Here is a 281002-nt window from a genome sequence, read left to right as displayed (position 1 = left end):
AATTAATTTCAATTTATTGCGATAGATTCTTTCGAATGTATTCATAGCGGTCTTACGGATTTCCATGTAATTCGCGAAAGAGAATGTTCGGCAATTTTACTTTCCGAATGAAATTGTTATTCTGAGTTTCAATTTGATACAAAATAAATAATTTGGTCATTAATTTGTTCATTTAGTATCTGTTCGCATTAACACCAAATGTCGTCGACGTGTCTAACAATTTAACGAAATTAACCAATCCTAACTTCATTACAAACATATTTATATACTATTAGGAGATTGCATCGAAAGCCGCTGTTTTTTTGTGATCTTTGATCATCTATTTCAGTAATAAAATGTATTATTACCTTAATCAAAGTATTTGCCCTCGGAAGCTTCGACTTTCTCTCATTTTTCTGACAACGGTTGTATCCCGCAACGAAAGAACACTATCTTTTGAGTCAAACCATTCAGTAACCCAATTTTTGACTTCTTCATAATTATGGAAGTGTGTATCTTCCAAAACGTGTTGCATTGATCGAAAAAATCACTTGGGGCCAGAGATGCCAGAAAGGCACCGAGGGTGCTCTCTCACACTATGTCAGATCACGCGTACGTGAGCTCGTGGAGTTTCGGAAACCCGACAAAGGCAAAATGACGCATGCCCTCTTTCTCGATTCTCCGAAGTTGCACGAAGTAATTTCGGACCGTCTCGTGTGAGTCGAGAGAGAAAGGCTCACACTTCCCTTCTCGCTCTTGAACAACTAATATCCGACCTCCCGTCAACAGGTCTCCACTGGCCTCTGCTGACCGCTGCTGACCACTCCTGGAATTTCTGACAACGTATAACGATTACGACTGGCTACTGTTAGTCTCTCCCAGCCTCTGCTGGCCTCTGCTGACCACCGCTTATATTTCTGACAACGTATAACAATTACTGCATGCTACTGTTCGCCCCTGCTGATCTCTGCTTACCACTGCATGCCTCTGCTCGTCTCTGCTGACCGCTACTAACCACTGCAGGTATTTCTGATAATGTATAACGATTAATACTTACTACTGCATGCCCCTACAAGTCTCTATTTGCCTTTGCAGGTTTCTGCATGCCTGTGGATGCCTTTACTGGCCTCTGCTGAACACTGCTGACCACACCTGATGCTTCTGACATCGTATAACAATTACTGCATGCTACTGTTCGCCCCTGCTGATCTCTGCTTGCCACTGCATGCCTCTGCTCGTCTCTGCTGACCGCTACTGACCACTCCTGTTACTTCTGACAACGTATAACGATTACGACTGGCTACTGTTAGCCTCTCCAAGCCTCTGCTGGCCCCTACTGACCACTCCTGGAATTTCTGACAACGTATAACGATTACTACTGACTTCTGTCTGCCTCCGCTGCACTCTGCTGACCGCTACTGACCACTCCTGATACTTCTGACAACGTATAACGATTATAACATGCTACTGCTTGCCCCTGCTGGACTCTACTTGCCTCTGCTGGCCTCTGCTGACCGTTGCTGACCACCGCTTATATTTCTGGCAACGTACAACGATTACTACTGGCTACTGCCAGCATCTCCCGACCTAAGCTGGCCTCTGCCAACATCTCCCGACGTCAGCTGACCATCGCTGACCACTGCTGACCGTTGCTGACAACTTGTGACATGATATAATATAATATAATATGTTTATATGTATTAAAGTTTTGTATAACGTGAATCTATGACAATAAATGATATAATTTTAAAGTATTCCATGTGTTCTCATCATTTTTTACCGTCCTTTTCCTCTCCAAATCATTCTCTTACCTATAAGATGCGTACCACCTTCTTCGCAAGTTCACCAGCATTTTAGAAATGTTCCAGGAACTTTGGAAATCCGAATTTGACCTTGACCTTGGCCCAGTTTCGAAAGTGGGTCAAGGCCATTCGAATCTTAGAAAAATTCCGGGCGCTTTGAGAATCCGGATTTGGCCTTGACCCAATTTCGAAAGTGGGTCAAGGCCATTCGAAATTTTAGAAATCTTCGGGCCGACTTGGAAATCCGGATGGCCTTGACCCAATTTCGAAAGTGGGTCAAGGCCATTCGAAATTTTAGAAATCTTCGGGCCGACTTGGAAATCCGGATGGCCTTGACCCAATTTCGAAAGTGGGTCAAGGCCATTCGAAATTTCAGAAATCTTTTGGCGGACTTGGAAATCCGGATGGCCTTGACCCAATTTCGAAAGTAGGTCAAGGCCATTCGAAATTTTAGAAATCTTCGGGCCAACTTGGAAATCCGGATGGCCTTGACCCAATTTCGAAAGTAGGTCAAGGCCATCGAATTTTACAAAAATTCCGGGCGCTTTGGGAATCAGGATTTGGCCTTGACCCAGTTTCGAAAGTGGGTCAAGGTCACCGGCATTTCAGAAAACGCTCCGGGCACATTGGAATTCCAGTTTTAAGTAGAGAAACGGTTTCTTATAACTAAGGGAATAATGGGGAGAGGAAAAGAAAGGTAAAAGTGACGAGAACACATAGAATTCTTTGAAATTATATCATTTATTGCCATAGATTTACATTATACAAAGTTTTAATACATGTACATCATGTTAGAAGTTGTTAACAAAGGTCAGCGTGGTCAGCAGGGGCCAGCAGAGATCAGCAGAGGGATGCAGAGGCATGCAGAGACTAGCAGGGGCAAGCAGTAGCAAGTTGTAATCGTTATACGTTGCCAGAAGCATCAGGGGTGGTCAGCAGAGGTCAGCAGAGGCTGGGAGAGGTTGACAGTAGTCAGTCGTAATCGTTATACGTTGTCAGAAATGCCAGGAGTGGTCAGCAGCGGTCAGCAGAGGCTGGGAGGGACTAACAGTAGCCAGTCGTAATCGTTGTACGTTGCCAGAAATATAAGCGGTGGTCAGCAGAGGCCAGCAGTGGCAAGCAGAGATTACCAGGGGCGAATAGTAGCAAGTAGTAAGCGTTATATGTTGTCAGAAATATAAGCGATGGTCAGCAGAGTCCAGCAGAGACGAGCAGAGGCATGCAGTGGCAAGCAGAGATCAGCAGGGGCGAACAGTAGCATGTAGTAATTGTTATACGATGTCAGAAGCATCAGGGGTGGTCAGCAGTGTTCAGCAGAGGGCAGCAAAGGCATGCACAGGCAAGCAGAAACCTGCAAAGGCAAGCAGAGACTTGTAGGGGCATGCAGTAGTAAGTATTAATCGTTATACATTATTAGAAATACCTGCAGTGGTCAGTAGCGTTCAGCAGAGGCCAGGAAAGTTCAGCAGAGACAAGCACACGCTGACAGAGATCAGCAAAGACCTCCAGAGGTTAGCAGAAGTCGGTAGTAATCGTTATAAGTTGTCAGAAATATAAGCGATGGTCAGCAGAGTCCAGCAGAGGCAAGCAGTAATCAGGAGCAGTCAGTAACAGTCGTTGTATGGTGTAAAAAGTTGTCGGGAGTTCTGTACTTTTGTCAGCACTGGTCATCAGACGTCATCAGAGGCAAATAGAAACCAGGAGTAATTTGCAGATTTCAGTTGTTAAGAGCGAGAAGGCAAATATGAGCCTTTCTCTCTCGACTCCCACGAGGCGGTCCGAAATTACTTCGGGCAGCTTCGGAATAATCGAGAAAGAGGGCATGTGTCAGTTTGCCTTTGTCGACTTTCCGAAACTCCACGAGCTCACGTACGCGTGATCTTCCATGTATGAGTAGGGCACCGGGTGCTGAATCTGGCATCTCTGCTTGGGGCCAGATCTGGAGTGACTCGATATCCTACCAAACGGAAATGTTTACACTTTAAAATGACGTAAGAAACATCTATCGCTGTCCACAGAATACGCAGATAGGGCCATCTAAACTTAACCAGCGGCTTTCTAGAAATATTACTTACGTCTAATTGGTGTTCCACGAAATTTGTAAACCTAATATCAGAATATTCGTTATCACGAAAAAATTCTTTTAATCATTTATTTCTTTCGAAAATTCGATTTGGCAATCGCTGTCTAGAAAATAAAATCATGGCTCGTGGTACTCGTCATACTATCGAGTGGTATCATTCTACCAAGAATTCTGTAACAGTAACAGTAACAGTAACAGTAAAAGGAACGTCTGTGACAGTGACTGTAACTGGTTTCCTAAAATACTCTCATTATTTTAAGAATAATAGCAATGGGTTTCCTCGTTAATCTCGAAACGAAAAGGCTTAAATGAGAACTCCGAACGAATATGAATCTCGCGTGTTCGCGAGGATGAACTGTTAATTCGTATGCTTGCGTGTACGTATTTAATCCTGTACAATTTAGAGGAAAAAGGTAAGGAGAAGAATGTAGGAAGCAGCGGTTGGTGGGGCAAGAATGAAGGAAAGTGACGTAATTTTGCGAAACTCTAATTATCGTTTCTGCTTAGACTATAGCGATAGTTTTCGTACTGATAGAGCACGGCACCGTGGCCCTTAGGCGCAGTATCGATTGCTCGGTGACGGTACCACCACCAAGCGAGGGTGAAACTGGGTCGAAACCATCCTTCCAACGGGAATGCTTCCCTCCCAGTGATGCCAAACGGAGCCCCGGGTGCACCGGGGACACCTCACTCCACTTTCTCACACTATGCCAGATCACGCGTACGTGAGCTCGTAGAGTTTCGGAGAGTCGACAGAGACTTGGAGGTTCACATTTGCCTTCTCGCTCCTGAACAACTGAATTCCTTCTTATATTTCTTTATTTTTTTTTTTACATGGGGAAATCCTCATGGACACCCCGAAGCCCCTAAATAGGGGGAGCAGAGGCCTGTAGGAAATTCCACAAAATTTTCTTTCTATTATGCTACTTTGCTTATGGGAGCCTGCATAGATCGAAAAGCAAAAATGTCTGGACAGTCGGATCTCAGTTGTTCAAGAGCGAGAAGGCAAATGTGAGCCTTCCTCTCTCGACTCCCACGAGACGGTCCGAACTTACTTCGGGCAGCTTCGGAGAATAGAAAGAGAGAGCATGTGTAAGTTTGCCCTTGTCGATTCTCCGAAACTCTACGAGCTCACGTACGCGTGATCTGGCACAGTGTGAGAAAGTGGAATGAGGTGTCCGCGGTGCACTCGGGGCTCCATCTGGCATCTCTGTTCCTTCCGCGATTTCTTCTCTTTTCTGCTCGCTCCTAAAGACCACCTGAGCTCCATCTTCCGTCACCGTTGGTCACTACCAACGACCATCGTTCAACCGTTAACTCCTAATCCATGCTCTCTAAATCATAACGCTTTGAAATAAAAATTCAATTTCGAAATATTTTGTCTCGTTCGATTTCGTTGCACCTCGGTTTTCGTGGAAGTCGTCAGTCCCTCGTGTTGGTATTCCCGTATTCATCTGAATTTCTTTTGAACTTTGATCAGTAAACATAACCTATTTCGCAAGTTGCAATCGAACTCGTGTGCTGCGAAACGTTTGAGAATTTTGTCGCGACGCGGTATAAAGTATCTGGGAAACTTTTGGTGTACGGAATTGGGACTTCTGAAAACGTCGGGATTCAAAAATGTGTCTTGTTTTGTCGAACATGGCCCTAGTTTTACATTTTACATAGAGTTAGCTACGTTTTACTTTAAATTCTCGCGTAGGAAAGTAATTTTTCCATGTGCATTAGCAGTAACGATATTTCCAGTTGTTAAGAACAGTCATACTATAAATACTAATATTCTAGATTGATGGTGAAACAATGTTAATGAGATTAATTTCTTTAAAAACGGAGGACCATGGAATTATTTATTTTTTCGAGAGGAGTTCGTACAGTGTCGTTTGAAGTGTCTAGTAGACACGGTATAAACTGTTTCAAGTCTAGAAAGGCAACCGTTCGCAACAGCGGACAATTTTCTCGAAAAACGTTGCTCCATAATTCAAAAACGTAGCCCTCGGGGGACGCATGAAACGCCTCGGTTCCAGTCACGTTCGAATGCCCCTACCGCGGATAAAAAAAAGTTCCGTGAAACCACTTAAATCGAGCGATTAACTTTTATTGGTTTCCCGTAGCCGGTTGTGCGCTCAAAGGAGGCTCGTTCTGCTTCGCGAGCTGAATTTCACGACACGTTGCTCTATCCGCGTAGATTCTCGGCCGTTTTACAAGCGCTGCTGGCTTGTAAAAAGGCATTGGGATTCGGTCGCGTTTGATATCGTTGTTTCGCTCATCGCGAGGTCTACGCCAGCGGTTGCCAAATCATAGTTCGCACGGAATGTTATATTTCTCAACTTACATCCGACTCTCGTTGGATTTTATCCGTTTCTCTTTAGAATCGAGCATGATAGCTCCTTGTTAGATTCTGCATTTAACGGTTAACGTTATCTTGAATTCAGCAGTAAAGGTAAGATAAACTTTTAAATGTTACTATCCTCAAAAACGTTATCGTATTAGTGTCGGGAGGACAAAGGTGGGGAACAAGGTTAAGTTGGAGTTAAATTAGGTTTTGGAGGTTAGGTCGGTGTAGCGTTTGGAGACCCTCGAAACATTTAAGCAGGCAAATTATTGGGTAAGTTGCAACAGAGCCACCCGAATGTCCATCTCTACTTCCTCGTCGAGGCGGTTTGCGTTTCAGTTCGCGTTCCGAGCTTCGAAGCAGGGGGGATCCTTGACATAAATAATCAGCAGTGGAGCACCGCGGTACTGCCCCCGTAGCCATGGTAACAGCATCGATCGAGGCCTACTACGAAGTCGAAGCCAGCTACCCTCCTCGCGGCACACGTTTCTTTTCCATTCCCGTCCTTTCCTTACCCCCTCGTTCTCCTTTAGTCCGCGCTCGCGTTTTGTTTCTTCGCCTCCTTTCCGTTCCCGTTTCCAACTTTCCGACGCTGCTTCGCCTCCCTTTGTCGCTCTTTCCCATCCGTGCAACGCGATTTTTTTTCTCCGATTCGCCTTCTCTCTCGCCCCTCGACGCATTCCCCTCGATTTCCCTCTGCTCTATTTTCTCGGACTTCCACGACCTAACCCCCTTCGTAGTCCGGCTAACCTTATTTGGTGACAACTGCTTACTTTTTTCCCTGCCTCTCGATCGAAACTTTCCTTTCGAGTAAAACGCTTTTCCCAGATCGACGCATATAAAATATCACTTGTTCTTCGAACAAGTCAAATTCAAGGGATTGGCACGTAGCATAAGTCCAAATATACAGGGTGTCCGGCCAACCCTGGGAAAAATTTTAATGGGGGATTCTAGTGGCCAAAATAAGACGAAAATCAAGAATACCAATTTGTCGATGGAGGTTTCGTTAAAAAATTATCAATTAAATTCAAAAATTTCTAATCGTTCTGGAAAAATTATTTTCGGTTGCGGGAGTCCATTACAATCATTTTTTGTCATTAGACATACCCTCGAAATCCTACCCACTTTCGAGAAAAAAATTCGAGAAGGTGTGAAATTTTTCGACGGAAAAAAAATTTCTCAAATCATTTTAAAAAAATTATTTTCGGTTGCGGGGGGCAATTACAATCATTTTTTGTCATTAGACATACCCTCGAAATCCTACGCACTTTCGAGAAAAAAAATCGGATAGGTGCTGAAATTTTTCGACAAAATTAAAAAATTTCAAATCGTCCTAAAAAAATTATTTTTGATTGCAGAGACCAATTATAATCATTTTTTGTCAATAGACATACCCTCGAAATCCTAACCATTTTCGAGAAAAAAATTTCTTACCGAAAATATAATTTCAGGCCAAAACTGTCTGGTTACTCTGAAAAAAAAAAATGTCAAATCGTTCTAAAAAAAATATGTTCGGCTGTAGGGGTCAATTACAATCATTTTTGGTGAAGAGTGATATCGCCAAAATCCTACTCATTTCCTAGAAAAAAATTCGAGAAGGTTGGAAATTTTTCGACAAAATTAAAAAATTTCAAATCGTTTTAGAAAAATTATTTTCGGTTACGGGGGTCAATTACAATCATTTTTTGTCATTAGACATACCCTCGAAATCCTACCCACTTTTGAGAAAAAAAATCGGATAGGTGATGAAATTTTTCGACAAAATTAAAAAATTTCAAATCGACCTAAAAAAATTATTTTTGGCTGTAGGGGTCAATTACAATCATTTTTGGTCAATAGACATACCCTCGAAATCCTAACCATTTTCGAGAAAAAAATTCGAGAAGGTGTGAAATTTTTCGACAAAATTAAAAAATTTCAAATCGTCCTAAAAATAATATTTTTGGCTGTAGGGGTCAATTACAATCATTTTTGGTCAATAGACATACCCTCGAAATCCTAACCATTTTCGAGAAAAAAATTCGAGGTTGGAAATTTCTCGACAAATTAAAAAATTTCAAATCGTTTTAGAAAAATTATTTTCAGTTGCGGAGGTCAATTAGAATCATTTTTGGTGAATAGACATATCCCCGAAATTCTGCCCGTTTTCGAGAAAAAAATTCAGAAAGGGCGGAACTGTAAACGTTAATAACTTTTTAACGAAGCCTTCATCGACAAATTGATATTCTTGATTTTCATCTTATTTTGGCCTCTAGAATCTCCTATTAAAATTTTTGCCAGGGTTGGCCGAACACCCTGTATATGTAGCCTCGATTCGAGAAGCGTCAATGGATTAAAAAATAAATCGAACGTGCTTGGCGAGGAGAAACGAAAATCCGTGACATCCGTGGCATCGATTTCTGCTTGCAACGAAAGCAATCGTTCGGTTTTCGTTTTCGCTTACGCGCGACTACGCGGAGAGGTTAGGTGGTTTCGCAACTTTTGCGAAAAAGTGTCGTCGCTTGCAATCCGCGCACTATCTACGTAACATCGACGTTTTGTCGCTAGGTTTACAGGTTTTAAATAACAAATGCATTAATGTGAAACATTCTTTCCACGACAAATAATTTACAATTTATTTTCAGCGATAGACTTGCAAGCCTTGCCTCCGTACAAATTTCGAAAATCTTGATGCAACGAATGTAAAACATTAGCCTGTTTTTGACCCTGGTAGATGTAAATACCACCTTAAATAAGCTCCGCTTCCGCCTTCGAGCGACTTACAGGAAACTCCTTTTAGACATAACGAGGCGCACCGGGTGCACTTGTGACCCTGATCGACGAAACCGTTCCCAGAAAGCCAGCAGGCCAGTGCTTTTATCTATTTTTACCTATCGCCGTGCTTCTCGGAATTTCACGTTCGACGCTGTACGTGGAAACGTCGCCGCGACCGCGAATATACCTTTTCGCGACAAGGTATCGTCGCGATGGCTACCGGGAACGACGATTGACGGAAATCGAAAGGGACCCGACCTCCCGCGAAACTATGCACGCTGCGATCCGATACGGGAGCCTTCCTCGATAAATTAGCTCGGCTGGGTTATTAATCGCCGATCAGCGAACCAGATAAAACTGTCCGGGACAATAAATTACGTTATTTTGGGTGCACCGATGGCCTTTGTTTACCATTATCAGGAAACCGCGCTCGGATCGGAAGCACCGATGTACTTTTTCGTATCACGAGTTCACCGATGCTCAAACAGTGTCGCTATTGCGTCTCTTTGTGCTGTACACCGTCCACGTGGCGCAGACAGTGGCGTGGCTAGGCTTCGGTTCACCAGGGACTTGCATCGAAACGGAAAAAGGTGTATTCGCCGATTTTTAGATTTCATTAAAATTCTCAAGACACAGAAGCGAAAAGGAGATTTAATAACCGCGTGAAATGCAAATCGTGTCGTTTCGTACTGAGGGAATGGCGGGTAATAATCGGTAACGGTATCGCCGTCGCCGTTGACATGGGAAAAAACGATTCGATGCGATCCTCGAATCCGGCATTCGTGCTCGGAACCCGCGACAAAGCAGCTTGCGCCGTCTTTCAAGGCTGAACCGCCTCTTCTCTGCACTCTCTTCGTTTCTTCCGACCTCTTCTTGCCCCTGAGAAGAGACGCATCTTCTCCTTCCTCTCTCGGTCGTGTATGTTGCTCTCTCTTTCTCTCTTTCCCCTTCTACGATCGTCTGTCTCGCTCTTCTCATTTCCTCTTTGCCCGTTCCTTCTCGTTCCCGTTCGTCCATGTTCGTCGGTTGCGCGGCGTCGCGTTGCGTCGTGCCGCGCCACGACAGAGCTATCCTATCGCATGACTCTGCAGCGTTACGCAACTAGCAGAAGGGTACGTGGGCGACGCGGTCGGTGGAGGGCCAGGGGAGGAGTTGGAAGAGCGCGCATGATCGCTCTATAACAGTGGTTCCCCGCCGAGCCATGCTCAGGGATACCGATCATACTCCATTAAGCCACGTTCCCGCTTCTGTACGCAACAGGCAATGTTCGAATCATTTATTAAAAAATACCCGTTCCCAAAGAGCCGTTCGTATACTACGCTCACGGGGAGTAATCGGTAAAACGATATTTGTCGATTTTTATGTACGAGTCACCCGACTATATTCCCCCTTTTTGGTGTCGCGTTGCTCTCTCGCTTGACCAGGCTTGCCTATCAATTTCAGCAATTTCACGCGAATTGCCAGACGCCATTTCTCTGTCCGGTAAGCTTCTAGTCGGACAATCCAAACACTAGATGGCGTTACCGCAGTTCCGCCATGGGTCACGCATAGATAATCATCCGATATTATTTTTCCCCTCTCCAGAAGCGTAACATATTCGATTCACTGTTATATGGCAGTTTAGATAATGTATCGGTGGTCTACGAGGATTTGAAATGGGAATTTCCAAGTAATTCCATCGCTTTGCATGTCAAGTTCCGCGAACATTTCGATGGGACATAACCTGAAAAGTTTTCTCGCGTATCTAGCAAGATATATCATTGATACGGTGGATTGAAGTTCTCTTTGAAGAAGCCACGACTCGTCGATAGGTCGTGGCTCCTTGGCGGCGATACTGGGAGGCGTTGAAATTAGGACGTGGACTCGAAAATAGTTGTCGAAAGTAACAGGTAATTTTGACGGTGAGTACCACTGTTCTACGCCTACCTGTGCTTCTACGCACGCGCGAATCAAGCGTGTACGAGTACAGCACCATGCACGTGGTCGTGTCGCGCTTACTTGGAATCGTGGTATTAATTTATGACCGGAGATCGGTAAATGTAATCGCATGCACTCGCAGTTCCAAGGTACGCGACAGCTGCGATGCAGGTATACCGCTAACCAAGCGGACGTACATCTCCAAAACAGTAGATTTTAACGACGTATATCTACGCTCGTAATGTTATACTTTTCGATGGTTCTTCCCCGTTTAGAATATCCGTATCCATTAAAAATACGACATTTAATTAACAAGGCTTATCCTGACAATTGCATCCACTGGGAAATCGTCATTGAATTACAAATAATTAGAAATACACGCAGGGCTTTTATTCTAAATGGACGATATAAGTCCGTGGTTGATAACGTTATAGAATGCAGCGTTGGTTATCGTTTTTTCTAGCAGGTTAGTTTGTTGGAAAGCTTTCGACGTTGTCGGTTGCGTCGATTCATGATTCATCGTGGACACGTGTGCGTACATGGTACGTCTCGAGAATTATTCACCTGCGCGAGCGGCTAAGGACAGCTCGGGCATTTAACGGTGTTAAAAAAACGAAACCTCGTTAAGTCAATCTTGTTCTTACGTAAGAAGGCGAGGGTATCGCGCGCGCGTACGCCTATGCGCTACGCACGAGCGTGCGCAGTCGCGTTCGAGCGAAAAATTAGCCTCAAATGTCCGACGCGAATCAAACGCCGTACGAGCCTCGTCGCGTTTCCGTCCAATTTCCCTCTTTTCTCTTCCCTTTGTCGTTTTAGTATTATTTCCCGTTCGAAACCGTCGTGCGTGCGTACGATCGTTCGGGCCACTGGTCGTCGACCCTTTTCTCTATTTTACCGTCAAGCATCGAACGAGTATCAAACGTTTCGATCGAATCGTAACGTTACGAGAAGATGGATACGACGTAAAAATATTTGAACGGGTATATTCGAGCCTCTAAATAGCCGTTTGATACGAAAGTGTCGTCCGAATATCGTCGCAAACATCACCGTGCGAACGGTTATCACGGAAGAGGAGTTAACTGGACTGATTAGCGGTTCGTGAGCATCGCGCTGCTCTCCCGTTACGGTTACAGAAGCTGTTCGTACAAAACGTAGCGATAAGAGAGCAAAACGAGCGGGCGACTTCTTTTATATTTTCTTTCTCGCGAAAAATAACAATTCGACGCAAATTGCGTGCGCTGAGCAACGCTCGATAGTCGCGAATAGAGGGAATGTTCTCGTTCCCGGGTAGGAGGTAGAACTGCTTAAACGGGGAATTTTTCTGGCGACCGAGACGAGAGATCGGATCTGAAATTTTTTGAGAAATAAGCATTTTTAGCGGGGATTGCCGCGGTAATGGGGAGCAGGAAAGTTAACGAAGCCGCGCGCATTTAATACCGGGTAGGATGATCGCGGACGGAAGACGGAAAACCGAAAAGTGGAATAATTACTGGGAGTAGGCAGCGAGAGCAATTCGTTCTCATCGACGCTCGTTAAAAGAGACGCTCGAAGGACGCTGCGCTGCTGCCCTCTAAAATTAACGATGATCCCCGTCGTCGGGAGCCAACAGGGCGAAAGTCCGCTTCCTCCCGAGGGGTACCAGGCGCTTCCGTATAGCGTATATATCCTCGATTTTCGCGTCTAACGTTCGTTACCTGGAAATCGACCTGTCTTCAAGGCATTTGGCGATAACGCGATCTCGTTATATATGCTTCGTGGCGGCCTTCTGTTATGGAAGAGAGATAGCAGGAGGAAAGAGGAGAAAAGGAGAGATGATAACGATTCGTTCTGGACTTCGTAGTAGACTCATTGGTCAGGACGAGCGATCGAACAAACGAAGGCCAGCTTGGGAGCGTATACAGGGTGTTCGGCCAACCCTGGAAAAAACTTTAATGGGGGGTTCTAGAGGCCAAAATAAGACGAAAATCAAGAATACCAATTTGTTGATGGTGGCTTCGTTAAGAAGTTATTAACGTTTAAAGTTCCGCCAATACTGAATTTTTTTTTCGAAAGTGGGTAAGATTTCGGGAGTATGTCTATTCACCAAAAATGATTGCAATTGACCCCCGCAACCGAAAATAATTTTTCCAGAACGATTTGAAATTTTTTAATTTTGTCGAAAAATTTCCAACCTTCTCGAATTTTTTTCTCGAAAATGGTTAGGATTTCGAGGGTATGTCTATTGGCCAAAAATGATTGTAATTGACCCCTACAGCCAAAAATATTTTTTTTAGTACGATTTGAAATTTTTTAATTTTGTCGAAAAATATCCAACCTTCTCGAATTTTTTTCTCGAAAATGGTTAGGATTTCGAGGGTATGTCTATTGACCAAAAATGATTGTAATTGACCCCTACAGCCAAAAATATTTTTTTTAGGGCGATTTGAAATTTTTTAATTTTGTCGAAAAATATTCAACCTTCTCGAATTTTTTTCTCGAAAATGGTTAGGATTTCGAGGGTATGTCTATTGACCAAAAATGATTGTAATTGACCCCTGCAGCCAAAAATATTTTTTTTAGGACGATTTGAAATTTTTTAATTTTGTCGAAAAATATTCAACCTTCTCGAATTTTTTTCTCGAAAATGGTTAGGATTTCGAGGGTATGTCTATTGACCAAAAATGATTGTAATTGACCCCTGCAGCCAAAAATATTTTTTTTAGGACGATTTGAAATTTTTTAATTTTGTCGAAAAATTTCACACCTCGAATTTTTTTCTCGAAACTGGGTAGGATTTCGGGGGTATGTCTATTCATCAAAAATGATTATAATCGACCCTTGCAATCGGAAATAATTTTTTTTGAACAATTTGAAATTTTTTAATTTAAGTATTAATAACTTTTTAACGATGCCTCCATCAACAAATTGATATTCTTATTTTGGTCTCTAGAATCTTCCACTAAAATTTTTCCCAGGTGTGGCCGAACACCCTGTATAGAAATGGGAAGTCTGTCGGGCACATGTGAGAGAGCGTAGCCCTCTGCTGGCGAGCGAGAGAGGTGTCGCTATAACCTCCCGTTGGCTGGCGAGCGTCGCTATCTAACCCTAATTTGGTTAACCTAGGTGGGTTACGGTGACCCGCGAGAGAACATTTCCCAAGTCGTACAGAGAGTGGGTTAATGTTTAATCGATAGCCTAAGCGTATAGTTAATTACACTGGTTAACAAAGATTAGATTGTAATTTCTACTAAGCTTGTTGCTCGTGGCGATTCCAGCAGCAGTCCGATGCGAAGGAAGTAGAATATGGATCGGCGGACGTCTGACCAAACTGTAAGTAGAATCAAAATTTCGAAAGTTAGCAGCGAAGAAAAGAAAGCTTTTCTGCAACGCGTGCAAAGGTTTGCCCGTAGCTAGAACTGTAATTACGTTAGAGGCACTGCAACGATCGCTCAAGGTTTCTTACGGTACGAGGCGTCGTGAGAGTATATATTAAAATTCCTTCGCGATTCGTCCTCGAAGAACGACAAACATGCGTTTCTGCATCGGCTGTTTCGTCTCCGCACTGCTATTCTTCGAGGAATTAGCATCGTGCCGCTTACGAGACGCGTCCGTCGCTTCGAGAAGCCACCGACTACGTTCCTAACCTAACCTAATTACCTCTCGCGCGTTCGTTACGTTCTCCGAAGAGCTTTGTTAGCGGTTCGAGTAATCCAGGAAAAGTGTTTATTCCAAACGAAAGGGTTAACGAAGTTTACTTCGTTACGATACGAGCGTACGATCGAGATCGTTCTTCTTAGTCATCGACCTATATTTTTCAAGCGGTCTGTACCTCGATGCTGTCATTTCACGCGTCCCGGGACGCGTTAACGACTAAAATTGAAAAAGAGAATTTCTCGCGTCGCTACCGTCTACCACGGACAAGCGAGTGACAAACATGGCGGCTACGACGATCGAAACTTGAATCGTTTACATTTTATTTTAAGGTTAAGTTAATATATATAAAGTTATTACTCTTCAAAGCAGAGCATCTAGTAGCGTTTTGTGGTCGGTAGAGATCTCGCGACAAGTAATTTACTGTAAATTTTATGAAAGACTCGTGAAAAATTAGGTTATGTCCCGCTGGATCGACGATTCGGGTCACCGTGCAACGTGCAGGGAGATCGGTATCCTGTTTACGATTCCCGTGGTGGAAGCGCTGTTTCCTCGACTGCGATAAGAACGCGACCGATCAAATTCCGCGGTCGATCGGCGTAAAGGCCGCGGCGGGGAGCGTCGGCAGCGGCGATTAGGTTTGCGCGGAACGACGGTCGGAGCCGTACGACCCAGATCGTAAAATAACGCCAGGCGGTAGGCGTACTTGCCGAAATGTGGGACAACCGTATTTGTGCGCAGGAAGCGGCGCAATTATGGATACGAGAGACTTTACCGAGCAACCGAGCTAACAAGCGCGCGCCATTCTAGCCTCCGCAATCGCGTCTCCGATGCCCGTTGCGAATAAATACGAGCCTAACCGCTTGTACGTTCGGCTATTTAACAGCGCCACCAAACGGTCACAACATCGATTAACTCTTCGAACAGTTACGATGTCTCAACGACTTTTCAAAAAACACGTTGTATGTACGAAGTTTAAACTTTATTATACATGCATTGTTATTTTCAGGAAACGTTGCAACTAACAAAGCAGGTCCAACAAGCTGGTCCGAGGCTGAAACCCAAAGTTTGAGGTTATGTTTCGTAAGATCGAATTTACGATCGAGACGAACGATTTGCGACAGTTTCTGAAAAAGATGGAACGACCAATTTACAAGCGAGTCGCCAGAGATACGCGACCCTAATATTCAACCCCGTGGAGCCGAACGGTGAAGTTGATCCAGTAAATTTGCGCGTCCGTTTCGTAGATGCGCTGGCCCAGTTTGCAACAACTACTGGAGCGAGGGGCAGCGAAGAGGGTCGGGGAGAGGGCGTGATATCTGTGTCACTGCACAAGCGCCGTGCTCTGCGAGCGAGCGCGACTCGTGGCAGCGTTCTTGGCTCGCGAGCGGATCCGCAGGGATCCACCGAAATCCCCATCCATCGATCCCCGAAAGCCCCGTTTTTCTGACAGAAAGAACGGACGCGACCGTGCAAAGCAAACGCACCGACTGACCGGAGCAAATAACGTCCCGATATCTGGCCATCGATGCAAATATTAGGTCAGCCTAGACGTCCCAGCGACAAACACACGAAACGTTGAATTTTTATAATTCGTTAGGGTACAACATTTGTAAACGAACACTCTTAATGTCGTCGCGGTATTGTAAGCGGCTGACTTTAGCAAAGACTACCGAAACCTTTGTAATTAGGCGGCGTTCTGGAATGGTCTCGAGAAGGTGTTCTATATCAAAGGACACGAGACAAGGGACACGTGTCCCCAGACTCAATCTGGTCACCGAACCAGTAACATTTATTTATTTTATTCCTTCCCTGAATCCCTTCCTAGAATCTTCTTTGTAAGAGTTGCAGTTGCTGTTTCGAGGGCACAATTAATCTAGTAGAAAAAAAACAAACAAGTAGCGGTGAATATGATTTCTGATCAAATAAAACTTAATAATAGTGAAATAAGTGCCACAAATGCCAAAGCATATAAAGACTGCGGTAAGTAAAAATAAGAAATATTATGCACAATATATTTTTTGTACTTTTGTATCTTTTCTATTCTAGATTCTAGAGGCCAAAATAAGACGAAAATCAAGAATATCAATTTGTTGATTTAGGTTTCGTTAAAAAGTTATTAACGTTTAAAGTTCCATCCGTACTGAATTTTTTTCTCGAAAATGGGTAGGATTTCGGGGGTATGTGTAATGACCAAAAATGATTGCAATCGACCCCTGCAACCGAGAATAATTTTTTCAGAGCGATTTGAAATTTTTGTTTTTCGTCGAAAGGCATCTAATTAGATTTTCGGTAAGGAATTTTTTTCTCGAAAGTGCGTAGGAATTCGAGGGTATGTGTAATGACCAAAAATGATTGTAATTGACCCCCGCAACCGAAAATAATTTTTTAAGAATGATTTGAAAATTTTTTTTTCGCCGAAAAATTTCAGCACCTACTCGATTTTTTTTCTCGAAAGTGGATAGGATTTCGAAGGTATGTGTAATGATCAAAAATGATTGTAATTGACCCCCGCAACCGAAAATAATTTTTCCAGAACGATTTGAAATTTTTGAATTTAAATGTTAATAACTTTTTAACGAAGCCTCCATCAACAAATTGGTATTCTTGATTTTCGTCTTATTTTGGCCCCTAGAATCCCCCATTAAAATTTTTCCCAAACACCCGAACACTCTGTATAATAATTTCATACATAATTTTTATGTAATTATGCAAGATTTTTATAAGAGTGTTAAAGAAAAAGGTTATGTAATGCTATCTTATGTTAAACCTGGTACGGTGGTGTAATAGTAAAACTAAACTGTTTCGTACCTAACCTCTAATGCAAACGGATAACAAACGTGGCGACTACGAGAATCGAGAGACAGCTCGGAACGTAAGGGGAGCAATATTTTGAAAATTCGATGCGCAAATCGAAATCACCGCGAAAGAATGCAAGATCACGGACGAACGAGGCTCCGGTCCACCTTCCGCGATGGCGTTCGACGAGCAGTTCCTGCTCGAAGCGAATCTGGCTGGCAGAGTCCGCTCGGTGGATCCCTCGAAATCCCCCTTTCTCTCTTTCTATTCGCTCGGTCGACCCTGCCGCGATAACTCGTTCTCTAATGGTGCGCTTACGTAAGAAAGACGTACCTACCTACCTACCAACCCACCTCCTGGCTATTCAAGGGATCAAGGCAAACCGGTAGGCAGGCAGGCAGGCAGCCAGGCAGCCAGGCAGTTCGAGCTGGCAACCAAGAGAGCAGGCAAACTAGGATGGATGCAGGCAAGTGGTAGGATGGGCACATGTCGCGCGCATGCCCTCGGATAAACCTGCCAAACGGATAGACCGTGCAACAACGGAAATACCTCCGCCCCACCCCCGCCCTCCGCGCGATCCGTCCTTCTCCCTGCCATCTTTTTCTTTTCCCGGTCCTCCCCCGGCCCCAGCGGGTCTGCTCAGAATTCGTTCCGGAGGATCGTTGAAAAATAGCACGGGCAGCGCGAAAACTCTCTGCCCGCGATACCATTACGCGCCCCTCGATTCGCCTAACCATTGGAATTCTGTTTCGACCAAGTAAATTTTTAAAAGCAGCCTGTCTTGCACGCACGATCTAACCGCGCCATTATGACGCGCGTTACGTAACCAGACTCGATTATCGAGGATAACGAGCATCGCGGTCGAGTATTTGGGAGACAGGTGAGCGCACGTCTCGAATCGACGAGAAGAGGAGCACGCGAGATATTCAATTTTACGATTTTAAGTTCCTCGAAATCTCCGGTTGCTTCGATACAGGCGCGATTCTAGCTATATCGAAATAGTAAATTACCGGTATTATTTACGGGTGTCGTTAAGAATTAAAACGAGTTCCTCGGGCTCTTATCGCGTTATATAGTTGGGCCAGTCTTTAGTATATACTCTAAATTTCATAGTATCTTTATTGCTGTCTGTTATCTTTATCCCGTTCCAAGATCAAACGACCGATATTCTATTTCCACTCGCGACAGTGGCGAATTTGATATTTTCCAAGGAAAGAGCGTGCAAAGCGTTTTCTTTTGTTACACGACGCACGGTGTATAAAAACTACGTAGTTGATAATGCGAAAAATACTGTAATCGTTGTTTTTTCACCGTAGAGCTCTTGACATTATCGAAATTGGCGTCTCCGGAAAACCGTGGACTCGATACGTGTCCCATCGATCGTAATATATTCCGCGGCGTATCGGCGCAGACGAAAGCAACGAGTTTACTAGAACGAGAGCTCCGGAGTTAGGAGGTCGGAGAGTAATTAGGCCAGTGAAACGGGTCGATCGATTCCGTCCCGAAAAAGCTTCTGCTCTAAAAACCTATTTAGTTCCCCGGCACGAACAAGCGGCTCGCGATAGTCGCGATGAATCAGCTTGTCTCTTTGTATTCCTTTCGACTATTCGTCGTGCGTGTTTGAATTCCATAGCTGGTTTCTCGTATGCAACTTACTCATCCTTTGGTCGTTGCACTTCCGTCAATGATTGTTCCCGTATCTCTAATGCAATCTTGCATAAACGAACGTAAATGGAACAGAATTTTCTCTTTGTGCGACGAACAGTCTTCGAGGCCGTGCAACGTTCCGGATAACATCGTTGTCGTTTGTCATCGTCGCAAACGCAACAATGATCGTGCTGTATCGCGATTTTAAGCGTGGTCGAGAACATTATTACAGTCGTTTGTTATTTTCTGTTATTATCTCTCATATAATGCGTGGGTGTTACGAAGAAGATCCATTAACTTTAATGATTCGGTGTGTTCGTCGTTAAATGCTCCTTCGTCGAAAAATTCCATGTTTCTCGGTTCGAGATGCGCGCAAGAAAATGTTGGTAAACCTGGGAAAAATTTTAACGAGAGATTCTAGAGGGCAAAATAAGATGAAAATAAAGAATATCAATTTGTCGATCGAGGCGTCGTTAAAAAGTTATTAACGCTCAAAGCAGAGTTTCTCATGCCGAGAACCGCGCGCACGCAGCTGTTCTACAGACGGAACTTTAAACGTTAATAACTTTTTAACGAGGCCTCGATCGACAAATTGGTATTCTTGATTTTCGTCTTATTTTGGCTTCCAGAATCTCCCATTAAAATTTTACCCCGATGGCCGAACATTCTGCATTAATTGATATTAATTGATCCAAGATACAATCGTTGGGCGATTGACGACTACTGTTTTCGATAGGTTGATTATGGGATTGGGATTAGGCGAATTGCCGGACGCGTGTCCAAGTGCAACGGGAATGCGAAGGTGGCCGGTGGCGTGGTTGCGCAATTTCCGGGAAGACGCGATCTACTCGCGACGGGTCTGGATTCTTCCTGAAGAAGTATCGTCGTTCGTCCTTGAAGCGCCCTTGGCGCTGGGTGTGGAAGGCTTGGGTTTGGCGAGCGCAGGGCGTGGTCTAGCGAGCACCCGGTGACCTGCTAGCCAGCAAGGCGGCGGCCATCTTTGAGCGGATCGGGCGTGCTGCGAGGGTGAAAGTTGGGGGTGGGTTTTTCGGCGAGGACCGTAGCCGTGCATCTACGCTGCGTTGAATCCTCTCGAATGGCCCCGCTTGTCAAAGGAGACGCCCCTCACCCACGCCTCGGAACATTTCCTTTTCTTCGCCACACGACGACTCTTCACTTTCGTTTCCCTTCCCTTTTCCGTCCTTCCCTGCACCTTCGACGGCCTCACGCGTCACACTTTCCACGAATACTGCCTTCGACCGTTTCCAGAGACCCGCTCGATCCGTTCGAGCGTTCCCTCGTATTATCGATTTTCCGTTTGTACGAGACTTTCGTCGTTGGACCGCCCTTTTACCGAAACGACGTCAATCTATACGCCACCGATTATAGGACAATACTTTTTAACATCTCTCTTTCTTTCTCTCGACTTGCCTGTTCACGTTGTAATTTCATTTGCGTTGTTCTGGCCGGAATTGTGGAACGATTTATTCGTAAGCGTAAAAGTGTCCTCTGGCGGTGTTGCTTCGCAACGTTCTGTGGTCAGTGGTCCGATTGAATAGGGAACGAGTCGCCGGGAGAATGGCTTTATTTCTTTCGAATTCGAGAAACTGCCAATGAAACGTGACCGTTCGCAAAAAAAGCATCGACGATATTTAAAATTTAAATGCACGACCGTTTCAGCGTGAACGATCGCATAACAGCAATTCGCGCCACGTGGACGAATCCAATTAGGTATTGCAATACCGGTAAGTACCAGGTAAACGATGTAATCTTTTAAATTTTTCCCATCAATTGCGGATTGCAACATCGGTGAATGACGAAAAACCATTAAATGCTCACCGGCGATTTGCCATTTGTACAGGTGGGTTTAAACAACGAGTTTTAATTTTTACATAAATTAGACAATTGTACGGTGATCCAAAAAATACATTGGAGCATCCATGGCTGCCTGTTTTTGAAAACGAAAGAACAGTGCATAAGTGCCGGCGATGCTGTGCTAAAGCGTTACGATGCTGAAAGTTTGAGGTTAAGTAGCCGGAGCGGTTGCAATAAATCGCCCGAACGATTGCAATTAAACAGACCGACAAAAGCAGCACAATGTTTCAGAAAGTAATAAACCTACGCTTCCATCTGCAACATAAACTTTTAAGTACCGCGCTAGTTTTAGATTAAACGATCCGAACTCGTGGCTGTAAATAACAAACTCTATCGCAGTCAAAAAGATCCTGAAGGAATTCCTACACTTCCACATCGATTCTTTACGGTCCTCTGCCAAGCTAAACTTGATACAGAATTTTTTAGCTAGCATTGAATCTATCTTTTTGCAATATAATGTTTGATTCGAACAAAATCAGGTCGATTGGATATTTTTTTAGGTTATTCTTTCATTTATATTAAATACAGGGTGCTCGGCTACCCCTGGTAAAAAATTTTAATACGGGATTCTAGAGGCCAAAATAAGACGAAAATCAAGAATACCAATTTCTTGATGGAGACTTTGTTAAAAAGTTATTAACGTTTAAAGTTTTGACAGTACTGAATTTTTTTCTCGAAAATGCGCAAGATTTCGGGGATATGTCTATTCATAAAAAATGATTGTAATTGACCCCTGCAACCGAAAATAATTTTTCCAGAACGATTTGAAATTTTTTTTTTTCGTCGAAAAATTTCTCAAATTCTCGAATTTTTTTCTCCAAAGTGGATAGGATTTCGAGGGTATGTGTAATGACCAAAAATGATTGTAATTGACCTCCGCAACTGAAAATAATTTTTTTAGTATGATTTGAAATTTTTTTTTTTCGTCGAAAAATTTCCCAGCTTCTCGAATTTTTTTCTCGAAAGTGGGTAGGATTTTGAGGGTATGTGTGATGACCAAAAATGATTGTAATTGACCTCCGCAACTGAAAATAATTTTTTTAGTATGATTTGAAAATTTTTTTTTCCGTCGAAAAATTTCACACCTTCTCGAATTTTTTTCTCGAAAGTGGATAGGATTTTGAGGGTATGTGTAACGACCAAAAATGATTATAATTGACCCTCGCAACTGAAAATAATTTTTTTAGTATGATTTGAAATTTTTTTTTTTCGTCGAAAAATTTCCCAGCTTCTCGAATTTTTTTCTCGAAAGTGGGTAGGATTTTGAGGGTATGTATAATGACCAAAAATGATTGTAATTGACCTCCGCAACTGAAAATAATTTTTTTAGTATGATTTGAAAATTTTTTTTTCCGTCGAAAAATTTCACACCTTCTCGAATTTTTTTCTCGAAAGTGGGTAGGATTTTGAGGGTATGTGTAATGACCAAAAATGATTGTAATTGACCCCTGCAACCGAAAATAATTTTTCCAAAACGATTTGTAATTTTTGAATTTAATTATTAATAACTTTTTAACGAATCTTCCATCAACAAATTGATATTCTAGAATTTCGTCTTATTTTGGCCTCTAGAATCCCCCATTACAATTTTTCCCAGGGCTGGCCGAACACCCTGTACATTACTTTAAATTGGGTTTCCATTCATCGTTGTGTTTAGGATGTAAGTAGAAACAGTTAAATTGCGTCTGGATACGGTAGAACGAAGTGTAAAAAATGTTTTGGACCGTAAAGGGTTAACTAAACAACCGGAGAGAAGTTAAATACGTTGTTGTGGATGTTGGATGCGAGCGGAATCAGAAACGACGAAAGGGTCGAATGTTTCGCTGGAAAGGGGGTCTCGGTCGATTTTCGTGAAACTTTATGAAGTGGCAGTAGGAATAGCATAGTCGAAGCCCCGTCGCTTTTTCTTCTCTTTTGCTTCTTCAAGGCCTGGTTGCCCGGTCTGCCCCACCGCTGGATTCTCGTGCTTATATCACATCACGGTTCCATTCTCTCTCCCCTCCCGCCCCCTCTAACTCAACCCGCTCCCCGCCATTTTTCTGCGTCCAAGCCTCGGCCGTTCTCTCTTCGCCTTTCTTCCGCTCTCTGTCTCTCCCGTTTGCTCTTCAGCCTCCCCCGAACTGTCTCTAGCGACGATCATTCGACTCTCTCTCTCTCTCACCAGCTAGCTTTTTCAAATCATTTAATTCTACAAAGAATCGACTCGCTCCGAGCATCGCCAAGCTCGCAAAATAGATTCTCGTCGAATCTCAAGTATTCGTTGTTTGTTCATCAGTGATATTTCCAGTAGCGTTTATAGTTTACACATTTTCAAACGAATCGTAAAAATTGAACTTTTAGTCGGTCAATCTGAAATAAGCTTGAAAGCTCGAAAGATTAGAATGATAGATCTATCACTTTTATTTACTTTTTCATCGGGACGATAAGTATATTTAAATTTTTTAAATTTCTCTCGCGTGTTTACCGAAATATCTCCATGAGAAAGGCGTGACCCGTCGACAGGTCACGCGACAGCCAACGTGTTAATGTCTTCGCAAGACTGTCTAAGACTTTCAGCTACAAAGGTTTCGAGATCTCGTGAATCCCTATTCGCGATAAAAGATATTTTAGAACGGTTTGAATTAGTAATGGCGAACCGCTCGGTCGGTCGATTCCACGTTTCCATCGTGCGTTCGTTCAGACTCGAGGCGTTTCAAATCCATCGCTACTTCGCGTCTCTTCCTCTTCACGCTCAGCTCCTCTCCACCCCTCGCCACGAAACCGCGCTCACCTCCCAACCGTTACCCTCGCGATGATCCACGATCTTTACGGATACCCCTCCCGCCGCGCCCCGCTGAGCCGTTTCGCAATGATGTCATCCTCAACATTGGTGCAGACACCGGCAAATACTGTCCGCGTGGAAATTCGGATTTCAGCGTGTCGCAGCTAGCCAAACCAAGTTTCGATGTTTCAGTAAACCGTAATTCGAATTTTCGTTGCACCGCCATCGATTACACGCGATATTTGATGCATGCAAAAGTTTTGATGGATAAGGCAATGAACTATCGGTTAATTGTTATTCACAACCAAAAGCGGCTACAAATTGACAATTTTATTGAAAATTAATATTAAAGGTGCACAATAAACGAATAAACATTAAAAATACTGTGAAAAACATGTGATGTGTGTTGGCGAGTCCCAGTGTGTTGCTTCCAACCTGTGAAAAATGGTTCTCTAAATTCAATTTAACGCAGAACAATTCACAAATATTCTATAAAACAGCACGATATTTTTATTTATATAAAAAGCTGATCAAAACTTTTGCACGGATCCGGTACATGCGAAAACGAAACTCGTATTCCGGGCGGATTAAATTGAAATCCGAAGAGGACGGGGTATACGAGTATCGTCGTTTTAGATTATTCGATACCTCTAGGAGGGGTTTAACCCCCTTTCGAAGTAACTAACAAGATCAACGAGACGAGGGTTCGTGCGTTCCTTTTAACAGCAGCGAAAGATTTCCAAGCGTCTTACGGCGAGAAAATGTTGCCGACGGATAGAAGGCGGAATACTAAGTGCTTGCCCTCGTCTAACCGAATCAAACGGTTAACCAGCGAATCTAAAGATTAAAAACAATTGTTACGGTAAGTCGCGATTCGCATACTGATATTTTCAAGTTAATAAACTCAACAGAGTATTCGACGAGACCTAAACAAGAAATTAATTACGGAGAATACGATTAAATGATTTTCCTAGTTACATGATTAATCATAAGAATCATTTGCACATACGTATTCGTGCGATAATTTACACAACAAAGTTAGATGGAAATGTGACGAGCAGAACTTTCATCGTAATACTTATTACTACTACAATATAAATAGTATTTTTTTTTTTTTAATAATGCTATTATACACATATTATCGGTGTCTCGGTGGCGCCGTTTCCAAAGTCGAGAATCAGAAAGACGAATAGTCACGGAATGGTAAATTTGACTATTTCGGATGAAAACGATCGGAAGCGACTCTCCTCGGACTCGAGTACCAGCACGCGATGAGCCATGGCGAGCGGTTTCGAGGCCAACGAGTAAAATTAGACAACGCGTGGATGGAATCCGAGCCAATCGAGCAACCCCAAATGGAAATGGAAACGCTTCGATTACTATACAGACGAAAGATGGCCGCAATGCGACGCCTTCTATAAAATGGCGGTTGTTGACCACTCGCTGGCAGCCAGTCGTCTTTTCACAGATTTAACCCAATCCCTTTTCCTGTGCTTGCTACTCGGATTCCCTTTATGGTCCTTCGGTCTCGAGCAACCCAACCGCTGTCGTTTACTTCTACGACCGAATGCGTGGACGCAGAAGACTCTTGGACAAAGTTCAAGATGCTTCTCGAAAGAATTTACACTCGAAGTGTTTATCCCGTTTCTTTCTAAACTATCGTTTGCAATCCGTTTCCATCGAAGAATGCAACGTTCAAAGAGTTTTCCAGAGACACCAGATACGCCGATGATCTATCTTTTACGTGCTCGTAAAAAGGATCTCATTATGCGGTACAATTATTTTCAAAGTATATTAACGGCGATAGAGAGCGTGGCTGAAGTCGAGGAAACCAGAAGAAAAAACAAATCTGGGAATATTACAAGACCGGTACAAAGTATCGAGACTACAATCTCGATAGCAGTGCGTACGTATGTACGAAGTGGCACAAGGCAAGCCAGTCCCACTTCCCTTTCCTCCTTGCACGTGTACGTGTGCACACAGTATATCTCATTCCATCATCGCGTCTCTCCTACCTCTCTCCATTCTTCCCAAGGAGTGGTAACTTTCCAAACTTCTGTGTTCCGTCTCCTTTACCGTTCGATTCTCCTCTAATCCGCGATACGTAATTACACGGATCCCAAACACGATTCGGGGGAAAAAAGTACGCCCATTAACCCTTCTCCGACGCGCTCGAGTGAATTGAATATTCCGTAAATGGGTCGTTCAAAACTATCGACTTGCAAACCGTTTTTCCCAATGTTTACTCTTTTTTTCAAAGATGGTAATTTACGCGATTGCAAAACAAACGTCCCTTCTTTGATGCCGTTTCCCCCTATCGTCACCGGCGTGTAAGTTACACAGCAAAAACAAACACGTTCTTCTATTTACAGAAACGACCGATGTCTTTTTTTTTTCTCGATACTCGAAGCGTGTTCATTTAACGTACGTGGGGAGTTTGCGTTTGAAACAGGCGTTGACGCGAAAAGTCGAGAAGAATAAACGAAGAAACGCAATTAAAAACGTATTAAATAGTCGTATAAAATTTTAACCCGTTCCTTCTTCGTACAAACGGTGGAGAATATATTTAAGATTCGACGGTTTCGCGGATGCGTCGATTCCGTGGCGTCCGGTGGCATTGCTAAAGCGGCGAAGAAAAAGAAACGTTTCTAGGCACTTGTTACATGGAAAACGACAACGGACTGCTTTATTAAGAGGGAGAGAAAAAAAAATCTAGCTCCATAATCACGGCAGCGATCCGCTACACGGTACGAGGCCGACGGTATTTGCCAAGTTACGAAAGTAAGCGGCTTTAGAAAGTATAGAAGGCTCTCGAGGTGAACGGCGCTCTAACGGCGGGGATTCTTGCACAGCAATTACAAAGTGGCTTTGCAACAACGATCGCGACCGACTGCTACGTAAGATCAGGCCTGGCGTTCGACGTAGCAGGTGCACCTTCGTTCGATTTACGACATTCGTCGACTCGACTGCTAAAAAGGGAACACACCGTACGATTGCGACGACGCATGATCTCTTTGGAAACGTTCGACGGACACGCGGGAAACGCGAAAATGCTGCGAACGGCACTTTCGAATAAATTGTCCGAATTCCTCGTCCTGCGTGTCCCCGAGTCGATGCAATTTATTTTGGGAATAAAATTTTCTGACGGACAGACGCACACGGAGTAATTTACGCTTCGAACGAGCGGAAAAGTAATTTACGTACGGTCGCGCGGCTGCGGGGGCCCAGTGTCGCGCAATTGAGAAAAGAGAGAACAACGACGGAGACGGGCGACGATGCTCGAAGAACGGTCAGTACTCGCGCAGTGTTCTCCGTGATCCCAGAGCCTTTTCAACATGTGTAATACATTACAGCTGGGGGAACATGGTTTTCACTGCTGAGCCCGTGCTTCCACATACGAATACGCATATAGGCTTTCCGCGTTATACCGTTCTCTTTCGATGTGTGCTCTCCGGGTCACGAAGAAAGCGAAGATAAAGAAAAATAATATTAGTAGATTCTTCTGAAAGGCTGGGCCGTATTCGATCGACGTCAAACGATGTGCCACGGGGCCGATAGGAGAGAGAAAAAGACTGACTATCGTTGCACAGAGCCAAGCCAGTTTCTCACTCCCACTGACCTAGCGACCGAGAAAAAGATCGCGGCGTCGTTACGTGTTGGGTGTAACGGATGACGAGCCACGGAGCCAACCTCGATAGGAAAAATAAAGTGTTCTTGTATCTTCTGCACTCCTGCCGTTGTTCGTATCCTCCGTCAACTGTCGTAACAAACGTTAGATCACACACTGGCCCAGCGAGAGCGGAGCCACGGTTTGATCACGTGACGATGGGTTGCGTCACAGTTGCCCCTCTCACCACTGAATCGACGAACGAACGAACGACGGGACCGCCATCTTTACCCACTGAGAGACCAGAGAAACACGGGCACGAAACATTGCGATGTACAAGCAACGTTCTCTTTCTTTTCTCTTTAATTGCACGAAAAACTGGACCTTCTGTCGCGAATCCAGCTATTCGCCCAGTTGGTCGAATCTTCTCAGCATTTAATCCGCGTCTATTTCTTTATCTTCGAGTATCTACGATCAAGTTGCTAAAACAAAATCTCAGGTCCTCGTGTGCCGCGCTGGCACTTATCGCGACTCACTGCACGCGCCGTGCAGTCGGGGACGATTGCGTGCACGGCAAGACTCGATTGAGCGTTCGTTGGGTCGTAACCAGCATCGATAAATACAATTTTTTCGCGTGTTTCGATACGAGCACGAATATTGGAGAATTTAACCTGCTAAAATTGTCCAACCGAAAAGAACAAGTGCGTATTACAAACGATGACCTGAATAAATTCCCGAATTCACCAAACGTAAATGCGTGTTATCACGTTAGCGAATCCTGCGAGAGAGCGATCACTCGTGCAAAGAGATACCGTAAAAAAGACAAAAAAACGCACAATGAATGGCAATCCAAGGCGACCGCATGGTCCCACGGTCGACGATACGGAATTCGGTGTTCGTTTCCGGTTGCGCTCGGTGTCCAAGCCACGCCACGACGGCACAGTTAAATATTCGGGAGACTGTTACGCGATACGCGATACCGTGCGTCTCGGAGGTGTCCGGGAACGATAAGGCGGCACAGAACGCGACTGAATCGGAACTGAACGAAATCGAGATTCGGAAGAACGATCGAGAGAGTGTTTAACACCGCGATGGCGTTCGAGAGAGATTCTGACGAGCGAACTCTCTCCTCGGCTTCAAGAAACTGCCGGTGAGAGAGGAGACTCGAGAGTGTGAAACACGACCGACTCCGAAGGCGAGCAGCGACGAACGAGGATGCGCTCGAGCGCGTAGCCTGTGCCGCACTCTCAGTCTATCCCCACTACTTGGTACGGCCGTGCATCCGGTGGTAACAGTGGCGCGCATTCGCGAAGACTTCTGCTCGCCGATTGGTGCATAGCCGTTGCTACTTGGCCCGCGATTGGCCGATTCCACACCACGAATTCCGCGACGTTCACTATCCATGGAACACACACATACACACGACCTCATCGCACGTATATACCTAGCGCACACGAGGCCACTCTCGATCTTCCACACAAACGATACTCGGGCGAGGACACCGCGTACACACGTTTCTCTCTGAATATACACACGTGCATGCACGGCTCGGTACTCGCGAGAGCTTTTGTGCGCGCGCTGTTACACGCCATCGCGACGTACTTTCCGCGTGTGTGTTGCGTTGGGAGATTCCACACGCCCGCGCTTCGCTACGGTCGTATGACGGTCGAACAGGAACTGGCCGCAACCCGCGCGGAAACGCGCTACTTATGCTGCCGGTGGGAAGAAAACCGACGAATCAAGGCAGCCTTTATACCCGCCGCCTTTGGATTCGATGCTCTACGGGTCCAAGGGCCATCGTGTGCTCGTATACACGTTTCTCGTATGCGAACACGGGGGATGGATGTCAGCCAACCGCCCCTCTTGCTGCTATGCGCAAAACCATAATAAATATATGCTATACATGGTGATTCTTATACAGCGATGCGACTACCAGCAAGGTTTTAGAGCACGTAGCAAAAGCTGTCGATGCAAAAAACTGTACGATTTGGATAAGGGTACGTTACGGAAGGAACGATTTTCTTTTTTGGCAGAACCTTATGGTAATCTACCATCGTTTCTTTCTTTAAACGAAACCCGTATTGTGCCCAACATAGGCAGGATATGTGAGACGCGTACGATTTTATTGGTAATTTTAAAGTGAAACACGTTTAAAGTAGGCCATTTTTCGATGTTGCAACACGCGACTCGTCTGCCTCGATATTTGAATGACTGAGCACGCGTGGTTTTGTAGGTTTAATCTCTTCGTTTCTAAACAGTCATTTTTATCATGTTTACAATTAATTTCATAATAATGTTTTTGTAAGAATCACCCTGTATAACATACGCCTATGTGCTTCTTAGATATCAGTTGCTAATAAGAAATTATAGCAAAGATAATCAGGCTAGCACTGCAACTACTTCCGCCGAGTTTACTGTCGAACCTTTGACCCATTTTTCTATCGATCCTCCGCGTTTCGCATATAGGGCGCTGCTGTGGCCTCCGGCCATCAAAATTCGCTACTCCGGATATTCAAGTTTCCGCGGTGACCTGGTATTGAAACAATGAATATAATTCGTCGTTGCGTCGCATGACATTTTCGTTCCACCTTTCTGTCTCTCGAAATTTCGTGCTGAAACTACATCGTACACCAAGTTTACGTATATACATACATATCTACGCGACGGCTTGGCGCTTTTTTAATTATCAGCGTTACGTAATTCACGACGTTCGACGAAATCGTTTCAACAATTCCCATGGCGGAGGCACGTGTATTTCTCTGTCCGTGACTCGAGAATCGGGATAAACGTAAATGCGATACAAACTTACCGTTGCACAAAGAATTCACATCGTACAAGAATGCGCGAATCCCGAGAAACTTGGACAATGAATCGATATAGGCGATTTGTCGATCGAACGAGAACGAAAGATCAAGAAAAACGTTGGGACCAAAATGATCGCCTCCAATCCAAGCATTAAACGCGAAAGAACGGTGCTGCGCGTATAGCGGTTAGTCGATTAACGAAGCTCGCGTACGAGGAAGGGAAAGGGGAAGGTGTCGGCTCGGTAGAACATTGGGACTCGACTCGGTCGTCCTATTTCCACGCTCGGGAACGTTCGTGCAGCGAGCCGATCGCGCACGAAGCAACGGGGATATAAGTAGGTCGTTCGGAGCCGCACGTGTCGTCCTTGACTCACATAGCGAGGCGCGCAGGCGCTCGCCGTTGCCGCATTGCTGGTCGCTAGGGCTCTTTCTTTGTTCCCTCTTCTCGCGTGTGTGCGGCACACCGCGCGCGCACACATGCTGTGCGGGCACAGTGTGCGTGACTATCGCTCGCACGCACCTCTCCGTGCACTCTGCAAAATGAGCCGGCGGCGGCCGCGTAATCTATCTATCGCGTCTAATGTCGTGTACATACGTGAACGTGTACGTGTGTTTGTCCATGCGGATCAACCGTTTCCCGTGCGTGTTCACATTATTATGCGTGAAACCTATTCAAAGGATACTCACAGAAAATTTTAGCCCGACGAATATTAATATTATTTCAAACTGTTACCTACTAAGTTACATTTCCAGATGCCCGGAGAGCACACAAACGCAGAAAAAATTCTGGAAATTCGGCTTCCATCGTTCTTTCGACAAAGAACGCTACACGCGTACGGAAATATTGAACTTTCTATTCGTCTTACGCAATAGCGCAACGAGCATTTAGCTCGAGTAGACCGTATGAAATATTTGGGACTCTGGTTTCTCGTAACGAAGCTGCGTGCCTGCACGATTTCCTCTCATGCTGCTCGAAGGAAGGGTTAAGGTCCCAATAATCTTGCGCTTTCATCGCGTACACGTACAGAGAGATTTCGTTTCGGAACGGGCGCGATACCGAGGAGGTCGGGAATACGGAAAGCCTGGCCTGCGTTGTGCAACTCTCAAGGAGAGTGAGCAACACACGCGTGTCGTGCGTTCCTGCGTGCCTGTGGACGCATATGCGCACGCTCGATGATAATCGACAGAAAGAGAAAGGTCAACGGGGAACGAAGCATCGCTTCCGCTTCCTTGTCGCGATTACGAGTAGGTAAGCGGGTATCCGAAATTGCGGAGTGACGCAACGCGCAGCTGTACGTACGAATTCTCGTGCATCTACAGGGCGTGCGTGTATATCGGGTGTCTCAACAATGCTCGATGACGATTGGAAAGATGATTTCTCTCGAAAAGCTGCTTTGTCCACAAGAACAGATAGAAACTACGCGAGCTACGCGTTCTCTTGATCATCGGAGGCTCATAAACTATTATAAATTGTATAAACATAACCTCGCATTACGGTCAATTAAATCGAATTGCAGAACAAGCACGCGTACGCCATGAATTTACGAAATCAATTTCTATTTCTCATGGATACAGCGTCTTGTTCCGACTCGTACCTCCTGTTTTAGAACACCTTGTACATTCGCGTGTGTGTAGCCGGATAAAGTGTTGAATATGCCGGCGGAAGCACGGTGCTGCACGATAGCAGGCCGTGGTTTTTCTACAACGAAGCGTGTGCTTATTCGCTTACTCGATCGACCGTTTGAATTTTCATAAAGTCGTACGAAATAAATAAACCGCGGTACGGATCTGGTTTAACAATTTAATCGCCGCGAACGTCCCGCGGAACTGCATGTAAATTTAGAACAACGTAGTTAAGATAATACTTTTGTAAACCAATGAAAACACGTTTATTTTTGATTCGTCGTCGTTTGCTTTCTCGTTTAACGTTTCGAAGGAAAAGCACGAGCAAAGATACTCGAGGACAGCTTGTCCGTACGTGCGTTATTAACGCCGTACCGTTCCTGTGCATTCGTGAGTCGTACTGGCGCGTCCGTATGTGTGTGTGTGTGTGTGTTTTTTTCTGCGAAATTGAATAACCGTGCGGCGATTATAACGAATTCTATCGCATTCTACGGCAGATAGTCTCGACAGTCGGGAGGTCTGGCAGACTTTGACGCGAGTCGCTATATGCACACTCAAGGACAATCACGCTTCATACGAAGACCTCTACGAAGGTAGAGAGTCGGCGGTCCGCGTTGGCTTTGGCATCGCGAGTATTGATCGCAACGGGAACTCAAAGGGGAGGCCACCGCGTTAGGCTATTCGAACCCCAATTGGATCGACCTAGCTCGTGGCAGGCAACGAAAAGGGGGGCCCCGTCGCGCGCGGCCTATTTCTTACCGTATCGTATCGTAGTTTGTCAACGAGAGGCACGGGTTTTTCGAAGATACTCGAAGGCTTTCGGTGTCACGAGTATTCGCAGTAGATTCCGTTCGTCTCTTCCGGACACGATGCGCGTTCGCTTGGAAGTTTATTCCGACATTGCGACTAGTTTCGCCGGAGGACCGATGACGCATCGATGTGCCAACGCGATATTTATTTCAGCGGCGATACGCGAGAATACATTGACCATCGGTGTTGCGTACAGTCCGCGAGACGATTTCGGACGCAGTATTTTTGGCGGTCGCGCTTCGAGGCGGAATGCACCGGATAGGAATAAATTAAGAACTCAGGGTAACCATTGCTGTCAGTTACGAAAAAGACCTTGAGCGAGTTAATTCCTTCTGGCGAGGAAACTGACGATGCGATAACGGCGTCCTAAATTTTCTCGCGGAACGAGGTTATGTAACTGGCGACGCTTTTGGCTGCATTTATGACAGTAACTAGCAAACTAGACGCGCCAGGTCTCTGCATTAAAAGTGTCGTTTCTTTGTGGCTTCAACTCCAAGGTGGGGTTACTCGCAAAATTATGTTAGCGATCAGAAATGACGGTAAAATTAGTTTTTTGCTTCCAAGTAACTTTGGAAGACGATATCGCCTATAGGTGGCGTAATGTTAATCGTTGCATGTTCCTTGGCAAAGAATGGCCAAGCGAAGAAGAAGAATAAGCGGGTTCCGCGCCAGTTGGGCAACGTTCAAAAGCACCAGTGAATGGAGATAATTCCTTTGTTACTCCAGGGGAATAAAGAAAATGAATTTTTTTAAGCGGTCGTCGAGAGAAGTTAAAAATTGAACCTTGACGCTTCGAGCTTAGAATTTTCACTATTGGCATTTCAAGATATGGAAAACAGGCGTAGCAGTCAACGTGTTAATAAATACTGGAAACAATTAGTGTCTAACAATTGGCGTTTCAGTCGAGGCTACGTTTATCTTTACGAAATACTCGAAGATCTAAAATAGATGTCTCCGTAGGTTGAAATAAAACCATTTCGTTTACGCGCTCAGCGTAACAACAAACGTATGCGAATTTCATTCTCGCGACTCCACTCGATTAACGTTGCACGCGGTGTCGTGTGCGATTGTTGCATAACGCGACTCTTCAGCGACAATACATAGACTCCGTAATGAAATAGCAACGGCAACGGAGGAAAAAAATGAGAAATTGTCTGCTTCCGATGAATGTGCGAGTACGGTCGCATGCATACACGTAATGAACGTTACGTGCAAGAGGTTTTTTTTTATTTATTTTTTTCAACAAACGAACCGACAGGTAGTTATCGCGGAACGACAAACTTTTTCGCGACGATCATTAATACCGTAGCCTGATTCTTACTTTCCTCTTCGATGTTACTTAACCGTAATTTGTAATTCAGTTTTTCAATAGAGATTTGCATATTGGTTTGCTCGTTTCTGAACGAGGCTCACGACGGAACCATCGTTTACGACAACCAATAAATAAACTTTGTGCCAAGTCGGAACGTCGCGTTCCGTCCGGTCTTTTCGCACCGTAGTGATTTCACGCGCGTTTTTCACGTCGTCCAAGGTGGCTCGCATGCTAGCGTTCTTCAGATAAGCACCTTCTTATCTGCGTACGAACTTACGTAAGCAACGGCTCGCGTAAGCCTTTACGGCTTCGCGTCCCTTTTCCTCTTCCGTCCTCTCACAACGTAGCCTACTCTTTCCTCTCGGTTTCCTTCTTGCGCTTTGTCTCGCGTCGGTTTGCACTTTTTCCTCGCACGCCTTTGCCTCGCTCGAGATCCACTCTGGAATCGTATTTTTGCGTAAAAACGCGCGCGGCCTCCTTTCCTTTCCTTTAATTTAGATTCTCCCCCTCCCTTTTCGCTTTCTTTCCTTCAACTTCTCTTTTAACTCCTACGCCACGTTTAACGTTAAACCTTCGCGCGTCTAATTTAAAATTTCTATGAACGTTGCTGCCAGTTTACGCCGGCCATTCGGGGGGATTTACCGAAATATTCGCGAATTACCAACTTGGAAATTTGACGAATACCACTTTGTTGGTAGAGGCTTCGTTAAAAAGTTATTAACGTTTAAAGTTACGCGCGTTCTGAATTTTTTTCTCGAAAATGCCCAAGATTTCGGGGGTGTGTCTATCCACCAAAAATGATTGTAATTGATCCCCGCAACCGAAAATAATTTTTCCAGAACGATTTGAAATTTTTTTTTTCGTCGAATTTAGGCACCTAATTAAATTTTCGGTAAGGAATTTTTTTCTCGAAAGTGCGTAGGATTTCGGGGGTATGTCTATTCACCAAAAATGATTGTAATTGACCCCTACAGCTAACAATATTTTTTTCAGAACGATTTGAAATATTTTAATTTCGTCGAAAAATTTCACACCTTCTCGAATTTTTTTCTCGAAAGTGCGTAGGATTTCGGGGGTATGTCTATTCACCAAAAATGATTGTAATTGACCCCTACAGCTAACAATATTTTTTTCAGAACGATTTGAAATATTTTAATTTCGTCGAAAAATTTCACACCTTCTCGAATTTTTTTCTCGAAAATGGGTAGGATTTCGGGGGTATGTCTATTCACCAAAAATGATTGTAATTGACCCCTACAGCTAACAATATTTTTTTCAGAACGATTTGAAATATTTTAATTTCGTCGAAAAATTTCAGCACCTACTCGATTTTTTTTCTCGAAAGTAGGTAGGATTTCAGAGGTATGTCTATTCACCAAAAATGATTGTAATTGACCCCCACAGCTAACAATATTTTTTTCAGAACGATTTGAAATATTTTAATTTCGTCGAAAAATTTCACGCCTTCTCGAATTTTTTTCTCGAAAATGGGTAGGATTTCGGGGGTATGTCTATTCACCAAAAATGATTGTAATTGACCCCTACAGCTAACAATATTTTTTTCAGAACGATTTGAAATATTTTAATTTCGTCGAAAAATTTCACACCTTCTCGAATTTTTTTCTCGAAAATGGGTAGGATTTCGGGGGTATGTCTATTCAGCAAAAATGATTGTAATTGACCCCTACAGCTAACAATATTTTTTTCAGAACGATTTGAAATATTTTAATTTCGTCGAAAAATTTCACACTTTCTCGAATTTTTTTCTCGAAAATGGGTAGGATTTCGGAGGTATGTCTATTCACCAAAAATGATCGTAATTGACCCCTACAGCTAACAATATTTTTTTCAGAACGATTTGAAATATTTTAATTTCGTCGAAAAATTTCACGCCTTCTCGAATTTTTTTCTAGAAAGTGGGTAGGATTTCGGAGGTATGTCTAATGACCAAAAATGATTGTAATTGACCCCCGCAACCGAAAACAATTTTTTAAGAATGATTTGAAAAATTTTTTTTTCGCCGAAAAATTTCAGCACCTACTCGATTTTTTTTCTCGAAAGTAGGTAGGATTTCAGAGGTATGTCTATTCACCAAAAATAATTGTAATTGACCCCCGCAACCGAAAATAATTTCTCCAGAACGATTTGAAATTTTTGAATTTAATTGTTAATAACTTTTTAACGAAGCTTCCATCAACAAATTGATATTCTAGAGTTTTGTCTTATTTTGGCCTCTAGAATCCCCTATTAAAATTTTTCCCAGGTGTGGCCGAACACTCTGTATAGCATCGTGTGTCTTTTAGGAATAAATTTTTTACTATATGCAGCAATGATTAAAATGTGTGTATTATTATCTGTCCTGCAGCAAAAATTCAGACTCATAGGTTTACAAAACGTTTCAGGGAACAATGTAGATAACATTAAAAATGCGAGAACATTACTCGGGTGGTGTCTTTTTGTCCTAAAGAGTACGGTCGCCTGCGTGGGAAAGCGACTTAAAAATTTACATTCGTCGTTTTAAATTGAACGCTTTCGGTTTCGTTCGCCTCCTAGCCACTTCCGTTGCTTCGCGCGTCGTTGTAAATTTTTTCGAGCGAATTTGATCGCTAACGACGAGACTTTCGAAAATGATAAACTCGGGAGACGCACGAAACGCGATAAGCTTGGCGCATCGTAGATGTACGCAGTCACGTGGACTTGGCACGTGTCAGGACACTGTCAGAAGATACGGGGAAGTCTGATCCTACTGAAACGGCAAACTGCAGTATCCGTCGTGGGTAATAATGGTCCCATATACACGCTTACGCTCTCTCGTAAAGCGTAAAGAAAATCGTTGAAAATAATTCCAAGCTCGAACGAATTAAAACGATTTTCGTGAATCCGAACGCGACCGAGCACGGAGTATACGATGCTTTGGAACAGCCCACGTATCGTTGAAATTCGTTGGCAACGGGTTGCTTACCTAACCGTGTGTTATTTCCCAATCTCGAGAAACGTCGTTCACATTTAGAGGAAGGGAACCGAACGTCGGTCTACGCAACGCGTGCACGCGTACGGACCCAATCGAGGATTTCGTTTACTTTGGAAAGAAAACTCAGAGAAATTACGAATATTATCGAACGTACGAGCGTTGTCGCGCGTTACTTTGACTACCGGACACCGTTATCGAACATGACATCGATTGACCCGATCTAATTACAATATTCTTGCGCGTAAAATCACGCGTTGCGAAATATCGGTCTGCGGCGGATGACTCGCATAACCTCTTCAAGGATTCTACCGCGTACGAGTACGAGTAGCGTTTAAGGTATCTTAATATGGAAATAATCGTTGGCGATTCGTTCGAATTTTCATGTATTTCGTGCGTAACGATTCGTCCTTGACGAGGTAAAAACGTTCGCGGATTTCGGTGGTCGGTGAATCGTGATCGACGAGCCGGGAAAGAAGCGTGAACGCGCGAGCAAGCAGAAGCTACGAACACGTCGTACGGCGTTCGCCGAATTTCTCACTGGAACGACGCGAGTTCGAGGAAGCTGGAGTAAATCGACGAATGCACCTTGGGATTCTTGTTACTTGGTTCGTTCCTTTGTTACACAACCGGCTCTCTCGCCAACTCGGCCAACTATCGACCCCACCAACTTTGTTCACGCTCTGCCCCCCTTTTCTTCCGTCTTCTTTCGCTCTCGCTCTCTCCCCTCTCTCTCTCTCTCTCCCTTTCTCTCCCGTGCTCCCCTCAGTCTCTTTTATTCCAACCCCATCTCCCTGTTCCTTCCTTTCTCTTTTGACAACCTCCGTCCTTCCACTCTTTTCTGTTGCTTGTCCTTTCTCTCCGTACCTAGCCCTCCGTGTCACCTACTCGCTACCAGTGCACGACGTTATCGAAAGGAACTTTTAGTTTTACGTCCACGATATTACCTTGCTCCTACGACAGATAGTTTCGACCGAATATACACGCTACCGCGAGGGTTGGGACGTTCCAAATCGAACTCGTTTACGCCCTATAATATATTTATTTTAAACAGTGTCTATCTCTAAATTGATCACGAAAAAAAGATCTTTAAACTGTAACGTTAATTACGAACGATCTCGACTAACCGTGGTTACGCATGTTTCTTGTTGGTCGGAAGATGAGTCGCGACGGTAGTTCCATCTACGGAGAACAAAGTTCACCTTGACGACTTCGTTCGCAATTAGAGGCGAGAGATTCTACTCGCGAGGCATATATTTCGCAACGCGACAACGTTTCGTGTCAAATATTTTCCTCCTTCTAGAGCGACGAACGTATTCGAGACCGGCTATGGGTATCAAGACGGGACACGAATATTCGATTGTTCCATTATACGAACGTTCGTTATCACGGTTAACGCGTACGTATTTGTTGTTCGACAGCGACGCGAAACACGATATATTTGTGTCTTGTTGCGCCATTGCTATGATAAGTGGAAGATTCCGAACCGGGGGATGGGGATCCATTTATCTTCGTATTCGAACAACCGGAGCGCAATTTGTAATGGTGTGTAGTAGCATGGAAATGGTTGATGTTACCGAACGTAGTAACAGTTTGTCCGACGGCGAACGAAATCACGATTCGATTAGTATGCGGCACGAAGGATCGATGGAAACTATTTTACAAGATTAAAGCTTATCGAATTAAATCGTACACGGCGCGCCGTCGTAGAGACGATGAACGTTCAAGGGGATAATCGTAACGGTTGAAATCGATTTCAAAAGAAATAATTCGGTGAGACTGCGAACGTCGAGATAAAAGATGGCCCCGAATTCCAGTAGGAAAATCGATCGCTGCACCTTGAATATTTGTCTAATGGCATTCTAAATAAGTTCTTTCTTCCCCGTTCGGCGGTACGACCTCTTTTTCCAAGAGCTCCATCTATGTATATCTTCCGCGTCTCCGTCGTCGTTATCTGTCTCTGTCGATCGAACCGTTCTCGTTCCGGGTTTCTTCTTTTCGTTTTCGCGAAGTTGCCGCCAGTCCTCGACGAATTTGCTTCGTCTTCTCTTTCAACGTGTCTCTCCCCTTTGGTCGTTCTCTCGTCTTTTTCTCTCACGAGTGTTCGACGGACCCTAGGGACGCATGGTGGGGGGCCACGTGCTCCCAGTACCTATTTAGTCATGCGAGGGGTAGGACACGTGGTATGTACGCACGTCCGTCCGGATGCATAGGCGTGGAAGCATGTTTTCTCTCCGGGCCACGCACACGGCCAGTTTACGTGGCAACTTACGCGGAAGTTAACGCGACCGTACATAGCTCCCTTCGAGAATCTCAAAGTCAAAACGTCGCGTTCAAAAATTACCGGATCCCCATACATTAGCTGATAATTATTCGACGTATCTTTGAACTTTCGAAACTTTCAATTTTCTAAACTAATGGGATGTTTTCCGTTTACGAATAGAATTTAATTAAAAAGGATAACGCTGGGATCAGAGTGACACGGTTCGAGGAAAGAACCATTCGCTTTTCCCGAGCACTCGAACGACTCTAGATGGAAGCATTGCCTAAATTACGTGGGCGCGAGAGTTTTCGAACGTAGCACCGTTAACCACGATGCGTATAAATTATTAAGAATTTACATTTGGAAAGTTGAAGTGCGCCGGCAATAGGCGATCACTTGACCCTGAATTTATACATATTTGCCAGCGAGACCTCGTGGGTTTCGTGTACCTATTCGGAATATCGGTGGAAAACATCGACTCTTCGGGAAATTAGTATAGAATCGCGGTACGATTTCCGACATATTTTCCTCCCCCAGAGTATTTACAAACGAGAACCCGTGAACTCTACGTTTCTGACGTAGATAACAACACGTTGATAGTTGTTGGTAGTTTGTGGTCGTATTATCAACCGTATACTCTAGCTCTGTACCGTGGCTCCAGTCTGCACGCGATATAGATTTTTTAATAGATATATCCCACATGAAATGGATCGTTTCTTGCTCTCGAAAAATGTGTCACCTTTTATCTTATCGCATGTGAACACGTGTATGAGAATATAGAAGCCAACGGTTGTATAGAAGCAAAGAAATTCGAGCGCGCGATAGGTTTACGCGTGCGTCAGCCAGAAGAACTCGCAGTTATTATCGCCTTCATTGTTTCCTGCTTTGATCGTAAACTCCGGGAATCGAGAGAAGGGAAAATCCGACGGTTCCTTAATATCGGTATGCGTCATACTGCAGGGGGTAAAAATACAATCTACGATTTTGTTTTTCGATAATCACAAAAAGATTATTTAAAAATCAACTCTGTACACAATTTCACGGTATTGTTTTCTACGGACCACCTTGCACGGCAACGGTGAGCTAACTTTTACCTCGGGGAAATCAAAGAAAACAAATTCACGTGCGCCGAAGTAATCGTGCCAAAAAACGGGGAGATAGAACGAGTTGCGCCCGGAGAAAAAAGGAAAAAAAAATAAAACTGGGCAGCCGTGCGTCAAACAGTAGATTGGAAAAATAGTGGAAAGGCGGGTCTCGTAGAATGGTAGAGCGTTCGATCATTAATCGGGAGGTTCGTTGTCGGCGTGGCGCACAGTAGCTGGTCGACCAGCTGCACTTGACTCTCCTATGCAAGATAAATAGGTGCGGCTAGTTCCTATTAATAGCGGTTGGTTCACGTGGGGATTGCAGTGTTTCAGCTTCGGCGTAGTTCGCCAGCGATTCAGCGTTGCGTCAAGAATTACTCTGTCCGTGTCGTAAATTGCTCCCGGTTACGTAACGAGGCCCGTCGAATCACAAAGAACGACCAAAACTGCTGAATTTCTCTAGCCGGTTCATTCGCGGCAAGATGGACGCGACGAGAAACCGAAACGTTCGGGTCCGCCTATCGCGGGAATCTTTTCAAGACTACGTACACGGAATTATACAGGGTGTCCGGCCACCCCTGGTAAAAATTTTAATGGGGGATTCTAGAGGCCAAAATAAAATGAAAATCAGGAATATCCATTTGTTGATGAAGGCTTCGTTAAACAGTTATTAACGTTTGAAGTTCCGCCCGTACTGAATTTTTTTAGTATGTCAATTCACCAAAAATGATTGTAATTGACCCCTACAGCTAGCAATATTTTTTTCAGAACGATTTGAAATATTTTAATTTCGTCGAAAAATTTCTCACCTTCTCGAATTTTTTTCTAGGAAGTGGGTAGGATTTCGGGGGTATGTCTATTCACCAAAAATGATTGTAATTGACCCCTACAGCTAACAATATTTTTTTCAGAACGATTTGAAATATTTTAATTTCGTCGAAAAATTTCACACCTTCTCGAATTTTTTTCTCGAAAATGGGTAGGATTTCGGGGGTATGTGTAACGACCAAAAATGATTGTAATTGACCGCTACAGCTAACAATATTTTTTTCAGAACGATTTGAAATATTTTAATTTCGTCGAAAAATTTCACACCTTCTCGAATTTTTTTCTAGGAAGTGGGTAGGATTTCGGGGGTATGTCTATTCACCAAAAATGATCGTAATTGACCCCTACAGCTAACAATATTTTTTTCAGAACGATTTGAAATATTTTAATTTCGTCGAAAAATTTCACAGCTTCTCGAATTTTTTTCTAGAAAGTAGGTAGGATTTCGGGGGTATATGTAATGACCAAAAATGATTGTAATTGACCCCTACAGCTAACAATATTTTTTGCAGAACGATTTGAAATATTTTAATTTCGTCGAAAAATTTCACACCTTCTCGAATTTTTTTCTAGAAAGTGGGTAGGATTTCGGGGGTATGTCTATTCACCAAAAATGATCATAATTGATCCCTACAGCTAACAATATTTTTTTCAGAACGATTTGAAATATTATAATTTCGTCGAAAAATTTCACACCTTCTCGAATTTTTTTCTAGAAAGTGGGCAGGATTTCGGGGGTATGTCTATTCACCAAAAATGACTGTAATTGACCCCTACAGCTAACAATATTTTTTTCAAAACGATTTGAAATATTTTAATTTCGTCGAAAAATTCCACGCCTTCTCGAATTTTTTTCTAGAAAGTGGGTAGGATTTCGGGGGTATGTCTATTCAGCAAAAATGATTGTAATTGACCCCTACAGCTAACAATATTTTTTTCAGAACGATTTGAAATATTTTAATTTCGTCGAAAAATTCCACACCTTCTCGAATTTTTTTCTAGAAAGTGGGTAGGATTTCGGGGGTATATGTAATGACCAAAAATGATTGTAATTGACCCTCGCAACCGAAAATAATTTTTCCAGAACAATTTGAAATTTTTGAATTTAATTGTTAATAACTTTTTAACGAAGCCTCCATCAAGAAATTGGTACTCTTGATTTTCGTCTTATTTTGGCTTCCAGAATCCTCTATTAAAATTTTTCCCAGGGATGGCCAAACACCCTGTATAATATAGCACCAGAGACCGAAATATCTGTTCTTTCTTAACCGGAGAATCGATTTTTCGCGTATTTTTATTTTCTTAGCTACGGTTTCGATGAAATAAATAACATGAAATATACGGTTAAGTAGGTATGCTTTAATCGACGTACGTGTCTCGAGCACGTTCCTCCTAGTCTAGGCTAGAGTTGGTTAAAAAGGATGGCTGGCCAGGCAGAGACGAGGAGAGGGACGAGAGAGGGGAATCAAACAAAATCTGGTATAGGCGGGCAACGACCTTTAGGCACGTGTCCCGTGCCACGTGCTGCATTCGAGAGACTGTCGAACGGCCCTTTTGCCTTCTTTATCTCACCAGGTTTCAGTTTTCACCTCGTTTCGCCTGGAATTTTCGTCTCGAGGACAGATTTTCTTTTATCGACTGCACCGTAACACGAAACAGGACCACTTCCGTCGCTCGCGACCGCTATTTATGGCCGTGTCGGTATCGACGAAAGAACACGGCTCGAAACTAATGTCTGTAAATAGTAAACTCGTAAAGGAGTGAACTTGTAACCGTGCTGGGGCGACTGGCGTCGAAGGAGACCAAGAATAATTGAGACCAAGAATATATTGTCCCGTCCGTGATAAGATGCAGATAGTTAACTTGAACCAAGTGTTCTTTTTATTTCGTGTGGTCTGACTCGTTCGTCGTAATACTCGTACGCTAGGGATTCCAAGTAACATCGTGGCTCGTAACAGCACAGCAACAGCATTCTATTGCTGCCGACGATCGATACCTCGAACACCGTCTCCGACTAACATTTTTATCGACGCCTTTGTTGACCTTGAATGACCTTAATATCGTACCTCGTATTCGTCTTGGAGATTGTTTCAGTTAAGTAAAAAAATGTAGAGATCCGGAAGAAAAATACACCCCTTTGATACCGTCGAACTTTTATTACAAAACTTTTTCCCTCGCTCTCGTAGTTTTCGAACATATTCCAGGTGGTAGATTTTATCGTCCCATCCATCGTACACAAAATATCCGAACGCTATTTAAAACTTTAAACAATACAAATACGCGTGTCTCGAGTTTTCAAACAAGTGTCGCAATCAAGATTGAATCCTGTAATATTTGTGAAAGTTATGTAACATTCGCTGCAACGGGTAAACAACGTTTTCGTACGGAAATTGGTAAAAAAGAGTATACTGAAATTTGTCGTGGATTATTTTTAGACTCCGCGTACGTAAAACGACGCCGTGACCCACATTATTTTGCAACCACCGGTGCCAAAGTCGTATCAATTAACCGGTGCCGAACGTACGTCGCGAAACTTTGGTTTTCTGCGACGCTGCTATTCGTATATCGTCGAGTCTTTGAACCAACGAAGCAAAGTTGGCAACGACGCGAGATGAACGAGACAGGTTAAAGAAAAAAGAAACTTTATAATAATAATGATAGTTGGTGAGAATCGAAGGAAGCTACGTTTGCGTAAGCAAGTCTACGCGTATCTGATAATTACCATTCGTTCTATTATAAGAGCGTGCATGACCAAGGACATGACTGCGCTAGCAACTATAAACGACGCGAGAGTACGTGCGCCCGATAAATTGTACAACGCATCGAAAATTGTTCGCTTTGCAAAATTACACAGTTCGTCGACGACTAAACGGTGACAAATTGTTTACGATGAATACTTACGGATAAGTGTAATACGTGAATGAAAAACGACTTGCGTCCATTTTGTACCGAGAACGAGACGTTTAGCGTGGCACCGTCGGAACGTGAATTTACGTCGCGGTATACCGATTCGTCGTGGAACGCGTCGTATCCCGGGCTTTTCTATTCCGTAAAGTTAATTTTCATTTAATTACCTTGAGCCAGTACGCTCGATACGTCGACAGCGTTCGCGAAACAATAGGAGAGAACGCGGGTGACATAAGATGAGCAGCGCGAGAGAATAGTTTGTCTCCGTCGGTGGCCTCGCTCTAGAATCGCTCTAGATCGCCATCTAGGGTGACGAGGACGAAGTGGGGGGGGGGGGGGGGGGGGGTTTAGGGGCTAGTTGGCAAGGAGTAAGGGGTAAAGGGTAGGGGGTAGAGTGTAAGGAGGGCAACGGGGAGCTGAGGTCAGCAGTACAACGCTGCTGTAGCTGCTGTACCAGCTCAATACGAGCTCTGACCCATTTGGCAGTGTTCCCGAGTTCAGGCCGCGGGATTTCCCCGTATGAGATCACCAATTTAATTTTTTCATTTTTTTCTCTACCCCACCACTCGTACCGCGTCGGCTTATTTCCCCCGTAACTCACGGTGCAGCTCCGTGGGAAAACGATGCGGTTATTATCGCGAATAACAAATACAAATTTCACATACTCTAAAAAGTTTCCAGTCCATTAACAATGTTAGGAGCGTAAAAAATAACAGATTTCCATCTGGTCTCGCGATAAAATGGTGGAATAAAATAAAAGTAAGGCGACACAGCGTCCGTCGGGCGGTCGCGACGTTTCTGCGCGGGGGAAATTGGGTCGAGCTTTTCTGGGACGCCTCGATTTCCCGAAAGTTCAAATACTAACAAGGTATCGCGCGAGCATGCGAGACGCTTCTATGATTAGATAGCGAATCGGCCGAACGCGTATGTATTTCGGAAGACGCTATCGCGTTAAATGTTCCCTCGAGTCGCGAGGCGATATTTTATCGCGATTGAGCCTTCCCTTTCTGGTTTTTCGCGAACGATAAGAGAAGGGAGGCGTGAGAACCGATCGGTACCAAGTATCGTCGATATTCTATTTACGATTCACGAATAGACGGGCGCCTCCCGCGCGCGTAATTAACATTTGGATCGTTGTTGTCAGGCGCGTTTCTTTGGCGGAAGAATACGGACGAACGGTGGCGATATTTGGTCGCCGGGCGACCGCAAACGGAAATCAATCGGGATCGAAGCTTTAATTAACCGGAATGTAGGTCGACGGGGCTCGTGGAAAATTCAACAACGCGAAAAAGACGGGGGTTAGGTATTTTCTTCGGCGCTCCTCTTGCGACCTCAGACCGAAACTAGACCACGCCGAGGCTTTTGGTAAATGTGTCAACCACCCGGCGCCGGGATCAATACTTGCGCCCTGGTTTCTCCTCTCCTCTCCTTCCAACCCCCGCCCTCGCCCCTCCCTGTCCGCTCTTATCCGCGATCCTTCGCTCGTACGCCCTTCTCCCTGCTCTCTCTCTTATCCCTCCTTCGCAACCCCTATTGTCGAGCTTGTTACGGGACATTTCGTTTCCTTTTCCCGCGGTATGTTGCTCTTTTACGACCGTCTCTTTAATTGCCGACACTGTCGTCAAGCAGAAATTATACGGTAAATTAGCATTGATTTCTCATCGCCCCGGTCCACCGCTTCTCCATTTCGAAACGGAGAGGAATAATGGAGTCAATTCGAAATCAAAGTGATTTTTCATCGTACGGTAGACGACAAAAGTAAGTGAACAGTCTATTTTTGCATGGACTTTGAATAATTTTAGATAACGCGCGCTCTCAGAGCAGAGTATTCTTAAGCAAAATGGACGATACAAATTTTAGAAATCACTGACTTTATTATCGGTGCTTCTCAAACCACGATCGACGTTTTAAACGATGGAATCGTTCTGTTTACGGGAATAACAATTTACTGTTACTGGTCTCCCGGTTTCTGCTCTTTCTGCTGTTTGTCGGCGAATCCCCTGATGCCACCTGCCTCCTGGAAGGGGATAAGCCGCGCAGGGTGGAGGTTCGATGGAGAGACGAGGAGGCGAAGGGAGCAACATTTCAATGGGGCAAAGGGAATCGAACCACGGATTCACCCCAGTCGAGTGCGCATGCTTCCGAGCGAAATTCTGTTCGCACAGTATGCTTCCGCGGTACCCTTCTTAACGTGTCTCTATATTACATTCTAGCTACAGGCAGTTCCACGATTACGTCTCGACGCTAATTTAAAATCTCGCGAAATATTTACAACGATAAAACCGTATCTAGTTTCTGAACGGGAGACTTAGATTTCGGTGACCATTTATTGATTCACGCCTGCAACACGGTACAATATTTTTGATATATTATATGTATATCAAAAAAATATTATTCCGTCTGAAAATATGATAGAATATTAAGTAAAAGTACGATAATTCGCTTTGTTCAGAATTTTGGAACACGCAATATGGAGGAGCAAGCGTCTTTGTCACGATTTTCTCGTTCGATGGAGCCTCGATCTTGACATTCTGGCGCGTTCCTTCTACGATCGATGCCTTTATTTCAAACGTCGTTGCGAAATGTCACGAATCGCCTCGTCGACAATTTTTTCCCCCCTGAAGAAAATTAATTCGCGACTCGAATTTCGAGCTTCCTTGTGGCGAAACAACGCGACCCGTTTTAATAATATTTTTCTCCCCCGTCAGCAGATTCTTCGGACTCGCTGGTAAGCTTCTCGATTTACGGAAAACGCAACTATTCTGCGATCCGTGAAGGTTTTTCCAAGTGACGAAAAAAACGTAAGCGTCGTTGGAAAGAATGACTGTGCGCTGGAGCGTGCATGGAGACCTTGGTGGGATTACGATAAGTATTCGTGGGAGAGGAGAGCGCAAATAGCCGGACAAATTCGACCGGAGGCCCGGGTACGGAAATATCCCCAGTCTCCGGGGGTGGGTTTCCCGGTGGCGGGTGACTCGTAAATAATTAATATCGCGGCTAGGTGGAAAAGTAAAGAAGGGGGGGAAGGAAATGGCGCGGTGGGTGTGATCGGAAGGGCCGAATGCAACCTGAACGAGGCGGGCAGATTTCAGCGGAGAGGACGAGCACGGTCCCGAGGCGAGTGAATTTTCAATAGTGGGGTTGGATCGATGGAAGGGTTGACCCAGTGACCTGGAACCCGGCGCGCCGGTTAGTTTACGAACTGCAGCCGCGATCGATGCGAATGAACTGGACGTCCAACCGCAATTACATTTTCCACCAACCCCCCTCCCCCCTTCCAGCCAACGTAGAAACATTTTTGTTTCGTTCGTCGCATGCTGATACACTTCCGATGGAAGTCTGTGACGAGGCTAATGCAATTAGCAACGTTTTTAATGCATCGAGTAATTATTCGTCGCGAGAGAACGAGGTTACCCCGTTCGTTACCTAAACAAATACACGCGTAGCGAATCTTGCGCCCACGAATATTGAAAATGTAAACATAAATATTGTAAAAGACGTGAGATAACAAAACACATACGCTAATACGATTTGTATAGACACAGAATGTTTCAATTCGAAAGATTCGTTCGGGATGAAACTTCTTAATTGAATCTGTGGGGTTCGTTACCTCCCGTACTCGCCGCTAGAGGGATCGTTTCTCTCGCAAGCGCTCGATCGACCTTCCGTTTGTATATGTAGAGGATTTGGTCATCCATGGGAAAAATTTCAATGGGAAATATCAAGAATATCAATTTCTTGACTGAGGCATCGTTAAAAAATTATTAAAAAATTTCAAATCATTCTGGAAAAATTATTTTCGGTTTCGGGGATCAATTACAATCATTTTTGGTGAATAGACATACCTTCGAAATTCTACTCAGTTTCGAGAAAAAAATTCGAAAAGATGTGAAATGTTTCGACGGAAAAAAAAAATTTCAAATCGTTCTGAAAAAATTATTTTCAGTTGCGGGGGTCAATTACAATAATTTTTAGTCAATAGACATACCCCCGAAATCCTGCGCATTTTCGAGAAAAAAATTCAGAACGAGCGGAACTTCAAACGTTAATAACTCTTTAACAAAGCCTCCATAAACAAATTGGTATTCTTAATTTTCGTCCTATTTTGGCCTCTAGAATCTCCCATTACAATTTTTTCCAAGGTTGGCCAAACATCCTGTATAAACGCCTCTCCCTATCCTTTTCTCCCAAAAATCTGGCAACCGTTTCGCGAAACTCGCAGATGCAAACTGTTATTGTGTTTTGTTACGCGCACAAACAAGCGGCAAGTATCTAATTTTTCGTTAGAAAGAGAAAAAAACATCGCTGTGATATTCAACGTTTGTTGCAAGTCACAGTTATTCGGTTGTTTCGCAATGAAGACGCGTGCGCGACGTTCGAAACCGGATAAAATGTGCCGAGCGTGTGCGTAATCCAAGTTGATTACTAACTTCGATCACGAAGAAGCTCGTTGGTGATTAAGAAACGTACCGGTGGCCGAGGAGAAGCGACGAAAAGAGACACGCGCGCGTCGAGTAAAATTGAAAGTAGCACTATAAATCGAACATCGACCCGTTTTGGGATTCTTCCGCTCGGGAAAAGTGGACGGACGAGCCAGGGGCGGAACCGGAGAGAGATTGCCTCCGAGATACATTTTTTTACCATGGAAATAGTTGCATCGACACGGGGGGAATGTATTTCGAATAAATAGAAAAACACACGACCACTGTTTCTTTCTTAACGCCGCCATAATGGTTGTTTAACACGTCCACTGCTATATCAAAACCGTATAATATTCTGCACAAGTAAAATTCTGATTTTAGACCATTCTAAGCTACATAACCTAAAACTTGTTTTAGTACTTATTTTCGTAACCTTGTTAAAATCCACAAACTCTATTCAAATCTATTTCCCTCGACGTCTTAACTTGAGAATTCATTTTTCTAGTATCATAATGGTAAATCCTGTCACATCATACAGGGTGTTCGGCCATTCCTGGGAAAAATTTTAATGGGAGATTCTGGAGGCTTCGTTAGAAAGTTATTAAAAAATTAAATTCAAAAATTTCAAATCGCTCTGGAAAAATTATTTTCGGCTGTGGGGGTCAATTACAATCATTTTTGGTGAATACACATACCTTTGAAATCCTATCCACTTTCGAGAAAAAAAATCGGGTAGGTGTTGAAATTTTTCGACGAAAAAAAAAAATTTCAAATCGTTCTGGAAAAATTATTTTCGGTTGCGGGGGGCAATTACAATCATTTTTCGTCATTAGACATACCCCCGAAATCCTACCCACTTTCGAGAAAAAAATTCAGAACGGGCGGAACTTTAAACGTTAATAACTTTTTAACGAAGCCTCCATCAACAAATTGGTATTCTTGATTTTCGTCTTATTTTGGCCTCTAGAATCCCCCATTAAAATTTTTCCCAGGGTTGGCCGAACAGCCTGTATATGGGCGACGTGGCAGTCAAAGTGTTAACTGCGTACGAACCGATTTGCGTTAGCGTAAGTGCTATTGTGGGTCTCCGATCGAAATGTTGCGTAATTCCAACCGAGGAAGGTAGTTGTCGGGAATTGAAAGGGGCTTTCCGCGTTTAAAAGGCCGAGAAACGATGACCCAAAGAACGAACAATGGACGCATGGAAAGGGTTGCTATATTCTGTCTTGGTCGATGCGTTTCGATACGCTAGGCGTTCCGCTAGATACGAATAGCGACAGGTGCGTACGAACAATGCTCCCTATCCGCCCACGTGAAAACAGTTCCGTCGAACCAGGGGAATTTCCCCGCGAGACGAACGATACACGACGTCTCCAATTTTACTCTTGGCCCGGAGTCGTTCTCTCGATAGAGTTATTGTTTTCGTCGCGCCTCGTAAATCGCGATAACGAGCCAAGCGGGCGCGGAACGAGCCCACAGCCGGACTTTTCCGTAAAGAAAACGCCTCTACCTGTACGCGCGTGTCCCAATTATAACGCGGGCCGCGTTTACAACGGGACAGTATTATTGGGAAGACGGGGAGGGGAGCGAAGAACAATTTCGAGGAACGAAAGCCCCTGCTCGAGACAAACAACCTGGCACCACGTGTGTCGGTTATCGGTTCTTTGTTACGAGCGATAACGTCGTCGAATTTCGAACGTTCCAATGGCTCGAGTTGTTTCAAATTGTCGATGATTTAAAAATTTTACGACCCTACGAACAATTTCTACCAAAGGTTTCGGAAGACCTAAAATTTCTAACGCTAAATTATTTTCTAAATTCGTCTCTGTCGAATAGTTCCTAAAGTCTTTGCCCCAAAGTCTCCGGATTAAATTTATTACTCTCCAATCAATTCGCGCATATCGATAACGATCCAATCTGCCCACTCGTCGCGCTAATAAATATCAAGCCTCCTTTTCCTACGCGTCTACTTTTAAAAATCACGGATAATATACGTTCCATGGATTCCTACACCGCCTTTGAACGCGCGGCTGGTTTAACCCGTTCCCGTTTTTCCATAATTCTAAATTTCGTCTCACGCTGGTCCGCAAGTTCCATTATTATAGTTTACAAATACAGGGTGTTCGGTTACCTGTGGGAAAAATTTTAATAGTAGATTCTAGAGGCCAAAATAAAACGAAAATCAAGAATATCAATTTCTTGACTGAGGCTTCGTTAAAAACTTATTAACAATTAAATTAAAAAGTTTCAAATCGTTCTGGAAAAATTATTTTCGTTTGCGAGGGTCAATTACAATCATTTTTGGTCATTACACATACCCCCGAAATCCTACGCACTTTCGAGAAAAAAATTCCTTACCGAAAATCTAATTAGGTGCCTATATTCGACGAAAAAAAAAATTTCAAATCGTTCTGGAAAAATTATTTTCGGTTGCGGGGGTCAATTGCAATCATTTTTGGTGAACAAACATATTCCCGAAATCCTATCCACTTTCTAGAAAAAAATTCGAGAAGATGTGAAATTTTTCGACGGATAAAAAAAATTTCAAATCGTTCTGGAAAAATTATTTTCGGTTGCGGGGGTCAATTGCAATCATTTTTGGTGAACAAACATATTCCCGAAATCCTATCCACTTTCTAGAAAAAAATTCGAGAAGATGTGAAATTTTTCGACGGATAAAAAAAATTTCAAATCGTTTTGGAAAAATTATTTTCGGTTGCGGGGGTCAATTGCAATCATTTTTGGTGAATAGACATACTCCCGAAATCCGCATTTTCGAGAAAAAAATTCAGTACGCTCGGAACTTTAAACGTTAATAACTTTTTAACAAAGCCTCCATAAACAAATGGTTATTCTTGATTTTCGTCTTATTTTGGCCTCTAGAATCCCGCATTAAAATTTTTCCCAGGGATAGCCGAACACCCTATATACCTTCCCATAAGTATGAATATTAGTTCGAATAAAGTCGTAAAATAAAAAATTAAGATTATTAAAAAGGGTGTGTTAAAGTAAGTAGACAGTCTACTTATTTGTACCAAAGAAATTATAACGATGGAAAGGAGTGTCAATTCTCTCATAAAAAGCGACGGTAAATTTTCAAAAATTCGATCGAGCAAATTTTCTACAATTTTTATTAGAGATTGTAATTTTGACCACTTTGGTAGTGGTGGCGTTAACAACGGGGTCGATGGAATAAATAAATAAACCGTCGGAGAAATAATGGTGGAGACGAGGGAGAAAAGGAGAAATGTAGGAGCGGAGGACGAGAGTCGGACGAGGGGGAGCGTAGTAAAAGGAAGAGGAAGAGGAAGAGGAATCGTCGGGGAGGCGAATAAAGAGTCGGTTGCAGAGGAATCCTGGGCGCTGGTTGGCTCGTAAAGGGAGGAGGGCTAGCTAGAGCATTTGGTAGCTTGGGAGCAGCGGCTAGGCAAAAGGGGGCTAGAGGAGAACAGGGTCGACGACCCTTGCACGTGGAGTGCTCGGAAGTAGGCCACGCCGTGACATCACGCAAAACCAAGATGGCAGCCGGGGAAACGGGCACATTCCCGCAAGTACGCTCGGCGTACGACTCGACGGAGACGCGACGACGCCCGTGCAATCGAATCTTCTCCGCGGGCGAGGGTGCGTGCATATTTACGACATATTCACTGCTCGTTTCCCGTCTTCTGCCGCCGCGACGACCCTTCTCGCGCGCCTCTCTTTCCCCCGTATCGCTGGCTGGTCGTGTCGTCGCTCGATAAGGATGCCGCGATGCGTGCCAATACTCGCGGTGAATATCGGAACGCCGTAGGATTCGGTGCAGATGCCAGCGGAGCGTTGCTTCGGCGTTTCCCAACGGCGCTGCACAATTTTCTCGCTCGCGCGAAAGAAATACGCGAGTAACGAGCGCTCGCGAACTCTCGACACCTCGAGAATCCTCGAACCGAAACAAGATCGAGGAATTTCCAACCGGCGCGCACGCTTTGTATAATTTAGGAACCGCCGGGTGGTTCGTCGATGCAACGAAAGCAACGCGCGCCCCGATTAACGACTCGAATCGTTGAAATTGTCACGGGAGGGGGGGGGGGGGGGGGGGGGGGGGAGGCGAACGCAATTACACAGCTCGTATCGGGCGAGTCGAGTAATCAGCGTTTACACGAACGCGCGGCGCACTCGACGCGTAATTGCTACGGCGATTATGCATTCTACGGGTAAACAAAAAAAAAATGTTATCGACCGTCGGTAATTGTAATCGTAATCGTAATCGTAATCGTAATCGTGATCGTGATCGTCTAGCGATTACCGTTACCGTTACGGATCCTACGACGTTGGGTGGATCGAAACGTTCATTTCTAATTAAGAATATTTCGCGTTGATACTCGTACCAACGAACGCACGTTCGTAAAGAATATTTTAACGTACGAGTGGAAAAATTTCGTGGCCACGAAACGTGGTTTTACGCAGCGCGGAGCATTGTGCGCTCGCGTGTGGATGCAGCCTGCGCATCGAGCATCCTATACACGCGTTCTTTATTCGGAACGCGTGAGCGCGTGAACGTGAGCACGCATACGAGACCGCCTGAATATTGGACGAAAGTCAAATCCATCTTGCATTATTTTAGCGTCCTCGACGAGCCAGAGTATTACAGAAATACGCGCTCGTGTGATTTCTGCCTGCATTTTAATTACGCTGACGCAACCCACCCGTTTCGGTGCACGAACTTTTCCTCGCTCGAACGATACTTTTTCGTTCTCCTCGTGCTATTAGATCTTCAAGCGTTCGTCGAAAAAGAATGAAAAAAGAAAAAAGAAGAAATCTAATCGCGGCGACGCTGGTTTATTTACTGTTTATTAGTTAACGAGCGTCGTTATCGCGTACGCGACGCGTTAACGTAATGGAGATTCGTGGAGCGTCGTACGCGCACGAAGAAAGTTAAAAATGTTTATTTGCCTTGCGTGAGATCCGTTACGTTGCAGGAATGTCGGCGTTCCGATGTCGCCATCGATATTATTGCGGAGATAAAGCGGATAAAAACCGTCCAGGCGATAAAACTTGTTAATTGTTGCATATAAAGTGCAAAGTCTATCCGAAACTCGTATATTACAGGCGGAAGAGAGCAGAATCGCAGTTACGATGCAATTTCGATGATGTAACGCGCGTATCTTATCGGGAAATTCTGTTTGCTGTCGAATTAACGTCTATTCCGAAGTTTCTTCCTCGTTTTGCGCGATGGCGACACACAACCGATTTCGAATTGAAAACGTACAGAATGTTTTCGTACGAGAAGCTTCGTAGTTCGAAGAAGCACGAATCAGAGACTATAACTACTGGTACATTCCCTTTCCAGGAAACGTTTTACCATTGGAAACACATAGGCATTTACTACAATTATTTTTATCAACGTAATTTTTGATAATACGAATGTCAATTTCTCGCATTACGGAATAAAAGAAGGGTCAGTAGATTGTTGAGGACAACTAAAGTTCGTCGTAATGTGTATTAATTCTAAATAAACGGATATGACGTCATGGCAGCCATGCGATAGAAATTACTTATGTACGCTTTAGTACGACGCAGGAAATGCAGTGAAATCCACTAAATATTGTAACAGTACTTACAATTTTTGCAAGCTTCTATGGATTACTGCGTTTCACGAACGAATATACGTACACTCGATTTTATCGAAAGGAAACGACCATTTCATGGAGAAATTATCAATATGGTAGCTGGCCCGCGTAAACATAAGTGCTTTGATAATAGTGCTCTATGTGACCGTTTGGCGTCGCACAAAATCCGTTTCATGTACAACTAACTCCACCTTGTGACTTTCAAATATCTTACAATTTTAAATCGAAACGTATCTACTTATAGACGTGGATAATTTTATTTTTAAAATTCTTTTTCAAATAATAAAACTTAGAAATATCTTAAAGTCATATACCACTGTACCTAGAACGATCGATGATTATACACTGAATTTTAGAATTTCTAACGTTTGCGAGGTACAGCTAACGCCATCCTACGTAAGTTCGTACAACTATGAAACAAATCGAACAAAATGGCTGTTCAAAAAATCGTGTTAATAAAATTCAATACGAAATAAAAATTTAAAAAAAGAAGTATATCCCAATCTATTTGAAAATATTGAAAATCTAGAAAATGACTGCAAGGTTCTATATTTTATATTATTGTTGTCACAGACATTGCATACGATGCATTTTTCTGTTACACAGCTGGTTAAATTTAAATTCAGAGTTAAAATTTGATTTCATAAAAATTGCCAAAGTATCATAGTTAATCTTTTGTATGTATGAATTTAGTACAAACACTATACGATACTACAAATGTAACCCAAACTGTAGAATTAAATGTTTTAGCTAAGAAATGTAACCTCGTAGCATTACTGGGAAACTATAAGTCTGCAAACTATTTATTTACATGATATTATATGAAAAAAAGGTACTGCAACTATAACATTTGTATACAAATCTGTTGGATATCATTTATATTTGTAATTTGTATAAAATAATTTTTTCGGTTTTTGAATCATTATAATTCACTATTTTAGCAACGTAACAAGATCCCACCATTAACGTAGGTCTCGTGTATTACAATAAATACCTTATACATACATGTATATGAAATATATTATAGCTGTTTACTTACGTTCGTGCATCCCTGTAACGAAGATACATTTACGAATAAGCTAGGACCAAGTTTCTTCCAACATGTATAGTACAGGAAAGTTTGAAGATTGCGTTCGGAAATGGGAAGAGAATATCGCATGTGCCAGAAAAAAGACGAAACAATTAAAAAATGCAGGAACCTTATGTAGTTACACTGCGAAAGAAAAACAAATTATACATAAAATTTAACAAAATATGTATCGTAAAGTTAACAGAAAATGATTTTCAAAATATGTATATAGAAAAAATAATATAGGAATAAAAATGCAATACAATGGGTAACATTCTGTGGCTGAAGGCCTTTAATAACATTTCGTAAAGACTTTTAACTTAAGAGGTTACGTTGTTAAGGTAAATACATACATAATTCTCAGTGAATCAGTTTGCTCATGCGTACTGTTGCCATTTCCTGAAGAAAAGGGAGACTTGGTAAGAAATGTAGAAGAAGGGAAACCCTATGCGTAATACCAGCCGGCTGGCGACGTACTGAGAAGGCACGCGAGTGGTTATCCCTACTCCAGTTACAGTTACGGGCATTGGTTGCTATTGGCTGAAGTCAACGGCCAATCGCTACTTGTTGTCTATGAGAACACAGCTCTCGGACGTGCAAACGTATCAATTGTTTCGCATCTAGGAACGTTCTTTCTGATTTATGGTTCACGAAACAGCCAACCAGCAATGCTGAACGAGAAACAGTAAAATAATGAGTCTGATTTTGCATACTTGATAGAAAGAATACGCAGTATTTATGTGCCTCTGTCTTATTATGGACTCTCGCAATTTTACTGCTTCTCGCTCAGCATGGCTTGACCTAGAGTCGGCTGTACTCATGAGTTTGAGGCAAATGAATACGCAGCTTAAGGAGTGTGTTCATTTGAATTGTCGTATTTAAGCAATTAAGCATATTTGCCATTTATATCTAATGATATTGCACAATCATATGCACACAGTATAATATGTAATGTTTTCATTTAAATAAATACTTTCATATTTCTAAAAGTTTGTACTTTACTTCCCTAGATGCAATCAACGTTCGTAGTGTATTTTATGACGTAGTAGAGACGTCATAAACGACGCTATAAACGTTTAACCGAACGCACCCAAAATGTTGGCAACATCGTCACCATTTTGTAATGGTGTTTGATGCGCAAAAATGCTGTGTTCCTCGATGATTTTTGTGAATTGAGAATATAAGTGTCACGTCTGCCTTGTACCTGAGAAAATGACGCAGTTTCTACCGCCGAACTTGTTAGCTTTGTTTGCTCCGCGAGATCCAATACCGTATTTGCCTCCCGTTAGCAAGCTCCCGCACGAGAAGAAAAATGGAGGCTATATCGGCGTTGGATCGTTCCTTAAATATTTCGAGGTAAAGAAGGCGTAAACGTAATTTGTCTTGTGTACTTATCGTTGAAATGTGATCGTTAAGCAGCGAAGATTAGAGTTCGTAGTAAATGTTCGATGTTTTTATTGAACGTCTTACGAAATTGAATGACCGAATAACGTATATCTGATACAGGATCCCAAAGATACACCGCCACCGGTACGCGTGGAAACCAGGGAAGAACGTCTTGAGCGTAGGCGAAGGGAACGTGCAGAGCAAGTGGCGTATAAACTAGAACAGGAAATCGCAGTATGGGACCCTGCTGGCATTCCAAATGTCACTGCGGACCCTTTCAAGACACTTTTTGTAGCTCGAATTGTAAGCGTTATTCCTAATACAGACATTAATCTATACGGGGCATATCACAATAGCGTATCATTACTCTATAGTGGGATAATTATCGAACAAATATTTCTTTCAGAACTATGACACGTCTGAATCCAAACTTAGGAGGGAATTTGAAGTATACGGTCCAGTAAAAAAGGTAAGTTCATAAGAAGAAGCAGATGTAATTCTTTTTTTTGTTATCATCCACGAAAGTTATGTTGAAGAGATTCTTTAATTTTTTAGATAGTGGTAATTCACAATACAATAAATGGCAAGCCTAGAGGATATGCTTTCATTGAGTATGAACACGAAAGAGATATGCACTGTAAGTAAAACCCGAGAAATGTAATCCCTTCTTGAGAACCTCGGCGAGTCCATAGTCTGGAATTTCATCTTACTTAGCGTCACTTCCAGCTAGATATAGTGGGGCAGGGCTATAGTTAGGCTACCCATTTTCATTGGTACTAAACCAGACGGTACGGGGGGTCCCGCCATACATCCATGCAGGATTACCATTCTGTAAATGCATATATGGTAAACGAATCAACTGAAGAAAAAAATATTGGCTGTCTTGATTAATGCAGTTTTTATCTTGTTCTTGGTACAGCGTGGCGGCCGCTGCCGGCAACTAGTGCCGTTCACTATTCCATGCAAAATCCCTGAACCTGCCTGATATGATAGGTTTGTATGTGTGGTAAGATCCAACATACAACAACGTTTGTTAGCGTCTATGCTTACCCTATTTATCTTGTCTGATTTTGTTAAACTTGCGATTCGAATACATTCCCATCGGTGATAGCCGATAGATACGGCCACACTCTTAAAGTGCTGGAATTCGGGGATCCGACCGATTGCTAATTTTTGGGCTAAAATTTTTGTTTATTTTCAACAACACGGTTTGCAAAAGTTAGCATTCTACATTGAAATTGATTGGTGGGCTTTTAGAAAAAAAAAGGTTCAGGGACACGCTCTGCAAGCAGTTAGATTTTGCGCTTGAACGTAAAGTTAGATCACAAGCATCGTAGTCGAGCTACAGGAGGGAATACTCAAATATCTTCGAGCAAAATTTAACCGCATTTTCTCTAAAAATTGAAACTAACGTTTATGCATCACTAGGTAATACGGCATAGTCTATTAAATCATGGTTGTAGCACCTATACTTTTTTTTACACTGGGAGTTTTATTATCTACTAGTAGGTTAAGCTTTATTCATTTAAAGATACTTTACGCGAAAACATGTACCAAGTGAATGTCGGGCACTGTGTGGACTCTACAAAAAACACAATCTATTCTCGTTAGGTCTAGTACCAAAATGCATGTTCCAAACTAATCGATTATAGTTTCTCGAGCATCTTGTTTCGCCGCTGTCTCCGTTTTTATTAAAGTCTTAAACTAGCTAGTTATCATCTTACTCGGAGGGTCATCCAATCATTCTACTTCAATTGACTATTTACATTCAAGTCCTTGAACATATCAATTTCGATATAGAATACTAATTTGTCCTAAGAGTTTAATTATCGAGTTTTCATCTTGAATCAGTTAGCTCCTTAGATAGCGTGCATAGACAAAAGTAGAAGAAACTAAAAGCGTGTACGTTGAAAAATGGTAACACTTTCTACCGTGCATACGAAATTCCCCGTGTAAGATGAACAAATAGAAAAAAAAAAAAAAAAATGAAACTAACGGAGAATAGAAAATTAACCGAAAGAAAATTCGTGTTAACGTTACGTTAAATTTTAATGTATAACTAGAAACACAATGTAAATGTAAAGTATAAAGTATATACGATACTTGCGCACACGGTTTGGTCGTAAGTAAAATGAAACAAAGCGCACCAGGTAAATGAAAAGTAAACTTCTTCGGAGATTGAACGAACATATGAAGACTGGGCACCTTCCCAATGAATAGCATACGCGCTGGCCTACTCTATGCTCGCGAGTCTCTTACGAGTTCATTTCACGATTAAAAGTACTTCTAAGATTTGTGTTAACTTCCGTACGTAAGTAGCCGCGGTAGGTATTTTTGTATCTGCTATACTTTTTGAACTTTACAAATTGTAGATTTAAGGTACCGAAAAATTCCGTACATTTTATTGCTGATTCATGGGCCGCGAGTGTAACGTAGAATTTGTAATTTTATACGGTTAAGTGATCCGCCACGGTACGCGACATCGGCAGCCCATTTATTATTGTATACACGTTGATCCAATTCGAGAACACGGTCTCATCGTTCACGCATGGCGCGGATACAAAAATTTATTCGGTCCGATCTGACGTACGGATATTCGTTTCATCACGGGTACGTGCTGTCGCATTTTACTTTATAAAATAACATGCGTTGCAGTCGGTACGGACGTAATCAGGAATAATATGTGCCGATACCTTACGACCCTAACCATCTCCGCGAAAATCGTAACGATTATAAGCTTGGATAATCTTGTCAAAAATCAACAAGGAACAACAATGGAAACAGTAATAATGTCGGTAAAACGATTTGTATGTAGGTGTTTAGCCGAGTGCGTCGGTCGACACTCGGTTTCCTTGTTTCTCTGTTTCGCGTTCAAATACTCGGGATGTCCTTGTGTCCGGTGTTTCTCTATTTTTCGATTCCGTGCAATTGTTCGATATTGCGCAACTCGCAGAAAAAAAAAAGTAAACACATTTTTTTTTATCGCAGTGTTGGTTCTCTTTTTAAATGGTGTTTTTCCTAGTCGCGTTGTTCACTCGGAAATGAAAAAAAAAAAAGCATTGAAATCTCTTCAGAACAGTCGTTTCTGTCACCTCAGATTTGTTTCCTTGAGACATAGAAGTCCCATAGTGTACTCTAATAGCGAGCGTGGAAACGCGAACAGGTGGTAATTTTTAATCGGTACTTTTAGCTGCGTATAAGCATGCGGATGGTAAGAAAATAGATGGTCGCAGAGTGTTGGTCGACGTTGAACGAGCTAGGACCGTGAAAGGATGGCTTCCGCGAAGGCTCGGCGGTGGTCTCGGAGGGACGAGAAGAGGTGGGCCTGATGTGAACATTAAACACTCTGGTCGAGAGGATAATGAAAGAGAACGAGAACGTTACCGCTTGGAACGGGAGAGGGAGAATTCTGGACGCCTTGATAGAGACAGGTACACATTCTCAGATAAATATATAACATAGAAGAGCTTGTTGTTCTAGAATACACAGAAAAGAGACTTCGTTTAACGTGCTAAACGTTAGGGCATGAGTGTGTTATTTTTATGTTTACAGAGATCGCGATCGTTTGGACAGAGAGCGCAGAAGGTCGCGCGATCGTAAAAGAAGATCGAGAACTAGATCACGCGATCGAAAACGCAGGCGAAGCCGCGATCGTTTACCCGACCCGGATATCGAGGAGATACAAAGGGACGAACGACCACGCGACAGAAGAGACCGCGAACGAGATCGCGATCGCGACCGGGAACGTAAAAGAAGACGCTCCAGGAGCAACGAACGCGATCGTGACAGGGATCGCAAGAGAGACAAACGTGATCGTGATCGTGAACGTAGAGATAGGAAAGATCGTGGCGATCGTCCGGACGAAGACACGAAAGAAATTCGAATTAAAGAAGAGCCTTTGGACGGTATGGGCTTTCGAGTTCTTTCCTCCCAAGTTTGCAGATCGATGATCGTTCGACATGTATTAATCGTTCTAATGAACATTTTTAGATTATCCTGACTACAGCAATACTTTCCAAACATCAGGATCATACTTCACGGCTGTAAAATACGAAGACGACAACGAACAAGAAGTGGAAGAGAAATACAGAATTCCAGAAGGTCGTCCAGATCCCCCTCCCTATAATAATTACGATTCTGTACAAGATTACTGATCTCGATAATATTTCGTATAACGTTCTTTTTCGTTACCACGCACGGTGAATTTAACGCAATCGTCAATAACATATTATATTTCATATTGTTGTTAGTGTAATACCGAATTGGCCCTACCGAGTATTTAGTTGCTGTGTATCCAGCGACTGGATATTCGGTAAGGATGTTGCAAGGTAAGCAGGCACGAACGACTGATTTGTATGCAGTTATTTCTGCCTTGATTAAATTCGAAATTTTATATACTTATGGTTGGTACGAAGGCAATCCCTGGAAAATGAATTTAGATGCTCCGAATATTATTAGAAATACGTTTGTGAATAATTGAGTTTTATTGTAGCAGTCTATGCAGAACCTCGCAATATGGAATTGAATGGTCCATAAGCACGTTCGAACATTATTACAGCTATTAATAATTTCAGCATTCTCTGTATGTGTACATAAGTATATACAAACGTATTACATAAATTTGATTCTTTTATGACTGCTGAATGTATATTTATATATATGAATAAAATAAATTACACAATTAATTTGTTTGTTACTTTGGTGCGTGGTGTCCCTTTCGTCACACGAATTTGTGACAAATTGCTCTAATTGCGTGAAGTTCAAAATGGAAAGCTGAGCTCGTGACGAGGTTCACGGTAGGTGTGTTATTTGCGATGTTATATTCGTGTTATTGTTCTTAGGTACGTAGCTGTATTGACCGAGAGTTATTTTTTGTTAGCTTTATCGTAAACGGTCGGCTCAACGCGTATTAACTGGACCAAATCATTCCGGTCTCTTACCTGTGTACGTAACGTCGATACAAGGCGTAAAAATAGTGGTAAGTTTCAAGAAAGTTGTACGCAATGATAAAATTATTACTTGAAACAAATTTACAGAAAGAAGAGTGGTTCGTTGTATTTAATGCAATCTTAGTACATATATTCGAATCGTTTAATAATCGTCACGTTACCTGGAATTGTTTTAAACGCATTACGAGAAATCCTTTCATGCAGAAGCTTCCTTGCGATTCACTTGACAAACGACACTCGGTAATTTGGCGCCAAAAGATTCACGTTGACCGAAATGGGATAAGAAAAAAATAAAATCCGATCTACTTTGAATGAATTTACTTTGATTTTGCGTTGAAATTAATTTTTATTCTGCCGAGCGAACTTGAAATCTATTAATCTAATTTCTAATAAACGAACAAAATATTTGCAAACGAAAAATCGAACTTCCTGTGATCCTTTCATTTCTTGTATCGTGGTTACCTTGGCTAACTATTCTATTTATTGATTTTGTCATATCATTCTACTGAAAACAACTGTGATATTTAATACAAATTAACTTAAAAATTCAAAAATTACTATTCAATACGTTAATTGATACGAAATAATATTGTTGGCTACATTAATTTGTTTCTTGCCTACACGGGAAAGTCACTAGGCTTGACGAATCCAAGCGTTCGGAATTTTTAAGAGGGAAACGACGCCATTGGTTCATTCTCTCGTAACGAGGCAAGAATCAACGTAACCGGAAGTCTATGATTCGGAAAGTGGTTAATTTCTGTACTACGTGGTTCATAAATTCTCTTCCTTCGATTGCAGAATTGGCGCTAAATTGTTGCTAAGAGAATTGTCGTAAAATAGTTCAGTGCAGTTTGTGATGCGATCGAAGAAGACATTTCAGTCCATTGTGCTCTGTACGTGCAGAAAACTCAGGTAAATACATTATGTGTCGTAATTAACTAAATTTAATGGAAAAGTTTTCGAATACATTATTCTTCGTACCGTGCAAGAATAGACACGAACATTGAACTTGAACGGGGACACTGAAATCGTTCTTTATTCTTTACAAAGCATATAATCGTTGATCTTAGATAAATTTTAGCTTTGTTCTATCGTTATGGATACGATTCGATGGTAAGATACTACGAATGCAGAATATCAGAGTCTATTTCAATTTATTTGATTTTTCTCTCGAAATTTCAAGGTCATCAACGCTTTCTTAGCACGTACGATATATATTTGTTAAAAGACGAATTTAATCATGTACGCCGTGTTAATGCAAAAATCATAATCGAGCAATAGAAAACGTTCAATATCGGTGCATTTTTTTACGAAATATGGATTGTAACAAATGTTCGAAATGATTTACATCAACCTCTGCATTTCCTTATTAAACAAATAGTTTATATAGAAGTAGTTATCCAAACTAAGTGCATATTATGCATTTTGAAAATTTGGTTAGAAATACTGGCCAATTCAGGCTCGTATCAAGGGGAAGGCTTGGGGGGGCTACAGCCTCGGGCCCTAACCTCCGAAGGGCCTTATTTTTTTAAATAATAAAATAAATGTTCACAAATAGTTAACGAACAAATTATTTTCAATTTGATAATGCTGTTTTGGTAAATTAAATTTTGCGAATGTTCTATAAATGTTAGAAAATTTAGATCGCGAATGTTTGGAGACTAAATCGAAATAAATAATTTTTTCGTGAATCATGGGAGACAATGGCGTTCAAGCATTTAATTTTTTTTTGCATTTTACAGCTTCCTGTTGGTGCCTTGATTACGGGTTCTGTTCGCGACAGTATCAATCGACCATTACTATTGGAATCGAGAGCGGCTTGGACGAAGAATTGAAAGGACGATTCGACGAAATAAAGATTGATTAAAAGCGTTCGGCAGCTGTTCGGAAACGGCGGACTACGGTGAGTGGATGCTCCTTATCCTATTTGCACGATGTCGCAGCCCTCCACTGGCCCTGGCGCATTAAGCGCTCGTTCTCCGGAAATTACAATCCCCGTGCAATAACTTCGAATTGCTTCTGATTCGACTATCGTCATACAGCCTATCGTTCACCAGTTTAAAATCCAGAATGGCAAATTGCGATCGGCGCTACGATCATTCTCTTCGAACAGCTGCCCGACTTTTCTCCACATTTCCTCGAGTGCACCGATAATCGAGCACCTGTAGAAGCTCCAAGGAGAACTTTGCCTGATTTCTTCGCTCCGCCGCTGGGATTGCTGTGTAACCCGATTGCATATCGCCAGGCGCTTCAACATACTTTAAACCTATCCAGTAGTATCTCGTACGTGTATAATAGTTTTTATTTCTTTTTACGCTAGAACATTTATTAGTAAGAGACGCGTTCAGGAATAATTATTCCAAGTTGTACTTTTGTACCTGTCGACGATACATCCACAATTTAAAAAAGGCTTTCTAGCAGACCCTACCTTAGTCAATCCTGGGAAAAATTGTAATGGAAGATTCTAGAGGCCAAAATAGGACGAAAATCAAGAATACTAATTTGTTGATGGAGGCTTTGTTAAAAAATTATTAACGTTTAAAGTTCTGTCCGTATTGATTTTTTTTCTCGATAATGCGCAGGATTTTGGGGATATGTCTATTGACTAAAAATTATTGTAATTGACCCCCGCAACTGAAAATATTTTTTTCAGAACGATTTGAAATTTTTTTTTTCTGTCGAAAAATTTCACACCTTCTCGAATTTTTTTCTAGAAAGTGGGTAGGATTTCGAGGGTATGTCTAATGACCAAAAATGATTGTAATTGACCCCCGCAACCGAATATAATTTTTCCAAAACGATTTGAAATTTTTTTTCCCCGTCGAAAAATTTCACACCTTCTCGAATTTTTTTCTCGAAAGTGGGTAGGATTTCGAGGGTATGTCTAATGACCAAAAATGATTGTAATTGACCTCTGCAACTAAAAATAATTTTTCCAAAACGATTTGAAATTTTTTTTCCCCGTCGAAAAATTTCACACCTTCTCGAATTTTTTTCTAGAAAGTGGGTAAGATTTCGAGGATATGTGTAACGACCAAAAATGCTTGTAATTAACCTCTGCAACTAAAAATAATTTTTCCAAAACGATTTGAAATTTTTTTTTTCTGTCGAAAAATTTCACACCTTCTCGAATTTTTTTCTCGATTCTGAGTAGGATTTCGGGAGTATGTCTTTTGACCAAAAATGCTTGTAATTAACCTCTGCAACTAAAAATAATTTTTCCAAAACGATTTGAAATTTTTTTTTTCTGTCGAAAAATTTCACACCTTCTCGAATTTTTTTCTCGAAAGTGGGTAGGATTTCGAGGGTATGTCTAATGACCAAAAATGATTGTAATTGACCTCTGCAACTAAAAATAATTTTTCCAAAACGATTTGAAATTTTTTTTTTCTGTCGAAAAATTTCACACCTTCTCGAATTTTTTTCTAGAAAGTGGGTAAGATTTCGAGGGTATGTCTAATGACAAAAAATGATTGTAATTGACCCCCGCAACCGAAAATAATTTTTCCAGAACGATTTGAAATTTTTGAATTTAATTGTTAATAACTTTTTAACGAAGCCTCCATCGACAAATTGGTATTCTTGATTTTCGTCTTATTTTGGCCTCTAGAATCCCCTATTAAAATTTTTCCCATGGGTGGCCGAACATCCTGTATATAGCAACCTTTGGGGTTGGTCGAGCGCTTGTGAGAGCGCGATCCCTCTGGTGGCGAGCATGGGAGGCGACGCCACAATACGAACGATATTCGAATAAAATTGATAGCAGTGTCGTGGACAATTATCGATCCCCGTACGTCTTGATTTAATATTCACGTTATCGTTGTTCGTTGGATAATTCAGAGAAAAAACAATGGCCAGGTAAATCAGACACGCAACTGGATTGCTGAACGCTTTCAACCGCGGAGCTGGTTGGTTCGATCGAGCGAATATTTTCTCCTGGTAAATTGAAAAACTGTGGGCGTAAGTAACTTAACAAGTGGTTCGCCTCGTTTTCCAACTCGGTGCCCTTTTACCCCGCCGCCGTACGGCGCTTAATTATTAGTGGTTCCGAGTTGGGATCAGTTTCTTGTAGTTGACTATAACCTGCCTGGCAAATGCCGCTTTTGCCGCTGGAATCGCTGTTCCATTTATAATTCGATAGCCGTACGTCGACGGGGATATATTCAGACGAACGGGACAACGAGAAGTTACGAAAATTTCTCTTTTATTTTAACCGTAACTCGTAAGTATAGTAAATCCTCGCATTGTGTCGCTGGCTCGGGACCGGACAGCGACACAATGAAAGTATGGGAAACGTAATTCAATCGGTCCTTATCTTCCTTCGACGCGAAGCCCGCTCGAGTTTCCAATGGGAACGAGGAGCGGGCATAGTAAGAGCGACTGGGAAACAGTGGAAACGAGTCAGATACAGTTAATAGTTGATCGCCCGTAACTTATTAGTAGCTTGAGCCACTATTGCTCTCGTGTTGGCGATAACGACGAGGCGAGCTGCTTCGTGAACTGGCGGGGATAAATTTGCGACGCGATAAAAGGATTTACTGTATATTGCTTGCAGTAATTATTGGGTTGCAAATTATATTTTAGCACTGTGACACGTATCACGGTGGCTAACAACGAGTACGTATATTTCAACGACTTCGATTACAAACTATTTGGCCAATATAGATACTCCGATCACAGTTTGCTCCGTCGGAATCGCGTGACGATGCGTTTTGAAACAGAAATTATCGTTGCTTCGGTGTTTAATTTCATATTGGTACGTTAAACTTCGTTTATTCAATTACCATCCGCGTTCTCCGTACCTGTTTCAGTTCACAAAGTACATATTTTCATTTCGTGCAACGTTATTACCGCCGGTGGAAACCCTGCGATTCCTTAAACGTTAGCCGTAGGTCTTTTCGTCGTAATTGCATTTCGTTAATTTTCTCCAAGTACCTTAGTACTTAGTACACTATCGACAGACGATTGTTTAGTTTCTCGTCTCTCGACATCGCTCAGCATCCGTGTCCATGCGACATAGTAATTCGAATCTGTCGCAACGAGTCGCGCTTCACGGAAGATTCGATTTCGTACGAGTTTAACGTGGATTCGATTTCACTGGTCAGCTTGTCCCTTGTATCGAATCGTCCGGACGATTAATCTTTCTAAACGAGATTGCTCGACGAAGATAAGGCACCCCTGTGCAAAGACATTTCGCGCACGATACTTCTTCTGGTTTCACAATTTCATAGAAACGAATATACAGGGTGTTCGGCCCTGGGAATAATTTTAATGGGGGATTCTAGAGGCCAAAATAAGACCAAAATTAAGAATACCAATTTGTTGATTCAGGCTTCGTTACAAAGTTATTAAAAAATTAAATTAAAAAATTTTTGTAATCGTTCTAAAAAAATTATTTTCGATTGCAAGGGTCAATTACAATCATTTTTGGTGAATAGACATATCCCCGAAATCCTACCCTCTTTCGAGAAAAAAATTCGGGTAGGTGGTGAAATTTTTCGGCGGAAAAAAAATTTTTGTAATCGTTCTAAAAAAATTATTTTCGATTGCAAGGGTCGATTATAATCATTTTTGATGAATAGATATACCCCCGAAATCCTAACCATTTTCGAGAAAAAAATTCCTTACCGAAAATCTAATGTCTGACCATACATGACATTTTTCCCTGAAATTTCAAAAATTTTTCAAATCGTTCTAAAAAAATTATAGTCAGTTGCGGGGGTCAATTACAATAATTTTTGGTGAATAGACCTACCCCCGAAATCCTACCCATTTTCGAGAAAAAAATTCAGTACTGGCGGAACTTTAAACGTTAATAATTTCTTAACGAAGCCACCATCAACAAATTGGTATTCTTGATTTTCGTCTTATTTTGGCCTCTAGAATCTCTCATTAAAATTTTTCCTAGGGATGGCCGAACACCCTGTATAAACTTGTATAGTTAGGTTGTATTATCTAATTCATCGTAGCTTTTTTTAAGAAAAAATTATAATTTCTAGAGCGGCGGAGTTCCCGGAAGATTCTCGCCTTTAGGAAAGAACAAGGAGAGATCTAGAATGTCCGTGAGGCCTGTCGAATTCAATATCCTGGCGGAGTTCATGCACGAATTGCCGGTTACGGTGGATAGGAATCGATTCCGCGGCGCATCTTTGATCATTGTTTGCGCGAAGATTAATTATCCCCGTTTACGGATCGATCCGGTACGTTTCCGGTATCTACGACGAGCATCCTGGGATTCTCGCGCGGCGGTAACGACTGGCGGAAAGCGAGGAAAAATTGCAAGGGGCAAGAACGGTAATAACATTACCGCCGAGAGCAGACGGTCCGCGAACAATTCCAAAGGTAATCGAAAGCAATTTCTTAATTGCTTAGACTCGTATTATCGGCGATAGTTGGAACCGGTAGAACGTAACGAGGCGTATCTTTTTTGCAGGGAGAAAAGACGCGCGATCGCTGTTAACCGTCGCGTAGACGCGATCGAGGAGGAACGAAGAACAAAGGGTACCGTATAAATTGATAAACAGAAGGACGGAAGAAAGAGGAAACGAACTAGCGGCGGACATTTATGGAAGAAGCACGAGGTAAGTACACTAGACAGCGGGGCAAAAGGGAAATGGAAGGCCATTAGCGAAGACAAACGCGGTAAGATGAAAGAAGGAATGGTCTGAAACGGGTGGAAAAAGTATAGCGCAACGCGGCTGGTAGACGGTTAAATTTATTGGTTTTAAGGACGTGAAGTAATAAAGATATTAAAGACGCGAAACGTTAATCCGAACGGTAATAATAGTACACGGAACGCTAGCTATACCTCGATGGTATCGTTGCTATTAATAGTAGCAGGAACAACGGTAATAACTATACAACAAAATTGAAAGTTATTACTGTACCGTCGAGAGCACAATAATTAGACAGAATAGTCGCTACGTTGCGGAACGAACCGCTCGGTTCGATAAGATATTGGCATAATTTTTAATAATTTTACGTGCACTGGGTCGCAGAATTACTCGCTCGATCGAATATTTTTACTCGGTGTTGCGTGCGTTGCGTATTACAGGTATCTCGTAACGAAAACATTAGGTTTATCGCGGCAAACACGTTTAACGTCGCTCGTGACTGGTCGAGTAGGTTTAAATTACTAGGCCCACGGTGATAGTAAATCGTTAGCACACAACCGGTGGTTGCACAGTATGGACAAACAGGAGGGCCTATCCGTTGGTATGAATGAAGGGTAGCGCGGAGGAGGAAGCGTCACCGTCGAGGAACTGCTCGGTTCTTCGGCTGGATGAAGAGGGTTAAACGGGATTAAGGAAAGAGCGAGAGAGTCGGTCGGTCAGGTTTTCGGGTATGGAGGGGAAGAGAGCATGGCGCAGGTGTGCGCCGGTAGCCCGGCCGTTGGCGTGCTGTTCTGCACGCCTTGGGTGCGCGTGTGCGTGGGTGCGCCTGTGCACCCACCGCGGCACAGCCACGAAACCCTCCAGTTTGATCGCGAGAGAGCGGTGATACCACGGGCACGGGCACAGAGAGGATCGGTCGCGAGAGTGGAGGGTCAGGTCCGAGTTAGGCGCAGCCGGAGGTTAGATTTTGGGCCGCGTTGGGTCCGCGGGCGCTCGAGGCGGGTCCCTCGGCTTTTGTCCGCGCGCAGTGGACGGGGGTAGGGGGGGGGCGGATGGACAGGTAGGCAGGTAGGCATGCAGGCAGCGATGCAGGCAGCGAGCCAGATGGCGAGGGTAGGAGGAGGCAAGGTGGGCGGTCGAAGGGGTAGTAACGGATAGTAAGGGGAGTCGGGGGTGTTCGGAAGGGGATGCCGGAGGTGGCGGCGTACAGGGGGCGGCAGGCTGGTGCGTCAGAGCCTGCAGTGAGCCCGGCAGTGAGGCGAAACGTTGGGCTCCGCGCGGGAGTCTCGTGGCCGCCCGCCTTTTCTTTTAAGTCGGGGTGCCTTTTTCCTTACACCCACCCCCCGCCCCTCTTTTCGTCGCCCTTGCGATTCTACGGACCCGTCGTCGCTCTCTTTTCAAGGCACGCTCAACCGCTCGGTGCGATTATTCGTCGTCGCGATACGATCTTCGGTCACGATCTCTTCTTTATCGCCGTTTTACGTTTCCCGAACGAAAAAAGGGGAGAGAAAAACGACGATTCCGGGATAGCGGGATTCGCAGTGCTGCGGCCGTAGAATCGTAGCCACCCGGTGCGGTGCGCGTCCACATGACGCCGTGCGTCGGCTGCGTGCACGATCGTGTGTCGCGATCCTTCCAACAAGAGGATAAATAAGGTTTAGTTCGCGGTGCTGTACCGAGGAACCCTCTGCGTCGCAGCTTGTCGGAGAAGAGAAACCCGCGTTTCGGCTACGCGGGACGACAATGCCAATGTCAATGTTAGCTGGAAGACGGTCACGGCGAAATCGCTCGTAGATACGCGCCGGTGCTCGTTGGCAAACCGAAGCGGCGACAGAGGTAAAAAAACCCGCCGCGAACGGGGAGGAGAAGGGCGGATATCGAGGGTAGTTTCGTTCGAGTGCTCGAGATTCTCCAAGTCGAGGGTGCCGCGTGCACTGGCTTTGCCCGCGACCTCTCTCACGCACCGCCAATGCGGCTGAGATCGCGCGATCTCATTGGCTGCAATCGTGCCGTGGTGTCGGCGATGGGTACGTCCAAGTTCGACGCTCGTGACCGACCGCGCTGTACGCGTGCATTTCGCCCAGTTGCACGCTTCGTCGGCCACCACTCTTTTTCTCTCGTTCGAATTTATTCGAATCGCGGGGTCAGCCTCGAGAGATCCTCGCGACCTCGTACCCCTGGCTCGCGCTTCGACGTTCTTCCGCGAGTTTGACGCGCGTCGGTCGCCGTGAACGGACGATCGCTCTGCTCGGAACGCGTTCGCGGAGTGCGCGAGTCGTCGTCGAGTTCGTTCCTTGGATCGCGTGCGTTTCGAATCGCGCGATTGCGTGAACCAGAATGATTTCTCACGGTAAAACCGTCCCCCGATAGCGATCGCGAATGCATAAACGAAACGATTCTTACCGGGGGCGAACTGCTCTCGAGAACGAAACCGAGCATCGTCGCTCGGAATAGCCAGTCGAACGTCGCGACCGCGGAAAAGTGATCGTGCTTCGTCGCTAAGTGTTTTCGCCACGACTATCTCGGGGAAATCAGGGCCGTAATCAAGGTCGTTGATTCGAAACAGCCTTATCGGTGCACCGGTGGTTTTTCGTGCCACGCGAGCCTCCGGGGTTCGCCTCCGACAATTTCCACGCGAGCTGCGATTCCGGGACTTGTACACGTGTATATCCCTCTTCGTCAATCGATACACCGATGCCACGGCTATTTATTAACCGTCGTTAAGAACGCGTCGTTTCGTGCACAGCCTTCCTCGAACGAACCTTCTTTTTCCCCTCGATCTTCGACTACTTCGCTCTTCCTTTCTCTTCGCCAAGTTCTTCGACTCTTCGATCTTCCATTACGCGTAATTACGGTATGATTTCGTACGCGTTGAAATTGTTTCGACGCACGCGATCCTCGGAGAGGATTTAATTCGAACGTGACTGCGGCGCAGGAAATTCACTCGCGTCTCCTATGAATTCTCGAATGTCGCAGTATATTTGGACAGAAGATGGAGGCCTTGATGCATATAAGCCACTGCGCTCCCGTTCGTCTTTTCCGACTCGTGTGTGCTGCGGCTTTTCGAAATCCACCGGAAAGGGTGTCGATTTTTCTTTGTTCGTCGAAATTATTTCGTCGGTAGATAACGCTTTCCTTCAAATACCAGGCGACAAAATTATTTTCTCTGCTTTGACGAGGCTCGATTCGAAGGTAGCTGACCCGGTACTCGATTAGAGATAAAACTTGAAAAAGAAAAGAGCCAACGAGAACGCTTAGAACGACCAGCGAATAAATACCGTAAAAGTTTTAATGGATTATTTTATACGATTGTGTGCGCGTGTATTTAATTCGTTTTTCTTCCGAAGCAGAGTCTGCTTTCTAACAATTCTCCTTTCAACGATAATTCATTATTACCTCGAATTTCCTGTTTTTGTTCGCATTTGCTTTGCACTCTTTAAGTTTTAATCGTAATTGTTTCAACCGAGTCTCTGCTTTCGGTATATTTAATATTTCGTTGCCTTTGTATTTTTACATCAACATTTCTCTTTTCTTTACCTTTTAATTCGTCCCCCCACTTGGTCACCAGTTGCAACGGAAGTCGCGATCGAGAATAAGGTTAAGTGTGAAAAACCAGGACGGTATCGTCGACCATCTAATAAATAATATTAAATGTATATAAAATTTAAATTACCTTCTCCCGACTACTCGAGCGTGTTCAACGCTTAGGACTTTTTTAAGTTTTCAGGTTTCTATTACTCCGGTTCATTAGCGCTTAATTCGTTCCATAGAGATGGAATACATTTACAAATGTTGCTATTTACGGGTTAGCTCATGGGTCAGCTACTTTACTTTCGTTGTCGGTATTAAAATTTAGAGCCACGGTTCTAGCCTCTCTGTTCTTCTGAACGACGTTAAAAGACGACCTGTAGCATTTCTATCACCGATGCCAGACACGCCGCTGTCCGTTCATAAAAGCTAGAATTGCACAGAGCGTCGAATAATTGGCCTTGAATTCAGCTTCGTAATGAAAACTATTCCTTCGACTCGGTCTTCGAACACTGGAAATGTTTAGGTGGTCGTATTTCTTTGCTAGAAAGAAGCGTTTACAAAAATGGTTCCTGGTGTGCATCGGAAGTCCAGAATCTTACGACCGTTCGCTTGTTACCCGAGTTCACATTGTAAAACGTTCGAAGACGCTCGACGGATTACGCGTGTACCTGTCTGGTAGGTTCTCGGAAAAAGATTCCCAGGGAGAAAGGTCTCCGGGCAGAAAACCGTGTTCCTGGGAATTAAGGTATCCCCGGATCGTAGCTTTCTCTCTCTTTCGGTCTCCCAGAGAAAGAGATCTTCGCGTACGGGCTTTGCTATCGGTTTTTAGTGTTCGGTGATTTTGTTTTTTGGTCGTAAAGACGCGTTGGACGATGAAAGGGGTGGCTTCTAACTCGCTTCACTGATCCCATAGATGTTAGTCGAGCGGGCAAAGCGACGAAGACCTATCGCCGCGATTAATCGGCATTAAGCTCTCGCGGAAATGTCGATCGGCGTCGAGAGGCGGATGAAGGTTGAAATCGAGCTCGCGCGTGGTTGCGTGCAGTCATCGTGGAGAACAACGACCGTGTGGCTGGCTTCAGGCCAACGTAAGTCTAGTTGAAGGGTGAACGTGAACAACCAGGTGGAAAAGTGGGGGTGGTGGACCGAGGAAGGGAACGAAACGGAAGCGTTACGCGGGTGACAAAGACGTTTTTACGTGGTGCGAATCTCGTTTACGTGGTTGATTATAATCCTCGTGCGCGGTGCAAGATGCGCCAGCGACGCCGTCACGGCGGCTGAAGGACGAAGAAGTCGAGTGGCTCGTACGGCCCTCGATTCCACCAGCTCTTCTTTTTCCTTCGCGTCGCCCCCAGCGAGGAGGATACCGGAGCACTTCTCCCCGCTTCGTCGCTCGTCTCCTCGAGTGCGTTGGTCTGCCACGCGGAACAGGTGAGAACCGCCAGACCTCGAGTGTCGTTTACCAAATCCACCACTGCTTTTCTACCCACGCGCAATTCCATTTTAATAACGTTTAGTCTTAATCAAAGGGTTGAAAAAGCTCACGGAAAATTAGAGGCGACTTTTTAATCTGGACTAGAATACCCCCTCAATGCCACTCGAATCGTTGTAAATTTCATCTTACATCCCCTTGCGTCTCAGCAAGCAGCTCGATGCTCCTTGCATCAACGTTTCGTCCCTGGTAGCATTGCGGTTCAGAGAGTTGGTCGATTAATTTATCCCCCTCCCTCCCTCCCGGTGCAAATGCTCGCACACTGAAGGCAGTCGGTCTCTGAGAATCTCCTCGAGATCCGTCTGTCAACGGCTGATACTGTTTGTGGCCTTCTAGGCGCCCGATTCAACGTTACGCAGGGACGTCGACGCGTCTCAGACCTTTGATAAAGTCAGTTGCGTTATCGGCGAAACGTCGAGCTCGCCTGTACGCGCGGCACAAATCCGAAGACCTCAAACAATATCGACCCCCCGAGAATCCGGGAAACGAAAGTCTCGAGTATCTTATTCGTTCGGCAAGCTTGGACGTTTTCCCAATTTCTCGGAACAAGTCCTCCACCGCTCTAATGGACGAACTCAATCTTTCCTCAATCTCCGCTCTAGCTAAACGCGGCCCTGTGTCAACCGAACTTTCGACCGCTTAATTATTAAAGCCTACCGGTCCCCACGAACTCGATTCGCCAGGGAAATCGAGCGTATCTCCTTTTTCTCGTTTCCAAAGTGGAGCAATCTTATTTTGTCCGTTTACCGTGACTTTCTCTCTAATTAGCGAGCCAGCTCTCGAAAGACGTTTCCATTTGTATTTCGAAACAGTAACGCGTCGAACTCGATTTTCGAAAAGCTTCTAAAGAATCCACGGATGTTCGAGGCTCGAATCGCGCCCCAAGCCTTTGGGAAAATTATCCGATATTTCCAAGTTCGCTCTCGGATTGGGAAAAGTTGCGCGATTCGCGCGAGAAACAATGACGTCCGTGGGCTGAAAGGTCTCGTTCTGCTCGACGATTCGTTTCGTGCAGTACGAACGAGTTTTCGTCGAGTAGCCGGAGTAACGCGAGTCGCGTGTTTCGTGTTACGCTAGAAAAATGTATCGTCTTTCGGAGTCGTTGGGAAACTCCGGGCATCCGGCAGGTACACGAAACTTCCACGGCGGAGTTCGCGTGAGTGAGTGGGTCGCGATGTAAAATGATTTTGCTCTCGAGGCAGTACGAACTTGCTACGAAACAGTTGCGCGTACGCCTAATCGACTGGAGTTTCTCCTTTTTGTCAATATCATCGATTAGGAGCCGTTCAAGTTCCTTCTAACATAAAAAAAGTCTCTTGTTCCGTGAAGATTTCGAGTAATTCGTTGCCAGGGTCGCCTGATGTTTTCGTTGTTTTGTCGAAACCTCGTCCATTGTTTGGAGATATTTTTTAAGAGATGCCAATAGCTGCCATTTGCAGCGCTGGCGAATACGTTTGAAACACGAGCGGCCGTTTCCATATGCATATCGTTTCGAAAGCCCTTTGTCCGGCGTGTTTCAAGGTGGCGCGAGCTTCGATCGATATATCGTTTAAATCCGATACGATCGCGACGCGTTAATTTCTGGCGTAAACTTCGCCGCTTCTTAATTAGAATTTGGAAAATTCAGTGGACGTTTTGAAGGTTAATTAGGCCCCGTGATTTCGTTCGTTCGGAAATAATTGATGCTGGCCCGTGGTATCGCGAGCTGGTCGAGAGAGAATCTCGTTCAAAGAGGCACGAAGAGCCGCGGGTAAATTTTATGGATAGCTACTCTTTTTACAAGAGGCCGATAGCTTCTTCTCAGCCACTTTGCCTCGTAACGAGCTACCCTACGTAAATAAGTATAACCACTCTTCCCGATAGCCTCGAATGCTCCTTTGCCAGACTTTATTGTTTAAGGGTTAGAATCTCGAGCCTCGTTCATCGGATCATCCAGATAACGCGTGTCGACTAGGATCGTTGACGAGTCCTTCTACGTTGAAAGTTGACTGAAAGGATTTTCAGCTGGCCAATAATGCACGGAAAATCACAGATCTCTATCGAAACATAATCCCGCAGGTTACTTTGATAACCAAAATAGAATAACCAAGCTGATCGACGTTTCTGCTTCGACGATGAAAGCGATACCTATGGATGGCTAAACGATACACCCTTCCGATATTGCCGTGCACGAACGTAGTCTTGTACCGAGTTGCACAGAGAGACGCAAGTATTGTCGACGTACCCGTTGAAAAACGTTTTAAAGGAACGCCAAAGCTGTCATCGACGCACCGGTCTTGGAGCGTTGGAAGTTCCGTGTCCGCGATCGGAAAGCAATTTCGTCGACTTTCGATTCCACCCGTAACGATAGAAGCGGTACAATTTAATTGTCAGCCGTTGGAAAGTTCGACGTGGCTCGGTAAAGGTTAAACGAAGTTCCGGAAGTCCTGCATTTCGGCGAAACGGACGCGATGCGTCGACGGAGTCGAACTTGAAACAGCGTTCACGGTTTGTCGAGTTTTATCGGGGGAATCGAGGCCCGTGAACGCGAACGCGAGCCCCCCTCGGTCGATGTTCCTCGTATTCGGTTTACAAACATCGCCCGGAGTCGATAATAGTTAAATTTAGCCGCGTTTAGGTTCTTTGGAGTTGCCCGCGTAAGAACGTTATCGTGCCTCGATTGAAACAATGCGATCCGATAACGAACGATCGGAGAAACCGACCGACGACTCCGCGTCCGACTTCGCCACGGTTCGTTTCGTTGTTCTCGTCGCGTGTACGATTACGTTACGAATGCAGGAATCAATTGACTGTTCAAGGCCACGGGGAAGATAGGTTCGTCGTATCGTCGGGCTCCCCCCGCCTTCTGAGAAGGAATTCTAGTCTAGACATTCATTTTGTACGAAGAAAAATAGATTTGAATGAGAGATGGTATTATGGACTCTGGGATCTCCCATTAATATTTTTCTGTATTTATTTTAGTTGTAATAAGCTTGCGCTCACAGTTGTGTTTTGTGTATTGGGTGCAGGATCGGTTGAGACGACACGGAGCGAAGAAAAAGCCGGGGAAGAGGAGGGAAGCCGCGAGGCATCAAGCGCAAGAAGAGGAGGAAAACGTCGAGAGCGTGATACGCGATACGCGAGGCGCGATACGTCGAGAGCAATCGATCGGAGGAGGGGGGTAAGGGGAAGAGGAAAGAGAGGAGTATCGAAAGCAGCCGCGGAGTTTGTAAAGAGCAACGTAGGGTGCGGGGCCGGCAAAGCCTTGTGACGAAACTAAGGATTAGATGGTGGAGGTGCTCGAGAGGCGGGCTTGGGAGCCTACGGGGCCGATCAAGGCACCTCGCACCTACGCAGGGCCAGCCAGCCCTGCCGATCGCTGGCTGCGAGTCCAGCCCTGGCTTTCTCTCTCTCGCGTTCTTCTCGAGGATGACCTCTTAGCGCGTAGGCTGCTCGCTCTTACCGACTATCGTTGCTCGTTGCGCCGGTTGCTCGACCAGGTACTCGCCCGGCAAGGCGTCAAGGACATTGAGAGGCCGAGGATCGAGGCGTTTCGGGGAAAGGACCGGAAGGAATACGGCTTGCAGCGCGAAGAGGACCGCCAGGCGGAGGGAAGAAGGCCGCGCGACAACCGGGATTCAACGGTGAACGACGGAGCCGTGGTTTCGGCCAGGTTAGAGGATCGGTCAGAGCTCGGAAAGGGCTCCCACGAAACGAGCGAGACTGGCGAGCGCAATGTGGCAGAGCGGTGGCATAGGCGCCCACGCGGCCAACAATCCATGGATGAAGTTAATGGGAATTGTCCACAAGGACAGAAGGCATCACGACTCGAGCAGCGCTGCCGTCGCTTCTGGTGTTCAAGGATCAGCGACCACCGGCAGCAACGATCGGACGCTCAATCAGTGAGTTTTTAACATTCCTCTTACGCTTTTATCCTCTACTTACGCTAGCCAACGTCTAGTTCATGCGCGTTACACTTCGCGGATCGCACCGATCCGCCGACTAACCCTTAAACCGTCCACTCGTTCATCTTCACAGGGTGGTAGAACAAAGATCCCAGCTTCTGATTGTACAAATACTGTTGACACGTTCGCTGCCTCGCAAATATTCCTACTAGTTTGGTAGTTTAAGTAGAAATTCATACGACGCATCAAACGTACACACTTTATAGGATTTCGAGGGGGTCATCAAAGTCAGCGAACGTGTTAAACGTTAAGCTCAGTACCTATGCTCATGAGACAGTTTTTACTATACACCCTTAAAGTTCTTACCGTTTTTGCATCACCCTGCATATCAAAAGATAGGAAGGAAACTATCAATAAACAAACTAGGAGGATAATATTCACCTCTAAAATTATCTTTGCAACGGCAGAGCCAACGTTTTCCAAATAATTCTGTGTCCCCAGCGAAGTATACGTTCTAGTTTTATTAATCCCTCGCTGCATAAAACCGGGGGTTCGATTTATTATAAGTTCAGCCACGTACATATTATAGAAACGGTTATTACGCGAATTCTTTTGACTTAAAGGCAACAGTCCCCCGGCGGAAAAGTCAATTTGCCATTCGTATTAAGAGAAATTGCCGCGGTACTTTCGGCTTCGGGAGTATCGAAACCGACAGCGTCTACTTAATCGGGAATAAAAAAGGATCCGCGGGAAATTAAATTCACATCCGATGTTACAACGTATTAACGGGCCTCGTGGATCGTGTTTTAAACCGTGGTTTCCCACTCGAGCAGCTATCTTTTTCCCCGTCTTCTCTCACGGGGTTTACACAGTTTGACGCTGTAACGCGATAAATTACGCGATTACAGCATCAGGACCAGCAACGAGATCAGGATTTCCCACCTACCGTCCTATACATATACGCGACAGCTCGCTTCTCGATACACCCGCATAGCGTATCGAACGGGGAATTCTACAAGATTATTTCAATGAAAATTTATTTTCGTACAAACACAATTTTAGAAACAAGATGAGCGTTGATTTTCAAAATAAGAGTTCACGAAAGACACGCGTAGAAATCTCGAGTCCCGTAGTCTTCCTTTAACGCGCGAGTTGTTCGCGAGTCGGTCAAAGAAGTCCGTCGCGTAATAAAATCGTAAAGGGTGCGCGTAAAAGAGCACTCGAGAGCGAAGCGTTGTTCTCGCGACGAGAGTAAGAGTTCCCCGCGTACCTTCGACCGGCTACTCCGTCGTTTCGATCGTCCGGAATCGTTTATCGAAGCTCTGATAATCGTTACCTTTATTCGCGTAACAAAAACGTTTAGAACCGTTTGACGGTGTTTGCTTTCGCTGTATCCGGCCATTGTCGATTCTGAAAACTCCGCGCGGATAAGCATCGGCCGTTTTGTTTCCCTTTCGCCTCATTTTCAGCGGCTCCGCGCCTATGTTGCCGTGTGTTTTCCCGGGCCGGGTCTAACAATGCATCGTCGCTTGCCGGTCCGCCACTTTCGCATACGGGCCGCATACAAATGTACCCGCTACCGTGGTTGCGAACGCCCAGCCACTCCGCGCCAAGCCCCAGCGAACGAGTGTTACCACGATTAAAAACCGCCCCCCACCCCAAACCTTCCGCCTACGCCTCCACCTCCGCCTCTTCATCCTCGGAGGGTTTAGGTTGCGAGGAGAGCAAACAAGGCGCGATACGCGCTCCACAGAGAAAACCGGCATCGTTCCTGCACCACCGACAATGCTCGTCTCTTCCATTCAGCCTGCTTCGCGAGACCTACTTGCTTTCTGATAAATATTAGGTCATCCTATAACTAACGCAGTTTTTTCGGTACTTCCCGTACCGAAAAGGCGATAGCTCGGATACGAGCACCGTTGTACGATGTAATGACGGACTCCTGTCCGGGAAATCTGCAGTTACTAATCCCCTAACGTTTTGCAATTGTGTATCAAAAACCTACGACCAAGTTAACTTTCTTTATCATTGCTGGGACTTTGATAGTTTGCCTTAAAATCTATTTTTCTACTGACTCGTTCAGTCGCAATACAGACGTGGTATACCAGTTGATTTTACACATTATGGACTTACGTGTCCCAATCGAACTACCACGCATTTCCAGCAAGATTAAAAAATTTCAAATCATACTAAAAAAATTATTTTCAGTTGCGGGGGTCAATTACAATCATTTTTGGTCATTACACATACCCCCGAAATCCTAACCAGTTTCGAGAAAAAAAATTTAACAAGTGGACTTTTTCGACGAAATTAAAAAATTTCAAATCGTTTTAAAAAGATTATTTTTAGTTGCAGGGATCAATTACAATCATTTTTGGTAATTACACATACTCTCGAAATCCTATCCACTTTCGAGAAAAAAATTCGAGAAGTTGGGAAATTTTTCGACGAAAAAAAAAAATTTCAAATCATACTAAAAAAATTATTTTCAGTTGCGGGGGTCAATTACAATCATTTTTGGTCATTACACATACCCCCGAAATCCTAACCAGTTTCGAGAAAAAAAATTTAACAACTCGACTTTTTCGGCGAAATTAAAAAATTTCAAATCGTTTTAAAAAAATTATTTTTAGTTGTAGGAATCAATTACAATCATTTTTGGTCATTACACATACCCTCGAAATCCTATCCATTTTCGAGAAAAAAATTCGAGAAGTTGGGAAATTTTTCGACGAAAAAAAAAAATTTCAAATCATACTAAAAAAATTATTTTCAGTTGCGGGGGTCAATTACAATCATTTTTGGTCATTACACATACCCCCGAAATCCTAACCAGTTTCGAGAAAAAAAATTTAACAAGTCGACTTTTTCGACGAAATTAAAAAATTTCAAATCGTTTTAAAAAAATTATTATTAGTTGCAGGAATCAATTACAATCATTTTTGGTCATTACACATACCCTCGAAATCCTATCCACTTTCGAGAAAAAAATTCGAGAAGTTGGGAAATTTTTCGACGAAAAAAAAAAATTTCAAATCATACTAAAAAAATTATTTTCAGTTGCGGGGGTCAATTACAATCATTTTTGGTCATTACACATACCCCCGAAATCCTAACCAGTTTCGAGAAAAAAAATTTAACAAGTGGACTTTTTCGGCGAAATTAAAAAATTTCAAATCGTTTTAAAAAAATTATTTTTAGTTGCAGGGATCAATTACAATCATTTTTGGTGAATACACGTACCTCCGAATTCCTACTCGCTTTCGAGAAAAAAATTCTTTACCAAAACTATAATGTAATATTTAAGGTCTACTCGTATACCTCGTTTGTGATCCCAGCACGTTGTTAAATTATCGTATGAATTACTCATCGAATCGCGTACCTTATGCCAAAAAGTCACCGGTATCTTCCAACATTCTATTCAGACACACGTGTCTGTGGAAAAGTCGCATCCCTTATGGAATGACCTAATACTTTTCCATTGAATTCGAAATGTTCCATTCGGAATACCTTGCGGTGCGAGACGAATCTTCGATTCGAGCAGTCCGTGGTGATTATATCGGAGGGTTAGGTTTACTCTGTCGTAGCCAAAAATCGAAGTCACGTACCGGGTTCGATCGAAAGTTGGTAACTCGTCTGGAAAACGTACCCGGTTATTTGCGTGCGAGAAGTTTATTACACGCGACTGGTTCGCGTACTTCGAAAGGGATGCCAGCGAACACTAACGGGTTAACGACCGAAACATCACCACGCTTACGGTCAACCATTTATCTTTCGAAGTAAAGCGACGTAAACTACGTGTTTTTTGACTTGTTACGACAGTTAAAAGTTCATTCAATTTTATATTAACATGAGACTGTCCCGATTAAGGACTCAAACTTTCACGACTATAGTCGATATTGACCCGAGTTGACATTTCAGAGTCTATCGTGCCAGTCTATCTTTGCCAATCGTGTATTCAGCTATATAAAACTCTTTTGTTCGTACTTGTTTCTATAATTTTTGCGACTCACTCTACTCGGAATCGTCTCGGCGAGCGCTTTTTCCCCTTTTCGCTTCTATCGAAACCCGTCGCGAGCGATCAATCTTGGATCTCGTTTGGCGGGAAATAAATGAGAATTCCGACGCGGGTGTCGCTGATATTCTCGCCAATAAGACGGCCATTGTTAAACGACACGCTCGCAGTTTCCGTTCTGGCGATACACAAGCCTCGAACACGGCTTTCATTTCGCGACTGCCTCGCGGCGATTCTTGGCGTAACTCATTAGAAGCGGGACGCGAAAGGATGGCTAATTTCTTTTCGTGAATTTGCACACCGCAGCCTGAGCCGTATTTTCTATGCAAGTTCGTGACTAATTCCCAATATTCGAATCGTTGTAGAAGTGTAAATTAATGGCTCGTCGTTGTTAACGATACGTGGCGACCGGTTTAATTACGACGAGCAGTTCTTTGATCGCGGACGTTTAATTGAAGACTCGAGACCAACGCGAACGTCTCGTTAAAAAAGATAACGCGGAAGCTGTTTCTACGAAGGAACGAGCATCGTTCCGGAAGTTACCCGTTCAACTGCCCTCATCTCGTTCACGTCCATGACTGCCTTCGCGATTCGTAATCCTTTCCTGCTTCCATACGACTTTCCCCAATCGTCTCTCGACCAGAATCGTCAGCCAGTTCGCACAACCGTGGCCAATTTTCTCCGTGACTTCGTACACGAGCACGGATTGTCGCTCGCGCGACTCACCGACCGCTTTTTGATATTTTCGTACTCGATTCTTCGACGTTGCTCCTCGACAAATGGTTCTCTATTTGCTTTTACGCGCGAGGCGTTAGAAATAGTCGAGCAATTACAAGTATTTTATTATTATTTTATTTAATCCTTTCAGGTTAGAAACTATATGGTAGACAGTACACACTATGTCGAGTAAAAAGCCTTGGTAAACTTGGATCGAAAGATTTACCGCTTCCGAGGTGTAATCATTTTTGCACGGTAGCATCGTGATTGGATTACTGGTTTTCACAGGTATTCCTCGCGTCCTCCATTTTTTTTTATAGAGTAGCGAACTCTGTCGAATTATAGGGCAATAGGCTGATATTTTTAGCAGTATACTTTATAACTGCGTAATCGTTAAATAGATCTGCAATCGTCGATCTGCACTAAGTATAGAAATTTAACGGGAACGTTCAGAACGCGGTGTATAAACACCGAGGTAAACATCGCATGCAACGCGTACAAGTGAATCAATTACGACGTTGGCTAACAAAAATGTTTGTAGTTTGTATCTCGTTCTACCATAGAAATGTTCAATTTTTTTTTGTTGTTTAAACGTCCCGTACGAACGTTGCAAAACAACGAAACGAATATTTACGAGCGTATCGTTTTTGATCGATGATAATCATCCCCCTCGCGAGCACGGTTTAAACAACTTAAATTTCATTACGTCACGATGGAAATTAGCGTCGAATAATTGGCAATTTCGTAAGTTTCTGGCGGATATATTAGGTTCGATGAGCCGTGGAAGAAATCAGCAGTTTGAATAAGCACTGGATTTAATACATCCATTTAATTTCATCGTGCTCGGGCGGTTTAATTAAAGGATTAGACGAGGGGACTGCTTTTTCCGTAGCTCCGCGTGTTATTTTGAACCGTCCATTAATTATAGGTGTGATGCGATGCGCCTTATCGGAATTCGATATCGACTGGCCAATTTTGTTTACGAAAGTACGTATTTGAACGCGAGGCATGGTATAAGCAATTTCATTTCCATGATGAAACGCTCTCTGTACGCGAAGCGACACGTAAATACTTGATAGGATCGAATTACCAGTTCCATACGTGCAATCATGCGTTTGTTGTGCCTTGGATAATTGTTAGCTATTTATTCGATGTAATTAGGTTTGAAAGTAGAGTTCGAGGTCCTTCGAAAGCTATCGTCGTCGTTCTATTTAAGTATAGATCTTATTCTCATTTTGCCAAGCCACGATTTCTATGTCGTCGCGACGCTAAATAAAACTGTCCCGGGAATAATTGCAGCGATGCAATATCCCCTCGAAGTTCCCAGAAATTTCAACGAGAAACGACGCCGTGGAATGTATTAAACCGCTTTAAATCTTGCGATATCGACGCGAACCTGCGGATAAATTGCTTCGAAAGTTCGAACTCCTCCTTCGGACGGGTCAGCGGTTTCAATTGGGGAGAACCGAGCATGTTCCGAAAACGAGTGGCCCTCGTCAGGAATGAAACGCAATTTCGTACAAATTTGCCGCGCAACTCGAGACTAAAGTTAAATTTTTCGCAGCCACGTCGATCGAGTCTGCCGTTTATAGAGTAGCCTTGGTCGCGCGCGATCTAGATATAATTTCCTGCATTTGCGAAGCCCTTATCGGGAATACCGTCCCTCGAATATTAATTTTTTCCGTGAACAAATAAAAAATCGCGTAAACATTTGTCTCGAGCGCGAAACGGAATTTCGACGCGCGTGGACTCGAAGCTCGTGACACACAAACGCGGCGAAAGACTCTTTCATTCCTGTTAATTATGCGCGGCCGCGGTTACTAATTACGTGGGTATTGATGCTCGACGGTTCAGAACCGCGAATCGTCTCTTTTAATGATTTCACACTCGCGCGGAAGGTGTTCGAGTGGTAGGACGGGGAGCTGAAATGAAAGACGTGTCACGAATATGTGAATGAGCGTCACATTTTCGGCGGGGGTGGAGGAGAAGAAAAATGAATTCCGATCCGCTCGTTAAGTCAGCCGCGGTGATTATAAAAGATTTTTCCGTTCCCTCGTCGCGAAACTGTTTCGAGGTCGAATGAAATTTTTATTCCGAAAAGTATGTTGTTACGATCGTTCTTACGCGACCGTTCGAACAACAGTGGCTTTCGTGGTGGCAGATGCTTGTTCGAGGGCGGAGAGGGGGGGGGGGGGGTGGGACGTTAATTAAGTAACGGATCCCGTTGGTCGCGTCACGGTTCTCGTTAGTCGAGCCTCGGTGGATTGAATTTTCAGGATTTTAAACGGCGACTGTGTGGTCCGGGGAAACGTGACGCATGGCGAAAAGTTTTCTGGCGCGGTCGGCCCTTTCGTTCGCCGGGTAGAACAGCGGCCAGATTCTGCATGAAATCGCGCGTACCAGCCGAATCTGTCCTCCGGGCATCCCGATTAGAATTCAACACGTCCCTCCGTGCCAAAAGATTCTTTTATTGCCTCTATATCGTACCGTGTTTCGCCTTGACTCGAATTCGTTATTAGTTGCAGGTCGGATGCGTTTCTTTTTAACCTCTGTTTCGTCGCTATTCCTTTGAGTTATGCTTTTTCATTAGCATATATACGACAAGGTTTTCGTCGAGGGTGGCCAAGTTTTCGAAACTCGGGACGTGTTGTTCGAAAGAAATGGGTCACCGTTATTCGAATCCGTTCTACGGTTCATCGGTTAGAGTCGACGCGTTATTACCCACTCGATTCGAAGGATTTTTACTTGCCAATGGTATGGCTTTATCGCGTCTGAGATAACTTTAATTTTTATTTCCACGTACGGCAAGGAGTCGAACCGATAAATCACCGTTTATCGCTTCAGAAAGATTTATGTACTACGTCGTAAGGTCGAAATTTGAAAATGGTCGACGATGGGAATCTTGGACGCGATGTACGAAGAAGTTATCGTCTGGTTTGGCACATTGTGAATCAGTAAGCCAATTGAGACAACGGGCACTTACGGTTTGTGCATTAACCAGACCTCTTCGGTCAGAATTGGACGGCTGGTTAGTATACTAACCGCTTGGTCATACACGCTCGAGCAATGCGCGGTGTTTGACCCAAATATACGTACACGGTGTTCCAGTAGAAAGTACAAATGGGTCGACAGCGAATTCTAGAACCAAGTGCCGAATGGAAAACGTCACATCGACGCTCGTTTTGGCTTTCGATGACCCTTCAGATATTTCAGACCCCTTTGCAATGGTTTATTCGCCAGCGATCGTGCTCGTAAATTCGTTTTTCTAACAGGTTCGTAGACACTTCAGATATAAAAATAGTACAACCCTCGAGGGCAATGAATAAAATATGTAAATCTATTAACGCGTTTTCTCCCAGACGATCGAATGTATTTTAATTAAACTTCTATAACCGATTCTCTTAACTATTACCTAGGAAAAACGAGGCAAACGATATAGAATAAATAGTTTGCGAGCGATTGCGTGGTTCTATTTACCAGACACCGTTTGTAGAGCCCCATGACGATCGATAGGTACATTTTCCTCCAGACGAAGTGCACAAGGATATGTCAGACATATTAGGTATCTCAAGTATTTATACGATATGGACACGGACAAGTGCTCGAAATGTTTGGTGTATTCGAAGCGTTCTAGAGATTTCGCGCCACGAAGTATCCCCCCGTGGATTTTTCATGCCGATCCCGGTTCGGGGCCTTCGTTGAACTCGTTCGTTAGCGATCCGGCCATTCGTTACCACCGGAACCGGACGTCGACCTTGCGCTACCCGGGTGCAGCGTGGCTGCCATAAATCCTCCTCAAATTAACCGAATTAACTCGGCTGCCTTGTGATTACAGCCAGCAGCTCGTCCATTTCTGGTATCGCGAATGGTCGCTCGGTACCAACGATGGTAATTTAGCGAACCACGCGAACGACGCCCAGAGACCCGATACGAGTCAGTTTTTCGACTTCGCGGGGCGATTTTTCTCGGTAGACGATCGATTGCCGGTTTCCGACAACGTTCGGTCTATTATCGGGTCGTCCCACAATTAATACGAATTCTTTTTATATTTCCAGAAGACCTAGTTCGCCGGCGTGCACGAACCGATAAAATACCTTGGCCGTAAATGGCGCAAACATCACTGGCCGGCGATTGTTGCCAGTATTTTCTTTTTCAAAACTCGCGCGGAATAAAACCACGAAAACGAACTCGTATTTCACTCATGATTTTCCACATTTCGATATAAAATACTTAAAATTTGGCGACCTGTTGCTCCCGAATGCCTTCTACAAATTGGATTGGGGGCATTTAACCACTCCGGGGTGGTGTATCGGTCAGCGTTTACCAAATGTAACTTACGGGACGATCTAACGCTAAATTTGTACCGATAATCGAGCATCTATCGAGTTTGAAAAATTGGTTAATCTCTTTCGATTATTTTGAATAATGCCCGAAAGCTCGGTAGAGGAGAAAGGCTGGGAAATCGGCCAGACGCGAAGGAAGGCGCAGTTTCGTGCTCCCCGGCTATACAGTCCACGGTTGGGCACACGGTGGAAAAACGGATTCGGAATTTCCGCAAGGAAGCGTTTCCGGCCGTGGAAAGACCGCGCTTCTCTTCTGCTCCGTTGTTGAATTTTCTATGCCCGGTGGAAATAATCGGGAAGGTCTTTTTCTTACCTCGAGCATCCCCGTGCATTCGTTTATAGCGATTTAAATAATGGAACGAGACTCGTCGTTGGTTTTTACGCCTGTCCTTTTACGTTTCGACCTTGTTGCCTCCTTATGGGGGGATACAAAGGAACTACTGCGGAGGATACGTGCCTGTCGGACGCAAATAACCGAATTTTTACGAACTTTTAAAAAACGTCTCCGCGTCCGAGGCAGCGTTTTATTCGAGATAGAAAATACTGGGAAGTCTCTTGAAATATTTTTCTGGAACGTTTCAAAGAGACGAAAAATACCCCCGTACTGGTTTAGATTCTCTATTAGTTCGTACGTATATTAAATTCACCGTCGCTCGAAGCCATTTTCTACTCTTGTTTTGCTATTTGGTAGATCGATAACCATCGTGTCCGAAAAGGAGGAAGGATTTCGCCAAAGGCTGTTAAAAATACAAAGTAACCGAGACCGCTGATTGGCGTCTTTTGTTCCCGTGAAAAGCGTCTTTGTATCCGTAGATGATCTTAAGAAGCGGAACGGTTTCTCTCGACTGTCTTTTATTTTTATCGCGGCTAAGCCGTTTCAGAGATGGAAGTGCTACTTTAACCGGATACGACTTCCTCCGCTCTTTTTTTTTTTCGCGACAACATTTACATACTTCGTATCTTGTCCGATGCTTATCTTTCATTTTAGTGTTTTTTTCATTTAACAATCTGCGGGGCGCAGTCCCGGTAATCCGAGGTAAGCGGAACTATAACAGGCTCGAGTACGGATTAACCGGAATCGCGAAACTTTGATCAACGGGGGCCTCTCGATATTACCTTCCCCCCATCTCGGTCATGATACGTACAATGATCTATCAACTATTCCAACCATCTGAAGCTCTAAACGATACAAATACGCGCGTTAAACGCAACTTTGATCACGTATTATTACAGAAACAAATCTTTCGAACAAAGACCAATCGGTTTTTCGTTAGTTTTTTGGTCGACCTACGGTCAGCCTGAATTTAAAAACGGGCAGTTTTTCCCGCGAATATTCGATGGACCATCGAGTTTCGCGTAAAAAAAATGTTGCGCGTACCGTGTGATTTTGGTCGGGAACAACGTTGCACGGTTTTTCTGTTTATTTTTCGTGGAAAGAATCGGTATTCTTCTGGCCGCGCCGGGCGTTTCGGCGCAACGTGCACCGTTTTAATTGGCACTCTTGTTTTCCCTCGGTCGATGCTTTCGGCGCGAGAAAGGCCATTAGATTCCCGAACGTTGCGCGCGGACCGCGTGAAAATGCCAAGTTTTTTTCGACGTTTCGTGTTCCCGTGCAACGTATTTATAGCTCGGGCCAGGCAGCATGGGCGTACATACGTTCGAATCAACCATGAATAGTTGTCGGTGTTATATTTTTCTTCGAGCGCGCCAGAAAGAAAGAGTCAGGAGGGTAGGGAGAGGGCGGGGTGGCGGTGGCCACGGTCGATATTAGGAAGCGGTGAAAATTTGCACGGTTATATTTTAATCGCGTGACAGGGGAGGTTAAACGTTGCGGTGGGCGAGGATTTCAGTGGGTGCTTCAGCGCACTTTGCGACTCGCTACGGCACTGAGGGTGCTCGAGAGGGTGTGAAATTCAACAGCAATGGAAGCGGGGGAGGGGAAAAATTGTTGCGACCCGCGATATACCCGCGTCTGGTTGAAAAATCGGGGGTGTAAAGAAACTACTCGCGGTGGACGCAGCTGTGATAATCGAGCGTGCGGATTAAACTTTTTGTTTTCGCAAAAAATCGACCAGAGGGGTGGATTCTACGTCTATAGATAAGTCGAAGGGAACGAGTAACATTTTTTCGTCCGACCCTTCGTTTCCGAGGTAGTCGGAGTTTGAAAATATTCGCGGAACAAGTGAAATTCAATACGCTTCGGCTGACGCGTCCGACCATTAATCTCTTTTTCTACTTGCGTCGAATTTTGTCGATTTTCTTGAGAACAAGACCTCGAACCAAAAAATTTCATTCTTCTTTTTCTGCTTATTTTTACACCGCAGAATCAGCCAAGAAACTGTTTTAGAATAGGATGCTTTTGGACATCAACAGAGGGGTTAAAGACTTAAACGATGAGATTTCTTTATCGAATTCGACGGTTTACTGTTCTAGACGGAAAGATACCGATATCCATCGTGAATCCATCAAAAGTTCATCGCGTATCGGGCACGATAAATCGTTGGCGCGAAAGCGTCGAGATGTTTGGCGGACAAAATGTTTTCTAGGCCGTTGATTTTTCGTCCCGATAACGTTGACAGCGTACCCGGCGAATTAATATTGGCGTGGAAACGGAAATACCGGAAACCCTGCGCTAGCTCGCGTCGTGTGCGGTTTCGTGAATCACCGGCGGAGCTAATTACGTTTCAGTCTCGACGGGAAAATTGCTATCGAGCGAGCGCGTCTCATAATCGATTGATAGTTACCGTCCAAGGGGAGGGAAGGAGTTAAAGACACCGAAAACAACAGTTTGTACGCGGAGCCTCGAATTTTCACTTTCTGAGAATGTTTTTTTTTTAACTAGAAAGTGGTATTGCGTGGTATTATCGCGACGACAAGTGGAACGTTCATTTAGCAAACGAGCGACACAGGAGGTGGAAGTTTTACGTTTGAGACAGAAGCAAATTGTTGATACGTGACCGATGACCGCACGAGAGCTCATGCATGGATAATAAGTTGCGTGGGTTTCTTTATTGCACCGTTTTCCTCGTTTCGAGGAACGACGCGGATCAATCGGTCGTTGCATCGTACCGTGAATGGTTTTCGCGTTTAAATTCGAATTTCAAGGGCGTTTCGCGAGCCTTTCGCTCGAAGAATTTGGACCGCGATCAGGACGCTTGCGCGAGACCACTGAATATTTCAGTATCCTATCTTTCTAATTTTACGCGCGCCTAATTTTATCTCGTCGCCTCTCGGTGAGAAGTCGCGGTATAAATTCGATCGACTGGTTAATTACGGAATACGGTTCGATCGTCGCGGCGGAGGAGGTTTTGATTTACGATCGCGAATCAAGTAATTACACGCGGCGGCACGCCCGCGATAATTATGACGGAATAATTGTCTACAGGCAGACGCGACGCGAACACTGTCGACTCGATCAATCGCGTCGAGGTATTATTGTTCGAATTTCCACTCGTTCCTGTCGACTAGATAATTATTATTGCTACGTTCGAAGCGTACGAGCGACTGAAAATATTCGAAATTCTGAAGAACGATGCTCGATGATGATTTGGTACATTCATTTCGAGGACCCGTCGGTAACGAGGGGAAAATCGAGACGCGTGAAAGTATAGTAAACGATACGGTAACGTGTGATTAAACAGTCCGAGCTGAAATCGCGTATTGATTTTCTTAACGCGTCTCGAATAGAGCCTAGTGATCCGGAAAATAAATCTATGGCAGGTCGAGCAGTGTTAGCCAACCTGCACACACACACGATATACGCAGTTTTCCCCAAAGGTTGAACGAAGTCGAGCTAAAAAGGGGACATTTTCCAAGCGCCTCGAGCCGGAGCGTTAAGTTTAAAAAGTTCCAAGACCTCGAGACAGTCGATACGGCTATTTAAAATCTTGAATACTAAACGTCCAGCGAGCTATAGGTCTACGCAGGCGAATTGTAAACAAAACTAGAGTCGTGAGAATCGAGTCGTACACATGGCACGTTAACGGAGTAGGTTGTTTTAATATATAATTAGCCGAGCCTGAGAACTTGCGTTGGATATTCTTTAAACGGGCGGTGTAGTTGCGACAATAAGGGTCCTAAATACGATCGAGAAATGTAATGTTTCTAGAGCTGTAGGACTTTCGATGATTTCCTTACGAAACCCAGATCTTATTATCCAATATCCGTGTTGCTCGACTCTTTTACGTTTCTAATCAATACTTAGCGCGTAAGTATGTCGATGACTTGCAAGTGCTAAAGACACGTCACAGTCATCTAGAATCGGTACTACTGTATAGGAAGTGGAATCGGATCTTGACAGAATATTATAGTAAGAGAAACTTTATATTTCCATCGATAATTATTTGTCTTGTTAGAGCCTACGTGAAGGTGCATTTGTTTCGAAGATAACGTAGATAGAGCGATACGACTTGGACTGTTCGGTCGATTCGAGGATCGTTTCAGATATCCGGGGTTCGATCTAGAGCCAGGGTGCGTGGACGCACGCGTGTAAACACAGGACACGCGGGTCCAGAATTAAACGTTAAGTGGGACGGTCGATTGACGACCGATTAATAATAGCGCGAAACAAACGAGAGCCGCCACCGCTGTGCTACTATTAATCGCTCTATTATTACGATCAATATGACACGTCGCACTCGGGACACGGAGCGTCCAATAAATACGCGGATGCGCTTATTGCGGCTCGAGCGTGTCCCGCGATCTACAAATCCTTCGGAACCATTCCCTCTGGTCGTCGATATCGAAAAAATTGCTCAGATATTAATTGTCCGTGGGTGCTCGAATGGCGAAATCGTCGGCAATAAAATCGCGCGACGAGTCGCGGGGTCGGAATCGAAATCGGTGCGGTTTCCCGAACCAATGGGATCGAGATTATGTGCTCGTAAAACGTCCGTATTTTTTAGACGCGTCAACGAACGAGAAGAAAGACGGCAGATTTCAAGGAAGCGAACGAATTTCCCGGTCGAACGATTCGTTGGTCGTCTTCTTTGTTTAAAATTTGAAATTCAAATGGGGAATTCCTTTTTCGTTCCGAGGCCGTCGTGTAATTCGGTTACCGAACTCTATTTACGCCCTTAATTAGAAGCACTCGGGAACACGGTACTTTATTAAGACGCGAAATACGCTTTTAATAAAGAGGATTTTGATTTAAGTACCCTTTGGAAAATTGTATATATCGGTAATTTCACTCGCGTTGGAATCGTTCTTTCCCACCGCGAGTGTTCGACGGAGTTGGTAAACGCAGGGGGAAAAAGTAGACGCGAAAGGGGAACGCGGAACTTATCGAACTCGCGTTACGAACTTTTCATCGGACAGATCTTGGCTGGTCGTTTTATCGCGCGATTCCGCGGCCGGGCAACTTGTGTTTCCACGGCGAACGAATGGCGCTTGTCAGAGCGTTGATAAATGCATCGGCGTAGCGCTTGAACGCCCGGTGAAAAATCGAAGGAAACGCCGGATGGCAGCCGAGAGCGCAACGGAAACACACAGAGCGCGATATTTTGTTTGCAGCGATGGCTTCCCAAGCTGATAACTGATAATTCCTTCCTGGGGTTGTTTTCGCGACGAACCACGCGAAACGCTATTTTCTCCGACCAGTCCGGAGGAACTATCGATTCTGTCCAGAGATCGAGAACGGTTCCATCGGTACAGGAAACGACCGTTGTTCGGAGGAAGCACGGAAATGGAAAATATCTGTATCGGTTTTTAGATTTCATTTTAGCAAAATATGACGATAAAACTGTAATTCTCGAGATACAGAGGCGCTCGAACGGTTCGAGTTTTCGCAGACAAAAGAATTCCAGGTCGGAGAGTAATTTGTCTGCGCAGTTGGGACCCTCGTTACGTCCGTCATCGAAGCAGAGCGAGACGCGTAAAAAGAAAGCTTCTCGGAAGTTGACGGCGCACCGTTAGACACTATCCTTTGTGTAAGCACCTGTTGCGAGCTTGTCGGTTAGAACCTCGAGAAAAAAACCCGTGGCAAGAGCGAGTACGCACGAACTACTCGTTTCGATATTTCGTTGGTCGGGGCCAAAGATCTCCGCCTTAATTTCTGTCCCGGTCGAGAAATCGTTTATCCTCGCGTTCGGTTCTCTGGTCGACGAACGCGTTCTAAACGGAAACCCAGTGTTTCCCGTCGCGGTTTCTTTTTTCAGTTTTTCTTTCTTTTTCGGACCGTGTAATTATTCGGTTTGCTTAACGAGCCACGGTTTCACCGTCGGTCGCGCACTATCGTATCGCTGAATGATCTACAACCTTGCAGGCGTGTACACGGCATATCTAAAGCGGATACAAAACGCCTTTCTATTTATAGGGATCCCCGGCACGCGTATCTGCATTTCTATTTCTCCGTAGAAATGCAAAATTCTTCCATTTAAATACATCACCATGCTAAGTGCACGCGTCCCGCCGCGACGATCGACGCCAAAAATAAAGATATCTAACCGTTTCCAGGGCGAAACACGCGAGGGGGGGGAGAATTTCCGCGGTGTCTTCGAAGGTCGGAACGATTCGATGTCAGGGCGAGTGCCCAAGGAACTTGGACAACGCACAAAAATTCCAGGGTCGCCCATACGTTTCAATTTCAGTGTCTAAAATGTTATTTAAAAACTCCTTTTACACGATTCTATTTTATAAGGATGTCAGGAATAGTTTCAGGCTTTAAATGACTACTCTCCGCCAGAGTGTGTTTCTGTTGTCGAACCCTCTCGAGTCTTATTTACGTATCATAAACAAACGAGGTCGTCGATATGCATTTGATCTTAGCCTAAACACTTCCATCATCGACGCTAATGATAGCATTTCCTTCTCGAACGTTCCTCTCTACACTAATATACGTTCCTTACAATTTTGTTAAATTATTTGTAACGGTTCTGTGAATGGCGCATGCGGGAATGCGCAGGTAAATTGTAAAGTTAATCGTGGAATTGGGATCGTAGAGGGTTGGTCGGGGCTAGAAAAGGGATGAAAGGCGTGGAGAAAAGGCGTCGAGTCGCGCAAAGGAGGCTTTGTCGCGGGGTAAAAAGTGAATAGCGGGGAAGATGAGGCGTCGAGCGGTTCGCGCGTTGCACAAGCACAGGGGAAACGAGTCGGCGTGGCTGCGCTAGGGGTTGAGGGGGGTGGCACGCATAGATTCGACCGCGGTCGCGGTGACGTTAAGAATAACGAACGAGGACGAGGGCAAGAGCGAGGTTGTAACCCGGCACCGCGTTTCTGTTGGCGCTTCGTTACTATCGTCCCGTATCTCCCTCGCGTGGCACAAGTCTGTTTGAACTTCTCCCTCGGCGGGCTCGGGCTGAAACTTGGACACGCTTGCCCGCGTACATCCGAACAAATCAAGAATACGGAATTTTTAGCCACTTTGAAACGAACTTGGGAATTCTATTACCGTCGAATCTCAAAGGATCGCTGGCCAACGATTTCAGCCAACCAGGGTGGTCGCTGGATTCATCGATTCCACGTATTTTCATAAAACCATACGCTGGGTGTCGTACATACGTACGCGTGCAGTAGAAATAACGATTAATGGTCAGACACGCGAAAATCTCGAGTTCAATTCTCTGGAAAGCAAAGCTTTAAACGTACCCGAGCAACGATTAAAATTTTTTTACGTCGATCCTTGTATTTCGAAGGTTAAGGTAATCCCTAAATTGCAGTTTGATAAAATAGTTGTCGAGCCGCGGAACAAGTATAAGCAATAAATATAGCGCGGAGAAGGTTGCGCATCCGAGCCGGGGCCGCAGTTTGTTCATCCCTGGTATAGTCCATACAGGTTCTGTAGTATCTGACGGTGTTCGTAGGTTGCCACGTTCAGAGGGAGAGAACGCGAGAGAAGGGGAGGGAGAGAGAACGCGGCGCAGCGAGCCCCTAACACTTCCCCACGCCGATTCACGGCAATGCGGTACTCCTATCTATGTTTAATAGACTGCATAGGCGGCGGTAGCAGCACGTTGTCGGTCGTTCGAACGCGCCGCCCCTGGAGCTTCCCCTTTTTCTACGGATCAACTCCTAACAACGTTATCTGGCCGAGCTCGCCGCTCCCGAAATCACGGCAAATCGATTTACACGTCGTCTTATTAACCCATCGACGTACCATTTTCTTCCAAATTATTTTTCCAAACGTACACTATTTTATTTCGTTCAAATTTCTTCGTACTAGGCATGGCCACGAACAAGAATACACCTCGTGAATGTAAAAATTTGGTGATTTTAGCCTCACGATTGTGAAACTTGTCATTGTAACGCAAGGGGTTAAATACGAAAAGATCGGATAAAACGAACGATACTTTAGATTATCGTTACGTTTATTTACGCGCCTCGAGATTCGGTAAATATTTCGCCGCAATCTTTGCCGCAGATATTATGAATAATAACGGTCTTGCGCGTTCCCTGGCTAGCGGGATGCTCAACCCCTTCGCGTGTACCAGCGACAAATTTTACAAGCAGCCAAGCTCGCGAAAGAGAAATGCATTCTCGAATTCCTTGGACGTCTCTGGCTCGTTGCGCGCATAGTTAGGCTACGATGCTCAAGCCACGTCCCCGTGCTTTCAGCAACGACGTCACGACGACTCGATGAATTTCGAAAACTGATTTACTGGTAGAACAACCCTCGCGCGAATCAGAGATCGGAAATATCTATCCGCGACTGTACTAATGTTTTTTTTTCGACGCAACCGGATTTCCGCGAGCGCGGAGATTTCTAAGGCGGGCGTGAAGGAACGCTTAAACGACTCGCTTTGGATATTTATATGCGGCAATGCGTCAATATTTGTTCGAGTGATACCTACTTTGCTCCAGCAATAAACCCCCCTCACAGGAAACAACGTAAAAGCTATCGAGTATCGTCGACGTAGGCTCTGTAGCGGCGGGGTTTTCCACGGAATAAAAATTCCACGCCGTGATCGTTCGCCTTTTCGAATTTTATTTCGTTTCCCGGACGTTACAGGGTGACTCGAATATCTTGGCAACCGTCGACGGTACCAAAGAACGTTTCACGGTGGACGTTGTACTCCTGTTCCACGGTAACTTACTTCCAGTCGCATTTAAGTCACGGAATTCTTGAAAATTTCGTTTCAGCCTCTACCTGGTGCTTTACCTCACGGTATCGATCCGAGCACGGCGACCACTATACTATAATCTACAGAATTTTTCAGGAAACCGACGCGTCCCGTTCGAGTGAGAATATTGCTCGCGTTGCTCGACGAATATTCCGCCCAAAAGCGTAACGTTGCTCGAAACTGTCGTCTTGTGAATTATCCGTGTTAAATAATAAAACAGCGCTCTATAGTCTTCTCTCTGATGCTACGCGAAAATACGGTGTGCACGACTCGTTGCTTTAATTCGTCGATTGTTCACGAATTCCCGGCTCGTTTGGATTCCGTGTGTCGAGCGGCGGGCCGAGGGTTAATCGAGTTCCTCTATTAAAATGTCTAAGCAGTCTCGGGGCCCTCGAGCAGTCGAAACAAATCGAAAGCAAGAGGTTTCGAGGCTGAGGGGATCGAGTGTCACGCGACGCGTCCTCGAGTCCGGATTAAGACGTCTCCGAGGCATCCGGCGCTCTGGCTATCGAGGAAGAGACGACAAAGTACTCTTAAATGGATTCGAATGTAGACATCCATTCAAGCCCGTCGGACGCGCGGATAGGTTTGACAAACACCGGCAGCGTTTCACGAGCGTCGTCTTAAACCAAGTCGGGTTTCCCCGAGACGAACGCGAAACGTTTTCTTTTCACAGGTCGCGGCGATCCGCGCCCGACCATCCTCTTATTCTGCTCGATTTAACGAGCTTTCGATCGGTTTTAAGCTCTGATCGGATTGTTGTTTAGCCGGCGCTCGAACCTCGCCACCGAGACGCTCTCACGACGGATTTGAGGGGACCAGACAGTTAGAAAATCCATTTTTTTTTTAATCCTTTCAATTTAATTCACGAATTAAATGCCAAAGTTTCACGAAGACTCGAGCAACAAAAGCTTTAATAATTTAGTCTGGGGAGATCTCAATCTGATTGTCCTCTTAAACGCGGAGGGAAAGTGGGAATTTATCATCGGATAAATCATCGAACGCTTAAATTATTTGTTGATAGAACTGGAGCCCGGAACAAAGAACCATCGACCATGGTTTCTCCGAGGTTTTTGTTTCGTGGATAGGATTCAAGGACGTCCAATAGTGAACACACGTCGAAACGTTTTAGAGGCGGTTAATAAAAACAGTGTCCAGTCACCGGGCGTCGAACGTTGGAACAAATTGTCTCGGAGGCTTCCCATTTCGATATCGAAGGAGCGTAGCGCGCCTCGTAAATTTCCTCGAGTAGATTTTGAAATATTTCCGACACCGTCGATCCCCCGCAGCGCGATGAGCGGCGAGAGAAAAATTGTCTCGGTCGTATTTCAATTTCCACGGTTCGTTCGCGTAACGTAGGTCGGAGAAGAATCGAAGGGATCGAGCTCGGGGGCGTCCGTGTCGTATATTTTTCTCCGGCATCCGTCGACCGATAAATAGGTAATGTTTCGTTGCGGCCGTTACGAAACGGTGTCTAGATTGAAATCAGACACCGTCTAGGTGACTATCGAGCGGCCGGGAGGCACACGAAGCCGTAACACAGGAGAACCACACGAAAACCATATAAATTTTTACAGGTCATCGGAGAGCGAGAGAAGCAGTAGGCGAACGGTGAAGCTTTACGACTCCCCGGCCCCGTAAATCGGAAACAAAGAAAGCCTTGGCGGTTTCGCGGGCAACACTTAATTTCCAAAGTCTTAAGTCCTCGTTCGAACCGCGGTCGGAACCGAGGCTGGGTTAATCCAATTACCTCCTGCCCCCTTTTCGGCCATTCTTCGGCCTTAACCTCCCGCGGAGCTCTAGATCGTCCGACATCGGTGTGTCGCCAGCCGTTTACAGACGTCGAAGGAGCTTGCCAAATCGCTCCGCGCCACGACCCGTACCCTTCTAGACATTATAATCTGCCACGTGTTGCTGGCCCGAGTTGTTACTCGGGCTGTACTCGCGTGTACGACCGGCTCTCGTGCCCACCTCCGCACGCATCTTATTATTAGCGACCTTTATCTCGCGACGATTACGCCTTTCGACGCGAACGGCTCGATTCCTAAACAGTCCTCGACACGAACGCGTCGATTTCGTCTTACGCGGTCAGACTCCCCAAGCTCAACCTTCCAGTTACTCGCGATATACCTGGACGAAGGTCTGTTACTCCGAGACAGGTTTAACCCTTTGCACTCCACTGGCGCCGCTATGGCGACAAACATAATACGTACCATAGCTTAATTGAAGTTTCATTTATGACGACACAAATTGAATTTAGAGAATATATAAGTAAAATTGAAATTATACGTATTCATATACATGTTTGTGGAAAGAAGAATATTTTTTTATTTTTAGAAATCACATCACAAAATTTAATTTGGTATTGCTAATCGTTCATATTAGTATATATTCAAGGGTTAACCCTTTGCACTGAGAGACTTTTCTTCGACCACGAAATACATGGTAAATATCCAAGTAAACGTATCTTATTTTGTTCTGTATTATCACTTTGAAACAATAATTGTATTCCCTTGGAGGGTACATCCAAATTCTTTGATTTCCGAGTGCAAACGGTTAAAAATATAAATATAGAGAAAAGAGAATACAAGCTGATTCTACGTGCAAAAACAAGTAAAAAAGAAGAAGTAATATTTTTTCGTTCCAGCTTTCGTCTTCGAGATAATTGAATTTGAAAATATGTATGGAACTAGTGGAATGTCCATACGATATGTCCGACGCGTCCGACCAGTAATCTGTTTTTCTACTTGCGACAAGGAAGACTTCCAAAGTCGATTTTCTCGAAAACGAGGCTTCGAATGAAAAAATGTTGCTCTTTCTTTTCCACTCGTTTTGACGTGTAAAACAATATCCTGTCACGAGTAATTTTTCAAACTCGAAACCTTGAGGTCTCGTCCTCGAGAAGCAAAATAAGAGCGAATATAACGACGTATAACTCGCTTATCCAAGTTCGTGCAACGATACAAATATGTGGTATCAAATTCAGATACCGCGAAAACCGTGGAAACTTTCAGGATGACCCACATCCGGAGACGTTACTTATTAGGATCCCTGCTCCATTGTTCCATTGCCAATGGTTCGGAATTTTTCGGATAGTCGAGAGGATCGCTGAGAATCTCGATAAAGTTTGACAGACTTGGAGGGACAAACGCTAGACAATAGGTTCGTTGATCGTGCAAAACGGATTTAAAAACCATATACAGGGTGTTCGACCACCCCTGGGAAAAATTTTAATGGGAGATTCTAGAGGTAAAATCAAGAATACTAATTTGTTGATGGAGATTTCGTTAAAAAGTTATTAACGTATAAAGTTTCGCCCGTACTGAATTTTTTTCTAGAAAGTGGGTAGGATTTCAAGGGTATGTCTAATGACCAAAAACGGTTATAATGGACCCCCGTAATTAAAAATAATTTTTTTAGAACGATTTGAAATTTTTTAATTTTGTCGAAAAATTTCACACCTACTCGAATTTTTTTCTCGAAAGTGGGTAGGATTTCGGGGGTATGTCTATTGACCAAAAACGGTTATAATGGACCCCCGTAATTAAAAATAATTTTTCCAGAACGATTTGAAATTTTTTAATTTAATTTATTAATAACTGTTTAACGAAGCCTCAGTCAAGAAATTGATATTCTTGATTTCAGCGTTATTTTGGCCTCTAGAATCTCCCATTAAAATTTTTCCCAGGGGTGGTCGAACACCTATGTATATTTTATCTACGAAACGCATATTCCCTTTGCGGAGATATTCGTATAATGTCGGGGTATCGCGGAGTCGCGTCCGATCGAGGGCAGAGGTCTCGAAGAAAAGAATCGCGATAGAATGCGTTAAAAGTTTGAAAAGGTACAAAGGTGTGGTAGAAACAAAGGGTCTCGCGGTATAACGAAGTTTCGTGCTTCGTGACCCGGGACAGAGGTTTACGGAAGAGAATCGCAACGAGGCGTAGTAAAAGTTTCAAAGGGTATAAAAAATGCGGTGTAAAGCGAGCGTCTGGTACAATCGGAGATGCTGGAAGAAAAGCAGCTACGTTTCGCTTATGAAACGATCGCACCTTTACGACCGCCGCCCGCGAAAGTGGCCGTGGTGTCATCGTTTGATAAGAGCGGGAACGTTTCACTTGTTTTCGCGAGAGGAAGTATAAAGCAGTTGGGAACTGCCGTGGCGTTTCAATTTTCCGTTGGACGATTTCCAAAACTTCCTGGTTCGGTAAAAACGACACCGCACGTGCATTAAATACCATTTCCACGCGTTTTAACGGCTTCCCAGTGAGGGGGAGCAGCGCAACGAACGTAATAAAACGAACGTCGGAAATTTTATGATTATTCCTTCGATCTTCCAAATCGACGTTGATTTGTCGCTCATAAAGTTCATAGTTAGGATCTCGCGTAACTATCGAGGGTCATTCGACGAACGGAAATATCGTAAAATAAGAAAGACGGTTTGTTAAATAGAATGTTTGAGCAAAGAGCGAGACGAAGTCTAGGGAGAGAAATCCGTCAAAGGTCGAGGGAACGATAAGACGCGGCTTTTATTTCAAGGGGCTCTCCTCGAGGGACCGTCCAGCGAGATTCTCGTTCACGTACACGCCTGCAGGTTTCTTTGTTCGACTAGGAACTCGTCGAGTATCGCGAACGCGCCCTGAAACGCTGCCAAATCGCATCCGCTCGCGGGACAACCGTTCACGGCACTCTTGCCAAATTCGACCGCAGAAACTAGGCGCACCCGCCGTCGAGAAATCGCCCACTTGAGGACTCACGCGTCAATCTTCGTCCTCTCTTTCTCCACGTTTCACGAGCACTTGCTCCAGATTACGTACTTGGAGTCTGAGGACTCGCGAATATTACTTTTTGTTCGTTTTTTTTCAAATATAGTTACAGCGACGGTCTTTTCGTTAACGTTTGCTTATGCAAGCGACGTTAGAAACGATATCGCTGCTGGAGAGGGTCGGATATTTCACCTCCCGTCACGTCGAACGACTTTCGTAACTCGAGCTGTCCGCTGGCCATCGGAGCCCCCCCTCCGTCGTCGTGGGAGGACGCGTTTTCCTCGTGCAGTCGAGAACTGCGAGTCGTTTTGTTGCTACGAACCTGAACTCTTGGTCCCCGGGGGAGCGAAGTCGCTCTCGGCTTCGCAAACTTTCTATAGTCGCCGTTGGGAGTAACTTAGATTGGGTTGTCGCGAAATTAATCCTATTTTTAAACCATTCGTTTAATATAAAAAAATCGAGTATCGTTTCGAAACGCGACGAAAAGGCGTTGTAATCCAGGCCAGGCCTATTTTCGTTTCCTCTCGTTCTCGCCCATCCAATCGAAGAGATTTCAATCCGATATCGTGTACCTTTTTTTTTTTATTCCGTTGCGTAAGCCCGTTTTCGCGTAGAACGTCGGTGGTTCGGAACGTTGATCGATGATCGAGCTCAAACTTCCCAAGTTTCGATCGCAGTTGCTACTGGATGGATGGTTTTTTTTTATTAAGCATACAGGTTTATACGCTTCGCGATTAACCCTTAAATGGGTTCTCAATCTCGACCAAATTATTTTACTTGATGTTGATTCTCATCAAATTGGTAAATGGAAATCAACTTTACTTTTAAGCATTTAAAAAGCAATGAACTAATGAAGGATTGTAAAAATGTTTAACATTGATGTAGTGGTACCAATAGTCCACTTAAGGGTTAAATTTGCAGAGGAAGGTATTTGCCCAAGTAGGAAATTTTGAATTGGAAAATAATCGTAACGTGTTGTTCGACCAGAGTAAAATCGACGAGATTTGATCCGATCGATCGTTTGTTAATCGCGCGGCAACGTCCCGGCATTAACGTCTCATTGTTCTCGTCGGCGACGTCGTTGCGAGAAGTTCTCCCAGGAGGGGGGTTTATTCGTATTAACTCGATTTCGCCTTTGCGGGCCACATGCGACATGCAGATGCGCCGCGCGATGCACTCTGAAGCAGCGTCGAAGCCTGCTCGCAGTCGACGCGAGAACGTTTTCCGTGTACAGCGCTCCATCCACGACTTACAAGTTTCAACAAACACGGGGAATATTGTTTTACCATAATATTACCAAGTTTCTTGCCTGAACCGAGTTAGAGTTATTTAGAGAAAATTCACCGTTCGGAGAGGGAATTTGCATTATTTTCACGGCGAAAGGATATATTTTCCTTCCTAATGCAGATTCCGTCTTCGAAAACCGTTTCAACGATTAAAGATAAAGAACAACTCGATACACTTGTTACAGATCTTCGTGTTCTTGGTCATTTGAAAAGGAAAGACAAAGTTCAGTTTCTCAGTAAATTTAAAGTTAGTTTATATTGTTCAAGAAGAGAATTCACATTTATAGTTTGTATTTTAAGGACAAAATGCTAGCAGTTTCGGGGCGTTAAGACGTACGGAATTTTGTTAGCTTTGAATGCATTCGAAGGCTCTGATATCTGTACGATAAATATGCGATACAGGCAAGGGGATGATTTGTACTCCAGAAATTGCATTTTGACCAGATTTTCGGTAAAATGGGCCACTGAGCGTCGTTTCGTTCTCATTAAAATCGCATACGTGCTCGACGCGCGGACTCAGTAATCACGCGATGGCAACGGAAACGGGAAACCCGCGGTTCGAGACCAGATCTTCTTTCTTGTCGCCTGTTATTTTTCTTTCCCCCTGACACGCGAGAAATTCTCCGAGGAGTCGGACGGGTGTATTCAGCCCCTAGCCGCTTTGATCTCCGTTAGCGGGGTGGCATTTTCAAGATCGCGGTTGAACGTCTAAAACAAGATGCAATTCGACGAATCCGCCGTTTCGTGGCGACTTCCGCCGCGATGGCCTCGGTGACATAATATTGTATAAATATATCAGTCTGTAATTTATAACCCGGCAATACAGAAATTGGATTCCCCGCTTATACGTTGCTCTATTCCGTTACGCGCGTGTTCGATTAGGTCACCGGTCCGTCCGCGAACGATTACGAAACGTCCCGTTTAAAAATAAATCCCCGATCTTCGTTGCTCGAGGAGGTCACGAACAAAAAGAGAGTAATTCGCGGTTCTTAAACCGATTTAAAACCGCGTCAGTTCCCCCCCGTTGAACCTTCTCGCGATGCTCGGTACTTTTGTCGCGACTGTACCGAGAAAACCGTATTCGTCGTTGAAAAATTAAAAACGATGTCCAAGTATAGCGTTCGCCACAATGTAAAGTTTACAGACAAGATGTCTAAAGACTTTTAAATGAGTCTGAATAATTCGCGGCGGTATTTACATACTTTTCGCCCTAGATTAAAACTCCTGTGCTCATAGTTCTCCCGTTTGTTTCAATTTCGAGGCAACGGAGTTGCTCGAACCGCGCCGGGAAAGAAAATAGCAAAGTCTGGGAGTTCGCTGCGCAAACTCTGCGTCCACGGCGATATATAGCAGGCGTCTACGTCACTGATCGGCGCTTAATCTTGGAAATATCGTTACGGAAATTGGTATCGAGCTCGTCGAGCCCCCGTTAATTGAATGAATATCTACTTCCGGTTCCCGAGGCACGAGCATCGACGAGACCTTTGTTCTCTTGGTGTTGCTCAACCGCCTCCACGGTCAACATCTTCTTTTTAATTGTTACCTTCCTCGATCAACGAGTTCCAAGCATTAGAAATAGAATTCAGATTCGCGCTACGTTTCTATCTCCATGTTTGAACGGGGTTCCCGTACAGTTATTCGATACCTTTGTATCGTGTTTGGGACGATAGTTTGGTAGGTGCTCGGACAGCGTAGTCGAACCGACGTTTATCGCGGAGTGCGCAGGTTCGATAATCGTGCCGCTAAAGAAATATAAAGAATAACAGCCTCACCGATGGGATAAAAGGCACGAGAATGTGAGCTGGGATCCCAAAGGGCTACCTAAATTTAACCCATTGCCGTTCAGAATCGAAGGTCATTTAAATTAGGGCTGAATAGATTAAGCGCGTCGTGGCCCAGAAACATCGTGTCGCCACGCTCCTGACCTTCCCAATGATACGCCGCTGTTACTTTCGTAATATTTTACCCACGACGTTGTCTCGCAATATTTTATCGCGCACGAACTGCAAATTTAAATAGCAAACGTTCTGTCGCCGGACATTTTTCAGACGGATAGCGTACCCGTAAATTTTTAATAGAATTTGCGGAACGATCGTTGGAGAGATAGGTGGGTTGTTCTGTTTGGCGAAATTCCGGGTACTGTTGCCGGGCGAGAAACCGAACTGAATGCACCGCATCGAAGGGATTACGTTCATTCATGATTTTCGCGATGAATCGATGGAACGTGCGCTCTGGACGGCAGGGTTCAAGTGTATGGAAACGAGAGCGCGCGCACGATGCGGACATTGGACAGGGTGTTTCAAAATTTCACTGCAAAGTCTCCTATTTTTATCAAAGTTCTTCCCTTCTTTGACGTTTCATGGCATCGATTTGTGCAAAAGAACGAGTCGACTATTCTTATATTTTTACACGCGTCTTCTCTGAGGGCGTTCACCCTTCCAACGAAGCCATCTTATAGAAAATATCCAAGATAAAGCAACTGTTCCACCAAGGTTCTAGCTCAGGAATAGATCGTTTGGGGCTTTTTAACTTTTATCGCGAAGCATCTAGTTTGATTTAACGCGCGAGTTCGAGGGGAAGAACCACCAGCGTTTTATGGACTTCCCGGTAGCCTGCCGCGGACATTTTCGATAGCAAAATAGAACGATCAACCGCGCGTAAAAATACAGCGTATTTAGGAATTACGCTCTAAAGAAACTGGAGATTTTAGAATGAAATACAGTGGCTATCCAAACGTCCACATTTGTCGTAGGTTGCAAAACGATCGATTTAAGTAGGTTTAACCCTTTACACTCGGCTGTCCCCTTTGAAGGGACAAAGAATTTGAATGCACCCTCTGAGGAAACACAACGTGATTATATAGGACAAAATACGTAAGCAAAGAATGTAAGAACTTGGTAGTAGGTGATCGAAGAAAAGTCTCCCAGTGCAAAGGGTTAAGAATGCCATTTACAAGGTTGACGATCGGCGAATAAAGTGTGCAAAAATGGTCTCGTGGTTTGAATTAGCGATAAACGTGGCGATCGAGGGGAAAATCGTGGCGAGAGGCCGACGTAGTAGAATGAGTCTGACACAGAATCGTGGAACACACGTGTATCGAGTCGGCGTGGCTGGTGTGGGTGGAGCCATCTACTAGCCTCAATACGGAACCAACGGAATTCTTGCGATGCATTCGGTAAACTAATCGCCCTTCGCGATTCTGTATTATCAGCGTGTGGGAGGCTGACCACCCTCCGTGCTTGTCCTTCTCGTATTCTACCCCCCACCGGTTTACGCGTCGAATCTTCTTCTTCGAGTCTCAGAGAGATCTCTGGAGATTCATCGATCGGAATCTCGATTCGAAGGCTCGACGAAGCTTTTAATCGTCCAGATTCGAATCGACGAACTCCAGTCGTTGCTTGTTTTCCCACTTGACCACGGAATGCAACCGTTAGCGTCGATCGATGCCACGGGCACGTTATTTATTTAGGGGTTTCCGAGAATCTTCTGGACGAGTGAGGTAGTTTTTTCTTTTTTTTTTTTTCAACCGGTATCCAGCCGCGTTTATCGGCGCCTGCGGCTATTTTTATTCGCGGACGTGTCGCAATACGGATGCACGGGAGGCATTCGCTGGCACGGAACGGGAAGTTTTTTGAAGCCGCGTGGAAACGCGCGCGGTCGTTGGTACGCGGTGAATAAAGGTTGCTTTTGTCCGTGGCCGCCTCGAAACCGAGTTCGTCGATATCGACACGCACCGGCAAATCGATGCTCCCCTTTAGACTTAAAAATATCGCGGCCAATAAGAAGCAGAAACACGGAAACCCCGATAACCGAAACCCAGCCGAATCTCCTCGACAACGTGTGTTCATTTGGGCACTGTTTCCACCAGTGATTTAAAACAATTATTATTTTAAACTTGAGCCTCGATAATCCACTTAAGTTTGATAATCGAGGTGCATCGAGCGCTGCAATTTTCACGAAGGTCATTTTTAAGGCCGCGTTAGAACGATCATTTCAAAACGGGATCGTGTACACGCATTCGTTCATGCAACCACGTAATCGGCGTCGAGGGTTCAACGGCCTAGGGCAATACGACGTTCAAACGACCCTGTACACATTTCTATGCAAATTCATATATAAAAAAGTCTCTTTTATACCGCGGCGCTTCGTTCCGTCAATTTATTCTTAACACAGCGACGAAAATCATAAACCACGGAGGAAACGGTTCTTCGCGCGAAAGTAAATCGAAAATTTGCGATACATATTTTTAAATTGCGATTATTTGAATATTTCGATATCACTATTCCACTGTATCAAACAGGATGCATTATTCGAATCGTAATGTGTGATCTTGACAAAATTTTGGATATCCAAAGAGCATCTTGTGTACGTTGGAAAAAGTTAACAATAAACTAAAATAGTCTCGTCCAGAGCGTCGTACGTATCTCCAAGAATATTAAAATTATATTGCGACGAGATAATTAAAAATAATTATACAAGTTGTCGCTTTAAAAACATTTTCAAAGCTACGAGAGGTCTCGTTAAAACGTACCAGCGAAACGAAGTTACATGTTTACAAAAGCACGGTTGAAATTATAGAGAACATAATTAAACGACGTCGAACCTATTTTCTTTCGTGCGTTGATAATTATGGAAAAATAGTAAATAAATAAGTGATCAACGGGTGATAGCCGCTATTGCTTCGTTGGAAAGAAAGGTCTCCGTTTGTCTCGATTTCGATAAGGGTGGTAGGTTGGCGAAAGGCCTGATTACGTCCCGCGTAGCCATCGTTTCGTTCCCTTTAATTGGCAGCGGGGCACACGCGTGCTTTCCTTTCTTAAAATTAGACCGGAACGCGAGTGGCAATTGACATGGTGTAGAGAGGCCAATTACCGGCGAACAAAGACGTAAAGGCCTTTAAAAGGAACATAGACAATTTGCGCCGGAAACGGGTTGCTCTCTCGACTGCGTCCGTAGGTTTCTCGATCGTTTGGTCGTTTATCGACCGCGTTACCAGACGAGATTACATCGTCTAGCGTTACACGGACGTTGAGCTTAGGATATTGATAAAAACGGATCGCAACGGTTAACTGGGAAAGTTTGTCCTCGGTCTTTTCCTGTCGGCCGCTGGATTACGTCGCGAGTTTTCCGTCGAAGCACCGATTAATTAGCGACTTTGCCGGAACGATAACGATCTCCTCTGGCGGCGTTTCGTAACGTCGCTGGATCCCGCGTCGATGTCGCGGCGTATCGTGTTGGACGATGCGTTCCGGAAGTTTCCCGCGGCCGAAGATTAACCCCGATTCGCGTACGGAAGAAGGTCGACCGCGCAAAGTTCGTAAACTTCTCATCTCGGACGTTCATGCGGGGCAGAAAGGACGGGACAGAAATAGCCCCGTCTTTTAAGGTCGCGATGAACGACCTCGTCGGCTTAAATTCCCTTCGCCGGAAGTTTCCCCGGCGACGAGAAACGCGGCGAGATCATCGATCTTCCGCGAGCGAGGGAGAAACGTCCCAGGTATTATCGTTCGGGAAGACGTAATTTCAGAATACCGAGGACTCGCTGGCTCTCATATAGGACGACAATAATTCATTCGGATCGGTTTTTCGGGGGATATTAAGCCCGAGGCGGGATCAGCGAAACCGTCGGAGCACGTTCACGCCGCGGGAACCGACTCGAAACTCCTCGAAGGGGGTCGATTTTAATGGGGCACCGCGCGAGTGGCCTCTTTACAACCTGGTAGTTTCTCTTACCGGAGCATGCAAAAGTCTAATAGCTCGTTTTCCAGAGGGTTCGTTTGTTATTCTCTGTATTACTTGCACAGCCTGTTCGAGAAAGTTTGCGTTAAACTTAGGGAGTATGTAGTATTCATCGAGGCAAACACGAGGGAAAGATGAACCCTCTTATCCTCGAGCCAGTTTTGGCCCGTGCCCCGGCGAGAACTGTTAACACAGCCTGAACGTGCAATTTAGTTTAACACATTGACTGACGCGTCGACCATGTGACATGATTTTTTACCGAGGAGCTTAAGCGATTAATTCTCAAGATCAGACGTTGAAGAAAATAAATCTAGATAGTATAATGACATTTAAATATTGTAATATGGAATAATTCCCTATTTCGAGTAGTTCTCATTACATTTAACTAATCGTAAAATTTCAGTATCTCTTTCTTTATTGATGGGTAACCCTTTGAATAAATAAATAAATGACGTTTTCTCTCGGATGTTTCCAATTCGTTCGAGTCTCTGATCGATTAGGAACTCGACCAGGGACCGAGCCACCGATTAGAAGTTCATAGTATCGTTAAAGTTCGTCGAGAGCCAGCTTAGGGAGTCAGCGTGAAGAACTCACTGTTCCGGTGGTCGCTTTGAAATATTCAGCCGGAAAATTTCAAAGCCGTCGAATTAATGGCGAACGCGCGATTCGTCTCTACGGGTCTTGTGTGTCAAAGGTTGACTAAATATAGTACGTAATTCGAAATTGTTCGGCGCTCCGGACGCCTCGAGGTTCGCGCCTAGGCCGTGTGAAACTTATATTTATCCGTTATCGTTGCACGGTTCGTTCGTTTCTATCGCTTTGCCGCGACGTGTGTAGGTCGTCGGACGGATTCTAACCTACTGCGCGTGTGCAGCGCATGGTACCGTGGATGCATCGGTAAACAAGAATACAAAGCACCGTGTATAATTATTCGACGTTGGCGCATTCTGACTCCCGTCGAGGGCAAACCTTGCCGGATACTGAATATTTCACCCTCGACTCCGTTTCGAGTCGCAAGGGTAGCTTCTACGACAAAAATTATCAAACGTCTCGGGGCCTGATAGGCTTGCCTCGACGATGAGTTCATTGGCAAGCCCCCTGTTTTTCAGTTTTAGAATCGTTACACGAGAATTGTACCTTTGACCCTCCAATTTTGATGCAAGCACAAGTTACGCGTGGTAAACTTTGTCATGCCTTGAGCAACGCACAGGTTGAACGTCATAGGCGTCTCTAGATGCTTTTGGTAGACAAAGGGTTAAGGGTTGCATAATTTCTTTACAAAAAGATTCCAGAGAGAACATAAAAAATCGCGTTTTAGAGTGGAAGACCCCGTTAATGCGGAGGAACGCAATGAAAGGAAAGGGGGGAATCGATAAGGAAAAATCGGGTCTTATCAGCGAACGAACCGTCGAGGGTCGCTTTCGAGGTGTTCTCGACAGATGGCGGGTCGCAGCAACGTAGATGCACCGGGTGCACGTGCGTCCGTTCCTCCCTCTTTCGTCCTGCGCCACCCCTGCGCTGCCCGATCCACCACCGAGCGAATCCCACCAACGACGTCCCACCGGTGACGTCAAGACGCATTGCGACATATCCCTCTGCCCCGCTTTTACGCCCTCCACCCCCCCGTCGAGCACCGCCATCGCGCCATTCGCCTCGCACTCGCCTCGCCTCGCCTCGCTTCGCATCGCTTCTCGCGCCAGCGTGCGCATCGTCGCTAAACAATCGCCACGCTGTTTTTTCCTCTTCCCTTTCGAGTGGTCGAACACCCCGTTTTCCAGCTACCATCGACCACGGGATACGAATCGATGAATTTTCCCTCTCAGCCGTTACCCGCGACCGTGAACAGGGGGTGAAATCGAGATTCGAGCGGACGCGGGCTCAATCGCGCCACCCGATATAATTGCAGTAACGCAACTCGGGGCAAAAATGCACCCCCTCGGGGTGGCCAGTTTCGTAGAAAAGCAATCGTCGGTCGTTCGTTGTCGGGCGAAATTTCGAAAATAAACGTGTTGCGTTAGCGACGACACTCGCGAACGAAGTTATTAATATTTTCGGCTGGCCCCGAGCGTCTGCGATTAAAAATACTCGAATCCCCCTGCCCACGATGGACCAATTTCTCCAAGCGGGACAGTCTTGTCCGGACATCGACTGTTGGATGAATTTTTTTTCGAACGTCTCGCCGTAGCCTTTTGACAGGGGAAAAATGTCGGAGCGGTTGGATCGTTCCATCTAGATTTAGAACGTAACGTGAAACGAGCGCGTGTCGGGGATTAGAATAATTTCGTACGGTTGATTCGACGCGAGATTTCGAGGGCACGCGAGCCAGGGCAAAGTACTCTCGAAGTTGTTCCTCCGAGTCCAGGAGGACGCTCGAAACGGCGTTAAAGCGACGGATAAAATTCCCGTAAAAGAGCGGTAAACTACGAACGCGTGGCGGATAATAGCTGTCGTTGTGGCGCGAGTAGAAGCTGAAATTACGTTTGATCGCGTAAACTCTGTAAAAGAGTCTCGATCGTATTTGTCGAACGAGGAGTTCGAGGGAACCGCGACCAGTTTGGAAAACTAATTGTAAAACTGTCCGGCGCGGAACGATCGGGGTGCTAGGTTATCCTTTTTCGCGAACAAAATGCACGAGAACGAGCTCGAAAGCGGTCGTTACAGCCCCCGACCGTCGTCTTGCTCGCTTTGTCGCAGCGACCGTCGTCACGCGGCAATTACGACCGATTACGTAACAAAAGCTCCTGCTTCGCAGAGTCTCGACGCTTTTAAAATAACCCTTTCTCCGCCCGGTGCTCTTAACCCTTTCGCCGTGGACGAGATCGCTGAATTGATCCTTCAGAGAGCACGTTTAACGACATAATTGTCGACGATTCTCGGGATCGATGTTAAATCCATCCCAATTTCGAGATCTACTCTCAAAGATCAGTTTATATTATCCGTTCAAACACGTTCCGTCTACGACACGATCAAACAGATTCAGATTCAATGCATTCTGATCGGTCAGTCACGAACAAGCAAGTCACTGACCTTAAAGGTCGATTTATATTATCCGCTGTAACACGTTCCGTTTCCAACAAATTCAGTTGGTGAATTGAAGAAAGGTATAGATCTTTCGTTCTATCGTTGGAACGTGTTTGAACTGACATCGTTTCGTAGACTAATGACTGATAGCATAGATGATTTTAATCGTGACTGACCGATCGGAACGCCTTCGTCTGAATCTGTTTGATCCTGTCGTAAACGGGACGTGTATTCACGGATAATATAAATTGACCTTGAGGCGTTTGACGTAGTCTGTGCACGGTGCAATCGAAGCAATAGATTTCCCAATATTCACCGAGGGTCCGGTTGAGATCGTCGAGGGGTCGACGGGGAGGCGTTTTTAAAAGAAACGAAACGGTTCTCGAGCCGGCATGGCAGCGTCGGGTTTTCGCAGTGCGGGCTGCGTGATCGATCCGTGCAACGACTGCATGCGGTTAACGTCATTGCGCGCACCTGACGAAATTTCGGATCCCCTAACCTCTTGACGGGCCCGCGACGAGCTCAACGTTCAACCGCGATCTCACGCTGGTCGGTGTCCGGATTAGTTAGGACGCAGGCTGTCGACGCGTCGGGGAATGGGTATTGGCTTGGAATTCGGCACGCCGGGAATGCGCAGAATGGGGGAACGTTGCACTAAACTCAGCTTCGTGGCGTGTCTCCGCGACCGAGCTAATTAGACGTTCTACACGATTATCATATCGAGACCCCTCCATCACCATATCAAATTTTATCGAATCGACAAAGACCAATACCTCCCCAATCGGTTGACAATTTGAAATTTCCTTAAGGAAGGATATTCAAGTAAAATGGTAAAACGAGAAGTAATATTTAACAATCTTTGTTAAGTATTTCGCACTGTGGACCAATTATTACATCTAATGCATAGTAGACACTGCATAATTCGTTAAAAATCTCAGCAGCTATACAGGGTGTTCGACCACCCCTCGGAAAAATTTTAATGGGAGATTATGCAGCAATTTCGATTATTTTTACTCCGACATGGAGATGTTTCGAAATTAATCGCTACAACGTAGTATTAAAATTTTCGTTTTGCATTGTTTTATGAAAAACAATCTTACAAAGCGTTGAAATATGGCTGCTGAACGTGTCTGTCGTCTCTAATTAAAATAAACTCCACAGAAAGTTGAGAGTGCTTTGTTCAACGCGCAGAGCAGTATTTTATTCCGTTATTCCACGTACTGATTTCCTCCTTTCGGGCAATTGTATTTCGTATACGCGGCTAGTCCATAGTCGGAAACTTTCTCGATGTTATTTTCCTAACTGCGAGCTTCGGGTAAACAGTTGTTCTTAAACGAACCCCGGGCGAAACGGTTTGTTTGGGTAGGTTTAATCGCGAGTAACTGTTTGATAACGGGGTTTATTTTGCGTCACGGGTCGTTGCACGAAATTTCATACATCGAGATGGGAACCACGCGTCTCGTACGCGAGATATTTCGTCCAACGTATGTACGTTGGAAAGACGGTTTTAATTTTCACGAACGCATTTCGAGCGTAACGTTAAACATCGAAAATCAACGAATCGATTAGTTCGATATTTTTAAGCACTTTGACGAATAAATGCGTTTTAGAACGTTCGTAAACGCGTCGGAACCGAAAAGAGAAATCCACTGGTTTTCTATTTTCGCCAGAGGTTTTGTCTTGCTTTCTAATCGTACTGTACCGAACAGAAACCGAGTAAATTGTGTGTCCGACGTTAAACTGGAATTCAAGTATAAAAGCTTGATTCGTGAGCAGGCATTATGCATCGCACTTGTTCTCGGTAAAACCACACTCTGCAGCGGGAAGACTAATAAAGCTCCACTGTTCCCTACGCGTAACTACGGCTTTCGTTTTCTCTATACAGCATTTGTTGCACAGAGTGCTTTAAATACCAGGGTCGAGGAACTTGGAAACATTATAGCCGTCACAGAAATTACCATCGTACGACATCCCCTTGTTTATCTACTTTGGAACGTTCGTTTAGAATTTCGAGAATGTTTCATAATTACTTCTTGCAGTCTTGTATAATATATTTTTTCCCCCAAACAGGCATTTCCTCTATAGAAGGTCGTTTCGTTGAAATTTATTGGCAGAATCCTCGGAAGCAATTCGCGCTCGCCACAATTGGCCATCGTATGGATTCGTTTGCTCAACGAAACCTGCGAGTGACTGGTTTAAGTACTCAGCCGTCTAACGATATCGTCTTGAGCTGGGGTTTGCAAACATTTGTTCGCACCCCTTAGACAAACTTCGGAAGTTCGTGTACCGTAAATTATTTCGCGACTCGAGGTCAAGGTGCAATTTACATAATGACGTAACGCAGGAAACGTCGAGGATTCCCTTATTTATCGGGTGAACGGAGACCTTAAACGACATTCACCGACCCTTATGAATCGCAAAACCTTGAATCGCATCCGTTTATCAATGGCGATCGCGGCTACGAACGCGTCTACCCTATTTACCACGGGAAATGTAGTTTCTGGCGTTTCGCCCGCAGCCGATTCGTCCCAGACCAAGCATTACCTTCGTTTCCAAAATATACTAGCACCCACACCGCCCACACCCCGACAGATATTCAAATATTTCAGGGCCGTCCGTCGCTGTCGCGAAACGTTTCACCATTTTTTCCCTATTTCTCCAATTTGCGTCGACCTACCTACTACCGTTTTGTCAATTTCTTACCAAAAACCAAACCAAAGAAATTACATACAGAGGCTTTCACGAACGAGGAATTTTTGTTAGATAATTTTAAAACGAGCAAACTTTCAATCGTCCAGGATAGCAGTTGTCTCAAAATTCTATCGTTCGTTGCTTTAACGCGTTGACTGCCAGTCGAAAATCCTAAAATTGTTTACTTTCGTAACTTCGCTAAAATTTACAAAGCCTATTGAAATTTATTTCCTTCAACGTTTCAACTTGAGAATTAATTGTATACATGGATGACATGGCAGTGAAAGTGTTAACCCTTTGCATTTCAATAGCGTCGCTAGACTAGATTTAAGATTGATCTGTAGTTACACAAACCTAATTAACGAGACGAATGAAGAAATTTTAATATTCATTCTTTGATTAAAATTGGTTGTTGAAGTGCAAAGGTTTAACGCGAGGCAACATCTGTCCAGTGAATCGTAAATGATCGGTCGCGAACTGTTGCTCCGGAGAAGCAGAAACAAACTACGGATAAATCGGTGTCGCGAAGTTGCTCGGCTCGTGCTCGAGAAGAATTTTAATTATTACTATCGCAAGCTGGGAATCTCGGGATGGTTCGTGCACGTTGTTCTCCGGCCATCGATTCGTTAATTTTCGAGGAAGCACTTTTGGAAGCAGGCTTCTATGGATAGTTTCGTGACGGTCGAACATTACGGGTTCGCGGAAGCTGAAATCTATAGGCAACCCGGGACATACCGAGAGACGCTAAACTTCTATGCATGTTCTCCACGGGGGAAGATTAGCTCAGTCCATTACGATCCTTATCCATCCATTAAAATCTTAACCGCTTCATAATGTACGCTATGCAACTTCTACGCCCGGATTTCGGGGACTATTGCTCTTTAATTATTAATACAATTGATATTCGGTTTTGTATGCTTGGAATTATTAAAAAGTGTCCGTAGGAACGAGCATCTGAGAATAGTTCCGTTTCGTAGGCGATGGTGAACGGAACAAAGCTTGGCCATAGCGACCCGTTAATAGAATTTGCAATTTGGCAAATAGCCTCGGTTGCGATTGACTTTTTCTCAGATTCAATGGGTTCGTTTAGACGCTGCATCAACAGAGTATTCAAATATAGATGGAAGCATTAGACGCGAGAAATCGCACGTGGATATTAGTTCCATCGACGATATATTCATAGAACTGCTTTTCAATGATACGAACACGTTAAGATTATTATACTGCATCCCCTTACTACCTAAACTCACGCTATATAATTTTAAAGTTAGCGAATCTTATTCTTATCGTTCCTATTTTCACTTATTTATACGATTCAAAATGTTAATAATAATAATTTCATTTTTTTCTTCAATGAAATAATTTAATTTTCATTCAACATAAAATAATATAGAAATTATTAAGCAAAATCGCAGTTCTAATAATAGTCCATTTTCTTTTTATTCACGCGCTTTTAAGGTGAAATATAATTTTTCGAGCAGCGTGCGTCGTTGACAAAAATTTTCAAGGCCTCTGTGGCTGGTTTCCCGTCTTTCTACGCCCACTCGTGAATCGTGGAGGAATTTTGGAGCTCGAAGCGTCGGCCAGTGCCGAACGAGTTCATCGTTTTACCTGGGATTCGATGTTTCCTTCTCGCGGGGCGCAGTCTTCCGAATTCGACCCAATTGCTCGGTTGCTCGGGAAATGCTGGATGAAATCTCGCGTCTCAGCGGCGCATCTAGCAGTGTCACTGGCGAATTAAGGGCGGGATATAGATAGAATCGGAAAAGAGGAGGTGGAGGCGCAGGAAAACCGATGAGCGATACGCGCCGCCGGGAATCGAACCGGTTGCTCGCGACTTCGCGATAATCGAAGATCGCGTGATTATCGGGGACGCGCCAAGTTTCGAAAAGTGTCGATAGTTTACGGTTGCGCGCGAAACGATCGTACACGACGAAAAGCACCGAGGACCACCGTCGTTTCTTTTGTGTTTCGAGCAATGAGAACGCCACGAGGAGTGACGTTTCGAGATCCGCGTTCCTCCTTTCGTAAATTGTCCGGGAATATTTTATGGCGTTCCATCCCCGGTTACTTTGTCTTTCGAGTGTCCTCGCGTAAAGACGGATTCCCGGAGGTTCAGTTCCCCTCATTTTTAATGGGCCCTCTCCGCGCGTCGAAAGTTACGTTGAACTTGTCCGGGCGTAACTTCCCCTGAATGATTAATCACGATGCACGCTGGAATGAGAGGCGCTCTTCTCGGTATGAGGATGTTGCCGCGCCGTCGACGGATATCTCCCGAGCGCAAGAAAAGGTAACCGGTTTTTTTTGCTTTCGAACGACCTCTTTTAGCCCCGCTACACGCGATAACGCTTCTTTCGCGCGCGTTTTCCAAATAACCGGAGAATTTTCCATCGATCGTCGACGATCAACGCACTCGTCGTCGCTCCTTATGGCTTTACGCACCGACGCTCAACCCTTTTCCCAACTAGACCAAACGAAATCAAACCGAGACTCTACGATAGATTTCCAATAGGTTTCTGGGAAACGAAACTTTAATCGTGGCTAGTGTTTTCGATACGTGGAATATTGGGTTCGTCCATTGTTGAATGGCAGGTTTTATAAGCTAATTAGAAAGCAAAGCTAGGCCAAACGAAATCAAACCGAGACTCTACGATAGATTTCTAATAGGTTGCTAAGAAACGAAACTTTAATCGTGGCTAGTGTTCTTTGAATATTTGATCGGAATATTGGGTTGGTTAAATGGCAGATTTTATAAGCTAATTAGAAAGCAAAGCTTCCAAACGTTCTAGTATATTTTATTCTTGAACGTAAGGTTCACCTTCGTCAATCTCGATAAGATTCGTCGTAAACTCAGAGTCACGAACGCTACGCCGAGGTCGTGGTCGGCCATCGCGAATCGAGGGTCAGTTTTCTCCATCACCTTCGCGTTTAAGCACTGTCTTGACTGTCGCATGCAACCGAATAGGAAAAACAATTCTACCGTTTGTCTCTGTGAGCTTTTTTAAAGAACTATATACATCCATTGCGTCTCGATTCGAATTTAAAAGTAAATTGGTCGAATTTAACAAGAATTCTCTTAGGCAAACGTGAATCTCGCGTTGTTAGCCAATCCCAAATGCAACGTGGACAATAAATACGTAAATAGACCGCAGAGTCCAATTTTAGATCCGTGGTTTGGGGACACAGATATTTCATACAGAACAACCTGATATAAAGATAACTTGTATCGACAAAACGGATGGGTACCAGCGTAGATTTTATTTAAAAGAAAAGTGTTTTGGCGATTTCTGAAAAATGGGAGATTTCGATGGAAGTATCTATGTTCGATATTGGTGGATATTTTCATAGAAAAATGAAATTCGACGTCCGCGTTTAATTTTTTTCACACGGTGCTCGATCTTTTGGAGCCATCGATGCCCCTTAAACTTGAGATAAATATAGAATATTAGAGAAATTAGAATTCGGTGGAAGCGAATGCACGATACCGTTCCAGGGAGCTTCTGCCATCTGACGCCGGGTTCTGGGAAACCGATAAAGGACGCTTCCAACCTTGTCGACGGCAATGCAAACGCTAGATAACAATCGTAGTATCAATGTTTAATAATCTAGAAAACAGTTATGCATTTGCATTCATTGAAAATACAGATCACAGGCTCACAAGCTGAGTCCATTGATCCACTTAAGAAACATAGTGACATAATTACATAGGTACAAGTGACCTGTTTCTAAAACTAGTTAAAAATACATTATCTGCTAAACAGACTAGTATGTTGTCATTGATAGGAGATTGCATCTTTTCGCTATGATAAGTATTAGCCAATCGATTAGCTCACTGTCGAGGGTTTCCGGTTTTATCGTTTAGAATTAATGCCTGCTACCAAACGAATCAATTTTATGCAAAAAAAGAAAAATTACGATCGAAACTAGAGTATCGATTTCCATTCGCTAGATTCACAAACACTGTATACCTATTAATTTTTCTTTAATTAAATATTTCCGCAATTTCAAACACGGTGCCTGAAACCCGTCAAAATGGCGCGTTGCGTGAATCTCGGTGTTAGGGGTAATTAAGCCTGAAGGGTCTTGAATAGCGTGGGTGGGGATGTTAGGGAAAGTGTCGAGTGAGAAGCCCAGGGAGCTTTGGTTATATTTCAGCCAATGTTTCCGCAAATCCGAGACGATAAAGGCCAGACCCTCGAGGGGATATCCGACGTTAATTCGAAACATAATCCCCCGACTGCTCGATGTCGCTTTGCCCCCCTAATATTATACTTTTCTCTCACGGATCGCCTGAACGCGACTATTACATAGAACGTTTGCTTCGCGTTGCGTTTAACCGCGCGACAGTCCGATAGATTTCACGGACGTTCATCGTAGAGAACTCGAATCGTGGGAGGAACAAACCCAGCTGGCATACGCGTTTCAATTGATTGGATAGTTTGCGGTTGGCTCAATCTTCGTGCAAGCGTCGATTGCTCTTCACGATGAACATCGTTCGGTACGTTTCATTCAGTTTCGTTGGGAATTTGGCAAGTGACTTTCTGGCAGCTGTCCTAGACACTCCATCGCTTCCGTACTGTTCCGATTGTTTCGTGAAATTACCTGCGTAATGGATCGCGCGTTCCTCGAACAGCTTTTTTTTTTACACCTTTCGAAAGAGGCTTTCTTCGTACATCGTTCGAGCCTTTCGACGAATTTCTTAAAATTGTTCTCGGAACAATACGAAACGCTCCGCTCGCTGTAATTTCCGTTTCGATGGCGGGATTCTTGCGCTGTTTCTCCACGGTTACCACCGAACACATTATCGTGTGTGTTCAGGATATTTTGTTCGAACAAACAATGTCGTGAGCGAGAATTTAATGAATACCGGTTAAGGAAAGAAAAAGGGGCAACTGAACTGTACAGTATTGACCCGGGTAGGAGATTGCCTGCTGGTAATCGCGATATTTCCCCTCTCGTGCACCCTGTGACGGACATTCTTGTGCATTTACTCTGGCTACGCGTGCTACGTGCTCCTTTGTTGATCATTATATTAATCGTCGACAGACTGACGGTTTACAGAAACATCATTCGTCGTTTTTCCCGCGATATTATTTCGACTTCACCACCGATACTTCGTCCATGTTCTTTCGACGGTTCGTAAATAATGCGACGTAATTTTAGGCGTGATTTCTTTTCTGACAATAAATCACGATGATACTTTGCGATCCCTTTAGGACTTTATTCGACGGTTCTGCATCGGAAACCATTTATTTTCTCCCAAGAATCGGGGTTAGGTTTAATAACAGCAGTTTCGTTACACTTTGCTGCCTCCTTAGGAATTCATATATTCGTCGCATGCGTCGTGCACTTTTAATTCTACCTGCGTAACAAACACGTTAAAGAATATAAGCGAATTAATAACACGACGACGCGTCTGGCTCGTTACAAGTGAGGCTACTTACTTATCTATTAAAATCAACACGTTTTTACATTCACGAGGTGCTCGTAAAACAAATCTATTCTTTCTCGTGGCCGTTTCTCGTACGAACAAATTTGAACAAAATTAAATAGCACGCGTTTGAATGATTATTTGAAATTAAATCGTGCGTCAAGGGGTTGAAATACACGTTCGATGTGTGTCAGCCTGTACGCGGGTTGTCAATGGTTTCGCCTTAGCCTTGTTAGCACGTGTAGTTTGTAACGGCCGAGAAACACCTTGATTCTCGCTGCTTTGGCACCCATTGAGAGTTACGACGCCGCCAACCGTGCAACACCGAGCGAAATTGGAACGTGTACGATTGTTCGCTATTTCCATATTTCCCCGAGCAACGCTTTCATAATTACCACATACGCGTGTACGCTTGTACCTGTGCGCATATATTAATTGCGAAACGAAAGCATCCAAAGAGCAGGGCGTAAAATAATTTCGAATATTCGAGGCGTTCTTACAAAACGATATTTCAACGTTCGATCGCCGATGTGTTGGGCCTTTGTAGAAAATTATTTATTTACGGGTTTGTACATCCTTTGAGGTAATACAGAGTACCGCTAAAGAAGTCCAGACTAATCAGGTTAGCTTAGATAAGAATACGATTAATACAATTATTGTATAATGACGTTTAAGTGTTGGAATATGGAATATACTAATTGTAGAATCTCAAGACAATTTATCAATAATCTCGACAAAATTCGGTCATAGTGATGACAAGTAACTGGAGTGAGACTGTCCAGTTCTACGGTGGTGAATTCTTTCAATACATACTCTATGTGGGTGAGATAATAGGGGAACAATACTCAAGGTCTAGAAGAACTAGAGTGTTGACATTCTTTTAATGATTATTTGTTAGGAATTTGTCTTAGGGGTGAAAGAATTGACGCATCGATGAAACGGCGTATCTTGGGGGTAAAAGTATGTAATTGGTGTCTGGTTAGATCCGAGCGTGGGTGGTTTAATCGGTAGGATCTCTCTGTATCAGCGTCGATGCGCAGAGTGTGTCGTGCATGCCCGACAAACTCGAATACTGGGGCACGGGGCATTAAACAGGTGACTGGGGTCGGCGACACGCGGCACACGGTTACGGAGCGCCGCGACGCCCTGCAGGCGGCCGTCCCACAAACCCGCCGCCCCCAGGGTAAACTTTCTGTTACGTGCCGACGTTGGCCTATACCATGTGTTACTTAGTCCCTGCCTGAAATTCAATGGCGTAGATCACCGTCGAACTGTTCAAACTTTGAGAAAGCCCATCTCGAAATCCCTCTTAATTTCAATCGCGGAATTTCCCCGAAAACAATCGGTACGACTGTTTATTAAGGTCGGCGTTTGGTTCGCTTATCGCGTCCTCGTGTGTCCACGAGACTTCCGGAACGGAAGACCAGAACAGGGGGCAGTCCCTCTAGGAAGGAACCGCCGAAACGACGCGTTGATCCAAAATGAATTCCTCGGGGGCTTTCCTGGCGACCTTCTTCGGGAATCGATGTTGCCCCTGTTAGGTCGACCCAATTCCTCGGATACGAGAGTAACACGCGACACACAGGTATGAGCGATGAAAACAAATTCTTAACGGCTGGCCCCTACGCCTTTGCAAAGGTTCGCGACACGAATGCACGCGTCGAGGAAAGGGTCAAACCGCGTCAAATCGATCTCCGATCGATTACGAAAATTCAGCCAAGCCCATTTATCCAAAGTTCAAGAATAGTTGAGATTAAATACATCAAATAAGAAGTCTCTATTTGCTTTCTCTGGTCCGTTCTCAAACACCTGTTACTCTCCATATTGAAGGGCGCATATAGATCGTGGATTTTTCTTCTAAATTCCAGAGAACGCATAATCATGATCGGTTCTAGCCATCGGGCGACCGACCTTATATGCTAAGAAACGCAAAAATTTATGCTGACTCCTTTCTAATTATTGCTTATACTTGATCAAGTAGAGAGCCCATATAACTGATGCATATAAACCAGTACATGAAATACGTCCTGTATATCGTAGAGTTTATAGCGATGATCACCATTGTAACTAGTCTCCTTTCGCGTATTTGAGATGGATGTATCTTCTGTGTAAATTATACGTAATTGTATAATCATCGTCATCGTATTCTGTCGTCGAGAAAGAGTTGTGTGACGCGTATGGTGCATCCAGAGGAGATTAGGGGTAAACCGTGTTATTTTTAAACTCGTAACGTTCCGCGATCGAACCGATCGACGTCCAGGTGAAGGCAGGTTGCAGCGGGGATCGATCGTAAGGCAAAAGTCGGGAATCGGATCAAGTCCATCGGTGGCAAACGGTCGACCGACCGGCTGACCAACCACGGATACGCCTGCTGGCTGCCGCAAGCCAGCTCGTGTACGCCGGGTCAGCAGAGAGTCAGTCATACCGACGCCGTGCTACCATTCGCGTCACTCGTTGCTCGAATCCCGAGGAACGGTTCTTCAGGAAGTCAAAGCGAGAGAGAGAGACGTCCAACGCGGACGTCAACCGAGAAGTCTGGCACGCGAGAGAATCCTGCGCTGATCGTCGCCTCTCGTGGATGCCACCCACGCATCTTAATCCGAACGTTGATCGCTCGGTCACGTGACCACGGGTGGGTAGAAGACCGCGGATCCCACCGAGTTTGACTGTTATTGGTATGAGTGTTGTCGAGCCATCTTCTTCTCAGAGTGCGTTGCAAATTGAACTGTCCTCCTCTCTAGGATCTTCTAACCACGATTCGTGTCGTTCGGACGAGTCCCTCGACACCCAGAAACCTTTGTTTCGGACCTCGCTTCGTCCAAAGTATCGTCCGAACTCTGGCAAATCGTCCCCCATCGTTCGAACTACTTTCCTTTCGATTTCAAACTCGAGGATTCGACGCGCGTGTTCGACGAAATTTTGGCGGGAATTTCCAGAGTATCGTGACCAACACCACCGTGTGTCGTTGACTTCGAAACCTCGTTTCCAAAGTGAGCTGCAAAGAACAATCAATCTCAGCAGCCGCGAGTCGACTCGCGAATTTCTAAAGTATTATTTCAGCCTGTCGTCTTATCGTACGATCGGTCGTGGCTCTTGTTTAAACGAACGCGCAAATAACGCGAGCGAAATTAATTGGCGATTCGATCACGCTTGTCGTTTGGAACCGGTGACCCGCGCGGGGCGAGATTTAAATGCGAAAGACCCTCGATTTCCCTCGATATCCGAAAATAATCACCGCCTCGTGTCGTTCTATATCGTCCTGATTAGAATTTGCGTTTCGACGGAATCCGAATGAATGATGGAAATGTCGGGCGAAGGATAAAACAACAGTAATTTCGTGTTGCATAAATGTCCTGCAAAATCAACTGTGTTCCGGTAATTTCTCCATCGTACGTAGCAGGTGTTTTATTTTAAAATATACATTGTTATTGTGAGTAACTTCTGTTCGAAAAAGTTTCTTGTTGAACGATGCAGTCAAAATAAAGCGAGTTACGATCGGCTCGTAGGTTTGGAGAACGAGGAGTAGCAAGGGGAAGTAGATAGTATATGGTCAGACATGTAGCAAGGGAAAATATACCGTATATGGTCAGACATACATTAAAACCCATATCTTAGAAACTATATTCAGGTTAAAATTAATTCACCCTTACAAAATTAACAAAATTACACGCGTGCCAAAAACTATGTACGTTTTTGCTGCCAATAGCGAATATTACGCGTGCTCTTTTATCGAAACCTCAAGCACGTGCATAATTTTACTGGAAAGCGAGCACAGTTATTGCAATTTATACTTTCATTGTCATATAAACGTACGATATCCTATGTGTAGAGGATCGAGAGTTCGGAGAAGTTTACGTTATGAATGCGGTTCACCCGTCCAGTTATGGTATGAATATATGTATAGAAGCACAATGGAAAAGATCAAAAGGTACCAATATTCGACCGGGAACTGCATACGATAGATACGAGAACTGTTTTTATCGCATTAAAAGTGTTTTTTCCAATTTTCTGCAACCGTTTAAACAAACTTTTATAAACCAGTATCCTTCTACAGGATGACTGAAAACTCTCAATAGTGAAACTTGTTTCTATTCGAGTGATCCGTTTTAAAGAAAAACATTTTGAAAATTGTACAAGTAAGAAAGTCATAAATGCAATTTCTCTATATTCGATTTGCTTGCAAAATGGTCCTTAAAATGGTTACCCATTGGTGGAACACGCCTGGTATATCGCCGCATAACTGGCGTAACAGTTTTCAGCTTCTGTAACGGTTCGAATCGTCCAGTTCAAGGGCACATGACGCGCATCGATTTCGAAATTTCCCCGATCGAGTGCAAGAGAACTATTGTATTAAGAGCCGGCGCGCACGAGCAGCGCGCTCGGAATCGAGGTTAGCGTGCCGACGAAACTGGATCCTTTCTTCGTTTTCTGGTATTGACCCGCGCTCGTGGCGCGCTACGCCCCCGCCATCTCGCGGAACGTCCTTTCACCACGCGGGAAAACAAGTTTCGGCGGGAAACCGAGCACGCCAACCGAATTTACACCTCTTCGTTTCGATCGATCGTCCCGGGCGATTCGTCCACGGTAAAGACTATATTCTTTTCGTTCTCGTTTCTGCCAAAGTGAACATCGAAAACGAGCAGCGAACAAAGCGGAACCGACCCCTACTTTTCGCGAAACGAACGATGAAACTGCAGCGATGAATCGTTGCCATCTTTCTTGGTCCCAAGAGCAACGAAAGGTGTCTTTTTCTGGGAAAACGGAGGCGTAAATTCGGTTGTGCAGACGCAAAACCCAAACAGCGAATGTGAACGATCTCCGCGAAAGTAAAACAGTGGTGTTTACGTGGTCATACGTCTTCCACACGATGGGAATTCGAGCGGACGAGACTGGACGTTCGCCAGCCCTCTCTAACGGTGCCAACCACGACCACTCTCACCGTCGCGATAGTTCGCTTTCACCCAGACCTTCCCAACTACAACTTTTCTCTCGCGCGCTTCGTTACTTGTCTCGCGGTGCAATCGTCTCGAGTACAGCAAGGAGTCGAGCTCCTTTGTGCAACTTTTGGGTCGCGATGTTGGCTGCTGGTACTCTGTCGGTTATTACTTGGATACTTCTCGTGGTGCATCCATTCGAACGCGAATAGCAACGCGTATTGTCGAGACCCCTTAGGATGTCGTTGAATGCACTGCTTGCGTCCGAGAATGCTGCGGCGGTATTGTCGGCCGGAAGGGACGTAGTAAAATCCTCGAGGCGCACTCGAATCGTATGCAAAGCGATGTCCTTGTTGGCACAAGACAAGAAACGGGTTTCACGGCGCTCGTTCCAGGGCTGCGTTTAGTTGATTGTAAAACGTATACCGAATTCGGCCCTGGCCTCTTAACCTCGCCACTCGAGAGGGCTACCATTCACGCTTCAATGTTTTTACATATTCGCTCTGCACCCCCTCCATCGACGATACGGTTCCTTTCGCTCGAATTAATCCTTTTGAAAAGCGATCTTGGTAACTTGGTATCGAGTCGGTCGTAGGTATTAAGAGGGTCTAATTGGTCTAGATTTTTAGAGTGCTCGAATTAATTTATAGAGTATCCCTTGGAGTATCAATCGCCTGGCACGAGACAAAAGTTTCCTTACCTCGTTTTCGAAGGCAAAAGTATGCACGATGCATAAGAATGTGTCGAAATAGAAGCAGCGTTCGCGTGTTGGCGAATGCTAATACTTCTACTGTTTCCACGTTCGACTGCATCTGGGCTGGAACCTGAATATGTACTGGTGCCTCTCATAGTAGACTTAATGCTATATTCTGTCCGTCTCGTGTCTTCTTTTCGGTGCTGCCACCGCGCGGTGCCCCTCGGAACCGAGTTTATTTTCGTTTAGGGGGTGGAGGAAGGCGCGGATGGCGGTTAATCGCTCCACCGTGTGTCTGCGCGAGGCCAGGTGTAAATGGATGTTCGAATCGCCCCTCGCCTCCCACCGCCCGACGGCTAGTTCACGTGTTTAACGATTAAATATTTCAGTCGTCTCCGGAGGGAGAAAGCAAAACTATCCGTGTACAGTTTAAATCTCTCAAGATTTCGCTTCTTCGCAAATATTCACTGCATGCCTATCCGCGAACTTTCAACGTTTCAAGGTCGCGTCAATATTACCCTACTTTTTAATTCAATCTTTCAATCCACCCTTCCACGTCCATCGCTTTCTATAATTACGTTTAATGGTATCTCTTTTGACGCGTCGGTATTTATTCGAGTTTCGAACAGTTCGGGTTTGAAACGTAATGAAAATTAATCGATCTCGAGGGACGATTAGCGATCAGGGGCGGAAGGTATCGAATTCGCGGATAACTAATCGGGTAAAGTTGGTACGGTTTCGCGGATTCGCGAACGTCGTTTAGTCCGTATCAGAATTCCGTGGGTATTTCCTGAAGCTGACTCGAACCTCATTAAGGACACACGGGACGCGACATCGAGCGATTCCTTGATCGGATGCGCGCGCCTCTTCAACTTGGTATCTTCGTTCAATCCGATCGGTATCGAATTGCTCTTTCCAACCACGTTGGATCTCTCTTATTCTTCGAACCCGTCTCCTTTCCGGAAGCAACTTTCTAATCAAATTTAAACGCTATTAACGGGGATCAAAGCGTATCATTAACCTTCCGAACCCCCGAGAATCTTTAACAACGAGGCAAGGCAAAGTTTTATTCCACGTTTCGAAAATGGAGATTGTTCGGGGAAACGAGGCGCTAGGGTTTTTCGAGTGCACTGTTCCCTATTCCACTATGGAAAACGAGCTGCATGGTCACCGGTCGGTAGACTCCAAAGGTAACGCAGTTACGAAACCCAGGACCGCGTTCGAGCTCTCGTAGGCCCTAGGTGAAATAGTTTTCGCGCAGGGACGAAGCAACGAGAATAAACTGAACACCGTGGAGGACACCGTAGGGTGAAAAATAAGGTTCATTTGGATCCGGCGTGTTTCGTAGATCCCGGAGATGCGTTGGCGGTACGTCCGCAAGGAAGTAAAGTCGGGGCTTTCCGTTCGATCGAAAGACGTTTGTAAGGAAAGGTGATTTTGCACCTGGTTCTTTCCGGCGTCGCGTTCTCCGGTGCTGCCACCGGGCGGTATCCAACGAAATCGCGTAGGGCGAGAGTATTCGTGGTGGTGCGCGGAGTGAGTCGGCGTGGTCGCGGAACGGAAGGAAGAGACGGTGTTTGGACATTGGTGTAGACGGTGCACGTTGTCAGGGTTCTCTGGTTCCCGCCTCTCTGTCTCGGTGATCGCTCCTCTCGCACGCCACCCTCGTTTCCCCATTCACGGGCTCGTCAGATATTTTCGTAACGGATGAGATCGCACGTGCGTGAGTCGTTGGCGAATGGGTGGCTCGACAGTGGTGTACGTGGTTTGTCGTAACGTGTAACGATAGTGGAGGGTGCATGAGGTCGAGAGGAGTCGAGAGGACCGCTGGACGGTTCCGTGAACGAGTTGTGCCGCGTCCGCAGGACATTAGACGACAGCTGGAGGAAGGAAGAGGAGGAAGAGGGACAGAGAAGGGGACGGTATCGAAGACGGAGACGGATAAAGGGATAGATAAAGAGAGAGAGAGAGAAGGCGCGAGATCGAGAGGAGCACAGCCACGGAGGCAGAGCGATAGAGGTGGAGTGAGAACGGGCGACAATCGAGGATTTGAATGGGTGGGCCGGGAGCTGGTAGGGTTAGCAGGCACGAGCTGAACGCGGTGCCAAAGAGCCACGTCGGTCACGGGGATCGGACCCTCGTAATCGGCGAGCCAGCAGCGCCAGCATCGCAGGGCTGTCGGTGTCACTCGACTCCGGAACGCGCGATCTCGGCATCCGGCCTCGTCCCCGCCCAGTTGCCGCCTTCGCCGCCGCCTCTCGCCTCGCTGCACATCGCCGTCAACAGCTGCGCTGCATTCGGCATCAACAATACCACCGGGACGCTGAACGCGGTCTTGGACGGTACCAAGGCTGCTGCGACCATGTCCTCGCCGCCCAAGCACCGAAGGGGCTTCGACCCCAACGACGTCAACGCCAACGACTATCGCCGTTATCGTCGCGTTAAGACGAGACGGTGAGTTCTTCTCTTGCCTCTCTACCTTGTCTTTCTTATATATTATACGTCTGATCGGATACCACCTGTACCCGGCTGATCCACGCCGGGCCGAGTCACGCGACCATACACCCTCAACCCCCGAGCACGCACGATCAAATACTCGGAGACGCAACTGGGTCTGTCGGACCCATCTTCAATCGCTTGTATCGCGGACTGTACTGCATGGATTCGAGCGTCTTTTTTTCGTAATCGATACGCCAACGATTTAACCTTTAATGGGATAGTGTACTTTCATAACGCAAACGTACAGAAGAGTCAAAAAAAAAGACTCACTGTTGGGAATATACATTTTTATGATTCATAGTTTATCATTTTGTTGTCTTCCGTTTCCTTGAGACCTGGAGACACAAATGGGTCTCTCAGACCCACTTTTAAGGTTGCGGTCTCAGTATTTTTTAACAAGAACTAAGGCTACTATCTTGTGGAACACCTGCTAGAACACAGGAACTTTTCTCACGCATTTTCCAAAGGTCTTGTGTGCTTGAGGGTAAAAACGTTCCTTGACAGAAGTCGTGTCTATCGAAAGACTTCAAGGTCTGGTTCGTGTCAACCAATTCGTATAAAAAGCAAACGGGTGTCTCGCGACTCGGCCCGAACGTTTTCTACCTGCCTAAACCTTGTTTTCATGTACTGCCTCGTAACCCACAAGCTGCAACCCTCCGATCCCTCGTGTGTTCGCGAGCAGAGCCGCGGTTCCGATCGTCGGTCGTTGACCGTCCGCCGAATTCGGCTCGAAATTCTATAATCGGTGTCTCTGAATAATTAACGGCGGCTCCGCTTGCTCCCGATCGCGAATATTCGGCCGCGTCGTCGCAAATCGCCGGTGACTATCCGCCTTCGAGAATCGTAACTGGAAAACCCACGTGCACGACGATGCGATAATTACGTTTACGGGGGAAACACGTTGCCCGCTTCGACTCACGTATTTTCCCGACAATCTGCCACGCTTCACGCATACACAATCGCCTCTAGAAATGTCTCATCGATCTCTATCGGTCGCCGTAATAGCGCGAGTTTACATTGCGGTTCGCTCATCGATCGAATTTTCTCCTGGAATTTCCGCGAAACTTTCCCAATCGCGACACGATTTAGTTCCCGGTTGTTCCGCATGCGATTTTCGATTCGTACGAAGATATCTCGAGGGCGGAATGCACGACGAACACGGCCGAAGCATGATCCGTGGCCCTATCCCGAACTCCTGTCCGGAAGACGTGTGTCTTCCAGCCTTTTTCACGCAGCTTCCACTGATCGCGAATGCACAATGTTCACAGAGGCTTTGTATGTACCACACCGTGGCCTTGGGCGCCGGACACAGACCTCCCCGACATCCCCCGACATATATCCATCAGCACGAGGCATTAAAAAAACATACACACAAGCTTGCGATGTTCGATGTTGGACCGCTTTACTGGTTGTGCCCCTGTCACGAACAAAATGCGACGAAAGTCAAACGAAATACGGATAATAGAACGCCTCGCGATACCTGTGCGCATCGTGGATAGAATACGTATCGAGGGCGAGCGTTACTCTCGATCGGATCGACGGGCACGACGAACGAAAAAAATCAAATAAAAAAAAAAAAAAAAAAAAAAAGAAAAAGAGCGGAATATTGGGTCTCGTCGCTCTCTCCCGATGCTTTCGAGGCTTGGAATGCGATGCAATGGAATGGAATGAAACGGAATGAAGAGCCTTGCACCTTGGACGATAAAGCTTTCACGCACTACTCGATTACCGGTAGCGTGGACCCGGGGAAGGGGCGAACGTTCTCTTCTCCATCGCGACGAGTACCTGGAATGCTTAGTTCGATGTGTCGAGCCGAAAGAGAATTGGCTTCCGCCCGTGAAACGTGCGAGGAAACGCAGGAAATCGGAATCGAAACGCTCCGGAACCTGGCCTTCGTTCCTCCCCTAGTCCCTTTCAGCCCCTTCGCGCTGAGAGAAACGCTCCACGAACGAATCTTACGAGATACCTACAATTTTTTAACCCCATTTTACACCTATTTTTTTTACAGACGATTTTCACTCGCGTCGTTTGAAAGTTTTTCTCTCGGTGTTTTGCGGCCATGAACGCGTTTGGGCCATCCTGTGTTGCTCCGAGAAGATCAAGCTTATTTGATTCAAGTTGCATGCATTGTTTTCAGTCTAAAGATTGTGCACGTCTGTGTTGGACGGATGATTTTTACGCGCGCGATTATGGTCTGCGTAGACGGAGGGTGCATGAACGCGCTACGAGGGTCGACACGCACTGCAGTCGACGCGTGCAAATCAGAAACGTGCGTCATCCACCCTCGCCGGCGGCGAATACGTTTGATAATTAATACTTCGGCGCTAAACTGGTTGATTAATTAAATCCGCTGGCGAATTCGTTTCGTACGAATTCACGCTTGGATCGAGTGCGAGTATGCTGGACGAGCAGGGACTCGTTACCGGTACCAAACCGATATTCCGATTTTTACTGATTAAATACCCATTAATACAGAAAGAGATACAAGTATAGTTACGTAACAAAGATCGAATGATATGAAGTATGAGACTGACTGTGAATAATTACAAGGAGATACCTAGTAAAGAATGGTTATTATAAGGGTTCGATGGTGTTCTATGTGAAATAATTCAGAACGAGTATTCTGGAAGGAACATTAAGTCTAAACATTTAAATGATGTTAACAGAGAGTATGTCAGCCACTTTTCTGCGGTGTTCAAGCGTGGTAAAATTTAATTTGGTTAGAACGTACTCGTAATTACGAGAATATCTATGAAAATTTCTGTTGTGGTTCTTCGAGAGCGTGAATATAGGTATTGTAGTAAGGGGACCAGATGTTGTGTATCCATGGAATGTAAAGCGTCGACAATATTTAGTTAAATATATATACACCTGTTGGTAGTTGGAATTTTGATCGTTTGGTATTTGTTGCTCTCGTTCCCCGCATCGAAGCCGAAAGTCGATACTTTTATTTCCAGAATTGTAAGAAAGTTTAATACGATTTAATCGCTATTAAATATCATAAGTCGCGCATCGAGCGCACCACACCCTTCAACTCTGCTTGTACACACGTGCGCGCGCGATCGCCTGCATACGTATAAGGCCAGACAAGAATAGGATGACGGTACCTGCAACCAAGAGTCTCCAATCGCACGATCGATCGAACATTCTCAGTCAGTTACAGGGTTCGGTAATTGGAACGCCAGACCGTTCGATAAATATGAATGAGCCATTGCTGGTCGGCCGAAAAATCTTTTTTAACTTCGAATCGACCGTTTACAGTTCTCCTTTTTAATTTTTCTCGTCGATAAAGTCGCGCGATTGAGAACTGTAAAGACGTAAAGATCGTTGAAAAACAATAATATAAAATATAAAAAAAATAGTAAATTAATTCGTCTCTCGTGAAATCGCGGGAGCCTCGTCCACCGGTAATGTCGACGGAGAACGTTTCATGACAGGTCAATATCGAACGCGATTGTCGGACTAAAAGATGAAAAGGTGCTCCGCTTTGATTTTTTTATTAGAACAGCGGCGAACGAAGCTCGATTTTCATGAGAAATATATTAACGATGGAAAGTAATATAATTAAGTCCTAAATAATCTCCATCGAAACACGATTTATTATTATATATTTGTTATCGAGGCGATCCAAGGGAAATATCGAGGACGCTGATGCTTAAAATTCCGCGTAAGCTCCCAAGATCGGATCCGTCGATCGAACCTGATCGACTCAGGTGTTATTTCCACGGGAGATTAACGTGGCGAGGCGTTCCTCGTGGCGAAGAATGGCCGATAATTGAAAATTGAACAGAAGTTACTCGCGTAAGCGACGGAAGACGGCGGGATTAATAATACAAATCGTGGCGTACAAAGTGGAACAGCGTTTCACGGGCCGACTATAGTTGGCCGCGCTGCAACAGTCGCGATCCACGACAATCCTCGCGATGCGTGACCGACTTTTTGCACAAATATAAGCCAGAAGGGGTACCGGGTGGGTTCCTTCAAAGATTTAATTTGCCCTTTGTGCCTCGAGATTGAATTTACGACGTCAGCGTCGACCGACCAGCGGTCTCGAATCCCCTGAAAAATGGAACCACGCAAATTGGGGCTTCGTTGCCTATCGTTCTCTGGATCCAAAAAGTATTTGTACGCTTGGTTATTCTCTTTTCAACGTCTCAATTACGTTTCAATTTCCCTCATTTCCCAGAACAATGCTGTAAACACCTTGATTGTATACGTTATTACGTTTATGCAAATTGGAGCGTCGTTGCTTATGTTCACTAGATCCAAAAAGTATTCATCTCTATTTTCTTTTCAACTTGAGAATTAATTTTTTCGAGTTCCATAGTAAAAGATCATTCGTTTCTTGAAAACGAATTTAATTTCTTTCTTTTATCTTCTCAAAACGATTTCTGAGAAAAATGCTGTAAACTGGATTGTACACGTAATTACGTTTATTTGATCGTTGGAACGAGTCCCCGTTAAACGATTCTCGCGCCTCGTTCGTTGTCGGTCCTAATTTCTCGTCAAGGCGAGACATGAACGATAGCGAAACCCTAATTCAGCGTTACCTAAGTATATTTCCCACAAGCCCATTTTTTTAACGGTATCCTTCATTCAGCCGTGATACTTCTTCTCAGTGGTTACAAGCTTTCTGAAGCCTTTTAAGCGTTTGTATTGTAAACCGTTGCCTTTGAGGCAGGCTCGTCGTTGCTCGTCGTTGGCCCCTTTCTTTCTTTCCCCGCGTTCGGATTCTCATTTTCTCGCGCTTTTCTTCCAACAACGAGCCTAATGCCGGTCTCGACAGCTTTACGCTCGAGACGTTATTGCTCTCGGTTTTTCAGCGACTGTCGGACGGTGTTTATCCCCGGGCCTTTCAATTTTCTTTAATTACTTTCTCCTTCGGAGCGGTTTCCTTTAAATTCGGCCCTCGGATGGAATTTATTGCCGATTTATTGAAACAATAAATCGTCAATAAATCAGTAAACGTCAACAACGTCGGTACGTCACTGAAAATACGACGACGTAGCATCGGTCGGACCAATACTACTCTTCGAGCCTTTGCAGACACGGTAGTTAGCGGTCGGTCGTATGCACGGCTTCAGTTCGCTGTCGTTGAAGATCTGTCTCGGTTCACATATCGATGAACGTATCGCCAGTGTCTCGTTCCTCGTTTTCAACGACTGTTTATGCATCGGAGCTCGCCAGGTCTCGTAACTTCACCGCCACTCACCGAATCTCGCTCGTTTCGATGCCCAAAATCCGAATGTTCGATCTTTGGAAATCTCAAAAAATGAATCTGAAATGATATTTCGCGCTCGGGTCGTCGTTGACTTTTGCTTTCGATCGACACATCGGGACGTTGAGACAATTTTCTCCATTTTTGGGGGTTTTTTTTTTAGAAAATCACACGTTGTAAAACGAAACCATGAACGTTCGTACGTGGTTGGCAGACTGCGAGCTCCGTGCATAATCGCTGGTCAGACGGTGCTATGACGACTTTCCGTGGGACTATTTAACATGTCCTGGTAGTGTGATATGGGTTTCAGTGCCCTCGTCTTGGACTCTGTGATCTTGCTCGTGGTTAGCAACATTATTCTGCGTTCCATCGGCATCTGTTACGTGTGTCTGCCGTATTCTCTGGTTTTTACCGTATTCGTCGCGAGCGCACTCTACTTGTAAGTACCACTCGCAGTACATTTCGCGAACAGAGGCGTACAGTTGTCGAGAAATTAACGTCGATCCCCAAATTACATCTTTAAGAAACGTTACGTCTCTATAATTCGTGTATCTTACTAGAAATTCGTTTCGTAGAACGATGCAGCTCGAACGAAAGACGTAAATTTCTTAACGACTCGCCAAAAACACCGAGGTGCCAAGTATTTTTCGAACGTCTGCGTTCTCCGCGACTTCTTTTCGATTCCACCCCCCACACACCTTTGTCGTTGGATCGATCGAAAAGAAGTCGTAAAAGAACAGCGAGCGTGCTTAGATCCTTGCAAGAGAATCCTTGGACGTTGAAAGAGGAAGCCGCGGGATCCAATTTTGTCGAAATAATTGCAAGCAACGAGGAAGGCACGGAGCGAAGACGAACGAAAATTCGGAATCCGGGACCGATGTTCGTCGGATAATCGATGTCGCGTAGCGTTTGTCTCGATTAATTTTGCCTGGCCTGTCGGTGAGCTCGAGGCGATACGATTGTCTCTGTTCTGGCGCGACTAAAAATACTGGAGGCGGTCTGTTTTTCAAGCAGATTAACCCTTTGCGGTCCGACTAGTTTTGCTTTCGAAAGTCTTTGGTCACGAATCGCTGCTTTATCATTGCTCTTAACCCTTAAGTGGATTATTGGCCCCCCACAAGTTTAAACTAATATCGTATAATATATGTCAATGTAGTTCATTAATTTTTAAATGCTTTAACACGTTCACTGCCAAACGAGAACCGTGCAATTTTCTGCAAGACTAAAATTTTGATTTTAAACCATTGTAAACTGCATAAACTATCCAACACTTATTCCCCTCGACATTTGAACTTGCGAACTAAATTTTCTAGAAAGTTGATTTCCATTTATCAATTTGGTAAAAGTCAATATTAAGTAAACTAATGCAGTTGAGATTGAGAGTCCACTTAAGGGATAATATCGGTGATACGAGTTGTTATAGCAGGATGGTTAATCGCCAGCGACCACCGTGGCAGACAACGCGTTAATAGAAGTTTTCGTCCGACTATAGACGGACTCGACTACTTGTCGCTGGCGGGCCGAAAGTAGAACTCTCTCGGTGCACTCGAAACGCTCGACAAGTTAGGTTGATCGATAAAAATTCGAGTGGGTTCGAATTCGAGCCCTCGAACCGCTCCTGTCAGTTCGAAATGTTCGACAAATTAATTTTAATAACCGCTTCGCTTTTCTCTCAGGTCGATGGTTAACGATGTAGCTTCTTTTGTTTGCTTTGTCGAAACGAATCGGAACGCGAAGGGTTGAACGGCGAAGAACGCGAAATTAGGGCCAATTAGCTGTTTACGTTAATTCCGGGCGAGAAAGCTGACCGTCTGTAAGGATTCCTCTCTGAATTTAGGCTCCGGGCCGAGATGCGGCTAACACGAAACTCTTTTACGCGATGTCTTGCCTAACATCAGCTCAGGGGAGGTTTCGTATGCGCCGGAGAAGATGACGAACTGGATCGAGAAATTGTTGTTCTTGTTGGTGATACTTCCGGGCGGACAGGGTGACCACCGTAATCAGTTGCCACGGCGCAAGAAGCGGTGACCAGTAACACACACGCAAAACGCGCTTATTTTTTGTTACCTCTGCGTTTACCCTTTGCGCTTTAGCGAACCGCATTAGTCTCATTCGTTCGCGCCTTCTGCTTAAAAGTCGACGCAAGGCTGCATTTACGTCATCCTAATTGCGCGTCGTACAGCGACTCTGATCCCACTGATCGACCAAAACGTTGACTAGTTCGAGATCAATCCCCAATAGTCGTATCGTTAAATTATCGTACACCATGAGCGATTTCGTCGCTGTACGATGCTGGTTAGGACGCAGCCTAAGGGTGGAATTTCGATGCACCAAAGACCTAACTGAAACTCGTGGTTCGAGGCTTCTGATTGTAAACCGCGTCCATGAGTGCTTGGATCGAAAGAGAAACGTCGACTGCCAAAGATAGTACGTAATTTTGTGTAAATTAGGATTGTGAAACTGTGTTGATCTCGATATACGACGAGTAATCGTGAAACATGGCATAAAGAACTTACGGAGCCAAACTCGGTTAAGTACCGATCTTCTAAAGAGAGTCGGTGGGTATACAAACACTCTTGAACACCGTTTACGTCTCGAAGACTCGGCCGACACCCGGGATATACGATCCATATAACAGCGAGCGTTATTTTATCAGCGTCCGACGCAATGAGAGAGTCGAAGGAAATTCCTTCCTTTGTGCTTCTCAACGGTTTCAGCATCATCATTCCGTCGAATCGTTTTAGTGTCATTAGTTAACTCGCCTTAGAATTGTTGTGTCGGCGATTAAGCGCTAATTACAAGTAGCTTCTGCGTCTGGTAACCACTTTCACCATAAGTACTTCTTGATTTCGGTAACTAGTTACACGGTGTAAGCGATTTAACGATATTTATCGTGTAGTTTGTTGAACGAAGGAAAGTTCCAACATACTTAAAGCAGAGATCTGTGGTTTACGTAAGAAACAAGAATTTAAAAAAGCTCCGTCGAAAGCGCGTTACGCGTTTTCCAGGAAGCTTCTCGAGACCCCTCTGCAGGTTGGTAAAACAGGCGTCTGCGATCGACGCGAAAGCTCCCCCGAAGCTTGGAAGCTCTCTGTTCGCGAAGCTTCGCAAGCTCTCCGTCAGACGTCACGACGAGCGATTTCCACGTTCGTTCCAGAAACGACACGGACTCCGCGAGATCCGTTTATCGTTGGAGAATATGTCCGGATCTCCCCTTTCTCCTGGTAATTTTAATCAAGTCAGGATTTGATCTCTCTTCTTGTTCGAACCGGGGCCAAGGAAAGCTCGTCGTTGTTCGATGGCGGTGATTCGAACAGGGGTGCTTCTTGGCGGGATTTCCAGGCCCCGGAAGGAGTAGGTTTCGGGCGGGGCGTCGTTAATCGTCCCCGGTGACCGAGGCACGTACGCCCAGCGTCCAAGATCACACGATTAGGTCGAACGATATTACGGGCAGTTGCGTTGGGAATTACGAGGCGCGTTAACCTAGGTCGGGGCAAGGGTGCAGCTGCCGAGGCCGAAAATTACCGCTCGGATGATCGAAACGATTCGGCCGGCCGTCGATTAGTCGAGTATTGATCATTCCCGTGAACCAGATGAGAGGGCTGTTACCGTTAAACCACGCCATCGAGCCGCCTCGCGCGGGCCGGGGTCTGATTACCGAGGATCCTGAATTAGGTCTGGGTCAGTGCAGATAAAAGATTTCCACGTGTCCTAGATTCAAGCTGGTTGCCGCGTTCGGGGCTGTTATCGTCGATATCGGTGGCTCTCGATACCGGCACCGATCGCCAAAGTAGCTCGGTAAATATGGGAACTCGTACCCGGACACCCAGAATTCGTCCGTTTCCGCCACGATCGACGCTACGTTCTTCCAAAGTCCCGTGCAATAAGACGATAAAATTGTGCCCGATGACTTAACCTACTTATTCCGAGCACTTTCCTCGTAGTTATTAAGATCGTTCGCGCTTTATTTTCCAACGGAACTTTGGCTGTTTCGAAACTATTCGCGCTCGGACCACCGTTCGCCAAACTAATAAGGATGCTGGCGAACGAAGGAACCTGGTTCGATCTTCTTCCGGTATCGACGTATCGGCGAAACAATTTCTCAGGGTTCACCGTGCCTGGTGAATAACGCGTATTCGGGAAGAATTGCTATGCCCGCGCGTATCGTGGCATCGACGGAGCTATCGCGCCAAGTGCCCTCGTTTAACGTCCAATCGAGGAAGTAATATCGAACGACCGTGCCATTCGCGGCGTATGCATAGTAATCGCGACGTCGGAACGCGTTATCGATAAGCGACTCTTTAAACGACCGTCCAAAGAAATCGAATCGACTGGCTTGGAATTCCGGTGATTCACCGGTCCGCGGAATCGTAATAAATCGTTTACGTAACTTCCTACCACGGTTGTTTCGAAACTCTGGGAGTCCTCGAACGTCCCTGATGCTCGTTGGCAAGCTCACGGACGTCGCGAGACTCCGCTGACCCTCGACCGAATGCTCGGAGCAAAATAAACACGCTGATTTGCATCGATACGTCAGAGCCTGTCCATTATTTGGCCATCGATCCAGCCACTTGGCACTCGGTACACATCCTAGAGTCTCGAAATTTTTCTACCTCGTTCGTTCTATTCCGAGAGGGAACGCGAAAAGCTGGCGGGCGAAACGTACGTTTTGATCAACATTTAATATCCTGGGGCTGTATTATTATCATCGATCGACACCTACAAATATAGAGGGTGTTTCCGACAACTGGGCCAGGCTATAGCTTTTAAACCACGTTTGTTGACATACAGACTAATTTTCGAGATATTGGACCAACCGGGTTTTTCTTTGCCGGAAACTGCATGGTACGAAAAGTTTCATCGTAATCGGGGACCGGGGTTCGTTGGAGCGAAAAACGTTGGATCGATATTATTTCCGGTGTCAGCTTAAAACACGAGCGCAACTGGTTCGACGTGGAGAAAAACGCGTCCTCTGGTAGCCTCGAGAGGCCAAACTTCTTTGGCAGCATCCTTTTCACTCGATTTCCGTGTTCGTTTCGCCGATCGATGTCCAGCCACGCGAGAACGACGGGGATTTACGAGACTAGTTTTCTCTCGGGGGAGACGATCGTCCTAACTCGCTTATCCGGATTCGAGGGAACCATTTTGGATCGGAGCTACGCTACCCATTCATTCCTCGCGTCTCACCCTCCATCGCGACCTTTCGAATCCTCGCGTCTCGCTGGCCATCGAATCGAGCCGGATCCTCGCAATCGTTTCGTGGGAACGCGTGTAAATCCCCGAGAGGAAGATTCGAGGAAGGTGTCGGAGGATAATAGTCGAATCGAGTCGAGTCGAGTCGAGTCGAGGTAGATATCGACTTGGAAAGCCCACGCACGAGCAGCACGGCGAAGGCGGTGCTGCGGGGTGGACGAGAGAACCAGTGGTGGATTCCACCCCGTACGCCGTGCCGTTCATAGAACGAGGCGCACTCATCGGGCGCGCTCGCGCACAAACCCGTTTCGACGCATACGAATGCGTCTCTTAAACCCCGATCTCTCAAACATAGAAACCGAATGAGCGACTACGAGCGTAACGGGGATCGAGCGAGCGTGGACACGTTACCCGCCCAACGAAAACCCCACCCTCGGTATCCCGTCCCTTCCTCGGAGGCTGACCGACAACAGCGGGAGGAGGAGGATCGAAAACTGGGAACGGAGCAGACGGAGAGGGCCCGAGGGTGGGCGCGATATGGAAAGGATAGTGGGAGGAAGCAGAACCAAGAGAGAGAGAGGAGGAGAGATTTTCCAGCGAGGGTGGCGCCGCCGTGGCGGTTCCAGGCAGCAAGCTTGGCACCTCCACTGTCCTTTGCCGCCCTGCACCCACCAGGTCCAACCTTACGCGTTCTCCTCCGTTTCTGCCTAGCCCCGTGTAAACGCACAAACGCCTCGTCGCTTTGGCGGGACTCTCCATCTCCTGCGGCCCGAGCTTATCGTTGCCGCCTAAACGGCCGTTCTTTATACGCGCCTCTTCTCCTCCTCCCTTTCGTTGCTCGTTGTCCCTTTCGTACTACCCCTTGGCTTCTGCCCTCTCCCGCCGCGTTCCTCCGGCTACCTCCCCCTCCGCGATCGCTCCTCGATCCTCCCTCCTCCCGTCCCCAAACCCCTCCATCTCCTATCCTTTCGCCCCTCCGGCGGCGGCTCCTCGGCCGTCGTTTCGTCCTTTTCTGGTATCCGAGCGAGTCTCGCGACACGCACGTCCGGCTCGACGATTCAGAAACCTACGAAACGCGGGGAAACGTGGTCGTGGCTCGAGGTGAATCCGCCCGCCGGTTCGCGAGTCGCGTCGTCTTTTGTGCGCGAGAGTGCGGTGTCGTCGTCCATCCGCGAGGGTCGCTCTTTTTCTCTTTTTTCTCCGATCGCCCACGTTTCCTTCGTCCCGTCTCTTTGTTTTCGATCGGTGGCGCGGCGAGACCGGATCGTCGAACTCCGGTGCAACCGATCGTCGTCGTTCCGTGGGTCAGGTCGCGGAGATCGCGAGGCGAAAGTGGACCCGTCTATCGTTCGCGGGTAAATCGTGGTCACGATAGGGAGGAGGACTCTAAATAGATGGAGCGTAACGAATCTCGTGCAGGGTAAAAAGGCGGGTGTTCGCGGGGTGGTGTACCGCCGCTAATCGAATCGACCGACCGCGTGGCAGTGGTGTTCCAGTGGCTGTAAAATGTGACGCGTTACTCTGCCAAATGTTTTCGGCCCCGTTCCGCTCGGCGTTCCTCTTCCCGCCGCGGCGTCCATCCCCCGTCCAGCCCCCCGTCGTCGATCCACGCGCCTCCGTGGCTTCCCGAGCGCGTAGTGTCCGTTAACCTGGCCGGTCGCAGGCTCAGCGAAATCGAGGACGAGGACGAGGACGAGCCGAACGCGGGCAACACGAGGCGAACTCGTGTCCTAGCCGCGATTAAATTAAATGATTGCGTGACGGTGCGCTTTATCGGTGTTTCGCGGCCCCCTTCAACCCTCCTCCATGCCATCCTTCCGCTCCTCGTCCCCACCCTCTCGCGGAAACCACCCACCCGACCGCCCGCCGTCCCTCGTCTTGGAATCCTTTCCGCGTCCTTGGTGTGCTCGCCTTCGACGGCCGCGTTCGAAATCCGCGATCCGTGGAACGTCCTTGTTTAAGGTGGACTCGCCTGGCGCGATGAAACGAACCCACCGGCCGATGCCGCGGTTCGATATCCGCCGAAACGCTCCTCTTTCTCCCTCTCTACGTCGTAACCGCTGCCGCCGCGTCTCGTCGCCGCGAACCCCGTAATTTCCTGGGAAATTCGACCGTCGACGGTCCTCTACGTCGAGAGCCAGACGAGCCATCGTAGCGCGCGCGACACGATCAGCTGACCGTGGCTGCCGGACCGATCAGTCGCGTTACGCCGATCGCCGATCGCGTGGACTCGCCTTAGCGCCACCGAATCGACAATGCCACGCGCGATCACAGTGCGCCCGAGTGTGACTAGTGACTAAGTGGGTGAACGAATATTCGTAAGTGGCTCACACATAACTAACACACACCACCGGCTGTCCTAGGACGTGCGTGGGACACACGGGGGTTCGTGATAGTAAACGCAACATGCGGGAAGGTACAATAGTGCGGGCCGCCACGGCGATCTGCTGGGCCATCGCCAGTTAGCCACTGTACTTTTCTCTTCTCTATTCTATCTATTTTGCGCTACTATGCGCCCACACACGCACACACGTACACGCACACGCATACACACACACACACACACACGCACGCAAACAACTAAACGTACACGCGCGCGTGCGTACAGCCTTGTTTCGTAACAGCTGATACGCTACTCGGGATGGCAATGATTTTACCGGAAAATAAAGAAAAGCGACAAAGTTTCTTTCCGAATTCCTAATTATTTATACCGATTCCGTAACTGAATCGTTTTATTTTCGACCGTTGAAAGTGTCGCTGGTTCAGCTCCTCGTCGTAAACGTTCGCGTACGCTTTCCGAGGAGCACTTTTTCTTTTTAACTGCTTTGGATATCGTCGGGACACGCATGCCGTTCGGAACGTTTACGAGCACGATATACAGGATGGTCCATGCAACTGTTTCAGGCCATAAATCCGTTATTAATGCATTTTCGGAAATATTCCAGGGGAGAAAGATAAATCGAAGAGTACTACGTCCGTAGGACCTTAGATTTCTTTCAAATTGTTTAAAATATTTTCTGTTTCACGGATCCATTCCCCTGTCCGTTCTACGTAAAAAATTGTTAAGGTGTCGTGGCAAGAAAATTATTAGTTCTCGAGATATTTCCAAGAAATATCTTTATCGAAGATGCTGGAAAGTACAGCGATAAATACGGATAGTTTAAGCGCAGAAAACGATAAAAAAGCGTTATCGGAAATGTTTACAACGTGACGGAGAAGCGTTCGAGCATCTTCTTCGATAAAGATATTTCTTGAATATATCCCAAGACCTAATAATTTTTCTGAATGGATAGTGACGCGATTCTCAATTGCACATGTACCGTCGAATTTGAACAAAATTTAAGGTCCTACAGACGCAATAATAATCGACTCATTTACTTTTCTGCTTTGGCAGTTTCTCGTAAGTGCATTAATAACGGAATTACTGAAACGGTTGCGTGGACCACCCTGTATAGAGTGCGTACGGAGAAATATCGGCACACGCCTTTCTTTTAATACCTTCGAAGCGATACATCGATAGAGAGTGCTCGAAATAACGCGGATCGGAATAGAAAAGCAAAAAACTTGGAATTTTCTACTACACGCCAAAGATTTTCGGATTAACATTCCGTTTGAAGTTGTTTGGCCACGGAGCTATTCTCGTGTCGGGAACGAAACGTTTCTTGCATGTCTAATTTAATCGCGATCCGTCGCAAATTACCCTGCAAAACATAAACGCGAATCGCAGCTCGCGTATTTCCCTCGATAAATGCTAAACTTCCAAATTATTGCGTTTCTCCCCGTTGAAATTGTCGTTCCAAAAAACGAAAAAAAAACAGTTCCGTGACGATTTCTGCTTAGTTTTCCGTGTTAAATTGTTGCCTTTTCGATCGCGCCGCCTGTTACGAAACAGGCTCTGTGTATCCATCGCACCCGTCTGGATCGTTCCGCGTCAAATCGACCCTCTCCGTCCGCGCGAGCGGAAACGGGTATTCGCTCTGTTTTTTACCGAAAACGTCGGTTATACGTTTTGTTTTTTTCCCCGTCGATGACTGGGGCGCCGTGAATTTTTGACTCGACGATTCCTCACTTTCCGCCTCGCGGACCGCGGAGCGAGGAGCGTCTATTATTCGGGTTGTCGTTCGAACGTTTCCATTGTTCGCGCGACGAGTGTTTCTTCCGATGTCGGCGTTCCCCCCCCCCCCCCCCCCCCCCCCAGAACGTTTCGCGCTACACTTGCCACTTTCGAGCAACTTGTTCGCCAGGCCAGTCTTTTCGCGAAGAAAAAAAAAGTCGTTATTACATAATAGAAGCACTGTCGCGTTTTCGAGAAAACGTAGAAGCTCTCGCGGCGCGTTCGTTATCGAGAGCGATCGACCTCGTCGTCGAGAAGAAGTTTGTTGGCAAAATTCCTGAACGATTTCCTCGTTGGCCCCCGCGAGGACTACTCGGTGCTCGATAGCCACGGATTTCAAGGTCGATCTGTCACGGAACGTATACACACGTACGATCCGCCCACACGTAATTACCCACTTCTACGTAGAATCTCTTTTTTACTTCCACTTCTTTCCGTTTCGATTTCTCTGACAGTCTCTTTCTCTCGCCACTATACCATAGAATCGTGTATCTTTAGCGAGTATTTTTAAAACTTTTTTTTTTTCTCACTACTTGTCTATATCTTTCTCTCCTTTTCCGAACCCTGCTTAAAATATACGACGGTTCCGACCGGCTCGATGCTCCAAAATTGGCGTCGACGGCGAGTAGGCGCGCTTAGACGCGAACACGGTGAATAATAAACGATGGAAACGGATCGAGAATGCCGGCTAACGGTACGCTGGCGGTGGGATCCGACTTTATTATCGTTCGTTTCGTTAGAATCGGGAAACGGTCTCGTAAAAACAAATGATTCCCGTTTCGCCGGGTCCGAGGATTCGACGACGCCGCCGTTAAACTTGATCGAAACCATGCAATTTTAACTGTTTGAATTTCCCGCGAGCTGGGCGATCGTCCCACGTTGGAAATAACGCTTGTTCTCGAGGCGTGTTTGCATGCTGTTGTTTTCCACGCTCGATCCCATCGCGATCGTAACCGACGAACAACGATCGGTGGAAACGTCCAGGCGAAGATACTTTAAGCAGGGCCGCCCTTTTTTTTCTCCGTCCGTCTGTCTGTCTCTAGTTACCACTCTATAGCTATGTTCTGTCACCGCATGCGAAACTAGAGGACTCACCGCTCCGGACTGCCCCCTCTGCGAAAAAGCGAGAAAGAGGCCGCCTCCATGCAACATGCAGATGATCCTGGTTGCTGGCGGGTGAGTCCACCATAGTCTCCCAACGAACGCACTGTCTGAACGCACATGTTTATACGTGTCTTTCATGTACCTTTTATTGCCTCTTGTCTTTTTTTCGTGTCGTCTGTCTGTTGTCAGCGCCGCTGCGATCCTCGTTGTCGCCGGGGCCGCCGATCCGCCAGGCTTGCCTGTCTTCGTGTCGTTTGTATCTGTTTGTCCCGTCTGTCTATCTGTCCGTCTGTCTGACCGTTTATCTGTGCGTGGCTCTGTACGTTTGTCGTTCGATGTCTGCTACTTTCGCCGACCAAAACTTTTAACGAGCCCTCGCGATCGCCACAAAACCATCGACGAAGCCTCCCTAACTGCTTTCGAAACGCATAAATGTCAACATTAGTAATTTAAGTGAAATAGGACCTTGTAATTTTACGTGAAAAGATCGCTGAAACCCGAAGGGCGAGTTGCATGGTACCGAGATCGAAAGTTAAGTCGATCCAACGAGTTAACGAGCTGAATTCCTTCGGATTTCCGGTCGCCGGACGTAACTTGTCGGCGCGAAAGCAGATAAACCTGCGAAGGTGCAATGTCGGAAAACGTAAGGAGGATCAGGATGCACGGGTTAGCGTAATTTTTTATTCGAAATCGATGTCTTGTCGGCTGAGAGCAGCGTGCATCCTCGGGAGGTTACGTAACGCCTCGAGGTTACGGTGTTTCGCGGCGGACGACACAGGACGTCCATTCTCGTTCGCTATCCTTCGAATATTTAGGGTTCTCGTTGCGTAACGCCCGGGGAAATTGTTTTCCACGTGTCTTGCGACGTTGTCCCTTAACTTGCTTCGTTTGAATTTCAAATGCAGCCTCTTTCGCGCAAACAACCTCGCGGCCTCCATTCCTATGTACTTTGGATTCAGGGAAATACCGATGCAAACTTGTTGCAAGCGACGCAAATTACAGAGAAAATAAGAACGTGTTGGATAAAGATTTTCTGTATCAAATATTTCAAATTTAGCTTCGCGTCGACGAAAATGTGATTAAATATTTAAATATCCAAGACAGGTTATTTTTAAAGACAGAAAAGAATGCTCTACGCAACACGAAGAGAAGGTTGGACGATTCGAGTGTGTTTTTTATCCGCGAAGTTAAGGAGTCCCTGTGGCTCGATAATCGATAAATCTCCCGAAAACGAGAGGAAAACGTGGAGAACGTTCGATTTACGAGCCAGTACAAGGGTAGTATCGCCACGTGTCATTGTCGATCGACGAACCCTCTGTTTCTTGGTCGGGCGAACGTTATTTATCCGCGACGCGTAAACCTCCTTTCGTTCCTCGAATCGTTTTCCACGGAGAGCTCCGTTTCGTAGATGCGTGATTCCTGGCATGCGATCAGGCTCCGGTGAAATATCGCCCACCGTGGCAGAGGGCAACGCGTGGAGGAATTCGTCTCATCCGGTCGGCCGTGTTACGAGCAACTACACCGGAACACCGGTTATCCCGCTACGGATTAATTCCGATTACACGGCTGCTGGTTCTCCTACCCCTATTCTAACGCTATTTTTGTGCCCTTTGAAAATACGCTGCAACTCCATTTATACAAAGGGGCACGACTTGGCTCGCAATTTTTACGATGCGTATTTTGGCGAGGAATATTTATAAATTCCGAGAATGTTCGAACAGTTGTTCCTTAGCCCCTTAAAATGAGAAAACCCCCATAAACATTGAAATTTATTTCTCAATTTTAAACGTATCGATCGTAGACCAGTTTCGTTTGCAATATTCGTAACGATAACCCCGTTGAACCCCCTGTTCGCTTAACGTTCGTACTCCCGTCGTAATTATTTTGTCATTAGACAAAATATACACGACGACGTCGTATTATCAGGAAGATCCGCGGAACCACAGCGCCCAGAACGCAAACAAGGTGTCTCCGTCTCATTAATTCGAAGCAGAGAGAAGTAAGCGGTTACAAAGTCAAACTAGGTCGATTAAATTCTCGCTGCGTCGAGCATCAACAATTTGTCACCCATGTGGCCCAGATAGCAGCCATTCTATGATATTTCACGCAACGGTGCCGCGCGAAGATTTTGATCAAGCCGGATCGTTTACGAACGATGAAGAAGCAATCGGAAAGAGGAATCGCTGCAACATTCTGTCCGCGATTTCAATAACCGAATCGACCATCCTATTTCCCGACACGCGTCGCGAGGACCAACGAGCCACTGGACAAAAGGATCGTTTGATTCTTTTGTCGCACGACCGGTCGTCCGCGAAACTGTATTTTACAGAAATCATTGCACAGCGCGCAGCGTCCAGTACACGCTCGAAAACGCTTTCATTGTTTTCGTGGATTGGTCCGGAGAAAAATTTCCAAGACGACACGTATATTTCGGTTAAAATAAAAACCGAGCATTTTACTTTTCGATTTAACGCGCGCGATATCGAGAACTCCGTCCAAAAAGCAGCGTTTCTATTATTTTCGTATATTTACGATCGATCGACGAGTTATAAAGCTTCGAAGCGAAATTGTTTTCTCGCCGGAGAATTTTTGCGCGTAAACGTTTATCGATGTTGCGCGTTTTTCCATTAGCGCCTATTTCCATACGCGCGACCAGCGAGAATTTTCGCGTTCGAAGGTCGTTACGTCGCTCCCGCGTGTCCGCGATTCGGGAATTCCGCGAATACACGGTTCCCCCGATGAAAATATTTGCAACGAGCCTCCGTCGAAAACAACCGAGACGCGCGAGGCCGACTCGATACGAGGAATCGCTCGGATCTCATCGCGATTCCCAAAAATATATTACCTTCTACGCCTGCGTGTTACGTTGGATTAGAAAATTGAGTAGAATTTTCCTAAAAGGTACTCCGAGTGCCGTGTCATAAACGACGTTGGTTCGTGCAAACTGTTCCGGTTTAACCAGCGATCCCGTTGGCAAGAAACTGTCTAATTTAATGGACGATGGTCGGTGGTCGGCTAATTTGTTCGGCTTGCAGCCCCGAGGCTCGCGTAATCGCGAACAGTTTTTGCCGGGTTTTAAAGGGCTGGAAAATAGGCTGGAAGGCGTGTAATCCGCGGGCGGTAATTCTGAGGCGGAACGCGCGTTAGCGTGGCAGGATCGCGTGACAAACATGTCTAACGGGAATTCATAGAATTATTCGTGGATAGCGAACGGCTTAGTACACTCATCCGGCATACCCCGAACGAGAGTGCAATTAGGGGGCGGGGAAGGTTGTGTGTATCGTGACGCGCGTCCTGATGAGCTCCGGATAGCGGCCAAATCCGATCGAATCGCTCCGAAACTGATAATACGAATATTTTCGCGCGTTATTTTCTCTCGTCGCGAGATACCGCGATCGAGTCGATCCGCTGACCCGGTCGTTAAAGGCGAAAACGATCGAGATTCCCTTGGAGTTTCAGGGGTGTTCGGTGCTCCCCGGGTTCCCGAATCACCCAACGAGATTGTCTGATTTTTATCGTGGCTCGTTAGGACCCGTCACGGAAACGATATTCCGCGCGGGAGAGGGACTTCCCTTTGCAATCATCGTGGGCTTCGGGCGGTTTATTCGCATTCTGTCGTGTTCCTGGCAGTGGTTTGGAGGCCACTCGGAAAAATCGTACGCCGCACCATCGATCGCGGCGTATGCGACTGCGTCCGTCTTGAAATTTTCCTTGCCGCGGTCGACGTCGACGGTCCTCTCCACACGTCTTCGGCGTAATTCCCTTTGAAAAAAGAACCCCGATACGTGAAACGTTCGGGACCCCCGACCAGGGAAGACCGCTCGCTTTTTAACTGCGTTAACCACTAGCCGTTGCACAGGATGCACGCTCGACGAGTGTCCGCTCGATTGCTTCCCGAGCCATCGTGCAGGCGGAAAATTATTTACACGGTAATTGATCGAACCAAGAGGGGTAAACGCGGGGGTAGGCTCGAACGTTATGCGAGGTCAGTGCCTACTCGGAGAGATTTAAATATCGCCGACGTGCCTCGGTTAAAGAAATTCTAGTCCGTTGCAACGAAACTCCGCGCTCTATCGTAATTATTTTCCTCGTCGATGCTGTCGGATGGCGATTTAAAATAACGATCCACGCAATTGAATTACCATAAAACGTTCGACGAGGCTCTTTCACGAACCGATCCCCTTTGATTTCGCGATCGATTCAATTTATTTATTTACGGAACAGACCCCTCGATACGGAGTAACAGGTGTTGGAGAGAAAAGGTAACTGAATAAATGGTACTCGAGGGGACGGAACGCCGAAAATTTTCGAAAGGAAACGAAAAAGATCGCGCAGAATATCGCGAATAATGTAATATACAGGGTGTTCGGCCGCCCCTGGGAAAAATTTTAATGGGAGATTCTAGAGGCTAAAATCAAGAATATCAATTTCTTGACTGAGGCTTCACTAAAAAGTAATTAAGAAATTAAATTAAAAAATTTCAAATAGTTCTGGAAAAATTATTTTCGATTGCGGGGGTCAATTACAATAATTTTTGGTGAATAGACCTACCCCCGAAATCCTACCCATTTTCTAGAAAAAAAATCGAGTAGGTGCTGAAATTTTTCGATGAAAAAAAAATTTTTCAAATCATTCTAAAAAAATTATTTTTAGTTACGGGGGTCCATTATAATCATTTTTGGTCATTACACATACCCCCGAAATCCTACGCACTTTCGAGAAAAAATTCTTTAGCAAACATACAATGTCTGACCAGGATAAGAATGTTTCCCTTAAATTTTCGGCGAAATTAAAAAATTTCAAATCATTTAAAAAAAATTATTTTTAGCTAGGAGTGTCAATTACAATCATATTAGGTCAACAGAGATACCCTCGAAATCCTACGCGGTTCCGAGAAAAAAATTCGAATACGTGCCTAAATTTTTCGGCGAGAATGAAAAGTTTCAAATCGTTCTGAAAAACTTAGTTTCAGTTGAGGGCGTCAATTAGAATCATTTTTGGCCAATATACGTACCCTCGAAATCCTGCCCATTTTCGAGGAAAAAATTCTTTACCGAAAATGCAACGTGTGGCTAAGAATGTTTCGCGTGCGAAAAATTTTTGTCGCACCGTCACGGTCGTGGTCTTGAGTGTTTCTCGACCATGCACAGCTAATCGAGAACCATTTTGAAAAATGTTTGCTCGCGTATCCGATAACGATCGCGTTAGCGTACGAAAAAGGCTGCATCGAGAAATAGAACGGTTTATTATCCACGTCCGAAAGAAAGAAAAAAAAGAAAGCCAAGGCCATAAATCTAACGAAAGCAATCTTCTTCCCGAAGTAATCGGCGCGAATGTGGTGCAACACGAAACAGGCGGGCAAAAGGGCGTTTTTTTTTTCCTTCGCGAGAAGAGCGAGGCTCAGCCGCGCATCGATCGAGCGCGGCCGCTGCTTTTGCCTTGTTTTCGCGTTGGTTTTCGCATGCCTAGATGGCTGGATGGCCCCTTGAGCTGCGCTTCCGTGGCTCCGGCAGTCGCACGAGCTTCGATTTCCTTCGTACCAGCAGTTTGTTTACGCGACACGCTTCGACGAGCCGCGAGCCGCCGTCGCCGAAGCGAGCAACAGCCAGTGCTTTGCCATCCGCGCTTTTCGCCAGCCTTTTCTTCGCGGCTATCAAATACGCTTTCCGATAAATGAACTCGCGACGCGTGTCGCCATCCTTTCTAACGACGAATACCTTTATCCAGATCCCCGCGAAGACGATCCTATCGCATGGAAACGTCACCGAGTTCCCTGCTGCTTTGCTGTTTCGTCGTTTTAGACCTTTCGTGTTAGATACGGCGATGGATTTTTCGCGATTAAAGCGATCCCGTTGCTCGACAGGTGAGAGATTTATCGATTCTTGGTGTCGTTGCATCGATCGTAGCATGACTGTGTTAGAGACGATACGTGGGAATCTCAAACGAGATTCCATCGTTTTATAGACGAATCGTTGATATATATATTTCTGTTTAAATTAAAGACAAGTTTTTACGCTTGCGACTCGCGAAAGATCGAGCCCACTGGAGATGGAAACGATGAACACGGTTGATCGGATTCTCAACGACGCGTTTCACCTTTGAATAATCGAAAGAAGTTCGAATGCTCTGACCTCGTTCGACGAACCTTTGCGATGCGAGAGATTCGAAGGGCGTCTATGTAATTACCGAATCTGTGGTCGAGAGAAATCGCGGGGGGGAGGGATCGTGGAATCGTGTTCCGAAACGATGCCTTGAGTTCCAACGTTGAAAACGGCCGATCCTCGAGCAGGTTGCTGAAGAGTCTCGAGACCGACGAGTGGCCCGGATCGATCGTTGGAAACGATCGACCAAACCGCCGGTGTCCGGGGTTCTTGGCCGCGAGTAACTCGCGTCCCACGGATCCAACCTGGAAACTCGCCTATACAAGTATTTTCGTTTCTTTAAAAATCCTTTTCGAACTACTCCGAACACCGAAATTAGTCTTTTTCTTTAATCTTTCGAGTTTGAAAGGTGTTCCTGGAATAAAAATATTTCCATAGCGTCTGCATTTTAATCGAGGAGCCTCTGTTTCAAACGTTCGTAGTTCGAGGAACGATTAATTTTCTATTCATAGTGTCCTCTTTGAGACCAAGTCGTTCCGCATACATTTAGTCAACGATAAATCGTTGCATAATATCCTCGAGAAATTAACGAAAACTTGCTTCGAAGACGAATATTCTGGGGCATGGTTTCGTAAAAATGTTCGCGAGCGAACGTCATCGTCATCGAGTTTAGGCAATTAGAATAATTAATGATGCTTTAACAAACAGGAACGATAACAGTGGCAGCGATCGATCCCGTGTAAAACTCTCGCAGACTTTGCCCGCGTAACCATGTTCGACTATAATTGACGCGTCGCGATCGATATTTATTAAATCAACGACCAACTTAATTAAATTCGTACAGAATAAATATAGCCGGGTCGGATCGAGAACATCGAGCTTAACAAGCCAATAACAAACTAATATTAAAAGCCATACGTTTAGACCGGAACGGGCGCCGTTCTGGATTCTTTAACGATCGAAATTTTCGATTTCTCTTTTTTTCACACGCCGAAACGCATCGATCTCGTATCCGGTATCCGCGTTTCGCGTCCCAGGCGGCGACTCGTCCGTTTTAATTCCGGGGCGAGTTTCATTACAGTGGGTCGCGGGAAGTTATAATTATCCTTAAAACTCCCGAACAGGCCGTGCATTATTACGATAATTGGAATTACTCCGAGAACCGAGCGAGCGAAACGAGTTTGCGCGCGTTCCGGGACGAAACTTTTAACAAGTGACCATTCAGAGTCCCGTGATTGCTCCGGCCGCGCTTTAGCGTCAGAAAAATCATGGCGAACGTACATTTCCCTCCTGGCGAAACGGACACACCGTTTATATTCGTTTCGATAATTTATTTAAGTTTTCGCGCCGGTATTTCAACTGATCGTAGACGATACGTTACGCGATCCCCAATCTCTTATGCAAGAGATTCGACGATTTCGGCTTGGAATCGATTATTCAGATTTCGGATCGTGTTCCATCCACGCGCTACATATTTCTGTCCAATAACTCGCCCGGGGGGGGGGCTCGTGATTTTAGGAATTCGATATCGACGAAGGACCGAAATAAACGCGAGAAAAATAAGATTCGTCCGGATAGTCGAGTCAGGAATTTTATAATTTGTATTTAAAACGATCTGTTAAGCGCCGGGAGCCGGATCGAATTTTCAGGTCCATTAAACTTGGACCGTGACTCGCCCCGCGAGAATGTGCCCTGCTATCGAGTCGAACCTCTAACCTCGAGATTGCCATCGTAAATCTGATACCGAATGGATCACGGTACAAAGAGATTTCCGTTCTATTTTGTGTTTCGACGGGAAGAAGAATGCGTACAGAATTTCTCAGTTAACGAAGGAATGCATAGAATCGTTCTGTCGAAACATCCACCGGTATCCGTGTTATTCGAGTCCCGATTAATCGTCGAATTCCGTTGCGATAGTAATGGCATACTTTGGGAATCGTAAAGACAGAAATGCAATTTTTAGACTCCGCCAGGTTGGAAGACAGAGCCCCTGGACGACAGTTCCGGGGAAGTCTGGCGAAAGTATTCCATTCACGGAAGGTTACGTTCGCCGTTATGGCTGTTAAATACGCCGGAATGTTTTTTACTCGGAATATTCGTCGGGTGGATATTCAGCCAGCGATTCTCGTCCATGTCCTACCGCGAGCGCGTCATTGTTTTGAAAGCCCCCGGTGAAAGTGCTTTCTTCCTTTGGTCTCGATTGTCCTCGCAGACCGTCACTCGGAGACAATAGCCCCTTCCGGTCGGTCTAACGGCAGCTTGAGCGAGGAACGCGATTACAGAGATACTTGAAACCTTCCGCGAGGAACGAGCGTCACCTGTTCCTCCACTTTCGAGGATCGTAAACAGCGAACCGCGGCTCTCTCGCGTCCTCGTCGATCAGCCAGCAAGCTAAACGACGGGTAAACACTCCACCCTTGGAGGACATTTTTTTATTCCCCGAAATATTATAGCAATTTAGAAGGGAACGAGTACTACGATACGAACCGTTGACGTAACGAGTTTCGATAAAAATTGTGCAAGCGAGGGAAATGTCAAGCAGATAGAAAGGATGGAAATTATTGCGACAGGTGGAACGTACGTCGCTCCATCGAGGTTAAATAGTCGATCTATTATCCGATCGTTTCCCCTATCTCTTTTTGCGAGCGCCGTACGCTTCCTTCGACTTCCTTTTTAGGTCACCCGTGTACGTAAAGACAAGACGGTATATCATCGATATTAAACGAAAGGGCAAAAGTTGCGCGGGACGATAAGAAAGGGACGCAGGTAATTCGGCAAATGCATCGCGGACGAGGTTGTTCCGATCGTTTGATGGCGACGGGACGTCCGCGAAAAGTTAAAAACTACGATCTTCTCGCAACGAAATGACGCGGAACGCCCCGGTCCGTTCGTTATTTGCCAACGACGCGTCGAAATCTGTGTCAATGCGTTACTTTCCGTCTTTGTCGCGTGATAAATCGTTTCTTCCTGGAACGTCCGTTGGCCAGGATCGCCCCGATAACGGAATTCGTTCGTCCTTGGATTTTCCCGTGCGACTCGAACGCGATTATTTCTATTTTATCGAATTATCTTTTTTACTTTAAACGACGTCAACTTTTTGAGACACCCTGTATGCGTTGACTTCGGTCGAAGACCTCGCGCGACGGCCTACGCCAATGGAATCAATTATTCGTCCTGAAAATATTTTTGTTGTCGTAACTCTGGCTGCGTTCTAATTATCAGCGGACGTGCGAACAATAACGCGTCGTTGCCCTGTCGGGAATATCGACGATCGTCGTTCCGAAACCGTTTGCTTAAAAAATCATAAGCAATATACACGTGGATGAAATAATTCATACGAATGGCGGAGGAATAATTGATCCGTTAGAAGCGTGTCGAACTGAATTATTTCGTATTCTACCCTCGTCAACGGTATCTCGATTAATCTTGTATTTACGCAATTGTATCGTGGCGTTACGAGTGAAAAATTATTAAAAAATAATCGAGGATCACGGGAAATCCTCTCTAACTTGGGCCATTCCTCCGCTATTTGCCGATGATATACGGTGCAGAAGTTGCGGGAAATCCTAACTGGAAAATACAGGCCACAGTCGACTGGGTGTACTCTCCGCGGATCGAAGTCGTGCTCGAAATCCTGAAAAGGGAAAGAATTCGACAATTTTCTTTCCTCCTTCGTTCGGTTTCGAGCGATTCCATCGGAGGGAAAGCTCTTCCGTGCTCTTCTCCGAGCGTAGGAAGTCGAGCAATTGGGACGATCGTAGCTCGAAACGAAACTCGAAGGTCGCAGGAATATTCGCCGACGACATCGTGTGTCTCCTTGGCCGCCCAGAGACTAATAGTCGCGATGTCTCCGGCGCTAGAATTATGTCGGGGAACGATATTCCTCCGAGAGGTCGACGCTGAAATTTGTAAGACCATCGGAGAGTAATTTTTCAGCCAGCGTTAATGGCCAACCCCTGTCGTTATCATTTTCGCGACTTTTGACGACCGTGACATTCATTCTTGCGAGTTTATTTTCGCGGATTTCGCAGTTTGCCCGGGAAGGAAGTCGAGGAACGTTTCCCCCGGAAATTGCATCTCGATACGATTATATTTTTAGGTCTCGTACCCATTCTGGCCATCCGTTTTCCGGGGAAATAGGGGGGGTGAAAAAGGGGAAAGGCCCGGGGGAATTTCCAGCGTCGAAATTAATTAGTCGAGAAATTTCTAGACCCATTCGTCGACCCATTAAACGGGAAACGATAAATCTCGTACATATGCACGACATCTAAGGTCAACGAACAGTGCTCCATAATTCGGACGGATCGCTTCGAGTTCCGTTCTATCCGATAATTACGCTGCAAAGAGGGTAACTTCGTAAAGCTCTCCGTGAATTTCTCCGAATTTCGATACTCTTTGATTCGCACGATCGGGATATTCAGGATAACAGCGAGACGAGTGCGGGAATCGAGTAATTACGAACTCGTTACGAGCCACGGTGACACGCGAGGAACGACCACGTACGTTTCGCGAAAAAAGGGTACCGTAATTAAGTAGAAAGGCTCCGAATGGTTCAGACGACGACGCAACTCCGGGACGGTTTACGCTCCGCGTCAAAGTGCCTCGAACACAAACTGCAGGAACGGTGATCCGCGTTCTTCCAGACTAGGAGAGTTTGTCGGAGTTCAGAATTGCGTTACGACTCGATCCAGCGAAGGGTTGACCTAACTTTGACGGGAATCGATCGACTGAATTTATGCCGAACGCGTGTTTACCTCGTACACACGCTGATAAATTCGCTTCCTCTAATTTCCACGACCCTGATCCACAGTCGTCGACGCCCCCGAATATCGTCACGGATATTCCACCCTTCCGTGTCAAAAATTAGGCTCGCCCGTTCTCTTTTCTACTCAACGAATTTCCGCGAATGTTACCAGAGCTCGTGCACGTTATTTGTAAAAATAATATCATAACGTGACCGTCGACGCGACGAGTTCTGAAAATATTGTGCAGCAGACGACGAGAGGTTTATAAATGAAGTTTGTTTTCGAAAGATTTAACGAGGAACGTCGGAGGACGGTTTTATTTTTGAAATTGCTATAAAGAGGATTGCGCGTGGGCGTAGGTTCTCCTTGGGATCGTGAAAAATGACCGTAGCGAATGTCTCTGGCAGCGTCGGTCGATTGATCGAGTCACGTTATCCTTGGTAGCGCAGGGAACCCATTATGGTCGCGTTGTCGTGGCGAAAAGGCGCCGGCCGCCGACGCGTCGCGTCGGGACGCGTTTTAGCAAAAAGGTCCCGCGAGCGTCGAAATACGCTCGCGTCGGGCGGAAGGAGGACGAGTCAGCTCGCGAGGGATCGGAATATAGGTCAGGTCGGAGGAAGCCCGAGAGGATCGATAGGCGATCCAGCGGGTTTCCGTGGCCGTACGGTAACTGCATTATCGACGATCACCGAAAGAAGATCCCGACTCGGATGGAGGAACCTGGCGACTGCGCCGCGACGCACCGCGCCGGTTCGCGCACTGTCGCATTCTACTCGCGCCTCGACCTTCTCAGGATAATGCTTATTGGAAGTGGATAACGGTAATAATGGTAACCGAGCCGACACCGACAATGCGGTCGCCGTGATGAATTTCATAGATAATGCTTCGCTATGGGGGAGGAAAGGGTAAATCGATTGCGGTAATATACCCTACGAACAGCTTACCGCGTTAAATAGCACTCCTTAATAATACAATACGCCGATACAAGACTCATCTAATATATTCTACGCGCGTACTTCCTCCTCCTAATTAATTAAACAGTTCTGCGACTGTTTTCTTCACGGATGTATATTTATTTGTTTAACGGGGAAAACACCCTTTATGAAAAAGTGAAGAAAAGAGGAGCATAATTAACGTATAACTTACAAAGGAGATTCATCGATATCTACGTACCTTAATACGCAAAGGAGATTACGAAGTTTCAATAATGCTCGAATTATCTGCGTATCGTTTATTAATTGGAATAAATTTAAAATCGAAGCGCTGGAAATGGATACCCGTAGGCACGAAAAGTTTGATTTATGGGTCGCGGAAGCTCGACCATGTTTCATCCGTGATTCGCTGGCCCCGACGTATCCGCAAATCCCTTATCGGTCGAGATTTCGAAAAATAGTAGGAACGGGGGAAATCAATTTATCGACTCGAAGCGTGCTTCCTGCTTCCCGAGACCCTCGCCCTTCCTTTCTAGCATTGCTCTTGAAACGTATGGCGTCGTTCGATCCCTGCGTGACTGACCTGAAATTTTCTTACCGTTCGCCAACAGGAGATCGATCTCCGAGCATACATGCTCGATCGTAATTTGTTTGCGGAAGAAAGGCGTAAAAGCGTCGTCGACGCTTCTTCCCGTGAATCCTCGAAGCAGGTTCGGTTAATTCCTCGATAAAAGGTTTAATCGGTTCTCGTCCGATGGCCATTACCTCTTCGTTCCTGACCTTACTCTCCAGAGCCCTCTAGAATTTATTACTCAATATCGCCGTGTAATTATAAACCCTGACCCGTTATCAGTTGTTGCAGCGTTTATTACCGTAAGACGCCTTTGTTTCACGGTTTCCCAGTTACGCGTTGCCGTTAGAGCGCGACGAACGGGCGCATTAATGGGCGGGGATGTACGAAGAACGACACGCGAAATGTTAATTAATTCGCGGGGCGAGACGATATCGTTGCATTTATTTATTTCCCGCGGCTAGAACGCCCGGGAGCTTTTTATAGATCGCTCGTAAGAAACTCACCGTGGAGCCTTTCCAGCGATTCTATTTATTCGAAAGCTTTAATATTCGTATTATTGTTAATAACACGCTGTTGGTCACTCGCGATGTAGATCTTTTCGAGAATCGTTCTGCGATTCCTATCAAAATACAAATAATTTACTCCGTTCTGTAACACCTGTTATTCCCTGCTAGGTCACATAAGCGAATAATTCGCAAGATAATCGTTTTCGAGCATGCAATACGCTTTTGCGACACTCGTACGTCAATTAAAATTCTATCGATCGTAGAAAATTGTCTTTTTAAGAGTTTGTGGGTTTTCCGAGTCGACTGTAAATAATTTTTCTAATTTTGTTGGGCAATTTTCCCCGTTATCGGAGCTTCCGGTTCGCTCGATGCTCGAGCTTTATTGCGAGCAGTATTCTCGACGACGTAACGCGCGATAAACGGGACCGTTTACGACGCTCCTTATGAAATTTTATCGACGCGACACGCACACCGAGCGGAAACGTAAATTTCAATTAACAACGTCGCGACGGTGGATATTTAATACGCGACATTTCCGGAGCATCGACTAATTTCAAACCGTTTACACCCTATCGCCGCGTCGATATTTCTAATTAAGAATAATTAAGAATAATACTACCTTGGTGATACAGTCTGATGCTAAACTGCTTTGTAACAGAGATTAGAAGAATCGTGACCAACTCTTTTGGCGTACCGATAGAAACTAAAACTCAATCACGATCGTGATTTGCTGTCCGCGAGTCTGGCTCGTGATATTCGTATTTGGGCCAAAATCTTCATCGCGAGTCAGACTGGTTGAAATACGGGAAAGAGTTAAATATATAAAACACACGTATGTATGACGTGGATCTTAATGTAACGCCAGCCACCCTTAACCCCTTGACTCACGATCCGATTCCAAATAATTTTTCCTTTGTGAATTCGGGCATAGGCACGTTAGTTGCAACAAATGATGATCGTAATCGATCGCATTCGTGCCAATAGATGGCAAGATCACGATTCCTTAACCCCTTGATGTACGATTCAATCTAATTTTTCAAACGTATGCTATTCAATTTTGTTTAAATTTGCTCGTACAATGGTCACGACAAAGAACAGATTTACGAATACCTCGTGAACGTGAAAATGCGTTGAATTTAATTTATAAGACTTGATGACGAGTGAGTAGCCTCATGATCGTAAAATCTGCAACGAGTCCCACGAATGGCGATTATCTAGTATTATCTAATAATAATTCACACGTTTGTGGCCACTGCTTGGAGGAAAGATGCTCTATATGCTATCGACTGTGACTAAATCGTAACATTTAGTAATAATTGACACCTTCATGGCCTCTGTCCTTTGGAGGAAAAATATTCTAAATGCTATCGAGTGGTCGTTGGCTAACGATCCGGACGAGATACCTGAGCCCACGTGGTGCGCCGGGTAGAATGAAATAGGCCATAAAAGAAAGGAAACGCGGAGGAGAAACGAAAGGGAAACGCCTAGGAAACGTCTAAAGAGGGGTCGTCGGCACATTACCGTGAACGCGGAGAAGGTAATCTCGCTTACGTAGGTTAACTTTGTTCTCGAAGAGGAGTACGAGGGTGGAGGAGGTGCCCTCGCGGAGCGGGAGGCGCGCACCGGTGCGGTTGATCGTGTTCCGTGCAGGAGCGCGGAAAGAATATCGAGCCGTTGTAGCACACTGGGGGAGCTCGACGGGGGCCTCGAGCGGAACACGGCCAGAGGAGCAGAAACTCGGTTGCTGGGGGGGTTGGGGGCGGTTCGGGGCACCGTGTCGCGCGGTGGTGGAAGCCAAGAGCAGCCACGAGGCATCGCGAACCCAACCGCGCCACGTTGCAGCACGCTGTCTGACGGAGCACCCTCCGTCATCTGGCTCCCGCGCTTCTCTTTACGCTCCTGCGGAAACGCGAGGAGCCCGTGCACCACGTTTCCGGCCACCTTCGAGACGTTCGCGAGTGATACGCGCTTCTCGTCCTCCCTTTTCGCCCCTGTCCGCCGACAACCATCGAGACTCGCGTGTGCACCCTCGTTCGTTTGAATATCGCGAGTGTCCGCGTATGCGTTCGAGGAGATACGTCAGTGAGTGTTCCCCCTCCCCCGTAGATCATGGACAAACGAGGCTGGAACGCGATCGAGCGAGTGTCTCGGATACCGCGAATTTCGATCGATGACCGAACTCTGCGCGACCCGACGGTTCTCATCGTGATCGTTGATTTCCCTGCCAAACTCGATATTGGTACGATCTCTGGGAGTATGCTAGCCGGAATCGTGCCCCGAAATTGTTGCTCGTTTCTCCGATCTCCTTCCACGTTTCGAGTCGTACAGTGCTGGGCGAGTAGAATCTAATCGAGACGGGCGATAGATCGAAGCTCGATCGCGGTAGCGTGTCCCGACGATGGACTTCGATTTCGTTGCGATATCGAGGCGATATCGTCGCGTTGCCTGAGGATCTCGAGCCTCCATCTTCCACCGATCGTGCAGCCAACGATTAATCCCTTTCGCTCTCTCTCTCTCTCTCTCTCTCGCGAACGGTTCTCCAGATTATTCGGATTAAAGTCTTCTTCTAGGGAGCAAAGAAAGCACAAAGAGTCGGAAGAGAGATTGTATTCGAAACGTTTGAAACGTGGTCGTTAATAATCGATCGCGGTTCGCTGGAGTCGTGTTTCATCCCCCAATCTGTTTCCGTGCAGCGTATTCGAAGCAGCAATTAATCATTTTACTGCAAACCCTTGTTCTATGGTCGGGAGATAGCGTTTCCATCGATAAATCGAGACGCGTAATTTATAATAACGATATTCGTAACCCTTTGCACTCGGAGACTTTTCTTCGATCTACTACCAACTCAAACACACTTTCTTACGAAATAGATATAATTCGGTAGAGAGTACATCCAAATTCTTTGTCCGTTCAGAGGTGATAGCCAAGTGCAAAGGGTTAACTGGAAATAAAATAAAGTTAGGGTAGGTGAGAGGATTCTATCGTAAAATTATTTACAAATGTCGCCTGTCGCTAGGCATTCTCTGTTCTTCGCTCGTTGCTTTTGACCCTAGCCGCTGTATTTCTGTGTCACGACGTATCGTAAATATTTCAATCTGCCCGCCGTGATTGCGATCCACCCTGCGCAATGTCCACGGGCAACTCCCAACCCGGCAGGAATCTCGTTCGAGAACTTGCCGGTTTCATGGTCAGCCGAGTTTCTCCGGCTATTCTCACGAACAACGCGCACCGCAATTTGCCTTAGAGTTTGCACAACTTGCTAAGACCGACGTTTAAAAATAACGTCGCGGTCGATGCGTCCAACCGGCCGTACACACTCGTCGGACGCGGATTTTTAGTCGATATCGAACCGTCTTCCGGCGCCGCGCGTCTCTAGATCGTTTCGTAAATAGAAAATTCTCGATCGCGACGAGTAGTTTTCGATTCACGATTATCCATCGCTGGAGTTTCTGTTTTGCTCGAATTCGATGGGGGACGAATATCGGTGCCAGATCGCGAGCAGTTCGTATTTCCCTCTGCCCGCGTCGATAAGCGAAGGGTTCACGAGTGGGTTAATGAAAGGGTTGAGAGGGATCCGCGAAGGCAGCCAGCGATTTCCATCCAAGCAAAGTCGGGAGTAAAATCACAGTCGCTCGATGTAACTTATCGACGATGGTTTATTTTTAGAAGCGAAGCGCAACGATGAAACACGACTGACTGGATGGGATTGACTGGCAAAAGGTGTTCGATCGGAAATACAACGGATCGATTGTCGGGATCGCTTGGAACGCGTTGCAAAAATTTTCACCGCGTTCGCGTTCACGGTTTGTCGCGGGAATTCGTCCTTTCGTCGCTAGCACGAGTCTCGAGCTGTAACGTCGCGACAAAGTGTGTCGCGTACTCTTTGCGGAGAACAATTGATCTCGAGAACAATCGCGACCATGCCGGAAGCCAGGTCGCCTTCTCAATTCCGGCACGAAATTCTGCGGAGTAGGCTCCGCTGGTCCCACGATTAATTCAATTTTCACAGACCGAGAAAGACGGGAGAGGCACCGAATAGGATCAAGAACGATTCCTTATTGACCGTTCGCGATATTGTTTTCCTCCCGATACCGTCGATAATCTCTTCCTTGGAAAATATCGAGCTCAAACTCGGGAGAAATTGGTACACAGCGAAATACTCCGTTTTTTTCTTATGAAGAAATAGGGAAATGGCGGCTGTCACCCGTTATGTCCACTTTGGGCGATAAATAGCTAAAAGTAGGTATAAAAATATTAAAATTGATGTAAACATCTGACGCTCTAACATCTCGTATATCAATGGTTTCATAGTAAATGAAGAAACTCTGGATAGAATCGAATTCTCCCTGCCATAAATACTCTCGAAGAGCGAGTAGCGTTCGTTTATTTGTGTCTTCCGGCAAATGAAACGTAAAGACGTTGTGTACCGGGAAACGCTAAAATAACTTTCGCGTCGGAACAATATTTCGTAGCTCGAGCAACAACGTGGTTAACGTTCGATAAATTCCTCGCGTAAAATTCTGCCTCGATCCGGTGGTACATTTTTACGGAGATCGGTTCTCGTAAACCGGAAGCTCCCCGTTTCTGGGCCGATACTTTCGCGCGACAGACTGAGAACCGGAGAGACACGACGAACGTACGAGAAAATATTTGCCATCGAGGCTGGATTACGATCCGGAACCGTGTATTTAAGGGGGGAGCCATTAGCCGTCAGTTTCCCGGTGCCCTTGAAAGATTCATGATCGGAGGCAATCTCGTTTCCCCCCGCTGCACGACGGCTTCGATCTTCCCGTCGCTTTGTCACCGGGATTCGACGCATAAATTTACACGGTTGAATTCATAATTCCGCGTTTGCACGACGATATTTATCGTCCTGTCCGCCGCGAATGAATTAGTCCAAACGAGGCAAAACCGACCGCCTTGGGTGTCTCAAGGTGTCCATAACGCATTAACGACGGGGCATTTTTATTAAAACTTTCCCACACCACGGGTGATTTTAATGATACAGAATTCCCTCAACCGTGTGTATACTGTGAGTGTTTTATTAAAATTCTCAGAAGTTACATGTGGATAATGTTAGAATTTTTTTCGTGTTATCGGAGAAACGAAAAAGAAAACCACACACTTAACGTAAAACGAGAATACTCGTTTCCCGTCGGTAATGTAATACTCTGTCGCCTCGAAAATGTTATTTAATCAACACTGACTTAGGATTTAAATGGTAAAAACAGATTACACGTATCGAATTAGGTAAAAATAGCTCGCACGTACAGGGTGGTCCATGCAATTGCTCCAGGTTGTAACTCCATTATTAATGTATTTACGAAAAAATGTCAAAGGAGAAAGATGACTTGAAGAGCACTCCATGTGTAGGGCCTTAAACCACTTACCTTTCTCCTGAATTTTTCGCAAACGCATTAATAGCGGCGTTACGACCAGAAACAGTTGTACCAGCCTGTATACGCAAACGGTGCAAGTGGATTAAAGTATCCACAGTGAAACGCGAGGCCTTCGAAATAGGTTGTCTCCCCGCGTCGCGTCGAGTCCTCGGTTGCGTTTTACCGCAGTCCTTAAACTTGCAACAAGCACACACGATCTGTCCGTTATTTACGATCGTGTGCAACGCTTGCGTATCTCGTGGCTCGTCGAAAATACAGGAGCTCTGGTCTCGCATTTCCATCGATCCCTCTCGACCGAATATCAGGCTGCCCCGTCTCTCGAGCGTTTCTTATCGATCGAAAATCCTCTGGACTCCAGCCTCGGGTCCGTCCGGACCCAGAGAAATTGGAGGTCGGGCGCAGACCAATTCCCCTCGGTAATTTTTCGATCGGCACCGCGGAGGGAACGTCGAATTGGCGTTGATCGAGCAACGTGGGAGTAACATTTACGCCCCGTTCTCGGCGGAATCCGTTCCTCGAAGGAACAATCGTTAGCGGTGCGGCCGTGTAGCGGGACGTGCAACGAGAATCGAGGATGGTGCCTCAGTTTGGGGGCGGACCTCGTTGCAGGATGATATATCCGCAGCAGCGGACGAAACCAGCGAACGGCAGTCACGTACGCGTTTCCCGATCCGTCGACGACTTCCGGCCCACCAGATCGTTCTTCACGCGGTGAATCGCGACCGTGAATCGCCTCTTTGTACCGCGTGTCGGTGACAGTGACGGGTCGAGTAACAACGTCGGTCGACGCTACGAAGTCAGTGAATTTTTTCGTAAATCGTAAACCAGTGACCCGTATCGCGTCAGTCGCGAATCGAGTGGCAAAGTGCTTCGAAGTCGTAGGAAGAGTAATGGAAATAATTAAATTTCGGATAATCAGAGACAAAAGGTCGTAGGAATCGTCTTGAGAGTGGAAATTATTCCAGGGCCAGCGTCGACCGATAAGAGCGCGCCTCGAACGGTAATCTCGATCTTTTTTTTCTTCATTTCCCGATTCAATTAAACGCCGGTCCCCATCGATCCGGGACGACTGCCAACAATTCCTTCGGATCCCTTGAAATATCGCCGCGCTTCTTCTTAAATATTCCCGTCGCGTACGAAGGTAACTATTATTAAAGGGAAGATGAGGGCTCGTTCGATGGTTCGAGGGCTTTCGTGCCGCAGTGGCGGTCTTCTTTGATCTTGACAGCTGTCGCAAGGACGGACGCGACTTTGCGTGTCTCTCAGGCGGCTCGGGAAACTTTCTTCTCAAATACTCCGCGAAGAAAAAGTTGAGAGTCGCGGTCCCGCGCGAGAAACGAGAGACTTATTTAGATCCCCCGGGGAAGCAACAAAAGAATCTTCGTGTAAACACATGCGCGATATGACCTTGTTTCCGGGCTTGAACCCTTCTTCTATCCAACTACGTAGGTGCTTAGGAAGAAAGCGCTTCGTTACCGTCGAGCACCGCGGACAAACTAATTTTCTAACGTTTCGAACGTTACGGATAAATGACGAACGGACGTTTACGTGTCACACGCGTGATCTCGTTTGCCGCATCCTCGAGGATACGTATCTATTCCTGCAGTCGAAAATTTAATTGCATCCTCGACTACCGCCGAAATACGTGGCGGCGCATTAATCTGATTTCGAATTTTTCCCCGGCAATCGTAGGACGTGCGACCACATAGATTACCCGCGAGAAGTCTGGCTTTCTCCTTTACGTCGAAAATTAACCTAACGGGGTCCGTGTAGCCCTAAATGTTCGACGTCCAACGCGACAATGGTAATCGAAACGGATCACGGATTTACGCCCAATCCTGATATCTTGCGCGAACATGTCGCCCGCATACAGAACGTTCCATCGATTCGTGGAGCAACCTGGAGATTCCTCGTGGAAAGACGAGTCGAAAAGGGGGAATAACATTTTTTTAGCGGAAGCTCCGTTTTTGAGAAAATCGATCTCAAAGGGTAATTGTCAGACGCGTCTACGAATTATCTGGCGACAAAGGCGGAATACGGGTCGAAATTGACCCGTGTTTGTAAGTGAATAGTTAAATAGAAACGTGGAAAGAAAAATCGAGCTCGAAGGGCGATCGGTGCAAGTAGAAACGCCGATATATGGTCAGACGCGTATACGAATCGTCTGACGATAAAGGCGGAATACGTTTGTAAGTGAATAGTTAAATGGGAACGTGGAAAGAATCGTCGCGATAACAACGATGGTAAAAAGCAAATTAGTATTCGTCGGTTAGGGGAAAATCGAGGTACCGACGAGGCGGAAGATAATTACATCTTTCGATTGAGCGCAACTGAAATGCACGTGCATTAATTAATGCAAGCGAGCGCGCGCGTGACAATGGGCTCGACGGCGCGTGCACCCTTTACCTTCCATTTCGCGTAAGCGTTAATCCGCGAAATTTATCAGCGCGACTTGTTTCGTACCTTTGTCTCCATAAATGGTAACTTTGAAAATTCGAAAAGAGTTCCTAACGCCAAGAGAAATCAAGTAAAATATTCTTACAATACTCTTTCGCGCGGAGAACCTTGGGCGATTTTCGATGTCCAGAAAGAAGGACGAACCGATCGTAAATTGTCGGAACGCGGACGAGATGTTGACCGAATTAAATCCCTTTGTGTCTCATACTTACGCCAATTTTTCGCGGAATCGCGTTTACGACTGTCTTCGTAGCGAATAAAATTCCGTAAGCGTCTTTCTCGGACCGCGAAATTTACTGGTTCGCGATAATAATACTGTACTCTCGTCGAACGTTTCCATGGCGTTTATGCGGCTCGATCGTGCCAAAACTGGCGGCACTGCCAGCGATTATCCATTATCGCATGCTTTATCGACGATATTCATAGTGCGAACAAGAAATAAGGCGTAATAAAATTTTAACGTCCTATTTGGCTCCATTAGAGTCTAAGCGTGTCGTTAACGGATGGGGCATTTATCGTGAATTATCTACTGTTACTGGACTGCATAGTGGAGCCGGAAGATCCCTTGGAAAGCAGTTTATCGAAAGCCCCGTTTAAATTTTCGATTTTCACGAGGCATTCCGAGAGATTCGAAGACGGGAGCGATTTTTGTCGCAGATGGGACGTGTAGGTTCGTAAAATACGCACGAACCATGGACGAAAACGTGTCACGGTCGATCGAACGCGGTGGTAACTTCCGCGGCTACGTTCGATCCGAGCTTTTCGCGCGCTACACGAGTTACCGGGGCTTAACGATCCACGCTTTTTCTCTTTGGATCGTATTACGAACTCCTAACGAGGCACATTCTCGGTAGACGATCGCAAATTTTTACGTAAAATGAAAATTTCGCAGCGTAAGAAGGTCTTGGTCGTATCGTTCGAACGAGTGAACACATTTGGCTGGAATGGCTGGAGAATTTCGCTGGTATGGAAAAGTATCAGAAAAAATTGGAAATTGTCTTCCAAGGACATCGTCTTGTTAGATTAAAGTATCTCAAACGTTTCCTTGGTGTCGATTTATAAATGTCGGACTATGCGTTTATACTTTTCCCTTAAACTTTGTTCCCCCTCGTTAAAATCACAATCCCGTTCGCCCACGCTGGCAGTTTCCACTTTGCGATCGACGATGCGTAACACGTTTAATTATGCAAACTTGTTAAGCAAAGAGTCGATGTCGTAAAATGACGATATCTCGAAAGTGCAAGGATCGTGGATTCTGAAGCTTCGATCTTTCGTTGTAGCGTAGTCGAGGATCGTTGAATACCACTCGTGGCACAAGGTAATGAGAGGAGAGAGTTATCGTACGTCGTTGAATCTTCTCGTGCTTTATGTATGTACATAGAATCCCATTTACAAATGGTGGCCTTGGAATCTTGAAACGAACCGATCGCGATCTAAATAAAATATATTATCGCTAAGAACGTCGGTGATTGTGATTTTTCTACGTTAACGATTTATCGATTCCTTATTCGTAAATAAAAAACAGATATTTAATTGGCGTAGGCGGATACGTGGCTCAATGATTCAACGCCTTCGAGGGACGTCGTCGCGTCGCGATAAATCGCTCGTTCTAGACGAAGTCGGCGTCAACTTTCGCGTCAATACGACAAGCTAGATCCTTAACAGAGCCACGGAAAGCAATGAAGCGAGGCACGGTACGCTTGATACTCGTATTTTACGTGGCACGCGAAAAATCTAGCCGATAAGCGAGGCGCGGACAAGTCGCGACAACCATTTTTCGCGCGGACGTCGTCACGACGAGACCCTCGTCGTTCGTTAATTAATCGAAAATTCGGATTTAGAACGAGCAGCGGATAAAAATTACTCGTAAACGGGGGGGGAGGAAAGTCTTGACATTTAAATTATCGAGTGTATCGAGCGGTACTTGAACGTCGACGCGATTATTTCGACGAGCGCGTCAAACCGTGGCTGCAATTACCGTCCCGACTTTCGTTACGCGTCACGTGTAGCTTTTTCAGCGTGGCGTGCACGATTGCTGGGGCTAATCGAGGCCTTGCGATCGCACACTCGCTGAATTCGCTTCTTGCTCGGGACAGAGTATGGATTTACATTCGAGCGCATTAAGAGGGATTCGAGAAAGTTTCCCTCCCCCTCTCCACCCCAAGACGAATCTCTAAAACGTTCAAGATCCTCGGGGAACTCCGATTTCTCTAATTAAGACTCGAACAATTTCCGCAAATATTCCGTCTAACCTTCACCAGGGAGTCTATTACGACACGATTTCAATATAACTTCCTGTACTCGATCGTCGAACTTCGATAGCGTCCAAACCGTATCGTGGTTTAACATATTAAATATAATTAAGATTATTTTTTTGTAACTTGACCTTGCTTGAGTTACCCTAACGCGATCGTACGATCTAGAAGGGACTGGTGTAACCTAAGGTAGATACGGATCTTATAATAAACTCGTCGGGACAATAATTTATTTAGCGAACGTTCGAGCAGAAGTTACCGCGCAGCATAAAATTACGTTCCCTATCGTAATTCGCGATCGCTCGAGAACGACGTTCGACGATTCTAAACGTCATTCGAAATTTCGTCTCTCTAATATAGACACCGAAGACAGTAATTAAGTTAACCCATACGTGGATTATTGGAGCCCTTTGCAAATTTAAGATAATAATTGTTTAATATAATTCTATCTGTTCATTGCTTTTTAAATGCTTTAAAATCAACATAGACTCAAATTAGAGCCGTTTTAGACCAAAAAAAATACGAGAAACGTTACGTTGGATGTTTTTGAAGATTCGGTACGTAACGAGGGAGGTGGCGTTCGCTGCATATCTAATTTGATCCACAGGGGAGGCTAGGCGTTCTCTAGGTTGGTTATAGATTTACTATGTTCTTGTTTCGAGTCGGTGGGCGGGGCCAATCGACGGGAGCACGTGGCGCGCGTGGAACGTCGCCTGGAAGAACTCTGCACGCCGCAGTCACCTTTCGAGCTGTCAACAATAGACGACGCGTCATTCCAGCCCTCCAGTGAAAACCGCGCCGCGAACTCCCCCGTCGCGTCGTTTCAGTCCGCCAGTTGAAAACCACCCCGCCGCGACCGTCGCGCGATGAAAACGAATCCCGGTTCCGCTCGCGATCTACGCGTGGATCGCGTACGCTGACGGTCAGGATCGCTCGAGGCGCGGACAAAATGGTGCGACAGTGTCCAAAGTGCTCCCCGATAATGGGAACGGTGACTTTACGACTCGCGCGGTTCAAAGTGGCTCGAGTTTGAGGGAATCTCGGCCGTGCAGAATCGTTTGGGAAGAGAAAGTGTTCGAAAAGTGTCGCGGGACGGAGCAGAATAAATATCGGCCCAGCGTCGACGTTTTTCGCGATATTCTTTCGCGCAATAGTCCATATTTACCATACGATGTAATAAAATTACGGTTCGACTTCCGGTATAGAGACTTTGGATTCGCTTCGAGAGTTTTATTTTTTTATTTTTATCGAACGTCGTGGAGTTTTGGCTGGAATGGGGGACCTTGTTGGGAAAAATGAGGCGTTGCTCCGTTGAACTGGACGCGGAACGAGCGCAATACGGTAACCGGTGGTAGCGTTTTCATCGAACGACGCTCGCGTGACTGAAATCGTCGGACAAAAGGCCGCGTCTGTCGCGTATCGCGATTCGGTTGGTAATCGCGGGCTGCAACGACGCGACGAACCGTTCGCCCGAACATCCAATGAATTCCGCGAATCCGTTTCTGCCGGCCGTGAATCGATTCGGCCCCGAGGATCCGCGGCCCGAAATCATCGCGCAATTTCGCGGACAAAGTCGGTCGACGCGTCGCTCCTCGTTAATCCAGAATTTCCGTTGGCGTCGGTGTCGCGTGCCAAAATTCACTGCGCGAATTAAATGCAACGAAACCCACCCTCCAACAAAATTCTACCATCGCGAAATTGTTCCGGTTATATCCAAGACGAGCAATTTTAAAGTAACGACAAGTTGTAGATCGTAATTTTTTGTTAAGGGGGTCTTCTACTGTAAATCTCTGTTTCTTTTTTACAAATTGCATTTATTACACTCTCGGTAATCTTTGCAAATCTTTACAACGAGAAATAGTCAAAATTAGTGTTCTAATGGCCTCCATGATTCCAGCCTTTCCGTTTGCCCAAGTCAAAGAAATGAAAAGGATTGTTAATTAGGATACATTTTTTCTACAGCCAGTACTAAAAGTTGATCAGTTCTACTAAATCTTCTGTAATTTTACTTAAATATTTTATGGAGTCGTTCTTAAAACCTCAAACATTGAAAAGAGGTAAAACAAAGTGTCTATTTTTTCAGTCCGTCACAGTGGTTTCTCCCCTTGATATCTCCATGATTTTCGAGCAAATCTAAACGTCAGAATATTAGTAATGGCCCCCTAATGGAGTCAACCGCAATCACGACGAAACGTTGAAACGCTGGTCAGCAAAACGCGAAAACAGAATTTATCGCCGCGAGAAGGAAACTGGCCAGCAAATTAGTTCGTCGAAAGAACAATGGACGACGCCACGATTAAAGTTTATCCGTCGTCTAAAAAGTAACGTGCACCGACAAAAGAGTGGGAATTCCGTTGATAAAACTGTCGCGTAATTCCGAGACACTCGCTACGACCGACGAGACCCGCGGCACGTGAATAAATTAATGCTGCCCACCGCGGACGAGCACTTCCGGGAAGCGCATTTTTCAATTTTCCGGTGACCTGATTGTCTCCTTCGGCTGCAACGATGCGAAAAAAACTGTTTCGGACGTAATTGAAAAGGGTTTCGAAAAAAAAACGTACGCGAGAGAAATCCTCTTACGGATCGATGGAGTCGCCGACGTTACTCGATTACGCTTTTAACCTAACGTAACGAGGTTATATTTGGTGAAACATTCATGCACGGACAAAAGAGATAATTAGGAATCCCGTAACAAAGGGAATACGACGTTACGCGGATCCGGTCTCGGGAGGTGCAACGTCTTGGAGCGGTGAATTGGGATCTCGGGTTCGTTAAAAAATTGAAAGGTCGACTGGTCTCGGTAAAAAGAAAGGTTCCCCGAGCGGTTCGTCGCGTTAAAGGCTTTGTCGGGATTCCTTGTGACCGCGGTAATTCGTAAAAACGAATCGACTCGTCCAGAGGTAGGCGCGAAGGAGAATTTCGATGGTCGGTTTCGAAAGGATACACGCCCGTTGGAACAGTTGGCAGTCCCCTTTCGGCGAAACGACGTTTAACGGAAGTTGTGATACGGGCGAAAAGGTTCGCGAAAGAGACGATATCGCGAGTGAGGATCGATCGGGGCGGATTCGGATACGGCGATCCAGGCAGGCTACGTCTGCCGCGGGTGCTGCGAAGGGGATGCTCGACCTTGGTCGGTGCTGGTCTTTAGGGTTATTTTAAAAAAGAGGGACAAGGCCGCTTATGGAGCGGCTGAGAACGAAACGGGCAGACGGTCGATCGGGAAGCCCGGCTGAAAATAGAGACGGCCACGGTACACGGGGATGCGAGATGACGACGGACACGGAACCACCACGCTCCTAGCTACGACGAGGTATTATGAACCTGGAATGGCCATCATCGAGTTCTCTGTTGCTCGTGGAGATTGAGGTATGGCCGCGGTAGCCGGCATCTATGGCTTCTCAGAGGAACGACACGCCAGATATTCCGACCATCGGCAGCATCCGTGAGTTTCACGTGAAAGACGACCGAAATCGATACACCACCCCCGACGCGACACTAGACTGACCCTTTTGCTTGATCGTTTATCGCTTACCGGTTGCCTGACACTCGCAATTACTCGACAAATCTTACTTTTACTACTCTCACAGAATCGAATTTTTAGTTTGCTCCTTTTTATACTAGGCTGAAAGGCATGGATATCTTTTCCAGTATGTCTCAATTCATTTAACGATATTTAAAACAGCAGAATTATCTATCAGTTTTATACATGCAGGGTGTCAGACATGAAATAATAAAAAAAAGTTCATCTGAATCGAATTTTCAGTTTGCTCCTTTTTATACTAGGCTGAAAGGCATGGATATCTTTTCCAGTATGTCTCAATTCATTTAACGATACTTAAAACAACAGAATTATGCATTATACATTACATGCAGGGTGTCTAGATATGAAAACAATAAAAAAAGTTCATGTAAACACACGTCCTATATCGACCTGTTTTCGAGTTTCTTCTTTAACACACCGTATTTGATCACCTTCGCCACAAATGTTCGAAATGAGCTATTAACCCCTTGTACAATAACTTGTCTGACTCGTTACAATTCTTGATATCAAGTTTTACAATCATGAACCTAGTCATCAAGAAGTATTCTTTTTCGTGACCATTGTACGAACAAATTTAAACAAAATTGAATAGTATACGTTTGAAAAATTCTATTAAATCATACGTCAAGGGGTTAAGGTTTCCATAAAACGTTCCAGGCCTGTGTTAAGGAAAAAGCTGTTAAAGAATAGAACGCACGTTTATATGAACACTTTTATTGTTTTCAAGTGTAGAATCTAGTCCTGAAGCGGATATAAATTTTTGTATCATTCAAGCATCTTTGGTTTTGCTTTTCCGTGCCCTATTTTAGAGATTTTTACCGAGATATTTACGCGTTCCCGTTTAAATGGACCCGCCTGTATATTTTTCCAGGGTCGAACCGCGTAACTCCGTTTATTTTCGTAGCTAGCGAGACTTTTCTTTCCTTACATTGAACAGTTCGATGCAGATCCACGTTTATCGATATCTCTTACGAAATTACTGGGAATGAAACACGTTTTTGGTCACTTTTCCCGCTTTTGTTCCCACTTCCTGCGATTTGCTCGAATGTGGGTTACGGTTGCGTGACACGCTTCACCGTATTTCGCTCCACAATAAACGTCGACTGTCTTTCTCAACGAAACAAAGACTGAAACTTCCCGTTTGTCGCGCTCTTTTCAATCGTTGTTCGAAATTTTCGGGAGAAATTTTCCGTAGCCGAAGGCTGGAAACAGTAAACATTTCCCCGAAGAACTTTCCGCGAAAGTAGGAAAATTCGTCTGCTTCTCTTTCCGGTCGAACTTATTACCAGGGATGAATAAGAGTTCTCGCGAGAAGGAAACGGCTTCCGCCTTAATTGCGCGGGAGAACCGGGTCGCAAAAATGTTCGCTAATTTAATTTTACGAACAATCGAGAGAAAAGGAAAGCGGAAAGCGATGGAATTAAAAGGGAACGCGTCCAAGTCGAGGCTAGAATCGTGAAGAGAAGGGTCGTTGAGTATAACTCGCGCTTGTAACTTCACTTCGCGAAGCCAGGAACTTCGTTATTTAATAATGCAGCATGATTCGTTCGAAGGTCACACGGTTTGCGTTAGGGTCCCGGAGATGCTTCGTCGATTCTTCTACGCAGACATTTTTAATAAATTACTGCTACATTCGGACTCCCTGATAACATTTTTGGACACAAAACATATTCGTCAGTATCCGAATCTGACTAAAAATAAAGGCTGCAGTCAGTAAAACAGCAGTTTTCGTTTCAAAGTCTACTCATTAATTTCAATTTTAATTACAATATTACCATTTTCAAATTCGTAATCAATTCTCGTACAAATGGAACGACGCCTTCGTATATTTTGGCCAGGTTTTCGTCAAAATGGGCCACTGTGCGTCGTCTCCGTGAAACTGCATACTTTCCAATAGCTCGTGTACGCAACTATAGCTAGCAGTTAGCAGTTGAAAAGAATACAAACGATGGAGTCAATTTGGCGAGGAGTTAACTTTGTTTTATCGCCGTTCGAGGAAAGAAGTCGAAGGGGCTCGGAGAGACCGAGCATAAATCTGGGCTTCTTGCGCTCCCCTGTCCCGGTTCTCTCGATATAAAAGCAGCTTTGGCAACGGGACAATCGTCGATCCCGTTCCTCCGAACCTTTTGTCCCGTCGAGTCGCGGAAATTGTCCTCCCTGTTATTTGCATTTCCGCGCTACCGACGCACGCACGATCCATTCGTTTCCCTTTCGCCTTTTTTCTCGAAAGAGCAATCCTTGGAGCAACGTGTTGCTCGTTACGAAACAAGCCTGGAACCTGTAACTCGACGCTCGACCCTTTGCACTGTCGCCTCTAATGGGACATCCAGCGAAGAATTTGAATGTACTCTCTGACCCTTTGACTACGGTCAATTTTAACGCAAGCACAACTCGTGTGCGGAAAATTTTTTCACACAGTCGAGTGATTGACGCTTTCGGTAGTCAAAGTGTTAAAAAAAGATAGAAGAATGCTTGAGTGTGATCGAAGAAAAGTCTCCCAGTGCAAAGGGTTAAACTTTAGGGTCGCGTGTCTCCGTCGAAAGTTATCGATCGCTCGATCGAGCAATCTTCCTGAACGAATCGAAGGATAACAGCTAAACGACGAAAGCAAAACGAGTATTTCTCGAGTCGCGTGAGGGGAGGAAAAAAAGAAAAATTTGATTAATTGGCGATGGTCAGTGTTTTCTTCTGGTAGGCAGCGGTTGGTTTGCGTATCGATAACGTGTGTAGAGAAGGGCTGGTGGACGATCGCGAAGGGGGTCGAGACGCGCCACGGTCGCGGGTTAATTGATTTCCAATAGCAGGCTGACCGGCCTTCGGACCCGCGTAGAAGCGAACCGTGTATCCTCGCACAATGAACGACCGATACGTTAACTGCGGAACATACACTGTACATTAAACGGCAATAGAAAATTCATAGGTCCGTATCGCCACACGACGCGAGTTAATTGGATCCTGAGCGTCGCGGAACAGCTCGTCGAGTTCCCTCTGGCCCTTTCCCTTTGCCACGCGTTCACCAGCGGACCAAAGAGGGGATGAATCTTTATAGCTAAATGCCACGAGCCATTTTCTCTCCTGATGGCTCGAACCATCTTTGAATATTGTTTACTAGCAATTTTTACAAGAAATAAACTCTCTCGTTCTCTCTCGCCACTGAATTTGAACCATGGTTCCTCTTGGACGATCCTCTATCCAAGTGGAAGGTGGAGCTGCTGAGTTCTCTGACGAAACTAGGATGAAAAGCCATAATTGTCGCTAAAACCCGATTACGCTTTCGTTAAAGTAACTTTACGCATAGATTTGGCTGTCCATAAGCTTATATTCATTTCATATTGAATGTAATTTATTGCAGAACGGGAATCTGCGAACAGCTGCTAGTGAGTCTCATTCACAAAACTGTAAGGTTGTCGATACGTCAGTAAATAGAGTCTCTCATGTTGAGTGAGAATCACTACTACTGGCGGAACTTTAAACGTTAATAACTTTGAAGAATCATGAGGTTTTTCTCAGTTTACGGGATGAAGGACCAACTTTTCGAATATTGTTAGAATTTCTACGTATTCTTCCCTAAAATACGCGTCGTTTGACGTTTCAAAAATTAAAATCCTCCAATCCGTTCGGGAGTTATGATTTTTTAAAGATACGCATGAAATTTCAGGGGAATTGGTCAACCATTGGTCAGACGTTGTATTTTAGGTAAAGAATTTTTTTCTCGAAACTGAGTAGGATTTCAAGGGTACATCTATTGACCAAAAATGATTGTAATTGATCTCCCTAGCTAAAAATATTTTTTTTAGAATGATTTGAAATTTTTTAATTTCGTCGAAAAATTTCTGCACCTACGAATTTTTTTCTCGAAAGTACGTAGGAATTCAGGGGTATGCCTATTGACCAAAAATGATTGTAATGGATCCCCCTAGCTGAAAATATTTTTTTTAGAATGATTTGAAATTTTTTAATTTCGTCGAAAAATTTCTGCACCTACGAATTTTTTTCTCGAAAGTACGTAGGATTTCGAAGGTATGTCTATTGACCAAAAATGATTGTAATTGACCTCTCTAGCTGAAAATATTTTTTTTAGAATGATTTGAAATTTTTTAATTTCGTCGAAAAATTTCTGCACTTACGAATTTTTTTCTCGAAAGTACGTAGGATTTCGAAGGTATGTCTATTGACCAAAAATGATTGTAATTGACCCCTCTAGCTGAAAATATTTTTTTTAGAATGATTTGAAATTTTTTAATTTCGTCGAAAAATTTCTGCACCTACGAATTTTTTTCTCGAAAGTACGTAGGATTTCGAGGGTATGTCTATTGACCAAAAATGATTGTAATTGACCCCTCTAGCTGAAAATATTTTTTTTAGAATGATTTGAAATTTTTTAATTTCTTCGAAAAATTTCTTCACTTACGAATTGTTTTCTCGAAAGTACGTAGGATTTCGAGGGTATGTCTATTGACCAAAAAAGATTGTAATTGACCTCCCTAGCTAAAAATATTTTTTTTAGAATGATTTGAAATTTTTTAATTTCGTCGAAAAATTTCTGCACCTACGAATTTTTTTCTCGAAAGTACGTAGGATTTCGAGGGTACGTCTATTGACTAAACATGATTGTAATTGACCCCCCTAGCCAAAAATATTTTTTTTAGAATGATTTGAAATTTTTTAATTTCGTCGAAAAATTTCTGCACTTAGGAATTTTTTTCTCGAAAGTACGTAGGAATTCAGGGGTATGTCTATTGACCAAAAATGATTGTAATTGACTCCCCTAGCTGAAAATATTTTTTTTAGAATGATTTGGAACATTTCTTTTCGTCGAAAAATAATTTCGACACTGAATCGAAGATGACCGATCTCGCCTGAACGAGAGCAACCTTTTGCACATTTGCGTTTCGAGAATGGATGAAAAATGTGCAAATGGCCGCGTGCTGCCAGTCGCACGTGCATCCAGATGGAAATTTGTCAGGCTCCCGGAGAATTATGCTACGGACAACACGTACGCGCGTGCATATCGATATCAGTTGGCCGCGTTCCGCGCAAAACGACTGCTCGTTTGTTCGCCCGTGATTTTGACGTATTAATTATCAAGCTGCCTTGGAAACCCGTTAGCTAGTACCTTTTCGCCAGCGGATAGATATTCGAATTCTGTCCGTCGTCGGGTCACCGACGTTCGTCACGCGAGTCGGCCTGATTTGTTATTGATGCATCGACGATCCGCCACGCGGATTGATAAATGATAACGCCCGCTGGTAATGAGAGAACTACGAAATAACGATCGCACGATTGTGGGGGAAAATTAATACGAAATTGCAGGATCTCCCTCCGTTCGATCTTCAAAATCTATTCGGTCAATTAATAATAATTAGACTGCGAATTATTATATTTAGGGGTTGAGACGAGCCTCTAAAAAGCTCCCATTGCATTCTATTGATAAAAATAGTCTGATAATAATTTAGTATCGCCATCAGCGGGAACTTTTGAAACACCGTATTAAATCGCGATAAAAGCTCGTGTCGCAGTTTTCATCGACAGTATTGTCGAACAGTCTGTCGAACGCTCGATTTTCGAGCGTACCAAGATCGCTGGACGATCGTCGACGTTCCCAAGCGTGTACCGTTGCTTTCGAGCAGGCCAAATCTGGGAAAACAAGGCTCGTCGATCGGGGGCCGGGGTTAATCCGACGGACACACGAACGAGTTTTCCGCCCCCCAAAAACGTAAAATCCTCGACAATCGCGACGCCCGGGCGTCGTCGGAGCGGCATCTCTGGATACGACGCTGCAACGCGTCGCTCGATGCTGACTTTACCGACCGCGCGCGATATCCGCGTTTGATACGCTTGGGAACGCTCGCGATCGAACGCAGCCGTTCGGAAATTTCGAGGAAAACGGGAAACGCGTTTCCATCCGCGGCTCCCTCGTATCGAGCTCTCGCAATCTTACCTGGGATCTGCTCCCCGCGTAGCTTCAGGGGTTTATTTTTATTCTTATCGGGGCGTAAATAGCGCTGGAAACGAAGAGGATCGCCGACTCCCACCGGGTTGGAAATAAAAACGAAGCTGATCGTTCGTTGAGAATTGCGTATCGAGCATTTCGACGTTGCGGAAATATTAAATGAAAAGAGCGTTTCAAAGTGGGGAATTCTGAATTTTTCTTTGAAACGAGATTTGAAAGGAAGATCGAAAGAGTTTCGTTCCCATTGCTAGCGACGCCGACGCCGACGCTGACGGGCGGCGCGCCGGCTCGCGTAAATGGTAAAATACGACGAGCGGTTGTAGACAGCCTGGCAACGTGGACGCGCGATTCATGGCAATTCCCATGTGACTCGACGTTCATCGATCCGCCTCGAAAATAGGCGAGTGACCTATACGTGGATTTTCATCTCGCTTAAAATATTGCGCGCCTACCATCGATTTCTAGTTTTTTTCTCTCTTCTTTTTTTTTTAATCGACGAAAGCGGTCCCGCCGTTTCGAAAATCAACGCTTTCGATGGAAACCACGGGGAATGGAACTTTTAATCTCTCTCGCGTAACCGACTGCGTCGTTCATCCTAGGTAAATCATTTTTCCCCCATCCGGAAAATCTCACGAACCCTTTCACCGTAAATTATTTTCTATCTCTGTTCTCAGCCTCGATTATAATTGCACGGTAATGGGATTTTCACCTGTGCAGTGGTAAATAAAAGGAGCATTATAATTTATTAACCCACTGCCACGTCATCCATGCATAGGTGACAGAACTTTTAACAATTAATTCTCAAGTTGAAACGTCGAGGGTACAGGCTTCGTGAATTTTAACGAAGTTACGAAAGTAAGTGCTACGACAAGCGTTAACTTGTATAGTTTACAATTGTCTAAAGTCAACGTTTTGGTCTCGTAAACAATTGTACGGTTTTACACTGGCGGTGAACGCGGTGAGAAGCAGAGAATAAGTCGCGATCGCCATTGTTCCGTAATCGAGCACCGTCGTCGCTAGAAATTAAAATTCGTAGTTAGCGAAACGTGATAATATTCTTCGACGATTGGACCCCCCTGTAGCGAGACGCCGTACAAGAGATAAAAAGTTTTTCCTATTAGCGAAGGAAATTGGATACAAAAGGGGCACTAACGTAGCATTTGCAAAGAAGCTCTCGGGGAACTCGATTAAATGGAGTAATCCCGTGCCTAGGGAGGATCCCGTAAAATGTCAGCCGGCCGTTTTCCGACGCTTTCGCGAGATCAATAATTCAAAACGGTTAATATTCATAGGCGCGAACCGTTTTCGAAGGTTCTTCGAAGCGCGTTTCGAAAGTAGATTGCGTAGATTAAAGGGCATTAAAATGCTCCACGATCGAGTTTCCGTTCGTTTGAAACATCGATCGTTTAAATCGATATTATTATTAATTTATTAACGCAATTCTAACTCAAGCACAAGTTGCCTGCGCTCATGGGCGCTATACGCACGCAATCAACTGATCGGCGCTTTTAATAGTCAAAGGGTTAAAAGAGTGTAAACAATAATTATAATACAGTTTCACACATATTTATGCACCTGGAAGATTGCAGATCTTTTTAAAAATAGAGATTCTACCAGAGTGGCCAATGTCTGGAATCAGTTGCAGATTTATAAATAATTAATTTACTATTTTAGACTGTTACTGATCGTTCAATTATATCCGTCTTCGTGTGTTATAGAGTTTACGTGTAAATCCATCCATTTGATAATCGTTGATAATTGTATCGCGTTCTCGTTGGGAAATAAAGGCGTAGAGGAGGTGGAGTGGCGGATATAATAAACGGGTTTGGTGGGAGGTTGTGACATCGTGTAGGATTCGCGTTGACTTCGTGGGAGCGTTGATCGATCCGAGGCACGAGTCCACAATTCGCGACACATTTTCCGCGCTCGCGTTTGCACCCTGTCCGCTTCCGCGCCTTTTCCCACGGGCTTTCCTGCCTTTCCCGCTTTCCTGCTGCACAACGTGAATACGCGTCACGTATGAATGCGTGCATCGTTACCCCTACCCGCAGGTTTGCAGGGCGCGTGTACGCGCGCATCGGCCTGCAAAAATAGGAACAAAGGGACGCGCTCGCGGAAGCTCTCCGGCTAACGAACCCATCGATTTTTCTGCTCCTGTCTTCAGCATCCGACGATATTCCCAGCGAACTGTTCGCCATTACCCGCTAACAGCGTCAAAGAACGACGCCGGGATAAAAAAAAAATACTCCGTTCCATTCCGCGAAATGTCGTGAACGTTTTGCTCATTCTCGCGTCTAAAATCGCCGGTGAAACGTTGCTAGATTTTAATAGGATTAGAGTTTGTAATTTGTGACACTGTAATAGTAACCCCTTGTCACAAGTTCTTGATGTCAAGTTTCACAATCATGAGCTACTCGTAATCGAGTCTTATAAATTGAAAAGACATTTTTACATTCACGAGGCATCCGTAAATCTGCTATTTTTCGTGACCATTGTACGCAGAAATTTAAACAGAATTAAATAGTATACGTTTGAAAGATTACATTAAATCGTGCGTTAAGGGGTTGAAGAAGTAAACTCGTGATTTGTTTTAATACTAGAACTACCGATAATTATAGTGTATTTATTTGTACCAAAAGCATTAAAACGATAGATGTATAATGCAATAGAAAAGTTTATCCATTCTCTCATAGAAAACCATTGCAAATTTTTAAGAATCCAGTCAAGTAAATTTGTAATAATTTTCGTTGGAAATTACGATTGGTTCATTTTGACCAGATCGATGATTCTAGTATTTACAAGCAATCGGGACACGCCTAGTATACAGGGTGTTCGACCACCCCTGGGAAAAATTATAATGGGGGATTCTAAAGGCCAAAATAAGACGAAAATCAAGAATACCAATTTGTTGATGAAGGCTTCGTTAAACAGTTATTAACGTTTAAAGTTCCGACCGTACTGAATTTTTTTCTCAAAAGTGCATAGGATTTCGGGGGTATGTCTAATGACCAAAAGTTATTGTAATTGACTCCCGCAACCGAAAATAATTTTTTCAGAATTAATTAAAAATTTTTTTTTTCCTCGAAAAATTTAGGCACCTATCTATCTATCCCCTGTCGATTTTTCTTAAAAATTCCTTTTCCATTTTTAGTAATTTTGTTTGACACCCTACAGAAAACTTGTCTAATACTTTATTGTAGGTACACATGAGCTCTACTTCAGAAAAAAAGTTTCATTGAAATATATTCACAATTGTAGGAGTTATGGCTGTTTGAAAATTGGTCTATTTTTATGGGGTTTTTATCATTTTGCGGGGTCAAGAACCGACTTTTCGAATATTTTTGCAATTTGTACATATTCTCCACCAAAATACGCGTAGTTTGCTTTTTTAAACATTAAAATCGTCCAATCCGTTCAGAAGTTATGACGTTTTGAAGATTCGCATGAAAATTCGGGCAGACATTTCCGGCCATAGATTATATTTTCGTTTAGAAATTTTTTTCTCGAAACTGAGTAGGATTTCGAGGGTATGTCTATTGACCAAAAACGATTATAATGAACCCCCGTAACTAAAAATAATTTTTTTAGAACGATTTGAAATTTTTTAATTTTGTCGAAAAATTTCACACCTACTCGAATTTTTTTCTCGAAAAGGGGTAGGATTTTGGGGGTATATCTAATGACCAAAAATGATTGCAATTGACCCCCGCAACCGAAAATAATTTTTCCAGAACGATTAGAAATTTTTGAATTTAATTCTTAATAACTTTTAACGAAGCCTCCATCGACAAATTGGTATTCTTGATTTTCGTCTTATTTTGACCTCTAAAATCCCCCATTAAAATTTTCCCCAAGGGTGGCCGAACACCCTGTATATTTCATCGCAACCTGAAGCTGTGCAGAATCCCTTACGGCTCGTATCCGCTTTGAAAGCGTTCGCTGGAACCAGTCGAGGACCCATTCAGAAACAACGCTGGCAATTTCTTCTCCCGTCCCGGGGAACGCAAATCGCATCAAAGGGCAATTTATCGAGTCGTTCGAGGCGGCACGGGGCACAGGGAAGCCCCGACGAAAGAACCAATTTCCGTCGTCGGCGCGGACGTCGCGACGAGAACCTCGGGAATGCAACGTATCGCGGCGTCGAATCTCGCCGGTCGCGAATTCACAGTAGAGGCTGAACAAAGCCGCGAGGAAACGGTTCCTTTATCGGGTGTTCCGAGAAAACGCCGATTTTATTAGCCGTCTCCATCGATCGTTCACCCAACGAAGCCTCTGGATCCCCTGGAAACCTCTCGCGCCCCAACGAGATCACGTCCGCTTGTTTGCTCCCTTATCGAATCGCTTCCTTCTTACGAATTCCGCGAAATTTCGCGGGCCAACTCGTCATCTGGACGTGGTTACCACCAACGACTCGAAACAACGGAGTTTTATCGGGTCATACTGCGATTTTTAAGAGGATCTTCCACTGTAAAACGCATTCTTTCATGTTCTCTTTGGTATTTTTTCTTTTATAAAGAAACTACGCAGCTTCTTGCATCGGCGTTACGCGTATAGATTTATTACCCGTTCAGTAATATTCAGTAATAAATTGAAGCATAATTCGGAGTGCAAAGGGTTAAAGAAAGGTCGAAGTCGTGTCTGTAAACGTGGAACACCGTTGGAAAGAGACTCTCGAGATATAATTCTCGGTGAGGATGTTTTGTACGTAGCAAGGCAGTCTTTGTTGGATTTATTTTTAGCCTGGTCCGTGCCTCGAATTTTCTCTCGTTCGCGTTTGATTTCGAAGAATAAGAGAAATTCCGGGGGTGGAAATCGGTCGGGCGGGTATCTGGAAGGAGGTTACGTAATTCCAGATTCTCACGGTTTGCCAAAAACCGTCTCACCCGATACCGCAAAGTGCGAGGTATCCCGTTCACGCGAGATCCGTGAAACTCTTCGAAATCGAAGTCTCGCGGAGTCCTCCGGAATTTATTCGACTCTCCTTTTTTCTTTCTTTTTTTAACGCGAATATATATTTATGGTTGCGTAGAGCGGCTCTGCCCGTCGAGTCACGCGTTGGAAAGTTTAAGGGAAGAAAGTTTAGTTGGAAGAAAGGTGAAACTAGGGGATCGCAGACATTTTTATAGAGCAAACTTTAGTCGCGGTTTCGACACTCGGTAACCTTCCAAGTTACTGTTTAACCTACTTGTAATCGACGTTGGCGTAACGGTGCGCTCGAAACCGGTGAACGATCAATTTTTTTCATGGGCGAGAATTCGCGGACGATTCCCGATTGGCAAAAATTCAGAACGAAAACTACTGCACCGTCGGATCATGCCAACATCCGGTCGACTTGCGAACGCCCAAAGCGTTATTTAATACAATAATTTCTTTTTCAAAATTGTTAATCGACTCCTTTAACCCTTTCACTCGGCAACACACGTTGGAACTTGCACGTTTCTTCAATAATAATTGACTTCGTAGTCAAAGAATTAAGATCCTTAGTCATGCTTTTATCTCAAAATACTACCCATCTGGTTTTCTCAACCCTTGAGTGGATTATTGAGGCCCTCCACAAGTTTCAACTAATATTGTATAATATACAGGGTGTTCGACCAGGGTTTTTTCTCACTTTACGGGGTTAAGGAACAACCTTTCCAATATTTTTATAATTGTTACATATTCTACACTAAAATACGCGGCGTTTGGCTTTTTAAACATTAAAATCGTCCAATCCGTTCAGAAGTTATGACGTTTTGAAGATTCGCATGAAAATTCGGGCAGACATTTCTGGCCAGAAATTATATTTTCGGTAACGAATTTTTTTCTCGAAACTGACTAGGATTTCGAGGGTATGTCTATTGACCAAAAATGCTTACAATTGACCCCTGCAATTAAAAATAATTTTTTTAGAACGATTTGAAATTTTTTAATTTTGTCGAAAAATTTCACACCTACTCGAATTTTTTTCTCGAAAAGGGGTAGGATTTTGGGGGTACATCTAATGACCAAAAATTATTGTAATTGACCCCTGCAACCGAAAATAATTTTTCCAGAACGATTTGAAATTTTCGAATTTGATTGTTAATAACTTTTTAACGAAGCCTCCATCGACAAATTGATACACTTAATTTTCCTCTTATTTTGGCCTCTAGAATCTCCTATTAAAATTTTTCCTAGGGTTGGCCGAACACCCTGTATGTAAGTGTAATTACTTGAAAATTTATACAATCATTCATCGGTTCGTTATTTTTTGAATGCTTCAAAGGAAAGTTATAAGATCAACACTGAGTAGAATAATTCATTTGAAATTGAGAGTCCACTCAAGGTTTAATTTGCATACTATCGGTAATAATTAGCACGCGATAAAAGGGGTTTTTTGCCCCCGGTTGAAGGAATAATAAAATTGCTAAGGGTCGAAGAGGGATCGATCGAATGCAGAGTGGTCTTTGCGCATCGTATTTTGTTGGGGTTGTAACTTGACCTTGGAACGGTTTGGCGAAAATGGAGGTTTGGCAGGCCGGTGGGGCGTCGAAATATTTCTCGGGCGGTCCGCATACGGGCCGTGGTTGTTTCAACCCCCGCGAGCAGAGTCGGTTGGCGCAATGGAGTCGATAAGGGTAGCGAGGATCTCGGTGACTGGCGCCATCTAATAATCATCCCCGGCGTTATCATCCCCCGGAACGTAACGGAACGGGCTCTAAGGGCTATGCAGGGTGCGCTGGTTTTGTTTACGCCAGTGAATCGGAACCATCCGTCACTCGGACGGTAGCCTCCCTCCGCTTCCTTCGCTGGCACGTTGCATTTTGCACGAGGGTTCGACTCACGCGAGCTCTTTTCGCGAGCTCCTCAGTCGCGAGCACGGCTCGATCACGGCCCAGAGAAATATTCATAAAATGCCGTTTGAAAGGACCGTGAGGACTTGCTGACGGTGTACGGTGTACGATCGGAGTGTTAGAAGATGGGGTGAGAAAGGAAGAGTAGATAGAGAATCGAGCCGCCTCGGTGACTCAGTGATTAACGTAGAACATCGTGCGGGAACCGGATGCTTTCTAACCAAACTCAAGAATAATTAACGGTATTACGCGCCACGGAGTGCTCGGTCTGTTCGCGAAAATTGTTTTTATCGGGACCACGTTGCCGCGAGTGAACTCCGTGTTGCGTAACGCTATAGAGGAGACCATGCTTGGACCCGTGGATAGTGATGGGGCTGATCGAACCAGGACATCGAGGCGATTAGAAATTTTCGACGCCACGAACGTGTTCGAATATTGAGAACTCTCGAGAGCCTTGGGTATCTTGAGTCTTGAGGGTCTTCGTTGATTTCGAAGCGCTAAGAGTTTCGATAACGGTTGTATAATGGAATCGATTCGATCGTAAAAGGGGGTAGTAAATTGCAATCTTATTACGTATGTTTCTGCAATTTTTGGTGTACCATCTGCGAGAGGACTCGAAAGAAACGTGGCCATCAAATGTACAAACAACGATTTCTTTAAACGGTGTTTAAGGGGGGTGAAAAACGAATCGAAATCGACGAATAAAGTTTTTTCTTTGGAGACTTCGTTGTCGAGACAATTGATTCTGAAAAGTTCGTGCCTGCCCACCAGCCACTGTTTCTACTTACGCTCCAAATCGTACTCCGAGTTTGGGCAAACTTTACGATCGAAACGGTTCGAGTCCCATCGCTAACCGTCCTCGTGGGTCCTCGTGGACCCTTTCGCTGCTATAGATGCTCGGCAAACTCGCTCCACCGTACGCTATCGGCGCTTAAAAGTACTCGAGCAACATCCTCGAAAAAGAAGACCCGATCTCCCAGGGACGATAATACGAACAATCTGTGCAACCTCCTTTATTTGCCGTCGAATCGCGTTTCGCCTCATTGGTACTATTAAATCGCCTTCCGTTCGCGAGAGTAGTCCCCGACAACTTGATATTTAAACGAGAACACCGGCGAACGATCGTAAAGGGAAATCCTTTCATCCGAAAAATACGCATGGGCGACTCTCGCTGCCCGAACGACGGCATTATCCGGCTGAAAAATGTATTCGATGCCGGTTGGAACTCATTTTACCATTGTAATCGATTCCTATTTGACTCTTAACGCTACTTCGCGTAAGCAAATCCTAATACCGGTTTCCTCCGTGTCTTCTTCCAACAGATCGTTTCGACGCGTCAGTTATACGGGTGGTTCGCTGTGTTCGTTTCGTCCTCGAAGTTTGGCCTCGAATTTGCTCGTAGTTCCCGACACCGAAAGGGTTAATTACTCTCGAAGCGCGTAAACGCGTAAAAGACGAATCGGGAACCGTTGGAGCGTTATTCTTAGCGAGCTTTCTCCTTTCTTCGCTCGTCCCTCGACTCCTCCGTTCTGTGTTTGCGTCCCGTATTTACGAATCGTACCGGTTTTCGCGGAAGGTTCGCGCGTTCTCATCGACGAGTCATCGCGGCCCGGCTATTCTCAGAGGATGAGAACGAAAACGTCCGTTTACGCGTTAAGAACGCAGCACCGCTATAATTAGTGGCTCCCATGGAGGAGGAGTTTCTTCCGACGAGTTTCGCGGGGTCACGTGGCCGCGATCCACCGTAATAATGGGATCTCTCGATCCCAACTGATCGAGCTAGGACCAGTTGCTTCTGTTTCCGTGTTTCTTGTTTTCGTTCGAAAAGCACTAGCGCTCGTAAAACTATTTCTGAGTTATCTTCTCTGTTCGGTGTCATTGATCGTCTATAACAAACAGCTCTTATCAAGTATAAACTTCTTTTATTCGCATTAGCACCACTGCTAATAGATATTCTGCGCCTGTTCACTTTTTTAACCCATCGACGTACCATTTAACGTCATTTTTCAAACGTGTACTATTTAATTTTGTTATATAATTGATTCGTTTTGCGAATACCTTGTGAATGAGAAAATGTCTTGATTTCAATTTGTAAGACTCGATGACGAGCGAGTGTCTTGATATCTCGTAATCTTTTGCTTTAGCACCGTGCACAAACGGGTTCATTGCCCGCAAAATAAATAATCTGAACCATTTCGAGAGAGAAACTGGATCTAATTCAACGTTCATGAGTCTTTTGCACAGGTCGTTTCGACGAGTAATATTCCGTTGCAATCTGTGAGAGATACGCGGATCCGTTCGAGTTGAAACAAAAGGGCTCGTAGACAGCCGTTCGATATTTATTGCAATTTTATCGCACCGCCGATGGACGACGCGCGATTAGTTATCTTAATCTTGATCCGAAAGCCCGACGAACGGCCAGGTCACTAGGTTAAAGCCTAAATAACTTGACGGATAATGCGGCTCTGCGTCGCGTTCTCCCAAGTAATCGGCCGAGATTTCTCGAATCGACTGTTGTCCGTCGTCTCGAACGATTTAATATTATTCTCGACGATTTTTAGCGACGCGTAAACACGAGTCAAGGAGCCAGAGAGTCCCTCACTTACTCCGGGAACTCGTTACAGCCGTTAAGGGTGGCCACTCATGCGAAATGGTGAAACGAGAAGCGATATTTGACCATTTCTTTACAGCATAATTTCAATTTTTTTCGTTACGTTTTGCAGTCTAGCATTTGTTTCCTTCGATCTGGAATAAAAAATCGAACGACAGTGTTTTTATAATAGTACTACTAAAATCCTCCTTAAAAAATGCAAAATTATCGAAGATACACGGCTCTGAACGCAACAGAATTTAAATAATTATTATTACGGAGGATATTAGTTCGATTTTTTTATTCTAGATCAAAGGAAAACAAAATGCTAGACTGCACTTATTCGATATTCAAAGTCGATAAAACGTAACAGGGGGAAAAAATATTTGTATCTTGAAACGTTAAAGAATATACGTGGAAAGTGGGGAAAAGTTTCATCGAACCCTTATGCTACAAAAAAATAGTCAAATATCGCTTCTCGTTTTTCCATTTTACACGAGTCTCCCCCCTCGTACAACGTTCCCGCGGGAAGGGTCAGCAATTCGATGCAAGTTCGCGTCGTTTCCGCGTTTACGCGACCACGTTTCCCCGTCATCGACGGAAATGAACGCGCCGCCGCTTGTAATAACCGCGTTACGCGAAAGTTCGCCGCGAATTCCAAGCAGAAGCGAGCTCGAAACGCTTCGAATTTCCCATTTCGTTCCGTTGTTTCTTTTTCGAGCGATTTTCCCCACCGATCTTTCCCTATTATTCTTTTCTTATCGTTCGATCGCTAGTCTTGCTCGATCAAGTACAAGCAATTAGACAGGACTCTGCATAAATTTTTACGTTTCTTAGATCATGATTATGCGTTCTCTGAAATTTAAAAGAAAACTCCACGATCTCTGCTTCTTACACAAAGCCATTAATGGTTCAGGATTTACTCCTCGAGTTACCGACTTCGTGAATTTTAACGTTCCTGCTAGAAATTCGAGGCTTTACACTTCTAATTTCGATCTTATTGATCCGTTTAGCAGAATGTGTAATTTACTCTCTTGACGATTGAAATTTTTTTAATTTATCCTCCGATAGAAGGCAATCAGATTGTCAATTATTGTAACTCCGCAGTTTCCAATTGTGCTTCTTCTTTTTTTTTACCTGTTAAGCAAATAAATAAATATTTTAATTGAAACGAAAACATTGGACGTCGATGGGTTGGCGAGGCGTTATCGACAGAGGATAAGAAAGGGAGGATATTAGGGGGTTGGAGGGTCGGCGAGGCGGTACCGAATTTCGCGGAGCATATCGACTCGCGTTGCGGGCTTGTTACTGGCAATTCGTCGGATCAGGGTCATTCTGGACGTTTCATTGATGCCTCTCGCGCTACATTCACGGGGGTAACCAGAGTTAACCACTCCCATCGAGGCCATGAGAAGCAGGGAAGCTGACCTAGATAACTATGCCCACGACCCGATTCGCCCCATCTTCACCGAAGCCGGTGAATGGATCCGACATGACGCACACACCATGCCACTCTCTTCTCGACTCTCCTCCACTCTATTTCTCTCTCTAACCTCTCTCGATCCATAACCTTATTTCCTTTACGTAACGGTCAGGACTCACGTAAGAGCATCGAGAATCCCCTTACCCTTACTCGAGAACAAACCCCTCAAACCCCTATCGTGTCCTTTACGATCTAAAGCCCCACCAATCGTGTGTGCATTATGCTAGTCGCTGTATCTGATGCGACACAGCTCTGGAGCTAATTATGCGTGGACAACTTTGACAGGTTAACGTGCCACCGGAGGTTTAGGGTGCTTAGGCTCGAGTGGAGAGGGTGTGAACGCGTCTTGGAGAACCACCTAACGCCAACCGCTAAAAAGGACAATTTTAACCACCCTTTAAACACGAGACGACATTTTACGGATCGCGAAACGTGGTTTAGAGGATACATCGCCTTACGGTGTCCATGGTTTCGGCAATCTCAGTTATTTTTAAAAGGAATTTCTCTAGTTGCGCAACTCGGACGTTTTCGTCCATCAACAATTGTCACGACCTTGACTATGCGTTTTCCAACAGGCAGCCGTGTACGTTTATTTTCGGAATCGTCCGCTTGACAGATACTGCAGGTTTTGATTCGCAGGCAACATCGTACCGTCGAAACGATCGACCGTTGAAATTTACGATTGTGTATGCCTCCGGAAAGTGTCCAAATAGAAGTCTTATACTCTTCGCGATCGCTTTCTCGTAAAATTTCACCGTTAACCGATAAAACCGAAGCGAGAAAGTCCGCGCGGAGTTCGACGACGATTAGTCTCCGACTGAAGATCGCGATAACGAGATTGCTGATTTCGAAAACGAAGTTACCATCGTTGGTACCAAATTCGCCAATAAAATATTCCTTTTCCTTTTACGGAGCAAGAGGTTCTCGATTTTGAAATTACATTGGCGGTCGAGCGCTCGTTGGTCCAAGGGAGAGTCCTTGTATTTTCAAGCAGGACCCTAATCGCGAAGTTTCCGGATGGCCAATAATAGAAACGGACGTTGCTAGGTATTACGAATACATGGACGGCGAGCAGCTACCCCGCGAGGCAATAGGAAACGTTGAATACATTCGCGAAAGTCAATTCGCGGGGCTAACGCATGATTATCGACAAATGTAATTTGCGAGACGTGGCCAATAATAGATTTCCAATTCGCTCGGTAGGAAGGTTTCCATTAGACGGCGAGGCGGGGGCAGTTGCAACATTAATTCGGCAGATATTTCGAAACGAAACCGCCGGATTCGCAGCTGCGGCGACGAAAACCGACGGATAACGTATTGGATGCCACGCTAGCGAGCGTTTCTTAACGTTTGGTGACTAACGAACGGCCGTTATTAACGCGAGGGTTTCGAATTACGCGAAACAGCTTCGAGGAATCGTTAATCATACCGATAAACCGGCCACTCGAACGATCGGACGTTTTTTACTGCCAGCCATCCTCTCGAGACAAGTGTGTCACGGTTATCGCGAGAAGGGACTTGAAAATAGAAGGCTGATGGCCAGCAAAAACCAGAGAACCCACTGGAGATCTTCGAGAACTCACGGGATAAAGTTTTTAACAGGTTGCTAGAGATATCTCCACTCGTTTAACGCTTTTCTATCTTTCTAACCCTTGCAGAAATCAAATTTTTTGGGCGTAACTGTGAAACTTTTTCTGATAAATGTCTAATGTCTTCGAAAGTACATTTCTTTAGCTACTTCTTGTAAAAATATTAACTATTATAGCCATAATAGGGACCAGCGTGACGGGCCTTCAAAAAATTTGTTAGAAACGGGCAATTTTTAATTTAAAACCTCCAAGCATTGAAAAGTGATAAAAAGAAAAAGATTTTGATTTCTTCAATCCGTCACAGTGGCTTCCTCCTTAAGTTGAGTCCAAAACTCTACATCTTCGTTATACTGGACGTATTTACCAGAGTCATTAGAACAAAATCGACAGTACGCTTATTTTAAAATGATTGTACCGTTAGAAATTCACGCCAGAATTATAATACACGTCATCGACGAGAGCGGGTTCGATTTTGACGTACCAATACGTCATCTGTTGCGAGTGGGTCGAAAGCCGGAAGCCGTTGACGCGGTACCATCTATTTTTACGCGTCCGCGCGATTATCCAGGGATCTCGAAACGAGCACCCAGACGCGAGCAGGTTGCCCTCGAGATCGATCCCCGGTTTAATCCTTCCGCTAACGAGAGAATCTCCTCCCCGCGAATCCGTGAACGACTCGACGTTGCGAAGTCGAACGCTGAAAACGAGCCAGCGTTAAAGTGTTAATCTCTTGTTGCTCCGAATGTGGATCTTCCGGACGCTCTCGTGGTAAAAGGAGCACTTGGTAAGATCAATCATGAGAGTACCCGACCGCTACGTCTTCCATTGTCTTCTTTGACGCGGGGTCTCCTTGATGGTGACGCTTTGTCACGATGAGTTTAGTACCTCGGCCCCAAGGCTCTCGAGCGGTCTACCCGCCGGCCTGTATTGTACGGAGTCGTCGTTAGGAGTTGTACAAACTTTTCCGCGGCGTTTATCCTCGTCTAGACACTCTCGCGCCTCCTAAAATTCCCTTGGAATCTTTCGCGCCACTTTTTTAAATACTTATCGCCCGCTGAAACATTCGTAACTTCCCTTCCACGGACGAACGGTCAGGGGAATGGATCTGGGCGACAGGAAATATGCATTTCCATTTAAAGAAAGGGTGCAATTCTCAATAAGGTCCTACAGAGGTAGTGCTCTTCGATTTACCTTTCTCGATTTATAAGTCCAGAGGATCCGTGTTTAGAGTGAAGGTGAACGACAAGGTTCCAAGGTATAAGGAATGCTGTAACGGCGCCAGAAAGAAAATTAACGTCCGGAAGGAGGTCGCGTGTTTTTTTTTTTTTATTTTTTTTGTCGAGCAGCGACACGTTTAGTCGATAAACCTTTGCGCGGATTCGACGGTACCGTTAACCGTTATCGAGGACAATGGGAAACGGTGTCGTCGATGGAAACGGTCGGCCATCAATTGGCCGAATTATTCCGACGGCACAAAGAACGAGCCCCGTTCGGTCCCGATAGCAAAACTTCCGCGGCGTAATTTGAAATAGGGCGGCCGGGCTGCGGATCCTAGCCGTGTCGTTGGCTTAGCTCCACGCCGCGTTGCGGATTGTGTTTCGGTGGCCCACATACACGGGATATTTATTGGCGTGTCTTAACTTTCGACTCGAAAATTCCGCGGAACCGCGAAGGGAGACCCGCGGTCCCTGGTGCAACTTCCGCTCGAGAATCCTTTCCCGAAAAACTCGTCGCTAATCCCCTTTGTCCGAAAAATTCCATAAAGAGTGCCTCTCTCTCACTGTTGTACGATCGACCAAATTTTCACCACGCATTCCCTGTTCGAAACCTTGCCCGAATTTCTTACTGGAATCGGTATGCAAAATTTTCGACCGGATTCCCGTCTTTCTCGCACGGAATCTGATCTTTCTCACAGAGTTATCGAATCTTCCAGACGAGCCTCGATCGCTTTCGACTTTTACTCCCGCCTTCTCGGGCAACTGCTGAAACTTTCTAATTAACCATTACTCTGGAGGTTAATCCCATCCAAGGTTGGCCCGCGAAATTTCCTACGACTTTCTCGACTAATCTTTCTTCCGATGTTATTACCTTTCTACCACTGGTGACTTTTACATCGGTAACTATTTACTTAAACGCGATGACGTTGCTGGAGCAACTCTTCTCTTTTTAATTGCAATTTTTTAATACTAGAGGGATTCTCCTTTTGCACAAATCACCTTTCGATAATGACTGAAAGTGCTTAGATCACGCGTTCATCGCCATCATTCGTTTTAACGCTCATATTTTTCGAGTTAACCAAGAATGATCAGTTTTTTTATTGGATTTGAAAGGAAAAGAAATATTGCTATCCCTTAAACCATTAGATTAAAGAAATATCGTTTTTCAAAGCAGTCAGACTTGGGCATGAGCGTTAAGGAGTTAGTCAATTCACTATAGATGAAACTTCGTGACGATTTGGACACGTAATTATAGAAATATCGCAGGACGAAACGAACGTTTAGGAAAACAGCCTTGTACGAAACGCACCGAACACGTTTGCTCCGGGAATACTTGCAGCGTCAAACGATTCTGTAACGCGAAACGGTAATTAATTTGTTCCCCTGTTACGCAAAACGCTCGTTTCCGAGCGAAACCGTGAATTACCAAGCGATTCGTCTAAGAATGTAATGAATTGCCAGGGCGCACGCGACAGAAGCCTGGCGATTCAGCTTGACCATCCAAATTCGATTAATTTTCAAGTATTTTTCGAAACGACATTCGTAGATCGCGAAATGCTAGTAGTAGAGATCGACGAATGACGCGTCGAGGAGAGACAAGGAGGTCCAGGAGAGTGGACGACCTGAATTCGAAGGAAACTTTGCCAATTTGTAACGGGGAGGCCGAAGGTTGCGGTAAACTTTTTAATTCGGCTGCTTCCATCCTCGGAGTTCGCTGAATCTTCAATTATCGAGAACTTCCACGATTCTTATGTAACTTTACGATATCATACCGCGGGTTAACGAATTGAAAAATTACGAAAAGGGGGCTCGATTCCATTGGGAAAGCCCGGGTCGAGGAACAGGTGAACTTCGGACCCTGATATTCCTTCTGCGGTCGAAAAGGGCCCTTCGAGGTCTGTTCGTTGACCCAAAGTCTCGACGAAAGGGCCACTGTCGGACGAAACCGCTCGAGACGGAAAGTTTGAGCCCGCGTAGGAAGTGGTAGAGTCCCGTCTATGGTCCGGCACGCGCTCCTGGAAGACGCACTGACCTTGGCTTTATGGTGGTCGAGCAGTGGGTGGATCAGCTGACTGGAACATGGTGGAAAACGAAGAGGACGAGGCAGGATGGGTGGGGACGGTCGGAAAGAGAAGAAACGCGAGAGTAGCGAAACGTTGTTCGAGAGAGAGAGAGGGGCAGAGAGGAAGGGAGGGGAGTACAAGGCAGAAACTGGTGGAACGAGTGGGGGATGAAAAAGGAGAAACCGCGGGGAGGTTGTACCGGCGGTGGAGGGCCAGGATCAAGAGTACCTGTCGGGGAGGGGGTGGGGGTGACTCGTGTCTCCGATGGAAGGGGGCGAGGGTCGACGGAGAGGGGGATGTATTGATTGCGTGCGGTTGGTGCGACGAGGAACCTCCGACGGGGCACGAAGAGCAACGAAGAGAGACGAGGAACGAACCATGACGGCGAGAGGGGGGCGGATGGAGGGCAAGCTGGGACGGGGATGGGAGTTATCGCACAGGTGCGAGAAGCCTGGGGGGTGGGGGACGGAAAGCAGGACGGAAAGACTCGAATTATGGCAGAAGAAACGCGCGCGAACGATAAGGAGCACCGAGGAACGCGTGGGAGAAGATAAAAACCGGGGGAACGGGGGCAGGGAGGAAGAAACGTTACGAAGATACCAAGATCGCGAGGAGGGGAGATTTACATGAACCCGAGGGGAGGAAATAAAGAAAACGGAAGAGGCCTGTAACGACCCGGTCTACGTAGGATGAACCGGAAATGCGGGGATAAAATATTGGATGCCCCGACAACTCCGGCTGTTAAACAGACTACGCCTTTGGACGTTTCGACTGTCCACTGCTCCTGAGTCGTTAACTGCGACCGCGAGGGTAGAAGATTATAATGATCTTTTACTTATTAACCACTTGACGTACGATTTAATGTAATTTTTCATACGTATACTATTTAATTCTGTTTAAACTTGTTCGTACAATGGTCACGGAAGCAATTTGTTTTGCGAATACCTCGTGAATGTGAAAATGTGTTGATTTTAATATGGAAGACTCGATGACTAGCCTCATGATTGTCAGACACGTTATGGGCCTGGATAACAAAAGAATGTTATATAAGGTTCTTTGGTCACACAATTATATCTTGAAACGATCGAAATGTTCCGTCGAACACTTTCCGCTTGAAGACGTTGACAAAAAAGAAAAAACAGTTGATTTTAACATATAAAAATTGACATCAAGAACTTATAACGAGTCAGACTCGTCGTTGTACGCCAAGGGGTTAAACGATTACTTATTTTCAAGGGATCGTAAATCGTCATTGTGTAATCGTTTACGAAGGAAGCGCGCTGGAGAATCTTCGGAGCTTTCCAATCGAATCGTTTATTTTAAATCGTTTGCGTTCTTTGAAATTGTTCCGAGGGTGATTGGATCTTGAAGACGATCGCTGGATTCCACGCAATGTCTCGATTTCTGCAGATATTACGCGCAACTAGGTTACCAAATTACACCTGAACAGCAGGTAACACGAGCTTGTAGCGTCGAGAATTTAATTTACGAAAGCTGCTTGCGACAGTCTTGAAACAGAGTGCATACTGAAAAATGTATAATCAGAGATTACTAGTGAATAGAGTAAACTTTACCCTGTCGTTGGAGGTTGGGCGTACCAAAAGGGTGGAAGTTTACCAAATTTGTCTGAATCGACTGGCAGAGTCGTAGGGGATGAAGATCGCGGGGGAGGAGGAAAAGCAAACAACTCGAAGAGCGTGCAACTACCGAGAATTCAGGGCTGTTCGAAGCGTATCGGGGAATTTACGCGCTCTTATCTCTGTAGCCCCGTTTTCTTGCAATGTTTTTGTGACATTTCAGCCACGTGGTTCGCGGTGACTAAAAATAACGTACGCTAAACTTTCTTCCGCTACGTCGACGGCATCCTCCCGTCGCGATCGATTCGTCCTCGACAGTCCTGACCGGAAAAGTGCTTGGCCGCCTCCGTGGCGAATCGATTCCATAACCGCCACCGTTATTCCGATGTACTTATACCGCGATACTGAGGTTCGTCGAGAAAAAGAAAGAATGTTAAAGAGTCCAGGGGATACTTGTATCATCGTCGGAGTACCGGAGTTTAAACAGGAGCAAATAGTTTCGACGTTCGAAGTCTAAAAACAACCGCTCGGAGATTATCGCCTGAAGCGAGGGGAATCGAACGGACCGGGGAGCTTTCAAACTCGAGTCCCCGTCAATACCTTTAGAAAGCTTTTCCATCGGGGACGCTTGTCGATCGATAATCGTTACAGAAACAACGCTAATTCAGTCTAACGATCGGCGACGGTTAATTAATTCCCGCAAACGGTTTTTCCAAGCCGTCGTTCAGCCCCGTAACGAGTTCCCGGGGCCGTCTTCATTCATCGAACAGGAAAAAAAGGCGTGCAGTCCAGAGGGGTAGGGGGAGGAAGGGTAAACGGGAAGAAATCAATGCTGGGGCGTTTCATTGATCGAGAAAGTGGGAGGTTCTCGATCGCGGATCCCCGTAGTGTTTCGCTGGCGTTCCTTCTCTGGTTCGTGACTTCCACGACGGCGACGGCGACCTAGATCGCGGCAACGTGCCGCGTTTCATGCGGACGAACCCTCCGTGAAAGTTCTCGTCGCGCTCCGGCTCCGGGACGGAAGGAAATGAAACAGCATGTGGCAGCATTGCAGTGCAACGGCATTGATCTCACTTTCTGTTTCTCTGTCTTTCCGCGTTCGTTCCTCGTCCCGCGCTGCCCTCTTCTTCCTCGCGTGCGACCGCGCCACGCTGAAAACCTGAATGACACGGTTCACGCCGCTTACGACGCGAGCTTTCCGCCGAATCGCGAATCGAGGCGAGCAAAAGAAGCAAATCACCAGCCAGACGAAACAAATCAACCGATTTTCGTCACGGGTTCTCCCTTTGCTTCGAATTGGCGAAATCGATCGTCAGAATCTCGATCCTTCGAGCTCGGTAAAATAAACGCAGCCAAACTGTCACCGATAAGTAAAGCTACCGTGACTTTTATAATTACGTAATACCGATAACCACTTTAGTGTTTCCTTCTTTAAAAGAAAAATAGCGATTTCTTTCGTTCTCGCGTTTTCTCATCTATTTTGGAACTGTCCATACAAGCACACTATTGTTTCACTTACCAATACTTCACGGAACAGTTTAACCGTTTCAAGATATCATTGTCTGGCCAAGGAACCTTATATAACATTCTTTTGTTATCCAGACCCATAGAATATGCAAATATGTAGTACCTAAATTTAACCCCTTGCTATACAATAACGTGACTAAGGCTAGTCATCAAGTTTTATATATTAAAATCAACACGAGGTATACGTGAATCTATTCTTTCTCGTGACCATTGTACGAACAAATTTAAATTGAAATTGAATGGTACGTCGAGGGGTTGAACGAAACGCGAGAACGTCGTGAATCGATTGATAATTCGATCGTTGGAAATTCGTGTGAATCGGGGACAGTGTCGCGGAAAACGTCTGGTATTAATATCAGCGTCGCTACTTTTAACCGACGTGTCGCTGCACGGAGTAAAATACAAACTGGTGGGTAGGCCTATCACGCGCCAGAATTTCGAGGTACACGTGTTAGGCCACTTATTCATAATCAGGCACGAATATGTAGGCACCGATACCTCTGGCTCTCGTTTAACGCGAAATATCGCGCGGGGTTGCTCGCTCGAGAGGCAGAACTACGGTCTGACCAACATTATCTGGTGTCACTACACAGCGTACTCCATCTTGTAAATCGATGCGACCCGTAGACTCGAGCCGCTAGAAAAAAAGGGACCAAGGCGAACAAGGGTGGGACGCGGAGAGAGAAAGCTCGATTTGATTTATCTATTTACGGGAAAGTTGCCAATGTTAACGCGACGAACAGTTACAAAGTACACGGTGATCGATTATAAATACGAGGGAGGCTACTGCGAAGTGTGAGAAACCACCAGAGACAGGCTCTCGACTGTGCAAATTCACCTTGCCACCGTCAAGACCAGAGTAACGTTTTATTTGTAATCCATTCATCGCTCAAATAGTTAAAAAACATTCGTAAGATCGTCTATAAATACGTCCCCCTAATAACGAAACAGACCACCTAATTATCTCTGTTGGAAACGACATATTTTTAAAATAATTCGCGCGATTTCTCTGGTAAATATTTAACCAAGGAAATATATAAATAGTCGAGCGTAAAGAACCTCGTCGACTTTGAAAACTTTAGAAAAGACGAGCTCCGGTTGGCGAAAAACTTTTACGCCCCCCCCCCCCCCCGAGCATATTCGCGCTTCGAAACTATTCGAATTACGTGGAAAACATTTTTTCCCCCGGTGTCGTAGGAAGCAGAGATAATTAAATGCTTTCCAGCGAGGCGTACGTAGGGAGAACCAATGGGCTGGAGCGCGACTTCCGGTGTCCACGCTGGTCGTTGCATCTACTTTATTCCGACACCAAAAAACTCTTGTTTCCTTCCTCGAGAAACAAATACGCGTTTCTCGCGATGCAGTATTTTAGTCGTGTTGAAATTCGATATTCAAAACAGTTATTATAGGAGAAAGACTGTGGACTATTCGTGAAAAGTTTCCGTGTAAACAAAACGCGTTCCTCTCGATGGAGTATTTTAGTCGTTTCGAAATTCGATATTTAAAGCAGCTATTTACTTTTAATAGGAAAATCTCTGTCGAGGGTTGTCGCGATCGTACGCGCGACTATTCGTGAAAAATTTCGATGTAAACAAAACGTGTTCGCGTTCGTTTCTTGAAAAGAGCTTCCGGTCCTATGTTTATACGACCTCTTTTCATCCATAGGAAAAGTGGAGTACGTTGAGAAAGCGGAACCCGCCTATTTCGGTGTCGCCACGCGCATAAAAGGCTATTCCGAATTCTGAATGTTGTTTCGGTATAAATTTTCCATGGGTATCCCGAGATTCGCGGCGTTAATCCCGCGCGTCGTTCGTCAAAGGTCCCGCGATCGATGGAAAATCGAACGGTTCGTCGGAGCGATTCTCGTATCGGTTGTACTCGTTTCGTGTTGCTCCGTTCTTTGCCGCGTCCCGGTTTATTTGTAGAAAATAACGCCGAGGAGCGGAGGCTCAGCGCGAAGTCAAAGATGAACTCTTTGATTGCCGAGTACTTTGCGAAGCTTTGAACAGTCCCGTACTTCGGTTGCTACTTCCGGTGGAAAGCCAGGGTGAAACTTGTTCGCAACGCGCGCAATTTACACACGGAACCGCGACGGAAAGGAATTAAAGAAGCTACTGTAAAAAAACTCGTCGAACAATTTCTGGTTCGTTACGATAAACTATATTAACCCTTAAGTGGATTATTGGGGCCCCTCCGCAAGCTTAAACTAATTATTTGAAAATTTACGTAACCCTCCGTTAGTTCATTATTTTTTAAATGCTTCGAAAACAATATTAATCAACATTAAGTAAAATAATTGAGATCAAGAGTCCACTTAAGGGTTAACAAAATATTTTTTTTTACATGAATCTCGAGATATTTTTATTCCTTGTCTATGGAAGAGAGAAGCAACGCTTTTCGTATTTTTCCATCGGAGCGAGAATCTCCGAACGTTCGACGGAACATGTGTTTTCAGCGTGATTCGCCCAAATTATTGATCCGAAAATACCGGAGCAGTTTTGGACAAAACATTTTCGGAGCGGCGGATTAAACGAAGAGGAATCGCGAAACAGCTCGTGCCCATCAACCATCTTTTTTATCGGACGTACGACCATCGGTGTTTCGTGATACTTATCTCGCGAATTTCACAGCGCCAGAAGACACGAAGCGTACGATCTAATTCCAAAAGTTCCCTACGAAAATCGAGAGATCCTCGGTGCAACGTTTTGTATTTTCACTAACTACTAAGTAACTTTGGTGAAATATGGAAATACGTTTCCGAAACGCCTGTTCTTGGATACGTAGAGAGGAGGTTCGGGGTGCCTCACCCTGGTTTGGTAACTGCTATCGATCAAAGAGGAGCCAGGCGGATGTTCCCCCTGAAAAATAGGGATCGCATTCGGATCCGTCGCAAGGCTAAATGGCGGTTCAGGGAAAAAAGTCAGGCACGGATGAAAGAAAGGGAACAGGCAGAGCGGCCGGAACTAAGTTAGCAGGAATGCGCGCGCGTGTGGAAGGAAGAAATGGCGCATGGTCGGCGAACGGATACGAGAATTCACGAGGATTCCGCGTCGCCGTGGTCGCGGTCGTCCCGTTCCGGTGCGAACGGCGCTCGACGTCGCGACGCGGCGCGTCCAGCGGCCGATTTATCGTCGCCATAGACCCCCCGCGCGTCCCAGCGAGTTTTTGGCGTAGCGTCGACCCTCTCTCGTCCTCGATCGCGACCAGCGGTCTGCCTTATCCGCAGAGGGGGGAGAAAGAGGACCGTGAACTAGGACTGCGGGGCGAGAATGGTCGCAAGAGGTGGCGAGGACGCCGAGGATAGGGGAGGGTTAGGCATACCTCGTTGCCCGGCACGATTACGCAACAGCCATTGATCTCCTCGTGCCGATAGTCCCGAAACCTCGTGCTCCCCACGTCGCGACGCCGGATTAAGTCCTCTCTCTACCCCCGGAGACCCGATCGCGCTTCGACTTGAGAAATTTCACGAGACGTTCGCAAGGGGATTGTTTCGTTGCAGCTTCGATTACCGATCCTATCCGTCTGTCTGGCTATTAGGCTCGTCAGAGATCCGCTAATGCGATTAGTCGGGATACGTTTCCCCGTCGATCTTAGACTTTTAGCTCCTCAGGATGCTCAGTTCGTTCCAAAAAGTTACCTTTCCGTGCAAAAGTCATAGGGTACACATACGAACCCCCTGTTTGAACAACTTTCGAACTTCACGACACCGAAGATGAAAGGGGACTTGGGGGAAGTTGGATTTCTAAATCGGTGTTTTCGAACGCTGTGCGACGTTTCGTGGGGGGAGAGAAGCATCGAGCGAGGGAGGCTGGGAAGACGAAGGGTGAGGGCTGCTGGCATGTAGGAACGAAGTAAAACTCGCACCGCGGCGCTGCGTGACATGGCGCGACGCGGCTTTGGCCATGCCGCGGGTACACGTTCGCGCGAGGGGTGAAGGGTTTGTCGGGAGGACCGCGGAAGAGGGCTGCGTACGATGGATAATCGCGGAGTTCGCGAAACGAGCGTAGACGCGAGATCGAAGGGGAAGTCGTCGATGAGAGGAGAGGGCGAGAGGAGAAAAGGGACGGTAGGGGAATGTTGGGCGGCGAGCATCGGTGGGGGGTGGGACACGGTCGGGCAGGTGAGAAACCGAGCGAGAGGGGGAGAAGCGTAGTCGGTAGAAGAGCGCAGGTTTGCAAGCTCGATCAGAGAAGGAGAAAAGAGAGAGGACAGGTAGAGAACGCAGGGAGAACGAGAGCGTAACAGGGGTGGAAAGGAGAAACAGGCGTAACGGACGTGGCTGGCGCATACAGCTTTTGTTACGACACCGTCTTCTATTCGCGATATTTCTTTCTCCAGTCTAGTTGCCAGCAGCGGTGTGCGATCTCCTCTCTGCCACCACCACCGACGCCGCCGCCGCCACCGCCGCCAGCAGCGACCACCTCTCCACCTCCGGCGGTGCTATCTTCCGCCGTAGTCTCCACCGGTGCTCTCTCGTGGGAGTGCAAGAGAGAAAGAAAGGCTCGCGAGAGCGCGCGCGGAACGCAGAACGACGGTAGCTTCCTCAGACGAGTTCTCGTCGGCGAAGCGCAAAGGTGGCACGGAAACTACTCTGTCGCCTGGTCCGTGATCCTCGTGGTCGGGTGTGAGGCGCGCGTGCGAGCGAGACCGAGACCGACAGGGAGCAGGCGCGGCGAGACGCGTCGCGAAAGAGGCGAGGCGAGGCGAGGCGAGACGAGTGAATAGACACGGTTACGTGCATCGCGGACCGATCGGTCGCAGAACGAAAATACGAAACAACTGACCAAACGGGGGGCGGACGGACAGTAACGAAACGGGATAAACGTCGCGATAAGATTCGCAGAGTGTGTACGTCAGTGTGTATCCGAACAGTGCGTTCAGATGATAGGTGTCTCCCGGTGGAGGCGCTCCAGTCGGCCGGCCGCGATCCATTTGATCGAGATTTTCCGCGCCGCTGCGGCGAGGAGACGCGTGCCGCGGCTTCCATCCACCGCGAAGGCGTTGTCGTCGTCGTCGTCGTCGTCGACTCGGTCGTCTCGTTCGCCTGCCCGCGACCGCGACTGCTCGTCGACCGAACGACCATCGATGGCTCGTGCACCGCGGCCGCCACGGTCCCGTTCGGCCCGTCTCTCGGTTCTCGTTTCCTCGTTCGTCGTGGTTCCGCTCGCTCCTGTCGCCGACCAACACCGTCAGTGATCGGGAGTGAACGATGCGCCAGAGTGACGGAACGCACAGCGTCAGTTAACGGTTCCTGTACGTCCTCCTGCTCGCTCGAACCACCCATCCACCCCCTCCCCTCCCCCACGTTATTACGGCATCTTTACCCGTTTCTTTCCGTCTCTGGACCACTGGCTTCAGAGATTTCGCGAGAGAGAGAATCTGGAGCGCAAGATAACGAGTGTCGAGAGAGTGTGCGTGCATGAGAGAAAGAGAGAGAGAGAGAGAGAGAGTGAGAACGTAAACGCGTTAGAGTCTCGAACAGGGGAGGAAACGGAGAGGGTCGGAGGGCGAGGGTGAGATAAAGGTAGAGTGACGAAAAGAGATTTTCCATAGGGGTGGGTTACGAAAGAAGCAGGAGAGAGTCGGGAAAAGGAGAGAGCAGCCATTTTGATAGGTGGCTGTGTGTGTTGAGCGCTGGTGCCGCGCTACTGACTGCGCTGCTGGTGCTGCCTCTTGGCGTCGCTGATCGTCGGTGTTTCGCCGTCGCGTCACAGTGATCGTTTTTGGTAGTGCTCGTGCTGGTTACTCGTGGTGGATCGGTCCCGTGTCGGTGCCCGTTGGTGTTGTTGGTGCGACAGAGCGAACCACCGAACAGAGAATGGAGAGCAAAGGGGAGATGTAGGGTAGGGAGGCGAACGAGACGAAAAAAATACACAAGGGAGTACGCGAGAGGAGACGAGAGAACGAGAACTCGGACCACCGAACGACGCACGGTACACGGGGTTGGGTGCTAGGAGGGTGGCAGAGAGGAGGAGGAGGACGGAGGAAAGAGAAGAGGGCAGGAGAAGGAGGCGGAGAAGGAGAAGGAGAAGGAGAAGGAGGAGCATAGAGGCAGGAGACGGAGGAGCGCTGTGGAGAGGAGTGGAGAGGAAGCATCGTCGGGTGCGTGTTGTGCGGGGGTGCACCGCTCTCCGGGGGCATGGGGCTCGGGAGGGGGATCCGCCCCCTCTCGTAACCGCCGCGAAGCGCCAAGATTTCCCGCACCGAGTTCATCGAGAAATGGGGGCTGACCCCTGTCCTCAAACCGAGGCAGGACCTACGCCCCCACCGGAATGGTGCGGAGGAACACGGCGACACGAGGTACGGACCTACTACTAAGCCATCCACGTCTCTCGTTCTCTATCTTTTCGATCGGTCAATCGTACGAGGTTACCTTTTGCATGCGGACCTGCGTTACGCTCGACGGAGCACCTTCTTGTTCGTCTTTGTACTATCCACTACTACTAGAATACTACTACTACTATTACTACTACCACCACTACTACCAGACAAACCGTGAACGCATCTCTTAAACCCCCGATCTAGCGTAGTGGAGTTTAGACACGGTTCAATGTTGTACGTGAATTCTTTTCAGTTGTTACGCCTCCTAGTCTCTTACAAGGAGGGCTCTCCGGGGCCTGACGATCACTCTTTCACGAGGTTCGATGATACATATCGAGCTATCGAATGGTACCCGGTTCTGGGCGTACACGACTTGCAGTTTTTCAGATATTTAACGTTAAAGGTGTTGCAGGTACTCGACTATGGAAATAGAATTACGTTCGCCAGTGTGGCGTGGTTGATAAGGTGTCTGCCTACACGTGCAAACCTCTTTTGTCGCAGCTTCGACTTTTTTAATCTTATACTAAATGTGGTATTATATTTCGCGCTGCGAGACAGACACCTTATTTTTTTTTTATTAATGTCTATTTATTGTCAAGGGTGCAATATGTTGAAGTAACGCTATAAACATAAAAAGAAATGCTAGTCTTGTATGAGTAGGTACATGAGTTCTCAGATTGCAATACTGAGTTAACTGATTGGGGAAAAAGGCTGACAAATGAAGGGAAACCCCCCTTTAGCGTTACGATGGCCAGACTCTTATCAACCACGCCACGCTGGCTACCGGCGAACGCGATTCTATTTCCGTAGATGAGTACCTGTAACAACTTTAACATTAAATATCTGAAAAACTATAAGTCGTCTACGCCTAGAATCAGATACCATTCGATTCGGTTGTTTAATATCTATCGTTGAGCCAAAACCTCATGAAAAAGTGATCGCCAGGCCTCGGGGACCTCTCGTTGTTAGCGTTAGCCCGCTCTCGCTGTATTAGACACATTGTTAACCAGATCGCTCCAACGTAGATGCGAATGCTTAGATTAGGTTGTATAGACGTTGTCCGACGAAATTCTCTTTTCTCTCTCGCGAAACATTCTTGGATCCCAGCGACGTCTCCGCCGCGGATCCAAGAATAGGAACGCGTCGTCGCGAAAGAATCGTAGCCGCGCGATATCTCGATTATCGAGCGCCGCGATCGCTCGTGGCTGCCCCGTAGAGTCGATCTTCGACTTCGCGGCGTGAAAAATCGAAGGAAACTCGCAGAGAACAAGCAGGGAAGAGGAACAGGACGAGAGAGGGATATCTCGTTTTGCTCCGCAACGTTTTACTCTATGAACGCAGCTATTCTAGAAGAGTTTCTATCGTGAAAATGATCCGATCCCCGATCGAAAGATCGACCGATCATTCGCGTCTGATATTTCGGTTACGATTACTCTAAATAAAGATTCATCTGCTGAATTTCGTTAACCCTTAAGTGGATTATCGTGGTCGCTGCGGCTCTCTGCAAGTTTAAACTGATAATTGTTTAATATATATAAATGTAATTCTCGAGTTGAAATGTTAGAGAAAATAAATTGATTATGACGCCTTTGCACAATCAAATCACTGCAGCTATTGAAAATTTTAAATCGTGTCCATCAGATGGTCCAACATTAAGTAAAATAATTCAATTGGGACGAAGAGTCCACTTAGGGGTTAAAATGGTTCGTTTTTAGGGAGTAGCTAAAGATTGGAATGTAATCGCGTTCGCGTTGGGCTCGAATCCGTCGCTGTTCGACGCGTTGAATTCCGGTTGTTCTTCCGGGCGTGCAATCGGCTCAGTGTCCAGAGTCGAGAGGGACGCACGCCCCAGCAATTACGCTAATAGTCGTGCCTCGGACGATCGAGTCTCGCTAAGCTCGAGGAGCTCTAAAAATACGCGGCCATTCCTGACTGTGGTCTACTCCATGGCAAGTATTTGTTTCTCGCCGGAACGCGCGTCGATTGTTGCGGTCCGCGCCCCTCGTTCTTCGCGTTCCTACTCGGACGTCGTGTTATTTCAGCGATACAAGAGGAATCCGCATCGCGAACACGCGATCGTTACTCGCCTTTTCCGCTAGCAACCGAGGCTCGAGCATTCTGATCCCTCTCTGATACGTTTTCGAATCGCAAATCGAGTCGAATTGATTCGCAAGGCAATTTCAGACGAACCTCCTTTTCCCTCCACTGGCAGAAAACGACTCTGGTCTTCGAACTACCAGGCTAATTGAAGAAATCGTCTTCTCAATGGAAAAATACAAAACGACGGGACGTTCGAATGAAATCGTTTTTGACCCAATTCGTTAAAGCAGCGCCGTTTCAATGGAATAATTAATGGTGCAACTTTCTTGCTCAATGGCTGCAGGCCAAACGATTGAAATGCCTTCCGTAGCCGAAACAAATCGGACCGAATCGTTGCCAAATTTACGAATTAACTTCGTCACGCGATGTATCGCGATCGATCTGCCCGAACCTGAACCGCGAAAGATCCGCCTAACCGCGTGGATTTTCGTATCTATCAAGCTGCATCGGCAAGGATGCACTTTTAAACGAAATATTTTTACCACTGACATGCCCAAAACCCTATTAAAACACATTGACTGCCATACCAGTTCTCATTGTCTGGGGATATTCTCGATATTTTTACAAATTATAATATAACAGATAGGAATATTCAATGGTTAAATGGGGTACTTGTTATTTTATTCCTAACAGCAATGACATTATTAACCAGTTAACTGTGTCGCTCCGTGTTGAAAGTGCGAATTTCTGTGTGTCGCGAAAATCGATCGATGACGAGTATAGTCGTCAAGCACAGAGTAAGTGTCGCTGTTAAAATATTGCATCAAAAAGATAGGTTTATTTTATAAAACTCGTCATGACAAAAAATCCTGGCACTTCTCCATGACGAGTATACTCGTCAAACACAGTTAACTGGTTAAAAAATATACGAGTATTAAGATTCATTAATCAAATATGTCAAATCCTACAACGTATTTTTAAAACGCTTACAATAAATGAACCTTAATATATAGTTCTTAATAATGTCATTACCATTAGGAATAAAATAGCAGGTACCCCATTTAACTATTGAATATTTCCATTTGTTATGTTATAATTTGAAATAAAAATATCGAAAATATCTCCAGACAGAGAAAACTGGTTAACGTGTTAAAAAATAGTCGCTCTATCTTTCGTCCCGTAGGGTTGCAAATGACTTCAAATGGGGGTAGGGATGGCTTGATGAATTGATACGAACGCGTACGAAACGACCTGATATCGTTATCATCGCGATGAACGAAACGAAGCGTGAACGCGGAGCGCCACTTACCCAAACGAGATTCGTGCTGCGAACCGAAAGAAAGGAAAAAGCCACGAGTAGCGTCGGTTCATTTCAAAGGGCCCCGGAGCGTCGCGGGAAGCATCGACGCGAATATACGCGGCGACGCCGGTGCGTCGCGGCAAGTGGTCGTGGCGTAGGTTCTCACCTGGTCGAGTGATAGTTTATTTTTTTCCCCTCCTTTCGCATATATTCGCTCGTTTCCCGCGCGGTCCTCCAGGATCCCGTGTGTATGCGTTCACCTCTAACCGACCGTTTCCAAGCATCCAGAGAACGGTTCCCTGCACCGCGCCTAACGCGAGGCTCGAGCCTCCACGGAGGCGTACACGGCCGAGGAAATAATTAGAATGAGTTTTCGGGGGACTTCCAGCTGGTCGGGAACCAGTAACACGTTTGGAATTTATGAGGATCTTCTACCGTAAACCGGCAAAAAATTCGATTTTCTTTGGGGACATAGTCTTAGAAATATACAGGGTGTTCGGCTACCCCTGGGAAAAATTTTAATGGGGGATTCTAGAGGCCAAAATAAGACGGAAATCAAGAATATCAATTTCTTGGCTGAGGCTTCGTTAGTAAGTTAGTAAGTTATTAAAAAATTAAATGAAAAAATTTGAAATCGTTCTGAAAAAATTATTTTCGATTGCGGGGCCCAATTATAGTCATTTTTGGTCCTTGGACATACCCTCAAAATCCTACGCATTTTCTAGAAAAAAATTCATTACTGAAAATATAATGTCTGACCATAACTGTCTGTTACCCTGAAAATTGAAAAATTTCAAATCGTTCTAAAAAAATTATTTTTGGTTTCGGGGGTTAATTACAATCATTTTTGGTGAATAGACATACCCTCGAATTCTTAACCACTTTCGAGAAAAAAATTCAGTAAGTGGATAAATTTTTCGATAAAATTAAAAACTTTCAAATAGTTCTAAAAAAATTATTTTTAGTTGCAGGAGTTAATTACAATCATTTTTGGTGAATAGACATACCCTCGAATTCTTAACCACTTTCGAGAAAAAAATTCAGTACGGTCGGAACTTTAAACGTTAATAACTTTTTAATGAAGCCTCAATCAACAAATTGATATTCCTGATTTTCGACTTATTTTGGCCTCTAGAATTCCCCATTAAGAAAAAAATCGGTATTTCAACTTCAGAATGCGGCCATTTATTTAATTGTCAATTTTTTCTCTGCCCTTTTAGAGCCAGCTATAAAAAAATGTATCCTGATTAAGAATCTTTTCCATTTTTTTCGGTACTTTCATTAATTTTTACTATTTCTCGTGAAAATTCGTGAAGTTGCATAGTATTTTTACAAAAAAAGTACCAAAGAGAACATAAAGAACGCGTCTTACAGTAGAAGATCCCCTCAAAGCTTGGATAGAGACCAGACCAGAGTAAACAGAGACGTTATTTTTCCTCGATAGGATATTTTCTTGGGAATTTATCGAAACGGTTTATTAAAAAGCAGCCGATGGACGAACGTTAACGTCACGTATGTACGAGTCCGTTCGGTGTAATGATTCGAAACGGAACGCGTCCGGAAATTTAAATATTGCGCATGCAAAATCCGTCCGCGTTCCTGTCCGCGGATCGATGGTCCACGCTTATTCGTTTCGCGTAGCCGCCCCCGCCTCTTCATGAACTTCGTTATAATTCACGATTATTCGACGTTTCTCCCCCGTTTCGCTTTTAACAAAACGGTCGTTTGTACCCGGGACTCCCTTTGATTTTTACCTACCCCCGGCGTTTCCTGGCTCCGTCGATTCAAGGGATACCCCGGTACTCCTTTCATTCGTCGTTCGAACGGAAAAAAACGAGAGGAGAAATTAAAACGCTCCCTCGGAAACGGAACCTGCATAAACGCTTTTCGCGTCTCGACGTGGATTCCTCGGAGCCGCAACAGTCGAAAATAAATTTCCTACCGATGGAAATGCCTCTCTGTGAAACACGGTTAACGCGAATGAACGATTATATGGTACTTGAGTCGAGCGTGTAACGCGCGAACGACTTCAAGAATGGAATGAACGGACGTTATCATTTTTAGATAAATGTAACGCGTTAAAATTGAGGCGAGGCTCGGGAAAAATTTGCAATATCGACCGTTTTTGGTAATTCTCTCGGGGGGCCACTCGATGCAACGAGCAGCAGGCACGACGGAAACAGCGTCGCGGGGGGAAGACTCCTCGAACTGGTCTGAATTAATGACGAACCGGGCTGACAGAGACCGCCTTCGACGGTCTCGGCTGTTCCTCGAGAACCTGGGAATCTTAGGGCCTCGTGCCCAAACCGTCGTTACGATCTCGACGTTCTCGTCCGGAGGGGGCAGGCCTCAGGGATGCATGCAGCGTCAGCTCCCCAGCGTCGTTGATCTTCTCCTAATGTGGGTCAACTCTGTACTGGATTATGTCAGACCGCGAATGCACGCGCACGATTTACAAAACGAGGTCTCCAAGGTGCCCCGGAAAACCAAACTGAAGGGACAGCTACTCGCAAACTTGGAATTTTTGTGAGGGAAACGTCCTCCATATACTTCAGTTTCGATAAATTACTCGTAATATCGCCGTTTCATTGGAATACTACCTCGTTCCGAATTATTTCACATCGAACACTTCATGGCTTTAACGCTCTCTCTCTCTCTCTCTCTCTGATAAAATTTTTTTCGAGTTCGAAATCGTCACCATATTAATTGCAATCACGAAAAATCCATAAATTTGATTCAACTTCCAAAAATATGGCCAATGTATTCCTTTTAATTTACAAGAAATGTGAAATTCTTAGCAAGAATCTCTAAAATCGTTTCTTTATTAACCCTTTCACAATCATGAAGCTACTGGTCATCGAGTCTTATACAGGGTGTTCGACCATCCATGGGAAAAATTTTAAAAAGTTATTAACAATTAAATTCAAAAATTTCAAATCGTTTTGGAAAAATTATTTTCGGTTGCGGGAGTCAATTACAATCATTTTTGGTGAATAGACATACCCCCGAAATCCTACCCACTTTCGATAAAAAAATTCAGTACGGTCGGAACTTTAAACGTTAATAACTGTTTAACAAAGCCTTCATCAACAAATTGGTATTCTTGATTTTCGTCTTATTTTGGCCTCTAGAATCCCCCATTAAAATTTTTCCCATTTTTACATTCACGAGGTATTCATAAATCTATTCTTTTGCGTGACCATTGTACGAACAAATTTAAATATAATTGAATAATATACGTTTGAAAAATTACATTAAATCGTACGTCAAGGGGTTAAATGTTCTTCGTAATCATTCACAGTCAGTCATAACTACGTTCTATACTTGTATATCTTTCTTTACTAATGGGAATTTAATAAACAAACAATCAAAATAACGCAGGGCGACTGTAGTTTTAGGATCACGTGTTACCCCGTTCGTTGCTTCACTCTCAATTGTGTCCAACTCGAACTATACTCATTAGTTTTCTTATCCATCTCTAGATGCAAACCTCCAACAACTATTTCATAAATATTTATTATACAATATAATTGAGGAACATTCTGTGACTCTTTCGTTAAATGTGCAACGTTTAAAATTTCTGGATCGAAATCGTTTCCAGCGTCACCCCACTTTAAGTAACGCAGTAAGGAACACACGCAGCACGTATCCGAATATTTTAATATCGAGGACGCATGCATTCTATTTTCGCACGACACGATGGAGTTGCTGTTTACTGAGAAGCGAAATAAGCGAAGGAGAGTGCTTCCGCGCTACGTAATCGCGCGCCTTTTTCGACGAGTTTCGCCCGAATTCGCGGGCCCCGCGAATCGTTTGCTATAAATCCGCTCCATCGTCCACTTTTCCGCGACAAGTGCATTAACAGGGAAACCATTTTGGCGCGCGTCGTTTGCCATCGTTGCTTACATCCGCCGCATTAATGCAGCTGTTTTTTTTTTTTTACTGGAAACGCGAATACGCAATGTGGCGCCGGCTCATTAATTCTTTCCGACGCGGAAGGTTCCAGGGAGAACGATGCAAAACCTACCCAAGAAGATAATGAATGTTCGTAGGCGAGGTAGCCATTTGGAATAATGGGCTTGAGAAGAAATCTGTCGACAGCCTGGATAGCTCTATTCGTTAGAACTCCAGGTACAAAAACTCTTCGAATTCCTCCCCTTTTGTATTCTCCGTTTCCGATCAACGAGCCCGGAATCAGAATCGTTTGAAAATTGGAGGCAAAGGGCCCCGTAAATGTTAAAAATTATAAACAGCGGAAAAGTCATGACCCCGTATCGCGGATCCAATCAATATCGCAAACCTTAACAGCGACCGCTAAATTCCACCGAGTTTTCCAGCGAAATATACAGCGGCGCGATGACGAGTTAAAATTATCGACGTCCATTGATACTGGGTCAGGAATATTCCGTACGTACGTGCACACGTATCTGGCTAATACCACCGTCTCTGTACGTGTACGTGTGTGTAGAACGCATATATCGGTGGTTGACGCCTATTAAGGCGGACTACCGTTGCCTACGAGGGAACCGTGAAAGGTGTCAGACCCTAATTGGTAACGTGAGTCCGACCTGGCGATCAAACCTTCGCCCGAGAACTAATTCCATTTGCGCCGCTGTCTGAGGCCATGGACTCGCTGCTCGAATAAGGGCTGGGAACTTTTCGCGGGACCAGTTTCGGGAATCGATTTCTGCGGTCTCTGCGCTATAGATCCCCCTAGGTCGTTATCGAGCCTGCTTTTTACAATTTTCCAACTCCAATTACAAATTCAATCCGGTTCATCGATTTCTTCGACGAACGAAAGTACTCGTGTTTCGGTTTGGACCCTCTGAAACAGAATTATGAATCATATAAGAGAGGTAGGACGTTCCGAACGCTTTCGTACGACCGATTACGAAGCTGCTTCGAGATTTTTTCAGAAGCGTATCTAGTCTAGGAAGAATAAAGTCCAGAAGGTTTCTGTATTTTTATTTTTCGAAAGCAATGCTATTCAGAATGAGAAGAGAAATCACTGCAAAATAAAAATAATTCGTATTTTGAGCTACCAAAACATCATGGTAAAGGGGAAACTATTTTTTTTTAATAAGCCCTTGGAAGAAGGTTCGATCCGACTGCCTGGTCCCCTTAATTGGACGTGTTGGAAATTGATTTGGCCGGTTGGTCGTCGAAACGAGAGGTTGGTGCGCTCGTGAAATCTGCAGTGAAGAGTGATGTATCGGTTGGCACGGATTCCTTTTGGGCCGCTCGTGTCTGGTTGTCCTATAACCTTTTCGTTCGCGAAGCCGCAAACAGATAGAACAGGGCCAACGCGTCGAAGATTGTATGCAGCCGTTTTGGCGATCTACGTAAACCTATTGCAGTTGGCTTTCGAACGCAAGATAGGTCCTTCGCGGTCTAACGAACTGGATCGTTACTCGTCACCCCCAAACGTCGATGGATGCTCGTAATTTTCAAATACTCCAAACACGATACGACCAAAGTATCGTATTTTTCTCGCGACACGAGCTGATTTACGAACGCGACGCTTTGTACCAAACTTTTTTAGGTTCCAAGTATTTGCAACGCATCGTTACGCCGTGTATCCTACTTGTAAAACACACGCGTCAATAAACACGAGAACCGCTGCTCGTTAAAGATCGTCCTATTTCTGTGCTAACAGTCGTTCTACGAGTACAGGTTCCGAGAAATAACTTATGGCCGTCGCGCGAATCTCTGGATCTAAAAAAGTGTGCATCGCGAAGTTAAAGGAACGTTTATCGAGTCGCGAAAGTTCTCGTGAGAGAATCTGGTAATACGAACGCACTTTGGAATGGGCGCTTAGGAACGAAATTTATTTCCTTCGAAACGTTTCGAGTTTTCGCAGCTCGTATTATTCGAAGCTTTCGGGAGCAGGCCTTGTCCACTTGAAATATTCCTCCGACGTTTCACCAGCTGTTCCGTCATTGACATAGATATGTGTTTTCGTGTTGTGATCTATTTTCCGTCCATACCGCGAATACCCGATCGCCAATTACAGCGATTGATTGGCGAACGGAGTAATTAAGCGCGACAGCGGGTCTCCAAAATAGACTATAGCAAAGTCTACGGGGTTAGTTTCTTTCGTTGAAACGATTCTTTTTTTTGTAAATAATTTCGAGTAATTCTCCATCAGATCGTTTTCTCCGCGATCTGATCGTAAGTATGGCGGAAGCATGGAGCATTCTTTGAAACATTTCGCCCTTTGTTTCCGTTTGGTAGGCGCTGGTCGGCCGGTGTGATTCTTCTCGGTGGGCAACGACAGGCGCACGTGGTTTCTGGGTCACGGTACAAGACGACGGACTCGCTATTTCCGCGACACGACGCGCTATTTTCAGTCGCTCTTCGGATACGTGGGCTCCGGAACGAGTCCTTTTTCTCTGCACGCCGGTATCCCCATTGACGAGTGGAAATAAACTCTCCCTCGCGACACTAACAATGGAAACGGTTTTCATTCAGCCGTTGAATTCTCTGTATCTTAACAGAGACGGGATCGCGGGCAAACAGACAGACGCTCCTTCCAATTAGGCGACGTCAAAGTTCAGGATAACAATTGCGGTTCCTTCGAGTGTGTCTTAATTGACTTCTATCGACGATCGTCGCCAGGAACAATGCCATTGTAACCGCACCAACAATAACAAACCGTGGTCCGTTTTAATTCTTAGTTTTTTTCTTACTCTATACGACCAGCAAACACGACTGTCGGCCAACGTTTCATAATATTTCCGATGTATCTTTAAACTCGGATTTTTCACCGATCGACACTCACTCAGGGAATCACGAATCTTTGGTTCTCGCGATAATAAAAGTTGATGTTGACAGATCATTCGATCGTAACGATTACAGTCGTTTACAACTGTCTTGGCCAATGACCAAAGCTGTCGACCAAAGGTTGAGGACACTATACCGAGACACTCTTATTAGTCTAAACGCGTCTGTCCTTATTGCGCAGAAACGTCGAGGCTCGCGTAAGAGGAGCTAAAATAGGACGGTCTCGGCCCGAGGGGAAATGTGACTGACCGGGAAAAATAGTTGCAAGCTATGGTAGCAAAACTTGCAACCTGTTATTCTTCGTTTAAGAAGTACCATGCTGTGCAACTCTCACAGAATCGTGATTTTTATTTTAAATTAAAGCTCCAAGTCTCTACTTTACGACACAAAAATTGCAAACTTTAACGCCCACTGTTGCAATAATTTTTGCCTATCGTGTCGCAAAGTTTGGACCTTGAATCCAAAATTGAAAAATCAGTTCATTAGGATCTCTGTTCGCGATGTTGTAAATGCCAAGGTATTGTCGAGACTCTGGCAAATTAAAATACAATGGATCGTGTTCGATTTCTTCGCGGGTGAATCGAGTTATGATTCGATCGTGTGGTCGAGGAACGAGAGAAACGTTTTTTTGCTGGGATCTCGACTCTAGGGAACGAGAGAAAACACGTGCTCGTCGATGCATCGTGCAACGTAACGGGCGTATCTATTTTCGCGATACGTCAGGCTATTCTCAGTTACGCTCCGGCTGCACGGAGTGCACCGACTGTCATCGGTGCTCTAGGAATAAACCATCCATCACGGGTTGAGCTAATTCGACGCGTACGTTAGACCCGCGGTGCCGATATTTTTCTTCTGTTCTTCCACGGGGGAAAGCGAAATCCACGTCCCCGTGGCGTTTCACGCTCGCGTCACGAGCAGACTTTGATAAATAGTTGGCCGTTGTCCCGCCTCTGGCGACGTAATTAAACGACAAAATTGAAATATCGATTTTTCCCCTCCCGTGACGTCGGGCTTTTTCCGCGCGTCACGAATAGAAGAAAATCGAACGGGAGGAGATTACGCCAATTTTTGTTTTCTGCCTCGCGAGGGAAGTTCCCCGTGCGTTTCGACGCCACTGTGCAGCGATTCTATAGGCTATTTACGGGCCAGTATCGCGTACGAATACGCCCAACTAACGAACAGTGTTGTCCATTGGTCATCGAATTGCCATATCGAGCACGACGAAACTTTAAATTAACCCTTAAGCGGTCTCCCGATCTCGACTGAAATCAACTTTAAAGCATTTAGAAAGCAATGAACTAATAGAGGATTACATTGATTATTTTAAATTTGCAAAGGGCCCTAATGATCCACTTAAGGGTTAACGTTAGATTAGAAAAATCACCGGAACGGGTTGGAATAACTCTAGAACAACGTAGTTATAAAATGGAATGAAAAGCGCGCACGAAATGAGATTATGAACGTTCCTGACCGCTAACGATAAAATTGCATTTGCACTCTCGAAATGGTGGAGGTCGGGTAAGGTGGGGTAAATTGTCTGGTTTAATATCCATGCAAATAGGCGTCTAGGGGCGATCCCTTTCGAGGTATCCATCGTTTGGTCGGTGTCGCGAGAGAAACCATCGGGTACAAGTGTCGGGTAACGCGAAATACGGTGCACTTTAGGGACGATAGGAGCACCTTTGAGGTGGAATGTTGCGGGAGGCGTGAAAGGTTCCCCGAGCAGCATCCGGCATCGAGCAGCGGCCGCTGCTAACTAACAAAGAGCTTTCAAGCTCGGAAAATTCGTCTGGGGTCTCTTTTGTTCGCCGCGCCGTCTGCGGCGATTCACCAGCCGAGAATCGCTCCGCGTTTCTGGGGCTAATTTCTCCTTTATCTCTCTGTGGAATTGCTCGCGACCTTCCGAGGGAAAGCGAGAAACATTTATCCGCGGCGCAACGTGCCTCGAAAATAACCCGTGGGGTTCCGGGGTTCTTGAAAAGAACTTTTATTATTGAACGACGTAAAGAATCTTTCGCGATTGTACACTGTATTTACACATATTTAATATTTCCGATCCCCGTACGTAAATATTGAAATCCATTTGCTGTAGAGTCTCGATTACCCGAGGTGGACAGAGATCACCTCGGATAATTGGAAACGATGAGTGTAAAGTTTAATTAACCCTCAGCCACTTCGATGGAATTTTCCAGCTGCATTTTCGGGGACTTAAGGGGGGGAACCACTGTGACGAAAATGAAGACAATCTTCAAGGATTTTTTTGGGTGTAACTATGAAACTTTCTGTGATAAATGTCTAATGTTTTCGAAAGTGCGTTTCTCGAACTACGTACTGTAAAAATTTCGTATAAAAATATTAATTATTATAGCCATGATAGCAACCAGCGTGAGAGGACCTCCAAAAATTTGTTAGAAACGGGCGGTCGTGTAATTTTTCACTGCAAGTTGTGAAACAAGAAATCATGCAATTTTCTCCAACTTTTTAATTTTTTAAAATAATTGTTTATTATAAAATGGTGGAACTTTGAATTCGTCACAGAGGTTTCCCCCCTTAAATATTTATAAACACGTTTACCCATAAACCTCAAGAAAACTAAACAGACTTCTCGGGAGAGGGAAATATCTCGTAAAGTTCAAAGTACCTCGGATAATGGGTAATCTCGGCTAGAAGGGATTTGTATAAACAAGATCTCTCCTGTATACGTAATGTTTTAACGCGAGTGTATCGCTTTTTATTTCCAGTTCGCGAGATAATCGCGGCGGCGTTCGATCGAGGGAGAGTAAGAAATGCATTTTGGCGTTGAACCCGGTTGGGAAACGGTGGGAGAAAAGTCGAGAATCGACCCGGCACTCTCTCGGCCCCACGAAGTGGAGCGTGGAGATGCTCTTTGGCGGCACATCTCTGCCTCCACTTTTCATTTTCTTGCTCGCGTCTTGGTGCTTTGCACGCGGAACACCTCGACGCCGCCTCTCTACGATTCTCATTCCGCTCGGACGAGATCCACACGCGAAAGGCTCGATGTTTCTCTTCTTAGAATCCTCCTTTTACATTGCAACCCGCGTAGAAAATCCTCGCCCTGTGCGAGGAGCGTCGATGCTTTTAATTAAGATCAACGAATCGCGCCACGACGCGGCCGGGCAGCCATTTTTCTTGGAGTATTGGCTAATAAATTCGTTCCTTTTCGAAAACTTCTCGCTGTATACCATCGTTAATTCCATTTCCACGGGAAATTTAACGACGCACTAAATAAAAGCAAATTAACGCTGCGAAGCGATTTTTTTAGCGATCCAACGGGCTCGTTTTCTTACTCGAACGAAGGTAGAACGAGATATTTCTACCGATCGTTTCGCGAGCAAACTTGTAAATTTACTTATTTGATCGCATAACGATACACAGCTTGTTTGGAGCACGGCAAAAGGAAAGTTGAATTATCGAACTCCAAACGAGTTTTAACGAGTATAATACGAAACTTGTACGGGGGTACCTAGATTCGTGAAATTCGCTAAGAGTTTTAGAATGTCTAGAGACACTCAAATGCTTATCTTATTAGGAAATCGATCGAAAGAATTTATTAAAAACGCTTACATACTGTTCGTTGAGTTCCAACGAGTTTACATCTATCCTCGACGAATATATTTCGCCCCCTCCCACCTCCCCCTAAAAGTATTGTCAACAGACTCGGAGAAAGTCACCTCGAAGGTTCGTATTGGATTAAAGCGTGCGTCGAAGGTAGTAAGACCCGAAACGCCGAACTTGTTCGGAAGTTTCGAGAGGATCCAGGGGATCTAGGGATCTGGAAACGGTTCCTGGACGACGATAAAACGATGAATGACGACCGGATCACGCAGATCGTTGGCCGCGAGCCTGACGCTCGTTATTTCAATTGCTCATGGACGAGCGTTAATTACGATTTGCGTACTGGTTTGGCGACCTGCCTATCGATAGCCAATCGGTCCCCGAACTTTCGATCGAAATGGATCCGCAGCTTTCTTCGTCGACGTGAGTCACGCAACTCTCCTAATGGTGTACGTACCAACCATAACGATCGATTCGACGATCCCGTTCACGTTATCGTGAACAACAGATCCTAGCTCATCATCCCTGTAAACGGTAACTATTGGATCCCCCACCCCCCCACCACCTCGCTATTATTTCAAACAATCGCAGTAGAGTCAGTTAGCGGCATTTTCCAACTCCAGTAGCTCGATAATTAATGAACATTCCATCGTAGGAACGTTAGTGCCTTCCTGTTTGTCAAACGATCCAGCGATCGAGTAGCTCGATACGGATATCAATTCTTTATCGAATCCCCTTACTTCACCGATCCATCAAGCTATCGCAGTTCTACTAGGCTGTCGACCTAGCAGCTTACCAGTCTAGTAGCTCGTTAAGAAAATAGCTTGGTATAGGAGCTATTAGTACAGAGGTAGCGTAACCTAGTTTTCGTTTCTACATCCTATATATATGTATATATATATATATATATTATATACATATATACTATATATATATATGTGTATATGTATATACGGTTGTACAATGTTTCGTGTGTATATGCATACGTGTTTATATCGGTGCGACTGGGAGCATTTCAACGACGCGACTGTCTTTCTTTTGCAGATCGCTGCCGAAACTCAGCAGCCAAGACGAGGATGGGCCGAACCCCCACACCCAATACACAGGCGTCACGCACTTCGAGCCCATACCGCACGATCATGACTTTTGCGAGAGGGTCGTCATCAACGTAAGCATATTTACCAATCACTCCCACGATCGAAGCAGAGCTTTGGTCGATTCGCGCGATCGGTTCGTCGACTCGGCCAGCGTTATGGCGAAACTCCTCGAAAGCTCGATTTAGCTGAACCGGGACGCGCGTGGATCGATCGGAACGCAAGGTTTCAAACGCGATTAGTTTTATTTGCCACTCGTAAAACACCGTCTCCGTCAAAATATTCCAATTGATAACAATTTTTTAAGACCCTCGAAGCTTCGATTTTACTGATCTCTTAAGAACTTTCGCTATAAAATAGATTCTTTTTTTTAATACAATGACGAGTCTGACTCGTTATAAGTTTTGGATGTCAAGTTTCACAATCATAAGGCTAAGTCGTCGAGTTTTATGTATCAAAATCAACACATTTTTGCGTTTACAAAGTATTCATAAAACAAATCTATTCTTTTTCGTGGCCATTCCTTCTACGAACATATTCAAAAGAAATTAAATAGCGTACATTTGGAAAATTATGTTAAATCGTACGTCAAGGGGTTAATTACAGAAATACTTATCACATTTTTAGTGCACGTTATTAAAATTGCGTTTAAACGTTAGGACTAATGGAGCTTTCCTGCGCCAGAAGGGTTAATAAAAATTTCGTATTTCAAAGCGTACAGAGCGGACGTTTCGTATCTCTTCTACTCGCGGCTCTATCGGGACGTCGAGATAATCGGGGTCGAAATTCAGCGCGTCGATTCCGTGCTGAAAGTTCGAAAAAAAAAAAACTATCGGCCCCGTGAATTTGATCGCGATTGTCCAGAACAACGGGGCGTACTTGTCGTCTGGTTCGACGCGCCAGGGAAAAAGAGTAAAAGCTGGGAAACGAGAAAAAGGCGCGTAAACAATCTCGACTTAACGAGATTCGCAAAAACAAAATTCAACGTTGTAAAAATTTTCTGGAACAGTTGACAGAAAATTACGTACAATTATAAATTCAGTAAGTAATGTAAAATTCGCTGAAAATTGTGAGAAATTACAGCGAGACAAAAGCAAATACAAAACCACCCAGTCAAATTCTTGATTTGCAAAAACAAAATTCAACGTTTCCCAAGACAGTTGACGGAAAGTTAACAATTACAAATCAAAAAACAATATAAAATTCGCTGAAAAGTGTGAGATATTGCAGCGAGAGAAAAACAAGTAGAAAACCACCGTACCAGTCAGACCATATAAGGCGTGCTATTTCACACGCAGCAATATCGGCCATAAAATAGCGAGAAAAAATCGTACAGAAGTTTTTGGAGGCTTGTTGGAAAGAGGAATCTCTCCCCTAAAAATGCACTGGAAAACTAATCGCTAAAAAAATTTTCTACGCTCCCCAGAGTAGTTCGAATTCGTAAAATTGTATAAAAGAAGTATCTTTAATTTTCTACCTCGTACGTCAGAATGAAAAATAATTTTGAAAAATCGATTCAGGGATGCAAAAGAAGGGGCTTCGCTCTTTAAAATGAGCCCAGGAAGATCGTCGCACGATTTTTTTTAACGATGTTACAACCTCTCGAAGGTGGACAATTTTGTCAGTGTTTAGATGTCCCTGATCTCGATCGATGGATCGCGTTGCTCCGTCGCGGGCTCGACGCCTGCTCGAATCGATCGTCGCTTATTCTACGAGAATGTTTTTTTTATTCTGTATCCCGTGCTGTCCCTGTTCGTTCGTATTTCTTTCTTTTCGACGGGGCAAGATTATCTCGAGACACGAAACGACCTACAGACCGTACGTTGGCAGTCGTCCAAGTTCGTCTTGGAATCAGGGGCAATATAGTACCAAGGTCGTATTGTGTGAACGGAATTATCTGTCCTCGTGGATGACACGACTGCATTGCGCCAATTACAGTAACCGTTCGATCGTTGTACGAAAAATTCGCGGTACCGATCCGAGTTTACCCGCCCGATCGGATTCCTCGCGTTCCACGCGGTTTGTTTCTCGATCGTAGCAAACGCTTCGAGTGTCACTCGAGGCAAAGCCCCGTCGTAGAAGATTTTAAGTAACAGATAACTACGACCCTTCCTCCCATCCACCGTCTGAAGCTTACGCAACTCGTGTAAATATTGTCCTTAAGATTCCCCGGAGAAAATTTCACTCTCGTTTTCCACCGATTTCTTTTTCAAATAATCACAGCCCCGTGCAATCGTAACGTTCGATAACGAAAATATTTGTTTATCCGATTCTAACTTGTTCGATCGAAACGGGTGGTCGATCGAAAGACGATTTCCGCGACAAGTCGTAGTCGGTTCGTTCGATAACGAGACTAAATATCGACCAGTCGACACGGTGAAAACTCCACCAAACGCATCGAAAGACATTAAAATTTGTATTCACAATTATTTCCTCGGTTTTTATCGAAATCAAACTTGGTCGAACGTTAACAGACATCTCAAGTTCCCTGATTTCGGTTCTATTTGCCCTCAACACGCAGCGAATTCGTGTTTATCGCGACGGACAAGTTTTACCGTGGCCGTAGGTTTAATTCTTTAATTATCCGGGCAAATCGAATTTCTGAACGACGAAGGTAACTCCCGCGGACGCGCGTCGTCGATAAACCGAAGCTACGCCGCGACAGTTATAACCGATACTTCTTCTTTTTCTTCTCAATCGTCCTAATGGCGGAACGCAATTACCCCAGTTTCGTTTATTAGTTTTCCGCTGCGACGAGGAGGATCGAAAAGAAAGCCGTTCCTTGCGAGCCAAAACAAATCACCGTCAACCGGTGGTCCGCCGTTCGTTCCTGATAATCGACATTACGTTGCTCGTTAAATCGTTACGACCGCCACCCGTTAAAACGACATCCTCCAAAAGAACCTAAGTCATCAGGATCTCCTTGTAATTCCTGGATCTTGATTAAATTCTACTTTGGTACTCTCAACTCGGGAAAGTTCGCTATTCTTAATCATTTTTATCGAGTACATTAAAGAAAACAGGACTGTTTATCAAATACTTAGCACGTTGAGGCCATCGAATGAAGATATCATACGCTTGAAAATTACAAACTACAACAATAGTGTAAATAAAACAGATTTAATCAATATCATTTAATTGAAATAGCCCTATTTTTTAGTCAACGTAAATTTCAAATGAGCTGGGAGCTGCTGGTAACAAAATTGAAATATAATTCGTGGCGCAAAGGGTTAAGATATTAGGTTGACGTGTCCAGGAAGATCGTTGATCCTTCCGGGAGGCGTCCGTTTCGCGGAGAAAATTAGGGAATCGTTGTCGAAAGCTGTTTAAGCTGGGTAAGACGCGTTGACCCGACGTCCCAATTAGCGGGGTACCGGGTGACAAAAGGAGATTACGGATAAGGATAGGCTGCGGTGCACCGACATAATCGATTATCGGTTTCGATCTCCCAACAGGTGAGCGGTTTACGGTTTGAGACGCAGCTGCGTACGCTGAACCAATTTCCGGACACGCTCCTTGGCGATCCGTCACGGCGGCTTCGATACTTCGATCCGCTTCGCAACGAGTACTTCTTCGATCGGAACCGGCCCTCCTTCGACGCGATACTTTACTACTACCAGAGTGGCGGCAGACTGCGTCGTCCTGTCAACGTTCCTCTCGATGTCTTTTCCGAGGAGATCAAGTTTTACGAGCTGGGCGAGCTGGCCACCAACAAATTCAGGTACGAAAACACCCACGAGTTATTCACTAAACGGATCAGCTATTGTTTTTTTTTTTTGTTCCCGATTCACCTCTCGAGCCCCCACGTGTTGCGATACGCCCACTATTTTTAGGAACGCGGTTCGAAAATAGCAGCAAAGATTTATCGATCCCTCGATAATCGCACAGCTCGTTTGTCATTTTTCTCGAGAATGGTCCTGGAGTAATTCTGCAAAGATTTTAATTCGAATAACTACAAAATGCCGAGTAAAGAACATTTATTAAAAAATGTGCAGTATTCGCGTGAACGAACAGACGATCATAAGGGTTATAAAAGCTATCAGAGCCTGAGAGATCAGACCATTAAGTACCCTGTTAACAAAGAGTAAATCGGCTTCTTTTAAAATTTAATTTGATTAGAACGTAATCCAAAATTGGTCTAATCAGTGTGCAGTAAAATAATCTTAGCGTGTTCGTTATCTCCCCTTGATGTCTCTCCTCGTACACGCCCTGAAGTAACAGTTTAAAGTGTGGGTGAACGTTTAGGGAGGACGAAGGGTTCATCAAGGAGGAAGAGAAGCCGCTGCCGACGCACGAGTTCCAAAGGAAGGTCTGGCTGTTGTTCGAGTACCCGGAGAGCTCGCAGGGCGCCCGGGTGGTCGCCATAATATCCGTATTCGTGATCCTCCTGTCGATTGTGATATTCTGCCTGGAGACCCTGCCCGAGTTCAAGCACTACAGGGTCTTCAACACGACGACGAACGGCACGAAGATCGAGGAGGACGAAGTGCCGGACACTAAGGACCCGTTCTTCCTAATAGAGACTATTTGTATCATCTGGTTCACGTTCGAGTTATCGGTGCGCTTCCTCGCCTGTCCAAATAAACTGAACTTCTTCCGTGACGTAATGAACTTCATCGACATCATCGCGATCATTCCTTACTTCATCACACTCGGCACCGTGATAGCCGAGGACCAGGATGCGATCGATCTACCTAAGGCGCCGGTAAGCCCGCAGGACAAGAGCACGAACCAGGCCATGTCCCTGGCGATACTCAGGGTCATCAGGCTCGTCAGGGTGTTTCGGATATTCAAGCTGTCCAGGCACAGTAAAGGCCTTCAGATCCTCGGCCGTACGCTCAAGGCCTCCATGAGAGAGCTCGGCTTGCTCATCTTTTTCCTCTTCATCGGTGAGTTAACCATCTTTAACCCTCTCACGTTTACTTGCTCTTTTCACTTGTCTTCCTCTCCAACTGAACTCTTTAGAGAGAAATATCAGCTTGAAACGAAAATAATCTTTCGTCCTTCGAAGCGACTAGGCTGCTCCTCGAACGTTTCAGGGGAGCGTAATTTATTATATTACCCCGTTCGTCTATCGATTTTTAATTCGGGAAAACTTTCCAGCGACGTACTTTTAACGACGCCCCTCGAACTTTGGCGAACGCGTCGCTGGACGGCGAACTTCGATATCCGCGACGTCTTACGAATTTATTTTGAATATAAAAAAACTCGGAATCGCTTTGAGGAAAAGCAGAACGTAATTCTAATCATTTTTAACATCGATGCGTGAAAATCAAGTCCCACGGTCGCGTGAGGCGTCCGTAGAATAACAGAGAACGTAACGAAAGAAGTATATTTATATTTTGAATATAAAAAAACGAGGCGTTCCACGCAGCTGGGGAAAAGCAGAAGGCAATTCCGATCGTTTTTGGAGCATCGATGCATAAAAATGAAGTCCCCCGGTAAAGGGAAACCCGATAAAGAAAGATCGTGGTAACAGGAGGAAGTGTTGGTAACGATCTCTAGGTAACCAAAACCCCGAAGGCGAGGATCGTCCGTTTCCGGAGGAACTCCAATCATCGTAATAACAGGAAAATCCGGGTTAACCGGCGTGGAATTTGCACACGGGATCGGTTCGTCCGGAGATTCATCGTTCGATGGGAGCGGAAGAGCGATCGGTAGCGTTACAGGGCGATCGAGCAATGGGGGAAGGAGACTCTGCGACGACTGAGAGAGCTACGGAGCCGCTAAAATACCGTGTCTTGAATCGTGTCTTCCTCTTGTGTGCGTTCCAGGTGTGGTGCTGTTCTCGTCGGCGGTTTACTTTGCGGAGGCGGGCACGCAGGACAGCTTCTTCAAATCGATACCGGACGCGTTCTGGTGGGCGGTGGTCACGATGACGACCGTGGGCTACGGGGACATGAGGTACAGAGCCACCGGGGGCGTTAAACCCACTGAACCGGTGTTTTCTTCCTTGCATTGCAGGTGTGGTGCTATTCTCATCGGCGGTATACTTCGCGGAGGCCGGCTCCGAGAATTCGTTCTTCAAGTCCATTCCGGACGCGTTCTGGTGGGCCGTTGTCACGATGACGACCGTGGGCTATGGTGACATGACGTATGATGTACTCACTTTCACTTAAGACTCTAGTTAATGCCCGCCAAACAAACGAATTACACACAGCACTTTTTTAATTAATCTCCCTTTTCTCGATACTTTTTACTAACTCTTGATCACTCACTCGATTATATATTCTTCGCCTTGCAGACCGTTCTTCATAAGTAACACCTCTTCGATCCCCACGATCCGTTATCACCGTTTCTATCCTGCCCGTTTGATCGCTTTTTTAGTTTTCGAATTCTGTTTTTTTGTAACTTAGTGCCTGAACAAGCTGAACACGCTTCTTTTTTCTCTTCTCGATCTCTCCATGCATCCCTCTCTTCCCTGTTCGCAGAACTCGTCCAACCAATTCTCACGTTTTTTCTAAACTGCATACATTTATAGCTCGCAATCCTCCAACACGATCTATTGGCGTTTGATTTTTATACAATCGTCCCCGTGACCTCCACTTTATCATCCTCTTCTCGATCTCGACAAAATTCGGCGAACAACGAATACAAATTTTAAATCGATTCGTAAATACTAACTTCTATGCACGTCTTGTTCCGTAAATTCACTTATACAGGGTGTCCCGTAGCATGTGGGGCTAGATTCTAAGCATGAAAACAATGAAAAAAGTTCCTATAAACATACGTTTTATGTTGGTGTAATTATTTTGAAAGATATTAATGAACAAACTATGCTTATCTCACTGTAACATTGTATTCTGTGAACATCTTCTCTTAGTCTTGCGTATGAATTATTGAAGAGGAGATGCAAGAAGAAATTTGCCACAACTCCTTTTGTTTGTATGAACTTTTTTTATTATTTTCATATGTAGAATCTAGTCCCACGTGATACGGGATACCCTGTGTATGTATTAAAATCTACTAACGCATGTTTTAAACTAACATTAAGCAAAGCCCCGGGGCAAAAGATAGTTTACAAGCGAATCTGCCGTTTCTATTCGTCACTCGAGAATAATTCCTTCTCGATTTTCTCCTCCATACCTTTCACAAACGAATTATATATCCTGAGAACAAAGGCCTTTTAGAGTTTTCTTATACCAGGCGTTACGCTACAACGTTTGCTCGATGTCGATTAAAAATCGATTTCCACGCACTGTCCCCTCGCAAGGAGCTTAGCCTGTGCAGGGTCTGCACCCTCGCGCCCTATCCCTTCGTCGCTATTCCCGGTTATCTTCCCGGAGGAATCTGTGCGAACGAGCAAATCCAAAGCCGATCGCGGAGCATCGAAAGCTAGGAAAGCCAGCGTTTTATTTATTTACGAGATGAACCCTTTGAAACAAAGAATAACACGCCTCAAAGAACCGGACCAAAGAGAAAGAAAACATATTCGGTAGAAAATGGCACTCCCACGATCAAATAAAGGGTGGATTTGATTTTGCGAGAGATAGAAAAACAAAAGATTTATTTTCCAAGGCTATATCGAAGAGAAAGTTTTATTGCTCGTCCCTTAAATTAAATTTAACGGGTGCCTTTTACTTTTTTCCCCGCAGCCCTGGGGGTTCTTTCTCTTGGAAACGATGTATTCGTGAAAGGGACGTTCCTCGTTAGAGCCAGGCGTTCGCGGTTCGCGTCTCATCGGGCAGAGCGACATTATAACATCGACAGGGGTAGTTTCGTGGCTCGCGGCAGACTCTCGAGATTCAAGAGCATCCGTCGAGTGAGGTTGGAGATCTCCGGTGTTACGGGCAAAGAGGCTTCTTGAGCAATTGCCTCCTGTAAATCAATAAGTGTCCTCGGGGCAACCGGCACGGGCACGGCTCTCAGAAACGCTCCTCGCCTATTCGACTATTCGAATCGACTAATAAAATTAACAGTGCTTAACTTACCCCTTTTACCATGCCTCGAACCTAACTTTTAACAATGCATTTGCTCTAACTCTTCTTCGAATCAACTATTAAGCGTTTCTTTGATTCGTCAAAGGGTCGTCCCGCTCGCACAAATAAATAAAACCTGGATATTCGTAGTTATTCTATTTCGAGAAAGGAAACACGGCAACCAACGAGCACGTTTTTCCCGAAGTTCCATTCGTTTCGTTGTAGAGAAGACAGCCTATGTAACGGCGATGTTTCTCTCTGCTGTCTAGCACAAGAAGCCCGTTCCAGTTTCCCAATACGATACACGCACCCAACTCGACTCCTTTGTCGTGAAACCGGCGACGCTCGCTTCCTCTATCGAAACCCGGTTCTCTCGCATAACCAGCTTCCCCGTCGAAGCGTACTTTGAAAGTGTGTCCCATCCCACTCGACTGCCAAGCATCGCGTCGCGTCTCGTTACGTCGGTTCTCGGTTCTCATTACCGCGATTGATCGTAGTTTTGGAAACCTTTTCGAAACCGACTGGCTCGATTCTAAGGCATCGACGGCTAGATAACCGTCGCAATTTGCCTCCCGTGCACGGATTCATCGACAACGAGCCGTTTATCGCGCGCGTAATTAACTCGATTCGATCGCTTTCGACTTTCCCTGTTACGTTTAACTAGGACTTCCAGGGGCTTCCAATTTCCCTGCAAATTCTTACGGATCTCTCGTTAATTTATCAACGAAATAAACAATCGTCTAAAACAGAACTCGAGGCTAATTTAATTCCCAATCTCCGTTTCCACGAACTCTCCCGCATCCGGTACACTTCTGCATGCATTTCGTGCGCGATCAAACAATTACTCCAGTTCAAACACGGTTTCTTTCCATTTGACACAGTTCCCCGGAACAGACTTAGCGAACACGTCCAGTGGAAATCACTCTACTCTCGTTCAGAACGCTGTCATTAGTGCTACCACCATCAGTCATGGATCACGAAGGCCCATAGTACAGTGACACCTGCAGGAATGATCTCACCTTTCGCGATCGATTCTAGATACGCACGAATAATCCGCGGAGAGCAGAGAGAAAATTTCCGTGGGACGAATGCGCCTAATCGCGTCTCGACGTCGACGCGAAACGACGGCTCGTTAGTAATTTTGCAAATATCCGTGTCGTTCGAAGGCCACGGGTAACTCGAGTGGTTCCGGGCGCTTTTCAATTCGATGAAACGCGCTCTAATCATCTCTGCCCTCCCGCGTCGACTCGACGCGCTCGAAGAACTCGCCGCCCAGAATCGGTTTTTTTTATTTCTCTGATCGCTCGTCCGCGCGAGCTAACTTTCGAGATCATCCGTGCACGGTGATCCCGAACGAGAGAGAACCGTTTGCGAGTCAGAGATCGAGCAACCATAGTCCGATCAGAGAGTAGTATCGATTTCTTATCCAAGAGACCAGCGAGTTTGCATGTCGTACCGTTTTAGAGGGTTCGATCGGATCTCAGTCAGCAACGGAATGGCACGCGCTTGTTTGGAACGGTGCATCAACACACGAGGATGGAGCCTTTTTAGAGAGTCACTTTAGTCCCCTAGTCTAGCCTAGAGAGCCCGCTTCTGTTAGACCACGCGATTCACTATAAGTATACACGGCTCATTGTGCGAGTTTTCAGCGACGAGATAGATGCGATCGACGCACCTGTTTCGCTTCTGATACTCCTATGGAATTGGAGTTCGAGTAATCTCTGGCGTAACGCACATGAACGTGTATATCTATAGGAGCCTCCAGTACCGCATAAGTAGCGCCACACTCGACTCGACACGGCAAACTCACACAAGATAGAAACACCACACCTAGCACCGAGTTTCTTAGACGAGAAACGAAGCTATCGACGATCCGTTCGTCCGGCAAACCGCGAGTCAAAGCGTCCGTTTCGATCTGCTTCAGGCCCGTGGGAGTCTGGGGGAAGATCGTGGGCTCCCTGTGCGCGATCGCCGGTGTGCTGACGATCGCCCTGCCCGTCCCCGTCATCGTCTCCAACTTCAACTACTTCTATCACCGTGAGACTGACCAGGAAGAAATGCAGTCGCAGAACTTCAATCACGTGACCAGTTGTCCGTATCTCCCTGGCACTTTAGGTACGAGCTATCCCACCTAATCCTTCGCCTTCGTTCCTTTCGAGCTACTTGCGGCTCGAGAATCGTTCAAAAATAATCAAATTAAAGCCCTCTACTGCTCGCTTCCTACCCCGATTCGAAGGGATACGATCAGTCGAGTTATAGAGATTTCACGACAGAAGATGTAACCTTCCAAATTTAAAGATTCTATCGCAGGGAACTGAACATTTGCACGTTTAGACTAAACTCTCGAGATTAGAATTTCTGTTTGTTGTTGCTCGCACAATGTTGTTGGGGACCTTGATTAACGATCGACCTTTGGTGTCCTGAACGTCTGTTGGCGATTACACAAAGTTCTACCTCAGACTAGGTATACGAGTAGACCTTACACCTTACGCACTTTCGTGGCAAAATTAAAAATTTTTAAAATCGTTCTGGAAAAATTATTTTCAGTCGCGGGGGTCAATTACAATCACTTTTGGTGAACATACATATCCCCGAATTCCTACGCACTTTTGAGAAAAAAATTCTTTATCGAAAATATAATGTGTGATCAGGACACCGGAAATAGTTGGGTCCCTGGAGCCCCAGAAAAAATGGGCCAAAATTGGATGTAAGGTTTATTCGTATATCTTATGTGTGGTGGTGTCTTCCAAGTCCGTCTTTGAACGGTAAGTACGAAAAGAACAGAGGAATGGATTGCGCGTGTCGGTAGTCCTTGACTTTCACCGTGAGTACTCGAGGCGTGGTTTTCAAGTTGTCGGCTTGCCAGGCAAATCCCGGCGAGAGTATGTACCGATATTGCATGTCTACGCCCCTGCTGACACGGTAGTTTAACGTTACTCTAATCCATTTATACGCGAGTCCACTGGCGGTTCAATTTTTCACACCTTCCTCGGGCGAACCTTGGACGCGGGCGACGAAAGCTGTCGATTAACGCGTAATAACGCTTCGCTCGATCAATAACAATACTTTACATTCATATATATATATACAAAAGATCGAGTAAACTCTCGCTCATTATCGGCGAAAGAACGGGTTGGGTCGAAATGGACCCGCTGCACGTTTCGAGAATCCGTCGAATTTGTATCCTTGGTGTGGTTCGCAGGTCAACACTTGAAGAAGAGCTCGGTATCGGAATCGTCGTCGGACATAATGGAGCTGGAAGACAGCATATTGCTCACTCAGTCTGAGATTACGAAGAAGCCCAACTGCAACCCTCGCCATAATAACAATATTAATCCAGCCTGTATAAGCATCGAGACTGACGTCTGACTACTAGGTACATATTTCACTTCGTCGATGTTGGCGAGTTTCGAACGCCAGGCCCCCTTTTGCTTTTTGATCCTTTAATTCTCGCGAACCCCTGTCTTTGCCTGATCGGGGTGAAATGGGAAGATTGAAGCCGGTTTCCGTTGTTTCAGTGAAGGAGACTGTGGCAGCGTGGTGGCCAGTGCTGGAGCGGTTGTCGAAGAACAGCTGCAGCTCCCTACGGTGCCTGACGTAGGCCTCCTTCACACGTCGTCGTAGTCGCGCTAGCTGCGAGTGCTAGCGATAACGCGTGTACGCGTGCGCGCTGGCTGTTGGATCGCACGCGCCTCCGCGAGCGCGCGCGCGCCCTCTGTCCATAGTCTGTCAATACGAGGGGTGCTTCCAAATCCATTATTATACGTCAACGAGAAAGGGAACGATCGAGAGAGAGAGAGAGAGAGAGAGAGAATAGAGAGAGAGAGAGAGACGCAGAAATTCAACGACCAAGAATCGGCTGATCCTGATCAAGCGGGTGCCACGTAATTTCTTCCATCGGCACAACGCGTACAAGAAACGGGGAAAAGAGTGACGACGAGAACGAGGGTAACGGGACACGTTGAGGAACGACGAGGTAACACTTATCGCGTAACAATAAATGTAAAAAATAAGGATAGCGATAAGAGAAAGAAAGGAAGAAAGAGTGTGAGAGGTGGCGATAGCTTCGAAGAAAAGCGAAAATAAGACAGCCGCTTCGGAGGTGTAACGGTACATACGCACCCCACGTAGGGACCTACGTGTTAATAGGGGGGATGGTGCAGGGTAAACACATCCCGCGCGTCCAACCCCCACACCACCGACTCCAGTGTTCACTACAAATGATAACAAATAAATAAAAAAAAAAAATATAACAAATAAAACGAAAGGGAAGAGAATTAAATCGTAGCGGCTTCGCGAGGGAAAAAAGAACAAAAAAACGTAATAAATAACGAAAGACCGTCGTCGAATACCCCCTCCCTAACGATGTTTTTCGCGCGAACCTAGTCGGAGAACGCGCGTTGGTTAACGAAAGGGGGAACCAGTCGGCGACGAGAGCAGGGAAATCGTACAAGATAATACTAATTACTTATCGTCGATGTAATTAAACACACGTAGGGCGACGGTACGACGTAAACGACGTTCGTTCAAACGATTATATCAACTAAACGCTGCGCGAAGAACGGACGAAGACTCGATCGAGCGGAAGACCGGAAGAGAAACGCAAGACGGAGAACGGAAGTTACGGGTGAGAGGATCAACTTCTGGAGTCACTCGTAAACGTTACGTACGAGGAGAACGACTAAAGAAACGCGTGTGTGTCTTGCAGCGGAGAGACTCTTCTTTTTTCCCCGCAACCGAGGACAACCCGCTCGAACCAAGCAAGCCATCGACGTATCTGTTTGAACGCTAGACGATTGGAATGCAATTCGTTTCTCGGAGCGTAACACCGCACCCCTACGCACGCGCACACGCGCAAAACATACACACACACGAACACGTACACGCGAACAGAGACACACAGACTCGTACAGACATCACAGAGAGACTCACACTCACACGCACGCGCGCGGCTCTTATTACATAGGCAAAAGCATCTACGAATGTAGTAACCACGACTGACGTTTGTACGATACTTCGAAGAATAGATCTAGTCAACAATCGCGTCGATCCTCGAGCGTGCAGAATCTCGGTGAGTCACGGAAGACACGCGATAGAGAGAAAAGAGGAATGACATCGATTTGCAACGAAAAGGACCTCACCCGTTCTGCACGATCGAGATTTAAACAACGTCGACCGAGTTCCGAGCTCCGGAAGCTGCGACGAAGTTTTCCAAACGATCGAGAGGGACGAGAATCTCTCGGCCACGGGATCGAGCAGCGGAATGAGGAAGTCACGATCGATGGTCGGAAAATAAATGTCTGCCGATGGTGCGTATATAGCCGTGTTCACCGCTAATTTCGGGCCGCGACGAGACGCTGTTTCGTACAATCCAGCCGCGGGACACGCGACTTCCGGTCCCTTTGTCGCGCAACCGACCGATCCGGTATTCGAAAAACAGTAGAGGGAGTCGAGTAGTAGCGAAAGCAGTATCACGTAGAGGCTCTGTATTCGCGAGCAGTAATCTTTACGACACAATAATACGGAAATCGAAATTAGAAACGAATTCAATTTGCGTTCAAGGTAGGGAAGGAAGAGAGGCGCGAGTCAGGACACTCGGGGAGAACTGTTCGAGCGAACGAAACCTTTTTGTTCTCGTCAACGATTCGCAACGACAAATCGCTGATCTTGCGGAGTCGCGAGTCTGAGGAACGGAGACGCTTCCGCGAATACGAATTTTAATACACAAACAAACGACGACGACAACGTCTGACGCTTTAAATTTGTATCTTATAATTTTGATCCACCATCTATTGATTCTATTCGATTAAATATAGTATTTCGCTAAATTATCGAGCTTCAAGCATAAACATTCGAATTTAGTTTTTATTCAAAATTGTAAATAAATTAAAGTATTAGGACACTAGACAATCAAACCTCGGAACAATTTTCACGGCCTTCCGACTCGCGGCTCGGTGGTCGAGCAACGATAATTTTTAAACAGCGGATAGAGAGGGAGGGGGGGGAGTCGCAAAATATTTTGTTCTCTTCCACTCGCGAGACACGCTTCTTTCATTTATGGGTGAGAACGATCGCGACACGTCGACTGATCGGGGAAGAGCTAATTTTCGCACCCTTTCGGCCGAGCGTCCAGTAGAATAAGCGAATTATTAGTTATAGTATTAGCCGTACGCGCGTTACAATTTTAGCGAATCGTATACGTCTTTAAAACCGTGGTGAAACGAGTTTGCTCGACGAATGCCAACGCGAAACAGTATTTTAAAAGCGTTACCTACGTATTTTTAAACACCAGACTACTTTTAAAGTAACGATATATAAAGAAAAAAAAAAAACAAAGTGATCGCCGAAAGGGTTGAACGACCGACAAAAAAGTACGATTTAAGAATGCCTTTTACTTTCGAACGTTCGCGAATTCTTTGCCTCGCTTGGCAGGTTACGCGAACTCGAATCGTTTTCTTTCTTTTGTCCCCCAATTTATCGTGTAAAAAACCGGGTCGCCGAGCGAGAGGCAGAAAAAGATGGCAGCCACATCGGGGGTTTAAAGTAACAAACGACGGGGGAGGAGGATTATCGTTGCGACGAAGCTCGGATAAGAAATTTCTGTCGCGTCTCGAGTCCATGGCAAAACGAATTGGCAGGCCAATCGATCCCCGTACGCGGAAACGATCGCGCTTTCCCTATCTCTTCGCTGTCATCTCGATGTTTCGCCTCTTTCCTGGCGGAGAAAGCGCAATTCCGAATCGCCAAGACTGCCATTTCACCATTCTCAGTAAAATATTAACGAAAATTAAGACGAAAAAACGAAACAAGTAACGCCGCGTAAACGATATGTCCACGATTATTTCGAGAAAGTCGTCCGTGCTCGAACGCTTTCCGATTCAGAAATCGACCCTAAGCGGATGCTGCACCGTCGCACGCCGATTTTTCTTCTCGATCGAACGACGATCGAGAACCGTGACGATCGCCACTGTCGAGCCATCTTGTCACGACGAAATCGTGGGAAGAGAATTTAAAAAAGATTTTTTTCGACTTTCGAACGCGCGAGACTCGATCGTCACTGTTTGTTTTCCTTCCGCCGGAAGTGGTGGCTCACTGTTGTGCGTGCAGGTCTGCGGGAAGATACCCTTTTTTCGAAACGGACAGACGAAAAGACGTTTTATTCGAAAGATCGAAACGCGATACGCACGCATTCCGACGGATAACCGACTACGATGAAGGAGGAAGTCTAACGTTAAAAAAAAAAAAAATAAGTGAGAAAACAGAAAATTGTAAAACATTAGAGGTTAAATCGAAAAAAAAAAAAAACGAGAACACAAAACGTAGAAACGTAACGCGCGATCAGCAGAACAAAAAATGAACAAATGAGACGCAAGTAAACGAACAAAAAAAAAAAATATAAGAAGCGATTCCATTATTCAATTTATTAGGTCTTAGACGCGAGTTTTACCAAGGGATATATTCTCATCTATCTTTTATTAGACGAACAAAAACGGAGCAAGAGTTGAAACGGAAGCGACACTTTAATACCGTGGCGAATCGGAAGACCGAATGGAAGGAAGAATAACTGCGCGTGTGTTTTGTAAGAGAAAATCAGAGAGCATGAGGTGTGAATGTTACGGCTGCGAAATGGAGATCAAGTGTGAGTGGAAGAAAGAGGGGAATGAAAGATCGCGCGAGTGTTGGGTACCAAGAGAGCGAGACAGGTAACAAAACAATAATTATACAGAGAAATTTATGTTACGCGCCTTTATTACGAGTACTTGAACTTTTCGCCTCGCTACTTTAGTTAGTGAAAGGAAAAAAAATTTTAACAAAAAGCGCATCAAAACTACCAAAGCCTAGCTAATTCCGAGAGGAGAATTTAAAAAAAAAAAAAATAATAACGCAAAACAATTTCGCAGAGGATAAATTTATTACTATTTAAAGAAAAAAATTAGTGCTACTATTAAAGAGAAAAAAAAAACGATCTATTAACTAAAACCTACTACTATTACTACAACAACAACTACTACTACTACTATTACTATTACCACTAATACTGCTACTGCTACTGCTACTGCTACTACAAACTACAACTGCTACTACTACTACTATTACTACTACTATTACTGTTACTAATACTATACTACTACTACTACCGCTACTACCGCTACAGCAGATACTATCACCACTTCAATCACACTCCTAACTTTTCACTCGAAGTAATTTACCACACGAAAAAAAAAAAAACGACGACTTAACTCCTACCACCAATCACCATCACTACTCCTACTACTACTATTCTACTCTACTACTATTGTATATTACTACCACTACCGACAAAGTAGTGCGTGATCGTTACTTTCGTTGTTATTATTATCTACGTCTACTACTACTATTGCTACTGCTGCTGATACTACTACTACTACTACTGTTACTACCGCTATTACTATTACTATTACTACTAATACCGAATACTAAATACAACCTACAAACTACTGTTACTACCGAACTAAGCGAAGAGCAAAAAAAAAAAAATAATAATGAAACACGCTACTCGAAGTAAAGTACTTAGATAAACGAGAACGAGAGAACTCTGTTAGACAGTCGTAGCTGTTAGAGGTATCGAAAAAATAGAACGTAGATAGGTAGTTAGGTAGCGAGTACGGTATTCGCCACGTTGGAATTATCGAGTAATAGGTAAAAAAAAAAAAAGACGAAATTCCGATTCTTTTTAGATCGATACGACGGGGGTGGTTTTTGTATATTTAACGCGGCGGAATTTTCCGACGTAGGGGAGAGACAGGAAGAAAAATTTAACACACAACATTATACGTACACGTAACACGCACGCGTATCCGACAAATGCCAAAAATGCGTTGGTTGTCGCGTTCAGGTTCCCATCGGCAGACTTTCGTCGCTCGAACAGCGAACGAAAGAGAGCGAGGTCGATTCGCCTCGATCGGGCTTTTGTCGTCAGAGATCACAACACGTGTCCTTCCTACGATCGTTTCGTACCGTTTCTCGCGAGGCTGTGCTACCTCTTTTCCGGCGCGTACGCTGAACAAAAACACACTTTTACGAAATTGCAAAAGATCGTCTTTCCCCCGATCGATCTCTGACAGCAAGCGTCCCCAAATCCAGACAGAGAATCTTTCGAACTTCCATTGCGTTCCGTCACGTTTACTTGCGCACCGTGAGACCGATCGAGCATGCAACGCGTCCTGAGACAGAGGAATTAACGAAACGGGTCCACGTTTCGAATTGTCAAGAGCAAAACACGAGGACAGCGCGTGCCGGAGTGGTGGTGGTGGTGGTGATGGTGGTGATGGTGGTGGTGGTGGTGGTGGTGGTCGCTGAACGCCACGTTTCGTCGCGTAGTGCGAATATCCGATACTCTCAGCGACGAGGAAGCGGAACAGAGAAGGAAGCAAACGTTCCTCCGTAGATAGATCCTGAAGATCGTCAGGAAGATCGAGGATACGGAGGGGAAAGCGCGAGAGAGCGTGGTTCGGAGGTGTACACGAGAGGGAGAGGGGAAAAAGAAAAGAGAAAACCCGGAACGATCGAAACGAGACAAAGAATCGAGCATTCCAAAAAAATTAACTAGGCGAGAAATTAAAACTGTAGAGAAGAAAACGACCCATGGAGCTATTCCAGAAGCTAGTGGTACTTGTATTTCCGCCTGTTGCCGTAGAGACTGGCCGCTTGTGTACTATCTTTGGCGCGAGAACCAAGAGAACTCGCTTTGTAAAATGGTGCTCGCGCTTATCTCGCGATTAAATTGTACTTTTGCCTCGAATACGAAACATTAGCGCTGACACTCTCGTCGAGCACCCTCTGCTGCACCGTATAATCCGTGAAGTCTCTCTCTCTCTAATTCACTCTTTCTTTCTCTCTCTCTCCCTCCCTCTCTCTCTCTTTCTCTCTTTCTCTCTCTCTCTCTCTCTCTCTCTCTCTTTTCCCTCCCTTTCTTTCGTTCTTCCCGTTTCCGAATCGCTGCAATTGGCCTGCCATTTTTGTTTTCCAAACCGGTCACGCCGTCGAGGATACGTATTTTTTTTTTTTGAGGCTCGTTCGTTTGCTTTCTGCTTCCGGAAGCCGAGACACCGTGGAAACCGTTTTATTAAGCAACTGCACAACACGTATTGGTGCTAGCCCGACGAGTCTCGGCCGAAAGAAGGCCCCATAGAGATACTACGCTTTAAATTTAGAGAAATTTCGATCGAAACGCGACTTAACGAGCGGGGGCAGCAGGGGATGGTCGAGCAACAACCCTTCGAGAACGCGAGCGGCGCGTACTTGTAATTCAGGGAGAAAGAAAATAGTAAAAAAAGAAAAATATATGAAACGATAGAAGCGAACGCGACTCTGCTCGTAGATCGAGCGGATCAATATGCTCTCCAAGTGATATATTTAGACATATACGATCGAATGCTGAACGAGTAACTGAATTATTAACCCGTAAAAGTTAAACGTTTGTTATAAAATTGAGATTCTCACCGATTTCAGCCCGGATCGAATCGTTAGATGTACGACGATTTTATGTTTACCAGCGTAAACTCGCAGAAAAAAAATAAAAGGATATGTATATGTACATGTAAAACGTAACATCGACGGAGGAACCGGGGATTACACGAAAGTCTCTGCGGGAAAAATCAAGAGGAGAAACGCGTCGCCGACGATCGTTGGAGAAGATCAAGGAATGGAAGATCGTTCGTTATGAGAGTAGAAAGTACTAACGTTACTATATACATACTCAGAAAAAGGGGAAAAAGGAAACACGATACCGATAGACGCGTACACGAATGATTTTTTGATTAAACTATTTAGTAGGATAAACCGAGAAAGTTAACGAGAGAGAAAGCGGGTAAGAGCAGAACATTTGCAAAAAGAGGGCTGCACGCGATTGGCGGCTACCTCTGCCACTCTAGTCGGTCGGGATCCGTTTTTATTAATTAATTAATTACTGAATTAATTAATTAATCAACAACTCATTTATATAGTGTTGAGCACTGTTTTAAGTGCTTTTCATTTTTTGGCTGTGTGAAGCTTCAACTAAAGTAATTTAAAGAGGAAAAAAAAAAATGATGTAATTATCGTATTGGCTTTGGCATAATCACTCTCGACAATTTTTTCTGACGCAAGAAAAAAAAAAATACAACTAAATAAATAATAATAAGAGTAAGAATAATGATTAATAATGAGAATAAAATAATAATAATAATAATAACTTCGTAAGTAACAACCGTAAAACACTAGACGAAAGCCGAATAAAAAAAAAAATATACCTATGCGCGCAGAGAAGGGGGTTACAGCAAAAATGAAATCACGATTAATAATAACTAATAATAACGATTAATAATGGAAGTAAATAATAATATTAGTAATAATATATAATAATAATAATAATAATAATAATAATAGTAATAACTAATGTGTAATTAACTAATGAGTAATAATAATAATCGATAAGTAATGAACGCCACGTCTCCCTCGGTACATTATACATATTATGATTCCGCATCTCCGTTTGTACGCATTTTAACAAAAGAAGAATTACTACAGGATATATTTAAAGAAATAATGGAAAAAAAAAATGTATAAATAAAAATTACTATAATCTTAACGGTACTAGTTCAGATAAACATCCTGCCGAGTTGCCCCGGGTTATGCTAAGAGCCACCTGGCCCGCATTAAGAAAAAAAAAATATTACGTTTATAAGCACTAAGCGAAGCTAAGCCGATCGCCTTACAGAGTGGGACACGATAATAAGCAACAAAAGTAAAAAAAAAGTATAAAAAAAAGACGATTATAATCGCGATAAATACCGTGTAAACCGAGGAACAACACACAACCACATTACAATATGACACGCGACACGCATATTTTACAGGCAACAGGTACACGTAACACGGATAAAAAGTTTCGTCTACACGCGCACGGTAAAAGATGGATGGAAAGACATAGAGTGATAAACAAAAAAAAAAAAGAAAAAAAATAACAAAGATAAACACATAATAATCTATTTTTCGCCCGAACAAAGTGATTCTATTAAACGTAAAAAAAAAGTATTGTTAAACGAAACAAGCAAAATGAAAGAATGGGTAATTTTTCTAACGATGAAAAAGCACATACCGAAAAACTGCGAGAGTAAAAACCGTGTCTTTTTTCTGTTTTTCGTCCGTCGATGACAAACGAGAATTTTTGTAAACGCACCTATTTCTATAACCGAGCATTTTTGTAAAAGCGTCGCGTACGCGGCCACGAAAGGATCAAAATATACGATATCAGGCGCAACCGCGGTCGATCGCCGATCCTCCCCGATCCTCCACCGAATTAAAAACATTAACGAGCGCGCAACCGCGTAAAACATGGTAATTTCAAAGCTTCTCTTTCTATTTACCGCCATTTAAACGCGATCCCCAATCATTTTCGCGCCAATTCCGACGCGAGCTATTCGTCGTTCGACTGCCACTTTGTACCGCCCCCTCGAGAGTTTCTCAAAAAAAAAAAAATACGCGTTTCGCGGGACGACCATCGAATCGAAGCGTCACGAATTTTGTTCGTGATCAAAAAAATGAATATTTCTCTTTGTACCGCTTGCAGAACACTTTCTCCCTCTGCTTTTTCGCCCGTGTCGACCGAAGCACGCGTGGAAAATGGTCGATTCGATAGTCGCGACGCGATTATTAAAATTAACGCGTTAATAATTACGCTTATTCGAGCTAGTGAAAGATCGATCGAGAGATCGGCGGTCGACTGTCGCGTCGCGATGCTTCAAATTTTTCCTTTAGCTGCTTCTAAAGAGGAGGAAAACGTGTTACGAGAGAACGGAACGCGATCAGGGAATAAACGATGTCGGAAGAAGCGCGATTCACGCGAAGCTGAGAGACTTTAACGATGGAGCAAGAAGGTGACGGTGGATCGAGGATCGAGTACCGTGGAACCTCTATTATCCGAACGAACGGGGTCAAAGCGACCACGGAAACGGGAAAATTTATTGCATAAATACAGCTACAGGCTTTGCAGTTTCGTTATTAAAAAAATATGTATCAGAATTTATTAATTCGAACGCAAATATCTGGAAACAACCCATTAGAAAAACGGCCGTAAATAAATACGTACTCTTGAAGCTTCTGAATTGTCTTGTTGTATCGTTATTATTGTTATTACTCCAATTTGACTATTAACACATTAACGACGGGTGATTTTAATGATATAGAATTCCTTCAACGTGTCTATATTAAAAATGTGATAAGCATTTTTGTAATTAATATGTTTCATTGAAATTTTCATGAGTTATACGTGGATAATATTAGACACACTTGTCGTAAAACGAGAATACTCGTCTCCCGTCGGTAACGTATGTATATTTTAATAAAACGAAAATTCTCGTTTCACAGGAATTCGGATAACGGAGGTTCTATCGTTCACGTATATGTAAATAAATCTTGGCGCGGAAATTGAGTTCCGTTCGCAAGCCGGGTACCAAGGCACTCAGGGCAACGATTAATATCGATCAACTTATTTGTACGACGATATCTAGGCTATTTACGTTGTATGTCCACGATGCCGGAAGAGATATATAACAAAAAAATCAATGCATTTGTAGGCATTAAAAACAAAGTAAATAAACGAGGCGACGCGCGTTGCCTTCTCTAAACGAGATATATAACACTTTGAATAAAAAAAATTAAATTAAAAGTGAGCGCGCGTGTATGCACGCATACGTGCATAAATTACATAGCGATTACGGAGTACGTAGGTGAAGATGAAAAAACTTGTTTTCACGCGGCTGGTCGCTCGAGCGCGATCACGATGCTACGAAATTCTATTGGCCATCCCTTTTTTTTTTTTGTAATAAAACGAAAAATTCCACTAATTTGATAATCCGAACGAAAGATCTTTGGTTCGCGTTGACGTTTCCTTGATTGCTCGCGATCACTACGGCGTTAACGTCGCTGTTATCAATTTTAGGCGTTCGCGATCGCACCTGAGCGCCCCAGCCCCGTCGTCGTTTCGTATACAAGTTTTAAACGTAGCAAAAATGGAAGCCCCGTTGGTCATTGAAAGTAAACAAAATCACGGCGATTGAATTTTCTCGGTAGAGGCAGCCTAGGCGAGGGAGGGTGGGCAAAATGATAACACGAGACGAGGACAGACACCAGCGTACCATTGTATAGGAGAGTAAAATCTCGTCGACGATCGGAAGGAATAGCCAGAAGACCTAGAAATGTAAATTGTTTATTAGACGTTGCTCAAACTGAAGGGAGATTAAGCGAGAGTGTAACGAGAACCATTTTGCGCGCTTGTCACCGTGCGCAGAGAAAAAGAAAAATGGAGAGAGCGGATTATAAGAAGCTTTCATCGCGGTCGAATGAGCCACGAGAGAAGAAAACGGGAGAATTTACTGGCCGCTTGTCGATTAAAATCGGGTTCTGAAAGGGATGACGGTAAACGAAAGAAGGAGGAAACTGATTACTACTTATCGATTAGCTGTAAACATTATTAAGGGCAGTCATGTAGTACTCATATAGTCTATTTGTTAATGTTTCAAATATTTTATTAAATGTTGATATAATGTACTACGACATTCCTTGTTTGTGCCGGAATCCCCGCAATCTAGTCTTTAAACGAGAAGCTGAACAAAAAAAAAAAATCGAAGAAGCAAACTAGGGGGAAAAAAAATACAAGAGAGAGAGAGAGGATACGAGGGGAAAACAAATGAGATAATAGCAAACGAGTGCTCCACCCGTGTCAGCTGATATACTTAAAAAAAAAAAAAAAAAAAATAAATAAAAACGTACTTAAAAAACGTTACTCAACAATCGTTCGTTGAAACCGAGAGCGAACCAAAAAATGAGAAAGGAGAAAAAAACGTAATCGAGAACTAAGTGTATAGGTGTATGCATAATTATATTATACAGGGCTTCCTACTGGAAACAGACCACCTTGGTATCCTAAACGATAGGAAATAATTGATACGGTGGCAATAGTTTCTTTTTAATTGTTTTTTTTTTCGATCGAGTAAAAATATTAAGGTGATCCGTCCTGGTAGGACGTCTTGTATATCTCAATAGTTCCCTACATGATGCCTTCGTACAGTCGAGTCGGCAATTCGCGCGTATAAACACAGGAGACGTAAAAAAAAAAGTCGAGCCGAATCTACAATAGAGAGAAAACAGAGGGAAGGTAGGAGCTTAAGGGAAACGAATGAAAGAGTTTCGAAATGAGAGAAACGAGGAGGTGAGAGATATTTTGTTACGTACGTATATGTATAATAGCTGTATCGCGCCTGTCAACGGGATCCCTCGAAAGCATTTAATTGGCACGTATGATCGAAAAATAATTCCACGTAAAACGAATAGAACGCCGCGCGAGCCGCTCGTTTCTCGACGCCACGGAGAGTTTTGGTGGGCCTACGAATACCAGGGTTTCGAATTATCGAGCGACCGACGCACATCGAAGATTATTTTTTATCCCAAAGTGCAACGGAATCGGTTACTCTTCCTTTATCGGGCGCTTTGAGAATTGGTCGTTGACAAACGGTGTTACAAAGTTGAGAAATTAAACGGGACGTCTCGCGATTCGAGGCGGAGACGATCGACACCCTTCTTCCCGTACACGTTCACCGGAACTCCGGCGATCTTTCCCGCGCCTTACTCGATACACACAACGTTGGTATCGCTAAAAGAGATCGCTGCGTCCGTGAATCGCGAGAATGGGACGCCCGAGGCGAAGAAAATCGAACGGACTCGAAGCCAGGGGAGTTTCCTTTCGCAAGAGGAGTTGACTGGCGTTCGCGAAAGTCGAGGGAGAAAGAGAGACAGAAAAGAAAAAGGCGAGGGAGTTCGAGATACTCGGAAAAATCGTTAGCAGGCGGGGGAGGTTAAAGTTTGAGGAGGAATCTCGGTCCGAAGGGGCTGAAAACGAAGAGGGGTTGCAAGAGTGGACGAGTGTGTAGGTGTATATCGAAAACGCCACGCGGCAGCGCTCACCCATAACTTTGTAACGTTTTATAAATAAATTGGCATATCGGCATATTACCAATCGGGAGAAAAAATAAGAAAAAAAAAAAAAAAAAAAAATACGAGAGACACCTTCCCTCCGGATAAAAACGACGCGAGAAGGAACGAGAGAGAGAGCGAAAGACGAAGAGAAAATATAGCGAGGGAGAGCGCGAGAGAACGAGATGAAGAGATATACACGAGAGACGCGTAAATAATTTATCCTCACTTCTTCATCGATGAACGCTCTGCTGGTTTGGAGCTGTAGTCATATCGTTAGTGTGTAAGTCTGTATGTGACGATGTTAATTATTGTAATATACTGAAAAAGAGCAAGATGAAAAAAAAAAAAATGATGAAAACCAAAAACGAAAAAACCATTATTGTACTACTTACGAGCATTCTCGAACGACGTGAAAAGAAAAAAAAAAAAAAAAATGGAACAAAAAAAAGAATTTAAGACAGGGAGGATATATTTAAAACTGGTGAACAGAGAGAAAACGGATAACGGACGCGCTGTTCGTCTGGGTATTACTGGGCATGTGCTTCAAAAAACAAAATAGATTTTTTATAAACCGAGAAAAAAAATCTGTTTCCGACCTTTTTCAGTGAACGAGATTTTCTCATTACTCGAGACACTTAAACTCTCTCCGTTTGTGGTTTTTTTTGTTTTTTGTTCGCAACGTGAATACCGCTTATTAAAATTTGAGAGAACGAGACGAATGAGCGAGGGTGTAAGAGGGTTTCGGGAGCGCAAGAGCGGGAGAAAATGCGTGCAAGGGTGACGATGAAAGCGAGAGGGAAACAGGGTGAACGCGAAACAGGAGAGAAAGAGCAAGAAAGAATGACCGAGACGGTAAAGGATGAGAGCGTAAAAACAATTACAGGAATGAAAGGAAGAAAAATGAGGGGAAAACACAAGAGAGAGACCGCAAATCGCACCTCGACCGAATTTAAAAAAAAAAAAAAAACCTATAATTTCCTCTCACACCTCTGCGCAGTGTTTTGGGCCTTTCCGTCCAATACGCGATGTACCACTGTCATTATTTATTTAATTTTTGCAATCTACGTACAATAAAATTGTTGTTGCTGAAACGATAAGTGTAAATGTGTATACTGTACATTCAACCTTCGTTTAAAAAAGAAAAGAACAAAAAAAAGAACAAAAAAAAAAAAAGAATTCATTATTAAGGTCTCACTGGACCAGGATTCCTGCCGTCCTGGCGTGTGTTGTAATTGTACATGTACATATACATGCGTATTTTTTAATATCAGACGGTAATTTACTCGATAATTAGAATCGCTTATTAGAGTATATATGTATGTATTCCTCGCATACATACGTACGTACATGAATATAATATATATACATATATATATGTATATATGTATATATATGTACACATATGCATTACGTACATACATGTATGTATATTTATACATATATGTACACATATATACGGAGAAAAGAAACAAAAATGAGAGCAGCATTCCCGACGCCGATGTCTGCGACGAACGATCTCCGAAAGGAATAAAGCACTTTCACGTAGCATCGTGTTTCTATCGACGTTTATCCAATCACTGATCTCCCAAATCTATTAAACTTTCCTTACGTCGCAAAAAGTCGAGACCAAACTTATAACGTTAACGAAATTAATTATAATAAGTAGTATAAGTTTGGCCTCAACTTCTTGAGACACGTCCATAGTTCCATCAATCTTTTCTAATATAGATAAAGAAGAAATTTTATGTTTTCTTTGCTTTGCAATATATTAAAAACTTCTGATAAAGTATTTGCCTAATTTGAAAAAGAAACATTTATTTTATTTCTATTAATGTTATGGTCGATTATTGTTTTCTTGCATGCAACTTGTAAACTACTCAACAATTTCAAATTCTATTTCCTTTAATACGTACACTCTTTTATAGAACGATACTTGGTTCTCTTCCCTTTATTTTTTTTGTTTCTTTGCTCTTGTACTGTTCGTATAAACCGCGCTGAAACAGTATTTTAAAGGAACTCGGATTCAAGCTGAGTTTCTTATCGTGAATATTGATGCATAATTTGTTTAAATATTCGAAAGGGGGATGCATAGTGAGAAGGCTTAAAAATCGCTATTGAACCTAGTAGTCAAAGTGGCCGAGCCTTGATTAATCAAGCTAATTATCCTATCTAGTGATTTTATTTATTAAAGGCTCGTTTACACGTGGCAGTAGAAGTTCTGGTGACCAGAGATTACCGTTAGTGACATAGGTGGCGTTTTCTAGTGGAAAAATTGTCCCAACATGCCGCCATGTTGTTTCGTTTCAGAAAACACCAGTCCTACACAGAGTATACGATCGTTATCGTTAAACAAAAGCGTTATAATTTCCCTTGTCTAGTTATTCCCTCAACCAATTTACGCGTACCTAATTATATTACTTTGAACATTCTGAACAATTAATTAATATACTTGGAGTAACCTTAAATTGTAATGCTATCTACCAATCAGACCTGAGAACAACCTTATCGCGTTTCTAACTTAAACTATTTGTTTAAGTATTTCAGTAAACTAATACGACGCGTTCTTACCATACGTAAAGGAATATTTGCATGTAACTGACGATTAATAACTCGGTTAGATCACTATATCATTTTGATCATCTATTAATTCATACTTCATGCTGTAACATAGCTCCAAAAATTTTTGTAAAGAAATCCAGAAAGTGTACAGAAAGTTATGTACAGTTTGAGGCCGTGGTTAAACTGGAGCATCGATTTCCGTATAAAACATTTACTAAAGTAACGTATTTATAATTGTTATTATGTTCAAAGATTTTCGACGATAATGTATCATTTACATTAATTGTTTCAAACAAAGTGCGCGACTTGTCCGCACGTAAACGTATTCTTCGATAACCTAACCTCCTTTCGATACGTTGTGAAGAATCACAGAATATCGTAGAAAGAATGGCGGTTGGGTCGACGAAAGTGGTGCAGGTGACTAATATTGCGCCTCAAGCAACTAAAGATCAAATGCAAACTTTGTTCGGTTACCTCGGGAAAATAGAGGATATCAGATTATATCCTACTATACGGGATGTCGCGGTACCCGTACAGTCTCGTATTTGCTATATAAAATTCCACGATCAAGGATGCGTAGCTGTCGCCCAACATATGACAAACACTGTGTTTATCGATCGTGCACTGATCGTGATCCCCTACCAGAATGGAGACATTCCAGACGAGCAAAGAGCCTTAGAACTAACAAACAATGGCACGGTTGTTCCAGGTCGGTACACAAATAAATTTGCCTATAATCGTGTGCATCTGTTGCAAACTATATCTTCTACTATATATATATTTTTGTCTTCTCAGGTCTCTATCCATCAGAACCCAAACTACCGCCAAACTTTGTAAATGCCATCGAAGGAATTCCTCCAAACCATGTAATCACTACCATAGATCCAAAATTGGAGTCGAACGGTTTGCCACCTTATCCACACTTACCCGGTCATTTGGACAGCAGAAGGATAGAAGAAATTAGAAGAACGTTGGTTCTAGCTAACTTGGATCCTTCGATGACAACTGACCACCTGTTAGACTTCTTCAGTAGTAATAACGTCGAAGTTAAATATTTACGGATGTGCACCAGGGACTCTGACTCTGAACATTACGCGTTGGTGGAGCTGTCGGAACAAACGATCGTACTATCCGCGTTACTGTTGAATGGGAAAATGCTCATGGACAGGCCCATTAAAATTTACCATTCTACGCAAGCGATAGCCAAGCCGGAAGCGAAGAGCAACGAGGCGGCGCAAAAGGAGATCGAGGAAGCTATGTCCCGAGTGAAGGAGGCCCACAATTTAATTTCGGCCGCGATAGATCCGATGATCGGTATGTTGTCCAAGGACAAACGAAGCCGTAGCGGTTCCCGCAGTCGGAAATCTCGGTCGAGGTCAAGGGGGCGCAGTAGACGATCCAGATCACGAAAAAGATCACGATCCCGTCACAGACGTTCCCGTTCCCGTCATCGACGCAGATCGAGATCACGATCGAAACGATCCCGTTCCAAAGAACGCAGACGAAAGTCTCCTTCGCGCAGAAGAAGCAGTTCCCGGGGTCGACATCGCTCCCATTCTCGATCCCGACGTTCCCGCTCGCGCAGATCGCGATCCAGATCGAAAGACCGGAAGAAAAGATCACCGCGTCGAAGGAGTCGTTCACGATCGCGCAGCAAACGTTCGAAATCGAAGTCCAGACGATCCAGATCCAAATCCAAGTCTAGATCCTCCAAGTCAAAGTATTCGGAGAAGTCCAGGGACAAAGATAAGGAAAGAAGGAGCAAGGATAAGTCGGACAATGGAAAGAAGAGCGACGGTGACAAGGTCGACAAGGAGAAAAGCGAGAAAAAGTCCAGCAAGGAGAAGAAGTCGGATAAGGAGTCGAAATCAGATGAAAAGAATAGAAACACGTCCGAAAATAGCGAAACGAAAGAGAAAACAGAGTCTGAGAATTAAATTTTGACAAATCATCGGTCTACAGAGGGTTCATTTTGTTAATTTAATGTTACGATAATACCGTAATGTATTGATCAATAAAAAAGGAATTCAGGAATGCAACACTTCCAAGGATTTTTTCTAACTTTTGCATACACGAAGAGACGCTTGTATAGTTATTCTTACGATGATACAAACGGGTACAAATTTTATTTATACAAATACTTTCGTACATTTGACTCTTTTTGGTAATATTGATGGCCGAGGATCCTCGTTTCCTTTACTGCTTTCCTTCGAATACGAACACGATGGCCTATAAAATAATCACATTCATACAAAATGGTTGTTCGTACGTGAAAATAGTTGAATGATTTTACCGTATCAAATCGTTTATGTACATTTCGTTTTCTTTGTCTCTGTCAATATTCGCGGACACAGGATAGCGAAAGAGCATTTTCTGCGCGTTCTTTATGGTCGACCTTCTCTTCAATACCATTTGAAATGTATGTATTAAGTGTGTTAAACATCCTTCGCTCTTTTAATGTTTGATCAACTAACATATTCTGATATATCACCACAATATGATAGTTTAATTTTAGATATCAACTTTTTCTATCAATGTTTATAACTTACTACGCTTTTGAACGTAACCTTGGATCATCGGAAACTGTAGTCATTTTAATATCGTTATCGTCTTCGCCTTTAGTTTTTATCATGTTTTCTAATTCGCTGAATTCTACCGACAAACGCTGGCATTACAAAATTTGTAAACCAACCGCATAATAATTATTCGAATATAAAGTGTAGTCAGAAATCACCATCAGTTGGCTGTTCAAGGTTACTACGGAACCATTCTCGTCTTTTTGTGCTAGTTTGATAGCATGCAATCTCTGTGTCTTAAATAGAAAGACAAACTAGCACGACGTAAAATTAAAAATCGTGCTCGATGTAATCCACGATCGAGAAAGTAACCTTAAATAGCCAGTTGATTTTATTGCGACTACAAGTTACTCACGTACGACGTATTCATCGTATTGAGTAAGTGGATTGATTCCCAAAAATGTCGACAATGTGTTCGGGTATCGAAGATCCATAAATATTAATAACGCAGCAATCAGTATACACGCTATACCTAAATCATTGTAACGACAAATTATTTTAACACGTGAAATAAAATTTTATTTCTACCTAGCAGTTTAAGGCTACAATAACTCCTGCTTGCGTATCATCCACTTAAAAGCAATGCATTCATAATTGTTTCTTTCTTAACTTTTAACGAGGATTAGAGAAAGTGCAGCATATTTGAACATCCAGATGCATATGGATGCTTTCCTGTAATGTGAATTGTGGCAGACAGTCCAAATATGCTGCACTTCCTTTGTTATTGTCATTCATTACCGCAGCCAAGCGTTATCCAAAAGTGTTGGCCAAGACGTATTCGTATGGTATCATCTTCAAAAGATATTACAAGGGGAGTTGGATTATGAAAGGAGTATGAATTTAACAATTTAATTTAATAATACACTCGTGTGTCAGTAGATCGAATGGACAATAAAATTACACATCCCCACCCTAGTGACAGAAAGTTTAAATTTTTTTTATTAATAAAGGATATATATTCAATCAATTATTATTATTTTATTAGTCTTTGTGCAGGAACGCCATCCAGCGTTGAAGAGAACGAACTATTCCACGACAAACTTGGGCGTTTTGCCGTAGATGGTAGTGCAAATCATGTACCATCAATGGGTCACAGCGTCCGTTTCTATGTCCTTCCTTGTCTCACAATTGAAAAGACATTGGAACGCCGATCTTGTCTTCGTTGTTTTCAATTGCAAGACAAGAAAGAACGTAGAAACGTTCGTGTCACTTCGACGTGCGTTGCAATGGACGTTACAATGCAATGTGAAAGGTCTATTCATATACCTCGTCTGTATTAAAATCACCTCTCAACTTGTAGGTCGGTATGACAGTAAATTTGGGCCTCGAAAGTTTATAATTGTAAAGTCTACTTGCATACCTTGTCTGTGGCCAGACTTTCGTTCTTCACGAGTTTTACGTTCTGACGATAATAATAATATATGAACTTGTAAAAAAGAAATGATAATGATATCTGGCGATCAAAGAAAAGAGATCGAAGGATGGGGGACAATCGAAGAAAATAGGTGAAGAATTGTTTGATTAAATAAATTCTTGTTCTTTGTTTTCGAAACGCGCGCTAGCTTGTCGATGGCAGCGCCAAATAATAGTAATCGTCTGTGATCGACTACATTCAGTAGATTTACGTGTTCTCTGATCGTAAGTTATTAGTAAAATGATCATATTATAATCTCCAAAATACTATCTTCGATGACAGATGAAGGAATATAATTGGTTCGTCCGTTTGCAAGTCGAGGAAGGTGTAATATTCAAAGCAGATCGAAATTATTGTTTGGTTATGCACGGGTAGCAGTAAAAACATAAGTTTGAAGTCTATGTGTTCAGAAAGAACGCAAATAATTGATCGATTAATTGATTCGCAAAGCATTAAGTTTCAATTGAACGCTCGATATTGTTAAAGGAAAGTTCGCGATTAGAATAAAAGTATTTATTTTTGATTTTCTTACGCGACGAGTCGTACTAAAACGCTAGGTTAAATGGTAAAGATGTCACCGCTAGACGAAGGGAAGATAAAGCAAGGTGTTTTAAAGGTACGTATCTTTTCTATAAATGTGTACTTGAAATTTTATCAGCATATGTGTTTCGATGACACGGTCTAACAAACACTGTGCTTTCTAGTATCAACATCCAGAGACCACCAAAAAGCATGTCCATAGCGTTCTAAGTCTTTACAAAGGATTACAGTGTGAAGTAGAACCATTTGGTAAATATTTGCGAATGCATAATTCGAGAAAACCTCGTCGATATTAATTAATTATTTAATTTACATGTTGTTTTATGCTAGTGTTTAATGATGGATCACGCAAAGAATTAATCAACTTACAAGGCACGATACCTGTTTCTTATAAAGGTAATGCGATATCTGTGAAAATGCTCGTTATATATGATGGTTATAGGATGAAAATAATTTTCATTTTCATGCTCAGGTAATTGCTACAACATTCCTGTATGTATATGGCTAATGGATACACACCCAAATAATGCACCCATGTGTTACGTCAAACCTACAGCTGACATGAATATCAAAGTCAGCATGTTTGTTGATCATAACGGAAAGATTTATTTACCCTATCTACACGATTGGTTGCCAGTGAGTAATTCATATATTGTAATTACCTATGTGAATATCTTATTGTTAAGTATCCCGTAACACCTTTTTAATAACTATAAATTTATTTTATGTCCAGCATTCGTCCGATTTACTCAGTCTAATTCAAATAATGATTGTGACCTTTGGAGAGAATCCACCTGTCTATGCCAAAGCACGACGAGACACCCTACCAAATACTACACCGTATCCCATGTGTAAGATGATCCAACTTACAAATATCTTTTTAGTCGATTCTAATACTAACAGAGGTAAACTTGTATAGCTATCGTGCATGGACCTGGTGGTTCTAATTTTCCGCCTTATCTACAAAATTCTCAGTATACGGGTGGAAGTAATGTAGTATATCCTCCATATATGCCTACATCATCTACAGGATTTCGGTATCATGGTTACGAACCTTACGGCGGAACCGCTTCAAATTATCCACCGCAAGGATATAATTTTCCGTATCCTTCAACGACGCAGCCAGTGAGTCGAAAATTTCGCTAAATAAGACAATTCTTTGTCTTTGATTCGAATATTGATTAATTTTCATCCTTTGTAAGTCTCCGACGATACCTGGCACTGCCAGCGGATCGGGTACAATCGGGGAAGAACATATCAGAGCATCGTTATTATCGGCGGTGGAGGATAAATTAAAACGTAGGCTCAAAGAACAATTCTCGCAATTAGTAGCCGAACTAGAAACATTACGACGGACACAACAAGAACTTATGAGCGGATCCGATCATCTTAACGACTTGTTCGATAGATTAAAGAAAGAGAAGGCAGAACTCAAAAAGAATATAAATATACTTCAAGACAAAGAAACCGAATTAGAGAAAGAAATCTCGAAACTTTCGGACAATCAATCGATAGACGTTGATGAAGCTGTCACTACGATCGCACCACTTTACAAACAGTAAGTGTTCAGTAAACCGCGCGTTTATTAATTTCTTCGAGAACGTACGTTATTAATTATTTACTTATAGAATGTTAAATGCGTTTGCGGAAGAGGCTGCCACGGAGGATGCTATATATTATCTTGGCGAAGGTTTACGTTGCGGTATTATAGACTTGGACGCGTTTCTTAAACAAGTACGGCAACTTTCGCGCAGGCAATTCATGCTCAGAGCATTAATGCAGCGTTGTCGCCAAAAAGCTGGGTTGGCTGGTTAAGTTATCTGTTTGATTTTTATAAAGTTACGCTATTTAATATTTTATTTTATTACAAACGATGTATTCACAATGAATTATATAAATACTATATTAAGTAGAGAGATATATAAATATATTAGAGGCAAGGAATTATCATTGCAAGTCCAGAAAGTATTCCTTGTGGATTGAATACTATGTTTCAGCATATTTTTTATTTCATATTGTATACATATTGTTTGTAACAAAAAGAATTATATGAATATGAAGCTTCTATACAGAAAATGAAATAAAAAATATTGTATACATATGTGTAAAAGAATAAATGAAGGTTTAAGTATTACAGTAAAAGACTAAATCACCATTGTTTAACGAAATTATATTTCTAAACATAATATACTCAAAAAATCTGTAAAAAATAATCGATTTAATTCTTTTTATATTATAAAGAAATAATGGAACTAAGATAGAAATTTTAGATATTAAGAAATATAAATGCTTATTTACTGTATAATAAATGTATACACAAATCACTACATTGCACGTTTTAGTAAAAATACATTGTTTTTATTCTTATGCAATGTGGAATTGTTATATAATTATTTAAATGCAAAAGTTTTTAATGTTACATACAGACATAAAAAATTTATATTTAGTATCCATACCGTTAACCTGAAACAAAAACACAAAAAGATATCTTGTATGTGCAAATATGGATTGCTATGCTTTGTTCATTTTAATTTTGATTAAATGACATACCTATACGTAAATGCCAACCCAAAGAAGTAAAAACAATACACCAAACCCAGAAAATATTGCTGCCACTAAAGATATTAATAATTCTTTGAACATATCCCTTGTAAATTTTGTGCTAGTGACTTCATATACAAAGAACCAGGCTGTGAAAAATATTCCAATTCCTAATAATACCACTGCTAATAATGGAAAAATTGCAGGGTTTATAGGAGAGACGTATCTCGTCATAGACTCGATTTCCACCTGAATCAAATAAAAACCAAAATTAATTTAAAAAAAAAATATACTTATATCGACTTATTAACCTATTATTAGCGTTCGGTGAGTAAATCAAATATTTTTATTTCAACTAAAATGTAATCGTAACTAACTGTTAAACATGCGGAACTCTGACTGAAAAATGGAATGCAACTGGAAAAAAACTAATTTAACGGAACGTAAGATACTTAACGCGTTAAATATGAGTAAAAAAAAGTACGCGACAATATTATTAAGAGATTACATTGTTTCAAAGTAAGCATTGCACTTACCATTGTACTAAATAAATATTTTGACGTGGCTTGATTAAGGGACACGTAAAAAGGATTTACATTGACTTAACACGCTGTCGGCGACAATATGTATTCATATGCTGCTAACTTCACTGTACGATACGGTCATGAAGGAAGCAAATGTAAGTCAGCTGCCACTAATCAAAATATATATCCCTTTAATTTACAAAGACAGTAAAAGTTTCTTGGTAATTTACATTGTGAATCGAACAGAAAATAATATTTCTGTTGTCGAGACAAAGCTATAATGAATTGTAATCTAACGTTGTCCTGAAAACTAGTCATTAAAGAAAAACACGTTCAAGTACATCTCTAAATTTTAAATGACGTGTAAACCTTCGATTGATGAGGGTACGATTCCACTTTCCTTTAATACGATCGATTCGTTCTACGTTCAGAATTGCAATAATTTACGATTATTATTTATATATGCTGCACGATCGTATGTATTTACGTACGTAAAACAAATATGATGTAACCTTAAGAATTCTTTTGTAACAAAATATTTTGCCATGAAAAGTATACCTTGCGTGCACAGAATAAATCTGTTTCGTGTGAAACATCATTATCTCTTTTAGTGTTTTATACACAGATGGTGTTTGTTAAAATTTTTGATTCTAAAACAAACAATGTTTAGTCCTACAGATGCATATTCGGTACACGTTACGTATGAATGTTTATATGCGTATATATAGAGAGAGATTATAGAGTATGTACTTTGTATTATCAATTCGAAAATGTTTGAATCGCGATTCCTTCGGTATCGATTGTAAGTTTGTCACGATGGTATGATTCATAACGCGTAACATAGTATAATATTACCGATCTTTACGTTCTTTGATATCTGCAAGCATTTTTGTACGTATCGTAGTCGATGTATCAGTATTTTACACATATGAATGCAATAACGTATCGTTTTTATCGAGAGTCAGAATGAATTACGATTTCTTTAGAATCGTATAAAAATCGTTTAATAGTATAAAATAAGAGTCTTTAATATTTGCACATTTTTATAACGTAAATTCATTAAAATGTGTTGTTCTAAAGTTTCTATTTTTTACAGGTAAAAATGGCAAAAACTTCGCTGTCAGAACAATTCTCCTTAAGATGGAACAACTTTTCTAGTAATTTGACATCTGGATTTTTAAGTCATCTTACTGAAAATGATCTAGTCGATGTCACACTCGCTGTAGAGGGTCAATTGTTACAGGCACACAAGTTGGTTTTATCAGTGTGCAGTCCATATTTTAAAAATATATTTAAGGTACAGAAATTAATATTATATATGTTAAATATACTTATAAGTCACAATAGCTCAGATAAGAGCTTCTTAGGATCGTTTTATAGGAAAATCCTTGTCAGCACCCAGTAATTATTCTTAAAGACATGAAATATACAGAAATTGAATCATTGTTGCAATTCATGTACCAAGGTGAGATTAACATTAAGCAAGAAGATTTGTCTACTTTCTTAAAAGTGGCACAAACATTGCAAATCAGAGGACTTGCAACAGAAGACACAAGCAGCACAAAAACATTTTCCAATTGTGACAATCAATTAGATATAGAATCTAATGCTCAAAATATCGATCACTCACATTTAAACGCTATAAATAAAATTTACAAAGATGTTGAAATGATAGAGAGAAGGAAAAGGACTCGCGATACGGCAGGTAGAAGCGACAAGAAAAAAAAACGCAATACATTCACTGTATCAGAAAATATTCATGATTTATCAAATGAAGAAGTAGATGATAGTAACCAAAAAGTTCAGTTTTTAACAAATAAAGATACAGACGATTCTACGCACGAAAATGAAGATAACAATATTCCTGTAGTAAAAAATTATGATAATGATCAAAACAGGGATTCCACTGAGATGAATGATGCACAGACTTCAAAAGAAAATCCTACTCAACAAGGTGAACAACTTTTACGTGTAAAAGCTTGTTTAGTAATATTGTAAAAATTAAAATTTAATAATTGAGTTAAGGAAAGGGTAGATATTGATGTCATGTGTTTTAAATTATAGCCGTAGAACCAGTAATTTACAGACTATCTGCGCGAGGTCGACCGCAATTAGTTCACGAGGGGTACGTTTATAACTTAACATCGCGTTCGGAGGTTTTGAACAGATCTCATTATCGATGCGCGGAACAACATCGCGGATGTAAAGGTAAATGCGCAGTTATTGCGGAAAGATTTATGCCGACGGGTGTACACGATCATAATCATTCACCTGAATATCAGTCAGAACACGAATACAGAAGAAAAAAGGGTTTAGATGTTGATACTCCTTAAATTGTAATCTAATTGAGCTTACAAACAGCAATTTATCATATTACAGTTTTGTTGGAAAAGTCGCAGTAGGACTAAAAAGTACTTTCCAAATAATATTATTACAGTATATGATACTAGTGTTTAATAAATAACATTCAGTATTTTTAAAATACAAAATTTTAATTTGCTGCACAAGTCTTTTGCAAATACTGAAATTTAATAAATTACGATAGTTCATACAAACGTGTAGTTTATATTACTGTAAATATATAATTATCATTATAACTAACATTCATATGATGGGCCAATTTTAACATGTTGTTGTATTTCAATTGTGATGCACTGATTCGAAATTCATAAAGCAGATTAGAAAATGGTGATAAGCACATTCCATTTAGTATTATACTTAAAAATGAAACAAAGCCAAATAAGAGTATTTAATTTATGTTATCTGTTCATATGTAGAATAATACCTATATAACGAATTTAATTTGTTATTATAAATACACGTTGACGCACACGTGGAAACTTGTATGTATGTACATATGTACATATAAAACTCTACATTCTGCATATTTACATTTTAAGTTCTTGTAAAAACAATGTTTACGTATGTTATCAGAGGAAGTAACAAACTTCATAATATATAGCGATTAACAAGTAAATACATGAAAAATAGTATAAACGTTAAAAATTATAAAATTTATTTTTATATTAATCTTTTCATTATAAAATTCTTTTCTTGAATGCTGACGCACTGTTATGGAAATTAATGCGATAGTGTTTATAAAAATTATTAAATTTTCACGATAATTAATTTTACGGTATTTATATAAATTTGTGTAAAAGACAATAGTCTTTCAGTAAAGTATATAAAACAATGCAAGCTGAAACAAAGGCAGTTCTGTTTCGTAATCTTGCTCAAGTTTATCCCCATTCCCGCAAAATTCTGAAATATTTATTACAAATGCATCTGCATTTTCGAAGGAGATATTAATGCCGCTTTGCCATCTTTTTTTCCAACTTTCTCTGTTTTTTTTCGCTAATTTCGGGTTGTTCAGAAGCAGGTGCAAAGAACCATGGAGCTAATATTTTTTTCCATAGCATCCAACCTACTGTTATTGGCGCCTATAATAGTAGAGTGTAAAAATTGCATAATCTAGTTAAGTTCATTGAATAATTAATAATGTTTATGAAGAGCATACAAAAAGTGGAAAGATGTAATTTTAAAAAGTTTTATGTTGTAATGTAGTATTTTATATTTAAATTTTTGTTTATTTTATTAAATATACTTACAAGAAGCCATAACCACCAAAAATAATTTGATATAAGTGAAAGTACTTGTACCCCTGAGGTTAATATAATTAAATCTTTTACGTGTCTGGAATAAAACAAAGTGTTATTATATGTAACAAACGAAACTTGAAATGTAATAAATATGTTGCATTATTTTAGAATGTTATTAATATGGTCTATAATATTTACTCTGCTATACCGCCTTCCATATTAAGATCAATGCCAGAATCACTAAGAACTCCAGATTCTGAATATGTTGCTTGTGCTATATATTTCATAAATTGATAACTTCCTATATATACAATTCCAGAAAATATGGTTAATGTCTGGAATTATAATATACTGTATAATATAATAATAAACATTGACTCTAGCAATACCATATTTTTATATTCATTGTTCGAAACTATCCAGTCATGATGATGTGAATAAAAAACTTACTATTGACAATATTGTAAATTTAAAGAAGAATATCATAATAGTAGAGTATATTCCAAAAGCTCCAAGAATCATGTTACGATAAAAGCTTAAAGTTGTTCTATTATCCTCCACAATCTGTTTTGCTCCTTTTGTTGCCACTTTAGCCTTTTTAGTCTAAGTAAATAATAGTATTATTTAGTATGTATTTCATTACATAACTAATTATCGTTATAAATTATTGTTTGTTGATTAAATTATATATATTTTAAAATATAAATTTTATGAAAATAATTTGCATATTCAGAATCATCTAATTGTAATAAATGTGAAACACAAGAATTTTGTAAATAATATAGTAAGAAACGTACCATCATTTTTCGTTTATAAATTACAGCGAATGGAATATCGGTATGCCCAAAGAATTAATATTCGTTCAATAATCGATACACGACACAGACTTAACCTTCTTAAAAGTATTCAAAAATACTTCGATTCTACGTTGAAGCCACGTGAAAGACGTATGAAAGAAAAGTCTCTAGTCTCTAGATTAGCATTTCTCAATCCGTACTTCAATACGAATATGTAAATAAAAAAAGCATTATTCTTTTGTCTTGCTAGAATTTCATGCTTCAATAATTAAAAAAGATAATCAAGAAAACTGTTACATTATCAAAAAACTTGTTGATAAGCAAACATAACATATGCATGTATAAATCATTAGTTCATCGACATGAGAAAACATTTTACCGATTAAATTAATTCATTGCAATTTCGCTTCAATAATGTATTTATCTTCTGTTTAATTATACAGAAACTCAAAATTAAAATTACTACATAATAAACTCTTCAAATGATCGCGGAATATGAAAGCAAAAGCAATATCAAGGTAGAGTGTATCTCATTCGCCTTGAATCAAATCGGAAGTTCCGTAGGTATTTTAAAAGATGACCAGGATGACGTTTTCTGTGGTGTAGGGCAGTATTACCAGACCGTAGTCCAGTACAAAGCATAGATACCAGATTCAGCACCCGGTGCACTACTCACACTATGTCAGATCACGCGTACGTGAGCTCGTGGAGTTTCGGAAACCCGACAAAGGCAAAATGACGCATACCCTCTTTCTCGATTCTCCGAAGTTGCCCGAAGTAATTTCGGACCGCCTCGTGAGAGTCGAGAGAGAAAGGCTCACATTTGCCTTCTCGCTCTTGAACAACTAATATCCGACCTCCCGCCAACAGGTCTCCACTGGCCTCTGCTGACCGCTGCTGACCACTCTTGGAATTTCTGACAACGTATAACGATTACGACTGGCTACTGTCAGTCTCTCTCAGCCTCTGCTGGCCTCTGCTGACCACCGCTTATATTTCTGACAACGTATAACAATTACTGCATGCTACTGTTCGCCCCTGCTGATCTCTGCTTGCCACTGCATGCCTCTGCTCGTCTCTGCTGACCGCTACTGACCACTGCAGGTATTTCTGATAATGTATAACGATTAATACTTACTACTGCATGCCCCTACAAGTCTCTGCTTGCCTTTGCAGGTTTCTGCATGCCTGTGGATGCCTTTACTGGCCTCTGCTGAACACTGCTGACCACCCCTGATGCTTCTGACATCGTATAACAATTACTGCATGCTACTGTTCGCCCCTGCTGATCTCTGCTTACCACTGCATGCCTCCGCTCGTCTCTGCTGACCGCTACTGACCACTCCTGTTACTTCTGACAACGTATAACGATTACGACTGGCTACTGTTAGCCTCTCCCAGCCTCTGCTGGCCCCCGCTGACCACCGCTTATATTTCTGACAACGTATAACGATTACTACTGACTTCTGCCTGCCTCCGCTGGATTCTGCAGACCGCTATTGACCACCCCTGATGCTTCCGACCACGTATAACGATTACTACTTGTTACTGCTTGCCCCTGCTGGACTCTACTTGCCTCTGCATGCCTCTGCTGGCCTCCGTTGGCCTCTGCTCACCGCTGTTGACCACTGCTGACCACCGCTTATATTTCTGGCAACGTACAACGATTACTACTGGCTACTGCCAGCCTCTGCTGACCTCTGCCAGCATCTCCCGACCTAAGCTGGCCTCTGCCAACATCTCCCGACGTCAGCTGACCATCGCTGACCACCGCTGACCGTTGCTGACAACTTGTGACATGATATAATATAATATAATATGTTTATATGTATTAAAGTTTTGTATAACGTGAATCTATGACAATAAATGATATAATTTCAAAGTATTCTATGTGTTCTCATCATTTTTTACCGTCCCTTTCCTCTCCAAATCATTCTCTTACCTATAAGATGCGTACCACCTTCTTCGCAAGTTCACCAGCATTTTAGAAAAATTCCGGGCACTTTGGAAATCCGGATGGCCTTGACCCAATTTCGAAAGTGGGTCAAGGCCATTCGAATCTTAGAAAAATTCCGGGCGCTTTGGAAATCCAGATGGCCTTGACCCAATTTCGAAAGTAGGTCAAGGCCATTCGAAATTTTAGAAATCTTCGGGCCGACTTGGAAATCCGGATGGCCTTGACCCAATTTCGAAAGTGGGTCAAGGCCATTCGAAATTTTAGAAATCTTCGGGCCAACTCGGAAATCCGGATGGCCTTGACCCAATTTCGAAAGTGGGTCAAGGCCATTCGAAATTTCAGAAATCTTCGGGCCGGCTTGGAAATCCGGATGGCCTTGACCCAATTTCGAAAGTAGGTCAAGGCCATTCGAAATTTTAGAAATCTTCGGACCAACTTGGAAATCCGGATGGCCTTGACCCAATTTCGAAAGTAGGTCAAGGCCATCGAATCTTAGAAAAATTCCGGGCGCTTTGGGAATCGGGATTTGGCCTTGACCCAGTTTCGAAAGTGGGTCAAGGTCACCGGCATTTCAGAAAACGCTGCGGGCACTTTGGAATTCCAGTTTTAAGTAGAGAAACGGTTTCTTATAACTAAGGGAATAATGGGGAGAGGAAATGAAAGGTAAAAGTGACGAGAACACATAGAATTCTTTGAAATTATATAATTTATTGTCATAGATTTACATTATACAAAGTTTTAATACATGTACATCATGTTAGAAGTTGTTAACAAAGGTCAGCGTGGTCAGCAGGGGCCAGCAGGGGTCAGCAGAGGGATGCAGAGGCATGCAGAGACTAGCAGGGGCAAGCAATAGCAAGTTGTAATCGTTGTACGTTGCCAGAAGCATCAGGGGTGGTCAGCAGAGGTCAGCAGAGGCTGGGAGAGGCTGACAGTAGCCAGTCGTAATCGTTATACGTTGTCAGAAGTAACAGGAGTGGTCAGAGCGGTCAGCAGAGGCCAGCGGAGGCTGGCAGACGTCAGTAGTAATCGTTATACGTTGTCAGAAATGCCGGGAGTGGTCAGCAGCGGTCAGCAGAGGCTGGGAGAGACTAACAGTAGCCAGTCGTAATCGTTATACGTTGTCAGAAATATAAGCGGTGGTCAGCAGAGGCCAGCAGAGATCACCAGGGGCGAATAGTAGCAAGTAGTAAGCGTTATATGTTGTCAGAAGCATCAGAGGTGGTCAGCAGAGTCCAGCAGAGTCGAGTAGAGGCATGCAGTGGCAAGCAGAGATCAACAGGGGCGAACAGTAGCATGTAGTAATTGTTATACGATGTCAGAAGCATCAGGGATGGTCAGCAGTGTTCAGCAGAGGGCAGCAAAGGCATGCACAGGCAAGTAGAAACCTGCAAAGGCAAGCAGAGACTTGTAGGGGCATGCAGTAGTAAGTATTAATCGTTATACATTATCAGAAATACCTGCAGTGGTCAGTAGCGGTCAGCAGAGACGAGCAGAGGCATGCAGTGGCAAGCAGAGATCATCAGCAGGGGCGAACAGTAGCATGCAGTAATTGTTATACGTTGTCAGAAATATAAGCGGTGGTCAGTAGAGGCCAGCAGAGGCTGGGAGAGACTAACAGTAGCCAGTCGTAATCGTTATACGTTGTCAGAAATTCCAAGAGTGGTCAGCAGCGGTCAGCAGAGGCCAGTGGAGACCTGTTGACGGGAGGTCGGATATTAGTTGTTCAAGAGCGAGAAGGGAAGTGTTAGCCTTTCTCTCTCGACTCCCACGAGGCGGTCCGAAATTACTTCGGGCAACTTCAGAGAATCGAGAAAGAGAGTATGTGTCAGTTTGCCTTTGCCTCTGTCAGTTTTTTGTCTCTACTAGTCTCTGCATGCCACTGTTGACCACTGTTAAACATTGGTGACAACTTCTGACATGATATAATGTAATATAATATATTTATATGTATTAAAACTTTGTATAATGTAAATCTATGGCAATAAATGATATAATCTCAAAGAATCCTATGTGTTCTCATCATTCTTACCTTTCTTTTTCTCTCTCCATTATTCCCTTATCTAGTAAATACATGCCACCTCTTCGCAAGACCGCTAGCATGTGAAAATGTTCTGGGCACTTTGGAAATCCGGATGGTAAAACGCACAAGTTTGTCATGGAATAGTTCACTATCTGCGACGCTAGATGGCGGGCATTTTTCGACCTCAAACCCCCTGGTGCTAAAACGCCCAAGTTTGTCGTGAAATAATTCGCTATCTTCAATGCTAGATGGCGCTTATTTCCAACACTCGCGCCATCTATTTCGGAAAGGCCCAAGTTTGTCGTGGAATAGTTCGTATCTTCCACGCTAGATGGATTTCTCGACAAACTTGGACGTTTTAGCACCAGGGGGCCTGAGGTCGGTAAATAAGCGCCATCTAGCGTTAAAGATAATGAACTATTCCACACAACTTGGGCGGCTCTCTCGACTCTCACGAGGCGGTCTGAAATTACTTCGGGCATTTCGAAGAATCGAGGAAGAGAGCATGTGTCAGTTTGCCTTTGTTAACTTTCCGAAACTCTACGAGCTCACGTACGCGTGATCTGGCATAGTGTGAGTAGTGCACCCGATGCACAATCTGGCATCTCTGGGGCACTGGTCTGCCGTCTGGTAATATTGGTGTACTTATGGTGTAGTTAATTCTTTGGAGTACAGCTATGAACGATGGCTTCTCCTCGTCCAAAGTCACCACGTCCACCTATTTCTGCAAAGAAGGATGATAAGGAAGAAAGTTTCTGGGATAAAATTGGAACCTTGGGCCGAAAGAAGCGAATTAAAGAAGGTATCGCGTTGTGTTTAGTATAACATCATCAAAGTAATCTTGCTCACACTCCCTTTCTGCATGCACGTAATACACTTCCATATATGGTATGACTTGTTTGTGTTTCAAATTCTCCTCTGCAACTATATCAATAAATTTATTAAACCACACTATATAGAAGAGTTGTGCAAATTTAATTTATGAATGACGAATAAAGATTTCAAATTCATTCGTAAACTAGCTTTTATTCGCGATTTTGCTTGCCTAAATGTTAGTTTACAAAATTTCTTAATAGATTGTAATTTATAAATGAATGTACGAATGAAACGTAAATGGAAGTTAGTCCACTAATTAATCTAATGGTTTTATTCGTTATTCGCGAATAAAATTTGCCGAATTTTGCTATATAGTAAAAGTCAAAATACAGACTCATGTTCATCAGTGTGTTTCTACAAAGTCTTCTTAAAATTATATAGTAGTTGGCTATAGATTTGTCTTCTACAGTTTTCAGCTAATTAAGACACACAAGAGCTAGAATAATTTGTCCCAAATAAATAGTTTTCTTGAGTAACCAATTGCCCAAATGACTGGAATGTATTCTATTTGTTTGTTCGCAGTGCAAAAAGTACAAGAAGAGGGAAAGTATGCAATTGATTCACCAGGATATGCAGCTAATCCAGAAATGCCACCAGAGGAATATGCATTGGATGAAAATGAAGAACGTTCCATGATAGAGCCTAGATCTTTGGAGGACTCTAAGCTCAAAGAATTGATATTTGTTTTGATCGAATGGATCAATGATGAATTGGCTGATCAACGTATTATTGTGAAAGATATTGCGGAAGATCTTTATGATGGACAGATATTGCAGAAGCTGTTAGGTATGCTTAAACTTTAAGATTTAAAACAACAAGTCATTAATAACACTAATTTATTGATTTCTAGAAAAATTGACAGGAAAAAAGTTGGATGTTCCTGAAGTGACTCAGTCAGAGGAAGGTCAGAAACAAAAATTGGCCGTTGTTTTATCGACCGCTAATCGCGTATTAGATCGATACCCTCCTTATAAATGGAGCGTGGAATTGGTTCATTCAAAGAACATTGTTGCTATTCTACATTTACTGGTCGGTTTGGCGAGGCAGTTCCGTGCTCCCGTGAGATTACCAGAGAGAGTGGCCGCGCAAGTCGTCATTGTACGTAAAAAGGATGGCCAATTGATACACAGAACGGTCAGAGAAGAAATTACATCGACGTATGACGATTTGGGAATGCGATGCGAACGCGATGCTTTCGATGATCTTTTCGATAATCCGCCCGATAAGCTAGCTGTCGTTAAAAAAGTATGTTTTCGCTTAACATATGAAAAATGAGTCGATCAAACCTTAATTAAAATCGTCCAAATTATGTTTTTTTTTATTTCATAGTCGTTGATTACTTTCGTCAACAAGCATCTGAGTAAAGTGCACTTGGAGGTGACGGATTTGGATACGCAATTTCACGACGGAGTATTTTTAACGCTTTTGCTTGGTCTTCTCGAGGGTTTTTTCGTCCCTCTAGGTAGCTTCCACTTGACACCTAAAACACACGATCAAAAGGTGCACAACGTTTCGTTTGCATTCGACATTATGCAAGATATTGGACTACCGAAACCTAAAGCCCGGTCAGAAGGTAAGTCGTCGAGATAATTGTCGAGAGTAACTATTAATTAGTAAAATTAATTTCATCCTGTTCACAGATATCGTAAATTTGGATCTGAAGTCGACTCTACGAGTATTGTACAATTTGTTTACTAAGTACAAAGGCATGAACTGAAAAGGAAAACGTTTCGCCGGCGAGTGAACTTAACAAGACGCGACAAATTAACGCTGCAATTAACGGTATTACCGATATACTAACCAAAGAATATATTTTGTGTATTAAAATAGCAAACGTATAATTATTGACAAATATACGAGGCGAGGGGGGTAGTCATTCGAAGGTTCTAATTTCTCTTGACGCTGTTGTTTAAACTAGAATTAAACATTTTACATTTTATACGTTCATCGTAAATTTTACAAGTTAAAGAAATATATTGTGTAATTTTTGAAACTGTGTTCGATAATTTCTACTTGATAATTCCCTCTCGTTAAACATAATTTAAATTTAAGTTCGATCGAATCGGCTCCTAAGTATTCCGTACCGTCTAGTTTGATAAAGATTCAAATAAATTGTTTGATGTCAGCGATTTGTTTCGAGCAATTTACCGGTATTAAACGATCGATCAACGCGTAATCGTAGGACGAGGACGAGTGGTCGATACTATCCTGCTCCGTTCCGCTCTGTCCTTTCTAGGAAATCTTTTTCTGTTCATCGAAAGATATACCCGATCAAGAAAACATTGAGCAAACAACGACTCTCGTTTGTATCACATAATTGTCTCCCTTATCGTCAACGAACGACAGTATTCAACGGTGTATTCGCATGAAATTTCACGATGCACTCGGCGTTCCGAGATTTATCGTCTCGGCTGTGATGCACGACGTTTTGCCTATCTACGATCATGGTATAGAATGCGATATATAAATGGAGCGAGGCACGAAGGAGACACGGAACCGGCGGAATAAGATCGTTGAGAAGGTCGACGATCGGCCCTATCGTGGATCGGATGGATCGTTGCAGACCGACGTGCAGATCGTCGCTCGCAATTTCGCGAAACATATTGTCGGAACACGCGACGTTGCGACACAATCCTGCCGTAGTAAGATAGTAACGTAACAGTTTCTTCCATTTCTCGACCTCTCTTTGAAACAGAAAAGTCACCTAGTCGTTAGAAGGAGGTACGGAGTCCCGAGCGTGTACGATTTCGGTTTCGTCGCACCCCCAACGTTTTTTTCGTTTTTCCAACGTTCGGTAAGTCAACGCAAGCTAATATTCTCAACATCAACGTTTTAATAGTTTTGGTAGCGTGTCGGTGCTTCATCGATTCGATCTTTATCTTCGCAAACGACGACTTTTATACCGAGTTTCCAGTTTCTTCATTTGGCAAGGGAACTAGAAATAACACAGGCATAGCTAAATTGTAAAAGATATAATAAATAACGGGAATCAAATGCGTTTATGATCGGTAGGGAATACCGATTTCCAATGGCGACCAGCTTTAGTTGCACGAAGGACGACGAGAATGACGACAGATTAGAAAATGCATCGATGACTCGGGGAAACGTCAGGTTTCGAAATAGAAGAACGTTCATCGAGTACGCTAAGATTCTTCGTATCGTTCTGGCGAGATGGATATCGATTTGTAGCCAGCTTCGCGACGAGAAATTGAACGAGGAAGCGGATGATTTGATTTTGCCAAGCAACGAAGAGTGGCGACATCGTGTCTATTATAGATTAGTTGAATTGCAAAGAGAATGCGACGCGGAACTCGTGATGAAAAGGTGATCCCTTTCTGCTCTCGACGCGATTTTTTTTAAATAATAAAGGCTGTAAATAATCGATCAATCGCTATAACGATTCGTAAAGTTAAGCATTAAAATTTAAGGGCGGGCGAAGCTGAATTGGAAATGCAATGCCCAAAAACGGAAACGCAACCGATAACGATTACGGAGTCGAAGGTGGAGGAGCAGAGGAACAACTGGGAATGGGAGCCAGAGGTTCGCGAGTATATTTTGAAGGGTAAAACAAGGAAAAATCGGGTCGTAGAATCGACGGGGTCAGTGACGAGCGTACGCGGGATCGTCGGTTCGATGACGGAAGCCTGCGTTCAGCCAGGTTGGCGCGTCAACGATATTTTGTTGGCCGCGAAGGTCCTTCAAAGAGATTCAACTTCCCCTACTTATTCCGACGAGGCCGAGATGCGTCGAGTATTCGGACTCGTTTACGACGTACTTAGGTGTAAGTTCCGAATCCCTCGTCAACTGATTAAAAAAGTAAATTTCTTATTTTTTTTGTCGCGTTCTCCATAGACAAGAAGATTTTCAGCCGCGCTCTGACGGAGGTACAATTTTGGCGACGCAACGTCTCGTTGAAGGATCGAGAGAGGATCGTTTGGTTGCTGCTGTACGACATGCAAGGGAGGAAGTTCGCGAGACGAGGCGAGATCGCCGCCGTCGAGGAGCGCGAGAATATGTTCAAAGTAAATCAATTATCGTAAAGACGTTACGATATGGCAATAAGTAAACTACTTTCGTTCGTTAGGCTGCTGGATTGATGGACATCGAAAAGGCTCTTCTGGAGGCGAAAACGCATCTAGCCGCGAGCATCTCGCGTCTGCGAATCCGCGGCTCGGCGCTCAGTCTCGGTGAATACTTTTGCGCTTTAAATGCTTTGAATACGGAATCCATTGAAACACACGGTAGAAATTAAGTAGAGAAAGCGACGTAGATATCGCGAGTACACCGGTAACGATAATCTGTGCAAATTTCGCTCGAAAACGCGAAGACGAGCTGTTGCCGGCGCGTTTGCGTATCATCGAAGGCGTCACTTGGGGCAAGGAGGCCGCGGTGGCTTCCGGATGGGTCAACAGCAACAAGATCCCCGATAAGGCGGAATTCCTGCAAGAAATGCTCAAGTTGAAGTTGGTGCATTCGGAGAACGGGGACCCGACGGAGCTCGAGGACACCGGTTACGCGTTCGACTCGATTTGTCCAAGGATAGTCAACTTGCACGAGAAAGCACGGGAGACCCTGGCCGTGTCCAGTCTTGTTCGCGATCATCGTTTCGTATTTCTAGTAAGTTAATATCTACGATGGTATAGTTAAGTCTAGTGATTAGTATTTACGAACGTTTTGTGCTCGATCGATTAGGAAAAATCGCTGTGTCTGGGCGCAGCGGCACTGGCGCGGGCGATTCGTGTTGGACGTTTCTGTGGCCCGGTGGTTTTGACGCACTCGCTTGCTCCTCGACACACGGGATACCTGGCCGAGTTGCTAGAGGACATCGAAGACGCCGGCAGACTATTGGCTTTCGGGGCTGGTGATCGTCGTTGCGAATACGAAACGTATTTAAGAGACCTCGGCGTCACGTTGCAACGGTGTCGCGTATTCTCAGAAAAGTACAACTTTGTCTCTTTAAACCAACGATGAGCAACCTGAAACCACTGAACTTCAGGACAAAAGTTGCAGACCCTTTGACCAAAAGTTTGCGTTCTTTTAGATACTCGTCGCATCCCGCGATTGCTGAATTGGAGAGAGCTACCATAGTTCTCGCGATACCGCCGTGCAGCTATACCGGTGTCAGGGATATCGTAGATCTTGCCGTGGCTCGCGGTGGAGACGCCGACCTTCTCGAATCGCTGACGAACGCCTGCGCCACCGAAGACGACCAGGACGAGATCGAGCAGCCGCGAGCTCTGTTGGCCGATCAAATGTCCACTCTGAAATACGCTTTGACCAGGCCGAACGTTCAGTTTCTCATATACGAAGCGCACACGATCTTGCCCTCGGAGACGACGGAAATGGTGCAACAGGTGGTCGATTACGTTAACCGAACCGCCGCGGAGAAGTACATACGCGATCATCCGGTAAGGCTGTCGATCTGTCGAAGCTCACCGTAGTTGATTATTGCTTCCCGGTTTTTCTTCGCAGACGAAGAAGAAGGCGCCAAAGGAAGGTAGGGATCCGTCGAAGACGAGCAAACTGGAAAAATCGAACGAAACGGGAAAGGATGATCGAGTGTCTATGATTTCCGCGAACATTAGCGTAAGGTTCTTTGCGTTGTACCTTAAGATCACTCGCGATTAATTAACCACTCGCTCTTCAAAATCCCAGATCCCGGACAGCGATCTTTTCGAAGTGGGCAGTATCGACGATATTTACGGAGAGAACGTCAGCCACATGCTGGATCCAGGATGCTTCCTCGCTGTAATAAAAAGAAAGGAAATGATGCAATTCGACTCGTTGTTTATGATCAAGGTGGCGGAATCGAAAGGGTTGTTCGGCGATCCCAACGAACAGCGAGAGACGAAACGCGAACTGCTTCCTCTCGATCGTTCGTCTCGACGACTCTCGCTGATTAATCCACGGAAACGAACGAAACGTTGCAAGGTTTGTTTCGTGCAACTTTCTCGACTCTGGTTCCGCGCATTTATTTTAATAATGGTGACCCAAACTGTGCCCCTTCGATTTTTCCCTCCCGTAGATCGAGATCGAACGAATAATGGCCCACACGCACTCTTCGTTGACGAAGACCATGCACGAGAATCCAGTTTGTCCGCGGCACGAGCGTCGTCAAGCTTGGAGGGAAAACGTTCGGCCGCAGGTATGCGAAAGAAGAAAATGGAACGGGTGTTATCGTCGCTGCTATCGAACGAATGCGATCGCGATCGTGACCGATTCATTCAAACTTCCGTATCCGTGGACTATAGTGACGCCTCGACTTCCACTGAAATTCGATAATCGTCGAACAGTCGTGACCGAATGCGTTCGGATCCGGGACTCGATTAAAAATCCATTCAAAAAACGCGCGTGATCTCTAGATCATTTCTGGTATAAACATATTAGTTCTGCAGTATCCATTAGGTGATTCTAGCATACTAGTATCGTTGTAGTACTAGGCCCATCTAGTGGATATTGCAAAACAGAGAAAAAGGTTTTAATTTGTTGGATAGTGTGATTAATCCATGTTCCGTGTTTTTGTTATTCCCCCCCTGTGTTACGTTGCTAATCGCTGACAGACGTTGCGAAGTTTCCGCGACGACGAACGTTCGTGCAACTGGCAAAACCAGATGGAGAGCGTGAATCGCCTCAGTGTGCCCGTTCGCGCGAAATCGTCGCGAAAAAAGGCAGGTAATTATTTTGAATCGGTCGTACTTGACGCGATGACTCTTTTGCGGATTACGTTAAAGCAGGAGTTGCGAGAGATCTACTCGTCGTCTTCTACGAGCGTGTCTACGGCTCGTTCCGAAATAAATGCGTCCACAGACAGAACAGTATCGCGACAAGAGGAAACCTCGTCCGTGCTAATTAACTCGTTCAGCATCGAACCTCTGATACGGTAATCATTTCAATTCTTTCCGTTTTCCCTAACGTTCGTGGATCATTTCCTGGATCGAGCAAAGCGAATTTTGTTCGCGATAAAGGTTTGACCAATAGACAGTAAAGGTAACTAAACAAATAAAATATAGTCGCGGACTTAAATACTCTGATGACCTGTCGAGCACGATTCTACGATCACCGATTCTGGCTCGAGCGCTACGACGCATTCCACTGGTGAACGACGACGAGGATTCTGAGGAAGAAGACGTACACCTACGCCCGAAAACTAGTACCTGGTGGGGAGTGTCGAGAAGAACGTCGCGACTTCTTCGTCCAGGCGGTTCTATCGAACATGCTCGACTACCTTATAGTTATCGGTTAGAAGCTACCACGGACCGTCCGATTTCTTCCTCCCGCGATTTTTAGCTCGATGATTGTTCAACAGAATCAAATAAAATAAATGCGACAACTGTAAACGTAGCTTTATCGTTTCTCGCAGGTAACGCATGAATCTTTCAGCGCTCGCGAATTCGAGCTTCGTCCAACGTGTTGTTTACGGCGTTCACACGAATATCTGTTACAATTGACGATAAAAATATCGTGATCGATCCTTCGTGCACGATATAGTCGTTTGTCAACGATCGGGACACGAGAAACGTCAACTGGCAATGTTTCAACGTCGGTCGGCGCGACACGACGAATTCTAATCGAATGGATCTTCGAATCCTATTTCGTGTAGCGGTCGACGAGCACACACGCGATCGATCAATTACTATACTGGACGTCGGAAAATGTATTTATCAAGATTATTAAGAAGCTGCGCGAAACATCAATGTCTTTCCTTTCCCCGTCATAGGGGAATGACCAAGGAAGTGACGATAGACACGGTAAGATTTATCTTACGTTATTAAATAATTCAGAGGTTTGTTGTAACCGTCGCAAATACTAATAAACGATTTCAAGTTGGAAACAAATTGTAATTAATCACCTCTTATTCCCCATTTGAAAATCAGTATTAAAGATAGCAAAACTATGATTTAAATCTTTCCTATTTTTGTATGCATTGTAATTAAACAAAGTTTATAGATCTATTACCTCTTTTACGATTCTTTATTGTTTAGAAGTATGAGTTGTATCGCTTGGAAAGTGGTCCGTCAAAGAAAGCGACGATAAACGAGGAGGAAGCCATTTACGCGCTGAGAACAATGAATTATATCAGACGAATGCAAAATAAGGCTGCGGAATTGTACAGATTGCGTTTGATAAACGGTTTCCTTCATTTGTATTCCGGTCAGGTAAATATTCTCTGGTTAACCGGATGGAGGTTGATACGAAGAAAGCGAGATGATGTGAAACGGGAACAAAGAGTACAATGATACGTTTGCAGGAGGCGGTTGCCGTAGGGATGAAGATGGCGATAAAGGACACGGATAGCCTGATCACTGCTTACAGGTGTCACGGTTTCGCGGTGGTTTTCGGCGTGTCGGCGCGAGAAGTTCTCGCGGAACTAATGGGTCGACGAACAGGAGTGTCGAAAGGCAAAGGTGGATCGATGCACATGTACGCGACGCAGTTTTACGGAGGCGAAGGTATCGTCGGCGGTCAGGTGAGAGATCTAATCCAAATTTTCGATAACTTTAGAGATTACAGGCTCGTGGAACGAATGTGTACCGACAGGTACCGATCGGTGCTGGATTGGGATTCGCTCACAAGTACAATGGCACTGGGGGGGTCGCGTGGGCGGTGTACGGCGACGGAGCCGCATCCCAGGGTCAGGTCCACGAGGCGTACAACATGTCGAAACTATGGAATCTGCCGGTAGTGTACGTCTGCGAGAACAATAAGTACGGAATGGGAACCGTGGTAGACAGGCACTCGGCGAACACTGCCTTTTACACTCGAGGAGATCTGATTCCAGGAGTCAAAGTAAACGCTAGTCGATTTTCGGTTGTTTTCTCGAAATAAATACGCGCAACGATGTAGCTTTAGTTAGCAGTGAATCCCGTCGTTTTTCGTTTTCTTTCTTAGGTGGACGGAATGAAGCTCATCGACGTTCGCGAAGCCGTCAGGTTTGCCAGAGACTATGCTCTCCGAAACGGTCCGATCATATTGGAGATGGATACGTATCGGTACTTCGGGCACAGCATGAGCGATCCTGGCACCTCGTATCGTACCAGAGAAGAAATAAACGCCGTAAGGACAGAGGCGGATCCTATCATGATGCTGAGTACTCTTCTCGTGGAGAATGGCTTGAAGACTGAAAAAGAAATTCAAGTAAGCCTCGAGAGCAGTTTTCTTCGCCATCGTTATGATCCCTAAACAATCGTTTATCGTCCACGCGGCTAGGAAATACAAGATACCACGTGGAAAGAAGTAGACAAGGAACTGGAACAGGCCAAAGCCGATCCGTTTCCAGAAATGTCGGAAATCTCGTCGAACGTTTATGCCCACCAAGTGGGCAAAGTGCGCGGCAAAGCGCCCTGGCAGACCCATTGAAAAGGAAAACGGGACTCTCGGTGAATCGTCGATCGCTACATCGTTTGGCGTTTCGCGCCAGATCTTTTGATTACATTTAATTTATATAAGACGTTTACCGCGATGTATTTTTTCGAGATATAAAATATAAGTTTTAATAGTCACGGTCACGCCTTCTACGCGGTGAAAAATATAAGGGCTAATGACTTCAGTAGCCTAAAAACTACAATGTTCTATCACTCTGTATAATTTGTAACGTTTACTGAAAACTAGTCGAGGCAAATGTACCGATTAATCATTCCGGATAACTGAAATTTTACTCTGATAAGCAAAAGGGCCAACGCGTGTCGAATCGGACAAGATTCGCGAAGAACAACCGAACAACGGACTGTGGAATGCGAGCGGCTGTTTGTTTCTCGGCAGTTTCTTACTCCGTCAATTGGAATGATCAATTAAAACGTCGCTTGGTGTCGCGCTGGAGGAAGATGCCACGAACGTGACAAGGAAGAGAGATTAGGGCTGGAGAGAACGGTCGAATAGAGTGAGTCAGAGGTTCGTAGGAGCAACGAGAAGGAAGGCGAGGCGAAAGATTCCGAAGGGAAACGACGGCGACGGTGACGGCGACAGTCTTTGCGGGAGTCGATCGCCTTCTGCTGCTCCCACGTGCATTGTTACTCGTTGAATCTTAACTAGACGACGTCGTAACATTTTTACGGATCGTTTCTGGCGTTGCATCGAAAGTTATCATGAAAAAAGTGAAGTTGTCGAACGTTAACGCGAGTAACTTCGAGTGGCCGTTGAAAAACTAGAAATAACTCTTTAAGAATCGCGTCGCGCTTATGAAAATCGGAATGGTTTACATTGTATTGACAATTAAGTATCGCCAAATATATAATACTCGAGTAGGGGAAATTACTGTAGCGCAAATTCGATAGTACGTGCCTAGTGGAGATTAGATCTTTTAAAAAATACGAATGTTTGCACAGTGTGCGCGATACAGCATCTAAGAATCGATAAGGTTTCGTACGTAAACGCAAGTTTTTAGAATAAAAATGACCGCAGTATCGTTTTGTCAATTAATCTATTGAATATTTCTTTCGTGCTATGGTCGACCGGACGTATGCTTATCCATCCATTATCTATCACCGTATCCTGTTGATTTACAGTACGAATGATGACAGTTCGTGCCAAACAATCGTTTGTCTCAGTAATATTCTCCTTGCATAAAAAATTCGAATTCGCTTAGGCGCGATCCGATCCAAAGAAATCGAACGTACAACGCAACGATGGGATGCGACGGCGAGCTCACTGGGATACTTCGGGGTAAGTCGATTTCTTATTTTCTTCGTGGATGTACAATCGCACTACACGTTTCGATATCTAACAGAGAAATAAAATATTGAGATTTTAAAACAATAAGAAAAACTGAAACTTCCTGATCAACCATGACCTCATTTCCTATTTTTAAATTGACGACGCCGATTTTCAAACCGCGTTTAATGTAAAATAAAGCTCGCGAGAGAAGACAATAAACGAAGCGTTCATAAAAGTTATGCGTTTTATAGATGTAGTGCAGTTTCTGGAATGCCTGAGGGAAGTGAAGCTTCCAGCCAGCTTGGAGAGTATTCGAGATAGCTTACTAATAAGATCGAAGGATACTTTGACGATGTTTATAGTGAAAAGCATCGAAAGATCGACTTCTCCGGGGGCGTATTTGAACATGAACGCGGCTGGATCGAAAGGTTTGGTGATCGCGTCGAAAACGGAAGCTAAGGCCGAAGAATACGTGGAGGCAGAGGAACACCCACTGCAAAAACAGTCACAGTGCGAATATTACGAGAGCTTTGACACGGTCGAGTCGACGAATAACGCAGACAGTGATGATCTTAAAAGGAAAGACAAGGAAACTGCGGAGAGCACGTTGATGGACGCTTACGCGAGTTTCTCGACGGCTCAAACTAAAAGCAAGTGCCTGAAGTACGGTCCCCTTTACAAAAAGGAAGGAAAGAAGCTGTTCGTTTTCGAACAATATCGAGAATATTGGATCGGTAAGTGGGAATTCGAAGAATCACGCCGAACCGTAACCGCACGGAACAAGCAATAATTTCCACGCGAACGTCACAGGTTTGGTCGGAATGCACTTGTTGGTCTACGGAAGCGATCACGATAATCGTCCGTGCATGATTCTACCGATTCGCGGTTACACGGCTCGAGCTGCATCGAACGCGATCCCCCGAGATCAACGGAGAAGCGAGTCCACGTTTGAAATCATTTGCCCGGGTAGTAAAACATTTCAGGTAAACGAGCTTATACTTATTCACTACGCAATAGTAATACTACGGGCTTTAGAATATAACTGTAAACGAAACTATTGCATTTACAGTAAGGTGTACGAACATGTTACTTACTTAACATTTATACACATAATTTTTTATATACATTATAATACTACGACTTTGGAATATGATTGTAAAAGAAGCTATTGCATTTACAGTAAAGTGTACGAACATGTTATACACTTACTTAACGTTATCGAGTCTCGAAACATCAACTAGCATCTAATAGTTATTAATTATGATCGTGGGTGTTTCAGTTCGTCGCGAGGACACCGAAGGACATGGAGCAATGGGTGGCGGAAATTTCTAAATTAGGCAGTGAAGATAGACACGAAACTAAAGAGCATACGAAACTCTTGACCGCAAGCGCGTCCGTCAAAAACGACACCTCGCAGCCGGACGAAAAATTGCTTCAGAAAGATTCGAGTTTTAAAGAAGAAAGATATCAAGACGTGGAATCGTTGGGTATAGATAAACCGATGCCTGACGAGTCATCGATAGTTCCTAGCATCACCGTAGACAAAGAAACAGTAAATTCGTCCTCTTCTTCGAAGGACACACTTTCAGAAACTACGAAATCTCCAACTCCTATTGTTCCTGCTTCCATTCCAGCTCCTCCATTACCCGCTCGAATTCCTCGAAGATTACCATCCCTACCCGTGCACGGTTCGTCGTCTTCGTACGAACTTTCTGACGAAGAAGAAGATATCTATCACAAGATCGACGACTTCAAAGATATAACGCACTGTTACGAGAACGCTAGTAAAGTGTGCAAAGCTAGAGTCAACGATAAACAATCTAACAAATCCACATCCTACGACGACGTTTGCGCGAACGTAAAAGAGAAAAATAAGTCCGGGAAAAAGTCAAAGAAGAATCTCGAATCCCCAGCGAAACAATCGATTGCTTCGCGAAACGAAGAGACGTACGACGATGCCGCGTCCGCGGCTACCGTGTTAAAAGACAATGCTAAGAAACCTTGCTTAACGCCTGAGAAACGAGAGAAATTTCAATCCTACGATGATGTCGAGGTAGGTAACAACTATATTAGGTCATCTCGTAAATTTCTCGACACTTCTTTAGTACATTCACGAGACATGGGTGTTAACTTATTCAGTATTATACACCTTTTCCTGAAGTTGAAAATATTAAGCGCTAACTTTAGATGTCGACGGTCGTTGTATGTTTCTATGCACAGAGTACGCTTTCGAACGACGCATCGGGTAAGGCTCGAACGACGGAGAAGACGGAAGAGCCGACCAAGTCACCCCAAAAGAAATCGTTCCTAGACAGAGTGAGAAGCAGAAAGGAATCGCCGCGGAAAAGCGAGAAGAAACTGAAACAGAGAACTCCGACGCCGCCGTTAATAAACATTCAGGAACTGCCAACTTACGACGATGTATCTAATTTGATAAACGGTCAGGAGGCTAAAGAAGATGTCGAGGAAGAAGAATCGGAGTATAAATGCCCGCCTCCGCCTAGACCGGTTTACGTGCAGCCGCCGGTGATCGCCGATGCAATCGATGAACAGGAACTTTACGACGACGTTGCAGAGTGCCGCAAAGTCTACAAAAATGAAGATACGTGTCAATCGGATAGGGTAAGAGAAACGTTTCAATTAATGTTTCATTGTATTACTGATCCCTACTCTTAATGCGTTTAAATAAATTTTCAGCGAGCTTCAAGGCAATTAAATTACGTTCACGGTTCTACGTGTACGGAGATCAATGACTCCGTATCGTCTGATAATATTGATTACCCGCAACGATCGTTACAAGACAACGATGAACACTATCAAATACCACGTAGCAGCGAATCGAATAAATACCCCCTTGTCGACCAACAAGAAGAACTATACGACGATATCGCTATACTAGCTGACTTTACAGCACGACAAAAGGAATTACTCGGTAAAAAAGACAGCGAGGACGTAACAAAGACACAATCTAGTTTGGAGAAAAGGTCGTGGAATCGATTTGTCAATGGCAAAAAATATAAAATAACAGAATCCGTGACTTCTGAGAGAAATTCTCGAATTTCAAGCGGTACCGAAGACGCGGACGATCTTGCCGAGCAACACGGTTTGACGCGGATAAACACCTTCCAAAAATTAATCAACAAAATGGAAAATTCCTTTGGCAAAGCTTCCGTCAAGACAACGCCATCGATGCTGTTGAATAAAACAAACGTGGCTAATAATACGTAATATCGAAGGGAACACATCTCATCAAAGATTGATTCCTTTATCGATAAGATAGATATATACAAACCAAAGATAGTAGATTAGTTATTTCGATATAAAATTTATATTGTACGAAAATGCTTACCGTCTGTAATCGTAATTTTTGCAAAATAAATAACGTAAATTGATTCACCCACGCACTACGTCAGGGATGGCGAACACCTCTTCTGCCAAGAGCCACTAGAGTACCACTTCCAGCCAACCGATTTTCGTGAGTTAGATGCTCGGTTAGACGACGTCCCAGGTCCCAACTCTGTACAGTGAGTGTAGAGGGGTAGTTCTTCTGCGCTTGAGCGGAACAGGAAAGTAAGGGAAGGAACCACAACTGGCTCGCGAGGCGCCACCTGCATTCGCCATACATAGCTCTGTTTATTAAATTTAAAAACCTGTTAGACTTCCAACATCGACAGATTTTATTTGTTAATGAGAATTACATGGTACGAAACGATTGCGTTAAGTTTGATCGTAACGTCGGAATTAACGAGCCTGAGAACTTTCAAGTTTTATGTACTTATAACTATTCGCTGGCCGGAACGCTTGCATCCTTTTTAAAATTCTTTTCATACGTGTAATATAAATCGTCGTAAATGCTTCTGGTCCACGTAGTTCCAATCCGTACAGAGGATTGGAGCGTATCGATACTCTGCTTCTGAAATGCTTTCAAAGGTATACCTGTGTTCTTTTCTACGTAATTTACGAAGAATTCCAACTGTTCGGAATACATTGGAAAAATCACTATTAATAGTGTAAATGCTAAGCAGACAAAAAACAGCCATACAATCGCGGACAGGAAGGACCGACACGCGTTGCCTGAAACATATTACAATTCCATTTCAATTAACGGGACAAAAATGTGATAGAATGCTCATTGAGCATCCATTTGTATCGTATTACCTTTCGACACGCGTTCTTTGTTCGTGTATTTTTGTTTCTGCACCGACGTCGAAGTTTCTACTTCGTTTTTATCGACTCGTAGTTCCTCGCTCAAGGAGTAAGATCCATTTTTGTCTGCGTTTTGTTTGTTATCCTTTTCGACTTGTTTTTTCTTTTTTTTTTTACCACTCTTCTTCGGCAATGTAGTATCTGTTTCCGCTTCCGCTAAAAACAAAAATGTTAGTCACGCACAAAACGTAATAGAGGTTTAAATATTCGTGTTTCATATTTGTAGTATTACTTTTAGCAGCATTTAATCTTCGTAATTTTTCTTCTTCTATAGTAAGCTTGACGCGTGATAAATACGAAACGACATTACGAGCACAAGCTTGACATTCGCTTAAGTTACTGCAAGGACCAGCAACACTGGCCACTGCAGAAGTTAAAGGATTTTCCTTTAAATCTAACCACCTTAAGTTCTTCAATTCGCTCAAACTGAGCGGTAATCTGCTTATCTGTAATATAATTTTATTCCTTATTACTTTGAAAGATTTACATTCAAAGCTACATATAGTAAATTAATTTTGCTTTACCTGATTTTCATAAAGATCCAAATGCCTCAACTGCCTCAATTCGCCAAAATTTTCAGGAATTTCTGTTAACATGTTTCTACTAAGATCTAGCTTGACTATCTGCTTAAGATTAACGAAAGTATTCTGAAACAAATTATCATTGATCAAGAGACATTGTTGTTAATCTATAAACAAAAAATGAAAAAACTCACAGGCAAAGAAACTAACAGATTATTCGATAAATCCAAATGTGTCGCCTTTTTAACAACTGCCTAAAAAAATGAGAGGAGTATAATGATTACTTGTTGTATCGTCTATCTTTTTAATCATGTAAGTCAGATTAAATAAAACAACTTATGTATTGAACATTCAACAGATTTAACATACGATTTCTCGAACAGGCACTTCTTTCAGGTCGCATAAGCTAAGATCCAGCGTTTCATCTTTCAGTCTGTCCTTAATATTCTTCAAATTCAACTTCATTTTGACGATGAAAAAGTTTTACAATGTAATAGTTTTACACTAAATAGAAATTATGAATTCTCACGTTGTTTGTGGTTTTTCTGTGACAACACCTTTTGATGGAAAGCATAATATTACTGTACAATCAAATAAAGTAATACTAGCTGACGAAACGATTAGATATTTCTTGATCTCGATGCATCGGAACGAGACAAAGTTTCATTGAAACGTGTAACGGATGTTAAATGTATGTGGCACATGGACACCGATGAAAACTAATGCTGAACTGACACGTCAGTGACGATACTCAAGCCCTCTGTTACTAAATCATCCATATTTGACGTCAAATAGTTCACTGTCTGTAACGCTAGATGGCGGGCATTTTTCGACCTCAAACCCTCTGGTGCTAAAACGCCCAAGTTTGTCGTGGAATAGTTCGTTATCTCCAACAATAGATGGCGCTTATTTACCGACCTCAGGCCCCCTGGTGCTAAAACGCCCAAGTCTGTCGAGAAATCCATCTAGCGTGGAAGATACGAACTATTCCACGACAAACTTGGGCGTTTTTGAAACAGATGGCGCGAGTGTCGATAAACAGGCGCCATCTAGCGTTGAAGGTAACGAACTATTCCACGACAAACTTGGGCGTTTTAGCACCAGGGGGTTTGAGGTCGAAAAATGCGCGCCATCTAGCGTCGCAGACAGCGAACTATTTGACGTCAAATATGGACGTTCCTTTAGCAAATGTCGGTGCAGTGCTTCACAAATAGGCGTATTATTTACTGTAAAAATACCTTTTGGATTAAATTTAATAAGTAGGTCGACGTATATAATTACTAGTTAACGTGTAGAAGAAAAACGACAGAACCAGACTGTCTGCGAAGTATTGTTTTCACTGTCTCTTTTGGTGACTCCTCAATGGGGACTGTCAGTCACGTGCTATAAAACAGGTCGAAAGAATTTAAAAAGCTGTAATTAATTAATAAAAGAAAAGCTGGCCAATATATAAAGTTATAAAGTGTAAATAAAGTATTATAAAGTGTTCTGGGTGCCATTTTCTGGGATCGCCACATCGAGGTAACAAGTGGTGCTACCTGGAAAATATGGAATGATCGGAAAATAGAACGGAGCAGAAAGATGGATGTGGATACAGCAAGCGATAATACATCCATAGATGACAAGATAGACGATTTTTGCGAAAACCCGACGAGAGATGCCTTGACGGAAGGTCTTATGAGCCTTCTGAAACCCACAGTGGATCAATTAGACGAAAGAATTCGTGCCACTAGGTACGTGAAATTTTGTTTGTTTTCGTCTATAATAAAACAAACTTACACTGTATTTAAATTCTATCCTTTTTGTAATAACGTAATTGTCGTTGTTTGCATAGGATATGTCAAATAGAAACGAAACAACGGATCGAATCTTTGATAGAAGAGCTGCAAAGAAGTAACGAGGTGTTGCAGTGCCCATTGGAAACTGATTCTTACGTGAAAAAATTAATCAATGCCAAACACAAGATCACTATCGTCAGTAATATTTTGCAAACCACCCAGGAGCGACTAAACAAGATTTATCAAGCAGTAGAGAAGAACACGGCAAAGAGAAAGGCATTATTGGATTACAGCTCTGTGTCCGGTAGTGCTACGAATATTCCAGAGAAAGGTGAACAATCAGAGACAGAAAAAGAAACTGTGCCGCCTAAAGAACAAGAATAAGGAAGGGTCACAGTGCGTGTAAGATACTTGTAATATATTTCCTTAGTCGTATTAGTCTAGAGATACCTAACAGAGAAATTTTTGTACAAGAACTCTTTGGTATTTTCTATTAATACGTCATGGATACTCCGGTAACTAATTTATCGGCCAAAGATTTGGAAACAGTTTACGAACCTTCTGAGGATTCCTTCCTTTTAATAGATGCCTTAGAAGCCGATTTAAAGGTTTTGAAAGCTACAAAACCTGTGATGTGTTTAGAGATAGGTAGTGGGTCCGGTGTTGTAATTACTGCTCTGGCAATGGCATTCAGCGATCACTGTCAGTCTTATCATCTTGCAATCGACATCGACAGCGATGCATGTAAAGTCACGCGGAAAACTGCTATGCTCAATTCGGTAGACGTAGATGTTATACAGATGGATTTATTGGGTTGTATACGTAATAATTGTGTTTTCGATGTAGTGGTATTTAATCCACCGTACGTAGTGACGAGCGACGAAGAAATATTAGATGTAAAGTTTTTGTTCAAGACCTGGGCGGGTGGTACAAACGGTAGAAAGGTTATGGAGCGCGTATTCTCGAGGATTCCCACTATTCTATCGGATACGGGAACATTTTATCTACTGGTTATTAAAGAGAACGATCCGGAATATATTCTGCGTATTTTTAAGGATTTGAATATGGTAGGCGAGATAGTGACGGAAAGGAAAATTCGAGGAGAGCATTTGTACATTTTACGTTTTAAAAAGATTAAGTAACCATATGTATATATATATATATATATCTGTAACGAGTATATATTTTTCCTTATCAAAAATACTGAAATTTCAATGGCAGACAAGTACTTGTTTAGTGCTTTTGTCGGTGTTGTTTAAATAGTCTGTGTTCGATGATTACATTGGTAAGAAAAAGTTTAAAACTCGATATATGTGGAACGTAGCCCTAATATTTAATGCTTGCGCACAAGCGTTAGAATGTCACGCGTGTCACTCGATATGCGTCAATGTTGCAATCTGTTAACAGGAGAAATTAAAAGAGACGATTATGTGTATAAAGTAAAGAAATTATTTCTTGTTACATTTAATTTGTATGTACTTTTACTAGTCACGCTACAATTCCATCTCGTATTCTCTCACTCGTGTGATAGAACTCGTAACGATTTAATGTACCTATGATACATGGAAAACGTCAGCCCAGCGATACTTCTCGTTACGAAATAATGCGGTAGAAAATATATATATTTTTTATGTTTTCGTGGTTGCACTACTAATCGTATTTACAATGACATTTCGTTCCCTACGAAAGTCGAAACGATAGCAACGCGTAATGTTTTAAGAAACACCATAATTTATTTTATCAACCTAAAGGAAACGTCTAAATTCTATCTATTGGTACATCAAGTTCGAAAATTCGAATTTCGTCGTATCGGTACGCAATTGCGTAAAAAGCAACTTCCCTCACAGTTGCTAATTACGTCGATTCGATATATCGTAGATCGATATGTGATATATGGCTGTACAGTCGAGTAACTATTATACTTGCGATCCAAGTTATGCAAACGTGCAAGAAATGTGTCGCGAGGGTAGCAAATAACGCTGATTAATTCGTTAATATTTTCAACGATGTAAACAATCGAAAGCCACCTGCAAATTGCCAAAGTTATTGCACTACGAGTAAGTATTTAAAAAATAGAGCACATTGACGAGTGACAAAAATTTTAGGGTGGTTTGTGCAGTCAGTTATTATCTTGGCAATTAAGTGACCTTTCATCAGGCTTGTACGATCAGTTATCGATTTCTAAATATAAAGTTTCGGCCAGGTTATTATTTTACACACTCGAAAATATCGTATTCCATTTTTTCGTCTTTAATTAAGAACAGCAACCGTAAAGATTGTTGGTCGATTGCCACCCTGGCGTTCGTTGGTTGCAAGCTCGATCGAGAACGGGAACGAATCAATTTTCTACGAGTTCAAACACTTTGATCTATAAACTCGTTGCAATTTAAGGTAAAGTACGACAGCGGTGATCGTCGTTAGGACGACTGTGCTCAACATTAACGAGCTAGCCGTGTAAAAACCGGCGTAAGTCATGCAAATGTCTGTCGTGGTTCTTAGAACCTCTTCTGTGGTAGTTTGCGCAAGATGCTCCAATATTTGGCTACTGGCTTCGCTTAAATCGTCTTCCATGATCACCCTGAAGCCCCGCGCCACGCGTATCGGATCCGACAGTAGCACCGCCGAAGTATTCGATGGCGTGTAATTTATCGAACGGCGCCGTCTACCCGGTTCAATTTGCTAAAAAATGTTTTCTTCTTAAACGGTGTTTCTGGAAATTCTTACAAGTATAATTACGGCGAGCGCACCAATTGTTTCAATCTCAACTATTGCCAGGAAACATGTTTTCTTTGAAGCCTCTCCGAACCCATTTTCTGATTTTTCAACAATTTCACAGTTTTTACGCGACGTTTCATTCAGTGTTAAATTTATTTCTTCTACTATTATATTTTAATTCTGCTCGACGACGCGTTACCTGCGCTAATGTAGATACTTACCATTTAAGCATCCAAACCAGAATTATGGAAAGTACAAATTATTAACGAATAAAATGTCTTTGATTTTTTGCTTCCTCCGAATGTTCAACGTCTTCGATACGGCAGGTAATTATATTTTTAAAATATGTATTTATTAATACGGATGAAAAGGAAGCGTTACCTGGTTCGATTCTGGACACGGTTCGCAGTCAGTTTTGCACAGCTCGACGTTGCACTCGATGAACAGATCCATCACGTCGGGGAACTTGAAAGCTTGGAAAAACGCGTAGGCGATAATCGAAGCTCCCGTGTTCCCGGTGTCGTTTGTTTTTTGGAACGCCCCGAACAGTTTCGGTTTCAATATGCAACCCCTTTCGTCCGTCAGTTGTATCGTGTTGGCGGAGGACTCGTCGCGAGCCACGCAATCGCGTACCTTTAAGATTCGTTGCATAATTAGTAACCGAGAATTAACATTTCATCGTTCCTGTGTCATGACGTACCTGAAGATCGAAAGCGGGATCTCCTTCGACGGTGACGACCAGAGTCATAGTTTCACCGATTTTCACCAGGCCATCGGCCGTAGGCGCGAACGGACCCCTTCCAACCTGGATGTCCAGCTTAGCGACCGCGGTGTCACCGCTGAAAGTGACTATTTCTTGCGTCAGCATGTCCACGGAGAAGTTCACCGACAACGCTTTGTTGATGTTCCCCTCCCAGAGGCAACGAACCCTTCTCACCGTGTCCCAGACTTCTTGGATGCCTGGTTCGTTCTATACAAAAAAATCCATTACGCAAACGCGTCGAGTCGTTGGATCGTTTATAGACAATTACCTGCAATACCAGTACGTTCTCCAGGTACGCCTGGCCAGCCTCGCCGGCGAAATCATTAATGAACTGGGTGCCGCAGGAATCCAGGCTCACAGTGAACGAGTATTTCGTCTGTCCGGAGTTTTGTTCCACGTATCTGCATTCCGGGGTCATGAAATATCCCTGTAAACGCATCGATCGATTATGCAGTTTCGACATAATTCCTACTACATTCCTCGCGCTCGTTTACCTTGGAGTAAATGACCCCGTCGAACGCGCGGTTGAACTCGATGTTGATGGTCATCATGGTTTTGCTGCACTCGACGTCCAGAGAATGAATGTGCGGAGGGTGTTTGGAGTCGTCGTCGTCCTCGGCTGCGCCCGTCCCCGTAGTCATCCCGGTCCCGGTGCTGCCTACGGTAAACGAATATCAAACTGAGCACCGGAGACTGCCGAGAGTGACCGTTTCCACGTACCTTGGCCGGACGTAGGTTTCATGGTGACGGGACCACCGGATCCACTACCGGTCTCTTGAGGCGGAAACGCCCCACCAGGGGTCGAAGACGGATATCCTTGGGACGAAGGGTAGCCAGCCGCGGCGCCCTGGTCGTAAGGATTCATCCCTGGCGCGGGGGTCGGGAACGAAGGGCGTGGACTCTCCGTCGGGTATCCGTAAGTGGTGAATCCACTGGGAGCCGGATAACCGGTGTTGGCGTTTCCTCCCGCGGACGGACCGAAAGATGGCCTTTGAGTCGAGTAACCGTAGGTGCTCGAGAATCCGCTGGGGCTGGACGAGTATCCCCCGCTGTTCGCGTTCCCATATGTCGAGGTCGAGTAACCGTAGCTGGTGGACACTCCGCCTGGCTGAGGATTCTGCGGGGTGTTCGAGGACGGTGGTCGGGGGCTGGTCACCGAGGGTGGCAAATAGGTCGTCGAGCTCCTGGTGGAGCCGAACGGCGGGAAGGCCGAGGAACCGGCGTTCGAGTAGGACGGCGAGGACGCTGGCCGGGGATTGTACGAGGTGGACGATGGTCCGTAAGGCGACTGACTGTTTGGCGGAAGGTACGTCGGCCTCTGGGTGGAGAAGGGTGGATTTTGAACGGTGGCTGGCTGACCGGACGGGTAGCCAGCGTTTGGCGAAGGGAAACCCGTCTGCGGCCTCTGGTAATTGGTCACCTCGTTTTGCGTAGGCGACGAGTAGCCCGGTTGTTGGCCGGTCGAGGGTGGCTGGAAAGGTCTGGGCCTCTCTGGCGGCCTTTGCGTGCTGTACGGTGGCAGGTATCCTGGAGGATCCGACTGCTGGCGGGCTGCAAGAACAGATCCGGTTCCCAGGTAATTCACCATTTTGATAATTTACCACGTAGAGTGTAACTTAACCGTGATTAAATTTTTACGCGTCTCACTGGCAATTAAAAGTGTTGCTAGAGGAGGATGTAGACGCGTGTAGGAACCACCGTTAAGGTTTAGATTAGCGTTACCTTGTGGATTATCAACTAATAGAGTGAGGTTGTTGGCAAGCGTGCAATGGCGTGGAACCATATGAAATTACGGTTAATTGCATTATGACTGTTACTGGTCGAAACAGTTTTGTTATTCGTGGGAGTATCCATGGGCCACTGACTCGTCTGCAAATCAGGGTGCTGTCTCCGATCGCCTCGTAAGGGAGCTTTAACCTCTTCAGGGTCTGCTCCTATCGCAATGTATCATTAAACGCGTTAAGCTACCGTAGAACATGTCGTAGCCGCTCGGACGATCGCGTTACGAGATTTAATTTGCGATAAATGGATCCTGAAGAGGTCGAACTAGAGTTACCAAAGGTAAAAAACTATAGCGGCGAGCAAGTTGCTTAGGGAAATTCCTTGTTTAAAAGGTAACTCGAGAGGAGAGATGGTCCTCTTGGAGAACGTACTTTTACGTGCGCCCTGACGGTAGATCCCTTGAATCCACTCTAGGATATTTTGCGCCATCACGTCTGCGGGCGACGTTGGAGCAGCTCGCTGGACTCTCGAGTGCGCTAATGGATTTTAAACGATTGCTTTGATCAAACTCACTTCTCGTTAACGTACGTTATCGCTCTCTTTTCTCCCGATCAATCATGGTCGGGATAGACTCGAGGAGTCGTTCCATGACGTTCTTACCGTCTGCAGGCGACGTTCTGACGAACAGGGCATGACCTCCTCCGTACTCTTGGCCCACGGCTGCGCCCACCACAGCTACCACCAGGAACGTCAGGGTCCTCTTCATCCTCTACCTGCAATTTCATTTCGTTCACATCTTCCCCCGTAACACCCACTCCCTATAGTTAACGCGTTAATAATCGTAATTACATTACGAAGCAAAAGCAACTCTTCGATGATTACCGTTTATCTTTATCGGAAACAATCAAACGTTTAAATAGTATTTCGCAAATTACGCGTCGAGGAGATTAGGTATCATTGACACCGGTTGTCAGAGAATTTAAACTAAGTCTTCGAGCTCGTCGCGATCCTTCGACCTCCTTCGATCCTCGAAAGTAGAAAGCGATCGTCATTATAAAACGCGATCGGAGCTCCTGACACTCGACGATGAGTTATAGCAGGGAATCTTCGAGTGGACGATTTTTCGCGTTCGAACGATTTTCTTCTCTCTTCGAGGAGGCGTTCCCCAAAAAGTCGACTTCTCCCGCGCCTCGTCAAACGATGTTAATTAGCCGCGAATCGAGTCGACTCCGTGTTTCGACGGCGATCCCAAATTACAGGAGGGATCGGAGAGACCAGACTCTAATCTGATCTGACGAAACGTTCTGATGCACGTGAGAAGAACGAAAC

The 281002-nt window shown here is 44.4% G+C and overlaps 16 protein-coding genes and 2 long non-coding RNA genes across 39 annotated transcripts; 12 read left to right on the top strand and 6 right to left on the bottom strand.

Moving 5' to 3' along the window:
- Window positions 1-55973: 55973 nt before the first annotated feature.
- Snrnp-u1-70k (small ribonucleoprotein particle U1 subunit 70K) lies at window positions 55974-60949 on the top strand. The gene is given in 9 exon segments (XM_076766576.1): window positions 55974-56238; window positions 56389-56571; window positions 56675-56737; window positions 56824-56905; window positions 57188-57232; window positions 57235-57261; window positions 59459-59699; window positions 59821-60173; window positions 60259-60949. Coding segments are annotated over 9 exon segments (1302 nt in total). The 5' UTR covers window positions 55974-56094; the 3' UTR covers window positions 60423-60949.
- A 6372-nt stretch (window positions 60950-67321) lies between these two features.
- On the top strand, window positions 67322-239457 carry Shaker (potassium voltage-gated channel protein Shaker). Of its 13 annotated transcripts, XR_013079859.1 has the most exons (11): window positions 69201-69667; window positions 72276-72793; window positions 75863-76735; window positions 213951-214074; window positions 217456-217721; window positions 218246-218889; window positions 219965-220094; window positions 223844-224034; window positions 225122-225295; window positions 225438-226546; window positions 226628-239457. XR_013079859.1 is itself a non-coding variant. In XM_076767042.1 (10 exons), the coding sequence occupies exons 3-9, from the start codon at window positions 76569-76571 to the stop codon at window positions 225286-225288; spliced, it is 1689 nt and encodes a 562-aa protein (XP_076623157.1). In that variant the 5' UTR covers window positions 67322-67559; window positions 67651-67798; window positions 75863-76568; the 3' UTR covers window positions 225289-225295; window positions 225438-239457. The 13 variants fall into 13 exon arrangements, 11 of the variants coding, with proteins under 11 accessions (XP_076623157.1, XP_076623155.1, XP_076623158.1 ...); XM_076767042.1 differs by lacking the exons at window positions 69201-69667; window positions 72276-72793 and adding exons at window positions 67322-67559; window positions 67651-67798 and having other exon boundaries at window positions 225438-239457; XM_076767040.1 differs by lacking the exon at window positions 69201-69667 and adding an exon at window positions 68733-68790 and having other exon boundaries at window positions 225438-239457.
- LOC143342802 (uncharacterized) lies at window positions 119974-129183 on the top strand. The gene is made up of 3 exons (XM_076767057.1): window positions 119974-120435; window positions 125297-125885; window positions 127199-129183. Exons 2-3 carry the CDS (start codon window positions 125485-125487, stop codon window positions 127287-127289), a joined length of 492 nt encoding a protein of 163 aa, XP_076623172.1. The 5' UTR covers window positions 119974-120435; window positions 125297-125484; the 3' UTR covers window positions 127290-129183.
- Window positions 239458-240546: 1089 nt separating the features above from the next.
- Srp54 (splicing regulatory protein 54) lies at window positions 240547-242510 on the top strand. The gene is made up of 2 exons (XM_076766796.1): window positions 240547-241180; window positions 241267-242510. Exons 1-2 carry the CDS (start codon window positions 240859-240861, stop codon window positions 242406-242408), a joined length of 1464 nt encoding a protein of 487 aa, XP_076622911.1. The 5' UTR covers window positions 240547-240858; the 3' UTR covers window positions 242409-242510.
- LOC143342674 (uncharacterized) lies at window positions 242405-242884 on the bottom strand. Its single transcript, XR_013079842.1, has 2 exons — window positions 242765-242884; window positions 242405-242700 (listed from the first exon to the last, which is right to left on the bottom strand). It is a non-coding gene; the product is annotated as an uncharacterized LOC143342674 (long non-coding RNA).
- A 142-nt stretch (window positions 242885-243026) lies between these two features.
- On the bottom strand, window positions 243027-243878 carry LOC143342673 (uncharacterized). The gene is made up of 3 exons (XR_013079841.1): window positions 243786-243878; window positions 243403-243519; window positions 243027-243123 (listed from the first exon to the last, which is right to left on the bottom strand). It is a non-coding gene; the product is annotated as an uncharacterized LOC143342673 (long non-coding RNA).
- Window positions 243879-244645: 767 nt separating this feature from the next.
- Tsg101 (tumor susceptibility gene 101) lies at window positions 244646-247368 on the top strand. Of its 2 annotated transcripts, XM_076766435.1 has the most exons (9): window positions 244658-244786; window positions 245019-245077; window positions 245166-245250; window positions 245332-245397; window positions 245474-245637; window positions 245735-245852; window positions 245921-246126; window positions 246204-246559; window positions 246630-247368. In XM_076766435.1, the coding sequence occupies exons 2-9, from the start codon at window positions 245024-245026 to the stop codon at window positions 246814-246816; spliced, it is 1236 nt and encodes a 411-aa protein (XP_076622550.1). In that variant the 5' UTR covers window positions 244658-244786; window positions 245019-245023; the 3' UTR covers window positions 246817-247368. The 2 variants fall into 2 exon arrangements, with proteins under 2 accessions (XP_076622549.1, XP_076622550.1); XM_076766434.1 differs by having other exon boundaries at window positions 244646-245077.
- On the bottom strand, window positions 247338-248556 carry Kud (oligosaccharyltransferase subunit 5 kud). The gene is made up of 4 exons (XM_076766445.1): window positions 248436-248556; window positions 248079-248236; window positions 247552-247791; window positions 247338-247464 (listed from the first exon to the last, which is right to left on the bottom strand). Exons 2-3 carry the CDS (start codon window positions 248079-248081, stop codon window positions 247552-247554), a joined length of 243 nt encoding a protein of 80 aa, XP_076622560.1. The 5' UTR covers window positions 248082-248236; window positions 248436-248556; the 3' UTR covers window positions 247338-247464.
- Window positions 248197-251840, top strand: LOC143342492 (uncharacterized). Of its 7 annotated transcripts, none has more exons than XM_076766437.1 (4): window positions 248197-248221; window positions 249163-249363; window positions 249447-250020; window positions 250131-251840. In XM_076766437.1, the coding sequence occupies exons 1-4, from the start codon at window positions 248207-248209 to the stop codon at window positions 250397-250399; spliced, it is 1059 nt and encodes a 352-aa protein (XP_076622552.1). In that variant the 5' UTR covers window positions 248197-248206; the 3' UTR covers window positions 250400-251840. The 7 variants fall into 7 exon arrangements, with proteins under 7 accessions (XP_076622552.1, XP_076622553.1, XP_076622555.1 ...); XM_076766438.1 differs by lacking the exon at window positions 248197-248221 and adding an exon at window positions 248236-248450; XM_076766440.1 differs by lacking the exon at window positions 248197-248221 and adding an exon at window positions 248236-248553.
- LOC143342493 (transmembrane protein 208) lies at window positions 251060-253080 on the bottom strand. Its single transcript, XM_076766444.1, has 5 exons — window positions 252463-253080; window positions 252116-252268; window positions 251864-252000; window positions 251675-251759; window positions 251060-251506 (listed from the first exon to the last, which is right to left on the bottom strand). Exons 1-5 carry the CDS (start codon window positions 252466-252468, stop codon window positions 251372-251374), a joined length of 516 nt encoding a protein of 171 aa, XP_076622559.1. The 5' UTR covers window positions 252469-253080; the 3' UTR covers window positions 251060-251371.
- Window positions 253081-256904: 3824 nt separating this feature from the next.
- Parvin (beta-parvin) lies at window positions 256905-259311 on the top strand. Of its 2 annotated transcripts, none has more exons than XM_076767556.1 (5): window positions 256905-257244; window positions 257841-258104; window positions 258169-258563; window positions 258648-258891; window positions 258959-259311. In XM_076767556.1, the coding sequence occupies exons 1-5, from the start codon at window positions 257127-257129 to the stop codon at window positions 259033-259035; spliced, it is 1098 nt and encodes a 365-aa protein (XP_076623671.1). In that variant the 5' UTR covers window positions 256905-257126; the 3' UTR covers window positions 259036-259311. The 2 variants fall into 2 exon arrangements, with proteins under 2 accessions (XP_076623671.1, XP_076623672.1); XM_076767557.1 differs by having other exon boundaries at window positions 257200-257330.
- Window positions 259312-260319: 1008 nt separating this feature from the next.
- LOC143343051 (uncharacterized) lies at window positions 260320-264169 on the top strand. The gene is made up of 10 exons (XM_076767553.1): window positions 260320-260642; window positions 260747-261099; window positions 261171-261340; window positions 261403-261505; window positions 261646-261935; window positions 262011-262258; window positions 262360-262726; window positions 262791-262904; window positions 262974-263249; window positions 263344-264169. The coding sequence occupies exons 1-10, from the start codon at window positions 260320-260322 to the stop codon at window positions 263671-263673; spliced, it is 2574 nt and encodes an 857-aa protein (XP_076623668.1). The 3' UTR covers window positions 263674-264169.
- Window positions 264170-264612: 443 nt separating this feature from the next.
- LOC143343058 (pyruvate dehydrogenase E1 component subunit alpha, mitochondrial) lies at window positions 264613-266832 on the top strand. Its single transcript, XM_076767562.1, has 6 exons — window positions 264613-265066; window positions 265301-265474; window positions 265567-265785; window positions 265857-266105; window positions 266208-266453; window positions 266526-266832. Exons 1-6 carry the CDS (start codon window positions 264971-264973, stop codon window positions 266673-266675), a joined length of 1134 nt encoding a protein of 377 aa, XP_076623677.1. The 5' UTR covers window positions 264613-264970; the 3' UTR covers window positions 266676-266832.
- A 232-nt stretch (window positions 266833-267064) lies between these two features.
- Window positions 267065-271311, top strand: LOC143343052 (uncharacterized). The gene is made up of 6 exons (XM_076767554.1): window positions 267065-267977; window positions 268220-268702; window positions 268779-268951; window positions 269248-270021; window positions 270189-270590; window positions 270666-271311. Exons 1-6 carry the CDS (start codon window positions 267941-267943, stop codon window positions 271194-271196), a joined length of 2400 nt encoding a protein of 799 aa, XP_076623669.1. The 5' UTR covers window positions 267065-267940; the 3' UTR covers window positions 271197-271311.
- A 93-nt stretch (window positions 271312-271404) lies between these two features.
- On the bottom strand, window positions 271405-273431 carry LOC143343055 (uncharacterized). Of its 2 annotated transcripts, XM_076767559.1 has the most exons (7): window positions 273065-273431; window positions 272890-272949; window positions 272699-272821; window positions 272407-272620; window positions 272127-272330; window positions 271744-272042; window positions 271405-271597 (listed from the first exon to the last, which is right to left on the bottom strand). In XM_076767559.1, exons 1-6 carry the CDS (start codon window positions 273158-273160, stop codon window positions 271750-271752), a joined length of 990 nt encoding a protein of 329 aa, XP_076623674.1. In that variant the 5' UTR covers window positions 273161-273431; the 3' UTR covers window positions 271405-271597; window positions 271744-271749. The 2 variants fall into 2 exon arrangements, with proteins under 2 accessions (XP_076623674.1, XP_076623673.1); XM_076767558.1 differs by lacking the exon at window positions 271405-271597 and having other exon boundaries at window positions 271622-272042; window positions 273065-273430.
- A 434-nt stretch (window positions 273432-273865) lies between these two features.
- Snapin (SNAP associated protein) lies at window positions 273866-274857 on the top strand. The gene is made up of 2 exons (XM_076767561.1): window positions 273866-274428; window positions 274530-274857. The coding sequence occupies exons 1-2, from the start codon at window positions 274277-274279 to the stop codon at window positions 274855-274857; spliced, it is 480 nt and encodes a 159-aa protein (XP_076623676.1). The 5' UTR covers window positions 273866-274276.
- A 119-nt stretch (window positions 274858-274976) lies between these two features.
- Window positions 274977-276490, top strand: Hemk2 (HemK methyltransferase 2). Its single transcript, XM_076767560.1, has one exon. It carries the CDS (start codon window positions 274977-274979, stop codon window positions 275613-275615), a length of 639 nt encoding a protein of 212 aa, XP_076623675.1. The 3' UTR covers window positions 275616-276490.
- A 153-nt stretch (window positions 276491-276643) lies between these two features.
- On the bottom strand, window positions 276644-280439 carry LOC143343053 (uncharacterized). The gene is made up of 8 exons (XM_076767555.1): window positions 280334-280439; window positions 280105-280209; window positions 278672-279502; window positions 278446-278609; window positions 278220-278378; window positions 277889-278158; window positions 277570-277821; window positions 276644-277152 (listed from the first exon to the last, which is right to left on the bottom strand). The coding sequence occupies exons 1-8, from the start codon at window positions 280437-280439 to the stop codon at window positions 276820-276822; spliced, it is 2220 nt and encodes a 739-aa protein (XP_076623670.1). The 3' UTR covers window positions 276644-276819.
- Window positions 280440-281002: the final 563 nt, after the last annotated feature.

The sequence above is a fragment of the Colletes latitarsis genome, chromosome 6, assembly GCF_051014445.1.
Source record: "Colletes latitarsis isolate SP2378_abdomen chromosome 6, iyColLati1, whole genome shotgun sequence".
Classification (NCBI taxonomy): Eukaryota; Metazoa; Arthropoda; class Insecta; order Hymenoptera; family Colletidae; genus Colletes; species Colletes latitarsis.
This window is presented reverse-complemented; position numbering and strand designations above follow the sequence as displayed.

Coding starts and splice junctions, on each gene's coding strand:
- Shaker (XM_076767042.1), top strand. CDS start 76,569: ATGTGGCAGAGCGGTGGCATAGGCGCCCACGCGGCCAACAATCCATGG. Junction 217,722..218,245: donor CTGGCCACCAACAAATTCAG/GTACGAAAACAC, acceptor GTGAACGTTTAG/GGAGGACGAAGGGTTCATCA. Junction 224,035..225,121: donor GTATCTCCCTGGCACTTTAG/GTACGAGCTATC, acceptor TGTGGTTCGCAG/GTCAACACTTGAAGAAGAGC.
- LOC143342802 (XM_076767057.1), top strand. CDS start 125,485: ATGGGTGGGCCGGGAGCTGGTAGGGTTAGCAGGCACGAGCTGAACGCG. Junction 125,886..127,198: donor CGTCGCGTTAAGACGAGACG/GTGAGTTCTTCT, acceptor CAATGTTCACAG/AGGCTTTGTATGTACCACAC.
- Srp54 (XM_076766796.1), top strand. CDS start 240,859: ATGGCGGTTGGGTCGACGAAAGTGGTGCAGGTGACTAATATTGCGCCT. Junction 241,181..241,266: donor CAATGGCACGGTTGTTCCAG/GTCGGTACACAA, acceptor TTGTCTTCTCAG/GTCTCTATCCATCAGAACCC.
- Tsg101 (XM_076766434.1), top strand. CDS start 245,024: ATGGTAAAGATGTCACCGCTAGACGAAGGGAAGATAAAGCAAGGTGTT. Junction 245,398..245,473: donor GATACCTGTTTCTTATAAAG/GTAATGCGATAT, acceptor TTTCATGCTCAG/GTAATTGCTACAACATTCCT. Junction 245,638..245,734: donor ATCTACACGATTGGTTGCCA/GTGAGTAATTCA, acceptor TTTTATGTCCAG/CATTCGTCCGATTTACTCAG.
- LOC143342492 (XM_076766436.1), top strand. CDS start 248,773: ATGTTTATATGCGTATATATAGAGAGAGATTATAGA. Junction 248,809..249,162: donor ATATAGAGAGAGATTATAGA/GTATGTACTTTG, acceptor TATTTTTTACAG/GTAAAAATGGCAAAAACTTC. Junction 250,021..250,130: donor AGAAAATCCTACTCAACAAG/GTGAACAACTTT, acceptor TTTAAATTATAG/CCGTAGAACCAGTAATTTAC.
- LOC143342493 (XM_076766444.1), bottom strand. Junction 251,760..251,863: donor ATGGAAGGCGGTATAGCAGA/GTAAATATTATA, acceptor GTTTTATTCCAG/ACACGTAAAAGATTTAATTA. Junction 251,507..251,674: donor TTTGGTGGTTATGGCTTCTT/GTAAGTATATTT, acceptor CTACTATTATAG/GCGCCAATAACAGTAGGTTG.
- Parvin (XM_076767556.1), top strand. CDS start 257,127: ATGGCTTCTCCTCGTCCAAAGTCACCACGTCCACCTATTTCTGCAAAG. Junction 258,564..258,647: donor AGCTAGCTGTCGTTAAAAAA/GTATGTTTTCGC, acceptor TTTATTTCATAG/TCGTTGATTACTTTCGTCAA. Junction 258,892..258,958: donor ACCTAAAGCCCGGTCAGAAG/GTAAGTCGTCGA, acceptor TCCTGTTCACAG/ATATCGTAAATTTGGATCTG.
- LOC143343051 (XM_076767553.1), top strand. CDS start 260,320: ATGATCGGTAGGGAATACCGATTTCCAATGGCGACCAGCTTTAGTTGC. Junction 261,936..262,010: donor ATCATCGTTTCGTATTTCTA/GTAAGTTAATAT, acceptor TCGATCGATTAG/GAAAAATCGCTGTGTCTGGG. Junction 262,905..262,973: donor TGATTTCCGCGAACATTAGC/GTAAGGTTCTTT, acceptor TCAAAATCCCAG/ATCCCGGACAGCGATCTTTT.
- LOC143343058 (XM_076767562.1), top strand. CDS start 264,971: ATGTATTTATCAAGATTATTAAGAAGCTGCGCGAAACATCAATGTCTT. Junction 265,067..265,300: donor AGGAAGTGACGATAGACACG/GTAAGATTTATC, acceptor TTTATTGTTTAG/AAGTATGAGTTGTATCGCTT. Junction 265,475..265,566: donor TTCATTTGTATTCCGGTCAG/GTAAATATTCTC, acceptor ATACGTTTGCAG/GAGGCGGTTGCCGTAGGGAT.
- LOC143343052 (XM_076767554.1), top strand. CDS start 267,941: ATGGGATGCGACGGCGAGCTCACTGGGATACTTCGGG. Junction 267,978..268,219: donor GCTCACTGGGATACTTCGGG/GTAAGTCGATTT, acceptor TGCGTTTTATAG/ATGTAGTGCAGTTTCTGGAA. Junction 270,591..270,665: donor ATACGTGTCAATCGGATAGG/GTAAGAGAAACG, acceptor ATAAATTTTCAG/CGAGCTTCAAGGCAATTAAA.
- LOC143343055 (XM_076767559.1), bottom strand. CDS start 273,160: ATGAAGTTGAATTTGAAGAATATTAAGGACAGACTGAAAGATGAAACG. Junction 272,950..273,064: donor AAGTGCCTGTTCGAGAAATC/GTATGTTAAATC, acceptor TCATTTTTTTAG/GCAGTTGTTAAAAAGGCGAC. Junction 272,043..272,126: donor CAAAGAACGCGTGTCGAAAG/GTAATACGATAC, acceptor AATATGTTTCAG/GCAACGCGTGTCGGTCCTTC.
- Snapin (XM_076767561.1), top strand. CDS start 274,277: ATGGATGTGGATACAGCAAGCGATAATACATCCATAGATGACAAGATA. Junction 274,429..274,529: donor GAAAGAATTCGTGCCACTAG/GTACGTGAAATT, acceptor TTGTTTGCATAG/GATATGTCAAATAGAAACGA.
- Hemk2 (XM_076767560.1), top strand. CDS start 274,977: ATGGATACTCCGGTAACTAATTTATCGGCCAAAGATTTGGAAACAGTT.
- LOC143343053 (XM_076767555.1), bottom strand. CDS start 280,439: ATGAAGAGGACCCTGACGTTCCTGGTGGTAGCTGTGGTGGGCGCAGCC. Junction 279,503..280,104: donor CCGTCAGGGCGCACGTAAAA/GTACGTTCTCCA, acceptor CTGTTCTTGCAG/CCCGCCAGCAGTCGGATCCT. Junction 278,159..278,219: donor AGAACGTACTGGTATTGCAG/GTAATTGTCTAT, acceptor TTTTTTGTATAG/AACGAACCAGGCATCCAAGA.